A 284034-nucleotide genomic window follows, 5' to 3' on the forward strand; every position below is an offset into this window, starting at 1 on the left:
GGAAGAGGACTTCTGGTCCCCGCAAGTGACAACCCTGGGCCCAGGGCATTGTGTGGGAGGGCTGGGAGCCCTGATGGTGGCTGGTGGTCCAGGGAAGGGCGTGGCTGACGGTCCTGGGAAGGGCGTGGCTGATGGTCCAGGGAAGGGCGTGGCTGGCGGTCCTGGGAGGGGCGTGGCTGGTGGTCCAGGGAAGGGCGTGGCTGACGGTCCTGGGAGGGGCGTGGCTGGTGGTCCAGGGAAGGACGTGGCTGGCGGTCCTGGGAGGGGCGTGGCTGGTGGTCCAGGGAAGGGCGTGGCTGATGGTCCTGCCAAGGCCTTAAGAGGCGCTGGGAGGAGGTCCACCTGGGACTTTCTCTTCCTAAAAGGGAGCTTGTCTTGGGTCAGAAGTTTCCAGGACAGGAGCTTGGTCCTGGTGGACTGGAGTCAAGGCCCCAGCCTGGCTTTGTCTTCTGTGTGTTGGATTATAGAACTGCTGCTGTTGAGCCCAGGTGGGGTCCCGCCCTCCAGGAGCTGGTGGTCTGCGCCACAGGGTGACAGGTGCAGGGATGGGGACTCCGGGGAGCTCTGCGCACAGAGAGGGCCTCCGATCCAGCACACAAGAGGCCTGGAAGGATTCGGGGCGAGCAAAAGCACCGCAGAGCCCGGTAGCAGTCAAGCCGGGGAGGAGGGTGGCGTGGGGTAGAGCACGGCTGGGAGACAAGGACGGATCGCCGCAGTCCTGGGCGGCTGAGAGGCAGGTAGGAGACCTCGCGAAACTGGGAGCCCACCCTCCCTTTCCTTGGCCAGTCTTCCAGGGAAGCCTCTGCTGAGTGCTGAGTGCACTAGGCCAGCTCTCCAGAGGGGAACACAGTCTCTGGGCTCAGATCAATTCTTTTTTATTTATTTACTTATTTTTAAAGATTTATTTATTTATTTATTTGACAGACAGAGATCACAAGTAGGCAGAGAGGCAGGCAGAGAAAGGGGGGAAGCAGGCTCCCTGCTGAGCAGAGAGCCCAATGTGGGGCTCAATCCCAGGACACTGGGATCATGACCTGAGCGGAAGGCAGAGGCTTTAACCCATTGAGCCACCCACCCAGGCGCCTAAGATCAATTCATTTCTAAAGTTCCATGTGTGACTGATTAGCAGTTTGAGGGAAATACTTAGAGTCAGAACCGCAGGCTGGGGCACAGCCTTGTGCAAAAGGGTCAGAGTGAGCTTCTGCTGGGAGTGAGGGGTGAGTCCCGCAGGGCTGGAAGGAAATGGGCCCAGGGAAAGGCCGGCCCCATAGCCCAAGGGGACCAAGAGCTCTTTGCATCCTGTGCATCTGAAAGGACCTCCTGAGCCTCAAGGGCAGGCCAGACAGTGTTGGCCACTCCAAGGACTTGCTATGGTTGGTACACTTTGTCCCTTTCCCCCCTCTTCGATTGAGTTTTTATTAACTGAATGTTCCCACTGCTGGCTTACGGGCTACACATCTTTGTTTCATTTTTGACCATGGTTCTACAGTTTGCAATATACCTCCTTAGCTTACCACTGCCTATCTCAAAGTGATATTATACAGCTTTGTGTAGAGTGTAAGATGCTTTTGTCCTCTTGCCTGTGTGCTATTGTTTTCATACATTTTTATCTGTATTTGTTAGATGCTCCATAATACGCTGTTATATTTGTCTTCTAAACCCCCATTCTCTTTTAAGGACATTAGCAGATGAGAAAAATATTTACCCAGATATTTACCATTTCCAATCACCTTTATTCTTAAAAAAAAAAATTATTGTAAAGTACACATATTTATCATCTTAACTAGTTTTGGGGGGGGTTTTGCTTTTGTTTGGAGAGAGGGGGGGGTGGAGGAGGGGCAGAAGGAGAGGGAGAGACAAAGTCTTAAGCAGGCTCTATGCCCTGTGTGGAGCCTGACGTAGGGCTCGATCTCACAGCCCTGAGATCATGACCTGAGCTAAAATCAAAGCTCAGACCCTTAACCCACTGAGCCACCCAGGCACACCCCGCCTCCATCTTAACTGGTTTTAAGTGCACAGTTCATTGGTATAAAGTACATCCACACTGTTGGGCGGTCATCCCCACCTTCCATGTCTAGGACTCTCTTCATCTTGGAGAACTGAAACCCTATGCTCATGATAACACAATAAACACGAAGTCCCTGTTCTTTCCTCCCCCCCCTCCCCTGCCATATAATGACGACATTCTACTTTCTGCCTTTATGGTTTTGACTGCTCTCAGTACCTCATTTAAGTGGAATCACACAGGATTTGTCTTTTGGGGCCCGGCTTACATCACTTAGCATCATGTCTTCAAGAGTCTTCCATGTAGCTCGTGTCAAAACATCCTTCCTTTTTAAAGCTGAATGCATTCCACCGTGTCTAGAGAGCAACTTTGGCTTAGCCACTCCTCTGTTGGTAGATGTTGGCGGCCTCCACATTTTAGCTACTGTGGATAATGCTGCCATGAACGTGGGTGTATCGCTATCTCTTTGAGACCCTGCTTTCAATTCTTTTTTGGTATTTACCCAAAAGTTGAATTGCTGGATCATAAAGTAATTCTATTTTTGACTTTTTGAGGAACGGCCATACTGTTTTCCACGGAGGTTACACCACCTTAAAGCCTCACCAACAGCACACGAGGGTTCTGATTTCACCACACCCCCAACAACAGTTGTTTTCTTGGGTTTTTTTTAGCCATACTAATGGGTATGAATTGGTATCTCGTTGTAGAGAAATTTGCGCTTCCCTAATGATTAGTGACGGGCATCATTTTGTGTGTTTATTGGCCACTCATATGTCTTCTTTGGAGAAATGTCCATTCAAATCTTCCCATTTCCGAATCCAGTGCGTTTCTTTCTTTCTTTCTTTCTTTTTTTTTTTTTTTAATTGTGACTTCTAGGAGTTCTCCTCTTTATTCTTTCATGTGGGTGAAGTTTCCATATGGTTATTATTTTCTTGCCTCTTGAAAAAAGCCCTTAAACATTTCCTGCAGTTTATTCCTCTGATGATAAATTCTCTCAATTTTAGTTGTTTTTTTGAAAAAAACTTTTTTCCCTCCCTCATTTTTAAAGTAATGAATTTTTTTAGAGCAGTTTTAGTTTCACAGCAAAACTGAAAGGAGGGTATAGAGGGTTCCCATATCCCTCCTTCCCCGACTCCAGCACGGCCTCCCCCATTATCCACATCTCCCACTGGATGGAGCGTTTGTTACAGGTGAGGAACCCACACCTACGCATCCCGATCACCCAGAGTCCATAGTTTACATAAAGGATCGTTCTTGGTGTTGTGCCCTCTGCGGGTTGGGACGAACATATGGTGACATGCATTCGTCGCGACAGTATATATGCTGAATAATTTCACTGCCTAAGAAATCCCCTGTGCTCCACCGGCTCATCCTTCCGTCTCCCTAACCCCTGGCAACCACTAATCCTTTGACTGTCTCCATAGTTCTGCCTTTTCCAGAATGTCATATAACGAGAATCATATAGTATGTAGTCTTTTCAGATTGGCTTCTTTCATTTTGTAAGGCGCATTTAAGGTTCCTCCACTGGGAGGTTTTAAACAGAGGAGGGACATGATCTGATTAATATTTTTTAAAAGACCATCTGGCTACTGTGGGTAAAGTGGATGAGAAGGGGCAGGGCCGGCAGGGGGCAATGCGGGGGGAGGTAAGGAGGCAACTGCCGAAGTCTATGCCAGAGGTGGTAGGAGCTTGAACCCAGGAAAGGAGAAAAGGGGACAGACATACGGACCAGAGTGACTGATAGACCTGGTGAAGGAGGGGAGAAGAGGGCAAATGAGGACCAGAGCCGGGTGATGCTGGGCGTGGGGAAGAGCTGGGAGAGGGGACAGGGAATTTAACTTGGAGCTCATCAAATGTGAGACGTGTGACAGGAGATGCCAAGGCAGCAGGTAGTGAGCAGCAGGGTCTCAGAAGAGAGATGAAGGGAGAGGTGGGGGTCTTCATTTACAAATGTAACCCAGAGCCCTGGAAATGGTGCCACCAGGGAATGGGGAGTGTGGGGAAGAAGAAAGAAGGGAAGAGCCCAGGAAGGAAGATGTGCCCGTTCTGTGGCCACGGCCCTCCCGAGCACAGCGGTCAGCAGCTGTTCAGTGTGCACTGGTGGAATGAAGGACAGCGAGGACCCATATAGGAGCACCAGCAGGGGGCGCTGCGGTCAGCTCTGCAGCGGTCCTGGAAAAGGGACTGGGAGGACTCAGGGGCAGGGAGACCGGTTGGCGGGCAGAGTCCAGGGTGACTCCGAGGTGCCCAGAGTGAGCAGTGGAGAGTGGAAAGGAGGAAGCTGAGTCAGGAGCTGAAGTCCCACTCCAGAGTGGCTGGTGGGGCAGCTCTTAGAGATGGGGGCACAGGGAGGGGCTGGGAAGAGGGTGTAGGGTATTCTATCTGGGGGGAGGGGAAGAATGCCGGTCCTGATCCCAGACCTGGGGAGGAGGGCACTGTCACTGTGTAAGCCCGTATTTCCCTGTCAAGTCCTGATTCCTTAGTGCCCCCACCCCAACCTGGCAGTCCTGCAGGTCATTGCTCAAGTCCCTCCGCAGGTAGGATGCTCTGTTTTCATTCCTTCTGTGAGGCTGCCACCGTGTGGCAATCGGGGAAATGACAGTGTGGGGGACCTGGGGCTAGCTAGGATCATCCTACCTCTCTCTGCATGGGAGAAATACTGGTTGTGCCCCTACTGTGTGAGCAGCACTGAGACAGGCGTGGGACAGAGAGGAAGCCGAGATATAGCGGTGAGGAGAGAGGACTTGAAATAGGCAAAGCGGGGGTTTTCATTCTGATTCCAAGACGGGCCACCGGGTGACGCTGGGCAACGTCTGAAAGCTTCCTGGTTTGTAGAACGAGGAGAAATGGCCCAGGCCACAGCTCTGCGGGCTTCAGGGATACCGCGGAGGAGTGTGCCGAGGGGACCGCACCGGGCAGGTGGGGATGCTGAGGGCTCCCGGATATGTCTCCTGCCTCCGTACTCTCCCTGCTGCTCTGCCACGGTCTCTTTCGACTCCGCGTATCTGAATGTGCTTTCTTCCCTTTTCCCGTTCCCTTTGTCTGCCTCTCTGTTGATCCCCCTTCTCTTCTTTGGGGCTCGCTCTCTGTTTCTCTGTCTGTCTCTATCTCTCTCCTTCCACTCTCTGCATCCGCCTCTCTCCCCATCTCCGCTTTGTCTCTTTCTTCCTCTCTGTCTCTCCACTCCATCCTTTTTCCTGCCCATCTCTGAGATTTCTTGGTCCCCCACTTTCCCCCACCCTGTTCTTTTCCCTCTATCTTCATCTCTGCCCATCTTGCCCCATTTCTACCCCTTTCCTCTGTTTCTGTCACCTGTCCCCACCCACCTCTCTCTCTGGCCATGTCTGTCCTCACCAGCCTGTCCAAAGCCGCTGACCTGGACCATCACTGGGTGGCCAAGGCCTGGCTGAATGACATCGGGCTGTCCCAGTACTCTCAGGCCTTCCAAAACCACCTGGTGGACGGGCGAATGCTGCACTCCCTGATGAAACGGGACCTGGAGAAACACCTGAATGTGTCCAAGAAGTTCCACCAGGTCAGCATCCTGCTGGGGATCGAGCTGCTGTACCAAGTGAACTTCAACAGGGAGGTAAGGACCAGAGCAGGCGGTGAAGGCATCTTCCACAGCCCTTCTTTCTCCCATTGTCTGTCCACCCAACTATCTGCCCATCCAGGCATCCATCGCACCGAGGTCCACTGACCTCCTCATCCACGCACCATCCCTCCTCCCTCCCTCCCTTCTTCCAACAGCTGCTTACTGGGCATGGGTCAGGCCCTGTGTCCAATTCAGGGAAAGTGGGGAACCCTCATTCTCCAAGAGTTCTTTGCCCATCAGGGAGAACCACAACGAAGCTGATGTCACCATACCATGGAAAGTTGGCCCAATGGGGGAAGTCCAGGATTTTGTGAAAACCCAAAGGTGCAGCTTCCAGAGGGATCAGGGAGGGCTTCCCTGAGGTCGTGACAGCTGGACTGAGACCTAAGAGAGGAATTCCAGGCATCAGTCAGCAGGAGATGTGAGGGAAAAGCAACCTAGCAGAGGGAACAGCATGAGCAAAGGCCCAGAGGACAGACTATGGGGTCCCAGTATTTGGTCTAAGGCAGGGGGAGTGAACAGGGAGGCCAGCTAGGTGACCAGGGACCAGGGGGAGAGTCAGGGTTTGGGCTCTGACTGCCCCTTTGATTCTGAGCCCTGCCAAGTCAGACAGCATGGGGCACCTCCTTCAGCTCCCCCGGGACCCAAATATTACCGAGGCCGCTGGGCCCTGTGGGGCAGAGGCTGTCCAGGTGGCTTTGTTTTGTTAAAGTGAGGTCAGAGCACAAGCCCCTCAGGGTCAGGAGGAGCGGCACAGAGGAGGGATCTGTCCAGCTCTTCAGTCCTTCTCACACACACCCCGCAGGGCCCTGGGCACCGGAAGTAGTAAGGTGCGGGCTCTGCCCCCGCCCCCAGCCCCAGAACTGCAGTGAAGGAGGGAGACCTGCCAGAAGATCGTGGCAGTGAAGCGTGGAAATGGGCACGGCACGTGGGGGCTGGAGGCCCAGAGCCCTTTATCTGGAGGCCAGTCCCCCCAGGGAGGCTGGCGAAAGGGGACCAGGCTGATCCCTCCACATGTTACTGGGGTGATATTTTGTTGGTGACGCTCATTGTCCCCGGAGGCTGGGTGCACCCACAGAAGACAGCCCTTCATGGAAGACCTACATTGTTGGGCCCCTACTCCATGTCAGGAAAGTGGGGTGTCTGGGTCATACAAACTAGGCAGCAGCTGGGTCTCACCCAGCCCTTCCCCCCCAGAAGCAGGCTTCTCCCCATTTCCCAGAATGAAAGGTCAAGCCCCAGATTGACAGGGCCAGAGAAGCCAGTGCTCGCCGGCCAGAACTCCTCCTTGTACCAGCATGCCAGGGCCCCCCAGCACCATGGATGCTTGCTCTTTGGGACCCCCTGCGTGCTCCCCCACCCTCAACTGACCCACTGTCTCCCCACCCCCACAAGGCCCTCCAGGAGCGCCGCGCCCGCTGCGAGACACAGAACATAGACCCCGTGGTCTGGACCAACCAGCGGGTGCTCAAGTGGGTGCGGGACATTGACCTGAAGGTGAGGGTCTGGCGGGCGGGGGGGTGGGCTGGGAGCGGCTCGCAGGCATCTGTAAATCCCATGCATGTTTGTGTGTCCGTTTTCTGTGAGCCAGTGTTGTCGCCCAAGCGGGCGAGAATGCCTGCCTCCTGTCGCTCAAGAAGAGGGAGCGCTCACCCCACCCCTGCACCAGGACCCCATTCATGAAGGCTTTCCCATAGCAGGGGTGGAGAGGCTGGGCTCTCCTCTGAAGCAGGGCTGGGGCAAATCCAGGCCCATCTCATCGGACAAATATTTATGGGCTGCCTGGCAAGATCTGGGGTTATGTCAGTGACAAAGTAGTCTTGGTCACTGTCCTCATGGCCCTAAAAGAGTGGGGGCATTGCCCCTCCGGCTTATACTGCCTTATACTACCCGGTCCCTAGGGGGACAAGACCTTGCTATGGGGGGCATGTCCCCGCCTGGAGCAGGGCCTCTCCTCAGGACACCTCGGGATGACAGGGTGGCCCTCTCAGCCTCAGAGGGCAGGACACCAGGGCAGACCTGTCAAGCTAACAGGGAAGCCCCCCACTGCAGCCTGACCATCCTCGTGCCTTGCCCTCAGGAGTATGCGGACAACCTGACCAACAGTGGCATCCACGGTGCTGTGTTGGTGCTGGAGCCCACGTTCAACGCCGAGGCCATGGCTACTGCCCTGGGCATCCCCAGTGGGAAGCACATCCTCCGAAGGCACCTGGCAGAGGAGATGAGCGCCGTCTTCCACCCAGCCACGTGAGTGTGGGCTGCTGGCTCTCACTCTGGGGCTCCAGAAACTGATGATCCTGACCTCCCCCAGATCCCTCCCTTCCTGGATCCCACTACTTCCCTACAACACTGTGGCCTCCTTCTACAAATCAGGAAACAGAGGCTCCAAGAAGCAAAGTGCTTGAGCCTGAAGGTCACAGTTGAAAAAGAGGTGGCCACTCCAGGCAGGGAGAGCTGCGGAAACAGAGGTTTGGAGGCAGGAGTGAGGATACTAACGGTGCTGATGGTCCCGGTGAGCTGGTCACGTCAGCCTACTGATCCCAGTCTCCTCATCGGAAAACTGGCCAGAGAAAAAGCACCTGGACAGACAGATTAGACGCCCTCCTAGTGGACTCTCTCCTTAAAATAATTGCAGTTAAGCTAAAGCCACCATTTAGTGGACGCTTGCTATGGGCACTAATTTCATCCTCATGACAAGACCAAGAAATTGGTGTCACTATCCCTCCTTTATAGATGGAAACATCTCATTTGAAGGGAGCCAAAGTACTTGCCCAAGGTCACACAGTTAGTAAGGACCTGAACCCAGATTTGTCCTTTGCTCTATTAATATGACATATTACATTGGCTTTCATACATTGAGCCAACCTTGCATTCCTAGGATAAATCCCACTTGGTCCTTTTTACATGTTGCTGGACTAGGTGTGCTAGCATTTTGATGAGGATTTTTTACACCTGTATTTGTAAAGGATGTTGGTTTGCAGGTAATTTTTCTTGTGATATTTTTGCGTGGTTTTGGTATCAGAGTAATACCGGCCTCGAAGGATGAGTTAGGAAGTATTTCCTCCTCTTTTCTTTTCTTTTCTTTTCTTTTCTTATCTTTTCTTTTCTTTCTTTCTTTCTCTTTTTTTCTTGAAAGTGTGTGAAGGATTGGTGTCATTATTCCTTAAACATTTGGTAAAATTCACTGGTGAAACCACATGGTCCTGAACTTTTCTTTGTGGAAAGTTGGGGTTTTTTCCCCCCTACTTCAATTTTGTTATAAATCTGTTCAGATTTTCTATTTCTTCTTGAATCAGTTTGTATCTTTCTAGAAATTTGTCTTTCATCTAGGTTAGCTAATTGGTTGGCATAAAATTATTTATTTATTTATTTATTATTTTTTAAATTTTAAAAATACTTTATTTATTTATTTGACAGAAAGAGAGAGATATCACAAGTAGGCAGAGAGGCAGGCAGAAATGGGGGTGGGAAGCAGGCTCCCTGTTCAGCAGAGAACCCGATGTAGGGCTCAATCCCAGAACCCTGAGATCATGACCTGAGCCGAAGGCAGAGGCTTAACCCACTGAGCCACCCAGGTGCCCCCATACAGTTGATTTTATAATCATTTCCCTATAATCTCTTATTTCTGTAGAACTGGTAGGGCTGTCTCCTCTCTCATTCCTGGTTTCAATCATTTGAGTCCCTCTGTAATCTCCATCAGTCTAGCTAAAGCGTTGTCCATTTTGTTGAGCTGACATTTGAGTCTGAGGCTCTCTGAGTCAGAACCCTGAGTGCCAAACCCCCAAACCACATGAAGCCTCAGGAAGCAGCTGGGCCACACCCCATGTTATACAGAAACTGAGGCTTGGTGGAGGCGACAGGGATTGTGCATCTGTGGCAATGATCCAAAAGTCTTGAACTGCCCTTCCCTGTCGGCAACCTGATATCCAAGAGATTCTCAGAGTGAGATCCACAGATCCCAATAGCAAAATCATTGGTGGGGATCTGGCCCAAACTCAGATCTATAGGACCAGTATTTCCTGGGAGAGCCCAGGAATCTACATTTCGGGCATTTTTAAGTAGTTCTATGGAGACCAGAGTTTGACAAGAACCCTAGTCCATGAGCCATGATGCAACAGGTGCAGGAAAGTGGCTTTTCTCCTAAGAATTGTCCACCTTCCTTGACCCCCATCTGGCGCCGTGTGACCTGTAATGGCCTTAATATATTCTGAGCCCTGGACAGGCAGCACTAGCTAAAGATTAGCAGGCATTCGTGTGTCTGATTAAACCCTTGACCACCCCTAAGGTCACACGTGCATTAAGGACCATCTAGAATTCATGCGTGAGCCCTGGGGAAGTTTCTCGTGTGGCACAAATAGGGTGGGTTCTTATGCTGTTGGGAGGCCAGGGATTCCCTTAGGAATGACATGAAAGCAATCCTTCCAATAAGAGGATAAGGAAGTGGAAAGTGGACTTGGTCCTCCTCCTCATTTTATAGACGAGAGGTCTGAGATGGTCAGCCAGGGCACCGAGAGGCAGTGTCTGTCCATGGCTCAGGTGTCAGTTCTCCTCAGAGCCCTTTGCTGAGAACTTGCCACAGGCCGTGGGAAGAGATCTCAGTCAACTCAGGGGAAACAGAACTTCATGAGTCCCTAAGAAATTTTGGAGACCATCCCTGTTGGCACCAAGAGTCCCCCGCTAAGCAAAACACCAGCAGAGACAGTGATCTCCAGGCCTGGTTAATATCGCCTCAGTACTTAATCACATGCCTGTGGATTGTATTAACCAGGTTCTTCAGGCTTTGCCCCCAGGACGTCTCTGCACCAGTCCAAGCAGTAAAGATGCCCTGTCCCCTGCCCTCTTGTTCCCCCTCCTTCTGTTGCTGACTTCAGCTTTCCGGAGAGAGAGGGAGCAGGGCAGGTGGTGCTGGCCCTTTAAGGCAAGTCCTTCCAGAATGCTCTGATGGGGTGGAAAGATTCAGATGGAGAAACATCCCTGACCATTGAATAGCTATCAAGAGCTAACCCAAGACTCCATCCCAGGATGAATCCAAGGCTTGGAGCCTGATGGAAGGCTAGGGCAACATAGCGCATAAAGCAATTGGGAAAGGAACGCGGGTATGGCGAGGCGCCCAACAACACAGCTATTATCAATGATTTTTCCAAACCCACTACCAGCGCCTCCCTTTCTTCCACCACAGGGGAAATGGCTGGAAAATGGGTTCAAATCCGGGCTGTGCTGCTTTCTCCTGTATTAGACACAAACCAGTGACTTCAAGCCTCTGAACCTCAGTCTCTCATCTGTAATATGGGAACATGTCCTCCCTTCCCAGCGGCTTTGTTAGCAGGATTCCGGGAGGCAAACTGTAGGCAGTGCTCCTGACACAGAACCCCCCCGCCCGAACAACTGATAATTCACGCCTCCCGGCTTCACACACGCATCGGAGTGTCTTCATGACGTGCTTTCCTCTGGAACTGGTTACGTGGGGCCCTCCTTTCTGTTGATGCGCTTGTTCCAGCTTTCTCCTTAGCATTTCAGTGAGCAAGAACCATTCCTCCGTGAGCTCTGACAGACTTTGCTGCCATCAAGCACACAGAATAAGACACCTTGTCATGTCTCCCACCTCCGTGGCTGGCAGGCTTCCCAAGCTACAGGTTGTGGGGGGGACAGGGGTGCTCCCAAGGGGGGAAAGGGACACACTGAGATATTCAGACACCCATGAGAAGGTGATGTGTTATGACGTTCTGCCCACCCAACCCCTGGCAGTGATTGAAATGTGAGCCTAGGGACAAGGTGCTGGGCTGGTTCAGGGGTCGTCCCGTGTAATACGGGGGACAGAGCAGGGCCTTCAAGGGCTCAGTTCTGGCTCCTCCATCATCATCTGTGTGATTTCAGGCAAGAAACTTGCCCCCTCTGAGCCTCAGTTCCCCCAACTTGAAATGAGGATAATCACCCCTTCTCAGGGTTTCTGGAAGAGTTCAAGGACCTCAACTCTCCTTACAGTGAGAAAGTAGGCTACGACAACATGTAAACTAATGGGCATGGCTGGGTTCCAATAAAACTTTATTGGCAAAGTCAGTGGGCTGGCTGCAGGTTGCAGTTCTCCAAATCCTAGTCTAACAGAAGCCTTCGATGCTTTGACACAAGGAGCAGTGGGGTCGCTTCAGGCACTAAGTCAGTGGTGGGGGCAGGGGATGCAGATTTCAAATGCAGAGTGGGGGAGATTTTCCTGAAGCTTCTCAAGTGAGCTCAAATGGGGGGATTCGCCCATCCAGTCCTCCCTTTCCTGGGAAGGTTTGTAGCACGCTGGAGGGGGAAGAGCGTGACCTTGGAGTCTCAGAGACTTGGGTTCAGGTCTCGGCTCTGCTGCTCCCAGCTGGGTAATCCTGGACAAATTGCTTAACCTCTCTGGGCCTCCCCCCTCCCCCCCGTGCCCCAACTGTCATGCAGGGACTCTGTGAGGATTGCATTCAGAAAACGTTGAGCATGCGGGGGCACGCAGGAGGTCCACAGTAAATCACAGCAGTTATGGTCATTGTCACCCATGGGAGAGTGTGTGTCTCTTGGGAGGGCTGGAGCTGACTCAATATGGGTCTCTCTCTAGCTCCTCAGGCATCCGGGAGGCTGAGCGTTTCGGGACACCCCCAGGGAGGGCCTCCAGCATCACACGGGCGGGGAAGGAGGAGAACAGCAGTGGCGGTATCAAGTACAAGGCTGGCAGGGTAAGTCACTGGATGCCTTCACCTGTGAGTCCTACAGCCCGGGGGAGGTCTTGTTGTCATCTGGGTCCATACTGTCCCCTCCTAGCTCCTCTTTGGCCTGTGGAGGAGGACCAGAGGGCCAGGTCACAGGTGCAACCAGGAGGGAGGAAGTCCCCATCAGCTGACCTGCATGATGCTTAAGCCCCATCCCCAACCCCTCCCCAACCTCCACTCCCCACCCAACCCTGCACTCTGCCCAGGCTTAGAGTAGCATCTGGAAGCATGGGTCTCACCTGCCTGCATCAGGATCTCCTGGGCAGCTGCTTTACAGGACGTTCTGGGACCCACCTGGGTCTCAAAGCCAAGGCTCTGGGGTGAGGGGGAGCCCTCGCTGCAGCCAAGGTTTTGAACTTCAGCGACCCGACCGACAGCCACAGAGTAGCCTCTGGTCTATGAGAGGGCGCGCAGTTTGCCTCTGTTTACCCAGACTCAGACTGACCCCGATTCCCAAGTGGAAGTGTGAAGGCACAGACGGGAGAAGTGGATAATCCAAAATCCTCCCGTTCATTAGGCAAACATTTTTTGGGTACTGATGGGGTTTGAGGCACCATCCTGAGCGCGAATGGGGAATGCATGAGTAAACTCTCACCGTACTCTTGGGTGAGCTCAGTCTAGACCATGCAGTCTTGAATGGGGTAGAAATTGGTTCCTAGGGGGAGAGGCAAACCCCTCACCCTTTCTCTCTATGAGGAACAGGTATATATACAGGACATGAACAGAAACACAGTGTCTTTGGTGTGAAAATTTCATGGTGGAGGGGTGTGAGTAGGGGGAAAATATCTTAGAAGTGTCCTTTTTTAAGGTGGCAACACTGACCAAAAGGTTGAGGAACAGTGGTCTGGAAACAAAAGCAGTCGGGGACATGAAGAGTTACAAAGCACTGTCTGGATTATTAGCATAGAGAGATGTTCACAATAAGAGAAAAATCTGTCTGGGAGCCTGGTGTGTCTCACAATAGTAGCTACCCTTTGCTAGTACCTCGCTGTGTGCTTTATAGGTCTGATTTCTACTCTTCACGACTACTCTGAGAGAAAGGAATTGCTATTCCCCCTTGGAAACTGAGAAAACAGAGGCTCAGAGAGGGCAGGCCATGGGTCCAGGGTCACACAGCTGGAAAGTGACAGGGCAGGGATCCACACCCCGGTTTGTGAGCCTCCAAAATACATGCTCTTTCTGCCACACCAGGAGGTGCTAGAATATTTCTTCCTGACCCAGGAACACGGTCAGACTTCACGCCCATGCTCAGATATTCTCATTTCTCCATCATATCCATTCTCAATTCTCCTGCTGAGGAGGGAGATGGGAGGCTTTTGAGGATAATCAAAAAGACTGTATCTGTCCTCACCCTTAGCAACCTACCAGTTCCTTCAGTTGGGAACATGAAGCTCCCTCGTAAGGTTAGCTCACAAAACCCTCTTGGTGTCTCTGAGCAGCAGAGTAGGATTACTAATAGGAGCACAGAGAGGTTAGACAAGTTGCTTAAGGTCACACAGCAATTAGAACGGGGGACCCCTACATTCCCCAGATCCAAAACACTCAATTCCTCTTCTCTTCTCCCCACTGCTTCCTCTCATTTCTCTCCTCTTAGCTGCCCCTGGGGAAGATAGGAAGGGGCTTCAGCAGCAAAGACCCCGACTTTCATGATGACTATGGCTCTCTTCAAAATGAAGACTGTGGAGATGATGACCCCCAGGGCAGGTCAGAGCAGTGTCATCTGGAAGGCTACAACGGCCTCGAGGTCACCAACGTGTAAGGAATGGATTCTCCACCAGACCCAGCACGAACACACCCACCGAGGACGAGTATCCAGATGCTGTCTCCACTGTACATAGGGACCGCGGGCCAAGGATACTCCTCTACTCCTGGGCAAAACCCCAGCAGACGGGAGCTCCAGGGAACAAGGTGGCTCCAGTCTGCCTGTCTCGAGCAGGCTGTGGACCTTCCAGCTCGGTGGAAGGACCCGTCGACCCAGCCCCTCTGTAACCCAGGCTCCGCCTCAGAGCAACTGTCAGCCAGTGAGCAGTCCAGGCGGTCCCTGGAGCCTTGAACGGAGCTGCCAAGAGGGAAGGAGGCCAGCGGTTCCCCAAAACACCCTTCCAGAAGGAGCAGGCAGGACTCCAATCAGACATGCAGAGCCCAGCACTGGCAGTGCTAGGAGCCAGCAAAGCCTGAGGCTGACCAGTGGGCCCTTCTGGCCAGCCTGGGGGAGCTCTTGGCTCCAGTCCCCGTATCCCCAATGACCGAGAACTCCGGTTCTGACTTGGGTCACTGAATCTCTCTTGGGAGAATGCAAAATGGGATGGTCATTCCCTTCCATCCTAAAAGCCGTGTGTCACACGGGGTGGACACGTAGAACGGCTATTTGCCTTCTCCTCCCATGAATGGCTGCTCTGGGCAGGTAGAGGCAGGTGGGTGATCAGGGAGGGGTGGGGCTTAGCAGCAAAGTTTCCAGGAAATGCAGATTTCCTGTCATTGGGATAAAGGATATCCTGAGGATAGGACCGGGGATGATGGACTTAGATCAGTGACAACCAGCTATGACAGTGGGTTTGGGATTGGAAGCAGGGAAATGCTTGTCACTGTTGACCCAACAATGGTGACACTTGGTTGTGATGTCTCAGTCAACTGAAACAGGTGTGCTTCCCAGCGCCCTCACCGAGATGAACCTTGCAGAGCAAAGTCATGAAGGTGGTGGATGGAACCCCCAGCCCTTTGCCTGACTCTGCCACTGTTCTGCTGTGTGACTTCTTCCCGGTGGCCTCACCTCTCTGTGCCTCAACGTCTTCATCTACAATACTCCTGGCTCCCTCCCAGGGACGTCATGAGAGTTAACACTTGCTAATGTCTGTAACACACTTTGTAACCTCTCAGGAGACAGGTGGGAAGGTATGGGGACAGAAGGAAACGCCCAATTTCCCATTCACGACACAGAACAGACATTGAACGGGTCCTCTGCAGCTGTGTTCTGGTTGGGGCCATGTGCAAAAGGAGGACAAGGAATGCCTACCATTCAGACTCTCTAGACCCCCCAGCAGGGCTTGACCAAAAAGAGAGGGGAAAAGGGAAAACCAGTCTGATTCATGTGTTCGGGCTTGAGCCTGCTGACCTTGGCACTGAGTGATGATTTGGGAGGGCCAAGATGCATTGGGTTTCTACTGATGCTTGGGTTGTCAGAATCATTTGGGGGGGATCACAACACTGAAGCCATTCACCCAAGAGTCACGAGAGGTCTGAATTTCCAAGACTCGGACAGGTAAGTATCCGCCTCTGAGAACTGTCAAAGCCCACATTCTTCAACCCAATGAACTGTTTGCCCTCCTAGGAAAAGCCTCGACCAAGGCGCGATGAACTTGAGAATGACTCCTCCCCAGGGCTGACGACCATGGTTTTCTCTCTGACCTTAAGATAAGCACAGCTTTTCTTGCCCCTGGAAACCAAACACCTGGCTGGTGGACAGGTGGATGGCCCCTGCCGTTCGTCTGAATGGGTCTGAGGGTCACATCTCCGACTCCAGGGCCTGAGGGAGAAGTTCCGGTATCTAACTTAGCTTTGCTGGGGTTCCGAACCCCAGGATCCGCATGACATGCAAACGCACAAGGCGCCTGAAGATGCAGAGCCCACAGCCAGGATGGGGAGGGCTCCCCTCTAACCTGATGCCTCAGGTCCCTCCCAAGCCAGCATCCAGGCTGGGCGACCCGGGACCCTAGGATCTGCCTCTTTCAAGCCAGGCGGGAAATGATTCCCACGGGGTGAGGAAAGGGGGCACAAGGGGGCCCACGTGCAGCTCTGAAGCTTTAAAGCCAACGTTGGCCCGAGTTGTCAGACATGAAGCTGACGCTCCCCTCCCCCATTCATTCCCATAGGGGATAAGATGGGCAAGTGGACAATTTGGGGGGTCACTGGCGGGGATGGCATTGCCCCCCCCCAATTTGCAGCATCAGGCCAGCAGGCCTGGGGCAACGCAAACAACATTGAAAGCACCTTCCAGGCCCAGTGGTACATTCTCTCCCAGCCCACGGTCCCATCCTTCGCAGCCAGAGGAGCGTTTGGAACCGGCTTTTCACACAAGGACAGGTCGGCTGATAAATTAACAACTTCCACACACAGTCAAATCCGGTGGCCTTTGTCTGCTGAAGAGAAAATCCCAAACGTCCGCTCTGCTTCAGGGGTGGGCAGGACTGAGCGGAGAGATTCTGGGAGCAATCGGACTACGGCTGGCAGAGCGGCCACGGACAGAACGGTGACCCGCCACGGCCTGTCCACAGGGCCTGAGGTGTGGTCTTAGGGCTTCCAGACCTGGGAATGCTTCTTGGAGAGGTGTCCTCGGTGCCCACGGGGACTAGCCCCTTTAAAAGAGGTAGTTGGTGCCAGAGGTTGGGGAGAACCAGAGTAAGCAGAGGTACCCCGTATTTCTGCGAGAAGCTGGGGACCCGAGCCCTCGGAAGGCACCTGCCCGGCAGACTCTCGGCTTTAGGACCCCAGACCCCTCTGAAAGTCTCCTTTGTCATTAGCTACCCAGAGCCTTTCTCCTAAAAATCTGTCATTAGGGCCCAGGCTATAAGAGGCAGGAAGAAGCTGCAAGAAAACCTGGACCAGATGCAGGAGAAGGGAAGGGGCCTCTGCCCGGCCCAGCCGGCATGAAGGGGGTCTAGGGGAGGGAGAGCTCAGAACAGTGACCCCCCCATCTTGAGGTCCCTCAACAGGGCTCCATGTGGTAGAATGGGAAGATTTGGCAGGACAAGATTTCGGTGTCTGCTGTGGAACCCTCTATGGCTCCAAGCCTAGCCCTCCCACCCCCCAGCAAAAACCGTATGTCCGGGCACCGTCTCTTCCACACTGCTCTTCCAGGCTCCAGCAGGCTCCCAGCGGCGGAGCAGCGAGGAGCGAAAAGCCAGGGGACACAGCAGCTTCCGAAGCCAGCATTATTGCCAACGGCTGGCTGGCGAGAACTTCCCAACACAGAGGCAGCTTGTGGCTGCACAGAGAACAAGTTATCCGTGAGCAGAGATGATGCCCCTGGCCTTTCCGTGCCTGGTCACGGCCCCGTGTCTTCCCAGGAGTGAATTTTAACCCTGTAACAATAAATACTACTGCACAGCGCTTTACTGATCAGGTAGCCTTTTTCTCTCCTTTAATCTTGCCAACAGCCGCTTTGAGAGAGCAGATTATCGACCCATTTCCTAGATGGGGAAACTGAGGTTGGGGAGGTGGAGGAGTTTCCCAGCTCCAAAAAAGCTAAGAATTCCCAAGGCAGGGACTCAGACTCAGCCCTCTGCTTCTCCACCCCAGGGTCGTCTGACCTCCCTATGTGATTCCCATGCATAGGGAATGTCCACCCCTTCCCCTACCTCCCAGGGCAGGACCTACTTCACCTGGTGACGTCACTCCAAGTGGAGTTCAGATGCGCTCTGTCCTGCTGGGAAAGCCTGGGGCCTGCCCTCCCGGTGCCAGGAGGGAAGCATCTGACACGTGACCCTGCCCTTAGCATCAGCCACTTGCCCGTGTCACTCATCCCAGGGTCCTCATTTTCAGCTCAGGCTGCCGTGACAAACGTCACAGACCGAGGGCTGACACAACAGACATTTGTTTTTCCCAGTGCGGAGGCTGGGCGTCCGAGATCCAGGGGCCAACTGATCCTGCTCTTGGGCCCTCTTCCTGGCTCGCAGAAGCTCACCCGTGGCCCGGGGGACTGAGCACAGACAGCGGTAATGTGATGGAAGGGTGGGGGCTCCCAGAGGACCTATGAACTGAATCCTAAGTTCTGAGGAGCCAGCCCTGCTAAGACCCCGGGGAAGAACATTCCAGGCAGTCAGAACTGAGCTGGGTGCTGAGGATATAGTGGTGAATGTGTAACCAAGTGCCCCTGGCAGGGGGGCTTGTAAACAACAGAAATTCACTTCCCACAGCTCTAGAGGCCAGAAGGGCAAGATCAGGGAGCCGGTAGGATGGGGTCTGGTGAGGACCTTCTTCTGGGCTGCAGTCTGCCCCCTTCTCGCTGTGTGCGTATCATCCTGGTTGGCAGGAGGGGCAAGGGAGCTCTCTGGGGTCTCTCTTCTAAGGGCACTCATCCCATCCATGACCGCTCACCCTCATGACCTTGTCTTCCCCCACAAAGGCCCCCTCCAAACAGCATTGCATTGGGAGTTAGGATCCAACCCATGAACGTGGGAGGGGAATAAGCATCCTGTCCATAACACTAACATCTTTTAAATTTGGTTCGGGCCTGATGTTGCTACCCACTTTGGTGAAACCACAGTCCCAAGATGCTGGCCTCATTTTTTCTCATGCATAACATACATACACACATGTGTGCACAGGCATACCAAGTATATGTCCGCACACGTGCCAAGGGTAGGCATAGGCATATAAAAAGCTATCATTGCAGATGCTTGTCTGCCCCCCATGATCAGGCCACACTCCAGGAGGGGTGTAGGTATCACGTTGGAATCACTTGCTCTGCAGCACGGAGTTCTCATTTGACATCTGTCCAAAGGCTTCCATGACAGTAAGCTCACTCCCCCATAAGCTAGTCTGTACCCCTCCTAGCTCTGGTGCTTTGAAGGTGTTTGCTCACACATCACACTTCCTGATCCTCATTCCCTCTGGCACACTACAGCCTGACCTGGTATTTTAAAGCAGCACACATGCCTTGCTCCCCAAACACCTCTTCCCTCCCACTTACAGACCCTCAAGCCTTCTCCAGGTCCTTGGCTCTTCCATTCCCTTCCTCCTCTGGACATTCCCCTTATAAATGTGTTACTGAAGTCAGATCTATTGCTCCCAATAGATCTGAGCCATGGGACTGTTTGTGCAGGACCCTCTTCCTAAGGCCCAGGCCCTGTGCTAAGTCTTTCAAGCATGATCTCATTGAGTCCTTGAAACAACCCTGGAAGATAGGTACTCTTATATTCACTTTATAGATATAGGAAGAAGTTTAGACATTGGCCCACAGTTACACAATTGGGAGTAGCAAAAGTAAGACTTGAACCCAGACACTAACCACTATGTTATATCCTCCCCTGACCTAGGTATTATGCTTCTAATACTATGACCGAATATAGCATCACCTTTCTTAAAAATCCATATCCCACAGTTGTCTCATTTAATTTATGGCCATATGAGTCAGTGGTGTTGAAGTCAAGCTGCCTATGGGAGTTACTAGAGGAGTAGTTTAGAGGTAAATCCCAGGAATCTATATTCTAAACTCCAGATTTTCGGGCCTCAGAGTTTCTGATGCAGAAGGTGTGGGGCAGGGCTTGAACATTCATATTTTTTAAAACCTCCTTGGGCGACTCTACTGCACATCCAGGAGTTGGAATCATGGCCCCAGGATAACCACGTCCAGTAAGTCTAGACCCATCTTGAGCCATTATAGCGCCCAGTCCCATCAACCACCACTAGATGGCGCGAACCTACATTCCTTTCCAGCCCAACCCAGCTCCACCCAGGAAGACGCAAACCAACCCAGACCACCCAGCCATCCCTACCCAATGGGGACAGCCTCCTGTGGGCAGGTGCCCCTTAGTGTCTCTGCCCCTTCCTGCAGCCCAAAGAGGGTGGCTCTTGATGGGGAAATGGCTTTTGCTTTTGTTTCCCCCACATGAGGCAAAAACACAGCTTCCGGGGGACAGGCAAAATTCGGAAGTTGGGCTCAGGACAAATGAGAATACCCCTGGGCCCACTCAGATTCCCTTCCAGGCAGGACACCCAGATCCCGAGCGGGCACAGGGCTGGAGATGAGCTGAGGACTGGGGCCGACGCTGACCCGCGCTCCAGCAGTTTCCCTCCAGCTGAGGGACCCCAGGCCAGCGGCCCAGGGAGCAGGCCGCTTGCTGGGAGGTAGCTGGGAGCAGCAGGGCACTTTCTCCCAGCCATAGTTCCCAGGCAGGGAAGGCTATAAACCTGCCCCCACGGGACCATATGACTCTCCAATAGAGTCAGATACACAGCGGGGGAAGCATGGACATGAACTTCATTTGGTAGGTCACCACAAGGGTGATCAGGCAGCCAGGTGCGGGGAGAGGGTGACCCTCAGCACAAACGAAGACAAAGGCCTGGAAGGGGTCTGTGGTGGGCAGAGCAGTGGCTCCTGGAAACACCCACATCCCTCACCCCCAGAACCTGCGACCCTGACCCCGGTTAGTTGACAAGATCAAAGGGGGATTAAGGTCCCTGATGGGATTAAGGCAGCCACTCAGGTGACTTTAAAATAGGGAGATGATCCTAGTCTTGGATTGCCTGGGTGGGAACACAAGGGGTCTCAGAAGTGGACGAGGGGGACAGGAGCAGAGAGTGCAGGGAGACATAATCACAAAGATGCTACCGGACTTGCTTTGCGGACTCTGGAGGCAGGGGTCGCGAGCCACCGAACACCGGAGCCTCTAGGAACCAGAGAAGGCGAGGAAACAAGGTTCTCTCCTGCAGCCTCGGGGAAGGAATGCAGCTCTGCCCACACTGGGATTTTTAGCCCAGGGAGGCCCATGGAGGACTTCTGGTCTGCAGAACTGAAAAATAATACATCACGTTGTGTGAGGCATCATGTTTTGGGGGGTTTGTTAAGCAGCCCTGTGAAAGAGGGGCAATGGAGGCACAGCAGGCTCCTTCCACTTAGCCCTCTGCTTAACCCCCAGGGGAGCGGTGGAGGGAAGCAGCCTCTGTTTTACAGAAGAGGCTCAGTGAGGTTGATTAATGGGTGGTTTCACGTTGCAGGGAAATAGGAAAACCTGGCATCAAACTCCACTCTGCCAGACCCCAAAGCCGAGATCTTTCTGACGCCCTGATGGCAAAGCTGTGCACCCCAGGCGTGGCTCCCATCAGGCCCGCCTCCTGGTGTGTGCACGCTGGTGAAACCGGTCCCCTCCAGTGTGAACTGGTACCAAGGACAGAACCCAGAGAAAAGAATGGGATGTCACCCCTAACATCAGGTTACAAGATCCTCAATTCAGCCCTGATGGGAGGTACTTCTAGACACAACCCTCCCTCATTATCAGGCTTCCCTCCTGCCAGCCCAGACTCTGGGGAGATTCAGCCCTCAGAGACCTGCCTTCAAGGCTAGTCCCACCACTTCCTACCGGTGTAACCTTGCCTAGGCGAAACCCCAATCTCAGTCACCTCGTCTAGAAAAAGGGCATGAGGTTAGGCATACCTTTCTCTCCCTGGGTTGTTGGGGGGATTGGATGAGACCCAGGTGAAGGAGTATCCTCAGGGCAGAGTCCTTCCAACACCACGTTGTCATGTAATACCCACGGCTGATCTTGTCCTGCCCCATGCACCTCCCCTCAGAAGCTGGGAGGGGGCAGGTGAAGGGGGAGAAACAGGAGCGGGATATCTCCGGAATAGAAGGAAATCATGCTTTGAAGTTCACGTTTTCTTTTTTCTTTTTTAAAGATTTTATTTATTTATCAGAGAGAGAGAGGGGGAGAGAGAGCGAGCACAGGCAGGCAGAGTGGCAGGCAGAGGCAGAGGGAGAAGCAGGCTCCCTGCCGAGCAAGGAGCCCGATGTGGGACTCGATCCCAGGACGCTGGGATCATGACCTGAGCCGAAGGCAGCTGCTTAACCAACTGAGCCACCCAGGCGTCCCTGAAGTTCACGTTTTCATTCATCACCTGCTTATCCAGTGTCAGCAATAAGGAAACAAATGGGACATGGTCCCTCCCCTCGAGGGGCTTACATTCTACCTGAAGAGTAGCAGGAGCTCTCGTGGGGCACCCAAGGCAGAGAAAAAGGCCACAAAGGGGGTGCCCTGGCCTCCTGGGACTCTCCAGTGGGCCTCATCTGTGTGGGGGGATGACAGACAGCTGCCCTCCTGAACCTGAGTTTGAGAAAACTGTAGGGAGGGGGAGGGTCAGAGCAGAGAGCTGCACCACAGGCCAGAGAGGGCAAGAGTTCGCGTCCCTACTGCCTCTGATTGGCCGTGTGATCCCGGGCATGGAAGCCACAGCCTTCACGGGTCTCAGCCTCTCATCCAGAAATGAAAGCATCTGGGTAATGCAGCCCTTCCCACCCTGACTGTAGGGATTCTAGAAAAGATGGTGACGTTCCCATTAGAACACTCTGCCAGACTGACCCTGAACTTGGTGGCTCAGCTGGACCGCATTCCTCAGGAAGGGAGAGGGGGAGGGGTGTCTGCCCCAGCTGCCCCTCCTCCCTGTCAGACTCCCCAGCCCCAGCTCTGTGCCTTTGCCCAGAGGTGTCTACTCTTCGGAGGCCCACCCCAGTGTCCTCGTGGCTCCTCTTAAGAAGTGGGGTCCCGGTCATTAATGTTGGTACCGCACAGGACGGGGCTGCTGAGCTATTTAGCACAGCTCTGAGTGGGCAGCAATGACCTGTGCTTGATTGGCCCCTAGGGCTCAGCTACAGGGGGCAGGGGGGCAGCTGGGCCATGGGCTTCAGGCCCAGCTAGGGGGGACTGTCCTTATCAGCATGGCCCCTCCCCCCTGCCCGCAGACAAATGTGTTCTATCGCACACCATCCATGTGCTGTACTAATATTATTCTGGTTCAGGAAATAATCTAGACCTCGAAGACAGAAAATGAAAAAAAGATAAACATCCTATATGCCCCAAACATACAGATTAAGAGGGAGATGTAAATATTTTTCTAATGATACAGAGTCTATGTACTTCGGGAGTTTTTAGTTTTGTTTTTTCCCATCCATAACCTTAGATAACTAATACAGATGAAAAGTTATTAACCTAGTTATTCATACAGCTTTGCAATTATTCATAGAAGTCGAACAGATACTTGTGGGTCAACCTGGAAAACCTCCTTGGCTTTAATAACATTGTTGCCATAAGAAAACAGATTTGATTCCCAGTTCACCCACCTGTCAAGGCAGCTTTGGAATATAAGCCGATGGTTGGCTTCAGACTGGCCCCTCCCACAAAGCTTTCCTGACTGCTTTGATTTATTTCAATTGACTAATCAATCAGGAGCGTTGAGGGTACAGTCGTCGCTGGCAAAGCCATTGGGTAAATAAGGACAGAGCACCTTTCTCTCCCCTAGGCAGCCATCCCATTAAAGAAGCTACAGATCTGAGGAAGGGGAGGAAAAAACCCTTAAGTCAATGCAAGGGGCAAGATCTAATCTAAAACCTTCCAGGGAAGAAAGATACCATGAATTTCTCAGGAGAATGAGACTATCAAAAATTTAAACCAGGGCCCTTCTAAAGGGGCTAGGGCGATTTTAAAGATTCACAGATTCGTAAAAGAGATTTTGGATCAAGTCTCTGCTGCCAAGTGGTGAAAGGGTCCTGAGAGATTCATCCCCTCAGTCTTCAGCAGACCAGCAGGGCACCCAGACCAGTCGCCTCTAGCCCGGGACAGCCTTATCTGTTGACTTCAGGGTACCAAGCTGTGATGGGAAGCAGGGCCCTGGTCCAGGGGTCCTTGAGTATAGGAAACACCTGAATGGATGTTTAAAATACAGATCCTCCCTAGATACACTGAGCTAACTAAGGGGTTCTTTATTTATTTATTTGACACAGAGAGAAAGAGATCACAAGTAGGCAGAGAGGCAGACAGAGAGAGGGGGAAGGAGGCTTCCTGCTGAGCAGAGAGCCCGATTCGGGGCTCGATCCCAGGACCCTGAGATCATGACCTGAGCTGAAGGCAGAGGCTTAACCCACTGAGCCACCCAGGCACTCCAAACTAAGGGGTTTTTAACCCTGAAGGTGAGGCATGGTAGAAACACCTGGAGTGTCCTTTCTGCCCTAAAGTTAGGTCCCAGCCCTGGAGATTACCATTCAATTGCTCAGAGGTAGGGCTCATAGTTACCCTTTAAAAGTTATTCCCAACATGCAGCTGAGATGGAACACCACTGGCTTTTTTCATCCAACTTCCCACCCAATGTAAGAGTTTCCCAAGACAACTGGACAGGCGTATCTAGCTTCAGTTCCCAGGCATCTCCACTCCCTTGCTTCTTGCTGCTGAGACCGGAGCAAGCACGATGTCGATACCGGTTGCCGTTTGTATTTGGTCGTAGCTGCACGTTCAGCCCCTGTGTCCCCAAATCCCAGGGGCCAGGGATTTGGGGAGAGCCTGGGAGTGAGACTAAGCCGATCAGAGTCGTGTTTCGTTCCCCTACCTGCCTCCCCACCAGGTAACCTGCTTCTCAGCTGGAAAATTTAAAGTGTGAGAACTAACAAGGTCATGTGTATAAAGATTTTAGCACAGTACCTGGTAAGCTCCAGATAAAGATGGTAGCCGATTCCCCTGCTCAGAACAAGGGTTGACTGTTTTCCCAGTAGCTTCCTCTATGTTTGGTCTTAGTGTACTTCAGTGACACTTACCCATTTAATCTTTATAATAACCTCAGGAGATTGGCAACATTATCCCACTCTCTAGGACAGAAACCCCCAAAACCTGCCGCCGTGTGAGACTGAATTATTAGCCATTATTCTTGAATCAGCTTCCCCTTCAGGCCTGACTTTTGTCTATTCCTTCAACAAACATTTAATTGAGCACCTGCTAGATACCAGGCACTGTTTTAGGCATGGGGGATATTGCACCGAGCTGGACAGTCCCCGGTGTCCTGGAGTTTACATCTTAGTGCAAAGGACACCAAAAATGAAGACAATCAGTAGCAGACACCAGCTCCTCCTGGTTTTTGCAAAACGGACTTTACTGGAAGTGGCCGTCAGGGCATCACTCAATGGATGGACCTACTTCCATTCAAATCCAGAGGAGAAGCATCTGATTGGCCAGGCCTGGGTCACATGCCCACACTGGCAGCAGGAGGACGGAGCTCTTAGTTATCTTCCTCTCTACCAGACCTGGTCCAGAAGAGTTGAGTAATTCCCCCAAAGGAACGTCAGTGGGTGGGGAGAAAGGGCAGACGGATGCCAGGCAGGCAGAACACAAGCATCTGTGACCCCAGCCCTCAACTATTTAAAGACACAATCTTCCACCTGGACCCGGTCTCTCTTCTGAGCTGAAACCCTGTTCCCCACTTGGGACTTGGGTTCCAACAACCTAACCCTGGGCCTGTATGACTCTAGAGCTGAAAGCTAGAGTCACCCAGCTGTCGGGGGGTCCAAGCCTCTGTCATGTGTAGGACAAGCGGGTTGTACTGTAAGGGCCTGCTTAGCCAGAGCGAGCCATTTTGTTGTTTATGCAGTCAACTTAGATTGAACCTGCCCCTTCCCCGCAAAAGAAAAGTGCTTAGAAACAGAAATGGTGAAATAGGACTGGCCAGCCCCGGATAACGGCGCCCACATACAAGGACGCGTCCGGCTAGGTGGAAACGACCAATCAGTGAAAGTGCATGTATTGCCTCCCTACCCGCCAAGGATGAGCCAGGCCAGATGGAAATGTCCAATCAAGGGAAAGGGCACGTATTACCCGCCAAGGAGTCTGAGCCCCACCTATCAGGTGCCAGACAAAGGCACCGATTCCACCCAAGGTCATAGGCTGAATTAAATAACTATCTTGGGGTGAATTGTAATTCAGTTGGCCACCTGTGTGTGGCCAGGCTCTCCATGGCCTCTACTCTATAAAAGTTAGTCTGTGAGACTGGGAGGGGTCGCCTCTTTGCAAGAGACAGCCCTGGCCCGTTCAGTTTGATTCTCGATGCTTGGCGCGAAATAAAGCTTTGCTTGACCTTCGCTTTGTATTAGTCTCGTTCTTTTGTCTACGGACCCTTTCAGTACACCTCAGGGTCGAACCAGAGAAATAAAACCAACAGACGGCATATGTGGAAATTCTCTGCACAGAGTTAGGCCCACTGGCGAGTCAAGCCTCGTAGGGCGGGCAGTGGGGAGGGGTGGGCCAACACCCTTGTGGCAGGGGGCGAGGCAGCGGTACCTAAGATCCACAGGTAGGATTTATCCTTCATCAGGGAAACCTCAGCTCTGCTCTTTGGGCCTTTCAACTGATTAGATTAGCCCTGCCCAGATTATCTAGGATAAACTACTTTACCTAAAGTCAGTCATTCTGGACTTTGAGCACGTCTCTACAATACTTTGGCAGCAACACCTAGATTAACATTTGATGGTGTCACTGAGATCAGAGCCCGGCTGGGTTGACACATAAAAGTGTCCATCACCCAGAGGTGACCTCACTAAGCCTTCGAGAACGTGGAGGGTTAGGGTCTCAAGACAGAATAAAGGAAAAGTGAATGCCCAGTTCAGTTTGAATTTCAGACAATGAATTTCAGACAATAAATAATGTAAAAGAGAGCACAAGGAAGGAAGGAAGGGACGGAGGGAGGGAGGCAAAAAAATATCCCTTAAAAACCTTCCTGCATATAAAGACCTGAACTCAGAAGCAACCCCAGGAAGAAACAGGGCACACAAGGACCCTTGGCCAGGCATGCATCTGGAGAATAATTGTTGAGCACCTACTATGTGCTAAGTAAAAAAGCTATAGTTAGCATTCCTATGTGAGTGTGTGCCAGGTTCTAGCCGTGTTCATGCCTATTAATTCATTTACTGTGCACAAATCAATGGGGTAGGTATAATTCCTATTTTACAAATGAGGCAACCAAGGCAAAAAGATTAAGAAATGGTACACAGTCTCAGAACAGGTAAATGGTAGAGCGGGGATTTGAACCCAGGTAGTTTGGCTTCAGAGCCCATAATCCTTGATTGCCTGTGTATTAATTAGGGTTCAAAGCAGCAGAGCCAGTAGGATATTTTCTAAAGGGAGGGAGGGAGAGAAGGAAGGATAAAGGGTAGGAAGGAAGGAAGGAAGGAAGGGAAAAGAGAAGGAAGGGAGGGAGGGAGGAATTGCCCTGTAAAAGCCTTTATGTATGAGAAGTATGTATATATGCATATATGGCACAGAAGGTACATTTTGTCACCTCCTCATCGCGCTCTATCAGTCACATGAGGTCAGCCCTATTTGGTGTGGGAAGGGACGCCCAAGGTGTGAATACCAGGAAGTGGGGCTCACCCAGGCCATCCCAGAGGCTCTGCCCCACTAGGCACTGAGCTTTATACTTGGGGAATTGACAGTCAACAAGACCAACACGTTCCCTGCCCTTCCAATGCCTTCCTGTATGAGAGACAAAACAATCCATAAGTAAACAAATAAATAAATCATTACAAACTGCAGTGTTGTGAAGAAAACAGAGAGCAGCTGGGGTGACTCATTTCCAGCAGGGAGGGCAGGGAAGGCCTCTCTGAGGAGGTGACATTTGAGCTATGACCTGAAAGATGAGGGAGGGATGCTGGTCAGAGTGGGTCCGAATGGCAAGTGCAAAGGCCCTGAGGTGGAAAAGGCCCGGGACCCCAAGGAGAAAGGTCAGCGGGGCTGGAGCATAGTCAAGGGGCATAGCCTTATACAAGGTTTGATCGTGCAGATGCTTGTAGGTCTGCAGAGTGGTTAGAACTTTGCCGAAATGCCTCCCAGAGAAAAGGGAAATTGGGGGAGCAGGCAAAGGACAGGCAAAGAAGCATCAAAGTGATCTCCCCTCCCCCAAACACACCATGTACACGCATATGTCCACACTCACACATTTTCTTGGTTGAAGGGCTCGGCCCCATGTTTGGGGAGGACACGGTGAGACCTTTCCCTGGCTAACTTCGGGGAAAGGAACCTAAAGGAGGGATCTAGAAGAAGACGTGGTACCTGAAATCCAGTGGCCCTCTTTGCAAAGCACATCTGCTCCGTATTCAGGGTGGTCCTGTGTTAGCGCTAATATCAGCCTGCCAGGGAGTCCGACTGATGCTCCCTTCGAAACATTACTGGCACCTGTCTCCCTCCACTGTCTCTGCCTGCCTGGCCAAGCCCCATCGCCTGTCACTGGATTACTGTCACAGCCTCTTAGCTGGTCTCCTTGCTTCTGCTTTATCCTCGTCTATTTTCCACCTGGCAGCCAGCTCCCCTGACATTAAGTCAGACCTTGTCACTCCTCTGGGGGAACTCTGAAGGTTCTGCATCTCACTGAGTAAAAGCCAAAGTCCTAGCTGCCTATATGGCCCCTCGGCCCCTCACCTTTCTGACCTCATCTCCCATACCCCTCCCACTTGCTCACCGCATTTCCACCAAACAGTTCCAGGATGCCCCAGGATCCTACCTCAGGGCCTTTGCACTTGCTGGACTCCCTGCCCAGAACACTCTCCCCATCCCACAGACCCCACCTCACCCCCCAGCATCCCTCACCTCCTCTAGGGCTTCTGAATGTCACCTTCCCTGACCACTTTGTTCAAAACTCCAACCGTCTCTGTCCCCCAAGCCACAAGCACTTCCCATCATCCTTCCTTTGTCTTACTTACAGCACTGACCTTTATCCGACTTACTTCACTTTATGTACTTAATTAAGAGTTTATTGTCTTCTCCCCTGTGGGAATGCCAAGTTATATGAGGGAAGGAATGCTGGTCTGTTTCCTACCCTGCTGTATCCCCCAAAACTAATAAACCAACACCTGGCACATAGTAGGTGATCAAGAGAGTAAATCTAGAATCTGACATCCACTAATCATGGAAGGATGATTACTAGGAAACTCTAAGCTTTGGGGACAACAGTTCCGGTTTAGCCGGATAGCACTGGGAAAGACCAACGAAGATGATCCCTTCGTCCTAACCTACAGAGGAGGCTACTAGAGGCCGGGATTCTTTGCACCCCTCCTCCCGTCATTTATCCGCTGTGAAGCTTTGGGCAAGTCGCTTCTCTGGGTATCAGTTTTCCGATCTGTAAAATGGGGGAAATGCACCTGGTCATCTCTGAGTCCCTACACGACACTCAAGACTTCAGCAGGCACCATCAGCAAGAGGAAGAGCAGAGTTCTTCTGAGTTCAGAGTTCTTCCAAGTTTCAGAAAATCTCTGCATACGTTGCCGTCATAAGGTCAGCTAACATTTTTGAAAGGGGGAAATGCTGTTGGCAAGTGGCCAACATAGTTTTACATCTTCTTCTGAATGTGGCTGGTGTAGTGTGGTGCCTTTGGTCTCCTTTCTGCTTCTCAGGCTCTCACGGCTGCAACCCTGAGGTGGCTGTGCAGGGGGAGGGGAGAGGAGGGGCGGGAAACATACTAGTTCCCTATTCCCTGATTTTGGAGATTTTCAAATAGAATGTTGAAAAGGCCTGAAAGCACACCAGGCTGTATGCCTCACAGAAACGGGAACTTCTGTGTCCCAAAAGCCAGGTGCAAAAGTGTTCCTCACTGCTTTATTCATAATAGTCCCAAGCTGGAAAAGAATGGAATAAGAACATAAATTAGGGGGCGCCTGGGTGGCTCAGTGGGTTAAAGCTGCTGCCATCAACTTGGGTCATGATCTCAGGGTCCTGGGATCGAGTCCCACATCGGGCTCTCTGCTAGGCAGGGAGCCTGCTTCCCTCTCTCTCTCTCTCTCTCTGTGCCTGCCTCTCCATCTACTTGTGATCTCTCTCTGTGAAATAAATAAATAAAATCTTAAAAAAAAAAAAAGCATAAATTAGGGGATATTCCCACGATGGAATATTATACAGCCATGAAGAAAAAAAGAAGCACAGATGTAAGAAAACCCAGACACAATATCGAATGAAAGAAACCAGTCACAAAAGAAGACATACTGTGTGATTCTGTTTATTTGAATTAAAAAATAAGTAACAATTGTTGAAGGTGATAACAGAATTGAGGACTCTGGGGAGTCTTGAGCTGGGAAAATGTATGAGGCAGCCTTCCTGGGTCCTGGGAATGTTCTAGATTTTGATCTGGGTGGTAACTGCATGGGTATGTACATCGGTAGAAACCCATTGAGCTGCTCGCTGAGTTTTGCACTTCACTGAATGTAAATTACGACTCGATAAGAATAAATAAATAAAAATCAGTAAAAGGCTGGGGCCAGAGGAGAGTCCTAGCACAGGGAGACTCCCCGACACCCACCCACAGGGGATTTCTACGGGACTGGGTGGTGGTTCCCACCTCCCCCAGCAGCCTGCAAAGTCCTTAACTCAGAACTCAGCACGTCTGGGCATGACTTCCTCCTTCTGAGCAGCCCAGCCCCCAGAAGCATAGAGGACACAGGGCACAGCTGCCTCTGGCCCCGAGCTGCTTACCCTCCTCCGCTGCCCTCCCACCTCCTTCCTAAGAGCCCTCCGGATGGGTCCATTTCTCCATCCCTCACCCTCCTCCCCCCCAACAGTGTTCCATAACCCAGGATAAGCTAGAGAGGAAATCACAGCCTGGGTCCTCCCTCCAGGCCTCGATAGCTTGCTGGGTCAGTCTTGTGGCTAGTCCTCCGGAGCCAGCCAAAACCCTGGAGAGTCTGCTCGACCAGCCGCACTGTCTTTGACACTCCAGCCACAGGTCTGTGGAGTAACCTCTGCCTCTGTGCAGCAACCCTGTCTCCCCACCCCTCCCCGACCTACAACAGTTTCCTTTGTGCTGGGAGTTTTTCCTCAATAGTAAGCTCTTCCTTTTACAGAGCAACTTATCACGAGCCAGGCATTGCTTGCTGCCCTTCACAGACATTGATTCGGTCAGGACTCTCACTAACCCCACTTAATAGATGAGGAAGCGGAGACTCCACTAGGCTAAGTGCCTCCCTTAAGGAGCGGTGGCCAGCAACTGCAGGGCCAGGGTTTGAACCCAGGCGCCCAGCTGCAGGGCCGTGTGCCCCGGAGTCCCGAGCTCGACTCCCTCCTATAGGAACGACGCTAAATGCAAGAGCCAGCATTTCTCATGGTGCCCAGTGTTAGCTAAAGAGCAATGAAGGTGGGGGAAAGCGTTAAGTTTCTAGCAGGAATTTATCTCAATCTCACTTAATACACATTTTTAAATGATGAATTACATTGGACTAAAAACAAAACAAAGCCCTTCCCTCTTTCTGGCCACACAGAGGGCCAGTTAGCTCAATGGTGCTGTCCAAACCTGGTCCAGATGCTGGGCAGGTGGACACTGCCTCAGAGAAAACCCAGGGACCTGGGGGTGGGTCTGTCTTTTCTAGAGGTGGCACTGACTGATTGTTCCCAGGCGGCTGGCTGCAGAAAGCCTCAGACCAGAGCCCCTGGCTGTGCAGAGGGCTGGCAGGACAGATGGCTTATCAGCTGTTCCTCCCCATCAGGGGTGAGGAAGGAATGCCTCCGTGCCCAAGTACTTAGAATAACTCTTCCAGAGGCCCTGTGACAAGCAAGCTCAGGGATTGCTAGCAAGGCCCTTGGACCGGAAACAGTCAAGGGACAGTGAGCCGTGGGGGGTGGGGGGTAAGGGGAGTTCTGCAGGGAGCCAAGCCAAAAACCCAGGACGGCTCTCTAGGCTCTGTCTTGTAATTAGATTTTGAAGAAAAAAAGCTTTACCCAGCTTGCAAGGCGGGCTGCTGATTTACAAATTGATAGCAGCCCGCTTCTATCCTTTCCCGTAACTAGATTTGCCAACTTTCTGACTCAACCTCTTGTCCTTCCATTTTTATCCCTGTTCTTCTCCAGGGAGTCGATCTGCCCTGGCCGTCTGGACTCTCACGCTGCGGTTACAGTGGCCTGCGGTGGGGGTCAATATATTGCACCGTGCCAAGGGTAGGCCACCTGTCAGTCACGGCCACCCTGCCAATCAGCTGGGAGAATGGGCGGGGCTTAATAAACGTTCAACCAATGGCCTTTCCCTTTCACCCAGGTAAGGATTCTTTTTTTTTTTTTTTTCCAATTTATTTATTTTCAGAAAAACAGTATTCATTATTTTTTCACCACACCCAGTGCTCCATGCAAGCTGTGCCCTCTATAATACCCATCACCTGGTACCCCAACCTCCCACCCCCCCCCCCCCCCCGCCACTTCAAACCCCTCAGATTGTTTTTCAGAGTCCATAGTCTCTCATGGTTCATCTCCAGGTAAGGATTCTGACCGGCCTCTGCCTAGGTGGTCAGTAGCGTGAGCGCTGGAAGCCCAGAGGGTAGAGCTGAATTAAAACCACACCTTTGGGGACCCCAGGTGGCTAGGATGATCTGCTCTGGGTTCAAGTCTCAGCTCTGCCCCTCGCTAGTTGTTGACTTTGGACAAACACTTCATCTCAGCCCCATTTCCAATTTGTGGTTGGAATGAGAGAACGCGCGTGAAGAGCTTGGCACAGCACCTGGCGTGCAGAAAGAGGATGCAGGGGGACGTCTTGAATTAACTGATGCGTTTTTCATTTCCAGTTTTTGTTACTGCTTCAAGATCCTCCCCACCTCCAAAATTCAGGCAGCTGTTATCATCTGCCTCCAGGAAGGGATGGCACAACGATAAAAAGAACCCAATAGTCCTGGCTTTGGATTTGGAAAACCTAAGAAATCAGGGGAAATAGAAAGGACTGGTGTGTTTAGACAATAGATTGGGCGGGAGGCGGGGGGCGGGAGGGGGAGGGGTGGGCAGGGCGGGGAGAGGCACTGTTGCTGGACCAGCAAGGCTTCCTGCCTCTTAGCCCAGACAAAGGTTCCCAGATCTGGAGGAGGAGGGTGTAGTTTGAAAGGAAGGGAAACTGAGAATGAGGGCCCCGGGCTGTGTCCCATTGTGTTCCTTTCCCGTGTGGAGCCAGGGACGACAGCAAGACCCCGGGGCTGGATGGCCATTTGATAGATGAAGGCAGATGAGTCTGAGACAGAGCACCATAGTCATAGCATTTTTCTGTCCCCCAGCAAGGAGCAGGAGGGAAATGCGCCCGGAGGACCCACAAGTGACACAGAAATAGGAAAGAGTGAGGTTGCCAACTCAAGAAACTATGTGGGCTAGGCAGATTTTGCAAATGAGTGAAGCAGGCCCCGTGTAATAGGGAATGGTGGGGACCGTGGCAAGCCAACAGTGAGCATGATAAAACATGAACATCTTTATTATTTTTTTATAAAACGTGAAAATATTTTTTTACAAGACACGAAAATCTTGTTTTTCTTTCAAATATCTAGATTCTTCTGTGAAAATTCCCATTTCAAATATTGGCGACTGATCTTTTAAAATGCTATATGGGTCAAATGAACATATCTGTGGATGACACGTGAGTCAGAGGTTACCAGGTAGTGACTTGTCCTGCTAGATTACCCTCAGGCTCAGCATGGACTTGCCAGGACCAACAGCCCAGCAGCCAATGTGGGAACAGGAATGGATGGCATCTGCTCCAGATGTGCCCCTAGGAGGCTTTGGCATGACACAGGCTTCAGAATTTAGATGCAACCCCAGGAGGGGCAGCAGGGCAGGGGTGGGGAGGGAAACATTTCTGCCACCTGGCAGAATAGGGGCTCCTAAGATAAATCAAGCTGAGTCATGGAAAAATAGTTCCATTTCCTGCCAGCTCGAGTTCGTAGTCTGTCTCTCACCTCTTCTAGTGATCTGGGGAATTTAACTATTTTTATGCTGCACATGTTTTGGGGGAATTCTTTCTTCTCTTTTGTCCCTACGTATTTATTTTCTTCAGGTCAAATCTTTGTTTTGAAATAATAACAGATTCACAGGAAATTGCACACACACACACACACACATCGCAGGGAGGACTTGTGCATCCTTCCCTCAGTCTTTCCTGCAATATTGTAGCTGGGAAATTGACATTGAAATTGACATTGGTACAACCCACAGAGTTTATTTGGATTTCCCGTCTATGTATATTCATGTCTGTGTGTGTCTATCTGTGTGTAGGGCTATGTAGTTCTATCATGTGTATAGATTCATGTGACCGAACCCTCCCCCTCAGTATTCAGAACAGTTCCGTTCCCACAAGCTCCCTCGTGCTGCTCCGTGGAAGCCACGCCCAGGCTGGCACAGCCACAACCCCTGGCAATGTTCTTCATCTCCATAATTTGGTGGTTTCCAGAATATTCTATGAATGCAATCATACAGTATGGGACCTTACGAGATTGGATTTTTAAACTCAGCCTGATTCCCTTGAAAGCCACCCAGACTGCCTCATACCTGGAGGATCTGTTCCTCTTTATTGCTGTGTGGTATTTTACTACCGTGTGGCTATACCACGGTTTAGCCACTCACCCATCGAAGGACATGTAGATTACTTCCAGTATTGGGCTTTCATGAATCCTTATGTTTTTATAAAATTAGTTCAGAAAATGCCAGCCAGTGGCATCCATGTTCTGAGTTTGGACATGGTGCGATATTTTCCGTGATCCCCAGTCATGGAGGTTGGCACAGCCTTTTTCATTTGAACCCTGCCAAAGCCCTGGGAGGGAGGCAGGCCAGAGATTCAGTCAGCCTGTCAACACATTTTTATTGAGCACTTTCTATGTACTAGTCTAGATACTGGGGATACGGGAGTGAACAAAACAGACTCAAATCCCTTTCTCGTTGGTTATCCCCAATACTCATCGGGAAAAACTGAAGCTCAGAGAGGCTATATAATTTGCTTAAGGGCAGACAGGTGGGAAGTGAGACTTGACCCCAGGTGTTCTGACTTCCAGGCCACTACTTCTCTGGTTAGATTTCGCCATTTATCTTCACTGACGTCAACTTCAGAGCAAAAACCACATGTTGGGGATCTATATGCAGTATTTTAAGCAGTGGTTCTTTTTTTTTTTAAAGATTTTATTTATTTATTTGCCAGAGAGAGAAAGGGAGAAAGAGCAAGCACAGGCAGACAGAGTGGCAGGCAGAGGCAGAGGGAGAAGCAGGCTCCCCGCTGAGCAAGGAGCCCAATGTGGGACTCGATTCTAGGACGCCAGGATCATGACCTGAGCCGAAGGCAGAGGCTTAACCAACTGAGCCACGCAGGAGTCCCTTAAGCAGTGGTTCTTAATGGGGGTGGGGGGAGGTAAATCCTCCCTCCCCCCAGGAACGCTGGATAGTGTCTGGAGTCATTTTTGGTTGTCAGCGCTTGAGGGGGTGTTGCTACTGGCATCTAGTAAGTAGAGGTTGAGGGAAGCTGCGAACCATCCTATGGTGCTCAGGGCAGCCCCCACGACAAAGACTTATCCCATCCAGATGTCACTAGTGCCAAGGTTGTAAAACTCTGATGTAAAGTGGCCTAAGGGTCAAGGACAAAGACAGAAACTCCCCAGACAGCACAGTGTAATATAGAACTTCCACCCCAGGAGACACAATTATTTGCATGACCAGTACGGGGAAGGTAGCACCTTGTTGGTCGGGGGCTGGCTGATAGAGGGTCAGTATGAAGCAAGTACAAAGCACTGTCACCTCCACTATATCAATACTGGACGGCTTTTCTGCAGGGGATGAGGGCACAGGGGGAGCTGGGATGGTAGAAGACAGAGCCTGGCAGGCTGCCTGGAAGAAGACGCAGAGCATGCGGGAGCATTGCTCCTCTGCTCCATGTTCTCTTCCTCTGCTTCTCTTGAAGAACCTTATTAACCTCCTTCATGCAGAAACATACAGGAGAGCAGAGCTGAACGTGCAAAGCCTTTTTAGAAACAGCCAGGAAGCAGGCAGGATGCTCCATCCACATTGTAGAGTATGCAAGAAACGTAACCTCAGTTCTTAGAACTAGGCTTCATTTCTATTTCAAGTCCCCATTTTGCTGGGTGGAAGAAAAAAATCTCGATTAATCAGGGTCTCCCTACCGCTTTTTCTGGGTTGTGTCTGTCTTTCTTTCTTTCCTCTTTCTTCCTTTTTTTAGGCGGGGGGGGGGGGGGGGCGGGCAGGGTGAAGGGAGTTCACAAAGTGCCAAGACCTGGGCAGGGGCCAGCAGCAATCTGGTCTTCTCTGGCACCTGCCGACATGGCCTCATTTCTGTCTTCCGGATGGCAGACATGCCCTCCTCGCCTCCTGGACGCCCTCTCTTTGCCCAGCTTCTCCCTCTTTCTTCTCTCAGCTTCTTCTGCCCTCCTCTGAGGCATACAGGGGACATTGGCATGTCGGGCAAATTGCTGCAGGGCTGTCACCCCTCCATGCGACCATCCCCTCCCGTACCATCCTGGGTGGGGGGCAGACACTCTCTGGGGCTCCCCCCTTCCCACACCCACTCTCAGACTGGCACAGGGCCATTGCTTTGGCCACCACTCACCTCTCTGGAGATCCACATCATTGTACCTCTTTCCCCTCTCCTCTTCCCCTCTGCAGGGACCCCCTGCTCAGAGATACCTGATGGTAACTAGGTCTGGCCAAGTGGTTGTTGGATCTTGCTTAGCCCCCAACCTTTTGTTAATGACATAAATTTCATGCCCGGGGCTCCCACTTTTGAAACTCAGAGCTCAGGTTCTTACAACCCCAAAGTCTTGATTCTTCAAAGTCAAAAACGTTATCTCTGCTTTTCTGCTGAATCTGGTTAACCCCCGAAATAAGAAGATCCACCGGCTGAAAGAGCAGAAGGGAAAGGGGGGAAAAAAAAACAACAAAAAAAACACCTTTCATCACTATCATGAAGTATTAGTTCACCCCAACAGTGTGTGCGGAATGAACGGAAGACACCATCATTCATGCTCCTTCTTTGGGCCCTTCCCATCCAGGAGAAGCTGAACGTCAGTCCCCAGGTTCATCTCCCATCCTCCAAACCTGGATCAGAAGTCCCTAAGAGCATCGCAAGCCGCACTAGCAGGAGAGCTAGGGTAGAGGAGCGTGTGTGTGCCCAGACCGCGTCAGCCTGGGTTCCCAGCCACATTCACCACCCACCGGCCAAGTGAGCTTGATCAAGTCACTTAACCTCTCTGGGGCTCAGTTTCCTCGCCTGTAAAAGGGGAGTGTAACTCCTCCTCCCAGTGGTTATGAGGGTGATTAATAAAACAGAAATTGTAAACCGTGTAGAAGACTGTCCAGCACGTAGTCAGCGAGGTCGGAGGGCTGACTGCTGTTATTGTCACCCACCTAGCCTGGAAGTGAATGGGTTTCCTGGAATCCAAGTCACATGGGGCCCCGGTGTTTGCTGCTGGGGGTTTCAATGCAGTCGCTTCACCAGGAGAGAATCAGGATGCCTATGCCCGGCCTCTGGCACTTCTCCCAGCCGCTGGCAAGAGCCTCAGAGGGTTTCTCTCAAGAGCCTTTCACTGCAAGAAATGGAAACCTACCAAACTAGTTTAAGTAAGAAAGGAAACTCATTGGAAAAACAGGAATGCTGCTCAGGACTAAGAAGGAAGGAAGGAGGACAGCAAACCAGGGAGCTTCCCTCTTGCGTTCTCTCTGCAGCCTGCTTCCTGCCTCAGTGGAACCCGGCGGGCTCCTTGCACCGGGGGTCGCGGCGGAGCCTCTAGGTGCCTGCTGGGTGCACCAGCCTCTTCCTCCTATTGGCAGAGCCTCCATCTGATTCGGATATCTGTGCCAACCCCAGGGACTCCTGAGGGTCTATACCAGTCACGGGTTTTGGTCATGGGTTTTGGAATGAGCATGTGACCCAGTTCCAACAAGGGAGCTATCAAGGAAGTTTACGGGGAGCTTCTGGGAAACGTTTGATCCCTGATGGAAAAGGGACCACGGAAGAGTGACAGGGCCTGGAGCCTGAAGGAGCCATGAGTAACAAGGCTGGGCACATCAGAGGGTCCCACCCGGTCACGAAGTCCTGTGTCAGACTCAATGCTGCGGTCCCCAGGGAACCGTGGCTCAGGTCTCTGTGTCACAACGCTGACTGTGTGGCATGGAGAATGTGTTCCAGGGGTCAGCCTGGAAGCAGGACACCAGTTAGGAAGCACCTGAATGAATACAGATGGGACATAGAGGAAGGTTCTAGGGGATGAGACACCGAAGAACAGGGGCGATGAGCAGAGACACTTGCTGGTACTCTGAGCTCAGAGGCCTCAAAAACCGTACCCTAAAGTCAGGAGGTCCTCACTAGCTCCATTCTGGGCTGCCTGACTCATCTACACGGGCCCAGTTACAATGGTAACTGGGGTAGAGATACCGTTTCTGAAGCATTTTTTGGGAAATTGGATCAAAATGGTTTCATTTAAACCAACAGTCCAAAACTACCTGGTTTCACTTTGCAGTGTATGAACACAACTTCTCTGCCACCCAGACCTGATGTAACCTTCCAAGAGGTTGGGCCGGTCTGTCACGCGTGAAACCTGCATGTGGGCATAGCCCTTCCCGGTGACTAATGGGAACTCCTCCAGATGAGGGACATGGTACAAGCACGTACGGATGTGATTCCTGCTGACTTGGGCAAGAGTCACCCCGTGGAGACATTGCTCAGCTTCTCAAGGGTTGAGAAAGGAGCCCTCGTCCAAGAGCGAGTGGGAAGAAGGGGTCACCTACTCAGGACAGAGCCAAAGAGTGGCAGATGGGGGAAGACACAGGTGGCAAGGGAGGGTGTGCTCCTGGGGGGACAATACCCATGGCTTCTGGTCTCCTTTTTTTTTTTTTCTTTGCACATACGCACACTGCTTTCTGATTTCTTTCTTTTTTTTTTAATATTTTTTCAAAGATTTTATTTATTTATTTGATAGACAGAGATCACAAGTGGGCAGAAAGGCAGGCAGAGTTGGGGGGGGGGGGAAAGCAGGCTCCCTGCTGAGCAGAGAGCCCGATGAGGGGCTCGATCCCAGAACCCTGAGATCATGACCTGAGCCGAAGGCAGAGGCTTTAACCCACTGAGCCACCCAGGCACCCCTCACTTTCACTGTCTATGCACAAGCAAATACACGTGTATCTATGTCTGAAAAAAAACAAACACTTGTGTGGCATCATAATACCCACTCTTTGCCTTTCTCAATTCATGATACATCTTGGTTCTTCTTCCCTGTCTGCTCTATCTCTTTTTTTGTGACCACATAGCCTCCCTGCACAAGCCTGCACCATGACTTACCTAACTTCTGCCGGCGGCGTTCAGCATTTTCCCCGTTCTAAATAATTAACAGTGAAAATCCTTGAACACATGCTCCTGGGCACCTGTGTGAGTTCCACATGGTGACCTGTTCCTCCCAGTCAGTTTCCAGCTTCACTTCCTGAGAGACCGAGGTCGGTCACCAAGCAGAGACTGTCTAATACTTCCAGTTAGTTACTTAGTTACTTAGTTACTCAGCCAGTGCGAATAGAAATGTTTGCCAGAAGGCTCAGAGCAACATCCTCACCTCTTAGAACCCAGACCCCCAGAAACGATCAGGCTAATGTGCCAAGTGACCCATGCTCAGACGACACTGGGCCATTGACAAGGCCCGCAGCCACATCCTGTCTCACCTGACTCTGGCTCAGAGAGGATGAGACATCTATCCGGGGTCACACAGCTCATAAGCAGCGGAGGACTCAGAAAGGAGAGACTGAAGAAATCCTGCCTTCTTTCTAAACCCATGGCGCAGGCTGTATCACGGTGACTCTCAGAGAAGAGACGTAGGGTGGACGCTTAGCTGAGGAGGTAGGTGACGCAAACATCTGTCTACAGGCTGAATTTGCCAGCCCTGCGGGTTTCCTAGAGCTCCTGGGACCAATGACCATAAACTTCAGGGCTTAGAACAATGCAGATTCATCAGCTTACAGTTCTAGAGGTCAGAAGTCCAACCAGTCTCTGTCTCAGGAGGCTTAAACTGAGGAGTCAGCAAAGCTATGCTCCTTCTGGAAGGCTTAGGGGAGAATCCATCAGTGACCTTTTCCAGGTTCTAGGGGCTCCCCCCCGATGCTCGGCTCGTGGCCCCTTCCAGGAACCACATCACTCTGCCCTCTGCTTCCACCATCATAACTTTGACCCTCCTGCCTCCCTCTTAGAAGTATGCTGGATCGTCCACGATGATTCAGGATGACTGCCCCATCCCAAGGGCCTTCCCTGAAATGCATCTTCAAAGTCCCTTTTACCATGTCACGTAACACCTTCACCAGGTCTGGGGATTAGAAGATGAACATCTTTCGGCAGCCATTGTTCTGCCTATCTCGTGCAGTTCCTGGCATAGTGGTTAAGAGCAAGCACATACGTCAGGTCAAATCCTGGCCCTACCGTCTTCTGGCAGATGGAAGTGTGTAATTTCTCTGAGTCTCAGCTAGCCCGACCTGAAACACTGAAATCATAGAATTGTCCTTCCAAGGCTGTTGGGAAGATTAAACAAGATAATCCAAAGTTTACAGAGCTCTTGAAACACCATGCTCAGTAAATGGGAACTGTCATCTCCCCTGCTGCCTCTTATAGTAACAGGTAACAGAAATTCCACCATTTGAGATTTACTTCTTTGGCTCTTTCCCCAAGGACACAGACACATCTCGGGCCCTTGTGAGCTGACAGAGAAGTTGGCCATTAAATGAAGTCAGGCTCTTCAATAGGACTTAGAGAACCAGGGAAGAATCAGAGAAACATATCATGGTAGAGGGAGAGAGAGAAACGCACGGCCCCGTCCGTTTCTAGTTTTGCCTGTGGCTCCACTTCGGATGGGAATTTCTCCAGCCTCTTCCCAGATTAGCCAGGGTGAGCCTGCCTAAAGGGAACACTCTGAAGATGATTTGCTGAGATAGATGAGACCTGCCCAGTTAGGCTTGTGGCAGAGCAGGGTGGATCTGGAGTTGGATCTTGGCATGGAAAAGTACTGAAGCTCTTTGCCTCCAGGTGGGAGCTAGAGCCGCTGTCTGAAATGATTATCCCCAGTCCGGGCCTCTCTGAAGTTGGTCTTGCAGAGTGAAAGGAAAGCCAGATTCTGGGTCTTATCTGAGAGCTCCATGACTGTTTCTCATCAACCATTTAGAGACTGGAAGGTTCCCAAATTCGGTGTCTAAACTTTGTGATGGAATACACACAGCTCTCCAACGTGAACTTGTGTAGCCACCTGCCTGCCAAACAGTTCTCCCCCTTCAATAAGATAATGTTACTCTTTGGGGCTTTCATTTAACCAACAAGTATTTATGAAGCACCTGCAGGGAGCCAGGAGAAGGGGTCCCTAACCTCAAGGAGAGCAGGAGGCAGACTTGTAAAGAATTATGTCACTGTGTAGAGTGAGATAAAAGTGACTTCCCTTCCTGAAAGAGAGGGAGAAGCAGGGAACGTTGTCTCAGGGGAGAGAGTAGATGCAAAGTGACAAGGAATTCTTCCAAAGATGGGACAGCACAGGCCCTGGAGCCAACCAACTGGCGTCTAATTGCTGATACTTCCCAGCTGTATGACCTTGGGCAAATGATGACCTCACTTCCCGAAGCCTCAGCTTTCTCTTCTATTAAGTGGGTGTAGCCAAAGAACATCCCTGGGGTTTTTGTTTTATAAGGATTCAATGGGCTGGGAAGTGAGTAGCAACCTGATGATGGGTCCATTGCCAGGATGTGAGGAAGAAGCTGTTATTGTTATATTCATGAAGACTCATCCCTGTTTCCCTCAATGCTTTCCTCATCCCCAAATCACAGGTCAGCCCCAAATTTGCCTATTTGTGGACACCAAGTTAAAAAGCAACAGTGGGAGGAAACACCCACGTGGGATGACATGGGTATACATACCTTCGGATGATGTGTACCCATGAACTTGGCAGTTCAGCAGTGAACTTGACTGCGGTCTCACCAAGGTGTCTAATTTCTGTCCTGGACACAGCAGATTCCCAGTAGGAGGCGCCTTCTGTCCTCAGCTGGATTCTCTGACACCCGGCCAGCCGCCTATTGGCGTTTCTCAGGATTTGAACTTCAAAGAACAGCAGGGGGGCGTGGCGGGGGGGCGGGGGGGGGCGCGGTGGAGAAGGGGATCCCTGACCCGGCCTCTCTTGGAACTCAAAACAATCTAAGATTGGGGGAGGCTGCGGGCTATTTTTCCCTCTAGGTTTAGAATTCAGGTTTTCTGTGGTCTGGCAGAGATCAGATTCGTTTGGGCGCCAGAGAGGCATGGTTCCAGGGCAAAACTCCGGGGTGGGGGGCACTGGTAGAGCCGCTGTCGATGAGAGGCACCCTCACCAGTTCGGCTTTACCCTCCCCAGAGCCAGGCCTCAGGCAGTAGTTCTGGGGCTCTAAGCAGAGGTGGGCCACCCCTCCGCAACCTGGCGGTCAGGACGACGACAGCCGGAGTTTCTTTGGGAAAGTTCTCCGGAAAGCTGGGAATGAAAGCACCCAGTAGGCAGGATTCTCTGGACCGGGCATCCGCATCCCGATGCATGCAGGCGCGGGCCCCCAGAGATGGGCTCCACCCGGGCGGTACGACCGGGAATCCGCAGGGGGCGCTCAGGGGACCCGGGAGGGACCGAGGGGTGGGGGTGGGGCACCCGGCCGAGGGCAGGAGCAGACTCGCTTTAAAAAAAAAAAAACCTGCTTCCTCCTTTCCTACCTCCACCCATCAGTCACCTCGCAAACCACCAGCCCTGGGCGGTGCAGGCGGGTCCCAGCGCCGCGAACGCGCCCAAGGGTGAGGGGGGAGGCGGTGGCCTCCCCAGGAAGTGGGGTGAGAGGCCGGCGCACCGCTCCGCCAGGTGAGCGCCCGGCCAGGTAAAGGCGCGGCAGCTGTGTCCGCAGTGTTGTACCTGCACGCTCGCGCCTGAGTAGAGAGTGCGGTATGGGGAGGGAGGGACGGTCTCCCAGCTCAACTTAACATTTAAATAACCTGGACTCCTGGGCCGAGTCGCCGTCCCCCATTCCACCGCCACATCCAACTCCGCGGCCCGGGGGTGGGGATGTCTCGGCTCTGTTCCATCCCCCCATCCCTGCTTAGCCAACTCGGAGTGGCGGGGGTCGGGCGAGGGCCCAGCATCCCCCCACCCGCTAATCCGACAAGAGAGAGCGGGTGCCTTCCGTCCGCAGCTCGGGTCCGCGCCCCAGTCCTGGGGGTGGCGCTGAGTTCGCCGAGGGAGGGTCGACTGGTGGGCGGCGCCTCTCCGGGCTGGAGGCCGCTCCTGGCCGGCGCCGCCCTCTGTCTCTCGCGGTTCCTCCCTCCTGCACGCCGGCGCTCGGAGCCAGAGCTTCCTGCGTCCCCATCCCCGTCCCGGAGCGGGCGGTGAGCCTTCTCCGCCGCCGCCTCCCTCGACCGAGACCCCCACCCCGAACCTCCGGCCCTGCGATCACAGCGCCCCGAAGGAGGAAGCCCAGGGTGGGGGTGGGGGTACCGGGTCGTGGAGTCCCCGGTCCCCGGCCGCCCGACCGTGACGGAGCTGGACCCGCAGCCGCCCGGGTGAGTCTGCGCCGCCGCGCCCTCCGTCCCGCGGACTGTTGGCAGGGCCGGGGAGGGAGTCGAGGGCTGTCGGGGTCTGTTTGTCCGCCCGTCTGGGAGCTTCCTGTCCCGGGTCCGCCGCCGGGAGGACTCTGAACCCGCACCCACTGGAGCCGCGCCCCGCCAGTGCGGGACACCCCGCGTCCCCGGCAGCGCGCTGACCTCGGCGCGGGGAAGGCAGCCAGCCTCCGGGGCCCTCTGTTGGCGAGGTCAGGTGCCATTCGCCAGGCGGGTTTCGAACCCTTGGCCTCTACCGAGAGGCACCTTCCACCGGTGCCTGGAGCAGAACTTCCAGTAAGTCCCCGGAAACCACCTTGGCGCTGCCCAGTCGATCCCTCGTCCCCCAACCCTAACTCTTTTCTGGAAACCGAGGCTTTGGGGAATTTAGATTCGAGTGTATGTTTAACGTGCCAGAGGCAAAAAGAAAACAAACAAAAAACGGTAGGAAATCGGGCGTGAGCAAAGTAGGGAGACACAGTTTCTTCCCTGTGAAACAGGCGTGATAACCTCCTGGGATGAGGCGGGGCGCTCGAGCCGAGCCCATAGCCAGAGTTTGAAATCCGTTTCAGATCTCCTGTCTGCGTCCCCATGGGAGGCGTGTGGCCTGGGAGTGCCAAATTGCAAGGGATGGTCACTTACAGAAAGTAAGTTTTCCTAACCAGGGCGTGGGGGAAACAGGAAACCTGGATGTCCGTACGGTTCCCCAGCCCTGTCTGGGCCCTCCCTGGCCGGTAGCAGCTTGTGTGGCCCGGGCCAGATCCCGGCTAGCAGTGCGGGTGGTCGGGAAGCCGGGAACCCCCGCACCGCTGGAGCGTAGCTGGCGGAGCCTGGGTGGGCGGGGCCGGAGCAGCGGGGGCGGAGTCGGAGCCCGAGCGGCTGGTGAGGGGTTTCCCTCTGGTGCTGGCTTTTGGCTTTTGATCGACGTGGTGGTGGTCTTCGAGTATGGCTTCTCTAGTGGAAGATCGCCTCTGGGACCTGTGAGCGGCTTTCACACTTTGGAGATTTGTCACACAAGGATCTTGTCCTAAGTTAATAGGAATGAATGGAATTGGGAAGGAGCCCCTTTTCCTCCACATGCTTCCCTCCGCAGCTTGCCAGAGGTACTGCCCAGACTGGGACAAAAGGCAGAAGAGAGGGAGGGGAGGAGGCTGGTGGCGCATCTGTTCTGGGGGGTGGTTGGCTGATAGGGCCTCCTGGGCATCAAGCAGGGCCAGGCCTGCCCCAGGGATACAGGGCCTTGGGGACCTCAAGAGCTCTCAGCCTCTTGCATGGTATATGACAAGCGTTGCTCGGAGGTGGTGATACAGTCACGCCCCAGCACTGGCTGGCTTCGTGACCCGCCTCACTGAGCCTCCAATTTCTTCCTCTGTAGGATGGGAGTGATAATCTTCTTGGTGGGACCTTCACGCCTAGCAGGAAGCTCTGTTACAGGGCTTAGGGGAGAACAGGAGAGAGAAGATAACTCGGGCTGAGGTGCGCCAAGAGGTCCCGCAAGGAAAAGGATGTTGGAATATGCAGCAGTGTATTGGAGCCCCTCGTGGAGGGGGAGGAAGGGTGTCTTGGCTGATAGAACAGCCCAAGCAAAGGCACGGAGGTACAAAGGTACACACCCAGAGTATGGTGGGCCTGGCAGGGAGTGCGCTCAGGCAGTGGCAGATGGGTTTGTGGGAAGGTGGGGAAAGTAAAGGGAATGGAGGGTCTGAAATGGGGGCTGGTCACGTGGGGCTTTATCATGTGGATGTCTGGGAGCCATTCAACAGATGTTGACTGAGTGCCTTCCAAGGGCCCGGCTGTGTTCTAGGTGCTCAGGATGGATCATTGGACAAGAAAGACAAAGACACAGATTCCATTCAAGTTCTTTAAGGAGGGGAGTCATTTGATCCTGTTGGTATGTGAGGAAGATAATTCTGTCTATGTGGATGTCAGATGAGACTTTGGGAAAGGCTGCTGGGAGAGAGGAGGCTGGTCGGCGGGCCGGAGGCAGTGGGAATGAAATGGCGGGGGCAGGCTGGAGTGGGGCCCCGCGCAGGAGGCAGAGATTACCATGTGGTCTTCACACGTGACCACTGCTCAAGGGTGAGGTTTGTGGATTTGGTGTGAGGCCCAAACTGCCAGCCTGTCTTCCGACAGAGAGTGCGGGCAAATGTCTGGGAACTTGGCAGGGCCCAAGCCCCTCCAGCTCTGGCTTTCCTGCTCCCTGACTCCAGAAGGCACACAACCTAGGAGTTTCTGTGTGAGGAATGGCAAAACTGGACACAGAGCCAGCAGCCCATCTCCTGGGCAACCTGCCTCATTTAGGGCTCCTGTTTTCCTAGGTCACCGTTCTGGTAAATGTTCTCTTCCTCCATGGAGCTGGCAGTAAACCCCTCTAGGACCCTAGGGCTGGAAGAAGGGCCTTGGCTCTGGGCTTCTCTTTTCCCCATTCCAAATTAAGGTGGAATTCGAGGGACTGAGCAGAGTCTGAAGTGCTGGGAAGGTTCCAGAAGCTCAGATGTCTTCTGTTGGGGATGTGGCAAGGGGTCTGCTTCTGGCTCCTGGCTTTTGCTTTCACTTTGTTCGGAAGCTTGGATGGGCCTTTCTTGCGACTAATAGCTCTCTAAGACTATTCTCCGTGTCGGAAGTCTCCCTTTGCTTGGAAGGAGGACCAGCCACAGGAGGACCCCAGAATGTCTTGGGTGGAAGGGACCACTCTCATTTGACAAATAAAACTCAGATAGGGGAAGAGCACACAGCAAGTCAGCAGCAGAACTGGGACTGCCCTCCCCCCACCCCCCGGGCCCCGACTACTCTGCATTCTCCCAGGAGATCTGGCCACATTCAGGTCAGGAACTCGTTTTAGAACCCAGTTTAGTACAGGTTTGGTGGTTTCTCAGGATCTCTGCCCTGCTGGCTGCTTCATAGAGTCTTGTTCCTCCCCAGCCTGGACAGGTGGCCCAGCTTAAGCCTGGCAACATTTTTGTTCTTCTCCCCTTGGATTGAGCCCTTGGTACACCGGCTGCCTCTCCGGGGAGCTGTGGCTCCCCAAAGAAACAGGTTTTCCCTGCTTCACACCAGACTGCCCAGGGCACTAGCCAGAGGCAGCCCCCTGAGAGTCTCTGTGGAGCTCTCCCCCACTAGCTGCGGCCTCCGACTGATTCTTGACTCCTCCCTCCCCTCCGCCCCAACCCTTATCTCCTGAGGCTGGTTGGCCCTGCCTTCTATCCAGTGTTGTTTACTTGGGCTAAGCTGCCAACAGTCTCTTATTCTCTCTTGCCCTAGATTTATCTGACCTAGCAGCCCTTAAAACCTGAATGCTGGTCTTTTCAGCTCTTCGAGTTTCAGAACCAAAGGGAAACTTAGCCATCAAAATATCTAATCTGCTTATTTTACAAATGGGGAAACCGAGGCTCAGGGAAGGGAAAGCACTCGTCTGAGTTCAGAGCTAGGACTAGACCCCATTTTCTGATTTCAGGGGTGGTTCTTGAAAATTAACCAAAACAATAAAACCAGAGGAGAGCCCCTCAGAACCTCTTTCTCTCCACGCACCTCCTGGCAGGTGCTGAAGGACCCGGAAGACGAGGGGTGCACGTCAAGGCATATATATCCTGACATTTTCAGATCCTGTCTGTTCAGACTGGTATGAATGCCAGGGAGTAAGCTAGTGATTAACCAACCTTGTCTGCTGTTCTTCTAAGCATACTTGACAATGCACCTGGGCATGGGCGGGTGTTTAATGTTTTCACCCCCGATTACAAAGGCAGTACCTGCTCGATGTAGAAAACCTGGGAAGAACCCATCACGATATGCAGGCCACCACTGCTGATAGTTCCGTGTTTAATGCAGATGTGTTGTTTGCTTGCTTGCTCTGCTGCTGTTTAATATCTGGTTCATCGTCATAACGTGTATTTTCCCTTGTGTGACAGTGCACTGGCTCTGACCTGTCAATCTCATGAATTTGTGCCTTCTGATGGCTGGAAGCTTCTTAAGAAGCCAGCTTTCTGTGGCTATGTCAGAACACTCCAGCAACCAAAAATCCTAGCATGCTATGCAGATTATGGACTGAGTGGGGCTTCAGGGGGCCATGTCCCTGCACCGCCATGGTGTTTGGGAAAGGGCTGTGTTTACTGTCTGAAGCAAAGATCGATTCTCAGTGAGCCTCTTAGAAATGGAGGAGGTTAGCCATCTCGGTGCAATGGGTGTGATCCAAAGAGTATAGGAGGGAAAGAGAAGTCTTCGTTTCCTCTGATTGTTTGCTGGTTGGTTTTTAACCCAGCCAAGTGCTCCCACTCCCCCTTACCACCTCTTCTCCTGAATCCCCCCAGGATTGGGCACTGGGGTGGCAAGTGTGGGTCCCTAGGAAAATCAGTAACGTACTCAGCTTGCTCGTCTCCGAGTCTTGCCTCTTGGACTGCGAGTATTTCAATGACAAGCCTGAGCAGAGAATTTGCTGGCTACTCAGGAGACCCAGGTTGGTAACTTCACCTTTGGGACAGGGTCACCTGGTGTCATCTCTCTTGGTCAACAGTATCACAGCTTCATTAATGCCATATAAATTGTCAGTGCTCCAGGCGATCTCAGAGGATTCCTTAGGCCAATGTCTACAGACTGTGGGCGGCAACTTAGTGGGTTTTAAAATCAGTGAAGTAGTTTTCCACCAGCTTTTAAAAAGTGATGTAGAAGAAAGCAGACTAGAGACAAAATGTATCTCCTGTCGTGAGAAGCATCCTTTAGTAAAACTTTCATCTCAATTATCTCTATATCTCTCTATGCACTGAGTCATCAGATAAATATATTTCCATCTGCATGGTAAGAACCTTGGTCAGTCCTTGCCCCAGTCCATTGGGTTTCTTTTTAAAACGAGGTACAAGGTGCCTCGTTAGTGCAGTAGGTAGCGCGTCAGTTTCATAAAATGAGGTAAGGTTCACGTACAATAATAAGTGAGTTTCAGGTAGACAGCATTGTGATTTGACATTTGTATCTGTTGCAAAATGATCAACACAGTAAGTCTAGTTACCACCTGTTGCCTGACAAAGTTAATACAGTGTTACAGACTATATTCCCCATGCTGTAAGTTACATCCGCATGACTTCTTTGTTTTATAACAGCAGGTTTGTAATTCCTCATCCCCTTCACCCATGTGGCCCCCAACAAGCCCTTTCCCCTCTAGCAACCACCAGTCTGGTGTCTGTATCCATGAGTCTAGGGTTTGTTTCATTTTGTTTTCTAAATTCCACATGTTTTGAAATCCTGCATGATTTGTCTCTTTCTGTCTGATTTATTTCACGTTGCATGAGTCCTCTAGGTCTATGCATGTTGCTGCAAATGGTAAGATTTTCATTCTTTCTTATGGCTCGGTAGTATTTATTTATATATATAAATATTTATATCATGTCTTCTCTACCCACTCATCCATTGATGTATACTTGGGTTGTTTCCATGTCTTGGCTGTTGTAGATAACACTGCAATGAACAGAAGGGTGCATGTATGTTTTCAAATTAGTGTTTTTGTTTTCTTCGTGTCAATACCCAGGAGTGAAATTGCTAGATCATAAAGTAGTTCTATTTTCAAGTTTTTGAGGAAACTCCACAGTTTTTTCTACAGTGGCTGCACCAATTTACATTCCCACCAAAAGTGTGCAAGGGTTCCCTTTCTCCCACATCCTTGCCAACAATGTTTTTTCTTATCTTTTTGCTGATAGCCATTCTGACAGGGTGAGGTGGTATCTCATTGTGGTTCTGATTTGCATTTCCTTGATGATGAGTGATGTTGAGCATCTTTTCATGTGTCTGCTGGCCATCTGGATGTCTTCTTTGGAAAAATCTCTGTTCATCTGCCTTTTTTTTTTTTAAAAGATTTTATTTACTTATTTGACAGAGAGAGATCACAAGTAGGCAGAGAGGCAGGCAGAGAGAGAGGAGGAAGCAGGCTCCCCACTGAGCAGAGAGCCTGATGCGGGACTCGATCCCAGGACCCTGAGATCATGACCTGAGCTGAAGGCAGCGGCTTAACCCACTGAGCCACCCAGGCGCCCCCATCTGCTTATTTTTTAATCAGATTCTTTGTGGGTTTCTTTTGTTACTGAACTGTGTGAGTTCTTTATATATTTTGCATATCAACTCCTTATCAGATATATCATTTGCAAATGTATTCTCATTCTGTAGGTTTTCTTTTCATTTTGTTGATGGTTTTCTTTGCTGTGCAGAAGCTTTTTAGTTTAATATAGTCCCAATTGGTTGTGTTTCTTTTGTTTGTTTGGTTTGGTTTTTTTGCTTTTGTTTTCCTTGCCTTTGGGGTCAGATCCAAAAAAACATCACCAAGACCAATGTCCAGGAGCTTACCGCTTCTGTTTCCTTCTGGGAGTTTTGTGGATTCAAGTCCTACATTCAGGTCTTCAGTCCATTGTGAGTTGATTTTTACGTATGGTGTTAACAGCCCACTGCTTTTTATACTGTGATTCTGGGAAACTTGGAATTCTTTGGACGGGTCCCAGAAGCAGTCAGGGGTTGGCAGGGACAGAGCTGAGTGGTGGGAGGCAAGGCCGGCTGGAAGGAAGCTCTTTTTACAAATGTTTCAGATGTCAGGGGTGAGAAAGATTCCTTTCAGAAAATTCTGTGGCTTTAAAAACCATACCAAACAGCAGGTTAGAAGCTAGTGCTTGTCCAACCACCTCAATTCTTAGAGGCCAGAAATCAGAGAGTCTGTATAGGACAGATGGGCTCTCCGGCCACACACTCAAGCATCTCTAAGTGTAGACCTCTGACACCTCTCCAAATGACGTGCCAAAGTCAGTATCAGACACAGCTGTTGGGCTGAAACACACATTCACCATGCAGCTCAAGTCCCCCACAGGCAGTATTGTTTATGTACACTAGGAATTTAGTGTTTATCATAAAGCCCATAACTGTCACACTAATGGCCCAGTTTATATTGCCATGGTGCACAAAACATTCATTTGTCCTGTGCCAGCATCTAAAACCCATCGCAGGATTGGTAAGTCTATTTTGGCCTTTCTTCTTTTCTTAATGTGCCCCAGAACTTTGCTAGTGGAAGTGTCCTAAAGGTGATGGGCCCAAGGTCACCCAGCAGATTGTGACAGATCCAGGATGAGAACTTGCCATGGTAGGTGAGCTTTTTTTTTTTTTTTTTTTTAAATTTTATTTGTTTATTTGACAGACAGAGATCACAAGTAGACAGAGAGGCAGGCAGAGAGAGAGAGAGAGGGAAGCAGGCTCCCTACTGAGCAGAGAGCCCTATGCGAGACTCGATCCCAGGACCCTGAGATCAAGACCTGAGCCGAAGGCAGCGGTTTAACCCACTGAGCCACCCAGGGCCCCCCCCCTTTTTTTTTTTACATGATTGTGGCCTCATATGATGTACATTCTGGATGTGTCCAGAAGGTTCTGGTATTTCTTTGATGCAGGATATAGAACCCGGTGGCTCTAATTCTTGGTGAATTTTATGTCTTTGCCACTTTTTCCTCTCCACGTCTGGTCTGGGGGGGAGAGAGAGAGAGAGAGAATTTACTTACCTTACCCTTATCTACATTTTTTCCGCACCTACTGGCTGGGTGTGTACAGGGATACCTAATTTCTTTTTCTTTTTTTTAAGATTTTATTTATTTATTTGACAGTCAGAGATCACAGGTAGGCAGAGAGGCAGGCAGAGAGAGAGGAGGAAGCAGGCTCCCTGCCGAGCAGAGAGCCTGATGTGGGGCTTGATCCCAGGACCCCGTGATCATGACCTGAGCAGAAGGTAGAGGCTTTAACCCACTGAGCCACTCAGGCGTCCCAGGGATACCTATTTTCATTGCACTCTATAGAGACCGCATATATTACAGATTGAAGATTTGTGGCAACCCTGCATCCAGCAAGTGCCTTGGTGCCATGTTTCCAACAGTATCTGCTCACTTCCTGTCTCTGTGTCACATTTTGGTAATTCTCCCAATAATTCATTTTCATTTTCATTATTATTATATTTTGTAGAGTGGTCTGTGATCAGTGATCATGACTTGCTGAAAGCTCAGAAGATGGTTAGCATCTTTAGTAACAATGTATTTCTCAATTACGGTATGGACCTTGTTCTTTTTAGCCATAATGCTCTTCCACACTTAACAGACTACAGCCTAGCGTGAGCTAGGAAACTAGCTAGGAAACTAGCGTGAGCCCTGGGAAACTGAAAAAGTCATTTGAGTCGTTCTGTTGCCATATTCACTTTATTCCAGTGCCCTGGAACCGAGCCTGCCATATCTCTGTAGAATGCCCATGCTGGTTAGGGCTATAAGCATGCTTTGTTGATACTTGGCAGAAGAGAGGGTATGATTAAAAAACAAACGCTCACACATTGGAATCACAAATATTATGTCTTCATTAACTGGAGTTTGGACAGTAGTGATTACTTATGGGAGTTGTCCTTGGGTCAATGTGTTCAAGCAGTGATGGGTGCAAATTCTGCTATGGTGGCAGGGGACGTTACCTTTGGCTTGCCGCAAGCTGTGGCTTTTTTACAAATGTACTGGGATGTTCTGTGTGCCAGTGGTGAACTAGAGGGCCGGCTTCTATGTCTTGGGGAAGGAGGGAGCCGGATATAAAGGCGCCATTGCCATTCAGCTGACAGTGACCCAGGAGAGGGAAGAGGAAATTTCTCCCAGACCTGGATAGAGTGTCAAAGGCAGGCTTTCAGAAAGCTGAATCTATACTGAAATCAGAAGGTAGGCACCAGAAAAGGGTGCACCTGGCTGAAGCAACAGTCTGGGTCAAGGCCCCGAGCTGTAGAAGAGGTTAATTGACATGGGCTGATACTACATGTGAATGGTGCAATGAGAAAAACCTTTATACAGTTTCTTCTTAAAGGTCGTTTGGGAAGTGAGACTCCTTCATCCAACTGATATTTATTGAGTTCTTTCTGCAGGCCAGGTGTTCTGGGCTTTAGGGGGACATCGTCCGTAAGAGAGACATGGTCCCTGCTCTCATGGAGCTGACACCTTATTGGGGCACAGCGAGGAATCAATAAATTAGGACACAAGTGAAGTAACCAATAATCATATATTCACAGAACGAAAATCTTTACCATCCCCTTAACTGCATGTAGGATCAAGACTAAGCTGAAACCCTTACCCTTCCAAGTTCTAAAGACTAGAGTCTCCTAAGCACTGGACTCCTTAGAGTTCAGACTCCGTTTACCTTTCCAGACCCATTGCTGCTGCCCCAACGGCTCCCCGCAACCAATGGATGTGTTGTAAGGAACCAGAGCCCCTGGCCACCTCCATCTCCCTCCTACACCCCCACCCATAGCCATGAATCATGATGGTTCTTCTCTTTCTATTCCTTCTGCTTTTCTGCCTAAACCATTCTTAGTCCTAGACAAAACCCTTTAAAAAACAAAACAAAACAAAACAAATTCTATTTATTTTGGAATAATTTTAGATTTACAGATTTATGCAGAAATAGTAGCTTTCCTATATCCTTGACGCAGCTTCCCCTGGTGTTAGCATCTTACCTAACGTGGTGTAGGTAACAAAGCTGCGAAATTCAGGTTATTACTCACAAGATGGCGGACTTTATTTGGATGTCACCAGGTCGTTTTGTTGTTGTTTCTGCTCTGGGATCCATTTCAGGACACCCCACGGCTTTCAGTTGTCCTGTCTTCTTCATCTCTCTAGGTCTATCTTAGTGTTTTCCTTGAATTGTGTGACCTTGAAAGCTTTGACAGTAATGGTCAGTATTCTCTAGAACGCCGCTTACTTTGCTGTTGTCTCATGGTTAGACTGGGATTTGGGGTTCGGGGAAAGAACGTGGCGATGGTGAAGTATCCTTATCATTGCATCCCATCAGGATTTACTTGACATACGGCCACATGACTCACTGGTGATGCTGACCTTGATCATTTGGTTGAAAGTGGCATCTGCATGACTTCTCCACTGTAGAATTTCTACAGCCCCTTGTGGGAGGGGGGTTTTAAAGGATGACAGTAAAAGGTAAAATTATCAAAGAAATGACTGAAAATGATTGATAGGTTAGTCTCCTAAAATTAAAAAAAAAAAAAAAACCCAGGACACCACATAAATTAGATCAACCTTTACAACACACTTTTCAGACAAGGGGCTGTTTTCTGAACACATACCAAGCTTTTCCGGTTAGTAAGGAAAAGTCAGCTGCCTTCAAGCAATGGAATAAACAAAAACCAAAATGAAACCAAAAACAAACAGACGAATAAAATGGAATAAAGAAGAGATGCTGCTGGCCAGCAAGCCTGGGGGGAGAAAAGAAAAAGAAAAGACAAACAAGACATGTAAGCATGATACACGGATATCGTCTAATTTATTGTTCCCCTTCAAGAGACCCCACAATATCAGGGTGCCCATTGGGATCACCCATTGATGTTCTTTTTCTTAAGTTTTTATTGAAATTTCTGGTAGTTAACCTAGAGTGTAATTGTAGTTTCAGGGGGACAGTAGAGTGATTCAGCGTTTCCATTCAACACCGGCACTCATTACAACAAGTGCACGCCTGACTCCCCTGGGCCGCCCATCGATTCTGGTTTTCTTTAATCCAAGATAGTCTCCCAACCTTGTTGGATCTTCTGTGGCATTGACATTTTTGAAGAGATGGACCCAGTGTCTTAATTGCTCCTCCCCTCATAACTGGATGAGTTTTTAACTTTCATGGCAAGACACTGTCATATGTGCTGTGGTACAGTTGTCATCATATCCCACCACGAAGCACAGCAGGTCAGAGCTCAAGAAAGGAGGAGGAGGAGGAAGAGGGGGAGGAGAGGAGAAGGAATAGAAGAAGAAATACCTTTGGCCAATAAGCACATGGGAAAAAACCCCCAACCTTCACCCCCATCAAATTAAAGAAAATGACACTTAAAACTGTAGCATCTTTCACACAGGAAATTTTAAATGTCTTGAATGTTTCAAAACTTTAAGTGAAAGAAACAATGCCAGTCTTCACCAGCTCAGGGTGGGGAGAAGGACAGTCTGAAATGCGTGACCAAGCGTTCAAAAACACAGCAGTTTCAATACCAAGAATTTATCCAGAGGACACACGATTGTGTAAGGAGTTAGTTTCAATACTGTTATTTTTTTTAAAAGAGCCATAAACATAGAAACCAACTCTGCGTCTGGCAGTAGAGGATTGGTTAGTTGGGTAAATTATGAGGCCTCCATGGAATGTTCTTCAGCCACTGAAAGTTATGGTTTAGATGAATACTGACGATGTGCAGAATCGTTTATTATATATCAACATTTTAAAAGTTAGGTCACCAAGCCATGTTGCAGTGAGATCTCATTTTTGTTTAAAAAAAAAAAAAAAAAAAGGTGGGGGGAGGGCGCCTGGGTGGCTCAGGGGGTTAAAGCCTCTGCTTTCAGCTCAGGTCATGATCTCAGGGTCCTGGGATCGAGCCCTGCATAGGGCTTTCTGCTTGGCAGGGAGCCTGCTTCCCTTCCCTCTCTCTGCCTGCTTCTCTGCCTACTTGTGATCTCTGTCGGTCAAATAAATAAATAAAATCTTTAAAAAAAAGAAAAGGAAGAAAGAAAAGAAAAGAAAAAAAAAAGAAAAGGTATGTTTGTTTATAGAACACACAAGAAAGTCTGAATACGATCATAGATATTATCAGTAGTTAGGGATGGTGGGGTAATCAGTGATTTTCATTTCCTTTCTGCTAATCTAGATTTATTAATGTTTGCTTAATAAAGCATTGTTTTTATAATAAGAGAAAAATGTTAAAAAAAATTTTTTTAAGTCTCCCAGGGTTGTAGTGGGTCCCCCAATGGTGTTTGCTAAGTGACGTGCTTGTGAGCTATAGGGGGCTTGCATTGGATTTTAGCCCCTAGTCCAGGTGGTTCTTTTATAATTTTAGCTTTGAGCATCTGGTTCTGCCTTTCCAGACTTAAAAAGCTGAGAGGGGAGCATGGTGAGAACACAGCAGCAAACTCGTCTGCACCTGGGAAAACCATCTGTTACAGGCAGTGATTCTGTACCCCGCCCAAATTCACATGTTGAAGCCCAACGCCCAGTGTTATGGTATTAGAAGGTGGGGCCTTGGGCAATAATTAAGTTTTGTTTTTTTTTTTTTTAAGGACTATTTATTTATTTATTTATTTGACAGAGAGAGAGAGAGAGACACACACAGCAAGAGAGGGAACACAAGCAGGGGGAGTGGGAGAGGGAGAAGCAGGCTTGCCGTGGAGCTCCATCCCAGGACCCCAGGATCATGTCCTGAGCCAAAGGCAGACGCTTAACGACTGAGCCACCCAGGCGCCCCAGTAATTAGGTTTAAATGAGGTTGTGAGAGTGAGTTTATCACGATGGGATTAGCGCCCTTTAGGGGAACAGAGGAGAGAGAGATCCCCCAGGAGAGGCTCCTGGAGGACACAGCCAGAAGGCCACCATCTACAAGCCAGGAGGTGGACCCTTACCAGACATGAGATCTACCAGCACCTTGACCTTGGACTTCCAGCATCGGGGAACAGGGAGGAGTCACTGTCTGTTGATTAAGGTCTGTAGTGGGGGTTATAGCAGCCTGAGCAAAGACATCACTCTCCCAACACTCGGTAGGTCTCGTGTCTGGTGAGGGTCCACCTCCTGGCTTCTAGGTGGGCGGGAGGATTCACTGCTTGCTGAGCACCTACTGGGTGCCACCCAGAGGGCCAGGAGCTTCACCCCAATGGCCTCACGTGGTCCTCAGTGCAACCGGGGATGTAACAGGCTCGGGCTGCCCCTTGACCCACAGAATGGGCAATGACATTCGCTTCAGCCTGATAAACACAGAGCCATTCTCTTTGAACTTGGAGAGGGTTTGCCTCACAGGCTGTTGAGCCTGCTCTGAATGTCTTCCCTCTACATTCAGGCTTTGTTCTAGCATTTACTGTCTCCATCACGCCCCACCGGGCTCAAAGTCAACTGGGTTGAGTGCAGTCTCCCTGCACTTCCCTAAGAAGGTTCTTCCCAGTTCCGACTGCCAGCACCACGCTGTGTATCGACCTAATGAAATGGGAATCCCCCGCTGCCTTAGCTTGGGACTTAGTGACTGGAGCTGATCACCCAGGAGAGACAGAGTCACCCCACCCCCACCCTCTTGAGTGCCATTTTGCCTTTCCCCACCCCATGGGGGTCCTACTCTGCCAGGAAGTAAGTTGACTTTTTCCGCATTGGTTGATCTGCCCCTTCCCCATGTCATAGGAAAGGCAGTCAGAGTAGCTTGTGTCTAGTTCGTAACTTAAATAACTTTTTCTCAACGCTTTTTGTTTCATCAGAAAAAATGTTACCCATGGTAAAAATCTTTTAAAATCACACACTGCTTTAAAAAAAAGAAAAAGAAAAAAGAAAAATCACACACTGTATAAAGGGACAGGCAGGGAAGAAACAGGAGTCTCATCTCAGACCCCCAGTCTCGTTTCTCAGAGATAGCCGCGGCTCCCCGTTTCTTGGACAGGCTTCCAGAAATGTTCTGCGTGGAGGAGGAGCCCTGAAATACCGCTTTGTGATGTTCAAGTGTTATCATTGTCTAGATTGTTCTAAGATTGTCAGGTATTTTTTTAAACTTGTCATCACTTTTTTTTTTTTAAGATTTTATTTATTTATTTATTTGACAGAGAAAGATCACAAGTAGGCAGAGAGGCAGGCAGAGAGAGAGGGGGAAGCAGGCTTCCCGCTGAGCAGAGAGCCCAATGCGGGGCTCGATCCCACGACCCTGGGATCATGACCTGAGTGGAAGGCAGCTTAACCCACTGAGCCACCTGGGTTCCACTCGTCATCACTCTTATCAGGGTCCATGAACCACCTGAATTTTATGGCAAATTTCCATCTCTGCATTTTTCGGCAGAGGTATCAGTAGCTTTCACTAGGGGTCTGTGTGCACACACACACACACACACACGCGCAGAGGAAGAAATGTGGCTCACACAAAATGGCAAGCCGGTATGAGAGAAGCGAACTTTCACTGATGAAAAGCAGTTACATGTGTAATTAGCGGGGCGGGGGGGCGTTTCCGAATTTCTGGATCACTGGTCCCCAGTATAGCAGTCGAAAGCCAATGGAGCCGTTGAACAGTGTCGTCCCGGGCTAAGGGGAGCTGTGCCCGGCTGAGCCAACAGCCGTGACGTTCACTGAGCTCGTCAGCCCTGCGCTGTTTCTCCTGACTCATTGCCTGTGGGGAAGTGTGTTGGCTCTTGCCCGGGATGGAGTTACCCATTCACTGGTAAGAGAGGAGGAGACAAACTTGCTTCCGACAAGAGGATTTCTGGCTGAAAAGCATTTGGAAAGATTTTAGGGAAATTTCTGGGAGCCAGAGCCATATCTGGTTGGTGCTGAAGGTCATGAATGTGTGGGGAGATGTCCTTCGTGGGGTCAGGCGTGGTGGGTACGGAACAGCCAGCGCCTCCCCCCCACATCCTTGTTTTCGGGGTGGTTCTGGAGGAGGAGACAGAGGCTGGCTGGATGGATGGAGAGAGGGTCTGACCTTCCAAGGTATTTCCCGTGTTAGTTTAAATGCATGCCGTGTTTTGCTTATATTAACTCATCGGTCCTCATAACTCATCAATCCTCTTAACAGTTCAATGACAGGGGAAGCTGAGGCAGGAGTGCGCTAGCTACTGTGCAAATAGCCCCACATCTCAAGGGCTTGAGACAGTTAGGTCACAGTGTCCCCGGCTGGGTGGGGAAGGTGGGGTCTTTGCCCCACAGGGTCCTTCAGGGACCCAGGCTGCTTTTGTCTTCAGCCCTTGGTTTCCAAGGGCTTGGTGAGCTAATAACACCACCTACTAGCTCTACAGACAAGTTTTATTTATTTATTTTTTTAAGATTTTATTTATTTGACAGGGAGGGCAAGAGAGCACAAGCAGGAGAATAGTAGAGAGAGAGGGAGAAGCAGGCTCTCCACCAAGCAGGGAGCCCGTTGTGGGACTCGATCCCAGGACTCTGGGATCATGGCCAGAGCCGAAGGCAGATGCTTAACCATCTGGGCCACCGAGGCGCCCCTAGAGATGAGTTTTCAGCCCTGGTAGTCTGGTTCCAGAATCTGTATTTTTTTTTTTTTAAGAGTTTTTATTTGTTTATTTGACAGAGATCACAAGTAGGCAGAGAGGCAGGCAGAGAGAAAGGAGGAAGCAGGCTCCCCGCTGAGCAGAGAGCCCGATGATGTGGGGCTCGATCCCTGGACCCTGGGATCATGACCTAAGCTGAAGGCAGAGGCTTAACCCCCTGAGCCACCCAGGTGCCCCTGGAATCTCTATTCTTAACCACTGCATCATAGGGAGAAATGGGAGCACTGGGAGCACTGGCTTAGAGCTGGATTTACCCGGTGTGTCACCCAAAGCAGGAGGTAGGGAGAACACACGGCGTTCTGGAGAACACTGGCACCTCATTGTCACGGGATCAAACTCTTCTTCCTAAGGACTGAGCTGGGTAAACCTCACGGGCATTTTTACCTCATCTTCTGCACATAAAAATGAAAGCCTTTCCGCCCCCCCCCCCAACAGTTTGCACATGAAATAAATGTGCGTCAGCCGGGGCGCCTGGGTGGCTCAGTGGGTTAAAGCCTCTGCCTTCGGCTCGGGTCATGATCCCAGGGTTCTGGGATCGAGCCCCACATTGGGCTCTCTGCTCGGCGGGGAGCCTGCTTCCCCCTCTCTCTCTCTGCCTGCCTACTTGTGATTTCTGTCTTTCAAATAAATAAATAAAATCTTAAAAAAAAAAAAAAAGTGCGTCAGCCATGTTGCTGCCTGGCCCGTGGGTCTTCCCGCCACAGACATCAAGCGTGCAGAGCTGACTGCCCCATGTTGCTGCTTGTTATAGGGAGAAGAGGTCTTGCTAAGTTTTAGCATCCTGGTTAAAACGTTTTTTCCCCAACTGAAGTGTCTTCTTAGGGAAATGACCCAGATGTCTGACATTGGGCCAGGACAGTAGACTGTGGTACGTCCACACGGGGAATGCCGCATGGCCGTTAAACGTGGCAGCGATGGAGCCCTTGAGAGACCCAGAAAGACAATCCTAATCTCTTAATGTAAAAAAGCAGATTATAAAGGTGGTCCGCTCTTTTCATTTTAAAAAGGATACAAAGAAGTTAGAAATTTGAATATTTACCATTTCTAAACTTCCCGTAGAGAACCATGCATGACTTGGTATTAAAGTTTCAGATTTAGGGGCACCTGGGTGGCTCAGTCGTTAAGTGCCTACCTGCAGCTCAGGTCATGATCCCAGGGTCCTGGGATCGAGTCCCGCATCGGGCTCCCTGCTCAGTGGAGAGCCAGCTTCTCCCTCTGACTGCTGCTCTCCAGTTGTGCGTTCTCTCCTTCTGATAAATAAATAAATAAAATGTTTAAAGTGTCAGCCAAGGGGCACTCTGGCTGATGTCTGGTTTCTGTCTGCTGCACAGGGAAATACCTCAAATGTTCTGAGTCAGACTACTTGGATTCCACATCGATTATACAGAGAGACCTTAATGCCATCTCTGTAGGGTGCGGGTGAGGAGGAAACGGTACTAAGCTTGTGCAGCCTTAGCACAGGGTCTCAGTAAATGCCAGAATGCACAGGTTAGGCCTTAGAAATTCATATGACATAAATTACATTAATAATACAACATATTTTACACAGGTAGCGTTCCAGAATCTTTTCGTCATCCCAGACAGAAACGGAGGAAGGCTTTTGAAAGGCTTACAGGAGGGGTTCTTAAGTTTCGGCACATCTTAGACGCTCCCCCCAGATTTCTCCTCCAGTAGGTCTGGAGGGTTGGGACGCAAGAACTTGACTCTCTCACAGGCTCCCAAGGGTGCTGATGCTGTTGGTCCAGGACCACACTTGGAGAACCACTGCCGAAGATTGCAAGGGCTTCTGGAGAGGGCAGGTGATGACCTCATTCAGGCCAAAACTGGGAAGCTGCGCCACTGGGACAGTGGAATTTGGGATTTATGAGAAGAATTAGATCTTACCCTGGATTGAGGGTGGGGGAGCAGAAGTGAAGATGAACGGGAACCGAGGGACCAGGATGTCCAGCCACCAAGGCAAGACCACAGGGAGGTTAGTGGAGAAGTCTGTGGGCAGCTCTGGCCTGGTGGGTGCCCAGCCTGGAGTCCGGTGACAGACCTGGAAACACTGTGGGTCAGCAGGACCAGCAGTCAAAGAGCTGGACACAGATCAGACAGCAGGACGGGCTCAAACCTGCTGGGCCCCATGGGACTTGTCCATCACCGCATCTACCTCACATGCATAGTGGCTGGCCACTTCTTTACCTCCAACTTCCAAACTTCCCGCAGACCCCTCTTTGGGCCAGCTCTAACCTCGAGCCGATGGGAAGGAGGGTTCCGGGGAAAGCAATTCCAGCTTCACCAGGTTGACACAGCGTAAGCTACTATAGCAGGTCAGTCCCTGCCATGGAGCTGCCTCCCAGAGCCCACAGGTGCTTTGGGGAGCCTGGCGGGGGGCTCCCCAGCTCTCCCAGCAGGACCTTCTGGCTGACACAGAGGTGCCCCCGCCCCGCGATCTTCTGCTCATAGCATCAATCGGCTAGATTACAAAAACAGGTGCCCAGGCCCCACCCCAGGCCTCTGACAATGGAACCCAGGAATCTAGATTTTTCACTTGCTCTGCCGTTGATTCTGACATCCAGCCAAGTTTGGAACTCCTGACATGTGGAGCAGAAAGGACCCTCTGGGGCCAGAGAAACCTGAGTTGAATTCTGGTTCTATAGTTTTTAGCTTTGTGATCTTAGGCAAGTGGCTTACCCTTTCTTTTTCTTTTTCTTTTTTTTTTTTTTAAAGATTTTATTTATTTATTTGACAGACAGAGATCACAAGTAGGCAGAGAGGCAGGCAGAGAGAGAGGTGGAAGCAGGCTCCCTGCGGAGCAGAGAGCCCGATGCGGGGCTCGATCCCAGGACCCTGAGATCATGACCTGAGCAGAAGGCAGACTTAACCCACGGAACTACCCAGGCGCCCCTGCTTCCCTTTCTATGTGGTACTGTTGAGTCATCTATAAAATGGACATAATGCCTGCCTTCCCCATGGGGGCTCATGGGGACCGAATGACAGAATGTATCACAAACTTCTGGTATTGGACTATTACAGTGCTTCATATAGTTAATAACCGTGCATAGACCCATCCAGGGGGATGTGTCAGACGGGCCCGGAGTCTTCTCTCTCTTCTCAGGAATCTGGGCCTTCACCTGGCCGTATTCTTTCATGGATGGTTTTCCTGACATCATGAAACCCAGACATGCTTTTCGTGTGTCTCCATTCATCCCTCCCGGCATTGTTTCATGGAAAGATCAGTTGCTTCGGTCTTGAAAAAGAACAAATCTGGAGGCTTCACACTCCCAGATACCAAGATAGGCTACCGAGCCGCCGTCATCAGAACAGTCTGGCACCGGCACAGCAGTGGGCACAGAGACCACTAGGGAGCCCAGAAAAACACCCACACTTTGAGGTTCAGTCTGTGACAAAGGCGGCAAGAATGCGCAATGGGAAAAAAAAAAAAAGACGGTCCCTTCAACAAAGGATGTTGGGAAAACTGGACAGCTACATGTAAAACAAGGAAACGGGACCACTTTCTCACACCATATGTACAAAAATAAACTCAAAATGATGAAGGACCGAAATGGGAGACCTGAAGCCATACACATCCTAGAAGAGAACGCAGACACAAATGTCTCTGAGATCGACGGCAGCAATATTTTTCTAGATATGTCCCCCGAGGCAAGGGAAATAAAGGCCGAAATAAACTGTTGGGACGGCACCAAAATGAAAAGCTTCTGCCCAGCAGAGAAAACCATCAACAAAGCCAAAAGACAACCGACCCGGGTGAGAGAAGATATTTGCAAGTGACATATCTGATGAAGGGTTACTATCTAAAATAGATAAAGAACTGATACAACGCAACACCAAAAAAGTGAATAATCCAATTAAAAAATGGGCAGAAGACACGAACAGACATGCCTCCAAACATCCAGATGGCCAACAGATACATGAGAAAATGTTCAGCATCACTCATCGTCAGGGAAATGCAGATCAAAACCACAATGAGATAACCACCTCGTACTTCTCAGAATGGCTACAACCCAAAACACGAGAAACCGCAGACGTTGGCGAGGATGGGGAGAAGGAGGAAGCCTCTTGCACAGTTCTTGGGAATGCAGACTGGTGCAGCCGCTGTGGAGAACAGTACAGAGTTCCTCAAAAAAATTAGAGATAGGATGACCCTATGATCCGGTCATTCCACCCCTGGGTGTGTTTACCCCAAGAAAATGAGAACACGGATTCAGAAGGATAACGTGCGTCTGTATGTTCATAGCAGTATTATCAACAAAAGCCAAATAATGGAAAGATAGGTGGATGGATACAGAAGATGTGATGTGTGTGTGTGTGTGTGTGTGTGTGTACATATTGATAAGAGAGTATTATTCAGCCATAGAAGAGAATGAAATCTTACAACATTTGCAACAACATGGATGAGCTAGAGAAGATAATAAGTGTAATTGCCAGAGAAAGCCAAGTACTGTATGATTTCATCCATATGTGGAATTCAAGAAACAAAGAACAAACAAAAAAATAAAAAACCAGACTCTTAACTACAGAGAATGAACTGATGGTTCCCAGAGGGAAGGGGGGGTGGGGGGAGAGAAGCAGGTGATGGGGATGAAGGCGTGGCTTGTGATAAGCAGGAGGAGCGTGTAGGATTGTCGAATCACTAAATTGTACCCCTGAAACTAACATAACACTGTATGTTAATTATACTTGAATTTTTAAAGAAGAATCATTTCCTCCCCCAAAAAAGTCAGTTGCTTAGGTCGTCTTGAGGCAAATTTCATAAATTCCACCTTTAAACAAGAAAGATTCCATCAAGACCCTCCCAACCTCCAGCTCTGTTTCATTTCAGAACGTTTTTCTGGACTCTGGAATCTTTGTTGTTTTCTTGGAACGTTGCCATAAATATCCTTCCTTTCTTGTCTGTCATTTTGACACCCCGTCCATTGCTGTGGTCTGCGAGATAGAACGAACCGAGTTTCCAAGAAGGCAAAGCTGGAAGATTTCGCAAGGTTTGCTCGTCGGCGGATGAAAGCGGCGTGTCCCGGGCCAGGCTGCTTGATAAAAGGAGCTTTGGCTTTGAAGTGAGCTTTTAAAGAAGCTGTTATTCCCAAAGCAAGCAAAGGCAGCAATAAAGAAAAACAGAGGGTTTTGCATTTCAGCTGCTAGAAGGGTGAGAAAGGAACGGATGATTTTAATGGTCAGACGTCAGGGAGGGGGGCCCCTTTGGAGAAGAGCTCCAAGTGCTTCTGAGGCATCCGGGAGCCAATGCAGCATTCCACGGCTTAGACACACCTCGGTAGGCTTCGGTGACGTAGTCTCACCATTTACTGTATCAGTCTCAACGCTGGGATTTTTCGTCTTAGAGACATCTGTAATCATTCATTGTTTGGGGCGCTTTCCTCATCTCTGGAAAGGACCTGTATTAGTCGGTCCAGGCTGCTAGAACAGATGCCATAGCCTGGGTGGCTTAGTAACAGAAACTTATTTTCTTATGGTGCTGTAGGTTGGGAGGTCCAAAATCAAGGTCTAGCATGGTCAAGTTCTCATGAGGGCTCTCTTCCTGGTCTGCAGATGGATGTCTTCTTGCTGTCTCTTCACATGGCCTCTCCTTGGGACATACTGGGATGGGGGTGGGGGAGGGAAAGCAAATTCTCTAGAGTCTCTTCTTATGGGGGCACCAGTCCCATCAGACCAGGGCCCCATCCTTATGACCTCCTCAAACTCTGAATATCTCCCAAAAGCCCCATCTCCAAATACCATGACATTGGGGGTTAGGGCTTCAGCATGTGGGTTTAAATTCAGTTCTTTACAGTGCCCTAGCATCCCCTTGATTGCTGAGGTTAAAATCATCTGCTCCCTCACCCTACTCTCCTTCCCCAATCAAATCCATGATAAAATTCATCTCCATTAATGATCTTTGCCCTGAGCTAGGAGTGTACCCTCCCAACTGGCTCCCCGCTGCCCTTCTGCCTTGCCCATCTTCCAAAGCTGTTTCTGCCTCAGGGCCTTTGCACTCACTGCTGTCTTCAACCTGGGACTCCTCCCACCTTCCCATTCGGCTGTGCTGCTACTTTATCGGTCCCAGCAGAAATATTTCCATCACCTCATCTAAAGAATCACCTTCACTTTTATGCTTATGTTCTGTTTTCTGAACAACTCTTAGTCCATGCCTTCTAATGCTTAGAAGAAAGGCTTCATAAGAACAGGCCTTTGTCTTTCTCATTTTTGTGTTCATTCTTGTGTCTGGCACCCAGGATTGCTCAGCAAACGTTTGTTGAATGAATAAATGAAGTCAGCGGAGATTCACTGAGACTTGGGGATGCGTACAGCTCTGTGCCTAGCGTTAGAGGAGTCCCAGAGAAATGTCAGAATGCCCAGAGGCAGCCATAAGAGGAACACGGGTATTAAGTCCTGCCTGCTTAACAGCAAATGTAGTTAGAGAAAGTAGCATGAAAATGACACCCTCCAGGCGTCTCTAAATGACCAGGATGGGGTGGCTCGGTTTGGACCAGCATTGACAAAGCACGAGAAGAGGAGAGCTCCTTCTCGCCGGCCGTGGGAGGAGGCTGCACAGAGACGGGGCATGTGAGCTGGATGTGGAAGGAGGTTAGGCCTTCATGGTCAGCTGGGGGAGGGGAGAAGCCAACGCAGGGAGACCGGACAGTGTGCAGAGGACGGAAGGCAGGCCCATGTGACTGGAGTTGTGACATCAGGACTGTTTCCCTCCCTTGGACACGGTCCTGACAGTGCACTGATCCTTCTGGGATAAAGCACGTTTTCCTCCACCCTGGATCACTGGTGCCTGGTGCAGGTGCCAAAGCAGGTGCTCTAGGAGCACTGGCGTGGGAAGTAAGCTTGAATGGGGGCATAGGGCGTTCCCACTGTCTAGGCTGTGATGGAATCCTTTGAAGCTTTGATAGACACAGCAGCTGGAGGGTTGGCCTGGCCCGACTGAGCCATGGGGGCTGAGACAGCCTTAGAGAAGTGGGTTCCAGTAGTTCTCATGGTCTGCCAGGCCTGAGAATTGGAGGGAGGTAGACGGGGGCCAAAGAAAGGCTTTGGGAAGGGAGAAGAAATGAATTTGAAACCAACGGAGTGTGGAAGCAGACAGGGGCTGCAAATGCACATGTCTGAAAGGAGGCCGCTGGGGCTGTGTTAAGGAGAGTCAGGCCAGGTGTGAGGCATTAGGGAGTGGTGGGGATTGTGGCAAAGGGAAGGCAGGCCCTTTCCGGAGGACACAGCTCTGAATCAGCACCAGCTGCTTATTACATGGGAAAATTGGGGCCAGGCTTACCAGATTTTCAAGTTTTATGTATGAGATCACACCCATGCTCTTACGGTTGGCTACCACTCCATACTACATAAAATAAATAACCCTCCACAGTCCAAAGAAGATACTTCTCTGGGTCAGGTACAGCCCTCAGCCTGCCAGTTTGAGACCTAAAGTTGTGTGTGTTTTGGGGGGTTAGGTAAGGAGGGGAGGGAATGCCCAAGGGCACTGAGATTTCAAGACCAGGGCTCGAGGACAAGTGAGCCATTGCTCTGTAATTAGGAAGTTGGAAGGAGAAGGGTGGGCGGAGTGGAAGATGCTGAAGTGAGGTGAATGGTCTTATGACCAAGGAGGACACGGCCTGGCAAGAACAGCTCTTCGTGAGGGAGTTGCTGAATTTCAGAGGTGGTGGGTTTGAGAGGAGAGGGAGGGCCTGTTTGTGCCTAATTGGGTTCTAGTGTGGAGGTGGTTTCTCTGGGCCCCCTGGGCTTCTTTAAGGGTTTTTTTTCTGGTTTGGGGTTTTGTTTTGGGGTTTTATCTTTTTTCCCCCTTTAAGATGACTTGATCTGGCTCCTGGCAAGAGGCACACGTAAGGACCCTGGTATTAGAGATGTAGGGTCCGAGTCCTGGCCCAGCCCCTGGCTGTCAGGGACATGGAGCAGAGCCCCTCCGGGCCCCGCTGTCCTGGGTCTTTGTCAGTCATGGTTGAGAATGCCAGCCCTAACAGGTTGGGAGGAGGCATCCATAGCCCCCTCCCCAGTGCTCATGTCCCACCCGCCATGGTGGAAACTGTTGTCTTCTGGCTCTCATCCCTCCTGTATGCCTCCCACCTTCTCTTCTGAAATGAGGGACACAAACACGATGAAGCCAGGGTCCCTCCTGGTTCCACTCATCCCGCCTAGGCCCCGGGAATCCCACCTCGAGATTCCCCTTGAAGCCTGATGCGCTCTGGCTGGAGGCGGAAGGCAGAGCGGGAATCTGCCCACCGAGGCAGCCTATTCTCCCTCCCCCTGTTCTCTCTCCGCCGCAGCACACCCAAACCAGCCCCGAACGACCTCCTTTCCCCATCGGGGGACTCCCAGCCGGGTGGGGAGGGTCCTGAAGAACGGTCCTCGGCCCCCTCCCTGGTCAGAGCTGCCACGGAGCATCCTGACGCCCCGAATGCCTGTCGGGTGTAGACTGTCTTGACAGGGCCTGGTGGTGGTGGGACTCACGATCGCTGGCCCTAGGGAGGGTGACACAGGCTACAGGTTAAGTACCTACTCTGAGCCTGGCACCAGGTTAATTGGCGTATCTTGTTCACTTGCTTTCCTGAAGCCCCCACAGCGATGCACTACGGGGGGGGGGTTCGGTATCATGTCCACTTTACAGATGAGAAAACTGAGACCCAGTGCAGCCAACTGGCTTGCTCCCCACCCCCACTCAGGCTGCAGAGCTGGGTCTCCCTGGCTAGCAGGAGACCCCGTTATTTGTCTGTACAGAGTGAAGCAAATGGGTATGTTCGGAACACTGGGAGGAGAGGGGAATTGTCCTGTGTCCCCAGGCCATGTGGGTTGAGGACAGTTTCTCAGTTGTCAGGAGTCGCCTAGTGCCTCCCCAGACCTAAAGCGGAAGCAAGATAAGGCCCTGGCGTTCTCAGTACTAATCATGGGACGGGGACCGTGGGACGGTGTTCAGTGCCGTACCCCCTCGCGCCCATGACCGCCCTCCAGCTGAACTGAAGCAATGTTCTCAGGCTCGTCCAGCCAGGAAGTGGGGTAGCTGAGATTTGAACCTAGGGCCCCCTAACTCTAGAGCCAGAACGTTTAACCCTGGCCCGAGAACGCCACGGTCGCTAAGGTGTTAGTGCTTCGTGGAGCTGACCCACAGGCCCCACGTGGCACACGCAGCCAGAGTCCCTGGGCAGAGCCAGGAGGCCATCTTGGGGGAGGAATTAATCCGTCTCTTGTCCTCCCTGGCCTCCTTCCATTCTGTGGCTCTTCCAACCCTCACGTGGCCTTCCTTCCACCCCACCTGTCTCTGCATCCTCGTGTCTGGCTGATTTCCCGGGCTCTGCCAGGGTCCACACTCGGGACGAGAGTTCCAAGGCTTTTGTGAGCACTGGTGATGAAGTTCTAGAACCTAGGTGAGGTTCAGTGGGCTGAGGTCCAGAGCCGATGACCAAGAAAGAATTCTTGAGACATCTTTGGTGCAAAATGGTGGTTTATCAGAGCACGGGGACAGGACCCGTGGGCAGGAAGAGCTGCTGCCCCGGGTTGTGAGGGTAGGTCGTGTTATATACCTTGCGGTTGGGGGGAGGTGGTGAAGGGATGGGAGATTTCAACAGAGCTCTCACATGCTAAGGAGGGCCTACAAGGTGCCGGGGGGGAGTCCTTGCCCTTATGGCTTGATCAGTGTCGTTTTTAGGTCAGGCATTAACATCAAGATAGTTGGGAGATTCTTAGTGGGGTATTATGATCCTGCTGTCATTTACATTCCCTTCTACCTGAGTCTCCTCCAGTTTATGGTGGGGAGGGGGACATTAGGGCTTCAGGAAATGAGAGTTATTTGCCTCTGGAAATTTGTGCTGTTGATAAGGTAACCTCCCTGTTTAGGTCTCTAGGACTTCTGTAGAGCAAGGGAGATTCCTGTTCTGCAGGATTGCAATCCCTGCAAGTTAACTATTTATCGTTTTATGGCAGTCAGGGGTGCCTGAGGAATGCTACACATATGGAGGGGAGCAGGTGGAGAGGGGGTGCAAGGCGCCAGCTTTTGCTCTGTCCTCAGCCAGCCTCCTGCTCCCTCATCACTGTGACCACTTGGGGAGCGTTTGGGCCTCAGAATCGGCTTCTTTAGCAAACCCCGCTCTTCCCATGCCATGCTGAGGATGCAGAAGTCCTCAGGTAGCCGTGGGTCTCAAGGGACCGTTCCCTCTGCGTCGGGCCCCCCTTCTGCTGCTCAGCCAGCCGCTACACCTGCTGCTTACACGGCAGCGGGTCCGATCCTTCTTCCAGTGTTACGGGGGGGAACTGCTGGCTTCCCCGGTTTATACGGGAGGGGACCGAGGCTCAGGAAGACCTGGCTTTAATCCTCACTGACTCCAATGATCCATCTTGCTTTACTGCCTCTGCTAAATTGGTATTGGGGGGTCATGGAGGGCCCTGCTGAGGTTTAGAGGAAGGAAGGGCCATGAACGGTGCATTTTCATGAGTACATTCGATATGTAGACTATAAGGGAAGGAGCCATGAAACTCAGTCCAAGCCTTGATCCCCAGGGACACCTGGGGGGCTCAGTCAGTTAAGGGGCCGACTCTTGATTTTGGCTCAGGTCATGTTCTCGGGGTTGTGGGATCGAACCCCCCCAGGGAACTCCTGCTCAGCAAGGAGTCTGCTTCTCTCCTTCTCCCTTTGCCCTTCTCCCTGCTCCTGCACACACTCTCTCTGTCAAATAAATAAATCTTGGGGAGGGAAGCCTTGGTACCCAGAATATTCCTTGCCCTATCTCCGTGGGCTTTTAAGTCCTAGTGTGAACAGCTGACACCATTAAGTCAGAACAAGCCATCCACATTCAGTTCAGCTTTAAATCTAAATGTGAGTCAAAACGTAGAACGATCTTTGGTTAGGAAAACCAATTCCGGGTCCTGCAACCTCCAGGAGCCTCCCACCTGGACAGAGGGCTGAAGAGAGGACGGTAGGAAATCCTACCCCCACGGTACTGCGGTAGCACCTGGAGGGAGGGTTAAAATAAATTCTTCTACCTGTGCCCGAGCAGTTCCATTCCTGGGTATTTACAGAGAGAAGGGCAGACATCTGCCCATCAAAGACTCCTACACAAACGTTCCTGGCGGCTTTCTGCATTAACAGCCCGGAGCAGGAAACAGCGCAGGTGTCGGTCAGCAGGTGAACCGGTAAACCATGAGGCAACTCTGGGACAAGACAAGGAGGCAGACAGCACGTGCTGTAGGAGTCCCTTGATGGAAACCTCTAGTTCAGGCACAATTAACCCATCGTGGCAGAAAGCAGATCCATGGTTGCCTGGATGGGGAGGGTGGGGTTCAGTTGGGTAAAGGCACGCACAAGGAGCTTTCGCAGGTGCTGGATCCAGGCAGTGGTTACGTGGGCGTATACAGTCGTCAAAACTCACCAGAGTGTGCACTAAGATCTGTGCATTTTACTATATACAAATTATACTTTTAAGTAAACAAATAAGTAAATGAACCGATGTCTCCGCCCTGGGCCCCGTCACTCTGAGCCGGGAGGTCTTGGGCGGGACCCCAGGTGTCTGCATTTCAGCCAGGGGAACAGCCGGTGGTGACCCCCACCCCCAAACCTGGGACAGGCACCCACAGGCTGGAATCATGAAAGTCTCTTCTGGCCAAGACAGTGGAGCCTTTGAAGATGTTGTGCTCTTAACCGCTAGTCTGTTTTTAAGCATAAACCAGGGTCAAAGTCTTGGCCCTGGGGCTGCCTCCCTGTAATCAGCAAGACCAGCTCTAAGCCCTGGACAAAGCAGCCTCAGTCTCCACGCTGGTCCTGGCCATGTGCCAGGCATCACAGGGTCCGCTCTGCTAGAACAGAGGGCAGGACTCCCCGCGGGGCTGCAGACATCCGCCAGGTGCTGGGCATCAGGCAGAATTAGACAGGCCCTCTCTGGGTTCTGTCTCCCTGGCCACCCTCCAGATGATAACGATTTTGGCTGCGTGTTGAGGAACTACTGTGTTATAGACACTGTGCTGGCTGTTTTGTGTTGAGTTAGAGGCAACCGGGGCTCACATCCCCACATCTCCACAGTTAGCTGTGTGTCTTTGTGCAAGTGACTTAACCTCTCTGAGCTCATCTGTAAAATGAAGAGGATGGCCATACTTTTTTCTTCCTGCCTCAAGGGTGGAAAACATGTAGGAAATGTTGGCTATTATTATTATTATTATCTAATTTAATCCTTCTAACAACCCTATGGGTTAGGGGCTATTCTTATCCCTATTTTGGAGAGCAGCATCTGAGACTCAGAGAGGCCATACCCCTGGCCCAGAGTCATACAGGGAGGAACTGGAATTAAACTCCTGATGCCGTCCACTGCACCGTACCCGCCATCAGCTTTGTGTGAAGGGAGGGGGCTCTCACCATAAAAGACCCCCTGGTACTGGAATGAGTACACACCACTGCTTGAGTGAGAGACGTGCCATTCCTCAGGAAGGCTGTAAGCACTAGCTCCGAAGATGGGTTCCGATCCCTGCTCTGCCCTGCTTGTCCAAACTTTGGACAAGTTTGCTTAACCACCTCAATTTTCTCATCTGTAAAATGGGGTTGCTAATACCGACCTTAAGAGGCTATTGCGAAGCTGAAATGAATCACTAGGCATAAGGCACGCAGAGCAGCCCCCAGTACACGGTAAGCCCGTCACACCTGCCAGCACCCCGCTTGGCTCCTGACTGAGCTAGATGGGGCTCCAGGGGCGGATGCATGGGAAGCTGTCCCCCATGCCTTTGAGGAAGTGACGGGACAATCTCCAGGGTGGCTTGTGGCAACACGTGTAGCAAAAAGCCTTCTTGAACCATTTCCAAGGGATCTGAAGGTCTGCGATTAAACGCTGTCTTGGATTCTCTCACTTTAAAAAATGCAAAGCCTTCCTCCCCGGCTCAGTTTCCTGCCTATCCTGTTGAGGCCATTGCCCCTGGGAGAGATTCCTACCCCACCAAGCCAGTCTGAGAGCTCAGACCTGATGAGACCACAAGACCAAGCTCAAGGGGACAAACAACCCTTTTGTTTGTTGATTTTGTGTGATGGATTGACTGATTGCTTGCATCTTGGGAATCCCAGTGTGGGCTTCTGAGGCTTCTCTCTTTCCCTCCGGTTGCCAACAGAAATCAAACTGTGACATCCAGCTGCCTTGGTGAGACATCACGTGGGCTGGTTTTTAAATGACAAGTGTGTGACCACAGCAGGCTGTAAGCAGAGTGGTGACGCAGCATGGCATGTCGCTTCTGGATTCAAACCCCTACTCTGTTCGTGGCTGTGTGACCTTGAGGACCTGTCCGTCTGTCTCTCCGAGCCTCAGTTTCATCCTCTGTAAAATGGGCACAGTTGTGCATCTTCCCCCGCCCCACACCCACCCCCCAGGGGGCTGTTGGGAGATTGGAAGCCTGGAAGAAGGCAAAGGGAGCCTGGGTCCAGAAGGCAGGTGGGAAGTTTTGGATTTTATTCTCAGGGCAGTTGGGAGCCAGGCAGGAGATTGCCAGAAATGAAGGGCACTGTCGGAACCAAGGGCAAGGGCAGCAGCAAGGGGACCAGGGGGTGGACGGGGTCGTCCAGGTTGTGGTAACAGCAGTGGAAATAGGTGCAGGTGTATTTGGAAGTAGGTACATTCAACACCTTTGGGCAAGGAGGATAAATAAGACTTGCCAAAGTATTGAATAGAGATATACTTAATAATCTCCATAAAAATGATTATTCGTGCTTCTTTTTAAAAAACCTTACATCAGTCATCTAGAGCTGCGGTTCCTGACTGAGGGCATCTCCCCCCCACCCTGCCCCCACCACCAGGGAACATTTGGGCATGTCTAGAGACATTTTTGTGGTCCTAAGCTGGGACTGAGATGCTGCTGGCGTCTAGTGGGTAGAGATAAGAGACGCAGGTAAATATCCTGCAATGCACAGCACAGGTCCCACGACAAAGAATGATAGGCCCGACATGTCAGTGGTCCAAGGTGGAGAAAGCTTGGTGTAGGAATGTAGAAGGTCAGAAGGATGCCACCCCATTTTCTCACCCCACGCCCACCCCAGAGATGACCACCATGACAATTCTGCTGCATAACCGTCCAGGGGCTGCCCTGTGCTGATACACAGACTCCTTAAACCACCTCACCCAGCAAGGAATGCAAGGCAAGCGCTCAGAACTTGGGAGGAGGGCCGATTTTGCTGAATCTGTTCTGCTGTCACCCCACGATAAAGGTCATGGCCCAGCCACGGGAGCTGGGAGGCGGGTGAGTGGCCTAAAAGCTATTTCCTCTAGAAGTTGTGAAATTCCTCCTTTTCTCCAAAGAGTTCTCTATGAACTGCATATCCTGATGATGCCCACAGCTTCTGCAGTAGGGCTGACTTACGAAATCGGAGAATTTCAGTGCTGCAAGAAACTTCGGGAATCTACAGTCTCGCCTGACCTCCTATTTCTCAGATGGGGAAACTGAAGCCAGACACTTCTTCTGTAAATGGAAGGATCCTTTTATAATAATAAATGGTCTCTTCTTAATTTATTGGGATTTTAATCTCCGATTTTTAATGTGATGCATGGTGACGGTTTAGGGTGCTGATTTTATTTTTCTTGGTCGCTTCCCTACCTGAGGTCGGTTAGATGGCTGACAGAGGAGACGTGTTTTGCCTTGTTTCTCAGTGCTTGGTGGATGCTCTGGCCTGGCAGGGAGAGACACTTCACCAGTTCACAGCAGAGCTGCAAAACAAAGGGCAACGTATTAAATTTCCCCCCAAATAAATTTCCCCCCAATGGCATCCAAGGGTGTGCCCTTTACCCAGAATTCCCTCCAACTGGTTTTACTGTGATACAAGACTTTCTACCACGCAAACATGGCAGTGGAAGGGAGGATGCTTTTTGTTTGGGTTTCGTTGTGCTTTAAGGCCCTTCCAGGGTAGAAGAGAAAGGTTGGTATCCACAGTCAGGCTTCTCCAAAGTTTGGGAGGGACTGTACTCGTCTGTGCATTCCAGGGTCTGGAAGTCCTGGTTTCATTTGCTCTGATTGGCTAGACTGAGGGTGAGGCTCGGCGTCACTCTCAAATGCCCGTGGAGTGCCACAGCTGTGTGGCGGTCACCTTCCAGACTCAGGGTGCTGCAGCCCGTGGCCCCCACCCTGTCCTCACGCTCCCATACTTTAGGAGGCCCCACAGAGCTCCCAAAGTGCACAGAGTGATGCCCGGCCCCTGCATGACCCCAAGCAAGGACCCCAAGGGCCAGGGAGGTGGGCTCTGGCAGCCGTGAAGGTTCCAGCATCTGGAGTACAGCTAATAAGCTCTGCTCTGGTCTGGGGTAGCCAGCCCCGCCCCTGACCCCAGCAGGCCAGTGGGGAGAGATGTGGAACCTCTAGTGGGGGGAGGGGTGCATTAGGGTGCCTCCCTGCGAAGGCTCCTTACCTATGTCCCAGACCCCTCAGGCTGGGCAGAAGGGCCTAAACACCGAGCTAAGGGCTTCGGTCTTTGATTCTCCAGCACTAGGGAGCCACGGACAGTTTCTGAGCAGGAGAGCAACAAGGATCAAAATGGCAGCAGCATGCTGCATGAGTCGGATAGAAAGGAAAGACGGTGTGGCAGGAAGCCAGTAGGGACAGTGGGGTGGTAGGCAGTACCCCGGAGTGGTAACCGCGGAAGCAGAAAAGGAAGAAATGGACCTTTGAGATGACGGGGCAGATGGGAAGAACTAGGGAGAGCCACCAGCAGTCACAGATGACTGGCTTTCGAGCCCAGATGAGAGGATGGAGCCTCTCCCAGCCTCAGTTGTCTGTAGAACGGGGTGGGGAGACGGGAGGATGAACTGAGATTGTGCTTGGCGAGTGCATGGAAATCAGCCTGGGCCTGAGGGGAGCAGCAGGCACTAGGGGCCAGGAAGGTGATGGGGAGCCACGGAGGGATCTTGACTGAGGGTGGTATGATCCCATTTGCCTTTTGGAAAGACCCCCCACCCCCCCGCCCCAACCAAGGAAAGCAGCATAGAGAGGGCAGGCCAGGAGGCAGGGAGGCCCCAGCGGAGGCCTTCGTGGTCCACATCCAGATGAGATTGGCCTTTACCGAGCAGGAGTGGGGGGGCCATCCTGGGGTGTGACTCTCTCCAGGGCCCCACTTGCTTGCTGGGTCTCCTTTGTGCTCGGGCAACAGCTGCGTTGAGTGTGGGGAGGCAGATGTTTGCCCAGCAACCCAGCTCTGGGGTTCTCTGTGCCTGTTGGCCTATCTGTGTACACAGAACAGATGCTGGGCCCACCCCCCGCAACAGTTGCGGGACAACAAAGGCCTGGCTGTTTGATCAGAGAGGCAGTACCCCTCACCGTGGGAGCCCAGCAGCACCGGATTCACCCTCCCTTCCAAAAACTCCAGCCCACATCCTAGCCCTGTATCTGAGCCCTACCCCGCAGTGGTCTCCCCAGCCAGCTGGGGACCAGGTTCTCATTGCTCCTGCTCTCTGCTGGCTATCTCTTCCTCATGCTACCATGTCTTCTCTTTCTTCCAAGGGGGCCCCTCCATCTTTGATTACTTTTCTCTCCTTTGGGTTGGTGGTACCTCTCTTTTCCCTGGTGCCCACCCCCAGGCCACTCCCTGTGTCATCTCTCATCGTATTTCTTCCCTCTCCCCGTCTTGGATGTGCAGGAGGCTGTTGATGGCTCTCTCGGTGCCTAGCACAGTGCCTGGCCCACAGGGTAGAGCTATGGTGTCCCCTCGGGCGTGTCTGCCAGTCGCCTCACCCCCTTCCAATGCCTTCCGCTCTTCCTACCCTTCTTCCTGCCTGTGTCTGTCAGCTGGATGGACCTTATAACCTTGGCAGTAACCTTTTCAAGGGCAGGCCTGGTTCTTTTTGCCCTGCGATTCCTGCTAGCCTCGAGGCATTCCTGGCCTCATGATTTACGGCAGTATCTACCGGGTGGCTTGTTCGAGGGCAGTGGCCCAGGGAGAGATTCGCCCACTGTCAGCCCACAGACCGTGTCCTTCCTCAGTCACTGCCACGGCCACAGGCCTCTCAGTGTCCCTAAGAGTCATCCTCAAAACATCCTCACCAAGGAAAGAGATCCAGTAACCCGGCCGTGGGGCCTTGATTCTTGGCCCTGCATTCCAGAACGCCTCCTTGTGCAGGTGCTGGGGCCTGACCGCGCCATCTGAGAGGACGTGTGAGGAGGTGTCCTAGGGGAAGGGGGTGGTCACTGCTCACTTGGTCAGCACCAAGCTTGCCTCAGAAAGGGGAGGGTGGGCGGCAACTGGCCAGTGTGGTTTCACTTTCTGGTGTTTGAGGGGTTTTTTGTTCATTTGTTTGTTTTTGTCATTATTTATTTTAATTTTCTTTTTAATTAGGCGAGAGGGTTTATATTGGTTCATGCAACTGACACTTCGGGAAGTCCAGCGGGATTGCTTGGGTTCGAAGGGTGTGTTCTGGCGTCGGGCTCGCTGTCCATCTCCGCTCTCATTTCCTCCATGCTGGTTCCGTTCTCCCGCGGCCTCTCCCACCAGATGGCCACCGATTGCCACCCGCTACCTCCTGTCCCTCCCGCAAACCCTGCAGGGGTTCCCCTCCCCGGGCTTTCCCTAACCGGGAAGACTCGCGTCTCATTGGTCCTGGCCGGGCCAGGCACCACCCTCAGAGAAATAGGAAGATCTGATTGGTCAGGCTTGGTCACGCCCAGACTTAGGGCCCTGAGAAGGGGGCTGGGATGCTGAGCACCTGCCTGGCTCCTCCAGCCCAGCGTAGCCTCGCGCAGCACGCAGGCCTCCAGGGACCCTCCCGGGGAGTGACTTGTGGCCCAGGCTCAGGACAACTTGGCCGTGTGGAGAGCACAGCAGTGCCTCATTCCAGGGGTCCCTGCAGAGACTTTTGTGATAAGAATAGGTAACCCTCAGATTCCCGGTTTTGGATTTTCCAGTTTGATACTGGATCTTTGTAAGGAGAAGCCCAACGTGTGGGGCTGGCCGCCCAGTCCCCCAGCACCTGGGCTTCCGCCCGGCTTGCCATGGGCGCCCAGTTAATGCTGGGGGTGGGCAGACAGACTGCCAGGAGACAACCTGCAAGACAGAGGTCGGCAGCCTCGCTCCTGCCGGCAGGACCCACCCTCACTGGGCAGCCTCCTCCATCGGCGCCCAGCGTGTCCGGGGTACTCAGGAAACAGTGGCTACGTTATCGCCACCGCCACCATCATCATTATTATTGATCATCCCTGTTGTGGTTCCTCTTGTGACTGCGTGGCCATTGTTATTGTTCAACCTGGAAGCTTCTCCTGGCTCAGGGAGCAACCTTGACTCTTGCTGACCCGCACCCACTCTCGCTACCTTTTGCTTCCGTAATTGCATCCTAGGCCCAGAAGTGTGGTTCCCATCCCTTGGCTGATCAGTGTGCATCAGAGTCAGAGCTCACAGATAGTTAAGAAGGTCCGGGCACTGCCTGGGCCCCGTCTGTAGGGTAGAGACCATCTGGTATCGCTCCTGGCCTGAGAGGACGGGGACACAAGTGGGACACCCACAGATGCACTGGAGACCAGGGCATGGTCCGTGGTCCAGACCATGTTCCTGCGGTGTCCCCAGTGCACACCAGTCTCAGCCCCCTTCCTTCCCCTGCCGTGGGGATGACGGAGCAGCCGGCGAGTGCTTTCATGATGACAGAACTGACGTGCAGAAGTGTCCAGCTCAGGGCCGGGAAGGAACTGCAACCCCCAGCGCTGTGCTGTGGCGTCTGAGGGGCAGAGTCCTGGGACATGTGACAAGCCGCCTGAAGCCCGGAGTCACAGGGGCCGAGCCTGGGTGGCGGAGAGGCCCAAGGTCAGCCCTCAGCCCTGACCCTGGACTTCCAAGCAGGTTACTGAAGACACTGGTGTTTGTCTTGGTCCCTGGGCGGCCTGGAACAAACCCGAGCCCTCTCCGTCTCTGTGCCATCAGCAAACCTTGGCTGCCGACAGTGGACAAAGGAGGGCCTTGTTCGGGGAAGCAACCCGTAGCCATTTAAAAAAGCTCATGCTTTGAAAGCCTGGCTTGGGAGCAGATGAGAGGCGGGATTTTAGAGGGACTCTGGCCTCAGACCATCTGATTCACAGCCTCATTCTGCTACTTATTAACATCAGACTTGGAGCCGGTTACGTAACCTCTGCAGGCCTCCGAGTCTACATCTGCGACATGGGGGCGGCAGGTAGCAGCTTATGTGAAGATGAGGTGAGATAATCCAGGCTCAGAGTAGGCGTCCATCGTGTGTTAGCTGTTCCTATCGTGATGTAAAGACACATGCTTTTGAAAACAAAGGGGCCCTTTGTAAAACGTATAATCCTCCAATTCCTTCTGATGTGTGTTGTCCGTATCCAGATGGACCTGAAGCATCAAGAAACTTGCGGGTAGGTTCCAGACTGGGGTTTCTTATCCTGGAGGACAGTCCCTGGAAGGCCCATGAACCTGCGATGGTGCAAGATGGTGCCTACAGCCCTTACCATAGGCTGGATGGCAAGTTGTTTACTGAACGATGGCACCCTCCTCCCCACAACGATGTCCACCTAATCCCAGAGCCTGTGATTATATTACCTGCCTTGATCAAAGGCCTTTGCGGATTCCCATTATCCAGATGGCGTGTCCTAGTCACCAGAGTCCTTGTAAGAGGGGGTAGGGGTGTCAAAAGGAGGTGTGCTAATGGGAACAGAGGTGGGAGTGAAGTCCTGGGAGACAGAGGAGAGGGCCGGGAGCTAGGAAGCACAGGTAGCCTCTAGAAGCTAAAGAAGGCAAGGAAGGAGAGTCTCTGCTAAGTCCTCTAGGGGCCACCTTGATTTTAGAACTCCCGCCCTCCAGGACTACGAGAGGGTGAAGAGGGAGTGGCTTTAAGCTGAGAAGTGTGTGGATTTGCCACCGCAGCAATGGGAAACCAATACAGCCCTTCTTGGGAGAGGGTCTGTGGTCCGTTTCAGACTTCCACCTGCGTTGACAGGCCGGTGATGTACAGTCCCAGGTGCAGAGCGTCCCCGCTGGCCTCCAGGGCCCCCTGCTGGGTGTCAGTACAGACACCTTCCCCTCCTCCTCCCCGTCTCTGGGTAGCGCATCCCACAAGCAGACGGATTTCCACCAGTCATTTCTTCTCTGGAACAGACTCCGAGAAGCCCCGAAGAACAGCGTGTCCCATGCTTCTGGGGGTTTCTAAATCCTGGCCAGTACGGGCACCGTGGCCTCCGTCTCCAAGCAGTTGGTGCCTCCAGCAGGGGGAACAGTAGAGACACTTCTGTTTGGGGATAAACCTCTTAGCAGGTGCTGGAGGCCACGGCCTGGCGCCGGACTCGGGTTTATCCTTCGCACACCCAAAACGGCACTGGCTTTGCGGCAGAACCATTCAGGTTCCCACACATTACAACAGCCGCCAGCAGTCTGCCCGGCCCGGCGTAGGTGATGACACCAGACCCTCAGAAACAGAATCATCCTTGTACAGAGAAGGAAACCGAGGCTCGCAGAGGTGGACTGTGTTGCCGGGGCCACACAGACTCTAAAGCCGGTATATTTTCCACGGTACCGCTGTGTCATGCTGTTCCTTCCTTCAGCATCACTGCGGCTCCTTCTGCATACACCAGACCTGTTCTAGGACAGAGGGAAAGCAGCGAACAAAACAGACCAAAGTCCCCACTCTGGGGAGCCCCCATTCTGGAGCAGCACTGTCCCATAGAGCAAGGATGCAAGCCCCAGGTGTCATTTATAATTTCCTGTACCCACATTTTTTTTTTTAAGGACAAAGAAATAGGCAAAAATCGTGATTTTTATTTAACTTGATAAATCTGAAATTGGTTTAAAAATGTGAATGAGATGTTCTTGGTGCCCCTCCTCTGCCTTTGGAAACTGGTGTGTGTGTTGCACTTTTCTAGAACATCTCCGGGCGGACTGGCCCCATCTGAAGAGCTCTCTACCATGTGTGGCCAGCCGCTGTCGGGCGGGGCAGCTGTGGCAGACAGCAGAGACCAGACTGGGGTGGACCGGTGTCCTTGAGGCTGACCATTGCCTCCCCCGCCTGCCCTGCCTCCGGAACCTCTGGACCCTGAGTTCCCAGCTCCCGGCCTCTCTGCCCAAAGAGCCCTTCCTAGCTTCTCTGTCCAGGCTGTCACCTTTCCCCAGGTCAGGTTTAGGCTCTCGGAGAGCGGACACTGAGTCTCTCATGCTCCTCTTTCCTGCAAAGATGGCTGGCTTCTTGGCCAGCGCTCCACTGACAAGCACTTTCTGTGCCATTCTCTCTTCGGGAAGGTGTTGCTGTTGCCATTTTACAGACGAGGACACTGACGCTCCCGCGGGGTATAAGGAACAGTTAATTGAGCAGAGGAGCCACAGCCAGTACAGAGTCCTGCCTTGCATGGCCGTAGTCCCCCTCCCCTCCCACCTTCCTGAGCCCCAAGAAGCTCAATTTCCAAGACCTGGCTCTGCAACCTGTCGCCTTTGCCTCACAGAGCTGCATCTGCCCACTGCCGGCCTCCAGGCTTCACCCCCACGTGGTAAGCCTCTGGGCCCCACCTTCAGACTGCCCCACCCTTCCAGTCCTCACCCCTAGTTCTCCTGTGGGGAGAGGATGGGGTCCTTCACTGACCTCCCCTAATCTCTCTGGAGTCCACTGGCAACACACTGTTACCTTCTTCCTAAAGTTCCCCTCTTGGTCTACTTTCTACCCAATTACCACAAATTTAGTGGCATAAAATAACTCACATTTATTATTTCAGTTTTTGTGGGTCAGGAATACAGGCACAGCTCAGCCCCGTTCTCTGCAAGTCCACAATCAGGGTGTAGGCCAGGGATGGGTTCTCATCTGGAGAGTCGACTGGGGAAGGATCCACTGCCACGCTGTCATGGCTGCCGGCAGAACTGGTGCCTACACTTGTCACTGGGAGCCTACTTCAGGTCCTTGCCATGTGGGTCTCTCCCCAAAAGGTTCACTTGCTTAAATAAAGTCAGCAAGCAAGAGGACATCTTCTTGGAAGGTGGACATTACAGTTGTACCTAATAGAGTCTCACATAACAACCTTCATCCCATCACTCTTGCCGTATTTTGTTGGCCAAAGCAAACCACAGGTTCCTCCCACAGTCAAGTGGAAGGGTCGTCGTGGAAGGGCGTAAACCCCAGGAGGCAGGCACGGTGGGACCACTTTAAGAGTCTGCCTTCCATACTTCCCCTCTGGTTATCTTTTCTTAATGGTAGGATGGGAGACTAGAGTCTGAGAGACCTGCTGTTTGGCTTTAGGCAAGACCTCAGTTTCCTCATCTGGGAAATGGTCTGATTCTAGGCGTTCATGGGATGATTAAATAAACTCTGTAAGTGGAACTTTTGGCACTATCCTTGCCATAGCTTATTAATAGTAACAGATTTGCTGTTACTATTCACCAAGCCTGGGCTGGTTTAGGTGACAAAAATCCCTACCTAACAATAGATTCGAAAAAGTAAATGTTTGTTTCCTTTCATGTAAACGGAGTCCAGAGTTCAGCAGTCTAGGGCTGGGTGGATGGCTCAGCAATCACCAGGGTTCCGGGCTCCTTCTCTGTGATTGCTCTGCCATCCTCGACTTCATGCTCCAGCATGGCTGCTGAGCTCCAGTCATCACATCTACATCTACAGCACGGTCAATAGGAAGGAAGAAGCGGGGGGGGGGGGACACACATGTACCTTCCAAATGTCGCTTCTAAAAGCCCTTCCTGAATGTCCCCCTTCCCTGATACTTCTGCTTATGTCCCATTGCGAGGAAACATAGTCCTGGGGCACAGCTAACTGCTCAGGAGGCTGGGTAATGCTCTTAGTTCCGAGAAGCCCTGGAAAAACTAAGCATCAGGAGTTTGCTTACGGAGGAGGAAGGACAGAGTGGATATTGGGAACCAGGAGCTGGCAGAACAAAACCTCCCTGCTGAAAATACCGGGCTCGTGAGTCAGCATTACCCACTCTTCTTTCCCTCCCTCCAGCCCAGGTAAGAGAAGCCAAGATCAGATGCCAAGTCCCAGCTGGGCTGGGACGTGAGCTGTGCCCTCCAGGTGACACCTCACTTTGTCCGGCTGGCTCTGGGGCATCCCAAGGAGGTCGTCACCTTTCCTAGCCCTTAGCTGGGGGGCCTGACTGACAGTTCCAGACCAGAATGGCCGAGAGGAACAGCGGCCAAGGCGTGGAAATCGTTTCGCACCTCGGGAGTTTCATTGGGGCTCATCTGTTGACCATGAGGCCACTTCAGAGTCACGTGCTGGCTGCAGAGAAAGGACAGTGAGACTTTTCCAGTCCCTAAACCTGGGGCAGTGGGAGGTGGCCAGTACAGGATCCAAAGGTCATCTGTCCCTTAACCCTTCCCTCCTTAACCTTATGAGGTCAGCACTGCTGATCTACTAGACAGAGGGGACTGGACCCCAGCCCTTGCACGGACTGTGCCCCGACTTCTGGGTATTGTTGTGGGGGAGGGGTGGTTCTAGGAGTTCTAGTAGCACTTTCCTCCTTGGCTGCTGGGAGCCACCGCGGGGACGATATTGGGGAGCATGAGTGATGCTGTGGACGTTGTGAGCAGTCACGGAGGCTCAGCTCGTTCTCCTTCTATTTCCCGACAGAGGTGCCAGCCCCGCCAAGCAAGCCTCCCCCGTGGGCTGTTACTCTCCTCCCCACCTCCCACAGGCTGCCCCATTTTAACCCTGGTTCCAGTTTTATGATTAAACATCCCAGCGTCAATTATTTACGATATGTCCAGATGGCTATCAGTGGTTGCAGGGGGCTGAGTGACTCACACAGGAGAAGTTGGTTTTTATGGAGGGGAAATAACAAGAAGGGAAACATAGAGACCGAGGTCAGCCTGGGGAGGGCTGGAAGCATCCAGGGCGCCGGGAGAGGGCTCTCGGTGGGGTGCAGAGCGCCGGGAGGCTGGGTGGGGATGAGGGGGGCAGGCCAGCTCTACCCTCAGACATTACAAGTTCAAAGCTTTGCTGTGCTGTTGGTTGGATGACTTCGAGCAGGCGTCTTAACTTCTCCAAACATCTGTTTCCTCATCTGTGAAGTGGGGATTTTTCTAGAAACTTTCCCATCAGGGTTCTTGGGAATGTGAAATGTGTTAATATGTAGTACATTTTTAAAATAAGTGTATTAAATGAATCATAGAAATAATAAATCATTATTATTTATATAAAATAAATAAGATACACTAAATTGTCTAAATACTGTTAATAAGAGTAGTAATAAATGCACGGAAAGCACCCAGCACAGTGCCTGGCACTCGGTAAACACTTTGGGGACTGCCCACGGTGGCATCCCAGAATGTTGCAGTTGGGAAAAGAATTGGGTGTGACTTTCAGGGAAGGAACTTCCTGAAAACCGGAAGCAGGAGGAGACTGGGGGCTTAAAGTGGGAGTCACAGGTAGCATGGGGAGGCAGGGAAGGGAGAGGGCTGGACAAGCTTGAGCGGATTCCAAAAGGGCGCTTGGCAGAAGGTTTGGGAACCACTTCTGTGGAAGCAGCATCACTGTGGCTAAAAAAGAAAATGTCCAGATATGGGCAGGACTGTGTCCTGGCCACCATCAAGGGCTGCCCTGATAAAGGCCTGGGAACGGGGAGGGCTTTGCTCCTGCAGGATCCGTCCGCCTGCGGAGGTCTGCCTGTCTTCTCTCCACACCTCCAGTTTTGGTTCAAAACCCCCCATATAAGGACCACACAAAATAAACGTCTGCCGAGCTTTGTCCCCAGGGCTTAGGAACCAGAGGTTTGAGCCACCCGGAAAGCAGGTGCCTGCTGATACGGCGTGAGAATGCCTGCCTTTGTCACAGTTTCTACCCCAGCCAAGTTGGAACAAGTGCAGGCTTCCCTCCAGAGAGATCTCGGGTTAAAATGTAAACCGGGGCCGGAGGGCCAGACTGCCCAGCCTCCCTCTAGCCTGGCCATGCCAGGAAGAGATGCAAAATTCACCAAGGGATCAAGGAACTGGGCCCAGTTGAAGGAACTGTTGGATAAGTAAATAAATGGTCTGGGCCTGGCAGAGGCCAGGCTGAAAACAACACACACTTTTTCTCTTGTGGTTTCTAAGACCAAAAGCCCCCAGTCAGCTTCATGGGCGTGTCAGAAGGTTTGCAGGGCTGGTTCCTTCCGGAAGCTGAGGGAACATGTTGCTTCCTCACCTTCTCCAGCCCCAGAGGTGGCTGCCCCCACGCCCCGCCCCACGCGTCCCCGGGCCCCACCCCTCATCACCACAGCCCCTGGCTTCTGACCTCACATCTCCTGCTTCCTCCTCTGAGTCAAGAAAGCTTGACTCCCTCTTCTTCTTCTTCTTCTTTTTTTTTTTTAAGATTTTATTTATTTATTTGACAGACGAGATCACAAGCAGGCAGAGAGGCAGGCAGGCTCCCCGCAGAGCAGAGAGCCCAATGCAGGGCTTGATCCCAGGACCCTGAGACCATGACCTGAGCCGAAGGCAGAGGCTTTAACCCACTGAGCCACCCAGGCGCCCCTTGCCTCCCTCTTCTAAGGACACTTATAATTAAATCGAACCCCCCTGGTTAAGCCCAGCTAATTTCCCCATCTCAGGATCCTTAACGTAATCACATCTGAAAAGTCCCTTTTGCCATGTAAAGTGAACGGTCACAAATTGCAGGGTTTAGGATCTGGATATTTGGGAGAAGGGGGAATCATTATTCCGCCATCCACATACCTTCTCCCAAATTCTGAGAAACAGAGGAAGGGGCATATAGCTTTGAGCTGAACCCCAGATTCTTCTCTGCCCCCAACTTCAATGGCCTTAAATTAGCTTCTCACCCCACCCCGCACCCACCACCACTCCACCCCGGGTGTCTGTAAAGATGTTGGATTCTCATGCCCCTCCACAGGTCTGGCAATGACAGCTAACACATTTGGAGCCGTTACTCTCTGCTCATAATACAGGCCCTCATGGATTTTCCAGCATTACTGTCCCTGGAAATGACCAGGGCTCCTGCCTCAGGACGTCTGTTCTGTGGTTCCCTGTGCCTGGAAGGTCCTTCGCTCAGATACCCACATGCTTCCCTCCCCAGCCTCCTTCAAACCCTTGCTCAATGATTCCTTTCTCAGTGACTGTGTTCCCTGAGCACCGCATTTCAAGTCCCCACCTCCGTACTCCCTGTCCCCATCCGGGGCGTCAGTGTCATTGTTCCCAGCTTGTCTCCCCCTCCAGCAGGTGGTCGTCTGTCTGTTTCAGCCATTTGTCTATCCCCAGCTCCTACAGAGGCCCCGGCCCATGGTAGATGCTCTGTTAATGTTTTGTTGAGCGAATCACTAAATACCCAAACCCCCAAACTTTGAGCCCATCACTCATAACAACCCACAAGGTCGATCCGAGTCCAGCTCCCCGGACCAGGGAGATCGCTGAAGTGGACAAAGGTCAGGGATAGCCTCTAGGCAAGCGTGAAGACGCCGGGCTAAGATGGGAGCCCAGAGCCCACCCTGAGAACCTACCGCGTACTGGAAGGGGTTTCTATTCGCCAACAAACCTGAGCTCCCTGATGCGAGTTCTCTCCTCTGCCCTCCTTTTTTTTTTTTTTTTTTTTTTTTTTGCAAAATGCCTCTTGGGGAAGAAGAACAAATGAGTCAGGGCAGTGTCCAAAATGACCTTCTGCACAAGGACACAGGTTTTGTCCAGAAGGTACCCAGGTTTACCCAAGCCTGGCCAGCAACCAGCACACTGACCCGAACTGCAAAGTCGCATGAGCTCCCTGTCCCGGGGTTTCGGCTACAACATCTCACTGGCCCCGGAGGGGTGAGGGTCGGGACACGTAGCAGGTGTCACATGCCCCACCTTTGGTGAATTTGGCTGAAAGGCTGTTTTCCTACTGCCTCAGGGATGAGGGAGTCCTGAACAAGGAGCCTCTGCGCAGGGCCACCGCTTACATGCTGTGTGACTTGGGGCGAGTTTCTCAACCTCTCTGTGCCTCCGTGTATTCAGTGATAACATGGACAGAAGGGAGGATAAGAGCACCTCCCTAATAGGATGCTCGGGCCTAACGAATGTGCTGACGCATGCCACGCACTTGGTGTGAGCTCGGCACACTCTAGTGTCCAGGAAGTAGTAGCAGATGTAACCCTTGCTGGCGGCGTGCTGGGGCCGGGGGGATGGTCAGCGCCTGTTGCTCAGCCGTGCTTGCTGGAGTGGGAGGCCACTGGTGGCCCATCCCCAGAGCCTGGCGAGGGATCAGACTGTCAGGCTCGCTTTGGATGGTGACAGGAGCTCTGGTTGCTACCCTGCATCTCAAGGGCACCAGACTCTGTCCCTGCAGGGGGACACACAGCAATGTCACCTTCACCCAAGAAAGACTGAACATGGCTGGAGCCCTCGAGATTGGTTCCCAGCGCCAGCCGTGCAAATAGGGCTTAGAGAAAAGACACCACGTCGAGCTCCAGAAGACTAGATACCCGGCTGGTTTGCTTGGGTTTTGTTTTAAAGCTCTTACTTATTTGAGAGAGAGACAGTGGGTGAGTGAGCAGGAGAGGACGAGCAGGGTGAGGGGCAGAGGGAGGAACAGGCTGAGCTGAGCCGGGAGCCCCGCGTGGGGCTCGATCCCAGGACCCTGGGATCATGACCTGCGCGGAAGGCAGAGGCTTTCCCCACTGAGCCACGTGGCGTCCCAGTACCCAGTTCGTGAACTTGCTCCTTCTGTTGATGACGCCTGGAGTCTTCAGAATGTGTTCGACTTCTTAGTCTCTCCAACATTTAAATGGATCAGCAAGGAGACTGGAGATGTCGGGTCTTAAAAAATTTGTGGGTATCTTCCAGTGTGGAGGGGGAGGCTGCCTCTTTTCTCTGCAGAAAGTGGCAGGTGTCTGGGAAGCATCCTCTCTCCCGTTCTCTGTGCAGTTTCTCAGGCTGAACCCTTCCCACCGGTCTCCTTAATCTCCTCCCCCTTCAAACTGCACCTGAGGTCAATGCCTTGCAAAGCTGCTTTTTTTTTTTTTTTTAAGATTTTATTTACTGGGGCGCCTGGGTGGCTCAGTGGGTTAAGCCTCTGCCTTCGGCTCAGGTCATGATCCTCGGGTCCTGGGATCGAGCCCCACATCGGCCTCCCTGCTCAGCAGGGAGCCTGCTTCCTCCTCTCTCTCTGCCTGCTTGTGATCTCTGTCAAATAAAAATTTTTAAAAAAATCTTTAAAAGATTGTATTTGTTTGTTTGTTTGAGAGAGAGAGAGAGCACAAGCAGGGGGCAAGGGCAGAGGGAGAGGGAGAAGGCACCCCGACATGGGGCTCCCTCCTAGGACCCCAGGATCCTGACCTGAGCCGAAAGCAGATGCTTAACCCACTGAACCACCCCAAGCTGCTGCTTTATCTTCTTTCCTCCACCTCCTTCAGAGCTAATTTGTTACTCTCTCTCCTGCTAAGCCCCAATTTAGTAGTACCGCCTGGTGACTAAAAACATGGGTTTTAGAATCAGACATGCTTTATCCCTGCCTTGTACTAGCTGTGTAACTTAGGACTGCTTACTTTACCTCTCTGAATCTCAGTGTCCTGATCTGTAAAACAGAACTAATACCTCTGGAAGGATTGTGCGTGGAAGGAGTTAGCACAGGGCCTGGCACAGAGCCCACATGGAACACACGTGTACTCTTAACGTGCCGTTGACATCCCTTCTGGGAGGAAGAATCCCTTTGTCTTCCTGCGGGACTGGGAATGTATGTCACACATCTGTGTGTCCCCTAAAGCCCCTGGCACACAATAGGGACCCAGGAATGGTTGAACCCAAACTCTCTAGAAAGCCAGTTTCAAAGAAAGGCACAGCTGGTACGCCTGCTGCTTCTGGGACAAAATATCTCCGAGAATGAATTATGGTGCTCACCGCTGGCCGGCCCATCCTGCCCGGGGAGGGGCCATGCCCAGGGAGGGGTGTGGTGCGAGGGAAGGAGGTGCACTGCAAACTCAGCGGGATTTGATTGTGAATCTTGCCTGCTGCCTTGAGCTGTGTGACCCGGGACAAATTACATAACCTCTCTGAGACTCAGAGATAATGGGGCTAATCCTTCCTTGACGGGCTGGTGCTTCTGCTACTATTCCTATAGTTCCCGCTGGGCCTGGCAGATTCCTTCACATCCCTTCTTTCCTTTTACCCCTGTCAGCTCTATCTGGCCCGGGCAGCCCTCTTTCCTCCCCTCTCCCTTTATGACTCATTTGCAAGGTAATCTTCATTTTTCCTGAATGCTCAAGCTACAAGAACTCATTCTCAAAGAACTGGAACCTGACACCTTTGCCCTTGGTTGGTGGGGAGGTGGCCTGAAATTCCCAGGCAGGACTGGGGCAGCAGCGGTGGGGGTAGCCCAGCGCCTTTTTCCTCCGGTCCTCCCCTGCCTGGGACCAGAACTTGGTGACCAAAGTGACTACTGGCTGCAACTTGGCCCAGAGGGCTCCCACTGAGTTCTTCCTTTGTGATGGGAACGTGGCCTGGTTCCCTGGGAATGCAGCTCGGGATCCCTTTCCCAATTATGCATCTTGGCAGGCAGAGGTTGGGCACAGGGAGACCAGTCAAGGGGCCTCTTTGTCCTGGGGACTGGTCAAGCTGCCAGGCACCTCGGGCTGCTGAGATGCCCTCCCACGAAAGGCAGGAAAGGCAGCAGGGCTGGGCCAGGCACCTCTGACGCCGCACCTTCCAGGGCCACACAGGGATGGTAGATGATGATCCCTATAGAATTTCTGGGATTCAGCTGGATCGGGTCAAGGGAAGGCTTGGCGATCACTTGGAACCCTTTTCTCTGCCTCAGCTAGGACAGCACCATTTTTTCTTTCTTTCTTTCTTTCTTTCTTTCTTTCTTTCGTTCATTGTTATTCAAAGCATTGTCTTCACATTACGTTCACAGAGACTCCAGTCCAGGTCTCAGCCAAGCCGGGTGCTCAAATGTCCAGAGCTGTGACGGTCCACCCCCGCCTCGGAAATCCCTGCTGTCTTTGGTCAACCCTGGGTGCTGGTGGGAGAGAAGACAGCAGCTGCCCAAAAGTAGAGAGGCTCGGGGCTCTCAGCCCTGCCGACTTCTGCCTGGGAACACCAGGGAATGCTGAAACCTCAGACTCCATCAGGAAAATTTTTTTTCAAGATTTATTTATCAGACAGAGATCACAAGTAGGCAGAGAGGCAGGCAGAGAGAGAAGAGGAAGCAGGCTTCCTGCTGAGCAGAGATTCCTGATGCGGGGCTCCATCCCAAGTCCCTGGGATCATGACCTGAGCCAAAGGCAGAGGCTTTAACCCACTGAGCCACCGGGGTGCCCCAGGAAATGTTGATAGAGTCACCTTCTCAGGTCAGAATGGAGGTCACATTTAACCTGGCCCCCTCTCCATGTTGCTGGCAAGTCGTGTGCATACGGATCCTTCAGAAAGTTGCTCGAACTCATCCTCTCCCCCTTGGCGCCAACTGTGGACTAGGAATTCCCCCAAATTGATACAGGACATTAGTCCAACTTTTTAACTTGCCAAAAAGTCATTCTGCCAATAGTTATTAAGCACCTGTTCAGTTCCCTAACAAGAACTTTGGTTCAGGGAGTTTATACTCCACTGGGGGAGACAGAGCCAACAAGAAAGCAAAACAATACTATTAGAGATTGTGTCATCCATCCATGGGAAGAAATGTCCTCAAGGAACCAAGCATGGGGCTTAAGACTAGCTGGGTAACAGAAGGACATTTTATATAGATTAGTTAAGGAAATCCTCACTGAGGAGGTGGCATTTGAGTAAAGAAGTAGCCGCACCAAAGAGACAGAAGGAAGAGTGTTTCAGGCATGGAAAACAGCAAGTACAAAGGCCCTGTGGCAGAATGTGCTTGGTGGAGTGAAAAACAGTACAGAAGCTATGGAGGGTTGGTGAGCCAAGAGAGAAGATAGGAGAAAGGCAGGAGCCAATCCAGTCTGGTGGGGCTTGAGGCCACAGCAAAGGAGTTTGGGATTTATGCTAAGAGTTGTGGAAAGGTGTTGATGGGTGTCAGAAATTCCTATTACAAAGTAATTTGGCCAGTGACAGGCTCTCTATAAGGCACCTGTGCAGTGTAAGGAATAATGTAATAAATAAACACCCATATATTGTTTGGTTTTACCTGGTTTGGAACTTCACATAAATGGAAACGTGCTGCATTTGCTTTTCTGTTCGATGTCACGTTTGTCAGAATGGGCCACATTGGTGCCCATGGCTATAGGTGACTCATACTCTCGGCTGTGTGCTAATCCACAGGAGAAAGCTGTCATGGCTTATCCTTTCCGGGTGCATGGCCTTATTTGATTTTCTAATGTTGAACCAAGCCTACATTCTTGGGATAAACCCAACTTTATTGTGATGCATTATGTACTTCTCTTTTTAAAAATTAATTTATTTATTTAAACTCAATTAACATATACATAACATGTATTATCATATGCTATATAGTATTTATTATATACTATACATAATCTACTAATAGTATATATAGCTAGTATTAGTTCCAGAGGTAGATTCATCAGTTACATGTAACACCCAGTGCTCATTCCATCACGTGCTCTCTTGAATGCCGGTCACCCAGTTACCCCATCCCCCACCCCCTCTCCCTTCCAGCAACCCTCAGTTTGTTTTGTAGGGTTAAGAGTATCTTACGGTTTGTCTCCCTCTCAGATTTTTGTCTTGTTTTATTTTTCCCTCCCTTTCCTTATGTTCCTCTATTTTGTTTCTTAAATTCGACATACGGATGAGATCATATGATACTGGTCTTTCTCTGATTGACTGACTTCGCTCAGCATAATACCTTCTAGTTCCATCCATGTCATTGCAAATGGTAAAATTTCATTTTGGGGATGGCTGAGTCGTATTCCATTATATTATATATACCGCATCTTCCTTATCCTTTCGTCCATCAGTGGACATCTGGGCTCTTTCCATAGTTTGACTGTTGTGGACCTTGCTGCTATAAACATTCGGGTGCACGTGCCCCTTCGGATCACTGCATTTTTATCTTTAGGGTAAATACCCAGTAGTGCGATTGCTGGGTGGGAGGGTAGCTCTATTTTTAACTTTGCGAGGAAGCTCCAGGCTGTTTTCCAGAGTGGCTGCACCAGCTTGCATTCCCACCAGTAGTGTAGGAGGGTTCCCTTTTCTCCACATCCTTACCAGCATCTGTCCTTTCCTGACGTGTTACTTTTTGGCCATTGGCCATTCTGACTGGGTGTGAGGTGGTATCTCATTGTGGTTTTGATTTGTATTTCCCTGATGCCAAGTGATGTGGAGCATTTTTTTCATGTGTCTGTTGGCCATTTGGAATGTCCTTGCAGAAATGTCTGTTCATGTCTTCTGCCCATTTCTGGACTGGATTATTTGTTCTTCGGATGTTGAGTTTGATAAGTACTTTATAGATTTTGGATACCAGCCCTTTATCTGATAACACCTCTGCAAATATCTTCTCCCATTCCATAGGCTGTCTTTTGGTTTTGCTGATTGTTTCCTTTGTTGTGCAAAGCTTTTTATCTTGTCCCAATAGTTCATTTTTGCTTCTGTTTCCCTTGCCTTTGGCAACCTGTCTAGCAAGAAGTTGCTTACTGCCGAGGTCATGGAGGTTGCCGCCTATGTTCTCCTCTAGGACGTGGGTGCATTCCTTTCTTACATTGTGGGATTCTATTTGCTGGCCTTTTGTTTAGGATTTTTGTCTGTGTGCAGACAGATCAGATTGGCCCGTCATTTTCCTTTCTTGCCTTGTCCTTGTTTGGTTTGGTATCAAGATGATACACTCCTCATCAAATGACTTGGGGGAATGTTTCCTCTTCTTTTAAGCCTCAGGGGCACGTATGGAAGATGGATGAAACCACAGAAAGGTCTGGTAAACACAGCTACCAGACTGTCATCCTTCTGTGGCCCCACTTTTTGGTACAGAATCCTGGTTTCTTCTGATACAGCTTTTCTCACTATATGTCCCAACCACACAGTCCAACCTATGCCCTCCCAACCCCTGTCCAAAAGAAAACACATTCCTCCCCCCATGAGCCCTTCACATTGAAATGCTCACAGCTTACTTAGAAAGCTGTGTTTCTGGTTTTTTACAGGTGGGTCCTTAACTCAAGAGTTGAGCATGAAGAGTTGTTTTCAAGCCAGGTAACAACAGTTACCTCTCTTAACTAGGGAACCTCTCTTAACTAGTTAAGGCTACTTAACTAGTTAACCACTGTTCTTGAATATCCAGGTATAGGATCACTCACTTATCCTTTAGGGCCGCCCCAAACCTGAGCTGTTGATGCGTCCAGCCAGAGGTGGGTCTAGCAGAGCGGGGACCCCGGTCTGCCCGCCAAGGCTCCTCTGTTTTAGGGATGTGTTGGAAACTATGTGATCCAAATCCTCTAGCACAAAATTAGCTTCTTTCCATATTTTTGAAAGGGAAAGAACACCTTACTAAATATAACATGGGTCAACAAGCCAAAAATGAGATAAACAGCCAGCAGCTGCAGCTCGGGGCTGGGTCCCACACCCTGGGGAGCCCACCGGGGTCCCGGACCCCAGAGGGAGAGGGCAGAATCGATGGGAATTGATGGACAAGTTTAAGTGACCCCTGGGCACATGACCCTGCCACGAGCCCCAAAACACCAAAACCTTCATTTCATTTTTTTGATTCTAAAAGCAACACATACACGTTTCTGTGTTTCCAGTTCTTACTCTCCCAGTAAGAAAAAGAAAATAAAAATCATTGTAATCCCGGTGCACAGAAAACAACTAAGACGACCATGGAATGCATAATTTGAGTGTTTTGAAATTTAATATGAAACATTAACTAGTGTTTCTCAGCCTTCCCCCTCCCAGTATTGTCCCCTAAAGAGTCTTTTTAGACATCGTTTTTGTAATCCCCCTACTTCACCCCTGCCCCGGTGAAATTTTAAAAGTGCAGGTATCCGGTGTGTCTGTTAATGTATTGTGGAGGGCCACAAACCACTGTAATGCGTAAGACTATTTTTACACCACCCCCAAGAATGAATTTTTGCCCCCACCCTGGCGGTGGTCTCACCCCATTAGGAATGCAAGCTTTTTTTTTTTTTTTAAGATTTTATTTATTTATTTGACAGACCGAGATCACAAGTAGGCAGAGAGGCAGGCAGAGAGAGAGGGAGGCAGGCTCCCGGCCAAGCAGAGAGCCCGATGTGGGGGGCTCGATCCCTGGGATCATGACCTGAGCTCAAGGCAGAGGCTTTAACCCACTGAACCCCCCAGATGCCCCGGAATGCAAGCTTTAAATAATATTAAAGAGCAAACCTTTCTAGAAGAACTTACTATGTGCTGGTCACATATAATTCTAAGTATTTAATGTATGTTTTCTTGTTCACTTATCATAACTCTTCTATAAGTGAATACCAGAAGGCTTTTGTCTCCAATTTTGTAGTGGTGGAAGCTGAGGCACAGAGAGGTTGAGTAACTTGCCTAAAGGCACACAGCTGGGAAAGTCCAGAGAGAGGATGTGAGCCAGGCAGCCTAGTTCTGAAGTTCACGTTGAACCACCAAGTTACGGTACCTTGCAACACCTTCTGATTGTAACAAGTCCAAAATACAGAAACAGAGTAACAGGTACACTTCCCAAGCCCTCTCTCTTCTCTGAAGCAATCATTGCTAAATTTGGAATGTGTCCCTTGTCCGAGATTTTTACATGCGTGTTTGTACATATGAAAATCTTTCATCTCTTATTTATTTTAACATAAGGAGGATTATCTGGTCTTCCTTCCTATGTATTCGTGTGTACAGATCTGTATATAGAATTTTTTAAAAATTAGAATCACACTGAACATACTGGTTTTTGGTTTGCTTGCTTGTTTGACTTTAAAATGTATCCTAAGCCAGCTTGAAACCATAGTTTAACAAGTACGTGTACTGTATTTCATTTAACCAGATTCAGATTATGGGCTTTTTAAAGAATTTCTATTTTCTCACTGCTACAAAGCTATGATGAATATCCTTGGTGTGTACCTAATTCTTAGAAGTTGGAATTACAAAGCCAAAGGGTATAAGCATTTTTGAAACTTCTGATCCTTCAATGGCAGCACTTCCCATCCGGAAAAATTGTTTGAAATCGCTTATCCCAGCACCATTGCCCACACCGGATATTATTGCCTGTTTTCCATCACTGACCATTTAACAGGCCCAAATGTATGAATCCTGACATTTTCATCTCTGTCAGTGACTCTCCTCTTGGGCCTGTTTAACTCACATGACAGGTAAGGCAAAGCTTGAGTGGAGAGAGCAGGAAGGGTAGAAGGTTCTAGTGGCCCCAGTCGCCAGTTGAGAGAACACACTGTCAGCCTCCCAGGGACAAGGCCTCCCTGTTGGGACCCCAGTAGGGGCTCAGGCATGGGCTTTTTCATCTCCTGCTTTCCTCCCCAGCCTCGGGCTGCACCTCCACACCCCCAAGCCATCTTCCTCCTCTGGCCTTGTCTTCGCTCCATTCCGCAGAACTGCTAAACCACTCATCCTTTCCTGCACTGGCTGTGAGTGGTATTTGGGAAACAGATACCCTCATTGGGTTTTGTAGGCTTTTCAGCTGGCCCCCAGCAACTGTCTGCAGTGGGATGGGATCCTTGTTCAGTGCCCTACATGCCTACACATACATGTTCACACATGAGTGTACATGTATAGTGGGGATGCACGTCTGCACATAGCATAGCACAATCCGGGTGCAGACCCTATTATGTGAAGTGGGGCTTCTCTCTCTCACAGAGACTTTCCACAGCCCCTCCAGCCCAAGTGAGGACACCCACCTACCAAGTGCCACAGTTTCTAGACTCTCTTCCCACTTTGTCATTATTCCTTGTAGACCTTTTCCTGCTGGCCAGGAAGCCCCACTAACCCTTCGCTTGCTCACCGGTGTCCTCCAGTGCCTAATGCTGCTTAGCAGATGCGCAGGAAATATCTGTGGCATGAAGACAAAAGAACAGACCTCAAGCTGACAAACGATATTATCCCAAATATATTTAGAGTATTTCTTAACAAAGTGGGCACTTTCAGATTGAGCCCGTTGTTTGATGAGAAAATATCTCTGCAGCATTGGATTTCAAGTGGCCTGGTTAGCCGTCCCTCTGGAAAGATTGGAAGGAATGCAGCATTGAAAATAGGACCTTGCCCATCCAAACATCCGTCAGGCTTTGCTGTTCTGCAAAGGTCACTGTCCTGGGAATAATGTATTGAGGACAGTTCACCCGGAAGGGCCCCGCTCGCTGGTCCTCCTGGTCCCTGGAAGCATTCTGAGCTAAACCTTCAGGTGACTTGTTTATCTGGCTCATTCTCCCAGCCCACACATGGTTGTAGAATCCCCAGATGGTGGGCTGCTCCCTTGAGCACAAGGTCTCTGAGCTGCTTTATGCGAAGAGGGTTTCTCGCCCAGCTAGGCACCACAGCTAAGATGGGAAATAAGGAGGCTTCTGCCCCTTTAAGAAAAAAAAAAAAAAGAATGCAAATTCTGTGATCCTGATGAAAACAAAACAAAAAAAAAAAAGAAAAAAAGAAAAGCAAACCTCCATGTGGCTGAAGGGAAACTAATCTCCCAGATGGCTTCAGGTGGCCTCTGTTCATTTCATTCAGTGATGTTTCAGCGGACATATCTGGAGCCCCGCCTTGTTCCAAGCACAGAGATGTGTCATGGGAAGAGAGACACTGGCCATGGTAGCCAGTGGTGGCCTGTGGCAGCCCACAAAAGGGGAAGCTGGGGGCGTGGGGTGGAGGGCGCAGAGAACTGCAGAAATGCTGGAGGGAGCTGTGCAGAGAAGAGCGAGGTGAGAGATGAAGGCGAGAGTTGGTCACACGCATGACTCCAGGAGCCCAGATTTTCTACTGCAGGAGATGGGGAGCCATGGAGGGTGGGGACCAGCCCCTAGGTTCTGTGCACCGGGATGTATCCCCGACCGATGCCTGTCGCCCAGGCCATCTGGGCTACTGACCACGGCTCATGCACGCCGTCGTTGGCGCGCCCCGCTGGACCTCGTGCCCGCTGAGACTGCCCTGCGCTTCCTTAAATTCCACAAAATGTTTTCAGGACCCGGAGCCCTGACCTCTCTGGTCTCCTGCATGGAGAGGTCTGGCTTTTCCTTTTCGGGTGGGGTGGGTGGATCAGCCCTCCTTCTGCAGGCTCGCAGAAGGAGCCGAGCGCGGCACGTAAGACATCTGGAATGCATCAGAGGCCCGGCCAGAGCCCGCAGCTCAGTCCTGCTCCATAACTCCTTCAGGAGGACGGGCACTGGGTTCACAAAAGCGTCCGGAATCCAAACTGATCCTCCTCTCTCTCTCTCTGCTTTCCTTCCAGACCTCTCGGCCGCAGCTGTCCACACAGGATGCCTCAAATTTGCTGGAAACCGTCCCTCAGGAGGTCAGCCGCTGTTTCTTTAGGGCGGCACTAGGGATTTCGTTCCTTGCATCGAAGGGGTTTTTGTTGTTCCTGCTGCTGCTGCTGCTGCTGCTCCCATTTATTTATTTTCTTTCTCTACACCGGGCCTCGCCCCACTCCCACTGGCATGATGGCCCAGTCTAAGGCCAACGGCTCCCACTACGCACTGACCGCCATTGGCCTGGGGATGCTGGTTCTCGGGGTCATCATGGCCATGTGGAACCTGGTGCCTGGGTTCAGCGCCCATGAAAAGCCGACCGCTCAGGGGAACAACAAGACGGAGATAGGCAGCGGCATTCTCAAGAGCAAGACCTTCTCCGTGGCCTACGTGCTGGTCGGGGCTGGGGTGATGCTTTTGCTGCTCTCCATCTGCCTGAGCATCCGGGACAAGAGGAAGCAGCGGCAAGGCGAGGAGATGGTCCACATCCAGCACCAGCCGGGGGTCGAGCCACACGCCCCAGAGGAAGACAGGTGAGAACGGGCTGACCACCTTCAGACCGGGGGATGGATGCACGCTCGTGAACACACACACACTCCTAGGGGTGACTGATGAGATTATTTTAGTCTAGGACACTCTGCCTTCCCACTTTCCCCCACTGGGGCTCTGAAAAGCAGTTTATCATTTTCCAAGTAACTTTATAGTTCTATAGTTTACCCAGTAATGCGGTATGAATGGACGACAAGTGTATCGAGATTCTGACACTGACCAGGAAGCTGCACGGGGCCCAGGACAGCCAGAGTCTCCACATGGGCTGTGTGTACATGCTTTGTATTGAAAAGGTTGGGAAGCAATGTTCTATTTGAACAAAAATGCCACAAACGTGTTTAAGAGATAAGCGCTACATCAGGGAACACATGAAGAAGTTGACATCCCCACTAGAAGAAGCCCTTGCAAAGGAATGTGACAGATGAGCACACCAGTAGGAAAACGGATAAAGGATACAAGGAAGCATCTCCTAGAATGTTCAGACAGTAGATGTTCCACCTCATTAGTCACAAAATGCAAACGAGGAAGGTGTCATCGTTCTTTGCCTGTCTTCATGGCCAGGACAGGCTGCCCCTGGTGTTGGAGAGCTGTAGGGAAATGGATCCCTGATGGGGGCAGTGACTGACACAGCCTTTCTGAAGAGGCAGTGAGAGGACGTATTGAAGATGTGTGTCCCTCTCCGTTCCGTTCCTAAGAGTTTACCCTTGGGAGGAAAAATCACGCAAGTACAAAGGAGTCTGTGCCCTTAGGTTTATCAGAACATTGCTTAGGACAGCAAAAACTGAGCAAGCGACCTAAATATCCATCATTCGGGCTAAATTTTATTTTTTAAAAGATTTTATTTATTTATTTGACAGAGAGAAATCACAAGTAGACGGAGAGGCAGGCAGAGAGAGAGAGAGGGAAGCAGGCTCCCTGCTGAGCAGAGAGCCCGATGCGGGACTCGATCCCAGGACCCTGAGATCATGACCTGAGCCGAAGGCAGCGGCTTAACCCACTGAGCCACCCAGGCGCCCTCATTCGGGCTAAATTATGGCATGCCCCCTTGGTGGCACTCTGCACAGCCATAGCTGACCTATATTTGCTATCGTGGGACCATATGCTCCACGGTGGGAAATGGAGGTAGCAGTACAGCGTCTTTGGGAAGGTCCTAGTCACATCAAATGTTGCAGCTGTGGGATTAGAGAGAGGTCTGGAAAGATGTACAACAGCGTGTTAACAGTGCCTATCTCCAGGTGGAAGGAGATGGGATAGTGTGCTTTTCTGCCTGAGGTTTTTTGGCATTGTTTAGATTTTCTGCAACTCTGTCATCTTTCTGGCGGGGAGGGAGTTGTTTTTAGTTTGAAAAAAACGAAACCCATTTTCTGATAATAAAAGATCACGCGTGCATATTCTAGAAGACTTAAGAAATACAGAAAAGAACAAAGAAGGAAAATCAGTCATCCCTGATCATCCACCCTAGCCATGAGCACACGTCTGCCCAACTGAAGTGAGAGGAAGGCAGGGACAGACAGGGAGGGGCTGATGTTGGCCATTATCACCCTACAGGTTCAAGGGCAGAGTCCTGGACTATGGCTAATGGCACTATTCCCTGCACATGTGTAAAAACAAAACCAAAAAATCACCCTGACTTACTGGTTTTCTCTTTCAACAGTCAAAGGAGACTATGCCTTTGATAAGACCTTCGAGCCTTACAGTGAATTTGGAGACAAAATTACAGAATAAGTTGAAATACTTACAAATTTTATAGCATAAATTCCTTCTCTCCCTGGGAACAACCACTTTGCTCCAGGCTGGCAGCTGGTTCATGTGTATTTATGTGGCCTTTGGCCAAAGGACCCAGCTTGGCACCAGAGCAGCCCATCCGGCACGTGGTTAAGGGTGAGGCTTAAAAGCAAAGGGGGTTTCACACTTCCTTGTGTTAACACTTCCAGACTGTCCAGTGTAGTCATTGAGGGTGGCATTTAGTTCCTGATGTCCCACTTCCCAAGTATATGACCAAGTCACATAACCTTGACATACCCATTTCCCCATCCATAAAATGGGTATAAAAATAGTAAATGAATAAAAATAATTCATTGTGTTGTTAGGAAGATGAGACTGGTTGATCCGTGTCAGAGTACTTAGCAGAGTACCCAACTCCTTGCACACAGTTGAAGTGTTAGCTTTGGTTACTTCTGGAACCCACTGGTTGTTTCCAAGTCTGGTATATGAGGACCCAGGGCTGACAGAGGATCCAGAGTTCATCCCCTCGTGATTTCAGATATCGCGGAGCTCCTGCTAACACTCTCTGTTGGTGCTTGTTGCCTTGCAGCCAGGAGGAGGAGGAAGAGGAGGAGGCCTCCTCCAGGTACTACGTCCCCAGTTACGAGGAAGTGATGAACACCAACTACTCAGAAGCGAGGGAACTGGACCAGAACCCCAGGATGAGCATCTCTCTCCCCTCCTATGAGTCCTTGACCGGGCCTGACGAGACGAGCCCCACGGCTGCCAGGGGCAACGCGGAGGCCAGCCCGGGGCATCCGCCCGACAGGCAGAACTCCAAGTTGGCCAAACGCCTAAAGCCACTGAAAGTTCGGAGGATTAAATCCGAAAAGCTTCACCTTAAAGACTTCAGGATCAACCTGCCAGACAAGAACGTCCCTCCTCCCTCCATCGAGCCTCTGACGCCGCCACCACAGTACGACGAAGTCCAGGAGAAGGCGTCTGATGCCAGGCCACCCGACTGACGGCGCCGTGCAGGTGTGTCCCTCCGGTCACTCACCCTCCACACCACGGACCCCCAGTGAAGCCACTTCAGCTGCAGTGGAGAAGCGGAGGGGCCAAACGTACACAGACTGATGTGGATGGGGGCAGGGGGTGCGGGGAGGGGCGGGGGGATCCGGTTACTAGGGACTGACAGACGTCCATGGGACCTCACGTGGCAGGTGCACTGGGAGGAGCTTCTGCCTCGGATCTGGGATGTGGACCCGGTCGGGGGCGCGGGGTACGCACCTTCCCTGTTGTTTCTCCCCAACTCTGAGTTGTTGGCGACAACACCTCTCTTTCCAATCCGGAAAGGACGCCAGCAGCTGGTTTAGGTTGTGATTTTGTTTTGCTTCCACTAGGACTGTTTTGTTTCAAAAAGAAAACAAGATAGGCCTTCGCTTTCTTCACCGGAGTCCTGCCTGAGCTGTGGGCAGGAGATGTGACTCAGCTTTCTAGAAAGGACACGGGGCTGTCCCGTGAATGAAGCGAAACAAGGGGCTGATCGATGGTGTGGGGGTGAGGCCCCCTGACGCTGTTCAGAACCCCTGAAGGATAGACTCTGATCTTAGGCATTACCAGGCCTCGGGCCCTCCAAGAACCACCTGCTTCAGGGGCGAAATAGGAGAGCTGTATGAGATATTTTATTCCTTCTAAAATGCCGTGCAAGTGAGCTTTTTATAATAAAATATTTTATATGTAGTACGTTTGGGCGCTGAGTTACTGTAGCAGCTCTTCCAATACTGACTTGCTTAGGACAGATATCCCTGATGGTCTTGATTGCTGCTGATCTGCACAAAAAACACTTTCCATTGCCAGGCACTGTGAGTATTTCACACGTGTTAGCCCATTTCATCTGTATCCTGGTATCACTGCCATTTGAAGGGTAGCTCCCAGAGGCTCAGGTTCAAGTGCCCCATGTCACATCGCTAGCAAGCAGCCGGCCTAGAGCCTGAGCCCCGTCTGGCTTCAGGGCCTGAGGTCTTTAAACGCTCTACTGTGCCTTTCAATGTCAAGAGCTTTTCTAGACTTCAAAGGAAGATCTGTGCTTCCCAAAAGCCAGGGCTACCCCATCGACCCACATGCCCGACAGAACGTGGTGGCTCTTTAGATGGCAGCTCCTACCCTCCTAAACGTGCTCCCAGCATCCCCCTCCTGAGACCCAGCCCAGAGAGAGTGACGGGCTGTATGCTCAGAAAGGCTAGATGAGCACGTCCTCGTTCAGCGGACCCAGTGCCTGCCTATGGAACCGGGGGAAAGCAGTAAAGCTAATGAGGATGCGCAGGGGATTGCTGATTGCTGAGGCCGTGACGTCTGGGACCAGGATCTTGACCATGGAGTGGGAGTCTGGGAAGTGCGTGAGTCCGGGGGTGCCTTCCTGGTACTGGTGAGCATGATGTAGAGTCTGCATGGCTGGAAGAAGAGTGAATTCTGAGGCCCTGGATGTTTCCTAAAAGCTCCTAAGAAGACAAGGGGGCGCAGGTAGGGAGGGAAATCACTCTTTATCTCGGGATTGGCAGCAGGGCCTAAATTCCCACCTTTCGCTTTCCTTATGCAAATCCATCTATTAGGAGGAAACTGCTTGTAGCTAAGACCCCAGGGGCGTGATCTGGTCACAGCCCACTCCGCAGCCCCGCTGTGGCTCTCCATGTATCAGGGGGCTGGTTTGTTCTTCTGTGAGTCTTTATGCTTCCTGGTGGGAAGACAAAGCAGGAGGAAAAAGAAAGGAGACTAGCAGGGCACCTGGGCAGCTCAGCTGGTTAAGCCTCCGACTCCTGACTTTGGCTCAGGTCATGATCTCAGGGTGGTGAGAGTGAGCTCCGAGCAGAGGCCGGAGTAGAGCAGGGAGTTAGCCCCCACCCCCTCGAGAATAAATAAATAAATCTTTAAAAAAGAAAAGGAGAATAGCAAGTTTACAAATGTCAGAAAGGGCCCTCAATCGGGGCTCTGATAAATCATCTTGCCAGAGAATCTGCCCAGCCTACACCCTCCCCAGGGGAAGAAAGGTTTGGGGCTGGTAGTGGGCTGAATGATAACCCCTAAGAGATAGCAAGACCTAATTCCTAGGACCTGTGGAAGATACCTTACAAGGTAAAGGTTTTTTTGCAGGTGTGATTGCATTAAGGGTTTTGAGACGAGTTTATCCTGGAATCTTCCGGTGAATTCCATATGCCACCCACAAGTGCATTTCCAAGTGAGAGCTGGGGGACAGCACACGCAGAGAAAAGGAGGAAGCAGTGTGACCACGCGCACAGAGGCTAGACTGATGCGTCTGCAAGCCAGGGACAGCCAGCAGCCCTGGAGCTGGAGGAGGAAAGGGGATTGCTCCCTTCGCATCCAAGGGAGCTGCAACCTTGGCTGTGGCCCAGCTGATGCCAGTTTTGGACTTCCTGCGTCCCGAACCATGAGAAGATACATTTCTATTATTTTAGGCTGACAAGTCTGTGGGAATTTGTTGCATGCAGCATATAGAGCATGGTTCATCTTTTGTCTAGAGGAAGGCAGAGAGAATGTTAGCTGGGAATGTTGGCTGTGGGCTGGAGACCTGAACGGTGATGAGGCAAAAAAAAAAAAAAAAAAAAAATTTCATCTGCAATATTAAGTTAAAACCATCTGTCAAAGCAGGGGACCACCTTCCCCTCAAAATTCCCCAAGGCACGCTCATCCTCTTTGCCCCTTGTCCAGATCAGGGCCCTCTCTTTTGACTCAAAAAAAAGAAAAAGGTGGGGGGGTAGCTAAAAGCCAGAATAAAGCCCCTAGTCCCTTCCTCTCCATCATGTTATTGTTTTTAAAGTAAACATAAAAGGACAGAAATACGGGAGAAAATTAAAGAAACCTCTTGTTCTTGAGCCTAAATAGCCCCAGGGCCAAGAAAGAGCAGAGACAAAATTCCAGCTGGCACTCCCAACCCGCCCAAGAGGAGGCACCGCAGCAGCCATATTGGTGTCACGTGAGCACTGTCCATCTGACCCAGAAGAACCAATCAGAAGCTGAGCTGGGCTAGGCCCTGCCCCCTCAGGAATTGGTCCTGCGGTGAATGGAGACGTCATTGGGTGATGGAGTCTCAGGGATTAGGGGGCGGTTTGGGCGCCATCCTGATGGGCCACAGGTGAGCAAAGCAGATAGATTTCTGGTCCTTGGTCTTTGTTTCTTGGGAAGTCCAGCACAGCCCAGCCCTTGGGTTCTTTAAGAGATGCTTTGTCCCCCCGGAAAACCCCCTTTTGAGATCTGATCCTAAATTTAGCCTAAGTCCTTGAAGACAGGCAAGGCCTTTGCATCATAAACAGTGCTGAGCACATAGTGGACGCCCCACCTAACCCCGGTTTTTGGTTTTGGTTTTGGTTTTGGTTTGTTTGTTAGGTTTCTCCCCCCTACTTTTCTCAGACCGGTTACAGTTCTGACAAAGGGGAGCCACAAACAGATCATTGAGGCAAAAGTTCGCTCTCTTCCTCAGTTCACCAGATGGCAACTTCCGTCATGGACAGTGGACAAGTCAGTCCATTTTGTTTGCTCTCCAGCCTAATACCAGATTTTTGGTAACTTTAGAACCCAGTGGCTTGTCCTAAGAAAGTGAATGTCAGGAGGCCACAGCTTTCAGGATTTAGAGAGGGTCTACCTTGTTGATTCCCAAGTTTGCTCTCTGGACTTTAATGAGTGGAAGTGAAAAAGTCCCTGATTAAATTCATTTGGAAATCCACAAGTGAAACAACACGTTTTTACTAAGCATCTACTATGTGCCACATGCTATACGGATCAGCTGCAAACAAATGGACCAAGTCCCTGTTAACACCAAGGCTAGATTCTGGGTGCAGAGAAACAGACAATGAACAAAGAAATAAATACTTAAGCCATAATGTCAGAAAGTGAGCATTTATGTAAAGAAAGATGAGACACCAGAGCATTGCCGGTGGGTGATTAGAAAAGTCTCTTGGGAAGTAACATTGGAGAAAAGTGGGGAATGAGGTACATGGAGATCTGGGTGCAGAGAATTCTAGAAAGCATCTCACAAGCTTATGCACGTCATGAATCTACAAGCAGATGTTGCAGGATCTAGCACTCCCCAAACCAAATTGGCCGCACTACCTTTCTTCCCCACAAAGGCTCTTCCATGGTCCTTTTTCATTGGAATACCCCATATGGAATGGTGATTGAGCCAAACCCAGGAATCCTACAGGGGGAGAATCAGGCCCAGAACAGACAAGAGACATGTCCAAAGTCCTACAGCTCATGGGCAATGCTGTCCATTAGCTTCCTTATTATGTGGCATTCAGGTCAAAGATCACCAGCGAGGGCCCCAGCAAAAGATCACAAAGATCACAAGATGGCCCAGAACCTGACACCTCGGAGGAGAACCAACTTCACATGGGAAGAAGGCAGGCAGACAGATGACATGCTGATACAAACCAACCAGCCCCCAGATACGACGTGTGACAACACATTCTTAGCTCCTGGTGACAATGGTAAACATTCACACAAATACCAGAACCAGACATCTTCACCTTAGATCAGTGGTTCTCCACCAGGATTGACTTTGCTGCCCAGGAGCCATTTGGAATACGACAGTGGCGGGGGTGGGGAGGTTCGCTGCTTCGGGCATCTAGTGGGGCTGGAGTGCTACTAAATAGCCTACAATACAGAGGGCATTATCTACAACCGAGTTACCCTGCCCCAAATGTCACTAGTCCAAAGTTGACAAATCCTTCCCTAGATAAAGGAAGATCCATTCTCTTGGGCAGTGTGGGCTCTGGGGATAGAGCCTCGCCACCCTATGTCAGTGCCATCAAAACCAAGAAAACTTCAAATCGTCAAACCTCATTCCTGGAGACCAACCCGAGTGTGGTATTTATGATTTTCCTTTAAAAAATAACAACAACAACAAAAAAAAAAACCCTGTCATTTTTACAAAGACCATTTTCCTATCCCACCCCAATCCAGAACTATAAATCTAATTCCCCACAGCATGATCTAAACAGATCTCTCCTCCTTTTCTCCATCCCCAGTGCCCCCTCTGTGCATTAAAACTCTCCATCGGAATTTATTAACTGTCATTTAAAGGATGTGGGAAAGATAATAGTATTTACAAACTCAAATAGATTTTTAAAAAGTTTAGGTTACTTAAAAGCATACTAATGAAGGCTTCATTTCAAAATAATACAACTACAATATAATTTGAGAAGCAAAACTTATGGCCTGAACTTCTGGGATGTAAATCTTCTCAGGGGAAAAAAAAAAACAGTGTCAGTGATATAACATGCTTCTCAGGGATGAACTGGGCTCAGTACTGTATAAACTTTGAAAGGTGCATGGAAACTTTTTTCTCAGAATTTACTTATTTATTTACTTATTTATTATTTCATAGAAAGCACAAGCAGGGGGAGCAGCAGGCAGAGGGAGAGGGAGAAACGGGATCCCCACTGACCTGGGAGCTTGAATGTTCTTAATATTTATCCTCAAGATGTCTTATTTTATATCTTTTTTTTTTAAGATTTTATTTATTTGTCAGAGAGAGAGGAGGAGAACACAAGTAGGCAGAGTGGCAGGCAGAGGCAGAGAGAGAAGCAGGCTCCCCGCTGAGCAAGGAACCCTATGCGAAGCTCGATCCCAGGTCCCTGGGATCATGACCTGAGCCAAAGGCAGGTGCTTAACCAACTGAGCCACCCAGGGACCCCAAGATGTCTTATTTTAAGAAATCATCTTGGCGGTTGTGTCCAGCCAAGAAAAATTATTAGCACCTACTTTAACAAAACACAAAAGAGGGAAAGATGATGTAACAGTGTGATAGCAGCTAGACAATCTGTAAAATACGTGTTTATAAGAGAAAGTGTGTGAATACTTAATATAAGCAAGCGAATAAATACATCTGCCTTACTTCAACTTGAAAAATTGAACCAATAAAATAAAAAGCTGCTTTTTTTTTGTTTCTGACATATTAGTTGCCTTTTAAAAAATCAGATTCGATGTACTAGTTCAAAAATCGACTTTTCAAATAGGCAAGGACACACCACTCTAGCAATTGCCAATGGTAAATTCACTCCAGCACCAGGTGGGTTGTTTTAAATCAATACAGATCCAGCAGAAGAAGGGATAGGGGAGAAGCCGTGAGCCATAACTTTAATGACTTTCCAAGGTAATGCTAAGTTTATGGAAAACATCCATTCAATCGATCAAAATGGCAAAGGAATGGGACCCAAAAAAGCTGACGGCTCTATGGGATAAAACTTGATTTTGATGTTTGTTTCCTAAGTTAAAAAAAAAAAATCAAGGCATAATGTTTTCTCATTGGCCTGAAAGCAATAAAAATTGCCCATTAATCTTCCCTTAGGCCAATAATAGAACAGTCTCAAGGGGAAAAATAGGAGCCAGAAATAAGACTGGAAGGGAAATGTAGGAGAACGCCAAATGGCTAAGTTCTGTGGATATGTTAGGAACAGACTGTATTTTGTGTGTACTTGAATTCTCAGATGTGTACATTTTTATACATCCTTTCACTGAAGAAACATTAGATTAAGAGGAATATGCAAGTCAGGGTTTCTCGCCTCTGGCACGGTTAACACTTGGGGCAAGATGACGTTGATGTGGGATGGGGAGCGTGCTGTCCTACACACCTTAAGATGTTTAGCAGCATCCCTGGCCTCTCCCAACTAGAGGACAGTTGCCTCTCCCATGTGTGACAATCAAAAAGATCTCCAGATATTGTCACAAGTCCCCTGAGATACAAAATATGTCTGAGAACCAGAGCTTGAAGTCTAATGGGAAAAAATGCAGGATGGGAAATTGGAAAAAAATATTATTGCTCAGGTGGTAGTTTCCTTGTTAGTAAAATGTGGATGTTGACAATCACCTTGGGTTCACAAGACTGGGAGAGTTGAATGAGTCAACTTACGTGAAAATGCCACAAAAAGTAGAGTCTTGGGCGCCTGGGTGGCTCAGTGGGTTGAGCCGCTGCCTTCGGCTCAGGTCATGATCCCAGAGTCCTGGGATCGAGTCCCGCATCGGGCTCTCTGCTCAGCAGGGAGCCTGCTTCCCCCCCCCCCCGCCGCCTGCCTCTCTGCTTGCTTGTGATCTCTCTCTCTGTCAAATAAATAAATAAAATCTTAAAAAAAAAAAAAAAAGTAGAGTCTTGAGCAGGAATGGTTCCAGAACTCATCGTGTCCAACTTCCTTGTACAGAGAAGGAAAACTAAGACAAAGATGTTTCCCTAAAGTATCACCCCAAGGTGATACAAAAATGGATGGTTATAATTAAATATTGTGTGGTTTCCACCTGGAAAGATGAAGGACACAAAGCCCATCTCAGCGGAGATTGTATAGTGTGAACATCAACCCAAATAATGGCTTTGATGGGCTGCAACGCATCTACGGTTTTTTTGTTTTGTTTTGTTTTGTTTTAAGATTTATCCATTTGTTTTATTTTTTTTAAAGATTTTTATTTATTTATTTGACAGAGATCACAAGTAGGCAGAGAGGCAGGCAGAGAGAGAGGAGGAAGTAGGCTCCCTGCTGAGCAGAGAGCCTGATGCGGGACTCGATGCCAGGACCCTGGGCTCATGACCTGAGCTGAAGGCAGAGGCTTTAACCCACTGAGCCACCCAGGTGCCCCTATCCATTCGTTTTAGAGAGGGGAAGAGAGAGAGAGCGTGGGGGGAGGAGCAAAGTGAGAGAATCTCGAGCAGACTCCCCACTGAGCTCAGAGCCCCGCACAGGGCTCAATCCCATGACCCTGACATCATAACCTGAGCTGAAATCAAGAACCGGGTGCCCAAGTGACTGAGCCACCCAGGTGCCCCTACAGATTTTTGAGTCAAAGATTCCTTTTTTTTTTTTTAAGATTTTATTTATTTATTTGACAGACAGAGATCACAGGTAGACAGAGAGGCAGGCAGAGAGAGAGGAGGAAGCAGGCTCCCTGCTGAGCAGAGAGCCCGATGCAGGGCTCGATGCCAGGACCCTGAGCTCATGACCTGAGCTGAAGGCAGAGGCCTTAACCCACTGAGCCACCCAGGTGCCCCTTGAGTCAAAGATTCCTAATGATATTTTTAAAAACCCATCAGTCACTTTGACAGTTGCTTCTTACTTTGAATATTGACCCATAGAAAGGAAAAAGAAAACCAATCCTTTATTCTGCCTCTCCTGAACAAACCCTATTTTGTGATAAACATAAACAAATAGTTGGTGAAGGAAGACCCTTCTTCCTCAAAGAATTCTAGCTAATACTTACCTAAGGGACAGCAATCAGAAAAATCACAACTTAGCAACTCCAAAGGAAAGAGTGGGTCTAGAGAATGATACTCAAAAAAGGCTACAACTTTTAATTAAAAAGCTGATGAGCCCAAGTGTCCATCAACAAATGAACAGGTAAACAAAATGTGGTGCCTACATAGAATAGAATATTATTAAGAAGGAAAAGAATTCTGACATCTGCTATAACCCCGATGAACTTCAGGACATGATGCTCCGGGGAATAAGCCGGCCATAAAAAGAAGACAGATCCTGCATGATTCCACTTCTAGGAGGCACCTACCTAGTCAGAGTCATAGAAACAGAAAAGAGATGGGTGGTTATCAGGGGTTGAGGGGGTAGAGGGAGCTGTGGTTTATTGGGTGTGAAGGTGCTGTTTTACAAGACAAAAATGTTTTGGAGATGAGTTACTCAGCAATGTAATATTCTTACCACTACTGAACTATACATTTAAAAACAGTTAGGATGGCACATTCTACATTATGTGCATTTTATCACAATTAAAAATGAAAATAAAAAATTACTGGGAGAGAAAAAGCTGATGGGGACTTGGTGGCGGGGGCTCAGTCTATCCGACCTGCTCCCATAGATCAATCTTTGGCTCATGAAAAATGGGGCGAGCAGAGGGCCTGGGAGGCTCAGGCGGTTAAACATCTGCCCTTGGCTCAGGTCATGATTTCGGGGTCCTGGGATCGAGCCCCACATGGGGCTCTCTGCTCAGTGGGGAGTCTGCTTCTCCCTCCCACTCTACCTCTGTGCTCTCTCTCAAATTTAAAAAAAAAATTCTTTAAAAAAATGGGATGAACAGACATTTATGTAACCACGACATAGATGAAAGAGCACAGTACCGTCTACGAAGTGGTCTGGGCAACAAAAAGACTTTGGATGTAATCAGACTTCGAGATCTAATTGTTAGTTCACTGGAAATATGGAGAAGAGGTTAGAATATGTTAGTTCACTGGAACAAGTAAACTGAAACCATGAGGAAGCAATCAGCAATCAGCCTACTTCTACTGTGGAAGTAGAATGTCCACATCCGGGATGGGACAAAGGACTTGGTTTCTCCAATAAATCAGTGGCTGAGAAAATGGGGGTGGGGGTCGGGTGGGAGGAGGGGTTGCCTTTACAGAATAAAAGGGATTTCAGAAACAACAACCAAATGGGATGTGAGGATCTTATCTACATCCTGTTCTAACAAACCTGCTGTGAAGAGATATCTTTGAGAGAATCAAGGAAATTTGAGCATGGACTGGTATTCGATGATATTCAGGAATTATTATAATTATTGTTCAGTGTGATAATGTGTGGGGGTGGAGGATGGCAGGTAATGCAAAGGGGGGGTGGAAATCCCCCTTCCAGTTAGGAAGTATTCTTGGCTAAAAAAACACGATCTGCTTTAAATTCATCCAGGAAAAAAAAAAAAATCAAGGAAGAAAAAAAAAAAAGAGAGAGAAGACTAGGAAAATAATGAAGCTAGATAATGGATACTGGAAGTTCATTGAATTGTAGCCTTTCTCTACTATTCTGTATGTTTCAAAAGTCCCATAATAAAAATAGTATTTTAACGTAAGCAGCCCCAAAGGAACATGAGAGCATTTGGCACTGGTAGAGGGAGCCACAAGCACAGCATAAATAAATAAATAAATAAATAAATAAATAAATAAATAAACAGCTCTGTCCCAAACAGGGATATTAACAGGTGCTAGAAATGGGAGGGTAAGACCTGGACCTTTGCCGAGGCTCGGATGCCCAGACTGAGCCAGCACCCTCAAAGGTGTTATACATCCTGGTAACGAGAGGGCTTTAAACATTTTTTTTGTTCCTGGACTACCAGAAAAGGGAGGCTAGGAGGCAGTCTGTCTGTTTTCAGTGTGGGTCTGGAGGGAAAAAGATTTAATCATGGCCCCAGTAATAATAAAGATGACCGTCACCCGGAGACCCTGAGGATGTGGAACCACGTGTGGCCCAGGGTTCACATTTCCGCTCCATGCCTTCGGTGGGAAAACTCCAGACTAAAAAAGTAAATGGAAGTGGTTACAGGTTGTTAGCATTCCTGGCTTCCAGCTGAAACCAACAAAAAGCTTTCCTAAAGGAAAGCAGCCCGGAGTCAGACCCCTCAGGGGTTCCTCAGGATTCCCGCAGGTTAAGTTCAATCATCCAAAATTAGATCAAAATCAAATCCCTCCACATCTGAGAAACAAGCCAGGGGGAGCCAGAGTGGGCCAGAGACACACACCCACCCACCCATCACCGTCGAGGACTTTAGACCCTGGAATGCTCCGATGCAGCTTCTAAAATCATTACGTACTAAATCTTTTTCCAAAGAGGTTATTTAAGCCTGAGCAAGGAATGAGACTATCAAAAACGGTCGGCATTTGTCCTTGGGAGTTTATGGGAGCATGGGGAGCGCTATCTGACCCCTGTTCTTTGGTCATTTCCATTCTGGTAGGAGAAACAGATTTATTTACGGAATCAAATTATGCTGGGGATAAAAACCCAAGTGCTCCCAGCTGCCAGAGAGGAAAGTGAGCGGTGCAGTGGGCAGGGAGAACGCAGACTGTATCTAGAGGGCAGCCCCCTCAGCCCTCACAGACTGCTGATCTAGATGCAAGAATACAGCCCAGGTTCCCATTTTCCAAGAAAAGGCATTAATCCAGATTTGAATGTAAATTAAAATGGTCTATACATATGGGCCACTGTGAGAGATATCTGCAGCTTTCATCACTTGGGTCCTCTCTTCTAAAACAGCATGGTGTTATGATCCCCCTTTGGGGACCACATGTCTCCCCATCTCAGCCTTCTCTCTCAGAGACGATGTGGATTGTCTCTGGAGGCAGGAAAACGCATGTGACTCAAACCTCAGCCAGTCAGAGCAGAGCAGTCGCTTGGCCTCAGTAACAGGCTCAGGAATGTGTCTGTTCCCCAATCAGAGGAAACGAAACAAGAAGCAGTGAAGCCTTTGGGGGAAGCTTCAGGAAAAGACTCTCCCTTATCCCCTGTCAGATTCATGAGAAGATGTAAGGGCCAGAGGTATGACAGCCCTTTTGTGCCCATGATATAGGGATTCTCTCTGAGCTTGGATTCTCACATGGCTAAAAGCATGGCAGAGAGCTGAAGAGAGGCCAGGGCTTGATGACATCACTTGGGCCAGCACCCAGCTGTTCTCTCTAGACTTTTCGTCTGTGGTAACTAGTGACTTTGCTTCATGCTCACTCCAGTTGGATTCAGTTTCTCTGTCATTCCACAGAAGGAGACCAAACCCTTCAGCAACTACTTACAAGTCTTTAAGACACTATGAAAGCCAAACAAACATCTGTAAAGGCTGGCATGGGTCTGCATTTCCAGTCTCAGCATCTGGCCTTCCCTCTGCAGGATCATACTTAGCCTCTCCCATTCCTGGTCTTCTAGCCTCTGTTCCCACTGCCCCTTCCTTCCATAGAATCTTCTCTCCCTGCTCTACTGCCTAGAATCCTACCCACCCTTCAAGACTTGGGTAATGCTTCCTTTTCCTTAAAAGAGCCTTTCCTGAGGGGCCCTCACCCCATGTCCCACCCCATAGCAGAAGACTGTATCTCCCTCTCTCTGCCCAGGTCCCTCTGATACCCCCTTCAGAGCTCAGCCCTTCTGCCGAGGAGTCTAACCACCCAGCAACATTCCTGTCCCCGGTGTCTCTTGACGGTGATCCAAATTCAGACCCAGATTAGAAGGGGTGATCCTTGAGACTTGAATTTCAAAAAACAATCCATTCACAGGAGAAGTCAGAAAACATGGTGAAAGACGAGGACCTAAGTGAGGGACCAGAAAGAAAGGACGGTTGTTCTGGGGAAAAGAGAGGGTCTATGTCATGTGCCGGCAGGAAGGAGGAAAAGCTGGCCGTATCTGGCCCGAACGAAATGATTCAGAGGAAACCCGAGAAGAAATGTCTTAGAGGGGCACGAGGTTGATCTGCTCAGGAAGGAAGATTAAAAAGCATGTGACGGGAATGACCGAAAGCAGAAAACAGGAGCCCTGTTGAAAGGATGAAAGAATGCAGACAGCAGTGAGATGCTGGGAAAGCTCCAGAAAACAAGACAGAGGGTGACAAATGATGAGGTCATCTCGAACTGGATACACCAAGAAGCTTTCTGAGAAGGTGGGGCTCGTCTCGGCTTCTGCAGAAGGAAATCGAGGCTTCTGGAAGTCGCTGTTCAACAAGCAGACACGGGGAGGGCCCCACGAGACCGGGGAGTTGCTAGGCCAGCCAGACCCAAAGTAATCCTGGGTCAGAAGTCCAAATGCAGCAAGGTGTCCCTTCGTGCCCCGTCCAAGCAAGCACTCTCCCTCTCCTCTCTTCTAAGCTCTGTCCTTCCCCAGGAGCAGCTGTTTCTTACAGTGATCAGATAACCGAGCCAGACTGGATCCAATCACAGTGGCTCTCAGCCTTTGCCAGAGAAGACTTTAGTTAAGGCTCTGGGCCCTCTTCCCTGAAAAACACACAGGGCTTCGATACATCAAGTTTCCTCCTGATTTCAGGAGTTTCACACCCTCTCTGAGGCCTATCAGTGTGAACCGCAGAGCCTGAACTTGCTCATTTAATTAAAAAAAAAATGTAGAGGTGCCTGGGCGGCGCAGTCGATTAAGCCTCTGACTCTTGGTTTCTCAGGGTCATGAGATCAAGCCCCATGTCTGGCTCGATGCTCAGTACGAAGCCTGCTTGAGATTCTCTCCCCTTTTTTGCCCCTCTGCCTGCATGGCACACACTCTCTCATTCTCTCTCTCTCTCTCTCTCTCTCTCTAAAATAAATAAATAAAATCTTTTAAAAAAAATGTTACTGAGTGCCAGCCACTTACAGGGCCTGCTGTAGGCACCAGGGATGAATCAGTGAGGACAAGGATCCCTGCCCCATGGAGCGTGCCGTTCAGTTCATATTCTAGCTCTCAAATGATGAAGTCTGGAGATGTGGCCCCCAAATTTGGTGATTCTGATCTGGGGCCAAGTTGAGGACCTCCTGTCCTGAGGAACCCCAGGACAAACCCCCTTTGTAAGGAGGGGAGGATAGTATTGAAAAGCAGATGATCTGGATGGAACATTCCCAACCACTCAAGGATTGTAGATGGTACCAGCCCTTTGGAGAAATGTTTGGCAGAATCTTCTACAGTTGGGCATCTGGGTTCTCCGTGGCCCGGCCGTTCTATCCTAGGTATATACCCAGGAGGTTATACCCAGCTAACAGCCAACGAGGAGGTGAGGCCCTCAGGACCTCAGCTAACTATCCTCGAGGACCTGAATCTTTCCAACAACCACCTGAACTTGAAAGTGGATTCTTCCCCGTCTGAGTCTCAGATGAGACCCCTGGCCTCGGTCAACCCTTTGGTGCAGGCCGTGAGAGCCCCTGAGCAGAAATCCGCCCACCCCCAGCAGTGGTCGGATTCCTGACCCACAGAAATTATGACATGATAAGGGTGTGTTGTTTTGTCGTAATTTGTTATGAAAGGCTGGATAACTACCACGGTGGAATGCAGTAGAGCAGGGAGAATGAATGAGCCAGTGACATCACACAACAAGGACGAATCCCACAAACACTACGGAAAGTGAGAAAAGCCCGACAGAAAATGGAATCTGTATATTTCCACTTAAATGAAGCTCAAAAATCAAGCAGAACTAATCTATGATATTGGAGGTCAGGGTGGTGGGCAAGAAATGACTAGAAGGGAGCACTGGGAGCCTTCTGGGGCCGGGCGGGGGGCTGGCAATCTGCTTGTGGATCTGGGCTCTGGTTAGGTGAATGCAAGCACTTTGAAAGGATTCTTCAAGTGTACGCTTATGACTGGTGCACTTTTCAGTATTTCAAAATGTATTATTTTTTTTGATAACAGTTTGCCAAAGATGCAGCATTCTGGAGTTGAATCCCGGTCCGACCTGTTACAAGGTTTGTAACCTTGTCACCTGACCCTTCCGTGCCCATTTCTGTAAAATGGGTTAGGCTAAGGACTGGATAAAACTGTGCATGCCATAGTGGCTGGTACCTCACAAGTGTAGGTATGTATTACCTGGTCTTGCGAACCACATTCATAAAGGTTCATTGTTACTTGCAAAAAAACAAATCAAAACAAAACAAAACAAAAAAACCCAGCAGAGGTTTGTTTGTCCAGATGCCTGAAAGTAGAATTTATGGAGTTGCCCAGCAGGTGGGTTCTCAGGAAGCCCTGAGGGGGACATAAGGGAAGGGAGCTCAGCCCGTCTCAGACACCCACACCCAGAAAGGTCCCAGGGTGGCAAAGGGCAAGATCACGTGCCACTGGTCAGAGGTCACCTTTGCTCTGGGTTGAGACGGAGTCTTGAGGCAAATCAAAGTCCTCCCCACGGTGTCTGTGACCTTGGGCTGCCCTCCCATACCATCCAGAAACCAAAACAGCAAAGGAAAGGGACACTCGTCATTGCAAACACTCACAGAGCGGGTCTGGTGTGTCGTTTACACTTACCAGCCCCTGAATCCTCAGCATCCCGGCCTCGCCATCGCCATCCGACAGGTGGCAGAAGTGAGGACAGTAGAAATCGGAAGAACACACCCACGGTGGGATCTGTGCACTCAGCCGTGTGCAAACAGCGCACACACCCACTCCCGTGGCAAAGCAGGAGGAACCAAGGGGCCTGACTCGCAGGAGAAATGAAGGCGTTGAACCAGCAACCAGAGTCGGTTTGAGAAGGCCAGGTTATCGTGGCCTTGGAGCCTCCAGTGGGGTGGGCCATCTGCTCTCCCCTTGTCATCCTACTCAGCAGCTTGGCTGCTCCCTGCCGGCTCTCCCTTGCTCCTGTCCCCGTTCTTTCTCTGCCTCTCCCTCACCCCAGAGAGGCTGGGAAAACCTGCTGACCTTCATTTCAATTTGGGATGCAAAGGCACTGGGAGGAACAGGCAGCTCTGGGAAGGGTGGGAAGGGGGAGCAGGGGGTGCATTCTCCCCAATCAAGAACAGCCCAGGGAAGGCAGCTGACACAGAATAAGGTTCTAGAGGGGCAGAGCCCCTCACCCAGGAAGGAAGCCCAGCGTGTGCACCTCTGAGTTTGCTGGCAGGCCCCAGCTGCCCTTTCTTGGCCTGGCCCCTTTTCCTACTTTCTTCAGGCAAGCCGTCTCTGGGAACAACAGAGTCGGGATTCGAACCAGGTCCTTCACACACCAGCACTTCTGATGGGAGTCACAGCAAAACAAGGCTTTCGTAGCCACCCACAGCTGAAACACTGATTACAAGTATCACCAAGGAGCCCATATAATCTAGAAACCTTTATTATTTCCTTCAGGGGCAATATTTTTCACACCCCATCATGGTTTATTTGCAAGTTACAGCCCTCTCTCTAGTCCAAGAAATCATACAGCCATATGTTATTGGGGTGTTTTATTTTCTGTTTTTGAAATTCAGATGGATTACATGTTATTGTGTTTCAGGGATTGTACACACCCTTGGAGATAACGGTGGCATTTGGGGGGAGGGAAGTTCAATCAAGATTTAGGAGTTTCTGTTCTGTGGGTCTGAATGCCAGCTTTGCTCTTAGTTTCATATTCTTCAGCAGGATGGGCTACTGGCCACATAGGACCTCTCAAAAACTGTCTGGGGCCAGGGGCCGCTCCAACTCATGGCCAGCCTGGCTTCTGTTAGGGTCTGCCTGGCAGTAAGCAAGTTTGCATCTTGCACTCATGCAGGGGACAAGAAGGGGGCTAAATTGGGCGTGGAGGGGGAGGTCCAGGTCTGGGCAGCTGGCTAGAGAAAACATGTCCTGGGATCAGGACAGATCAGCACAGCAGCCCAAGAAGGTAGGAAGCCAGGCTGTGGGTGAGTGTCAGGGGCTCCCCCCTTCCCCCAACTCATTCACTCAGGCACTGTTCTAGGTACTCGATCTAGCAGTGAACTAAACAGAAAAGAAACTCCCTGCCCTCCTGGAGCTTAGTTTCTCTGGAGGGTGGGGCAGGGAGACAGATGAATGAGATAAATCAAATTGGACGTTAGATAATAAGCGATCAAATGAGAAGAGCGAGAGAGCGCGGAGATTTTTGTTTTGTTTTGTTGTTCTTGTTGCTCTTCCTTGCATACTGGATTTTTAAAAAGAATTTGAAATAGGGCAGTATTCAAGTAAAAATCTAACGCAGGCGAAGGAGATCCCTGGTGGAACTGCTTTGTAGGGACTGGAAATGGTAGGTGCAAAGGCCCCGAGGCAGAAAGGCACTAGGAAGTTGAGCCTAACCCTCCCTGTCCCTTGAAGCTATTATTATTCACGCCCCAGTTTCTGTGGTCGATCCCTAACTTTATGCCTAGGTTCTTTCTGGTTGTGGGGCACTAACCCCAGGCAGAACCTTCTACACTGTGTGAGGTCCTGTCTGTGCCTGGGAATCTGCATTTCTAAAAAGCCTCTAGGCATGTTTGAGTATCTTCACTATATCTGTTTCCATGACTTCTCTCTTAGATCTTGTTCTAATTGACTAAGATAGACTCTGCCACATTTCATCTTTCTTAAATGCTTTTGAGTTTTTCTGGGGGCACCTTGCTGGCCATCATCTCCTGCCAGGGAAGGGAAGCATTCTCTAGGTAGGTACCCAGCTAGGCTGCTGTGCTGGCAGGTAGAAGGGGACATGGGGGTGGTGGGAGATGGTTGAGATTTGCATGTTTTCTCCACACAGCCTCTCCCCAAGTCCTATGCCCATGGTGGAGGTTCCAAGGACACACCGATGCGGGTCAACTCTGGGGACTCAGATGTTTGTAGAGATAGGGGAAACAAAAAAACAAAAACAAAAACAGAAATGGCCGGATAAACGTCAATTTTGACAAGGAAGAACAAGAATCGTGTGGGGGGGGGTTGGAAGGATCCTTTCCCCAGCACATGAAAAAAACCCTCATTCTTTCAAAACTCTTCCACCCCATCCTCTCCCGGCCCCACCCCCAGAAGTGCTGGTCCCCCCACCCCATCCCAGCTTACTCTATTTGCTGCAACAGAGAGGGGTAGCGAATCCGGTGGGGCAGGGGGTTCTAACCTCTAAGCTTCTCCTGGTTTGGCTCCATCCCCACCTCCCCCCCCACCTCCTCCACGCACGCAGCCTAGAGCAAAGGAGAGTCGGAAGGAAGGACTCTTGAGTCTGCTCCTTCCTTGCTGGACAACCGCCGGCTATTTCTGGGACCTCTAAGCCTCCGTTTCCGCATCTGTGAAATGGGCTTGGGCATCCCTAAGTGACAGGCGGCGGGGCGGTGGGGGATGCTGCAGGGCGCGGCAGAGGGCTGTGCTCCTCGGGGGCGTTGTCTGGAGCACCGCCCCCGCCCCCGTCCTCCTCCCCACCGCGTCCGCCCCCGCCCCCTTCCCTGCCTTGCCGCGCAGGCCACGCCCCTCACCGGGCGGCGGCGTTGCCATGACGACGCGCGTACACAGGCCTGGCGGGCGCGCGGGGTGCCGGCCCGCGGCTGGAGACTCCGCGGGAGCGCGGCCAGGCGGCCTCGCCCGGGAGCTGGCCGGGCTCCTCCCGATCCCGCCGGGGTTTCGGCGAGGGACTGAGCGTGGGCTTCTCCCTCCGGCCAGGTGAGTGCGGCACGGAAGGAGGTAGCGGGCGGACACCTGGGACCGGACCAGGTCGGCCCTGCGAGGTCAAGAGCTTGGAGGGGAGGCGCGGCACCTGGGAATTCTCCGATCCAGGCTCCGGTCTCCAGGAGCACCCCAGAAGAGATGCTCCAACACCACCTCGTCCTCCCTAAAATGCAGACTCCTGTCCCGCCTCCAGAAGTAACTTGTGTAGGAGCTTCAGGACCATCCTTGGCGCCAAACATGCGGCTTTTAGATATCCACTGGTGTACACAGCTGACATTAGGAGAGGTGCCCTCTGGTTCCCTTGGTTTAGGGACAACACCCACCCAATGGTCAGAGATCCCTTGACTTGACCTTCCCTTCCTTGAGGAAACTTTGCAGCTCCCCGGCCACTGAAGACCTGTAGCCCAGAAAAGACATACTACTACTCTAGTCCAATTCTGAGCTTTCAAAGTGCTCAGGGGGTAGGCAGGTGATTTGCTCTGACTAGGCCTGGTGCTTCAGGGCAGTAAGAGCGAATTTCCACAGCTTAACACATTCAAATTACTTTCTACAGTGTTTTCAGGCAAGGGCGTGGACTGCGCAGGGCAAGATTAAGATGGAGAGATACTGTCCAACCCAAAACCCCAGGTAGCATTTAGGGTTTCCAGAAAGGATATCTAGGGTAGACACTGAATGGGAAGATTCATAGCCAGCTGGCTGCACAGATTGGCTTTGACGGGTCATTTGCATTTTCAATCATGCAGCAAATGTTTACTGAGCATCTACTACATGTCAGACAAGGCTCCAGGTGCTGGAGATGGGGTGATGAACAAAGCTGTCAGGAACTGCAAAGGGTCTGAGCTTTTTTTTTTTTTTTTTTTTAAGATTATTTATTTATTTATTTGACAGAGAGAGAATCACAGGCAGGCAGAGAGTGAGGAGGAAGCAGTCTCTCCACCGAGCAGAGAGCCCAATGCGGGGCTCGACTACAGGACCCCAAGATCACAAGCTGAGCCAAAGGCAGAGGCTTTAACCCACTGAGACACTCAGGTGTCTTAAGCGTCTGAGCTTTTATCTTGCTTGCAAGCTAGGAAGTTAGCCTGGCCAGCTTACAGATCCTTGCAGAAGACACAGGACAAAATTCATCAATGCTTTCACTCTATAATGGGTATAAACACAAGGCAACCATGAGGAATTGTCTCTTAATAGAAACAATACAGTTCTGGCTCTCTTGGAATATATATCTCAGTGAAAAGAAAACCAACAGCAAACACAACTAAATAAAGGAACCAGAAAATGTCAGAGTTTGATAAGCACAAGGAAGGAAACACAGCAGGTGGCATATGCCAATAGTGACTAAAGGGTGCCTTTAGCTAGGGGGGTCGGGCGGTTGCCACACAGGGGGACATCTGAGCAGAGAGAAGTCATCAGCCTTGGGAACATCTTGGGGGGAGAGCTAAAAATCAACTATGCACACGATCCAAGTTCTGGGGTTTCGTTTAGTGGCATTTCCTGTGCTTTTCCTGCAGAAGAGACATTTCTCCCAAGTTTGCATTCCAGATTAATCAGGCTTGAATGTGTTGCTTGATAACATGGTCCTCTGTCATTGAAGTGAGGATTTGACAGCAATAGAGCATGGTTCTTTGGGAAGAGGAAACGTCTTTCCCTTTCTGTGAATGACACTGAACTTAATAAAATGTATTTCACATTACAGGAAAACATACTTGTGAGGTATCCATAGCTCTCCGAGTTTACAAGTCTAAAATACACTATCTGGCTTATTTTTATTTCTCTTACCCCCAGGTTGGGTCTTTTCTTCCTTTCAGAGGATGGAATCCAGGTGTCAAGGACTTTCTTACAAGTCCCAAGTGTCAAGAGACAGTGCAATGAACCCCCACCACCACCCCCCCACCCGCCACCAGCCCACTCTGCCCCATCCAGCAGCAGTGAACATGTGGGAGGTTGAGCTGCGGGCCAGTTGTGTAGTAGTTTCATGCAAAGGCTCAGAGCTGTCTCCCTGACACTTGCTACTATGTGTCCTTAACCTCTCTGAGTCTCAGTTTGCCATCTGTAAAGTGGGACAGTACCAATACTTACCTCACAGGGTTGTTCCAAGGAGGAAAAGAAACGATGTGTATAAAATACCGTAGTGCCTGGTACTGAGGAGGGATTCAGTCACTGATGATGGGGATGTGGATGAAAAGCAGAACCAGGATGCCTGGGTGGCTCAGTGGTTAAGCATCTGCCTTCAGCTCAGATCATGTTTCCAGGGTCCTGGGATCGAGCCCCACATTGGGCTCCCTGCTCAGTGGGAAGCCTGCGTCTGCCTCTCCCACTCCCCTTGCTTGTGTTCCCTCTCTTGCTGTGTCCTTCTCTCAAATAAATAAATAAAATCTTCAAAAAAAAGAAAAGAAAAAGAAAAGCAGAATCAGACCCGAGACCCTCTATGACCACAACTAGATGAGCTTTGTTTTTATCCACTCAAACAGCTTCACATTTCAGTGACCTTTCTGTTGAAAGGAAAAGAGAGAGGCTTCCGCTCTTGGACATGGTGTTGAGATGGAGGATGTTCTGCGGTGTAACTAGACAGATACCTCAAATCAGAAGTCAAGCATCATATAAATTATCAACGCTTTGGAACCTACTGAAGTCCCTGAGATTTTTATATTTTAAAAAACTAGTACAGAACTTACTTTGGAATGCATCAAACTACAAAATGGATGGATGCGTGGGTAGATGGAGGGCTGTGTGATATAGCAAACCGAACAAAATGTCAATTGTAGGATCTAGGTGGTGGGTATAAAGGAGTTCACCATCTACTTCTTTTGACTTTCCTGTGTATCTGACATTGTCATAAAAAAAGTGTTGGGGGAAACAATGGGCAGAGTCCTGAACGTATGTCCCAGCTTGAGTCTTGATAGTTTGCCTTTCAAGGTTGCCCTTTTTCCCTTAATTATATGAAGAAATGGAGTGATTTACAAAGAAAGTATCCTTTAAAGCCCATTCCCTCAATGACTGACTCAGCAGTTTCAGAAGCTCTGTAGAAGGCTTAGACTTCTTGGGTCCGAGTTTGATAAGCCCAAAATTCATAATAATTATTATAACAATAACAATAATAATAATAATAATGGGACAAATGTGTGGTCCGTGCATAGCGGTCACCACTCTAAATGCTTCACACATACGATTGTATTCCATTCTCACAGAACCCTTTGGGGTGCAGAGTATCATTAACCCCATTTTACAGATGAGAATACTGAGACATAGAGAAAGAAGAAGTAACACACCCAAAGTCCCAGAGCTAGTTTGCGGTGGGTAAGGAGTATGGGACAGAATAGTTTCTGTGTCAGATAACTAACCTTGTACTGAGCTTCAGGGAAGGCAGACAGCAATTATCCATGGAATTCAGGGTCATCGTTGGGGTGTTTCAGCTACTGGCAGTTTGGGCTCTGACTTCTGTAAAAAATGTCTTCTCTGTGGTGATCCGGACCAAGCTCATGTTCGCTAGATGTCACTGTTCAAAAAGATAGTCTTAAAAATCTGCAGAAATTGTGACCACACTGTAAAGTCCATCTGTCCATTCCAACCTCTGCTGATTTCTCCTTTAAACGTGACGGTGCATTTCATCCGTTCTAAATGTGACACTGAACAATCAGAAGATCGCATTTTCCTAACAACGTTTTTTTCCCGCAAACCTCTAGGGAAAGCAGAGAGTATGAAAGCCTACCTAAAGAGCGCAGAAGGCTTTTTTGTCCTGAATAAAAGTACTACTGTTGGAAGGCATGAAGACTCAGACCTTGTTTTAGAGGTAAGAACTGGTCCCGCCCAGTCTCACCATCTCACCCCCTCCACACCCCTGCTGTTCTGTGGACTTGAATCTCTTTAAAGCCCACCCTCTGGCTCACAGCCACATCTTCCCTCCACGTGAGACCTATAACCACCTGCGGAATGTACTGGGTCTCCCCAGATGTGTAGTGAAAATGAGTATGAGATTAAGGGTGATGTGCCCTCTGTCCCTTGCTGATCATGAGTACAGATGCCCTACCTGACATCCCCTCCCCCCAGACAAATGGGGCCATGGAGCTGATGCTTTGACCTTCACCTGCTCTGATGCTTTGACCTTCACCCCACCTGTTCTGATGCTTTGACCTTCACCAAGGGCCACCTGAAGTACTCAGCTTGAGCAATGGCCTCTCGCCCTTTCCAGAGGCGTTTGAAAACTGTTGTGACTTGTATCACATTTTGAGAATGTTATATAAATGGTATTATACCACATGTGACCTTTTGAGGTTAATTTTTTTTTTTTTCTCACTCAACATAATGTCCTTGAGATCCACTTAGGTTTTTGGCCTGTTTCTTTTTCATTGTGGAGTAGTATTTCCATGGTGTAGATGTAACATTGTTTGCTTAGCCATTCACATATTAAAGGACATTTTGATTGTTTCTAACCTGAGGTTCTAACAGATAAATCTACTTATGAACATTTGAGCCCAGGTTTTTGTATAAATGCAAGTTTTTATTCCTCTGGGATAAATGTTCAGGAGTGTGATTGCTGGATCAGAGGGGGAAGTGTATGGTTTCTAAAGAAACATGCCAGCCTGTTGTCCAGGGTAGCTGTACCATTTAACATCCCCACCAGCAAATGTATGGGACACGGTTTCTCTGCATCTTCACCAGCAACTGGTATTATCACTGGTTTTTTATTTTAGCTGTTCTGGTGTGTCATGATGCCTCCCCATGGTCTTCATTTGCATTTCCCCCATAGCTAGTGATGTTGGATATCTTTTCATGGGCTTATTGGCCATGTGCACATCCTCTTTGGTGAAATGTCCCTTCATGTCTTTTGCCCATTTTCTAATCACATTGCTTGGTTTTTCACTACTGAGTTTTGAGAGTTTTTTTAAAAAATATTTTAGATATGTGTCCCTTTTCACATACAGAGCTTGCAGATCATTCCTCCTGGTCAATTGCTTATCCTTTCATTCTCTGAACAGAATATTAGGGCAGAAGTTTTAGATTTTGATTAACTTCAGTTGATCATTTTTTTCTTTCATGAATCATGCTTTTCATGTCCTGTTCAAGAATACATCGCTGAGTCCTTGATCCAAAGGGTTTCTCATATGTTTTCTTCTAAAAGTTTTCTAGGTTTTGTGTTTAAATCTACGAACCATTTTGAGTTCATTTTTATATATGACATGAGATTTAGGTCAAGGTTCTTTTTTATTGCATGTGGATGTGTAGGTGTCCCAGCACCATTGATTGAAAAGATTGTCCTTTCTCCATTGATTGCTTTTGGAGCTTTGTCAAAAACATTTAGGCATACTTTGTGGGAGCTATTTCTGAGCTTCCTATATGTTTCATTAATCTATGTGTCTGTCCCTCTACCTATACAACACAGTCTTGATGACAGTAGTTATGTAAGTCTTCACACAAATAGAGTGATTCATTTTATCCTTCTTTTAAAATTTTTTTTCTTTTTACCTATTTTAGTTCTTTTGCCTTTCCACATGAATTTTAGTATAAGCCTGTCTATATACACAAAATATTTTGTTGGAATTTTGACAAGAATTATATTTAAGCCAATCTATCAGTATGAGAAGAACTGATATCTTTACTCTGTTGTTTTCCAATCCATGAACATGGTATGTCTCTCCTTTTGTTTAGGGGAGTCTTTGAATTCTTTCATAAGTGTTCTGTAGTTTTAGCATACCAGCTCTGTGCATGTTTTGTTAGATATACACTTAAGTATTCATCTTTTTTAATGATTGTAAATGGTACTATATTTTTAATTTGATGTCCACATGTTCATTGACAGTATCTGGAAATACAGTTGATTTTTGTGTGCTTATGTGCTATCTTGCAACCATAACTAAACTTTCTAGAATTTTGTTTTGTTTTTTGTTTTGTTTTTAAGATTTTATTCATTCATTTGACAGAGAGAGAGAGAGAGCTTAGAGTACACAAACAAGGGGATCAGTAGAGGGAGAAGGAGGGAGAAGCAGGCCCTCCCTCAGCAGGGAGCCTGATGTGGGGCTCAGTCCCAGGACCCTAGGATCATGATCTGAGCTAGAGGCAGGTGCTTAACTGACTGAGCCACCCAGATGCCCCTAGAAAGCTTTTATAGGTTTATTAGGATTTTACATGTAAACAATCATGCCATCTACAAATAAAACTTGTATTTCTCCTTTCAGAAAAGGAGATTTTTTTTCTTAAGATTTTATTTATTTATCTGACAGACAGAGATCACAAGTAGGCAGAAAGGCAGGCAGAGAGAGAAGGAAGCAGATTCCCTGCTGAGCAGAGAGCCCAACTCGGGGCTCGATCCCAGGACCCTGAGATCATGACCTGAGCCAAAGGCAGAGGCTTAACCCACAGAGCCACCCAGGTGCCCCAGAAAAGATCTTAATACCCTTAATTTCCTTTTTCTTGTTTTAATGCACTAGCCAGAACATCCAGTGTTCTGCAGTGATCAAAGCAACATAAACCTATATTAATTGCTTATTCCTAATTTTCTGAGTTTATCAGAAACTGTCAAATTCTAAAATAACCCAGTGGACTGGCCCTTGAGGTTCTTATCCGTGATGTGGCCTCCCTACAAGGAAGGACACAGAAATATCTGTTCAGTGCACAAAGTGGGGGAAAAGAAAAAGAATTGCATATTCTTCTTTATCACAGCTAGGGACGGGTTTTAGGTAGTCTTTCATGGCTGGCCAAAGTAGAAACAGAGATCTGTGTTTTGAACTGAAGTATGGCGTTAGAAAACTGTAGGCTTCAGAGATGGACAGACCTGGGTTTGAATCTCATTAGGTCATGGGCTGGCTGTGTGACTCCATGCAAATTCCTTGATTTCTCTGAGCTCATGTTCCCTGTCTCTAAGCCACTGACCTCAGAGGGTTGTTGTAAGGCTTAAGTGAGAAATGTACATAAAGTGTCTGGCACATGATTCTAAGTAAATGACACCATGATTGTTAACATGGGCTCATGAAATGGAGATTGAGAAGAATCCTTAAATGCACACAGGATTAAAATGGGGAGCCACTGACATTAACAAGCTGTATGGAAAAAAGGTACTGATGAGGACAATTTTTATATAGACAGAAATCGGGTTGCATTCACTGTATAAAAATAATTGACTGCCTACTGCTCCTCAGACTTGGTTTAAGAAGTAAGTCACCCCCGCCAGCCACAGTCACATTGATTTATGAAGCAATCGGCTGCGTTTCCAGAAGCACAAGCTCACATTGGCTCCCTAGAGAACGGATGACACATGAATTGCCAAATGTTTTGTGAACAGACTTTTGATGGGCGCTTCTGTCTTCTCTTAGACAAATCCTCTTCCCAAAGCTTAAATGGATTTGGGAGTAGAGATCTGTTTAAAAAGGGTTGCAGGGACGCAGGCCCATTTTGAAAAATTGAAACTTGTGGATGTGTCAACATTTTCTAGTTCTGTAAAATAAGACAAGGTGAAAATTGCTTCTCTGCTGACTTCCTTGGGCTTTTCTGATGAGAGGAATCACCCTTGATTAGCTACGAGGCACGCTGAGGACTAATTCAACAGCCAGTTTATAGTTTATGTTATTTGTACCCCGGGAGGTCATTTCACTAAATAAAGTTCAGAAATACATATTAATAAAAAGTCATCTTCAAAGTTACCCAGAAGTTATGTCTAGCAAAGAAAAATGATTGTTTCATTTACCTGAGTAAATCCAAAAGAAGAGACAGTCTTATTTCCGGAGATTCAGACTCACTGGCAAGGAGGATGTATCGTGCTGATTGTTGATGTCATCAGATTTTGAGACCGTTTACTTTTTCCGATAATGGAAGGTCATCACATGCTTCTTTTAAAAAATTGGGAGAAAGCACAATATAAGGAAGAAAATAAAAGTCCCTTGTAATCATTGGGCTCAGGGAAAAATCAATATTGATTTTGCAGGGTTTTGCCCTGCAGACTTCTTTCTCTATCCTGTAAGGAATTTGCTTCTCTCTCGGCAAATGGAAGCCTGTTTTCACCAGGCTAGCTTTCTGTTTGTATCACTCATTCCTTCCACAAATATTTACCTGGAACCTCAGCACGGAGGCAAGCCTGGGGATAAAGCGATGGTAGAATAAGTCATAGTCCCTGTAGTCAGAAAGCTGCCAGGAGAGACACATAAGTCAAAGAATCCCACAGAGACATGTATGGTTCTCTTCATGTTGGATCTCTAAAGGAAAGGAATATGGAGGATAAGGGAGATTTAATAAGACAAGGGGAAGGGGGGATGGTATGTGCAAAGGCCCTGGGGTGGAAGAGCATATTATGAGCCCAAGGGCCTGAGAGAAAAATGAATGTGTCCAGAAGAGTGGGAAGGGAGAGAAATTAAAAGATGAGTAGGCCTCCTTCGGCCACCATATCTGAAGGGCATGGGAAGAAATTGAGGAATTTTGAGCAAGGGAGGAGACATGCATTTTGATTTTGAAATGACCATTCTGGCTGTCTTTCGTAGACTCGCAATCAGGACCTCTGTTCTGGGGCGCCTGAGTGGCTCAGTCAGATAAGCGTCTGCCTTTAGCTCAGGTCACAATCTCAGCGTTCTGGGATTGAGCCCCGTGTGGGGCTCCCTGCTCAGTGGGGAGCCCGCTTCTTCCTTTCCTCCCCATTTGTGCTCTCTTTTGCTATCTCTGTCTCTCTCTCAAATAAATAAATTTAATTTTTTTTAAAGAAGAGCTCTGTTCAGAATCTCCCCCTCCCATTTTCCACAGCTTGAAAGCCCCAGCCTTGCTCATCTAAGACATAAATCTTGTGAATTTTAACTGGTATGATCAGTTGTGGCTTGTGAACTGTAATTTGTAGAGTTAGATATGGCTGTTATTTAAACCCCACTGAGAAAGGGGCTCAGTTCTTCCAGAATGAAGAAATACTACAAGCCAATGATTGTAGAACTTTCCATCTGTATCAGAGTGCTCCTTAAACATGAACCTCTAGACATTCTGACCTGGTGGGTTCTGGGTAGGGACCAGGAATCTTCACATTATATTCATTCCCCATGCGCAAGTAGGGACCAGGGTCCCATGGAGATGCTTCCAGGACAATGCCTTGAGGACCCTTCCTCCCTCTTCTTGACCACCCATGCTTCTTCCCTCCTGATGTTGTGGGAGCCCCTTTCGGGGGGGGGGGTGTGTGTGCATATATTTCAATATACTCTGTTTTAAGGGAAAGAGAAGCAAGAGTTCCACAGTGGAGAGCTGACACCCTCGCCCCTCCCCAAGAACTCAACAGGGCCACACTGGAGAGATTTGGAAACCTCTCAAATCCTTCGAGGGTTTCCACATCCCCTCGAAGACTGAGCTACAGAATAGCCCAAGTCAGCACAGTGCCATGGTGGGGGGTGGTAGTTGGAGGAAAAGAATGAAGGACAAAAATGACCTGCTTATCTGGGCTGGGCACACAACGCCCTTACCAGCTGGCTCCTTTCTGGCTAGAACAGTCTAGCACATGGCAGTCGCTTCTCTAATGGGATCTGAGGGTCCTGGAACAAGACTGGTCCAGCAGACACACCAACACCCATACAGCCAGATGACTCTTGTCCCTTTGCCTGGCACCTGCCGGTCCCAGGCTGTCACTTAGAAAAGACCCATCAGAGCCCATGTCGTCTTCTTGTTTATCACTTTATTTATTTGTCATAGAGAAGCGAGAGCAAGCACAGGCAGACAGAGTGGCAGGCAGAGGCAGAGGGAGAAGCAGGCTCCCTGCCAAGCAAGGAGCCCAATGTGGGACTCGATCCCATGACGCTGGGATCATGACCTGAGCCGAAAGCAGTCGCTTAACCAACTGAGCCACCCAGGCGTCCCTCTTGTTTATCATTATTAAACAAGGCTGCCGTGATTGTCCCGTTATTCTCATCATTTCACAGACGCGTGGGTACGTCGGCTGGGCCAGAGGACACATACATCTGTACCTCTGATGGGCGACTCTGGATTGCCCACCACAGGTTATCAGCACTGGACAGTCCTGCCCCGGTGCGCCTTGTCCACCCACTGGATCTTCCCTTAAACCCAGCGCCCATGTCGTTTTCATTTGTGTTTTTCTCTTTAAAAAAAAAAAAGATTTTATTTATTTATTTATTTGACAGAGACAGCAAGAGAGGGAACACAAGCAGGGGGAGTGGGAGAGGGAGAAGCAGGCTTCCTGCTGAGCAGGGAGCCTGATACGGGGCTCGATCCCAGGACTCTGGGATCATGACCTGAGCCAGAGGCAGACACCTAACCCAGGCGCCCCACATTGGTGTTTCTCTTATGAGTGAACCCCCGCATTTTGAGAGATAAGGTGACAGGAGGAACCTGAGCTAGATAAGGATTCTTACCCTACTCAGTCTCTGTGGGGAAGGGCACAGAAAGACCAGGGCCTGGAGGCAGTAACGGGCGGTAACTGCCCGTCCATCTGCTGTTCTCATTCCCTACTCACCTGGATTGTGCTCCCACTGGCTCCTCCCTTTGCTCTGCTGCTCCGGGATTCACCCACCTGGTCTCCTGAGTCCCAGGGGAACTTTCCTCTCCCCTGTTGGAGAACTGGTAGCTGGAACTCGGAGCTGATCTCATTGGTCACTTCCTACCACAGCAAGTTTTTTAAATTCTTTTTTAAGATTTTATTTATTTGTCTCAGAGTGAGAGAGCGCACAGGCAGGGGGAGTGGCAGGCAGAGGGAGAAGCAGGCTCCCCGCTGAGCAGGGAGCCCAATGCGGGGCTCAATCCCAGGACCCCAGGATCAGGACCTGAGCCAAACACAGATGCTTAACCCACTGAGCCACCCCAGTGGCCCCCTCCTGCAGCAACTGATGAGTCTACCTTCCCTCCAGCAGATGGAGAGCTTCCAATGGTGGGGAGGGAATTTATAGAAAGTGGCTGATCCCATGTTGCTTGCTTTTTTTTTAAGATGGTAAAATACCCAGAACACATTTTCCATCTTAACCATTCTTCGGTGTACAGGTCAGTGGCATCATTCAATACCGTCACCTTGGGCAGCCATCGCCACCTCCATCCCCAGAGCCCTTCATCCTACAAAGCCCTGTACCCACCAGAAAACCATCCCCGGTGCCCCTCCCCCAGCCCCTGTGCCCCACCCTTCTGTCTTCTGTCTCTATGAATTTGACTCCTCTAGGTACTTCCTTTAAGTAGAATCATGCAGTGTTTGTCCTCTTACAACACTGACTTCACTTCGCATCACAGCCTCGAGGTTCGTCCGTTGTTGCGATTTCCACTGTGTGTCTTCGGCACCTGTTATGTATCCACATGCCTGTCTGTGCACTCTGGGTGGTTTCCACCTTGTGGCTATTGTCAATAATGCCGTGAACCCAGGACTGCAAATATCTCTTCCAGCCCTTGCTTTCCGTTCCTTTAGATGTGTACCCAAAAGTGGGCTCACCGGGTCATATGATAATTTGATCCTTAATTTTTTGAGGAACCGCCATACCATTGCTTTCCCCTGCTGTGCCATTTTACATTCCCACCAACAGGGCGCAAGGACTTCACTGTCCTCACACCCCCACTGACATTGGTTTTAACCCGGTTTTTTGACAGAAGCCGTTCTAACAGAAGGTAGAAGACCGTAATCTCTCCAATAGTACAATAACGCAAACAGCCAGAGCGTGCATTTCTCCACTATTTACCGCACCTCACGTGGCTTCCTATATATTCTGTATGTGTGTTTACAAAATTACATCCTCAGAAAAAGAAAAAAGAAAGAAAGAAAAAAACCCTATGGGGTAGGAACTGTTATTATCATTATTATCCTCATTTACAGATGTCGAGATGGGGCTCAGAAAGGTGAAGGAACTTCCGCCAAACCACTCAGCCGGTCAGGGGAGGTGGGGCTGAGTTTCAGATTCAGGCTGTCTGGCTCAGTGCTTCTAGAGAAGGAACAGTCTCATTCCTTGGGTGCAAATTTAGCTGGGAGCATCTAAAATCTAAATATCAGTGGGGGGGGGGTCTGGGTGGCTCAGTTGTTAAGCATCTGCCTTTGGCTCAGGTCATGATCCCAGGATCCTGGAATCGAGCCCCACATCAGGCTGCCTGTTTGGCAGGAAGCCTGCTTCTCCCTCTCCCACTCCCCCTACTTCTGTGCCCTCTCTCGCTGTGTTAAATAAATAAATAAAATCTTAAAAAAAAAAAATCTAAGTATCTGAAATTCCTTGTGAGTTCACTGGAATATTAAAATAGTCCATGAGGGGCACATGGGTGGCTCAGTGGGTTAAAGCCTCTTCCTTCAGCTCAGGTCATGGTCTCAGGGTCCTGGGATGGAGCCCTCTGCATTGGGCTCTCTGCTCAGCGGGGAGCCTGCTTCCTCCTCTCTCTCTGCCTGCCTCTCTGCCTATTTGTGATCTCTAATTGTTGGGTCCCCCAAAATTGGGTACCCCAATAATGGTTAAGTGATTAAAGGAGCGAGACTGATACAAAGAGAAGGGCAAGCAAAGCTTTATTTCGCGCCAAGCATCAGGAATCAGACCAACCATCAAACAGACCGGTCAGGGCACCCCTTACAGAGAGGACACCCCCTCCCTGCTTTCCAGACTAACTTTTATAGAGCAAAGACCATGTGGTTGGGCCTGGCCACACACAGGTGGCCAATGAGACTGTAACACACACAGGAAACTCCACAGTGATGCTAGGTGACCAACTGAATTATAATTTACCCTAGTAGACATTTGAACCAGCCTATCACCTAGTTCAGAATGGGTGCCCAAAAGGTGCCCAAAGGGCGGGGGCCCATACTCCTTGGTAGCTAGGAGACAGTATGCACCCCCACTGATTGAATACCGCCACCTGGCCTGACCCACCCTTGTACACTTGGACTTTGTTACCTGGGACTCGTTTCCGGAATTTGTTTTTAAGTAAGTTCCCCTGGCAGGCGGGGCGGGGGGGGGGGCATTTAAGTTTTACAACAAAATGGCAGTTCAACCAGGGTGGGGCCGCTCTGGCTGAATAGGCCCTTACAAAATGAATAAATAAAATCTTTAAAAAAGAAAAAATAGTTCACTGAGCTAGGGAAATTCCGCAGCCTGAAATCCAAAGTGAGGACGGTAGGTGAAACGTGCAACGCATTTTCTTGTGATCATTCCCACAAACTGGCTGGGGGCGGCGCCATCTAGTGGGGGATTTGTGTGGGGAGGGAATGTTGACCCAGTGCTTTTTCCAGCCTAAAGGAGCATTGGGGCTCTAAGTTGAGGCCCCACCAGGATCCCGTCTGGGGGTGAGGGAGCACCTCCGAGAAGACCAAACTTGAGCTGCCCCTTTAAAAAAGAGAAGCCTGTGGATTTTCCAGGCAGAGCAAGCAGGAAAGGACACCCCAGGTGTGTTGAAACAGTGCATGCAAAGGTCCAGAGATGTTTGGTGAATAACTTGGCCCTGGAAGAAAAGGACAAAAACACATGTTGGTGGCAATATGGAAAACGGAAGTCAGGCTAAGCATTGGAAGAGGAACCTCTGCCCCTCCCCCACTGCCCCACCCACCGTCCAGGAAAAGGATTTTAAAGCTGGGGAGGAACTGACGGTCTTTGTTATTTGGGTGGGAGAGGGGCAGGCGGAGAGGCTCCAGAGCAGAGCAGAGCAGAGCAGTCAAGGGCATGACCTTGACCCCAGGTGGCTGGTTCAGAGCCCGGCTCTGCCCTGGTGGCCTGTGGGGTCTCAGGCAAGTTGTGCGGCTGTCCCCTACTGCAGTGTCTAAGTCAGTGCTGTGGGGACAGTTACAGTGACCACGTTATGAAACCGAATTACTGGGATGTGCTCAGACCAGTGCCTGGTGCTGTCCCTACCGCAGTGAACATTGGCTCTTGTATTTGTGTTCCACTTACAACAACACAAAGGGATGATGTCACTGTTCTCTACTTCAGAAGTCAGGGTGGACTAAGCTGGTTTTTCTGCCCCAGGTCACCCAAGGCCAAAATCATGGTGCTGGTGGGCCTGGGCTCTGACAGAGTCTCCAAGAACAGTCGACCTCCAGGTGGATTCTGGTGATTGGTGGAACTTAGCCTGTGTGGTTATGGACTGCGGTCCCCTTGGCAGGCTGGCTGTCCATGGACATGGCTCTCAGCCCAGAGAGGATGCCCACATTCTAGGCTGGTGGCCCCCTTATTCAAAGTCAGCAGCATTGGGTCAAGGGCTTTTCATGTTTCAGATCTCTCTGACCCCCTGTACTGGCTCCTCTGCCCAGCTCCAGCCAGAGAAAGTGCTCTGCTTTAACAGCTCATGGCATTAGACTAGCCCCACCTGAACGATCAAGGATATTCTCCCTCTTTTAAGATCACGGATTAGTAACCTCTAGATCTGCATAGTCCCTTGTGCCATGCAAGGGAGCAGAGTCCCAGGACCCAGGTTTAGGGCATGGATCTCTTTGGGGGACCCATGCTTCCTGCTATTTTTTTTTTTTTAAGATTTATTTATTTGACAGACAAAGATCACAAGTAGGCAGAGAGGCAGGGAGAGAGAGAGAGAGAGAGAGAGGAGGAAGCAGGCTCCCTGTAGAGCAGAGAGCCCGATGGAGATCATGACCTGAGCCGAAGGCAGAGGCTTTAACCCACTGAGCCACCCAGGTGCCCCCTTCCTGCTATTGTTAATCCTACCTCTTACCTGCACTGTTGCCGTGGGGTGAGTGTGGACTTACAGGGTTGATTTGAGAGCTTTTTGGAGGAATCAGTAAGGACAATGTCAGGAGCCCTGAAGAGAGGTGGCAGGTGAGCTGGGGGTTGATATGGGACAGGAAGAGGCAGGAGGGGAGGGCATCAGTCCCCGGGGGCCAGCAGGCACTGAGAGGCTCAGAGATGAGCCGGGGGTTGGAAATACACATCGGAGATTTTGGGGCCGGTGCAGCGGCCCCACCTGTGGACGGAGTGAGAAGGAAAGGGAGCCGGCACTCGAATCCTCGGGAATTGTGGAATCTGGGGGCAGGCATAGGGAGAGGAGCCCAGCACGGAGGTCCAGGAGAAATCAGAGAGGGAGCAGAGCCAGCAAGCTGCGGCCGGGCCAAGGAACAGATCAGTAACATATAGGTAACACATTGAGGGTTTACTTTGTGCCAGGCAGGGTTTCTGGACACTTCCACGTATATTAACTCATTTAATCCGTATGATCAACGACCCTCCGAGGCAGGCACTATCATTTTCCCCATTTTACGGATGAGGAAGTTGAGGTCACACACAGTGAGCTGGGGCCTGGGAACCCTGCTCAGGCAGTCTGATTTCAGGAACCAGTCTCTTCTTGAGGCTTTGCCCCTCCACAGGGCTCCCCCAGGGAGACCAAGGTAGGAGGGTGTCACTGACAGAGGGAGCCAGAGATGCCTCCCCTTCCCTTCTCCTCCCAGATTCATTGTCTCACCAGAGCCCAGCTGTTTCCTCATTTCCTTATTCTTTTGAAAACCCCAGTTTTCACTACTTCGGCACTACATCTTTCTTGAGGCAGTAAGGCGGATGGGGCTGGGGATGGGACAGCCAAGAACCAAAAGGTAAAAAAAAATAGATCTCACGTACACACACATACACACACACACCCCCATTTAATTTTAAAAAACGTCGTCCTACTACCTTGAAAATTCCTCCAAACAGTACGTCCTGTCAGTCCTGAGAAGCACAGCATATGAAACCCACTTTTGCCCCAGAAGAAAGCGCAGAGAAGCCAGAGACTTGCCCCAGGCTGCACCGCTGGTGGAGGGGGGGATGGGACTGCAGGCCCCCCAACCCCAGAGCCCGTCCTCCTGCTCGTAGCAATAGATAGTGAGCAGCTTGGTATTCTCTCTGCGTGCCAAAGTTCTAAGTGCACTTTTGTATGTGTTATCTCATTTATACCTCCCCGATAATTACCGCGCTCTTCTACTGTTGTCTGTATTCACAGAGGAGGAAACTGAGGCACGAAGAGACTAGGTCACGTGTCCAAGGTCACCCAACTAGGAAGCAGGAGAGCTGCACTTTGAACCAAGGCCCCCACCCCGAAAGCCAGTCCGATAAGCACCACGCCCTCCTGCCTCTGCATCCCCTTAACCAGGAGGCCGTGTGCCTCCCCCGGACCAAGTGCCGGCTGCGGCAGAGAGGCTGGGGAGGCCGTGGGTGACAGCGGCTGCGGGCTGGGGGCTCAGGTGGGCAGGAACACTCTCCAGGCAGTTTGACAACAAAGGGAAGGAATGGGGGAGGAGGGGGGGAGGCGTTCTGAGGACGGTGAGCATGGTCATGGGTTAGGGGGTCACGCTGAGACTGGAGATACAAAGAGGAGGCCCTCCGTGAGCTGGGACCAGACGAGGTGGGGGGAGAAGACAGCCCCGAGTCCCTTGGCCGCTGAGAGAAGGGGACTGAAAGCTGTATTCGAGAGCCTCTCCCTGCGGGAACTCCAGGTCCTGGCAGGGAGCCAGAGGCCATTTGGAGTGGGCGTAGAGTGACAGAGGTCCTAGAGAGGACAGCCGGACTTAAGGAAACCACCCAGAATGGGGCGGTGCCCACCCTAGACCTGAAGGCTGAAGGGGTTACATCTTCTGGATCCCCAACAGGAGCTGTGACTTTTGGTGGGAGGGTGTACCCAGCCCATGGTGACCCCACAGGACGGGAGCCAGAGGAGTAAGTACCCCAACCTCTCTTCTCCCTGCTCGGATCTCTGATCCCCCCTTGACCAACCCCAGCCAGATGCCAGAGGCAAGGAGCCCATCACCCCGTTGGCAAAGCCACATGGGCTGACCTGCTGGGGCAGAGGGCAAAGGGGAGCAGGTGGGTGGGGATCGGGGATGGCAAGTGGAGGACGTCTGGCAGGGGACAGGAGGTGAGGACCCGGAAGGCTGTTAATGAGGTAGAATGAAAGACCAGGGACTGGCAGCTGCGGGACCCGAAGGGAGCAGCATATGGCAGGACTGGGCCGATTTGTGGACAGAGTGTGAGGGTCGGGGGGAGATGGGGACAGAGCCCGACTTGGAGGAGCTGGTGAGCTTGAGCGGGGAGCCAGGCCTGGGCAGGTGAAGGGGAGTGCCCACAGGGAGTGGATAAGGAAGCAGAGGCCACAGGGAATCAAAGAGGGAGGGGAGGAGGAGGAGGAAGGGAGGAGGAAGAAGGTCATGCCCTGACACTGGGCTTCTGAGTTCCAGATGAGGCAGGGCTGAGAACTGGCTCTGAGGGAGGGTTCCAGATAATCAGGGCCGCAGGGAGACTTCCTCAAAGCCCCGGGGTCACCAAGCAGATGTTTGCTCTTAGTGGATTTGTTGAAGTCTCAGTGTTTTGTGGACCCACTAAATACTTTTAAAAGATACTCAAAATGCAGGAGACTATTTTAAATGCACGTTCCGGGGGCCCATGGGTGACTACTGGGTTAAGCGTCTGACTCTTCCTGTCAGCTCAGGTCATGATCTCAAGGTCCTGAGAAGGAGGAGCATGGGGCTTCCTAAGGTTCTCTCTCCCTCTACCTCTGCCCCCACCCCGACGGTGCACATACACATATGCATGCGATCTCTCCCTCTCTCTCAAATTAATTAATTAATAATAAAATACAATGCATGTCCCGTGTTCAGTTCCACCCCACTCCTCTCTCCCTATTAAACTCCTGTCTACTCTGAAAAGCATAGGGGACAAGTCAAGGATACAGATTTGGGTCCTGCAGTGCCACGGGCCAGCATCTTGATGTTGGCTGGTTTTTTAAAAATTTTTAGCCATTTTAAAAAAATATTTTATTAATTTATTTGAGAGAGAGGGAGACAGAGCACAAGTGGGGGGAGGGAGAGAGACAAGCAGACTCTGAGCTGAGCGCAGACCCCAACTCGGGGCTTGATCCCCTGATCCTGAGATCAAGACCTGAGCCCAAACCAAGAGTCCGGCCCCCAATGACCGAGTCCCCCAGACGCCCACCTCTTAGCCATTTTTAGTATTGTAGTAAAATACACATAACATTTACCATCTGAACCGTGTATAGCGTGTGGATTAGCAGTGTTAAGTGTGCTCACATAGTTATATATAACCAATCAGAACTTCTTCGTCTTGCAAAACTGAAACTCTGTAGCCATCAAACCATCAAGCAATTCCCAACTTCCGCTGCTCTGGTCCCTGGTGGCCACCATCCTCCTTCCTGCTTCTGTGAGCTCGACAACTCTGGGGACACTTCGTATCAGTAGACTCGGACGGTGGCTGCCTGTGTATGCCGGCTTATGTCACTCAGCGTCATGTCTGCAAGGTCTGCGCCATGTTGTCGCAAGCATCGGGATTCTCTTCCTTTTTCAGGCTGGAGAATACTCCATTGTATGTACTTGGTGCATTTTGCTTAGCCCCTGATGGGGCCGTGGACCCTGGGTTGTTCCCACCTTCCAGCTGCTGCGGGTAATGCTGTGAACACGAGCGTCCAGATAGCTCTTCAAGCCCTTGCTTTCTGTTCCTTTGGTTGTATCCCCAAAAGTGGGCTTGCAGGATCGTCTGATGATTTTATTCTTAATTTTTTGAGGAACTGCCATACCGTCTTTCTCGTCAAGCTGCACTTTTTATTTTTTATTATTTTTTTTTAAATATTTTATTTATTTATTTGACAGAGAGAGATTACAAGTAGGCAGAGAGGCAGGCAGAGAGAGAAGGAGGAGGAAGCAGTCTCCCTGCTGAGCAGAGAGCCCGATGCGGGGCTTGATCCCAGGACCCCGAGATCATGACCTGAGCCGAAGGCAGCGGCTTAACCCACTGAGCCACCCAGGTGCCCTGCACTTTTTATTTTTACTTTTTAGATTTTTAAAAAAAATTATTTGAGAGAGAATGAGAGAGCGCGAGCACAAGAAGGGGAAGGATCAGAGGGAGAAGCAGACGCCAAGCAGGGAGCCGGGTGCGGGACTCGATCCTGGGACTCCAGGATCATGACCTGAGCAGAAGGCAGCTGCTCAACCAACCAAGCCACCCCAGCTCCTGAGCTGCACCTTTAAATGAATGGACCTGTGAATGGTGAAAGGTGGGCAGCTCAGCAGGATGGAGCCTGTACAGTCTGCCCACCTTAGCCGCAGGGCTTCTGTCCCAATAAAATTGCTTTTAGCAATTTTCCGAGGAAGCCAAGGCTCTTCCCTCGGCTATTATAGGGCAGCCCCGGGAAGCCCTCTCTTGGCCTACCATGTGGCAGGGTCTCACCCCATTTGATGGAGTCATTCAAAACTTCCTGCTTGCTTTGATTTCTTAATAATGGCCTGACAGCTACTGAGGAACTGAAAGTTATGAGTCCTGGGAAAAGAAAAACAAAATGCAGCACATAGAATTCCTCTCTTTGATGGGTTATCAAGGGTTCTTAGAGCAAGAGATCAATGCGGATGGTGACAACCATGGCATGAGTGGCATTTCCCAAAGAACGGATGTGTTTTAATATTAGAAAAAAATGCTTTCTTTTTGAGGCCAGATTGAGGTTTATAGGATATTGAGCAGATAGTACACAGAGTTCCCACATACCCACCGCCCCCCAAGCACACACACAGCTTCCCTTATCATTAACATCTTGCTTTAAAATGGGGCATTTGTGGGTGCCTGGGTGGCTCAGTGGGTTAAAGCCTCTGTCTTCGGCGCAGGTCATGATCCCAGGGTCCTGGGATCGAGCCCCACCTCGGGCTCTCTGCTCAGCAGGGAGCCTGCTTCCTCCTCTCTCTGCCTGCCTCTCTGCCTACTTGTGATCTCTGTCAAATAAATAAATAAAATCTTCTTAAAAATAAATAAATAATAAAAATAAAATGGGACATTTGTTACCACTGAGGAGCCAATACTGCTATATTAAGTAAAGTCTGTAGTTTACATTTGGGCTCACTCCTCACATCGCATAATCTGTGGGTTTTGGCAAATATATAATAAGTATACACCACTGCCGTGTCCTACGGAATGGTTTGGCTGCCCCCAAATCCCTGTGCTCCCCCCTTCATGCCGCCCCACATCCACTTTGGATGGCATGAATCCAACCCTGTGGAATTCCATCCCCTTCCAGTTCCGTCCAGCTGGAAAGCACTGATCTTTTTACTGTCTCTATAGTGTGACTTTTTCCAGAATTCCATATAGTTGAAATTGTACACTCTATAGCCTTTTCAGACTGGCTTTTGTCACTAAGCATTGTGCATTTCCATGGTTTCTCCACGTCTTTTTGTGGCTTGATGGCTCATTTCTTTTCATCACTATTATTTTATTGTACAGATGTACCACAATTTACCTATCCATTTACCTCTTTTTTTTTTTTTTAAAGATTTCATTTATTTATTTGACAGAGAGAGATCACAAGTAGGCAGAGAGGCAGGCAGAGAGAGAGAGAGGAGGAAGCAGGCTCCCTGCCGAGCAGAGAGCCCGATGCGGGACTCGATCCCAGGACCCCAAGATCATGACCCGAGCCGAAGGCAGCGGCCCAAATGACTGAGCCACCCAGGCGCCCTCCATTTACCTCTTAAAGAACATCTTAGTTGCTTCCAGTTTGGGGCAATTATGAATAAGAATGCTATAAACATGTATCCAAAATAAATGAGTCTTAAAACTCAACAATAAGGAAACAGACAACCCAGTTTACAAATGGGTAAAAGATATGAACAGACGCCTCACCAAAGAAGATACACAGATGGCAAAGAAGAACCTATAATTTTCTTCATATAGATCTTTATAGTTTTTGTTAGATCTTTACCTAACTCTTTCTGTCTGGTCTTTCTTTCTTTTCCCTTTTTCCTTTCTTTCTTTCTTTCTTTCTTTCTTTCTTTTTTCTTTTCTTTTTCTTTTCTTTCTTTTTTTTGTGCTAACATAAATGGTGTTATGTTTTTAATTTCTTTTTTAAATTTTTTTACATATTTTATTTATTTATTTGACAGAGAGACACACAGTGAGAGAGGGAACACAAGCAGGGGGAGTGGGAGAGGGAGAAGCAGGCTTCCCACAGAGCAGGGAGCCCCAATGCAGGTCTCAATCCCAGGACCCTGAGATCATGACCTGAGCTGAAGGCAGACACTTAATGACTGAGCCACCCAGGTGCCCCATGTTTTTAATTTCTTATTCCAGCTGTTCATTGCTGGTATACAGGAAAGCAATCAACTTTTGTGTATTAATGTTATATCTGGCAGCCTTCCTATAATTGTTTGTTAGTTCTAGGAGTGTTTTTGTTGATTTTGGGGGATTTTTTACCTAGGCAATCATGTCATTTGCAACCAGAGATAGTTTTACTTCTTCCCTCCCAATCTATATACCTTTTATTTCCTTTTCTTGTCTTATTGCATGTCCTGGCTAGGACACCATACTGTCAGTCTCATAAAAAGGAGTATGAAAGGGGACATCCTTGTCTTGTTCCTGATCTTAACAGGAATGTTTCTAGTTTTTCACCATTAAGTGTGGTGTTAGCTTTAGGATTTTTGTAGATGTTCTTTATCAGGTTGAGGCAGTTCCTCTCTATTCCTAATTTGCCAAAAGTTTTGTGGTTTTGCTTTTCAATAATGAATAGGTGTTGAATTTTGTCAAATGCTCTTTCTTCATCTAGTGATATGATCATGTAACTTTTCTTCTCTAGCCTGTTGAGATGATAGATTATATTAATCGATTTTTAAGTGTTGACCAAGCATTGCATACCTGCATACTTGCTTATGGTGTACAATTCTTTGTATACATTGTTAAATTCAATTTGCTAATATTTTGTTGAGGATTTTTATTTTTTATTTATTTATTTATTTATTTTTAAATTTATTTGACAGACAGAGATCACAAGTAGGCAGAGAGGCAGGCAGAGAGAGAGAGGAGGAAGCAGGCTCCCTGCCCAGCAGAGAGCCCGATGTGGGGCTTGATCCCAGGACCCTGAGATCATGACCTGAGCCGAAGGCAGAGGCTTTAACCCACTGAGCCACCCAGGCGCCCCTTTGTTGAGGATTTTGCTTCTATGTTCATGAAAGATATTGGTCTGAAGTTTCTCTTGTAATATCTGTGTCTGGTTTTCAATTTCTCTTTTCTGGAAGAGGTTGTAGAGAACTGATATTATTTTTTTCCTTAAGTGTTTGATGGAATTCACCAATGAATCCATCTGGGCCTGGTGCTTTCTGTTTTGAAAAGCTTTTAATTATTTTTTTAAAGATTTTATTTATTTATTTGATAGAGATCACAAGTAGGCAGAGAAGCAGTCAGAGAGAGAGGGAAGCAGGCTCCCCGCTGAGCAGAGCTCTATGCGGGGCTCTATGCCAGGACCCTGGGCCACCCAGGTGCCCAAAAGCTTTTAATTATTGATTCAAATTCCTTAATAGATATGGGCTTCTTCAGATCATTTATTTCTCCTTGTATGAGTTTTGGTACACTGTAGCTTTCGAGGAGGTGGTCAGTTTCATCTAAGTTATCAAATTTGTGGGCATAGATTTATTTATAGTGTTCCTTTATTAGCCTTTTAATATTTATGGTATCAGTAGTGATGGTCTCTTTTTCATGTCTGATTTTAGTAATTTGTACCCTCTCTTTTTTTTCTTGGTTAACCTGCTAGAATCTTGACAATTTTATTGATGTTTTCAAAGAATCAACTTCTTGTTTCATTGATTTTTATCTATTATTTTCAAATTTTTAAATTTCATTCATTTCTGTCCTAATTTTTTCTTCTGCTTATTTTGGGCTTATATTGCTCTTCATTCTAATTTCTTAAGTGGAAGCTTAGATTATTGATTTTAAGTATTTCTTTTCTAATATATGCATTCTATGCTATAAATTTCCTTCTAAGCACTGCTTTCCTGCCTCCCACAAATTCTAAAAAGTTGTATTTTAATTTGCACGTGCTTTCATTTCATTTAGATCATTTTTTCTTTTTCCTAAAGCTTCTTCCTTGACCAACATGCTGCTTAGAAGCATGTTGTTTAATGTCCAAATACTCTGGAATTTTCAGCTATCTTTCTGCTATTGATTCCTAGTTTGAATCTCTCATAGGCTGAGAGTATGCTTTGTATGACTTCTGTTTTTTTAAATTTGAAGTTTGTTATGTTTTGTGGCTCAGAATGTGGTCTCTCTTGGTGAATGTTCTATGTGAGCTTGAGCACAGTGTGCATTTTGTTGTTATTTGGTGATGCAATCTATACATGTCGATTAGATGCGGTTGACTGACGGTGGTCTAGTTCAGCTTTATCCTCACTAATTTTCTGCATATCTGTCCATTACTGATATAAGGATGTTGAAGTCTCCAACTGTCATAATGGATTTGTCTGTTTCTCCTTAAACTTCTTTCACTCTCTGCCTCACTTACTCTGATGTTCTATCTTTAGGCACATACAGTTAAGGATTGTTGCGTCTTCTTCAAGAACTGACCCCATTATCATCATATGTAATGCCTCTCTTTACCCTGGTCATGCTTCTGGCTCTGAAGTCTGTTCCATCTGAAATTAACATAGTTCCTCCTGTTTTCTTTTTGTGTTTCAATATTCTAAGTACCCAAGTGTATGATAAAAATTTGCAACATAGTTAAGAACACAGACATTTGAATCAAGCAAATCTGAATACAAGACAGGCTAGCCAAGCTGGGTGACTGGGCAAATTAAATCATTCTATGCCTCGGTTTCCTTATCTGCAAAATAGAGAACAATCCCTTTGGATTATTGTGTAGATGAAATGGAATAATGCAGTAGCGCAAACTTCCTGGCACATGTAATGTTAAATTAATATACTCTATTAATATAAGTTATGATATTACTATATAATAATATAAGCTATATAATATAATCTATTGATACAAGCTATTGGTATCATTGTATCATGGGACTTTACACTTGTCTAAGAGCGAATACTCTTTCTATGAATGTCAGATGAGGCACTCCGAGAAGATAAATTTAGAAACTAATTGCCAAATCTCTGGCTGGGGTAGATACCTAACAGACACAGTGTCCTGAAAGGAGAAAGGCTTCACATGTGCCCTGCAGCCACAGTCCAGAGCCCCACGCCCCAGTAGTGTAGTATTTCCTCCTGGGTGCTAACCTTTGCTCACTCTTCTGACAAAAAGAAAATTACAGAGGAGCCTTCTGCCTGGCATTGCCAATTCACAGACACACCGTCTGGGCATCGTCTGGGCTGGAGTCCCTTTCTTTCTGGACAGGTAGTCACACTCGGCCCCCTACTGAAAAAGCAGATCCTTACTGATGAGATAAATTCTGAGCAGCTTTTAAGAAGCAATAGAAATAACTAATCGCATGGGAAAACCTTCACTGCACGCCAAGGTTTTGTAAAAGTAGTTATAAAGCTGTATGTTATGTGGTGTGATCTCAGTTTTGTTTGAGCTTTTTAAAAAGCTTGTAAGCACAGACAGAGGACTGCAAGGAGGTGAACCACAGTGTTAACAGTGCCCGCCTCTGGGGGATGGGAGCCTAAGTGGTTTTAATGTCTTCTTTGTGCTTTTCTCCAATTCTCATTTTCTGTAATATTTTTTAAAATGTTATTTTTATAAAATGAAAGTGGCCAACTCCCTGCCCAGAATGTGTGCTCATTCAGACTCCCCTCAGTTCCCTTTGCCTCAGTGCTGCCTGATCCCCCACGCCACAACGTGGGCACCTGCTCTGGGTCTGGAGTCAGAGACCGCATCCCCAGACCCATCGCACACTAACCATGTGGCCTTGCCCAGGCCACTTCACTTCTCTGACTCTGAACATCATCGTTTTTGAATGAGGGTTGTGGTGACCAGCCGGCCAGGGAAGGGACTTAGCACCTTCTGGTACCCATACTCCCTAGTAGATGTGGGGGCCCTGGCTACAGCTGTCTTCCTTCTGTATTTCAGTCTGCAGACATCGACAACCATCATGCACTTATTGAATATAATGAGGCCGAGGACAGCTTTGTTCTCCAGGACTTCAATTCCCGAAACGGCACCTTTGTCAACGAGTGCCACATTCAGAATGTGGCCGTGAAGCTGCTGCCCGGAGACATCCTGAGATTCGGGTCCGGAGGGCTGACCTACGAACTTGTCATCGAAAACGCTCCCTCGGTGAGTCCAGGCCCTTGCAGGGTAGGGGCCAGAGGTGCGGTGTCCTGTCGCCTTCTGTACCTCCAAAGGGTGGTGCTTGTCCACAGCGTACCAACTGGATTTCATGCTGGGCCCACAAGTGACCTTGACCTACTGGATCTTACAAGGTTCACACCAATCCAGGTGGATCCTGGTGCGGGGGGGTGTGGTGTGTGTGTGTGTGTGTGTGTGTGTGGTGTGTGTGTGTGTGTGGTGTGTGTGTGGTGTGTGTGTGTGGTGTGTGTGTGGTGTGTGTGTGTGGTGTGTGTGTGGTGTGTGTGTGGGGTGTGTGTGTGTGTGTGTGTGTGTGTGTGTGTTTGTGTGTTTGCGTGCGCGCGCGCATCTTAGCGCCATCTTCTGGGCATTTCCTGGAATGACATGTAACTGTTGCACAGGGGCCAACCCAGAGCCATAGCGTTCTCCTGAAAATGCAAACCTTGGTTAGGGCAAGAGGAAAGAAAACTCACAGATGGATGCTTCTTCTTACGCAGATCAGCGCCCTGCAGCTTCCTTACTTTGCGATCAGCAAGGGTTCTTTATATGCCTGGGTTTCAGGATCCCCGATGATGCACGGCACTGAGAGGAGATCTATCTGTAGAGCGTGAAAGTCAGTGTCCGCCTGGAGCTGACTCAGGGTACGGCAGCTGTTACCATACCCTAAACAGAAATGTCCTTGGGATCCTGACCTATAATATGGTCAGTTTAAGCAAAATGCAATACAAAACTTCCCTGTTAAATCTCAGTCCCACGGAAGACACCGTTCACGGGGAAGGCAGGCTGAGGTGGGGTGAGGGGTGAGGGAGGTTAGCAGCTCAGGCTTTGGTCAGAATCCCAGAGTACTCTGGAGTGCTCCCGGGCAAGCCTCTGGAGCTCCCAGAACCTCCCATTTCCTCCACAAAATGGGGCCAATGACAGCCATGACCTTGCAGGTTCACCTTGAGTGTGGAAAGAGATGATTGTAATTGTAAAACTAGCACAGTCCCCGTTCAGTGAGCACACAATTAATATCTGCCATGTGGGTCCCAGAGAGATGGCGTCTTTGTCTTACTCACCACCCCCAAGAACGCTACATGGACTGGAGCCTCCAAGGCTTAAAAGCCTTTCTGGGACAAGGCTGGGTATAAATAAATCAAGTTTAGAGGATCGAGACAGACTCCTGGGGTTTTGAGCCCTTAGGCAGCCCTAACTGCGCACCCCAGAAAGACGGACAGCATCCCCCAGGCTGCGTGGGCCCTGATGCCACATGCATCACATTTGGCTTTGAAGATGTGGGGCAGACTTTTCGGCTGTTGCTCAGCTGCCTTATCCTACATAGACCGTTAAAGTTTGTTTGCTCATGGTACACACCAAGGTCCTGGGGCAGCACTGAGGGGGGCTCCTGACCCAGAAGGTGTTGACGCGATTAAGAGTTCTCAACATGGATAATAAGGACCCCCCCAACACACAAACCCACATCAGAACCCTGTGGGGAGCAGACCAACAATGCACATTCCTGGGCCTCACCTGGGCCCGGGGACTCATTCATACTTAAGGTTGCCAGAAAAAAACACAGAACACCCAGTTAAAGCTGAATTTCAGATAAATCACAAATAATCTTATAGTATAAGTATGTCTGAAATATTGCAAGGGATTGCTTATGCTAAAGAAATTATTTGGTATTTGTTTGAAATTCAGAGTTAATTGGAAACCCTGTATTTCATTTATATATATTTTTTTAATCTATGTATTTATTTATGTTAAATCTGGCAACTCTACACAGCCTCCCTGGGAGTGGAAATATGCATTTTCCCAGGCTCCTTGGTGATTCTGCTGTACCCCCCACAGAAGAAAAACCTAAATATGGAGCACCTTGTCTAGAGCATTTACAGATTTTTTTTTTCTGGAACCAAAGAAAATGGAGTTTCAAACCCCAAGCCTGTAAATCCAAGTTTGTGAAGTTTGAGTCAATGTTTCTCAAACATGTCTGATTATAAGAATGTTTCTGGAATGTCCAACAAAATTACAGGTTCCCAAGCCCCCCTGCCTGGGAAGTTCTCATTTTGTGGCTTGCCAGAAGGGGAAAGGGTGATAATGTCTGCATTTTTTTTCATACGAAGATATTTATGGAAATGTTATTTATAGGGACACAAAAATTGAAACCTAAATATCCATCAGAAGGGGGCACTGTCTGAAAAAAAAATATGAGAGTTTGTATATGGAAAACTGTTGCTTTTTTTTTTTAAAAAAAATAGCTTTATGGAGGGCGCCTGGGGGGCTCAGCCAGTTAACCGTCTGACTCTTTTTTTTTAAAGATTTATTTATTTATTTATTTGACAGACAGAGGTCACAAGTAGGCAGAGAGGCAGAGAGAGAGAGAGGGAAGCAGGCTCCCTGCTGAGCAGAGAGCCCGATTCGGGGCTCAATCCCAGGATCCTGGGATCATGACCTGAGCCAAAGGCAGCAGCTTTAACCCACTGAGCCACCCAGGCGCCCAAGCATCTGACTCTTAATCTCCGCTCAGGTCTTGATCTCTGAGTCGTGAGTTCAGGCCTCACATTGGGCTCCAAGCTGGGCATAGAGCCAACTTACAAAAAGGGGGGGAGAGAGCAACTTTATGGAGATACGACTGACATACAATCAGCTGCACGTGTTTAAAGGTTATATAATCTGATGGGCTTTGACCCACGTGTGCACCTGAAGAATCATCGCCACGGTCAAGACAGTGACCATATTCGTGGCCCCCAAAAGGTTCCTCGGGAACAGGGCATTTGTTCACTTGCCTCCGGTTTACATAACATAAACTTCATTCATGGTAAGCCTATGATTCAGCCCATTTTTGTATGATTTTTTAAAATATTTTATGATTTACTTGAGAGATAGAAAGAGCACAAGTAAGGGGGAGTGGGAGAGCTGAGCAGGAAGCCGGATGCAGGACTCGATCCCATCATGACCTGAGCCGAAGGCAGAAGCTCAACTGACTGAACCACCCAGGCGTCCCCCCGTTTAGTATGTTTACGGAGCTGGCCGTCACCACGACTTCCTTTCAGAACGTTTCCATCCATTTCTGTTCCTCCCCCCAAAAAACCTGGGAGGTACTTAGGGTTTTTTGTTGTTGTTGTTTTTAACTTTTTTTTTTTTTTTTAAGATTTTACTTATTTATTCATGAGAGACAGAGGGAGAGAGGCGGAGGGAGAAGCGGGCTCCCCAATGAGCAGGGAGCCTGATTCGGGACTCGATCCCAGGGCTCCAGGATCATGATCTGAGCAGAAGGCAGATGCTTAACCATCTGAGCCACCCAGGGGCCCTTTAATTTTTAATTTTAAAAATTGTGGCCAAATACTGAAAACATTCACCCTCATAACAGATTTTAAATATATAGTTCCTCGCCGTTACATTCACGTAGTTCGACAGCTGTCCCCAGAACTCGGTTCATCTTCCCAAACTGAAACTCTGCGCCCATTCAATAAAAACTCCCTCCTCCTTCCGCTCCCAGCCCCCGTTCTTTCTGTCTCTCTGAATCTGACTGCCCCAGCCCCCCCACCCATGTAAGTGGAATCTGAACAGTGTTTATCCCTTTGGGACTGTCTCGTTTCACTTATGTAGTATTGTGTCCTCGAGGTGCATACATGTTGTAGCAAGTGTCAGAATCTCCTTCCTTTTTGAGTAAGGGGATCCTTTTGAGCCAAGGAATATTCCGTCGTGTGTCTACCTCACGTCCTGTTGAGCCATTTATCCATCCATCCATCGACGGCTGCCCCCACCTTTTGGCTGTCATGAGTAAGAATGTGATGCATACAGGTGTATAAGTATGGAAGGGGTACTGCATTTTACGAGATGCTTCTGATATTGGATAAGCGTAAGAAACAATGATCAAGACCTTGAACCTTGACTACAGCAGAAGAGGACGCTTTGTAAAAAGAGAAATCAGTAGAGTAGCAGGAGTCACGGATATGAACGAAACTGTGCTAAGCGATTTGCCTGCTCGCCCTTATTTAACACTCACGACAATCTGTGGGGTGGGTTCTCTCATGATCCCCATCTTACAGACAAAGAATCCAAAACTCAGAGAGGTTAAGTAATTTCCCCAGCATCACACAGCTGGTCAATGCAGAATTAAGCTCTATCCCCACTTGTGGGGAACAGAGAGAAGAGAACTTAATCTAATGCTAGCCAGAGCAGTATCCCCAACTGGTTTCCGAAGGGAGCAAAAAACACTTTTGTCGTCACTTGAATAAACACACATTTCTTTAAAATTCTTATTTCTACAAGCATTTGTGTCCCACTTCATTCCCCAAGTGACGGCAAGGAGCTGCACAAATGTTCCCCTGGCCTGTGCCCAGGGTGCTTTCCCAGGCTTTCCCGGGGAGCTGCCTTACCCCTCAGGACTCATCCATGGTCCGTCCGTCTGAGCCCTCTGCTCAGAGCATTCCTATACTGAGGGACTTTCATGCAAGTATGCTCTTATTAATGGAGATCTTATTAATGGAGGGGTCCTCTGTGGGGCCTGGGATGAGGATAGCCTTGTGGACTGGAAGGAGGGAAAGGAGGGAGGGAGGAAGAGAAGGGAAGGAAGGGCATCTATCGTTTAATACTTCGAGGTCCAGCCTTTCTAAGAAATTTGTGGCCATCTTGATTGCTATGCTAGCATTTCTGACTGGTTTTTTGGGTCCCAGGTGAGGACACTGTGTTTTTACCTGAGATGAAGTTTTCAAGGAGAATCATCATGAAATCAAAAGGGTTGGGCGTGGTCAGAACTAGCCCCTTCCTAACAAAGAGTTCCCAAAGGAAAACATTTATTTCAGGCTTTGTGGTGGTCACCATAACCAATCAGAAAGGGATATGACAGCCTTTTCATGGGGGTGGGAAGATGGGGGGAAGGTGGGGTGTGGGTTAGGGAGCCACATGTGTTAGCAGCTCTCACAGTTGGGGGGGTGGGGAATGTTGCGCATCCTGGTCTGGCTGCCTCGAGCACAGTCCCAGCCCTGCTCTGATGCTCTGGGCTTGTGCCCACGTCACCTGACTCTCACACCTTGGTTCCCACGGCTGTAAACGCAGGGAACTAACAGTCCCTACCACGTGAAGTTACTGTGGCATTAAGAGCATAATGTATGCAAATCCCTTGGCTCAGCCTCCCGCCCCTCTGACAAGCTCCCAGTAACTTTCAGCTCTAGAATCAGGCAAACAAGCAGCGTGGCAGCCAGGATACCTCCTCTGGGAGTGTTCCTTTAGCCAGAAAACCTCCCAAGACCTCCCCAGCCAGCAGATGGATACACATGCATATAAATTACCTGTGGGATGACATCCAAGATGAAAAACTGCCCCCCAAATCCCTCTTGGTTGATGAAATACATTGGCACCTGCCCCCAAGGATATATTCTGGAACATGCTTTGTAAATCCTAGCTCTTTCACCAAAATCTAACCTAGGGCCGCCATGTTGCACAACGCCAGGGTCGCCATTCACATCAGAATCCATGTGGGTGACACCACCCCCCCAAAGCTATGCAGGGCATGAGCTGCAGGGCCATTTGCAATGCCCCCCCCCACCAAAAAAAAATCCAGTGAAGTAGAGTCTCCATTTCAGCACCAGGAGTGGGCAGTAGAAGTCGCCCAGCTGGACATGTCCGCCATATTGTGGGTTTTGTCTGTGGTTGCCTTTTTGAGTGCTTTCTGGTCTCCGGGAAGGGAGGTGTGGAAACAAACTGTCCAGTAGGGGTGGTGGTGGCCTGATCAAGCAGCTGGGCAAGGAAACCCCCACCTCGCCCAAATCTATAAATTGTGTCTTTCTCTGTTATGAAATATGGCAAGTCTAATGGAAATTCCCAGAAGGCAGAAAGGAAGCCAGGCACCCCAAGTGATGTGTAGAGTTGTTTTGTGGATGGGTAGACAGCCCTTGGCAGCAGTTTTCCTCGCCCCACGCATGGTCCCATCAGCAATCACCCCAGAAAGGGCTCTGGGCTAACCGTGACCACAGTGGTAAACTTGATTACCCTTCCCTTTAGCTGCTCAGCCCTGTTCCCAGGCCAGCCACACTGTCCCATGTGACCTGCATACCTCCTTCGTCCTTCCTGCAGCCTACCCCACACAGAGAACGCTCTATCAGCCCCCACCCCTTGCTGCTCCCCGCTGTGATAGGGTATCTCGGCAGATACAGTGAAGGAAAGCAAGTTCTTTGGATTTCGACAGATTCAAGTTCAAACTCCAGCTACTGCTAATGTCACCTCTGTAAGCTTTGGTTTCCAGTTTCTGCCAAGCACATACTCCGTAATCCCAGGTCCCCCTTCTCCCTTCAGGATTTCTGTAGAAGCCCTTGGGATCACCCCGTCATTGTGTAAATGGTGCTCAAAGATTTCCTGCAACTTCCTTGAGTTTATGTATAGGCTACAGCCAGTGCTAGGACTGAAGGGCCACTCTCCCGTGTCCTTGGGGGTCTAGAGGCTTTTCCTAACCATGGGGTGCCTGCAGTACCACAGTCCTTCACTGCGGGCGGTGAAGGGCGAGCCCCAGGCCAATCTGTCATGCTTCCTGCTGATGGGAAAGATTATCACAGCAGTAAAATCAAAAGCCACCAAGAGTAGTAGAAAACGCAATTGCATTTATTGGCTTCCTTACTTGGCTCCACTAACATTTTACCGGCTGTGGCTGCAGCTCCAGGGCAAATTGTGTCACGCCCTTTCTTCTTCCTCTTTGCTGGTGATGGTGATGTCCGACCCACACTGTTCAGTATGCGTGGGCTACCTACCAGGAAGTACTCTAAGGGTGATACACACGCACTAGCTCGTTCACTTCTCACCAGCGAAGAAGCAGCTGTTGCCATCCTGATTTTTCAGACGAGCCACAAAAGGATCACACCGTCAGGGTCACACCGATGGTGAGGGACAAAGAGGGAGCAGCACCTGATTCCGTGTAGTGCTGGATCCCATGCTCCTAGCCCGACGCTGGCAAACTACAGCCCACACGCCAAAGCCAGGCCAGCACCTATTTCTGTAAATAAAGTCTTATGGGAAACCAGCCATCCTGTTCGCGACGGTGTGGCTACACCTGCTTTCCTGCTTCGGCAGCAGAGTGAGCTGGGCAGAGCGTACCGCACGCAGACCTGGAGACATCTGCTGTCTGGGTCCACGGAAAACATTGACCAGTGTCTGCTTATAATCCCATGCTCCACCGACTTCCCTCTTTTACTTAGTTTTCTGAAAGAGGAACTGAAAATGGAGGTGAGGACAGGGACAAGGACCGCTCGAGCCCTCCTGTGTTCCAGGAACTGTGCCATTTAATTGCTTTTTCTCGATAACGGAGGAATAAAAAACAAAAATTGGCGAGCTGAAGAAATAGATTTGAACAGTCTTTTCACCACAGCTTTTTTGAAAAAGCTGAAAATATGTGGTTCTAAATATATAGATACATATATATGCATTTGCACATGTGATATAATCACATTCAGATATATCTGATAAGTACGCTAGACGTTAATATAGAACATACACAACAGATGCATATTATACATTTTAGTGTTTCTTCAATTGGAAAGTTTTCTTTGAAAACTTTGGAAGGTTCTTCCTGGTATAACTTTTGAAAAGATATTTGGAACTTTAGTCTGAAGTCTGCTGTAGCTAGAGAACTGTTCGTTTGTTCCAAGTTTCTCTATGTCCTGTTTCACTACTGGTCTTATGGTTGGTTCCTTGGTCTTAAATCACTTCTTCTCTGGGCCATTGCTTTACTTTTACAAGTTTCAAGATAAATGTGGTACATGTTTACAGTCTGGTGGGTTGTATCCAAGTATATCACAACTCGCAGAACACCTCTTGTTCTGACTAAGTCCTGATGGTTGTGGTGAAGTCGCAATAAGCTTATTTTCCAGGAAATTTTATTGTTTGCAAGTGTCAGAAACCCAACTCAAAATAGCCTAAGGCGGGGGTAGGGGCAGAAGGAGTTCTTGTAACTGAAAAGGCCAAAAGAACCAGCTTCAGGGGTGCTGGGGTGGCTCAGGGGGCTAAGCCGCTGCCTTCGGCTCAGGTCATGATCTCAGGGTCCTGGAATCGAGTCCCGCATCCGGCTCTCTGCTCAGCAGGGAGCCTGCTTCCCTCTCTCTCTCTCTGCCTGCCTCTCTGTCTACGTGTGATCTCTGTCTGTCAAATAAACAAATAAAATCTTTAAAATTTAAAAAAAAAAAAAAAAAAGAACCAGCTTCAGTCCCAGCTGGATCCAGGTGCCCAAACAATGGCCAGGAATCTGTCTTTTTACCTTTGTTAGCTTCACAATCTCAGGCAGTCCTTTGCCTCACCTGTAGTGAGGCGGCAGCCAGCATCCCCAGCACCGTTCCAAGAAAAGAATACATTTCTTAATTAGCTTGACTTGGACCATGTGCCTATTCCTGAACCTATCACTGAGGCCAGGGACATGGAATGGTCTGATTGCCAGGCCTGGGTCATGGTCTCTCCCCTGAAGAAGAAGGGATCAGCCTTACCAGAATTGCATGGACTCAGAATTATGGGGGGGAGGGGACAGGCTGTCTGCTCCACAAAATTTAAGGTATCCATCTAGAAGATGGAGAAATGGAGGCAGGGTGGGCAAAACAAACAACAAAGAAATGCCAGACATCCATGACATTAGGAAGCATTCCCACTGCCTCAACCAAATGTTCCTAACAGGACTGAGAGTAGGAATTTGGGGGAAGAGGGAAGAAAATGAGGAATAATCCGCTTTTCCGTTTTCCACTAAAAAAGTCCGAAGCTGATCCCCAAGGAAGCCGACTAGCTCATTCCTCCCCTCTGGGGAATGGGTGTGATGAGAAGCTCACGGAGCCGGGAGTTCATTGGTCCATCCTGGGGAAGGGTGGCCTTTCCATCTTCACAGCACCTTTGCATAGATCCCATTCTTAAGACGATGTTGCTTTGCCTGTACCTAGGCTTGAGGGACCAGTGACCAAATGGAACTCTTCAGAATGAACGTCTTGCTAGACAAGCTTTGTCATCGCCAACCTGATCTCCTAGTTGTGCTTTAAGGACTCTGTGGGGACCCGCTGATGTGATGAGGTGCCCTGAGGCCGGGTGTTTCTCGTGGAGTGGAGGGGCTGGGCAGCACACGCCTCAGGCAGGGTGTCCTCAGCAAGAACTCACACAAAAGGACTCTCGAAGTCTCTGTGTTGTCACCAGACGTCTACAGGCCCCCCAGATGACATCGGCGGGCAGGGCGGGGACGCAGAGGGGAGAGGCAGGCAAAGCCTTGGCATCCTGATGAAACAACCCAGCCCAGGAACTGAGGAACCAGCCTCGGCTGCTTCCAGGGCCCTCTGGCCGCTCACACTCTTTGTGACCACACCAGAACCACGTGGCTGCTTCCTTTTTCGTAACTTAGCGGGAAGTCATTAATTCTTTCACCCCTTCAGTCTCTCAATCTGGAAAGGCTGACCGGAAGTAGACCTCATCTAGGGGTAGAAAAGACTACTTGCAAAAAGCTGGGTCTTTTCTCATTAGACTCTATTTCCCATTCTGCGGACTGACCTGGAAACTAGTTAGAACTTGAAAGGGGAAAGTGGGGGCGCCTGGGTGCTTCCGTGGGCTAAGCATCTGCCTTCAGCTCGGGTCATGATCCTCTAGGGTCCTGGATTGAGCCTCATGTCGGGCTCCCTGCTCAGTGGGGAGCCTGCTTCTCCCTCTCCCTCTGCCCTTCCCCTGCTCATGCTTTCCCTCTCTCTCTCAGATAAATAAATAAAATCTTTTTTAAAAAGGGGGGGTAACTGTAGGCTAGAAGACTTATAGACAATGGGGGAATTCAATGGAACCGATCTCTTTTTTAACCCAGCTGCTAAAAATCCAAATGAATGCTTCTTCTGAACCCCACAAAACGATCTGCTCTCTGAAGCTCCGAAAATCATATATAACGTGTCAGGTCCCTGTTCCAAATGTATAATCCTGATTTCTCACACTGGAAGTCTTGGACACCATTTCTCCTTTCCTGGAGGACTTAGAGTTAGCACAGCACCCCAGGAGCTGCTGAGGTAGGGAAGGCAGTTGGCCCTGGTGCCAAATGGCGCCCCCTGCTGGCCGTTGGCAGCAATGTCTGTGTTTTCCAGTCTATCCAGTCGAACCTCCTTGCTGCTGGCAGGGTCACTCTTTTCTCCACCTTCGTCCCTTCCGTCATTACTGTTGTGTAGCAGAAAGAGCAAAGTTCAGTAAACTTTATTTGGTAAACTTCTGGGGCTGAAAGCAGTCCCCGAGAGCTCTCCCATGAGTAAGCTACGCTAGGAGTTGCGTAAGGATTCTGTATGGTTTTCTCCTGCTGACTCAAAGTCTCCTCCCCAGCTTTAGTAATTAACATTTTCATTCTGGAATAACTTCTAGATTTATATAAAAGTTGCAATGATAGTACAGAGAGTTCTTGTATATGTCTCCCTCCATTTCCCCCATTTGAAGCATTTTCCGTTGCCACAATACAGTTTTCCAAACCAAGACACCAACACTGGCCCGTGATTTTTTTTAAAAAGATTTTTATTTATTTATTTGTCAGAGAAAGATCACAAGTAGGCAGAGAGAGAATGAGAGAGAGAGAGAGGGAAGCAGGCTCCCCGCTGAGCGGAGAGCCCGATGCGGGACTCGATCCCAGGATCCTGAGATCATGACCTGAGCCGAAGGCATCAGCTTAACCCACTAAGCCACCCAGGTGCCCCCTGGCCTGTGATTATTAACTCAACTTCAGGCTCAACCCAACCCAGGGCACCACACTGCCTTTCATCACTGTGTCTTCTTAACCTCCTCTGGTCTGTGACAGTTTCTTAGTCTGTCTGTCATGACCTTGATAGTCTTGAAGAGTATTGACCAGGTGTCATTCTCCAGGATGGCTGGACTGGATTGGATTGTGTTCATCTCTGATTTGCCTGGTTCTCTTCTCTTATTAGACTGGGATTATGGTCCTTGTCGCATATCAGGGGGGAACCCATTACCCACTTGACTTCGCTGGGGACGTTAACTTCTTCCCTTGGCTAAGCTGGTCTTTGCCAGATTTCTCCATCAGAAAGTTATTGTTTTTCCCCCTTCCATCCCCTGGTCTTTGGAAGCAGGTCCTGAGTATTGTCCACCCCCAAAGGAGAGGGGAGGAAGGCGCAGACAGTGGGACTCAAGCCCCGCCTCCTGGAAGGCAGCCTATCTACAGGTGCTCAGTTCTTCTGTAAGGAAGATTGTCTCTCCTTCCCTGTTTCTGTATTTCCTGAATCGTGTCCTTGTATCAGTAGGAACTCGTGTATATTCATTGTATACTTTGGGTTGTGATCCAATCCCACATCATGTCTTGCTGCTCAAATAACTCCCAGCCTTGCCATTGGGAGCTCTTTGAGGTTGGTTGCGTGTCCTTTGAGAAGTCCCCACTGATCACTGAATACAGAGATGCAGTGAGCCAAGCAGTAGCACATGCATATGCAGAGTTAAATAACCTCAAGAGCATGGCTAATAATAAAATAGAGTGAAGTAATTAGGAAGAGTGAGTTTTAACTATCTGTTACCTTTCTTTCCAATATCACTTAAATGTATGTTTGTGTAATTTGATTTTTTATTAATGGCTGTGCTTATCAACCAGCTCAAGAAATTCCTGGGCATTTAGTAACTGGTTCTCAGGAGCCGGTAGCGGCTGGCCCCAGAAGGACACCTCTGGTACAGCGGACATGCCCCCATCCCGCTTGGGTGGAGGCTGGTGTCCTCTGAGTTGTGTCCAGTGTGTACCATATGAATAACATTTCTATAAAAGAGTTATCGGTGTTCCTAGAAAATCCTGTATCAAGTACCTCTTGCAACGTTTTGTGGTTCATTCTAATTTTCTTTTTTGTAACTCAGAAAATCTCTGATTCCCCACTAATCATTTAAGACCCTTTTGTGAGTATGGAAAGCAGGTATAAAATCATGACTTCAAATAGCCTCAGTGCTCTGGGAGCACAGGTGTTAGAGTCACATAGCATCACTGCTTCCTGGCCGTGGGACCTCGGGCAAGTGGTTTAACCTCTCTGATCTGCAGCTTCTTAATCCACAACATGAGGGTAGAAAGTCCTCCCCACCTCTGAGATTATCCTGGTGATTATGAGAACACGTTTGTTCAGTGCACAGCCCAGTCTCTGGCACATGTGTGCCTTCTCGATATTGTGATATCATGGCTCATAGCCGTAGAGGTATTGGCAATTACAAACAGCAGAGCTCGTGACAGGTTTTCCAAGGACAAGGTCTACTTCACTTTGTACCCAGCCTCCAGTGCTTCCTGGCAGAATATGTGTATCCTGTAGGCACTCTGTATGCAAACTACCTTGATTATTTTAGGGTGTCCGTGCTACCTTTTACAGGTCTAGAGACACATATTGGAAAGATAACACAAAGGACAAGTAGATAATCTGGAAAAAAATGGGTGTTTTCTTGAGTAAATCATTGATGGGTGTTTGTTCAAGCTGATATAAATTCAGCAGTGGGTGTGTCATGGCTAATCCAGGTGGCTGACAACCTGCTCTTTCAGAGAGAGTGTGGAGGAAATCAGGACCATCGCATATGCTGCCTCAAAAACAAAACAAAAAAACATTCAAGTGCCATATGGTTGGAGAATTGGGGGTGGGAGGGGAACAAGAAAAGGCATTAGCGGGTATTTTTAAACCAAAGTTTCTAAAAACAGATTTGTTGATAACTGACCTTGACCTCAAGCTCTGTGTACATTCTAATGTGAGCACAGCCCAGAACCAGCTTTTAACGTGAGCCTTTTTCTTGTGTTTGCTTTACCCCTGCCTGTTTTCCTTATAGTTACCCGCAGCAATTTCTGAGAAAACCTTGACCTTGCTTATTATAGAGCAAGCAGGCAAACCAGGGGGGAAAAAAAAATCAACTTTAAACTTCCAACTAAAGCTATCGCAATCAACAAGCTTGAGGGGGGAAAAAAGCTTTATAATTTTATTTTTGAACCCAAAAAACTGGGATTGGAGTCTTTGCTGCATTTACGTGTCTCTGGTCCCTCCCCCTTTAGAGACCTTATGGTTAGGGTTCCGTGCTGCTCTAGCTGGCCTCATGGAGCTGAGCAGCTCAGGGCAGCACCCAGGGCTCAAAGCCACCTTCCCCGTGTGCACGTCCATGTTCATGGCAGCATGGACACAAAAGCCAGAGTGGAAACGACCCAAGAGCCCTTTGACACTGAATAGATAAACAAAATGTGATGTATGCAAAAAGGGAAGGGAATTCTGACTCCTGCTACAACGTGGATGAACCTGAAGGACGGGCTGCTCAGCGAAGTAAGCCAGGCACGAAAAGACAAATGCTCCGTGATTCCCCTGACATGAGGGACCTAGAGAGTCAAATTCATAGAGACAAAAAGTGGAATGGTGGACGCGCCAGGGGCTGTGGAGAGGGGAAAAGGGGGGGGGTGGTGTTTCGTGGGGACAGCGTTTCAGTTCTGCAAGATGGAAGCTTTCTGAAGATCGTCTCCCAGCAATGTGCGTGTCCTTCGCACTCCTGAACGTTGCGCTTAAAAATGGTTTGGATGGGGGCACCTGGGTGGCTCAGTGGGTTAAGCCTCTGCCTTCGGATCAGGTCATGGTCTCAGGGTCCTGGGATCCGGCCCCACATCGGGCTCTCTGCTCAGCGGGGAGCCTTCTTCCCCTCCCCCTCTGCCTGCTTCTCTGCCTACTTGTGATCTCTGTCAAATAAATACATAACATAAATTTTTTAAATGGTTAAGATGGCACATTTTATGTTATGTGTGCTTTACCAAATTAAAACAGCAACAGTTCCCATCTCTCTGTGCTGGGGCCCCACACCCTCATGGGGCGCTCCTTTCTCAAGCCTGGGAGGTCCTTCCAGGTCCTGGTGCCCAGCCTCAGACCCTTGGGTCTCCTTGGCCCTGAGTGGATCACATGCCCCACCACTCAACCAATCACGATGGGCAGGGGATGTGATTGGCTGAGTTCGTAACCCCACCCACAGCAAGGAGCTCAGTGATTGGGTGGGGGATTCTCCCCCCCCCCCTTCCCCCCAGTCTCCAAAAGACCTGAGCGGGTTCTGGCCTGAGCACTAGGCAAATGGAGCGCTGGAGCCTCCTCCCCCACCCCGTGTGTTCACACCTGCTACCATCCTTGCAGTTGGATGGCGGCGAGCAGGTTCCCTGAGGACCCCAGCATGAAAGGGAATTCCTCCACCATGACCAGTCACCTCTAGATTTGTTCTCCAGCAGGCTGGGGGTAAACCACAGCAGAATTTGCACTTTGTCACCCTCGGCCCATTCGTTCAATAAATATTTATCAAACTGATGGGAAAAGGTTGTAGGAATGATCGAGGCAATAGGTGGGGAAGGGAAGGGACAGGATGGGTGGAGAAGTCAGAGCAGGAGCAGGACACGTCGGCTGCTGACAGTGAAGACAGGAAGAAGGCACAGATGCAGAGACTAAGGCGTTGACAGTGGAGAGAAACTCGAAACTGCGCAGAAGGTGACAGAGTCTCGGAGTCCTGCCAAGTCTGCTCCTGAAGCAGATGTCAAGTGGGCCTGTATGGTTAGGAATGCTGGGCCAGATGTCTCCAGGCAGCTGGAGTGTGGAGCTTGATTTCCCCGAACACTGTTCTCGCCAACTCCAAGGAAGAATCTTCAGAGGGAACGCACAGGATCCTTGACTTATTGGGAAAGCCTGAAGCTAAAAGCTTGGTGCAGGCACCCGAGTGAGCAGAGAACCTTCCTCCTGAACAAAATCCAACTGAAGTTCTGCAAGCTGGTGCTCGTATTTTGGAAGTGTCTGTTTCTCTCTTTGTGCCTCTGAGTTCATATTCTCTCCAGTCTGCTGAAGGAGAAATGTGAGCCGGTGGGGGGTGGGGGAGAGGAGTGTGCCCTTACCTAGGTGACAAACATTTGAACTTAGTGTGTTTTTTCAAGAGAAGTAAGTGAGGGTTGAGGGACAGAGAGGGGGATCATCAGACCTCTATCCAAGTCCCCCCACCCCCACCCCACACTACCCCTACCTGAGCCTGGTAGGCTCAGGAATCAGGAGACCTGCAGGGCTGTTGTGAGGAATGCATAAGGAAAGAGCAAAAATGACAGCCCACCCCAGTGTTATTGTTTCACCGCTAGGCACGGGGGGAGAAGCTACCACCAAGGCATTAAACCCAGGCCCAAGCCAGGAGTCAGCCCCTCTCGGCATATGCTTGTCTGTGGGAGGTGGAGTTGGGTGTGCTTCCCAAGGACAGCAGCTGCAGACTCTTCCACGGGTCAGGTGCTGAAAGATTCCCTTGATAGATACTTACGGGGCCGCTCCCCAAAATCAGATGTGGTAGGTGTTGAGGAGCAAAGGTTAAGGGGACAGTTGTGGTCCATGCCATCCCAGAGCTCTCGGCTTCAGAGGCCCGATGGCATAGAAGTGCCCAAGAGGGGTGCCTGGGTGGCTCAGTGGGTTAAAGCCTCTGCCTTCAGCTCAGGTCATGATCCCAGGTTCCTGGGATGGAGCCCTGCATCAGGCTCTCTGCTCAGCAAGGAGCCTGCTTCCTCCTCTCTCTCTCTGCCTGCCTCTCTGCCTACTTGTGATCTCTGTCTGTCAAATAAATAAATAAAATATATATTTTTTAAAAGTGCCCAAGAGATGGACAGTGTGGATGGAAAAAAAAGCAGGCTGGGGACCCTAGAAAGCTGGGTGTGAATCTCAGTGGTCTGTTCATTCCTTCTTTCACCCAGTATTTGAGGGTCTGCTCTGTATGTGCCAGGTGCTTATTCTAGGTGCTGAAGATACAGCGGTGAGCAAGATAGACCAAAAGCCCTCTTCTCTTAGAAGTGACCTTCTACCAGCTCAGACGCTCGCCGGCAAATCTGCGATCTGGAAAATCACGAGGTCTTGCTCAGCCTCAGTCTCATGACCGAGCACTGGGTGTATTAAATAGGGCAATGCACGTGAACCTCTTGACAGGATGCCTGGCATGAAGCCGCCCCCCATTAATGGTGGTGCAAATGTGACCCACGGTGGGGACCGCCATCCCAAACTTTGGGAGAGTCTGGGAGGGCTTCCTGAAAGAAGAGACTTATAAGCTGAGCCCTAGAGCCACAATTATAGGGCTGAGACAAGGGCAGGCACAACCCCCAGCAGATCGGAACCTCCTCTGACCCTCTTGTCTGCCCCCACAGGTCTCCTTCCCATGGATGAGTGAGTCGGTACCTTGGCCAAGACCACAGCCAACTCGAGGCACACAGCAGTCGAAACAGCCTCCCTCGCCGCCACAGATACCCTTCCACCCGGGCATCCGGCCAGCCCCAGTGCAGAGGAGCTGGTCCCAGGGGTTTCCCAGACCCACCATGGTCCCGCCTGCCCCCCACCGGCGGCCCGTGAGCGCTGGTGGGAAGATGTTCTCCTTTGTGGTGGATAGTACCCACAGGCCTCCCGTCATCAAGCAAGGTATTCACACGCTCTTCCACCGGTGGCTTTGGGGATGGGCTTAGAGCCACAGAGATGGGTCTTGATTTTGGCTTATTTTCTCTAATTCTAAAAGTAGAACATACTTAACCATGAGAAAATCGGGGATAGGGGCACCTGGGTGTTTCCATCAGTTGAGTGTCTGACTCTTGTTCTCAGCTCAGGTCTTGATCTCAGGGTGGTGGTTTCAAGCCCCACATTGTTGGTTAAAGCCCAGGGTAGAGCCTACTTAAAAAAAAAAAAATCAGGGGGGCACCTGAGTGGCTCAGTGGGTTAAGTGTCTGCCTTCGGCTCAGGTCATGATCTCAGGGTCCTGGGATCGAGCTCCACATCGGGCTCTCTGCTGTGCAGGGAGCCTGCTTCCCCCTTTCTCTCTGGCTGCCTCTCTGCCTACTTGTGATCTCTCTCTCTCTGCCAAACAAACAAATAAATAATCTTTTATAAAAATCAGGGATAAACAGAAGGTAAGAAAATAGTTAAGGATCATTTGTCACCCTCATCACCCAATATCCCCTGTTGGCTTTTTGGGGCATATCCCTTCAGACTTTGTGCTTGGCACGTAGGCACACATCAGTGCCCCTGTGGTGAGTGCGTGTGTGTGAGTGTGTGTGTGTCAATGTGTGTGTGTGCTTGTACATGAATGTGTAGCAGGACTGAAAACTTACAGCTTTGACTCACTCATGCAGAAATATTGGCACCTGAAATCCCTCTTGGCCACAATAGCCTTAGGAAGTTTTTAAATATTTTATTATCATTTTGCAGGTAAGAGAAGGCTGAGGCTTATTGAGAAAAATTACCTCCCAGACATGACATACTCAATCTAGCCCAATCTAACATTTTTCAGCCAAATTTAAGGTGGTTATCTCAGTCACTGTCATTGTCACTCACAGCCTGGTCACCCTGGGGTACCAGCCTTCAGGATTTCCTTCCCTAGCCTCTTCCCCAGAAGGCCTCATGACATTTGGGGAAGGGACTTCCTGCCTGTCACTGTCCTCTTGACCTCACCAGCAGATTTGACTTAGTCCCTGGCATGATTCCGGTTTCTTCCATGCCTGCGATGTGAAGATCCCATTCTCTGTCCTCTGCATCCCAGCCCCAGGCCCCTTGGAGTCCCCAGGTGTGTCTGTGGCTCCACAGCCTCCCCTGGTGTCCCTTAAGACCATTCACCTAATCACCTCCCTCAGCCATTCAAATAATAGTTATTGTGAAATATACAAACGGAGGAGTAAATGAAATGCAGTCATATCATGTTCATTATCATCATCAGATGAACCCCTCTGTGCCATCAATATTGAATGAAATTACTCAGCCATTTACCCCCGTACGTTTTATAAATATGAAAGTTTTCAAACATACAGCAAAGTAAAAAGAATTTGACAGAGAACCTCCCACCCGGATCCATCATCAACATTTTGCTATACTCTATTGCCTATCATCTAACCATCCTTCTACTCATTCATTAATCCATTTTAATTTTTGATGTATTTCAAAATAAATTGCACACATCTGTCATCTTCCCCCTTAATACGTTACTATATATAACAGTAACCAGAGTTCAAGAGTTTTTGTCTTTTTGGTGTAAAACTAACATGCGATGTATGTGAGTTATCAATTGCTGTATAACAAATTCCCCCAAAACTTAGTGACCTAAAGCAAACACACACACACATACACACACACACACACACACACACACACACATTATTTGATACAGTTTCTATGGGTCAGGAATTTGGAAGAAGCTTAGCAGGGTGGCTGTGGCTCAGGGTCACTTAAAGGTTGCAAGTAAGCTGTCAGCCAGGACTGCAATCATCTGAAGGCTTGACTGGGGCTGGAGAATCCGTTCCAAGATGGCGCACTCACATGGCTGTTGGCAGGAGGCCCCAGGTCCTCACCCCATGGATCTATCCAGAGAGCTGCTGGAGAATCCTCATGGAATAACAGTTGGCTCTTCCTGAGCAAGTGATCCAAGACAGCAAGATGGAAACTGCAACATATTCTAGGACCAAGCCTTAGAAGCCATTTTGTCATTGCACAAGTCTGATCTATCCCATGAGAGAGAAGACCCAGGGGCCTGAATGCCAGGAGGCAAGAATTATTGGTAGCCCTGTCTTAGAGGCTGACTTTGGTCCTCAATGATTCACCCCTCCCCCACTTGTACAACTCCCTCACCCTCTCCCGAGTGCCCCCAAAGTCTCACCCTATTCCAGAATCAGCCTAAACTCCAGAATCTCATCATCTTTTTTATTTTTAAGATTTTATTTATTTATTTGACAGACAGAGATCACAAGTAGTCAGAGAGGAAGACCGGGGGTGGGGGGGGGAAGCAGACTCCCTGCTGAGCAGAGAGCCCAATGCAGGGCTCCATCCCAGGACCCTGAGATCATGACCAGAGCTGAAGGCAGAGGCTTTAACCCACTGAGCCACCCAAGTGCCCCCAGAATCTCATCATCTAAATCAAGTCCAGGTACAGATGGGGCTCATTCCGTGAAGTTCCTTGAATTCAGCTTCTCAAGTACCACTTCCAGCAATCTGAAGACCTGTGAACTAAAGAGACAGGTCATCTGTCCATCACACACGCAACATACCCTGGTAGGACAGACATAACAGACTGCCGTGGACACAGCTTTTCAACCTTCTGTTGAAAAGGCAAAAACAAACACACAGGAGTCCTTGGCCCAAAGAAATTCTGAAATCCAGCCAGGAAAGAGTTAGAAGTTCCCTGATTAGGACTTAGACCTATTCTTGCCCAGAAATGACCCTCCATGGCTCTTGCCTCTGCCCTCTGGTTCCTTGGATCGGCCCTCTGAGTCCTCCTACCTTTTCCAGGAAAGGCATCACATGTTTGCAACTGCATAGTTTTATAGTCAGCTGCCTTCCTATAGATATGTGGGGTGCATTGGCTTCTTTGGCTTCTTTTGCTTCCATGGGTCTCTGCCTCCCTCAGTCCACATCAGTAGTGTTCCTTATTGGAGTTCACCCTACTGGGCAAAAGCCATGCCCACATATTCCTTTGACACAAGCGCTCCTCTGCCCTGGGCTTCTGCCAAGAGTGGGAGGGACAGCACTTCTTAGAAGCCCTGTTCTTTGCCCAAATCAGTCTCTGAGACACTGGCTCAGACTGTTGTTCATGCTTGACAAAGGACAGTACAATCTTACACTCTGCTCCCTCTTCAGAGCGTGTTTTCCTGAGAGTGCCCTGGATTTGATCTTTGCCCAGAACTTATGTCTTACATCTCCTTTGTCATGTGGACAGGCAGGGAATCTTCAAGCTCAATCGAGTCCCAGCTCCTTGGGATTCAGCAGTCCCTCCGCTGGCCTCCCTCCCCTCCCTCAGATCACATCAAGTGCCAGGAAGGAGGCAGGTGGTACTCTGCCTGGGCTCCATCACCCAGTTCATCAGGAACATTTTCTACTTTCCACCGCAACACGGGCCATGTGTTATACAACTTCCTGCCACATCATGAGGATCCTTATCAGAAGAGAAAAAGAGACAGACAGACAGACAGATAGACAGACCAGGGATGCCTACACATGGAGGAAAGGCCATATGAAGACACAGAAAGTAGCCATCTACAAGCCATGAAGAGAGGCCTCAGGAGAAACCAACCGTGATGGCATCTTGGTCTCCCAGCCTCCAGGCTGTAAAGAATATCATTCCATTGCTTAGCAGCCCAGGCTACACTAAGCTGACCGCTGAGCTGACCATTGCATCATGGCCGCTGAGCTGACCATTGCAAAGTCCATCCACTGTTGGAAAGCACTGTCCAAGGGTATAAATACCAGGAGATAAGAAGCATTGGTGCCATCTTGGAGGCTGGGCACCACACAATGAAAGGCATCCAGTGTGCCAAATCCTAAAGACACAAGGCAGGTACACACATGTTGTCCCTGGTGAAGACTGGTAATTATCTGATAAGTTCCAGGAGAGCCAGACAGTTGTTGAAATATTGAACCATCTGGCAGACAGCTGTAGCTTAAAACTTCTTAAAGTACATCCATCCCCACTCCTGCCATCCCCCTGCCCCAGTCATCCATCCCTCCCTCAGGGTTCTCTCCACTGGGACCTCCGAATGATCCAGCAGCTGGAGGGTGTGTCTTGAACTGAGTTAAGCTGGTTTGGTCATACATGGTCCTTGGGTTCACTTTGAAGGTAACAGGAGCCAGTATAGGCGTCTAGAGGGGGTGGGGGAACTGCTCCAGCTCCTCCCTGCCTGGGTATAAGGAAAGCAAGTCTCAGATAAACTCTACCCCCAGGCAGACTTCCAGTAAACATGCCTTCAGTAGCAAAGGGGTCCCAAACGTCATTCAGCCTGTCCTGTAGGTTTGATCCAGTCCAGGCTCTCTGTCCTTCAAGCGCTCTGGCAATCACCTGGTAGAAAAGCCTCACTCAAGGCAGCCAGGACAAAGTCACGGGGGGCATCTGGAGTTACTCCCAGAAATGGTATCAGATGTCAGAGATCTAAACCAAGACTGGACACAGGTCCCTCCTGAGCGCAAGGGAGGGCTCTCCCATACTTGAACTGACTTTCAGCTGACCCGCAGGCAGTACCTTCCTCCATTTGGCCATTGGGAACCTGTTTCTGACATAGAGTGTACAAGGTCATGGGCCACCAATCTGACCAATAAAAACCATCTCTGGCCTTCAGTTTGCTAATTAGGAAAGACTCAGGTGTCATAATTGCCTCTGGACTGTGGCCTGTCCAATGCAATGCTGCCCAGGCACTCCAGGTATGGGGACTCCTGATTGGGGTGACTGGCCCGAGGCTGAAAAGTAAACAAAGTGCACATATATAGCATCAAACGGGCTCTGGTAAATATTGAAAAAATAAGCCACAGGCTTTGGGCAGTCACTAACGTGCCACAGGGGCATCCAGAACTTGGCTGGATGTTATAATCAAAGCCCATGCCATAGAATTATTGTTTGTTTGTTTTTTTAAATCTCACTTCTCCCGTATTCCTTTAAAAAATAAAAAAAATCCAGTTATAGATGTTGGCAAAAAAAGAGATATCCAGTAAGGAAGAGCAAAAGGGGAAATGTCCCAGGCCTGTGCTTTCTGACGGGGTAGCCACCAGCCATATGCAGACTGAGCTAAGACAGCTACTGCGACAGAGGAATGAAATGTTTAATTTGCACTAACTTCAATTTCAAAACCGATACCTGATTCAGTTACTGGAAGGTTTAAAGTATGCGTGGAATGTCTTGAGAATGCAAATCTGCTTCTTCAACGGCAAGTTTTGGAGAGGCCCAAATACAGATCAAGTCTTCCTTTGAAAATGCAGCTTACTTCGAGGGGTGCTCTAAGTGTAAAAGGAACCCAGGATCTCAAAGACTTCGTGCCCAAAGGAAAAGAATGTAAAATACCTCCATGGTTTTGGTCTTGATTATTGTTTGAAATCATGTTTTCATGTACTGGGTTAAATAAAATGTATCTCAAAGTCAGTTTCATCTTTTTACCTTTTTAATGTGGCTGGCACTAGAGAAGTTTAAATTCTCTTAAAGCAACTCTCATCAGATTTCTATCAGACAGCCCTGCTCAGTGACATTCCCCAGCCCTTCTGTTCTTCACTTGCCCCCACACCCCCTTAGCATCAGCTGCCTTCCAGAATTCCCGGGGAGGAAGCAGGAGGAGTATTCCTCAGAGAGAGGGAGCCGCCATCTTGGTGTTTTGGGCTTCCGGGCCCAGAGCCCGCTCCCCATATGCAGAATACTGACAGAACATGAAGGCCCATGCTCAGGAGTGGCATGAACACACCTGCTGTCCCAGCTGTGAGGCCAGTGCCCCTAGCAGGACCTCCTCCCTAAGCCCTTTCTGTCCACAGCTCTGTTGGCCTCCACCATGGAGACAGGAAACCAAGTGGGTGTGTGGGTGGGTAAGTAGGGAGCCTCCAGTTCCCGACTATTTCTAGGGAGACCAACTGGCCCCGGTCTGCCTGGGTCTTTGCCGGCTTTGTACGGAAAGCCCCCCATCCCAGGAAGCCCCTCGGCGCCTGGCAAACCAGGACAGTTGGTCACTTTACCAGTTTCCTAGGCAGCGGCTAAAACTCCATCAAGTGAATCCCAAATCCAGTCCTTGGCAATCAGCAGGAAGTGAGACCCTCCATAGGGCACGGTTCATGCAAAACTGCTCCTTGTTGACGGGTCTGCCATGGGAACCTGCCCCTAAATTCCTCACTCACTGCCTCACTCATGGGTTCACCACCAGGGAAGACCTCCTACCCGCTGGTGTGTGTACTGGTTCTGGAGCCAGACCGACTGGGTCAGACCTGACTGCCCCTTCCCAGATGCGTGGCCTCTGTCTCCACACCTGGGCTTCTCCACAGGGCTGTAATAACACCCGCCTCACAGCGGATTTTTCGAGCCCCCGGATTGACATATGGAACGCACTGGTGACCAACGAGCATTTCGTGAGTTATTGTTTATGAGTGGGCCAGGCCCTGAGCTTTTTGCTCTTAGACAACACTCCTGAGCACCTTTCCCGTCCATGAGCGCTTCACGGAATGGGGACAGGTTGGGGTTCGCGCAGGAGCTTGGCCTCTTTCCAGCTCTGTGTGCTTGGGCAGAGCTTTTTCTCTCTCTGTACCCTTTTACACATCTGTCAGATGGGATTAGTCAATTCATTTTATGAGGCACAAACTGAGACGTGATCCCCAACCTCACAGAACTTACCATTCTGTCGGGGAGACTGACATTGACAAAAGGATCACAGAACAGCATCTCTGAAGTGGTAACCAGGACAGCACCCGGCAGCAGAGATGCCCCGTACCCCATGGGCTCAGAACTGGAAGGCCCTGACTTAGCTTGGGGATCAGGAAGGTGTCCTGAGGGGGTGACACTCAAGCCAAGCACTGAAAGGCAAGTGACCTTCAGGAAGTGCAGAGGGGAGGGAACAGCATTCCAGGTGGAAGGGACAGTGAGTGGCAAGGGTGGACGGAGGGTGGGATGAGTGTGAGACGTGGGGCAGTGTGGCTGAAGCAGGCACTCCCAGAGGAACGTGGCCTGAGACCCTGTAAAAAGCAGGAAGTGATGGCAGGTGTTAGCCAGGGAGGGGATGTGACCTGTGCAGGTCCAGCTGCAGCAGGTCCATCCCAGACTGTTCTGGTGCAGATGCGGGGAGGGTGGTTGGGAGCCCAGGCCCGTTTCCCTCCATGCACGTAGGAAACACTGTGGCCGGGCTACTCATCCAACACCCAAGGCCACGCATTTGCCAGGCACCACAGGCCTTTGACTATGTCCGCTCCCGCTTCTGGAGTCCGCAAACACGGTCGAGACCTGGGGGAGGAGATCGTTGGCTCTGAAATGCATAAATAAAAAATGCAGAATCAAAGGGAATGAATGACGGAGTAAATGTCCACAAATGTGATGCTGTGTACTTCATTAATTGTTAATGTTAACATTCATTAATGTTTCATAGCCTTTGAAAACAATTGGTTCAATTTCTCACTTCACAAGAAGACAAGAATGTGCAGTGATTGCCCAGAAATCAGTCAGCTGGAAATTTAAAACATGCCTCTTAGAGCCAAATGATCTCAAAAACAGAAATAGAGAAATCTTTTCAAGTTCGTACTCCAACAAAAAATTATATATATATTTATAAAATTATATAAATATATACATATATATATATATATATATATATTCAGTGTTAATGTGAGTAAATCGTGGTGTGTTTTATGTGATACAGAGGGGGGCCTCCAAACAGAACAACACCGGGACTCCCGAAAGTCATGAACAACCCTTGTGATATTGAGGGGAAATAAGCAAAAAAAAAAAATCAGAAAATCCTAAATGTCTATCAAGTGGGTCCAAGTTAAATGTGTTTGGCACATTTGCATGATGGACTGCAACACTACCATTAAAAATAAATGCAACATAGGGGCACCTGGCTGGCTCAGTCAGTGGAGCATGCAACTCTTATCTCAGGGTCATGGGTTTGAGCCCCACACTGGGTGCAGAGATTACTTAAAAATAAAATCTTGGGGCACCAGGGTGGTTCAGTCGACTAAGCATCTGCCTTTGGCTCAGTTCATGATCCTGGGGTTCTGGGATGGAGCCCCGACTCTGCTGAGTGGGGTGTCTGCCTCCCCTCTGCCTACCCCCCTCTCCAAGTTCATGCTCACTCTTCCATGCTCTCTCTCTCAAATAAAAGCTTTAAAAATTTTTTTTAAAATCTTTTAAAAAAGAACACAGTATAAATAATGAAGGGGATTAAAAGTATAAACTTCTAGTTATTAAAAAAAAAACATAGCATAGCTACAAATACTGACATGGGAAGATTTTTTGATATATTGTCAAGTGAAAAAGCAGGGGAAAAATCTCTGCAATAGAAATCCTTTTTTTTTTGTTTTGTTTTTTTAAAGATATAATTGCAGTAAAAATCGCTAACATTTAGTGTTTAATGTTAATATAGTGCTCAGGAGCAGGAGGCTTCTGTAAAGAGAAGCTTTTTCGGTAAATATTTTAGGTTCTGTGAGCTATATGGTCTCCGTCACAGCTACTCAACCTTGCCTTTTTATCTGGAAAGCAGACATAGACAATATGTAAATGAATGACTGTGTTTCAATAAAACTTTATTTACAAAAACAGCTGGGGGGCCAGATTTGTCCCTAGTGCCATAGTTTGCCAACCCCTGCTCTACACCACTACTTCATTTAATCCTCCAAGTGCCCTTTGTAACAGAGACTGTAACATGTAAGTTATATAACTAAGGCTTAGAGAGTAAATGACTTGCCCAAGGTCACCAGCTCTTACATGGAATAGCAAAAAGCCTAGTAAGGGACTCACCAAAGAGAATCAGCACAGCTAGCCCTGGAGAAGCGGGAGGAGGCAGTTCTTTCCCTTTTTGATACTTCTATAATGTCTTTTCCATCACTTTACAATAATCATAGACTGCTTTGCCATTTTTAATGACAGCAGGAAAAGAATTATGAAGATAGTCTAGAAAGATCCTTCTAGACCTTAGGGACACTCACAATGTCCTGTGTGCTCTCTCTTGATCTTTTGCATTAGTGTGGACCAATGCTGTGGAACTGTCGGAACCGTCAGTGGTCGATGGAATTCCCAGGGCAGGACCTTCCAGGGATATTTATGTGGACCAGGACACAGCCCAGCAGGATAAGGTGAGGACAGAGCTACAGCAGCAAGAGAGACTGCAAAGGGATTACCTCTTGTTCTCTATGGTCTAGAAGTGCCTTTTTTTTTGGACTACTTCTAAGAAACCATCTTTTTCTCCCGGGGCATTCAACCAAAGGTTTGGTAACTGCTCATTTTATCCCAAATAACAACATCTACGAGTGCAAAGTATTGGCACCTACTGTGTGCTAGACCGTGTCCTGGGCCCTTGACATTCAATTAGCTCAGGAATCTTCACCATATTCAAAATAAATGTTATCACCCTCACTTTACAAAGGAGAGAGCCAAAGCTCAGAGAGGTTCAGCAAGTGGCCCAAGGTTGCACAGCGTGAGGGACAAAGCTGGGATTCAAAACTGAGCCTGTTTAACTTGCAGCTGGTGCTCCTGACTCCCACACAGGAACCAATTGGTCAGCCATGAGTGGTGGGACAGTGTCGGGGAAAACATGTTCCCTGGCAGGAAGAAGTGAGCAATGAGGCCGAGGACAGAGCGAAGACAGAGGCTTGTTGAAGGATGGGAGAGGTTTAGAATGAAACGGGAATGGGAGCCAGAGCAAGTGAATTCAAGCCCTGCCGGGAAGGGTCCAGGCTGATTTCTCCCTGCATCAACACAAACTAAAATTATCCTAAAAGAAGCAGTCCCGCGATATCTTACTTTCCTTAAAGGCCAGAGCCTGAGCCTGCAGCAGTTCTCCGAGTCTGTGAAGAGCAGAACCGCTTGCAGTCCAGGCTAGGCATGGGAATCTGCAACCTCACGTGGCAGGTGTCCCAGGACCAGACCTTGGAGAAGTGTTGCAGTGAGGCAAGAAGCCAGGTTCGTGGGACGCTGTTACCAGTTCTCTCCTGCTGTGTACAAGCTACCCCAAAACTTATTGGCTTAAAGTGGCAATTTATTGGGCACGTGGTGGGCTCAATCAGTAGAACATGACTTTTGTTCTCAGGGTCATGAGTTCAGGCCCCACATGGGGTGTGAAGCCTACTCCAAAAAAAAACCCAAAAACCAAAAAACAGGAATTTGTTAGTTCCCAGAATCTACAAGGTGACCTGGAATGTTCTTTTGCTAGTGTCCCCTGACCTCGTTCATGCAACTGTAGTCAGCCTGTGGCATGGCCCAGCCACTCCGATGGCCTCATTCCCACGTCCGGAACCTGAGCCAGCATGGCTGGAGTGATGGGCCTCTTTCTGCACATGGTCTATCATCTGGGACTGCTTCACAGCGTGGTGGCCCCAGGCTTCCCAGAGGCCCAGAACAGATGCCATATGGCCTTAAAGAACTTGCCTGGAGATTGCTGCCCATCACTTCTGCCACATTTTATTGGTCAAAAGCAAGACACAGGGCCGGCCCAGACCTAGGGAATGGGGAAGTCGATTCTACCTCTTAAGCGCAGAAGCTGCAAAGCATTTGTGGTCATTTTTTAGTCCTCCCCAGTTTTAAACTGGAAACAGAACGCAACCGCATTTATAATTTTTTTTCCTATTTATAAGCCATTTATGCCCTGACTTTCCAGGACTGTTTCAAATGCAGGTACCAATAAACAAATTGGCTTAAGAAAAAAAAAAAAGGCATTTATTGACTCATCTTCTTTAAAATGTAAAAGCCTACTAGCTTCAGGGATGGCTAAATACAGGACCTTAAGCGAGATCAAAACAGTCCCTACTACTGATCTCTTCTGCTATTTCCCTCTGTGTTTGGCTCTCACAGCACACAGGCTTCCTATGCTGGAAAAGAAAAACTCAGACACATAAGCCCATAAATTTAAAGTTTGTGTTCCAAAAGGAGGCACGATCCTCTCCCTCTGTAATGGATGCGTGAAATCTCTGAGAAAACCCTGCTTGACCAGCTTGGGTCACGCACAAGGGGCAGGAGGGTGGGGACAGGAAAGGGCAGGACACATGATTGACAGTCCTACCAAGACTACATGGAAGGGGGACCCCTCTCTCAAGGAAGAGCTTGGGGGCCTCACAGAAAGGCAGCAACTGTATCTGCACAGCCCACCTTACAGGCTTCTTTATACTGCAGAACCCAGCACAGGGCCTGGCACATAGTAGCTGCTCAATAAACATTTATTGCATGAATTAATTGGGTGAAACAGGCACGGCTGCCCAGTATGGGATCTGTCTGATGCTCTGCCCTGAAATTTTGCCACAAGCATTTGCAGGGATTCAAAGAAAGATCCTTGGCAGCAACTGGCAATGCCAAAGAAGCTTCCTCACAGCAGAAACCCAGTTCTTCCTTGGGCTGGGGAGCTAGAAGGTCGTGGAGCTGATTGGGTAAAGCTCCCAGGAAATGAGCTGGCCTACAAATTACTCATTTACCTCCTTCCAACCAGTGGGAAATTGTTGGAAGAGCAGGGACTACTTTAAAAGCAGAAATTCTGTAGCTATATTTGCAGATACACCTGGGGACTTGTGTTTCGGGTTTTTTTGACATTTTATTGATGATTTCTGTTAAGAAGTTAGAGGAATTTTTTTTTCTTTTTGGGGAGAAGCCTAACAAATTCTTTGGCAGCAGAGCTCTTTTTGGGGGGGAGTTGGAAAACTGGGTTAATTATACCTGTGGGTAGGGGTGCCTGGGTGGCTCAGTGGGTTAAGCCTCTGCCTTCAGCTCAGGTCATGATCTCAGGGTCATGGGATTGAGCCCCGCATCGGGCTCTCGCATCGGGCTCTCTGCTCAGCGGGGAGCCTGCTTCCCCCTCTCTCTCTGCCTGCCTCTCTGCTTACTTGTGATGTCTCTCTGTCAAATAAATAAATAAAATCTTAAAAAAAAATTATACCTGTGGGTAAAGTCGGTCAGCAATTTTGTTTTCCTCAACTAAAAGTTCACATAAGCCCACACGAATAAATCCCTACTCCTGCTTATTTACTCTACAAACTCAGTTACGTGGAGTAAATTTTTATGTCAATAACGCAAAGAGGCAGGAAGTACCGTAAGGGAGGAAAGGGGAAAGAAATATTTCAGAATTTATTAAATTTTTAAGTTAAAAAATAGTCTTCATTATACACAGGATGTGGTCAAATAGAATATCGCTTTCCTCGCAACCTTTCCTGGGTCCCCACTGCGCTAGGCTGAATATTATAAACAAAAATATTATAAATAAATTCCCTAGCAACAAAAGTTCCCAGGTGGGGCGGTTGTTCTCAACATGAAAGTGTAATTTTACAGGAAAGGAAATTTTCAGTCCCTGTGAGGTATAAACACCTATTACAGGAGTCTGTATACAAGTGTATCATTTTCCCCAAACTGTTGTCTCTGCGAGGTTTTCCAAGTGATGGAGATAACCTTGAAAGTCTGCTTTTTTTCCCCTCCCCACCTTCCCTCACCCTCCCAAAAGAATCGCACCGCGTTTTCCCTGCATTTTTTAAAATGGGCTCACCCTTGCGGCAGACCCACACCTAGTAAACACCCCATCTGGCCGCCACCCAGGATGAAATCATTCTGCTGCTGGGGAAAGAAATCAGCCGCCTCTCAGATTTTGAACTTGAATCCAAATACAAAGACGCGGTGATAGTGAAGCTGCAGAATGAAGTGGCCAGCCTGAGCCAGAGGCTGTCGGAGTCCACCTCGTCCAAGCAGAGTCGGTTGCAGGATCTGGATGAGGACATCAATGCCAAACACAGAGAGATCCAGAGCTTGAAAAACCAGGTAGGTAGACTCGGAGACCTTGGAGTCGGGACCCAGGGCGACAGCTGTGGGGGAGAGCCAGGGAAGCACCAAGGGGAGTCACCCAGATAGAAAAGGGGAGGTCAGAGCAGTGCCCCATGGTCTGAGCACACATCCCAGGAATCAGGGACGTGGTAGGCTCCCAGCCCAGGGGAACCACGTTCACTTTTGTTAAGCACCTACAAGGAGCAAGCTTTGGTGCAAGTTTGGTAGATGCATTGGCTCACTTAAACCCCACGGCCCTCTGACACGTACTGTTCTCCAGACGAGGAGACCGAGGCAGGCTCAGAGCCTCCCAGGAACTTGCACAGTTTGCGCAGCAAGTTAGAGGGGGCGGGGCAGGTTGAACGCAGGTGTGCGTCCTCGTCCTCGCAGACCCTATGCTTTCACTCTGCCTGCTGTGTCTACCCAGCTCCATTGCCTCAGTGACTCTCACCCCCCACACCAGCCCCAGCCAGAAAGAGCTCTGGGCAGTCAGCTGGAGAGGGGGAGAAGGAATCCCCGTCTTCCAAACCCAACCCCCAAGGCAGTTGCTGGCTCACTTGTAGGGAACTTCATCAAATAAAAATCCTCCACACAAGCCCTTCTAGAAGCTCTTCTCTTTGCGCTGTGCCTCTGGTATCGTTGCAATTAAAAGCACGAAGCTGAGAAGAGCTAGAAACACTCTTAAAAATTATCCCAAGTACCTCTTATGGGAAAGCTGCATGTCCCCCACAGAGAACAGTAAGAGGTGAAAGAAACATTTTCACTCCAAGTTTCAAAAGCACAAACATGCAAAAGTATAGCCTTGGGGAGGGTGGGGATCAGAGTCACACGTGCCCCACCACCTTCCAGCAGGTGTCCTCTTCCCAATATCTCAGATACCCCAGGGGAAAAGCACGTGTACCTACCCCACCCAGCTGTCATAGAATCTGAACAATGATGGTGCTTGAAACGAGCCAGGAACTTGTGAACCCTTGTTCAGTCTGTTCATTCTCCCAGAGTGAGAATGACAAGGTTTTCAGGGACTGAAGCCGAAAACAAGGACCGTGAGCGCCATCTGCTGGCAAATGTCTCTGTGCCCTCACAGGCTACCCCCCTCCCCCCAGCAGGATAAGAGGGTTGACAGGGAGCTGCAGGTTTGACTCGAGGAGCTGCAGCTCACACCTGGGTAGTGAGGTCAGAGGACAGTCACAGCTACCACCTGTCTGCCGTGTGCCAGGCACGATCCGAGCTCTTGTACATAAGCTAACTTATTAAAATACTTTTCACAATCCTCTCTGATTGGGACTGCCATCACCCCACCTAATGAAAGACCGAGACACAATCTGGTGTCCTCCCTGTGTTCATCATCCATTGTAAGAGCAGCAACAGACACCCAGAGTCAGGCTCCCAAGTCCATGCTGTGCTTTACAGCCTGCAGCCCGCACTCCGGTGCCTAGAGCCACCCGGCAAGGTTGGAACCCGGCGCCTGCAGACCAGCTGAATCCTAACTCCACCTGCGCCAGCCGTGGGATCCTCACCGTTGTGAGACTCAGTTTGCTCTCCTGCAGAATGGGAGCATTGGTGGGGGCCCCTCAGCCTCCTGTGATGCTGTGAGGAGCAATGGGAGTAGTAGCATCTGGAAAAGGGCTTAGTGAGCTCTGGAGTGTTCTGTGGGGTACAAGCTACCATGGTTCTCATTCAAGGAAGTTAATTTTACAACCTGCTTCCTTCTCGTGAGCTTTGCTCTGCATCTGGTCGGTGCTGGATGGGACCAGCAGCTTGTCTCTTTCTGGCCGAGAGTCCAAAGGTGGTAGGAAGGCACATTAGGGATCGTTTTCATCCCATATGACATGGTGGTCGCTGAAGAACAGCCCCTCTCCCGTACCTTCTACCAGTTAAAACTAAAAAGCTCGGTGTCCCCAGCTCCCCACCAAAGATCAATCCAAATCTGTTGTCCAACCGGGGAGAAGTACCTGCGTATCCCGTACACCTGGGCTGGCCCCCTCTGATTGTGTGTTGCCTCCTCCCACAGATCAGTGCCCTGCAGAAAGGCTACAGCCAGGTGCTGTGCCAGACGCTGTCTGAGAGGAACTCAGAAATCACATCCCTGAAGAACGAGGGTGAGAACTTGAGGAGGGACAAAGCCATCACCTCAGGTGAGCGCTCTCTGATGTGGGCCTGAGAGCTGCCCCATCCTTCTCCTTCCCTGTCCACAGCAGACATCACCAATCAACCACCGCACTGCTGCTCACTGATCTGGGGTGCAGTCTGAGAGGTCTTCTGAGTGGCCTGTGTCTATGAGTTGGAGGCGGCCCTCAAGAGAGGATTTTTGCCATCCAGTTCCTAGGGCAGGGCCTTTTTAACTATTTGAGGGAAGGTTATGACTTAGTTATGTCTAGCAAGCGTCGGGCTCACCAGGGAGAGCACAGGGCACCCTGTGGCTCAGGCAGTTCCAGAAGCCAGCTTGCCTTCAGTACAAGCTGGAATGTGAACAGAGCGGGGTCACCGCATTAGGGCACCTGGTGCCCTTGGGCCCCGGGTGAGAACATTTCCTAACTGGCCAGCAGAGGGGGCTGCACACTATAGACCTTGGGGTGGGACACAACACACTGTCCAGAGGCCAGCCGTTTCTTACCCTGGATGCTTTCATTCATTCCACGTGTTAATTGAGCACCTACTCAGTATAAGGCCCTGTTCTAGGTGCCAGGGAGAGACAACCCTGAGCACAATGTTCCTGTGCTCCTAGGGCTCATATTTGCAAGTTGGGGAGAGACACCAAAAAAGTAAACAGGTAAATATGCCTGTTTCAGAGAAAACTGGCCAGTGTGGGAGCGAAGTGCTTCAGGGGTGAAATTGAAGGCAGAAGAGCTTAGTCGGCGGACAAGGACAGGTCTTTGAAAAGGTGAAAGGGAAGAACAGTCAGGAAGCCAGAAGGAAAAGTGTTCCAGGCACAGGGATCACGAGTGCAAAGGGCCTGAGGCTGGGGCCAGCTGGTGGCATGGGAGGAGCTATGGTGAGTGTGGCTGGAGTGGGGAAAACATGGGACTGGGGGGGAGGGTAGGGTCAGAGAGGGAGGCAAGTCACAGGGAGGAGTCTGGGTTTTATTCTAAGGGGGATGGGGAGCCCCTGGGGTTTTTAGAGAGAAATCACATGCCTGAGAAGGATAGGGCCATTAACAGAGAAAGAAGGGAGGGAGGGAGGCAGGCGAGGGGGAGCAGGCCATGAGTCTGGATGGGGCACAGTGCTCTCAGAGCACCTGCTACACAGCAGGAAACGCATCCAGAGCTGCAAAGGCCGAGTGACCGTAATGCTGAGGCACAGGTGAGTGGCCATCCATCACTTCATGAATTCGACGTCCTGTACCGGGACTGCCCGACCCCTGGCAGGTTCACCTCCAGGCTTTTCCTCCGCCTCACTCTGCAACTTCCCGCCCCTACCGCCATCACCTGCCAGGCCTGCTCATGCTCTTCCCTGTCCTCAAGATATTTCCTGAGCCCTTCCTGCGCTGGGTCCTGGGGAGAACCACAGAGTTTCAGGCCCCAGCCCGGACCTCCTGAAGGGGCATCTGCACATTGGTGAGATCCCCGGGGTGTTACACGCACATTCAAGTTCCAGAAGCACAGGGCTGGGTTTCACTGCAATAATGGGCCCTGAGGCTCAGTGGCTTGTAACAGGCGGGCTCGTGTCTTGCCTCCACCTTGGTGTCCATCTTGGCTTAGCCGGGGCTTTGCTCATTGTAGCCACCCAGGGACCAGGCTCACAGAGGCCATCACAACATCTGCTTCTGCAATGAGAGAGGCAGGAAAGACATACAGGGCAGATGGAATGACAGAGACTTGGTTTCAGGCTCTTCTGCCTGAAGCAACCAAAAAAAAGAAAAAATTAATCTGCAGTAATTATTTTCATGTGACCATGATCCAGGAGAAAGGAAACAAACCAGGAACCCTATGATTGTCCCAGCTTAGTGCCCACAGAGGGGTTCCAGACCACAGTCCAGGAAGGAGACCCCAGGCAGAGCCCAGAGGGCCCCCCATGTTGAGGGGATAGCATTGGAGAAGCTAACACAGCTACAGGGCGCTGGGCAGCGTGCCAGAGAGGAGAAGCCACACAGAGAGAGCCCCAGTGATCTTTAGAGGGTCCCCCACCAGTGTTAGCTGAGTATCGAGCAGCACACATATGTGGGCAGGGAAAGAAAACCCAGCAGGAGCAGAGGGAACCATCTCGAAGCTCACACAGGCTAGGAATGGTTCATTTTCCCAGCCTCCAGAAGGGAGAGGCCTCATAATACACAGGGTATCTGGTAGAGAGTCAAAAAGATGTTGGCTTAGTCATGAGGCCCCATCACCTCTAGACTAAAGGTTGTTCCGGTCCCACCTCACAAAGCCAGAAGGCAAGCCCCAACGGGATCAACCTGTTTCAAAGTAACCTCACCATGTCCTATGACAGAGCTCACTGTTCAAATGAAATTCTGGATCACTTGTCCTTTATTTCACCTTTTCTGATTGGCAGCTACCAATAAAATTGGGCATAACGTTCTTCCAAGAAGAGAAACACGTGAGCTCATCCAGTCCCACAGCATTTCTGCACTCTTCTTCCCACATGTCCTTACTCATAAAAGTCCAGTAATGTATTACTTATCTCCTGCTGCATAACCGGTTATCCCCAAAGTTAGCGGGTAAAACAACAACCACTATTTATCATCTCATTCAGCTTCCGGAACTCAGGAATGTGGGGTGACTTGGTTTGCAAGGTCTCCCATGTGGGGCAGTCAACACATTGGCGGGGGTGACTGTCACCTCATCTAAAGCCCCAACAGGAGCTGGAGGATCTGCTTCCAGAATGGCTGGTCCACGTGGCTGTTGGCTGGACATCTCCATTCCCCAGAATGTGGGCCTCTCCCCTGACGGCTTGAGCATCCTCACAATATGGTAGTTGGCTTCCCCCGAGTGAGTGATCCAACAGAGAGCAAAGAGAAAGCCACAGTGTCTTTTATGACCCATCTAGGAAGTCACAGTCCATCTTTTCCACAATCTCACACTGGTTCCACACGTCAGCCCTACTCATGGTGGGAGGGGGCTGTGCCAGAGCAGGAATTCCAGGAGGCTGAGATCACTGGGTCCATTTTAGAAGCCAGCTACCATAAAAAATAATAGATACCTATAGCAAACGCTATGGGTCAGCCACTCTCCTATGTTCTTTATAGGTCTTCAACCCTTGTAACAACTCCATGGGGGAGATACAGTGAAAGATACTTACAGGGGAAATAACTTGTCCAAGAATACCGTGCTACTAAGTGGTTGAAATGTGTTCTAAACTCAGGTCTGAGTGTGAATCCAGCCACCCTTCTCACACCCTCCTTCTGCCACAAGACTTTTTATGGCCTCTGGTGAAAAATTCCGCGTGGTCTTGCTGTCCCTTCGCTCCGCGTCCTTCCCTGCACTGAGCCTTTGTTCTCCAGGTCCATGGTGTGGACACTCCTGCCAAGCCCAAACCCACAGGCCTTTCTTTTCCTGGCAACACTCGCTGACTACTTGTTCTCACTGAGGTCTTAACCGCTGTTCCACAAATTTCAGTGTCATCCCTGGCCCAGCTCTGGGAGCCTGGACACAAGCTCCTCAGTTGCAAGCAAGGACCAGGGACAGCCTGGGTTCAGAAGGGACTCGGCCTCAAGTTGGCTGAGAGCTGTGGCAACAGTCATCCTTCCTGCGCCTTTGACCTCTGCGAGTCTTTATTTTTTATTTTATTTTTTTACAGGGATGGTATCATCATTGCAGAAAGAATTGTTAACAAAGGATGAGGAAATCGAACGACTCAAACAGGAGGTGAACCAACTAAAAAGCGAGAACAAAGAAAAGGATCACCAGCTTGAAGCCCTCAGCTCCAGGGTGAGTGTTGGGGTGCCCTCACCATCCTTGTAGCTGTCCCAGAAAAGCAGATCAGAGTCCCATGACTTATCTCACGTACCCCGGACCCCCGCTTTCAATGTCACTCCCATTTCTCCCATCGCTGCAAGACCATGCCGGTGCCCAAGGGCATAGGGAAGGCACAGGGAGGACAGCTGCTGGGCGGCCCCAAACACCAAAGGCCCTCCTGGAGAGACTAAAGGCAAGGGGCCAGGTTCTCTGCAAGATAAAGAACTTTTAAAGTGTAATTTTGACTCTGCAAATGCTGTTTCAGTCCTGACTTTGGAACCCTGAGCCTGTAGATGAAGACTTCTCAGGATGCGTGTGCTCTGTGTGTTTCCGTGAGTCGAGGTAAAACCCAGCAGCTGTCATCTCGGGGAGGCAGCTCAGAGATTCCGGCGGCTGCCTGGTCCGGTAGCTCTGTCTGCAGGGATGTGGGGGGACTAGAACTCGCAGTTCCAAAGAAAAGGCACAGGAAGTAACATCAGGTGCTTAGTCCGACACTCAGTGTGGGACCGAGAAGATGCAGAGAGCGAGCTTTGGGGTCGGAGGGACCAGGAGCCAATCCCAGAGCTTTCCTTTCTCGTAGCATATTGGGCCTCTGCTTCCACATCTGTGAAATGGGGATAACAAAACCATTTTCGGGGAAGTGAGAGGCTGACTTCAGTTGGGCTCTTCGGCCTCTGCACCTGCTCAGCCGCCTGGCGGAGCCCGGACCGTACCCAGCGGACTGACCCCCTAGCTCCCCAGGACCACGGCTCTCTGTGAGGCGCATGCGTGCGTGTGTCTGTGCGCGCGTGCGTCTCACCGTGCGTGCGCGCGCGTGCGTGCGCATGCGTGTTGGAGAGAGGGCGGGTTGCAGAGCTGGTGCTGAGGGGAAGAGATGCAGCAGAGGGTCCATGTTTGGACTGTTCTGCTTCCTGAAGTACATTCGGATTCTTTTTTTCCCGCGTTTCCCCTTCCTCACTGACCTCAGGATGAGGTATTTGCCCTCTGCCAGCCTGTGCCTGCCCTTAGCACAGAGGCTCCTGCCCCCAAGCTGGCGGCCCTGGGCAGCCCTCATGCGTGTGAATTTTAGGGAAAAAGAAGTAGGTGATACTGAGAAGCAAAACTGGAGGGAAAAGAAAGAAAATGCTACCCTAGAAATCCACATTAATATATATTTGTAAAGTTTTTATTCATTTATTTTGGGGGGGGGGGAGAGTTAGAGAGAGAGAGCAGGAACTGGGAGGCGAGGGCTCCGAAGCAGGCTCCCCGCCGAACAGGGAGCGCCACGTGGGGCTCGATCCCGGACCCTGAGATCATGACCTGAGCCCGAGGCAGGGGCTTGACCCACTGAGCCACCCAGGCCCCCCTTGAGGAAGAATTTACACACGTTACCCCCAGAACTCGTGAGAAGGGTGACTAGGAGCTGCTGCAGGGTCCCGAGCGTCCCTTGGACGGAAGCAGCTTCGCTTCTGAGAATTTGGGGGAGTGACTGGCTGAAGCAACAGGAAACGCTCTCGGGGCAAATACGGGGACTAGGGACCCACGGACAACCCCGCGTGGTCTTGCTGTCCGTTCGCTCCACAGTGCTCCGCGCTGAGAGAAGAGTTACGGAAGGAAGATGCGCACAAGGAGTGCCAAGAAGCCCAAGGGAAAGAATTAAAACTCTGCAAAATCGTGAGTTGAGCCTCCTCACTGCCAGGTATCCCCAGAACGGCTAGACTTCGACCTTCGGGGGTTCTTGGGGGTGGGTCGGAGAAGGGATTCCTTGGCCCATTAGGTAGCACAAGCTGTGAGGCTTAATGATTTAGTGTTAACCTAGCTGCCTAGTTCTCTGAAATGCTGCCTCTAGCCTCAAGGAAGAGATGGCTGAAAATACCATAAAAAAAAAACACACGCTCTCCCAGCATTCTCTGGGCAGTGGGTGCCTTCCCGCTGGGGCTGGGCGGGTTGGGGGGGGGGACGCACCCTGGAAACCGGGGTGCCCAAAGCATCATCTCCCACTGTCAGAGTTTATCAAAGGCATGGGCACAGTTAACAACACACAGAGTCCTTCCAGAAATATTTTTGTGGAAATATACCAATGTTACAGCAATTCCTAAAAACAAAACAAAAAGAAAAGGTGTCTGGCGATTTACAGACCTGTACCCCTGGGGATAAAAATACATGATATGTTTATTTAAAAAAATAATTAAAATGTGCAAAAAAAAAAAAAAAGAAAAGAAGAAAAGGTGTCGTTTGCCTTAGAGGGTGACTTTGGAAATAAGTAACAAACTACGAGCACTAAAATGAAAATGTTCATTCCCTGGGCCCACCGAATCCTCTTGCACAGCAGCTGTGGTGTGAGTTCCCATTCGCTGGGAAGTAGGGAACCTTAGATACGAGGAGGAGACGCCCATTCTCTGTGCCAGGGGCATTGCCGTTCTCTGCCTCGAAATGGGAGAAAAGAAAAATTTCGTGGTTCTGTCCTTCCAAACCGCATCCGTTGTTTCGTCCAAGGAGCCCTTATTTAGATTGATCTCAAAAATATACCCCCGGAGAAGAGCTTCTAATGAGTTGATAGATATCTTGTACTGTTTAATCCAGGATCCATGCTGATTTTCAAAAGAAGCTAATCATTTCCCTTTACCCAGTTTCCCATACATCCATTGCAAAAAATACCTACTTTGCCCCACTGATGCAGAATTTTCCCCCAAGGGAAGCAATTAAGCTAATACCAGACTAGGTTTCTGCCATAATGAACCCAATGAAATGAGCTACGGAGATTCAGAATTTTCAGCCCAGAAGGCAACTCCTACTTCCCATCAGGGAAGTTGATTTCCTATTGTTGAAACTCTTTCAGCAAATCCAAGACATGGAGAAAGAAATGAAGAAGCTCAGGGAGGAGCTGAAGAAGAGTTCTACCGAACAGAATGTGATCTCCAAGACGCTGCGAGAAAAGAGCAAGGTAAGACAAGGACAGTGTGGCCCAGTGCCCGCTCTGGGCCAGGCTCTCTACACCCATCATCTCCATGAATCTCACAACGATTCCGTGTGGCCAATACTGGTGTTAAACCCGCTTGACAGCTGAGAAACTGAGGCTCGCAGAGGTCAAGGATGTTAGCCAAGTGCTCGCAGATAAAGTATCTGTTCATGTTCGGAACATGACTCAGGTATGTCTGGCTCCAGTGCTCCTGTATGTCTCCACTAGTCTCAACTGACTTCAACTCTTAACTGGTAAAATTTATCCAGAAGAGAATTGATCCATTAAAATCAGATTTGCCAGTGATGTTGTTCAAACTTAAATGCTCTTATTGATGTTTTTGGCTATGTGTTCTATCAGTCGTTGAAGAGGTGTATATTTTTTTTAAAATATACTGTGCATTTATGTATCGCTACTTTTAGTATTGTCAACTTTTGCTTTGTATATTTTGAGGTGGTGTTACTAGGTGCCTATAAATTTTGAATTTAACACTTCTTTTGGGGGGAAAAACCCCCTTTGATCATCATAAAATATCCCTCTTCATCTCTAGTAGTGTTTTCCCCTTAAAATCTACTTTGCCATTAATATAATTCTGGCAGTGGGGCATCTGGTTGGCTCAGTTGGCATCCAGCTCTTGGTTTTGGCTCAGGTCATGATCTCAGGGTCCTAGAATTAAGCCCAATATCAAGCTCTGCGCTCAGTGGAGAGTCTGCTTGTCCCTCTCCATCCCCTTCTGCTTCTCTCCCTCTCAAATAAATAAAATCTTTAAATATATATATATATATATATATATATATATATATATATATATATAAAATTGGTAGCCATGCTGGTTTTTCTTTTGGTTAGAATTTTCATAGCATGTCTTTTTCCTGTTTTTCTGTAAATCTTTGTTTTAAGTTTTAGATGCATCTCTTCTAAATACCATATCATCTTTGTAAAATCCACTTCGACAATCTTTGTTTTTTAGTCCATTTATATATAACGTGGTCATTGGTTTCCTGGGGTTTAAATCTACCTTCCTACTCAGTGCCAGCTGTACAATCTGTGTGATGCTCCTTTTTCTTTTCTTTCTTGCCCTCTTTTGAGTTAGTGTTTTTCTGTCATTCCATTTTTCTCTCCATTAGCTTGGAAATTCTTTCCTCTTTTACTACTCTTTTAGTAATAGCAAGACAATAGCATTCAGCCTTGACTTACCAAAATCCAGTAGTGATTGAGTTTCTCATTCTTTAACTGTTTTTGACAGTCAATCTAATGGCTATAATCTGCATTCTTGACTTATCAAGATCTGACATTACTTGATAATTATCCCCTTCTCCTTGGTAAGGCAATGCTATGGAACGCTAACTTTGCTCACCCCCTCCAGATTTGTATGCCATTGTTGTCATTTTCTAAACTATTCCCTTTATTTTGTTTTGTTTTGTTCTTAAGTAGGTTCTGTGCACAGCATGGAACCCAGTGCAGGGCCTGAACTCACGACTCTTGAGACTAAGACCCAAGCCAAGATCAAGAGTCTGATGCTTACCTGAACGAACCTCCAGGTGTCCCATAGACTAAGTCTGGAAGACCTTATCACAATTTCTCTATAGTCAATATTCATGTCCACACATGACCTTCCTTCTACTCTTTTCTGCATCTCTGACCATCCATATGGGATCATTGTTCCTCTGTCTGAAGGACACCCTTAAGTGTTTTCCTCCAGCATGGCTGTGCTGATAACAAATTCTCTCAGATTTTTGCATATGCATCTTTGGAAATGAATATTTAACCTTCATTCTTAAAACACATTTTGACTGAGGATCGACTTCTGCATTGGCGATGACGCTCTCCCTGCGTATTACAGGTAGCGTTAGGTCCATCATTCTCTTGTCTCTCGGATCCTGTTGTTTCTACTTCGAAGTCATTTAGAAGCCTAACTCTCGTGCCTTTGTGTAATCTGTTTTCCCCGGTCACTCTTAAGATTTTCTTTTCTCTTGATTTTTAGCGGCTTTATTATGATTATTTAGGTGTGGATTCATTTTTGTTTACATTGTTTGACATTCACATGGGCTTCTTGAGTCCTTGACTGGGTGTTTTGCATTGGTGTGGCACTTGGGGGACCTACCACACAGGCAAGCTGGAAGTTGCTGAAAGCTTTTGAACAGGGCACTGGTGTGATTACATTGTGATCCGTAATAAGGATAAAAGGCACCTGGGTGGCTCGGTTGGTTAAACGTCCGCATTCAGCTCAGGTCATGATCCCACAGTCGGATTAAGTCCCGCATGAGTATCCTTGTCCAGTGGGGAGTTTGCTTTTCCCTTTCCCTCTGCCCCCCACCCACCAGTGTTCTTTCTCGCTCTCTCGATCAAATAAATAAATAAAAACCTATAAAAATAATGTTGATGATGATGAAAACAATAGCTATAATTTCCTGTGCACTAGGCGTTGTGCCAAATATTTCATCTCTCTCCAACATTTATCCTCTCCATTTCGCACATGAGGGAATCAAGTCCCTAGTCACTAGTTAGGAAACCAAGCCATGGCCAGCCACCCTGTCAGTAGGAGGCGAAGCCTAGACCGGAGGCCGTGTTGGTCTGGCTTCAGTCACTGGGGCATAGCCACTAGCCACATGTGACTCTTCACACTGAAGTTAATCAAGATTAGGTAAAATTCAAAACTGAGTTCCTCAGTCACACCAGCCGCATTTCAAGGGCCTGAGAACCAGATCCGGCTACCACTCAGCACAGACGTGGAGCACTGCTATCACAGCAGAAAGTTCTGGCAGACCGAGCTACTCCACAGCCTGGTAACTGGCATAGCACCATGAAGAACATGGTGGAAGGAAGCAAACGAGAAGGTGGAGGCCACTTAGCACCCGCCAGAGGTCCCCAGTGCCTGGCAGTGGGGGTGGTGGGCTCACCAGGAGAAGGACAGAGATGAGGACTGGAGATGAGAGGGGTCAGAGCCACGGGCTTGGGAATTGCTGGGCATGAGAAACAGAGTGCAGTGGCAGTGCAGAAGATCCCAAAGGCTGGGGCAGGGGTGGGGGGGAGCTGTTAATTAGATGGGGAGCGTAGCTAAAGGCAGAATCCAGGCTGGACTTGGCTTTTGCAGCGTATGAGAAAGTCTGCTGAAATAGACGTCAGAGCATGTTTAGATGGGTGGGGTGTGGGGGGAGGACGTACATGGAAGAAGCTAAGGTTAGATAGCTTTGCCAAGGTACCCTAGCTACAGCCCCTGTGCCACACTGCTCAGAAGAAAGCTCTACGGGGTTCTTCTGGGTCTTGTATTACTTCTGTGATTCCCCCTCCCCTCAGCCCCCTAAGAAACAGCTTGTGAATTTGTTTCAGCACAAAATCCTCACGTTCATTTGGGGGAGTTTGCTTCATTTCCCGGTAGTGCCAGAGCCCTGAGGTCAACAGGTGCTTCCAAAGGTGGTGGTTCGGAAAAGGCCACAGCTGCAGGTTTGCATAATCGCCAGCAGAGGGCAGCTCCGAGCACCTGCAGGTTCACTTGGCCTTGAACATTACCAGAGAATAAAGGGGCAGGTTCTCCACTACCCAACCCCCGACCAATAAATGCCTTCTTTGCAATCTGCAATTCTTAAAAGATGCTGCTTAGCAAGCCCCTGGACCTGTTTCCACTGGTGAGTGTGCTAAAAGTGGCAGTGACAAATAGGATAATAAGCGTAACAGTGACATCTATCAAGTACCCAGCGCGGGGCAGTTCCTAGCAGCATTAGAATGACGCCACCTGGTGGACCTTCTGTCCACTTCTACAGATTACAGCGCCTGATGCACCAGTAGCGCCCTTAGGAAGTCCTAGCACTACTCTGTGAAACATTTTGAGTCCCCGCAATAACCCTGTGAGGCACACCTGGGATCATCGTCCCTATTTGACAGATGAGGACACTGTTCGGCGGTCACACAGCTTGCCAGGGACCCAGAGGGGATCAGACCCTGAGCTTGGGCATGCAGAGTGTGGCCCTCTACCCTGGGGGGTGGCTTCTGTGAGCCTGCCTCCACCCTACACTCGCCTGTGACCCCTGCCACCTGGGCTGCAGCACCCCCTGCCTCCTGGGGACTCCCCCATGGCCATTAGCCCTCTTGGAGGAAGTTCCCCGGAGTGCATTATGATCACATTAGCGGCAAGCATATGCTTTCATCGTCATTTCAGGTTGAAGAGAAGCTTCAGGAGGATTCCAGAAGGAAATTGCTCCAGCTACAAGAAATGGGGAACAGAGAGAACCTCATTAAAGTCAATTTGGAAAGGGCAGTAGGTCAGGTAGGCCAGCTCCAGAGCCCCTTTCAGAGGCCCACATTCTCGGGGGCGGTTTCTGCACCCAAGCCACTGGTGGGGACACATGAGGACAGTGGCCGTGGTTGAATTCTCCCTTTTATCCCAGGGGAGAAGCTGTGTGTGGCTTCTGCATCCCAGTGGACACCTCGAACAGGCTTCTGGGAAGCTGTCCACCAAAGCAGTTCTCCACTGTCTGAGACCCAGGCAGCCCCTCCCAGCTCCATGCCCGCCCCAGTTAACCTGCTTCATGGTTCCCTGTTGGGAGAAGTTTGAACCTCTTGATCCCATGGTGTTTCTAGTACTTTCTTCCTCACATTTTTTGTCCTGATATTTACCATGATCTCACTTCCTCTGTTGACCAGCAGATGTCACAGTCAGTGTCCAGTCAGTGTCCTTGAGATAAAGTAAGATCCCAGAATGTCAGCACGCTCTCTGGATGGGGAAGTCCTTGGGAAGGGTGGTGAGTAAGCTTGGACAGGCCCATCTGGGGTTGCCATTTCTCTAATATCCTGGCCCCAGGTGGCCCAGTGGCCCTTCCTCTTATGTGTGACACAGATGCAAGGTCCAGAACATGCAAACAAGACTTCAGCAAAGGCTAAGGGAGAGCAAGTGGGAAGCCAAGATGGGGGGCACTGACCCTCCAGAATGGGGCCCTCCGAGGGAAGCCCACCTTGGACTTCTCCCCAAGGGGCTGTCTTCTGGCAACCTCGGACAGCTGCGGGGACCCAAGAACATTGTGTGTGTGTGTGTGTGTGTACGCATACTTTTGTTTTTCTGGGAAAGAGGGTCTACCATGTCACCCATTGGATTCTTAGAATGTTTTGTGAACCTCCAAGAAAACCTTAAAGGAGGCCTCTATCCCACAAGACCCAGTTCCCAAAGCCCTTCCAAGCCTTCACAGGGCAGCATGACCTGACTTCGTGAGAGGCACACACAAGTTAAATATTGATGCTGACTGTTGGACAGATCTTAAAGCCCCTTCAACAGATGTCACCCCCAGTGTCATCTCTGCAGGGTGCCAACACAGTGCAAAGGCAGAGAGCCTGCCAATCTGGGCCTCCCTTTGTGTACCTGCACTAGATCCTCACCTTTCCTGTGCTCTGAAGCCCCCAATACAAACCTGACCTGAAGGCATGATCTGTATCACTTGCCCAAGCACCAAGGTCCAGGTTATGGCTCTAGGGAGAAGTCGTTTGGGAGGACCCTACGAGACACTGAGATTCCTCCAGGTCTAGACCCAGGAGATAGAGGATGAGTCCTGCCTCTGCTACCTTCCCATCCCGCCCCTGTATATCCATGGCCCTGCTGCCTGTCTGAGATTCTGCACCTCCCCAGACAAGTGGCTCCAGGACTGAGCCCATGAATCAAGAGGACCTGTCCCCAGGCAGTGCTGTTGGATGCCTCTGGTGGTCATGGGGTCCATATCCACAGGGCCCTCTCTCTACATAACCTCTTCCTGGGCTAGTTCGATCCTTTGTGTGTGGATCCAGAGTGTGGCCTGGAATGCCTCAAGACACCACCCACCCCGGTCAGCACTGCATGGGGGTCCTTCGGAGATTCATCAGTCCACTCTTGTGTTCCCAGAGGCCCACGGAATATAGTAAACCCTGTCTATTAGGACCTTCTGACTTTTAAATTGGTTCAGTGGCATTTATGTTCCCTTCAGGGCTCATTTTTACTTGTTGTTGTTGTTGTTATTTTTGTTTTGTGTGTTTATTTTTTTTGTAATTTTCAGGGCAATTTCAGGGTAATTTTTTTTTTGTAATTTTCTGTTTTAGAGTCAATGACCATATTTTGCCAGTGAGCCAAAAACCCAGGCTGTGTTAGTAAATTCTCAGAGAAAGGGGGCTTCTTTGTCTCTCACTTCTCTGGGAACCAGACACCTTAAACTTGAACTTCTCTGTGCCCCGATTTAATTTAACTGTGCTGTTTCATCAGCCGTAATCTGAAAACACCAGCGCCCAGGAGGCACTGGATAGAAGCCGGTGGAACCGAAGTAGAGGACCCGGTTTTCGGACAGATGTCTCTGCATACGAGCATCTGATGAATATGTATTGAGCGCCCACTCTGCCAGGCACCGTACCAGGCTCTGGGGAGATGAAGACAATAGACACGGTGTTCAGGACATGGACGGTTGGAGGCCCAGAATGGCAGAAGGGAGCATGTTGTCCTCTCGCCAGGCACCCGAGCTGATGACACCATTTATTTCGGCTGACGGCTTCAATATTTATTTCACAGTCTGGAGCCAACTTAACAATTAGGGAAGAACGCTCCCGGCCCCAGACTTCCCACTGGATAATTGGCACCAAGTGGTTCTTCCAAGGGCACGAGGCATGTGTACGCTGCCCACGTGGGTCCTCTGGGCTCGGCAGGCAGACCTAAGAAGTAATTAAAATCTGCTGCTCTGTTCTCTTCTGTCGGCACTGCCCCTTCCAGTGAGAAGTGAAGATTTTTGTGACCCATAATGACCGTTAGCGGTGCAAGGACCATCCTCCCTCCTGGACCCCCGGCGCTGGAAACACTGCACCCGGGCTTGCAGACTCCCACCAGCCCCACTCACTGTGTCGCCTTCCCTTTGTGCTGTAGCTGGAGCATTTCAGAAGTCAAGTCATCAAGGCCACCTACGGACGAGTGAAGCCGTTCCTGGACAAGCCCATCACCGATCAACAGGTTTGTCTCGCGTTACTTCCCCCTTTGGGGACCTGGGACTCCAGACACTGGAAGCATATGCTACTGTGTTTTGTTGGTGGTATATATTTTTCACACTGTTGCTACACCATAAAGATTTGTTTTGATTTTATGGGATTTCCTGGCTTTTAAAGTAAAAGCCAGTTAAACTCCCTTGAAATGTTTCTGTGAAAATCAAATTAAACCACTCAGGCCTATTTCTGGTCTCCAGACACACACATTTACCCTTCGTTAGCACCTTCAAAGGGGGATGTTGTCTCTCTGTAGACGAGGCATTCTCACTTCTTCCTTCTGAAGGAAAGTGATGGTCATGGGGGTGGACTTCTGGCCATAATGATTGCCTTGTCATTCTTTGATTTTCTTTCCAACACTCTGTGTCCATGCATATGTGAGAAGACCCAGCATGGGCGGCTCTCACTGGCTGCAGACACTGACCTGCTATTCACAAGCCCAAAGCATCAGGTTCCGTGTTATAAATCACTGCTACCATGCAGAAGAATCTAGAACAAACTCATGAACAAACTCATGACAACATTATAGATCTTTGGCTCTTAAAAGCGGGAGACATGTCCTGGAGACAGAGCCAATGTCTTCCTCCAGAGCCATCACCAAGACACGTCAGGGCCTCCCTGCTTACCTGTGGCCCCGGGAGCTTGAAGTAATGCTCCCAGCTCCCTTCCAGAGCCACCCTATCCTGTAAATCTCTCTTTTCTTTTTCTCACCAGCTAATAGAGAAGATTACCCAGGTCACTGAGGACAACATCAACTTTCAGCAAAAAAAATGGACACTGCAGAAGGAGACTCAGCTCAGCAATTCCAAACAGGAGGCAATCATAGAGAACATGGAGAAGCTGAAGGCATCTTTAGACAGATGTCAGGTGGCCTCTCTCGGCTTTTTACAAATGTCCCCTTCATCTCATTCTTGTGCTGCTGGTTTGGGAAATTGCCCAGGGTTCGTGGAGCAGGTCAGGCAGAAAAGCTCTGCTCTCTTTTGTCCTTTTCTCTTGTTGGAGAAATCTGTTTGGGAGCAGAAAACAAAGAGCCTCAAAAAAATGCCTCCCAGATGAATTTAGTATGGCCAAGGAAAGAGGCCTGACACGCTTCTGGGACTGACTTGGGGAGGCCCCAGACCCACACATAAATGAATAAGTAAGTCTCCTGTTATTTCCAGAGAAATCAAAGAACATTCCTGCCCTTTATTTGAACTATTTTATTTATGTATATATATATATACATTTTTTTTTTTGGCCCAGCAGTGGAAAGGCTATTGTTTTGGGGTCTTTGTGTGTGTGTGTGTGTGTGTGCCCCTTTTGCTTTTGATTCTGGAAGAGATGGACCCAGGAGTCTGCCTAAACCCCCACGGCTCCCACACCGAAATGGAGCCTTCCAGAACAGGCAGCTGCTTCTGCTTTCTCTGGAAATAAGCAGCTACTATTTGGGGAGCCTGCGCAAACACTGGCTTGTCAGCACCCTTTTGAGACAGGAAACCCCGCTTTCTGACCAGCTGAGACATTGATCTCAACAGGAATTTTGACGAACGGAAGTCGCCAGACTTGGCTCCCATTGCTGCCAGAGGTCCTTGGAGATTTGCCACAGATACCTAAAAGTGGGGTCTCTGGCCATCCAAAGTCCAAATTAGAGTGGAAAAAAAAAAAAAGAGCGAAAGCTGCCCCAAAAGCGGAGCTGTCCCAGTGCGCCTAGCATGGGGCACGGTCTGCTTCATGGCAAAGGTGACAGCGTCGTTCTTCAGGTGCCGTCTGCAGTGACAGGATCTGGGCTCCTCATGATCTCGTGTCTCTCCAGGCTTGCATGAAAATGTCCTGCTGTAGCAGGGACCTGAAGAAAGAGGTGGACATGCTTCAGAACCTTCAGGTGAGCCCACCTGTTTTAGGGCTCCAGAAGGTGGTGCTGGACATCCTGCGTCTGTCGCTGTCCTGGCTGGAGGAAACGGAGCGTCTCCTCCGGGACGTCGGCATCCAGTTATCCAGTTCCGACACAGGTTAATGTCACCTTTTTTTTTTTCCTCACGTAGTTGCATGACTCTAAAATGTCGTGTTAAATCTTATCGTGATGGGACATCTGTTGAGGAAAGCTTCTTAGGTATGTGGCCAAGTAGTCCCTTCTGCAGACTTTCTTTGAGAAGTGATTTTCCTTGGGGGTAAGAAAAAAAAAAAGTGAGACATGATTATTGAAGAAAAATGAGATGTGACATAAGCAAAAGGAAAATTAAAGCAAAATTATGCTAAATCCTATCTCTCAGAAGCAACTAGCATTATATATATATTTGCATATATATTTAATTTTTAATAGACTTTTTAGAGCAGTTCTAGGTTCACAGCAAAATGGAAAGTATTGTACAGAGACTTCCTTTGTACCCCTTGCTCCCCCACATGCCCAGTCCTCCATTATCACCATCCCCCACCACCAGAGTGGTGACCCTACACTGATACACCATTACACCCAGAGACGACATTTCACATCGGGGCTCACTCTTGGCATTGCATGTTCTCTAGGTTTGAACAAAGGTGTCATGTATCTACCATTATCGAATCATGCAGGATGGTTTCATTGTCCTAAAAATCCTCTGCTCCCTGCCTATTCATCCTTCCCCCAACCTCCAGCTCCTGGCGACCACCGATCTTTTCACTGCCTCCATGATTCTGCCTTTTCCTGAACGTCATGCAGTTGGAATCATACAACCTTTTAGATTGGTTGCTTTCACTTAATAACATGCACTTCAGTTCCCTCCGTATCTTTTCACGACTTGATAACTCACTTCTCTTTAGCACCAAATAATTGTCTGGATGGACCATGGTTTATCTGTCCGTCCATCTAAGTGAAGGACATCCTAGTTGCTTCCAAGTTTTGACAGTTATGAATAAAGCTAATATCACCATCCATGTGCAGGGTTTTGTGTGGATGTAAGCTTTCAGCGCCTTTGAGTAAATACCAGGGAGTATGATTGCTAGAGCCCGTAGTAAGAGTAGGCTTAGTTTTTAAAGAAACCACCAAACTGTCCTCCATTGGGCCTGTACCATTCTGCATTCCCGTCAGCAATGCACGAGAGTTCCTGTTGCTCCACGTCTTTTGCCAGCATTTGATGTTGTCACAACTGTTAAGAGTTCAGTTGTAACGTTCACAGCATTTTCCCATAGAAATAGCTGTAGGATTCTTATTCTCTCTATGCCTCAGTTTCCTTACCTGTAAAACGAGGATAATACAGAGTACCTACCCCTTAAGATTGTTGTGAGGATTAAAATGTATTGGTGTATGTAAAGTATTCAGAGTAGTATCCGGCACAGAGTAGGCGTTACCCTTACATTTTTTTTAAAGATTTTATTTATTTATTTGACAGAGAGAGAGATCACAAGTAGGCAGAGAGGCAGGCAGAGAGAGGGGGAAGCAGGCTCCTCACTGAGCAGAGAGCCCGATGTGGGGCTTGATCCCAGGACCCTGGGATCATGACCCGAGCTGAAGGCAGAGGCTTTAACCCACTGAGCCACCAAGGCGCACCCCCCAATACATTTTTTTTAAAAATTTTTTTATCATGGGCATTTAGGTTGTTTTCAGTTCTCCATACTTCTAGAGAATACTGAAGTGAACGCTATCAAACATATACCTATTCATTTTATATTTATCATTTTAGAGGTGGAAGGACATTGAACCAGTGTCATTCAACAAAGATTTATTGTGTGCCTACTAGAGACCAGCCCTGTGTGGGGCAGAGATGTAATGGGTTGGAACATGTGGAATCGTGGTCATGAGTGTATGGGTGTTAACTGGGAAATTCCTCTAGCTTTATCTGTACATTTGAAATTTGCCACATTACAATATTGAAGGGAAAATAGGCACCATTCCTGCCCTCAAAGACCTTGTGGTCTGAGGAGGGGAGGGTGGGTGCAAATTGGAAAATCACTCAGACATAAAATTTGAAGGTGACAAGTGCTTCAAAGGAGACCTGCAGGACTCTGACCTGGTCAGGGAGGGCAGGGCATCTGCAGGATGCATAGAATTTATTTTCCAAAGAGGGGAGGGGAGAAGAAGGATGGGGAGAAAATTCTGGGCAAAAAGAGTTGCATGGTAGTGGGAAGGGAGCATGAAGAACACAAGGGACTAAAAGAAATGGGGGTCAGAGGTGGGGCAGGACTGGCAGGGAGGGGCAGCGGGGCTGTGCCTTGTGGGCTTGCGGGGCCCTGCTAAGGTGGTCTGCTTTAACTTAAGAGCAGTGAGAAGCCAACGAAAGATTTTAAGTAGGGAACTGATGGAACAGGTTTGCTTCTGATGATAATCCTCTTGGCTGTGAGTGGAAAATGTTTCTGGAAAATGGCCATCACAGAGCACCAGAGAACCAGTTAGGAGGCTGTCACAAGAGATGATGGTAGCTCCAAGGCAAGGGCGGGATAGAGAAAGAGAGAAGTTTCCCAGGCATTTAAGAGGTAAATCAACAGGCCTCGGTCGTGGAATTGGATATAGTTAGAAGGGAAGTGACAGAGAAAGGGGTCTGCAGACCTCCAGGTTTATGGCTTGTGTAAAAGGACAGACAATGCTTCCTTTACTAAAATCCAGCATAAGGAACACTGAGTGAAGACCAGGTTTGAAGGAAGTGCCTCAAGATAAGGTGCCAAGGATGTGGCTGTCACCCTGTATGTCTAGTCTGGAAGTAGAAGTTAGTGTGGTGTGTCTCCAGAAGCCAGAAAAGCATGGGCCACTTAGTGGGTGCTTAATAAATAACTGTGAGAGGGATGGGTGAGGGGGTGGTGGGGGGAGGGAGAGAGGGATGGTGGGGTGGATAGAAGGGTGGGGGGATGGACAGATGGATGGTGGGTGGATGGGAAAGATAGGGGTTGGGTGGATGGACGGACAGATGGACAGATGGATGGATGGGGATGAATGGATGGTGGATAGAAGGGTAGGTGGATGAATGGGCAAATGGATGGTGGGTGGATGGGAGGGATGGAGGGGTGGGTGGATGGACAGACAGATGGACAGATGGATGAATGAATAGATGGATGAGTGGATGGATGGGTGACTAGGTGGATGATTAAAGCCATAGGTGTGAATGCTCTCACTTAGGAAGAAAGTATATAAGGGAGATTGCCTAGGGCTACACCTTGAGGAACTCTGACATTTTGAAGATTGTTGTTACACCTTGCCAAGTCACCCTTGATAGTGGCTACATGAATTTGACATTCTTATAGCAATAAATGAGAATAGAGGAGGGATTTTCAACTCTTACTATTCAACATCTCCAGCCATGATTCCCCCAAAGTAGTCCTGAAGGTGATATAAAGTTCTTTCAAAAAGAAGGCAAAAGCAAAAAGAAGATTAACTTCTGTAACTACCTGCCCCTCATGTATAGCACAGAGAACAGGAGAACTGGCCTTCTCCTGACCACCCAGTGGCTCCCCAATCCCAGTGTTACTATTGTAATCTTAGCAGTCTTGAGCAAATGTGAAATTGGGTAAAATATGTGTCACAGTGCTAGCTGAGCATTTTTTTTAAAGGATTATTTATTTATTTATTTGAGAGAGAGAGACAGTGAGAGAGCATGAGCGAGGAGAAGGTCAGAGAGAGAAGCAGACTTCCCATGGAGCTGGGAGCCCGATGCGGTACTTGATCCCGGGACTCCAGGATCATGACCCGAGCCGAAGGCAGTCGTCCAACTGACTGAGCCACCCAGGCGTCCCTCCAAGAGCATTTTAGTCCTTATAGCTTATGTCCATAAATGTAGTCATTTATGTTATCATAAAGAAATGTGGGTTATAGAGTTAAGTTTCAGGCCAGCAATTCTAGAAAGACTGAGAAAGAATCACTTCAGGCAACATTTCTCAGACCTGCCATTTCAAGTGCAGAGTCCCTTCTATACTAATATGCACTATGGATCTAGAAAAATGGGGTAAAGAATGAAGTGTTCCCAAAACATTTCTCCTTTTTGGCTGTCCTCACCCGCATCTAATATCTTTTGGAATAATGCTCTGTGGAACACCTGCGGGGGAGACACAGACTATATTCTGTGATTACGACTATTCAGTTCTGAGACGTCAAAGAGGAAGCATGAAGGGTAATAACAGAAAGGTCAGTGAGTAGGGACCATCCTTCATTCATTTGGCAGGAGGAGTTGATGTTACTTTTCTCTTCCAGTAGAAGCAGTATTATGGCAAGGCCCCAAAAGGCTAAAAGAAAGGGATGAGCTAGAGAATTCCCTGTATTCTCTGTGTTAGCTACTGCTGCACCTCAGTCCTAGCACAGAACCATCTCCACCAGATGGCAGCAGCCATGGTCGTGGTGTTGAGAATGGTGAAGATGGTGAGGGTGACGGTGGGCATGAGGATAAGTGAGGATGATGATGGTGGTATGACTGTGATGGCGGTGAGGATGGTGATAGTGGCGAGGATGGTGATGGCGAGGATGCCGAGGATGGTGATGAGGATGATGATGGTGAGGAGGAGGATGGTGGGGTGGATGGTGATGGGGATGATGGTGAGGAGGAGGATGGTGGGGAGGATGCCGATGATGATGGGGAGGATGGTGATGATGATTATGGTGGGGAGGATTGTGGTGATGAGGATGATGATGGTGAGGAGGAGGATGGTGGGGAGGATGGTGATGATGGTGGGGAGGATGGTGATGAGGATGATGATGGTGGGGAGGATTGTGGTGATGAGGATGATGATGGTGGTGATAAGGAGCACAGTGGTGTTGAGTATGACAATCATAGCAGTGATCCAGTGGTGGTGGTGGTAATGGTGAGGAGGAGGAGGATGGTGAAGGTGATAATGGCGGGGATGACTGATGATGGTGCTCATCCTTTACTACTGAGCACTCCCAGTCTAGATGCTATTCCAGGCATTTCCATACATTATCCCAGTTCATCCTCCCAACAACTCTGTGAGGCAGGTACTGTTACCCTCATTTTAGAAATGAAGAAACTGGGGCACCTGGGTGGCTCAGTGGGTTGAAGCCTCTGCCTTCGGCTCAGGTCATAATCTCAGGGTCCTAAGATAGAGCCCCGCATCGGGCTCTCTGCTCAGCAGGGAGCCTGCTTCCCCCTCTCTCTCTGCCTGCCTCTCTGCCTACTTGTGATCTCTGTCTGTCAAATAAATAAATAAAATCTTAAAAAAAAAAAAAGAAAAAGAAATGAAGAAACTGGTTCAAAACTGCTTTTGTGAGTATTCCAGCATGAAAAGGAGATTCAAGGTACTTCACATTACTGAGTTCAGCAGGGGGTCCGCAGTCATTCACTGCCCTCCACAAACACTCCTGAGGACCTTCTGTGTCCCCGTTCCTGAGAGAAGGGTGGGGACCATGGTTAATCTAGCTCCTCCTGGGTGCTTATCACTGTGTTAGATGTTTTATATGTGCCGTGTAATTTTATCCTCCCATATCCCAATAAGCGAGGTACTATTACTGTCTTTATTTTTCAGGTAAGGAAACTGAGTCACGGGGCATTAAGAAACTTGCTCAAGGTCACACTGCTGGTACCTGGGAAGGTCAGGAGTCAGGTCACTGTGATCCCAATACCTGTGTTTTTCTGTGACCCCGCCCTCTCTCTGAAGATCCAGAGAAGTACCAGGTACACACCCAATTCCTAGAAAACAGGTTCTGTCATCAACTTGGGCAGGGAAAGAGCTAAGAGCGCTCACCCCCCCGAGGTGAGCTCCCTCTCCATTGCCTACCATGAGCCACGCCCACGGAAGGCCCAGGACCAGTGGAATGGTTCTGAGCGTGGGCTTTGGAAAACAGCTGCCAAAGTCTGAATCTCAACTGTGCGCTGACTAGTTGTGTGAGCAGGTTACTTGACTTCTGTGTGCCCTGTTTTCCTGTTCATAAAATGGGGCTAAGAGCCCATCGGGATGTCGTGAGGATTAAACCCTGAGACGTGTGCACACCAGTCATGGAGCCTGGGCCACACGAAGTCTCAATAAGTGGTAGGTGCCGTGATCACCAACGTGAAGTACTTACTGACCTAATCTGACCTAAACAGGGGTCAGATAGGCACATACATGGGCGGTACAGCTTGATTTATTCACACCGAGGTAACTCGGCCCGCAACCCTATCTCCACTTGGCAGCAAATGGGATTTTTGTAGCCATGGGCACTCAGTTGGGTTGCACCCAAAAGAGCCCTTCCCAGGTCTCCTTCCTAGAGTCATGACAAGGGGGTAGTGTCCCAACAGCCAAATGGTAGAGCTGGGATTCAGTTCAGATCCTTCTGACCTCCAGGCCCCTACTCTTAACTACCATACGACCTGCCTTTTCCAAGACGTAAAGCCTGTCCTAAGAGGTAAAGAGCACCTAACAGCTAGGTCTGTATATCGCTCAGGGCATTGCAGGTCAAGTCATGTAAAGGGGAACTATTTGAAGTATTGTTGGCTAGTGACCCAAGGGACCGGAAGGTTGGTGTTGGCCCTGAAGACCTGACTGGTGAGAGATTTGCTGTGTGGTCCAGCTGGGCAGATGTGGAATGCCTAAAGAGGGACCTTGAAAGTTAGTCCCCCACTCCTCCTGCCTGGTTTCTCAACTTCTCTTGATAAAGGGAAGAAAGGACTGCATTTTTTCTGGCAAGGTCAGTTGTTTGTGTCTGTTTCTGCAAGACTTTGTTACAAATAAAAGGCTTCCCAGCATGCACAGAAGAATCACTCATTCTCAGATATCCAAAATACGCATTTTTAAAAAATGAAAAAAAAGGAGGTTGTAATACAATATGCATAGTGTGCTCCCACTTCTAAGTATCAGTGTCCAACCAAAAGAAAAACCCGAGGAAAACGACATGCACGCGTTAGGCGTGTTACCCAGCGCGGTAGGATCACATGGGACCTTGCTTTCACATGGTGGTTCATCAGCTCTTTCTGGCAGACCTGCCAGGGAAGCTAGAGCAGTGAACACTTTCCACGTCATGGATGTCTGTAACGTTTGGATTTGTTCAAGAGACACACAACTTTTGTAACCAGAAATATAATGAAGAATTGCTTCGTCTTCTTGGGAAGAGAAAAATCTCATTATGATACAGCTCATCATCGCCAGATACATGATCACACACTCCCTCTTCCCCTTCGACATCCTCGAGTCCTTCCTTTCCTTAATTCTCTCTGGATCCTATTCATGCTTTGCTCCTTCCCCTAGGGTTCCTGGGTCACGGGTTGAACCCCATTTTAGCCACCCCATATCTGTGTGCTCCTAGAGTTAATGCCAACATCACCCAGGCCACCGCCCCGCCATGCCTGCCATCTTGATCTCCCCACAGAGCCCCTTTCCTGAGGCACCCTTCATATTTGCCACCCCGACCCTTACTCACACACCTCTGGTCGCTTGAAAGAGAATGACAGACCGAGGTCTGGATTCTGATCCTACCACTTAACTTGCCCCATAGCCCCATCTCGCTAAGTTTTTGTTGCCTCACCTATAAATGCAAACACATTTCCTTGCTGGGTTATTTATAAGGATTAGAAAGTATCACACGTCAAACTCCTGGCATGGTGCCTGGTACACAGCAGGTGCTTAATACTCAGTAGCTATTATTATATTATTGTCCTACTCTTGCCTGCTGGGAATTCTCAGAAAGTTGCTCTGCCAGGGATCAAGGCCTCAGGCATGAACATATTCAGCTCTCTTGTCTTCTCTCTCGACCATCTTTTCTCCCTTCTCTCCAAATTCCCACTATATTCTCGGTGCCTTCTCCAGATACAGCTCATCCCTCCATGTCACCCCTTCTCTCCCTGTCAGGGGAGCCTGTGCACAAGGTCTGGAATTATGACTTCCTTCTCTGGCACCTACAGCCTTTCTCTTCCTTTTATTCCTCCGCTGGCCATCAAACACGCCTCTCAAGATGACAGTCCTTCCCTGGAACCTGCTGCTTCTCTAGCTCTTTTTCTACTACTGACCCTCCTGTCCCACCTATGATCTTGAGGAAGTGTGTTACGCCGTCTGTCTTCATTGCAAATGTCTTACTGTGTCTTTGCCTCCTTGCTTCGTCCCTGTGTGTAACTGACACGGAGCCCTCCTGCCCTGGCGGGCCCGCCATCTTTCCCTAGCCTATGTTCTCGCTGGCACACCCAACGCTCTTGGATCTCTTCCTGGAAACACTCTTACCCCCTTGGCTCTCCTGGAACTGACACATCCTGCCCATCTGACCTTCTCCATTTGTTTTCAGCAGCCCCTTTCACCTATTCCTGCCCCTGCCTCCAGGGCAGTCCTTGGTCCTCCCCTCACTCTTACCTCCTTTCTTATGAAGAGAGTCTCTATCCAGGTACTTCAACAGCCCCTCCTGTGGCAGCAGTGGCCAGGTGGACATCTCCATGGGTGCTGCCACGAATGGTAGTGCTGATTTGGTGCCATGTAAGGCAGCAGGTGGAATGCCTGGCTGGGCCACGTCCACCAGGAGAAGATAGTTGCTTCCTCCTAATCTCAGGAAGGCCCTGGGTGAGCCGGGCTATTCTGAATCTCTGCGGACCACTCCTGAGAGTCCTTACGGTACCTCAAATTTCAAATGTCTGAAAATGAGCTTGGCAGCTCCTCCCTTCTCTCCGGCCCCCACACCACCCAACCTGTCTCTTCTGTCTGACACTGGGACTAGCATCCGGTCCCTAGAAAGAGCTTCCTCTCTCTCCTTTCTATCCCCATGTCTCCCAGCCTTCTTTAGAGCTTCACCCCTGAAGACCTGGACATCCATGGGCTCTCAGCCTTAACTCACGGGAAGGGATTTAGCCCTAGGAGATACCTAGCAATGTCTGGAGACATTCTGGTTGCCACACCTGGGTGGAAGGGGCTCCTGGTGTCCTACAGTGCCCAGGATGCCCCCCCCCCAAAGAATTGCCTAACCCAACCTAGCAATAGAGCTGCGGTTAGGAAACCCAGCTAGTTCCTCCACCTCTAATCCATCCCAGCTATTTTTCTGAAAATATTCTTTTAAAAAGCTAAACGAAGAAAACACTCTTCATCAGGGCAGTTCTCTGCTCCAACAGCAACTAAAGTCCCAGTGACTCCAATGCTGGCGTCACGCTGACTTGAGCCCAAGGCCGGGCACGGCTGTTTGCCAGCCTGTGGCACTTGGCCGCCACAGTTCTCAGAGCCCAGCTGTCCCGCCTGTCGACCAGGGTGATCAGGTGGTACAGTGGGGTGATGCGTTGAGCGCTTGGCTGAGAGCCTGGCACGCAATACAGGCTCAGTACACGTCAGAGATGTTTATATCAAGTTAACACTTCTTAGGCTGCTGTTCTAGCCCTACCACACACGGGCCCAGCCTTCCACTCCCGCTCCACCTTCCGAGCCCTACCTCGCACCGTGTGCGCGGCCCAGTTAAGCGCAGCACCCCCATGGGGTACGCACAGCCTTTCCCCAGCTGCCCACCTGCCTCCCCTCATGTTAGTGTCCTGCGGCTGCTCTCACACGTGGCACAGACACGGCGCCTCATTCACATACAGTCCTGGAGGCTGAGGACAGCCTGAGGTCAGCGAGGCTGGGTTCTTCTGAAGGCTCTAGGGAAGGATCCATTTCTTTGCCTTTCCAGTCTCTAGAACCTTATTCTTTGCGTTCCTTGGCTTGTGGCCCTTGCCTCCATTTTTAGAGCCAGCAGTGCAGCGTCTTCCAGGCTCTGTTTCTCTTACATCACCTGTCCTCTATCTGTCTGGAGTAAGATCCTCCTGGGGGATGATACTGGGTCTGCCCAAAAAGCCAGGCTAATTCCCTGCATCTCAAGTTCCTTAACTTGGTCACATCAGCACTGTTCCTCTGCCCCGTCAGGTAACATTCATAGGCTCCAGAGATTAGGACGTGGGTATCCTCGGGGACCACCATGTAGCCTGGCATTCCACCTCTTGCATTCCAAATGCCCTCCCCCCCAACTCTGATTTTTGCCTACCCAGCAGTGCCCACTGGCTCCTCGGCCAAGTAGCCCCCTATGATTGCTCCAGTCTCCTCAGAGACTCTCACCCTCCTGCCCTGCGTCACCCGTCACTTCCGTGCCACGCGGAGCCACTACCTATTCTCCTCACACAGTTAGACCCCATGTCTCAGACTGAACCTCGAGGAATAGCTTCACCACCTCCCCCCGCCCCCCCACTATACTTAGCTCATGACTTGGCTCACAGTGGACCTTTAGTTGATAGGTGCTCTGCTGGTGGGTTTTATTTTCCACCTTCAAAAAGAAACTGGATTTGAGCCCATCCAAGGCTGACCAACCACTTTAAAAACGCACATTGGATGGCAGCTCAGGTCTTCTTGATGGGAGGGCCATGGTGCCCTCGTCCACCTGCGAGCAAGCTTTGTTATGACATTATTGGGAAAGCAAAGGAAGTGAGTTGAATGGATATTTAACCTTCTTGCTTCTCTTTTCAAGGATTGTCTTTGTATCTGGAATATCTTCTGGTATATTATAAAAAAATTACAAGCCAAACCCAGGAACTTCAGGTAATACTTTGACTTTGAAAGTTCATTTCAACTCCTCCTTAGTGTTTTTTTTTTTTCCCAATTTATTTATTTTCAGAAAAACAGTATTCATTATTTTTTCACCACACCCAGTGCTCCATGCAAGCTGTGCCCTCTATAATACCCACCACCTGGTACCCCAACCTCCCCCCCCCCGCCACTTCAAACCCCTCAGACTGTTTTTCAGAGTCCATAGTCTCTCATGGTTCACCTCCCCTTCCAATTTACCCAAATTCCCTACTACTCTCTAACGCCCCTTGTCCTCCATGCTATTGGTTATGCTCCACAAATGAGTGAAACCATATGATAATTGACTCTCTCTGCTTGACTGATTTCACTCAGCATAATCTCTTCCAGTCCCGTCCATGTTGCTCCTTAGTGTTTATATACCACTGTGCATTTTTGTTTTTTCTCTGTTAACAAGTCCATCCACATTCTCCAAGACATGACATGATATCCTCACTTGACACAAAAAGATTCAGACAGGGTGGCGAAGGTCAAGGGCAGAGACAGGATGCTTGTTGTCTTGTATCAAAATCATCAGAAAACTTTAAATGCCATCAGATCTTGAGGCTTATGCTTACTAAATACACAGCTACCTGCAATGTAGGGAGTAGAATTACCAAAAGTTACATAAAGTCCACATTTTAGGGGCAAAGAATTCTTAGGGATTGTACCTCTCTGGTATGGTAAGGTGGTGGTCAGGTGGTCCCTGTAACAATGCTTTGTAATAAGCACCTACGAAACTTCAGTGGCATTCCACAGTTACTGTTCACTGCTCACATACCAGGGGTCAGCCACTAGGTGGGTGCACCAGTCCTGGACAGGCTTGCCCAAGTGTCTGGGTGTTGGCTGGCCCTCGATCAGTCTAGGCTGGACTCAGCTGGAGCAGCTCCTTTCTGCCCCACCTGTCTCTCGTCCTCCAGCAGGCTAGCCTGCGCATGTCCCCATGGTGATGCGGAAGTACAAGAGAAAAAGCAGCCCAGTCATGAAATGCTTTTCAGTTCTCTGGTGTGTTAGCATCCCACTGGCCCAAGTAGGGCTCGTGGCTGAGTTCAATGTCAGATCAGCGTATGGGTGGGCACTGCAAGGTACATGGCCAAAGACGTGGTGGAGAGAGAGTAAAGTATTGGGACCACAATCATGATCAACCCCACAGGTCATCTAACCCAGGGGTCCACAGACTTTTTCTAAAGCAAAGGGCCAGATGGTCAATATGTTAGGCTTATAGGCCATACAGTCTCTGTCACACCTACTCAACTCAGCTGCTATAGAGTAAAAGGAGCCATATACAATATGTAAATGAGCATGATGGGCATGGCTCTGTTCCAATAAAACTTTATTTATAAAGATTGGCAGTGAGCCAGATTTGGCCTGTAGACAGCACTTTGTCAACCCCTGATCGGCCCATTTTTCTTATTGTACAGAAAAAAACATGGGACCTCAGAGGCTAGGTGACTATTTCAGTGTCACAAGGCTAGTTGATGGAAGAATCAAGAAAAAGCTCAGGCCTTCTGATCCTAGCTCACTGTTTTTTCTCTTCCACTCAGCAAATAATAACTAACAGTTCTAGCTTCCATTAACCAAGCACCTGCTATGTGCTCAGCACTGTGCTGAAGCCTTCCATCATAATCTCACTTAATCCTTACTCTCAGAGGCAGATACTGTTATTATCCCATTTTCTAAATGAAAAAGCATCTAGAAAGAAGTAGAGCTGAGATTCTGAGTTCTTGACCACTGAGAGTCTGGGTTCTTGACAACTCAACTCTACAGGTTCCCTAGCAGAAGCTAGACTAAGCATAGTCTCTCTGTGTTTTTAAGATTGCGTAAACCTTTGTACCCCCAAAGGTAAAAGAACTTGGAAAAGAACAGTGTTGAAATGACTCCTTTAATTCATCCTGTCCCCCTCATCAGCTTCAGTTTCCTTTCCTCTCATTTCAGATCAAGATCCACAGTTCTCAGGAAACTCAGCAGTCTTTCATGCAAGAGAAACTGCGGGAGCATCTGGCAGAGAAGGAGAAGCTGACTGAGGACAGGCTGCAGCAAGAGGAGAGGCTGAAAGCCAGAATCAAGCAGCTGATGGACGAGAAGGCGGTAAGGTGGTCCCTGTCATTTTCTTTACTCCTGGAAGCTGATGGAATGGCCTCTTCTGCAGGCATGTACTTGGGAGGAGAAATCTCAGCAACTCCTTGTTTGATGCTCTGGAAGTAAATTAATTAAATAGGTGGGTAACGGAGGAAGTAACACGAAGCTTGAATTCTAAAACTCAACTTGAAACAGCAAAGTTACTGAAATTCCTGGAAATGGTACCTTATTAGCGCAAATACCACAGTCAATTTGCCAAGTTCAAGTCATTACTGAGGTCCTGGTTTGTAACTGACAGACTCTCAGTGCTTGCAAGACCAGCCTCACATTATTTTCGCCTTCTCTCTCTCGATACATCTCATAGGAAACAAATGGCCAAGATTGCCACTTGCTTTTCTAAAAACGAAACCAGTTACAAGACACTTTACAGCAGCCCCTCTCAAACTTACCAGTGCCCAGGAAGCCCTTGGGGAGTCTGTGGCGGGGGGGTGGGAGGTTGGGGTACCAGGTGGTGGGTATTATAGAGGGCACGGCTTGCATGGAGCACTGGGTGTGGTGGAAAAACAATGAATACTGTTTTTCTGAAAATAAATAAATTGAAAAAAAAATGCAGATTCTGACTCGGGAAGGTTGGGACAGAAACTGGCCTCCTGCATTCCAACCAGCTCCCAGCTGGTGCTGGCAGCACAGGTCTGCAGACCACATTTTCAGCAGCAAATCTTAGAGGGTGGTTTTCCCAGAGTTGCCTGATAAGCACGACCTCGACTCCTGTTAAAAATACAGATTTTCAGGGCGCCTGGGTGGCTCAGTTGGTTAAGTGGCTGCTTTCGGCTCAGGTCATGATCCCAGGGTCCTGGGATCAAGCCCCGCATCGGTCTCCCTGCTCAGCAGGGAGTCTGCTTCTCCCTCTGTCCCTACCTCCCTCTCTCTCTCTCTCTCTCTCTCTCTCTGTCAAAAAACAAAACAAAACAAAACAAAACAAAAAAAACAGATTCTCTGGCCCCAGCCCAGACCCACTACACCTGAATCTCTGGAGAAGGCCAGGAAACTGCATATAATGAACTCATTCTCATCTTTGTCCAAGAGTCGGCCCTTTTTTGTATTCAGGGATTGCCATGAATTTTTAAGTACTTCATTGCCATCACCCTACATCAGAGGCTCATGACTTTGGATGTGCTTTTGTCATTTAGGAGATTAAATAAAGTCCTAATGCTTAACTGACTGAGTCACCTAGGAGCCCCGTGGGGGCCCCAATTTTAAATGAACCTTCCTTAGACCATAATACACCATCACCCTCACCCTTTCTAAAAAATACATGTGTCAAAACTCATTAATTAAACTCCTCCTCATGAATCCCAACTCATTTGAGGACTGTTTGAATAGTAAGAAATTCTAGGTTGCTTTATCAAGCTAACCCTTATTTAATATGAGCTGTAAACATGTACTTGACTTGTGCACACTCATGGTTTAGATCAGGGTCAGCAACCTTTTTTCATAAAGAGCCGAATGGTATATATTTTCAGTTTTGCAGGCCACGCTGCTCTGTCATGACTGCTCAGCTCTGCTATTGTAAGTGCCAAGGGTAGGCAATCTACAGTGAGCAAGGAAGTGTTCCAATAAAACTTTATTTACAAAATGCAGACAACGGGCCAGATTTGGCTGGTAGGCCATGGTTTGCCAACTGCTGGCTTAGAAAAGAGGCTCTTGAGTCAATGGACCAGGATTTGAATCCCTGCTCATGTGATTTGCTAGGAAATTTGATGGGTCCTTAATCCTTCTAAGTCTGTTTCCTCCTCTGCAAAGTGGAGATCACAGAAGAAATGACCGACCCTTATTAATGAACAATGATCACCTGCCAAGTGGTCTGTGTTCAGCCTGTCATCTGCCCCTCACATTCACCCAGTGAAGGAAGCACTATTACCCTCTCCCTGTTGTACAGATAGGGAGACTGGGGCGTCTATTGCTTCTCACCTTCCTAAGGTCAAGCACCCAGAAAGGCCCAACCCGGGGCTCTGATCTGGGGCCTTCTTACTCTGGATCCTTTGCTCCTAGCTCCGCACAGTCTCCCCAGTGGGCTTGTGGTAGGAGCAAAGAGCTAGCCCGTGCAATGCCTGGCACGGAGTCCAGATTCCTGCCATGGAAACTCTGTCTATTAAACAATAGTCATTGACTTTCAGGCTTTGGAGGAAAGCATTACTCAAGAGAAAAACAGAGCAAAAGAAACATTAGAAGAAGAACAAAACAGAATCCAAGAGCTGGAGAATCGCTTAGCCCGCCAGAAGAAGGTAGGCAGCTGGGGGAGACAGAGTCGGCCTGAACCCAAATCGGGGTCACTCACCCTGGGAGGACCAACCTGGGGCTCTAATCCGAGGCTGCCCGCTCTGGATCCCTTGCTCCTGCTGCCTGCGGTCTCCCCCGTGGGTAGTGGAGAGCAGCGAAGGGCTACCGGCACAGTTCCTGGCACAGAGTCTGGGTTCCTACCATGGCGACAATGTCTATTAAACAATGGCCTTTGGATTGCAGGTCTGGGAGGAAAACATTATGCAAGAGAAAAGCAGAGTGAAGGAAGCATTAGAAGAAGAACAGAAGAGGGTCCAAGAGCTGGAGAATCGCTTAGCCCGCCAGAAGGAGGTATGCAGCTGGGGGAGACTGTCGGCTAGAGCCAAAATCCGGCTTGCGGGCCATGTGGCAGGGAGCTCTGAACCACGGATGAGTGGGAAGAGTGTGGCAGAGCTTTCCTACAGCGATCTGTCCTCAGAAGGGTTCGGCTACTCTGGGAAGTAGTGGGGCTCGAGGTGAGAGCCCTGGAGTCCTAACTTGGACAACCCAGTTGGAAAAATTGTAAACAGCAAAAGTATAGACATAGAGAGGACTTGAGAGACACGTTGGGGCTGGTGACCCGAGCATCTTCTGCATGGAGATTGTGTGCCAAAGCACGGACGTGGAGGAGGTACAGAGTTCTGGGACTTCAGGGCTGTGTCAGTCCTCCAGCAATATCCTTTATCCGGCCTTCAGCTCTGCCATCTGGGAATTTTCTGCAGGCCAGGCCAGTCCAACCCACTGGTGATGCCTCAGGCTGGCAGAAAATTCTTCCTTTAGGTTGAGCACAAGCAAACTCTTTGTCCCAGAAGGACGTCAATCCCCCCACTGGCCTCCTGGGCTCCTGCAAGTCCTGTCCACCTCCTCGTCCACATAATAACTTTTAGAGGCTTGAAAATAGAGATACCTGCTCCTCTCCAGATCCAGATGTCCTTATTTCTCCTGGAGTCTGGCCTTGGTCCCCTCCTCTGGCCTGCTCTGCTCTCTAGAAGGCACAGATAGGCAGCTCCCTGGCTTACAAGGGCCCAGGGGCATGTTATGTTTGGTCCCCAAGTATTTTATTTTGAATTCATAACATTTACTTAAAAATCCAGATTTCCATCCTCTCCTGAGAAGTCGGAAAATCTGGCCCCGTTTCCACTTGGCAGAAGCGACGGGAGCGCACACAAGCAGCAGCGATTTCCCACCATCCCCACCATTCCCTGTCGCGTTCATCGCAGCCCACTTCCTTGCCGGCCCCTGTCGAGCCCTTGTAGACATCTGGGTTGGCAATCCCACCTCTGTTTTCTTCCCGAAGTGCGGTAGCCAAAACCAGACCCAGGGCAGTACCCTTCTCCCCTGTTGAAGATTTTGTGCTTGTACTGATGCTCCCAAACCAGCTTTGGGGAGAGCTTTATGACGTCATTGGCACAAGCTTAATTTGTGGTCACCCTTGGACCTCAAAGTCTTTTTCACATACTGTTCTCATGAGCTCTTGCACCCCGAGGCAGCCCCCGAGGCTGAAGAGTTCAGGCCTTGTAGCCACGTGCAACGCAGTTTCAAATCCTGGCTTGACGACATACGGGCCTCAGCAGATCGCTCAGGATCTCCTGACTTTAAGCATGGCTGGGAGGGCCAGCAGCCATGCACAGTGCAGTGCTTGACCCTGAATTGTTGCTCAGCCCATATAGCTGTTGGAATAGGCACAGAATTGTGTGTGAATAGCTTTGATAACAGGTACATCCTCCTGTGTAGACCTCCCCATCCTCACTGCTCAGTGACGTCCTCGCCCACCCACTGCTGCGGGAGAGACAAGGAGTTGGGCCAGGCAGAGCCCCTGCGATGCCATCTGATCCAAGGAGGGAAGATGTTTATGTGCCGGGTGTCACCTGGGGTCACCTGCATGGCTGTGTTCGGTGACCCATGTAAACAGTGTCACTGAGGACTTTCCCTGAGTTGTCTTTCCAGCGGTGCTGACAAGGAACAGAGTCTCCCAAGGGTTCACAGGGGCCAAATGCCACCGAGAGGTCAACAGCTCAGCTCAGGGGCCTGGAGAAGGCCCTTGGATTTAGAGATGTCGAGGTCATAGGGGACGTCAGGAGAGAGATTTAAGGAAGAAGGCATGATGGGGTCAGCCTCATTGCAGGGAGGAGCTGTGGCCAGGTCATCCCAAGCCTAGGAAAACGGCAGCCTACCTACAGCAGAATCTCTCTGTGTTTTCTTGACGGGCAAATCTGAGATAAAAGTCCCAGACACAGACTTTAATCAACCTCAAACGGCTATTGGGTTTTTGTCCTTATTAGACCTTCTGTCACATTATCAGATGAATCTTTAAGGAAAAGGATCATAATGCAGGTTTCGAGGTGACGTGGAAGGTGAACTCCCGTTAGGTAATGGAATGCCTGGGAACTTGGGAGCAGAGCAGCAGAGAGGGCCAGGGCCTGTGTGTGTTGAGTCACAGGGACAGTCTTCCCCTTCCGCTGCAAAGGAGCTGCCGAGAGCAAAGTCCCGAGTGTAGATGCTAGCTCAATGCGGTGGAGCCCACCCTAAATCCCCTCGAAGGGCTGGGAAGTCTCTTTCACAAATTCCGGGAACCCCGACCCCCCAGTGTTCAGGAGCAGTGTGCCCCCGCCCATGATGCCGCCCTTCTGCTTTCTCTGGGGCTGCTACTAGAGCAGCTGAGCGTTGGGATTTTTTTAAATGACTTTTCACTGCAAAATAGTTAGCACTTCAGCCAGGCTCATCTGGGCAGTCTAATCTGGAGCCCTCACCACGGGTTACAATGGAAACCATGCTCCAAGTTCCAGACATCTTACCGTCAAGCCAGTGCTTAGAACTCAACCCATTTGAAAGCTACGGTGCCCTTTCTTGCAGTGACTAGAAACAGGGGCCTCATGGGCAACTCCGATTCTTTGGGATTGGCGTCAGCCATTTAATTCCTAAATAAAATGCCTTGAGCACAAGCACTGAACCACACTTTCCCCCATATGCCTTCTCTGAGCTCCACGTGTGAGGTTCACCCCCACCCCTTCTAGAAATTGCCACGTTGGGGCTCATGAGTTCAACACACTGTCCACATCTTGAAACCTGACTCTCTTTAGGAGATTTATTTCAATACTAGGGTGTCCATTATTAATGAGATTCTCTCTTCTTATCAGAGCGGCTGCAGGTGCAGTGATAAGAGCTCAGACTCCAAAATAGACGGAGCCGGTCCCTCTGCTCACATGGTCCTGGGCGAGGGCCTCTGGGCACAGGCAGTGGGCTGACCTCCGCAGGGGGCCCAAATCCTGACCTCACCTCCAACAGGCCTTGTGCAACTTTCTGTTCCTTGGTTTTCTCATCTACAAATGGGGGACACTAACTCGTCCGCTAGAGTTACCGTGATAGGGTTCACTGTGCGTGACAAGCTGGCCATAGGCCCCCAGCATGGGATTCTCACCCCACCCCTACCAACCCCCAGCATGGGAGCTGCTACCACTATCAGTAATATGGCCAGAATGAGCAGTCTCCCCCCGAAATGCACAAGCAACCAAAAAGACTGGTCATTGATTTTCAGATTTTGGAGAACAGCATGGCCTATGAGAAAAGGAGAGCAAAGGAAGCTTTAGAGACAGAAAGGAGAAGAGTTCAAGATCTGGAGAACCACTTGACCCAACAGAAGGAGGTATGGGGAGCAGAGAGAGAAATGGGCCATAGCAGCCAAAAACCCCTGTGGAATGAACTAACGAACTCCAAGGTCAGACGTGAGGCCCTGGTTCTGTGTCCCTGTGGAGAGTATGGCTGGCCAGTGGGCAGGTGTTGAGCAGCACTTCCATGAGAAGTGATCAATGTCAAGTACAACTCACTAGCTGAATGACCTAGGTCAGGTCACTTGACCTCCTGGGCCTCAGTTGCTTCCTCTGTAAAATGGGTGTGGTCACAGACCCTGCCTGGCAGGAGTAAATGAATTAATAAAGACAGAGGATTTGGAACTACACCTTGCATGTGGAGGGCCCTCTACATAACCATTCCCCGCTCAGCCACTGAAGGCAGAGGGATGCTCTCCAGGTGAGAACCCTTGGGTCCAGGTCTGGGTTGGTCCCCCAGCCAGCCTCTCCCTCCTCCTCACTGAAAGGTATTTATGACAACCCAGCACGGGCACAGTAGAAAGACCCTCGCTCCCAGCTCTGGTCTCCTGGTTTCATAGACTTTTTGTAGAGACACAAAGAGCTGTGGAGTGAGATGGCAGAGACCGGTACATAACAAGCTTGCATGGCAGTTCCATAGGTAAGTGCCCGAGGTCCAGAGTAGATGAGAAGTACACCCTTGGGGAGAGGGTGACAGTGGTTTGGGCAAGCCTGGGCACCATGCCTGGGGAATGCTGGAGACATCCACTTCTAGCCACCCCCACCAGCCTAGGGACTGGGCCCACCAGCCACACTGGCCTGGAGCCGCCATGAAAGGCAGACCCAAGGCTGAGAGGAGAGGTGTCGCTCAGGCTAACCCAAACGCGCCAACCGCCCTTTCCCAAGAAGTCAAAAAAGGGCTCTCAGGAGCTGGAGGCCAGGGAGAGAACTCAGTGACTTACAGCGGCAGCTCCATAAGCTGGGCTCCAAGGACGCAGGCGGCACAGACTTAGCCTGGCCCTCAGGGAACTCCCAGAAACACAGTACTGACTCCATGAATTTTTCACTTCTGTTTCATTCGTCCACCCACAAATGCTGCCCGAGCACCTAGCATGGGCCAGGCCCTGTTGGGCGTTGGGGACACCACAGTGCACAAGAAGGATCAGAGCTGTGTCCTCTCAGTGCTCCCACTCTAGGCTGAGGGACAGACCCCACAGAACCAGGTGCCCACAATAACTCCAGGGCCACAAACCTGGGAGAAAATCAAAGGGGTGGGCTAGAGAGTGGCCACAGGCAGGAGGGCCTCTCCGAGGAGGTGACATTGGAGTGAGACCTGGGGGGGAGGGGGAGAGGAAGATTGAAGAGAACATCTAGGGCAAGAAAATGCCACTGAGTAAAGTGGCCCAGCTGCGGAATCCAAGGACCTCCCTTAGCCGCAGGGACAGGGCAGCAGTGTGAGGAAGGAAGGAAAGCGCAAACAAGATGAAGCCAGATGAGGGGTCTGGGGAAGAAAGCCAGAGGGAGATGTAAAGGGGGTAAAGCATGAAAGCCTAGTAGGTGAAAAGTGTTGTTTCTGGTTCAAACCCCAGCTCTGTCCCACCGTGCTGTTTGACCCTGCGCAAGTGCCTTGCTGTCTCTGTGCCCTCATCTGTAACATGGGTGTAGTGACTGAACTACCTAGACGTTTGTTGGGAGAAGTCAACATATTCGTTATCAAGTTCCTGAGCCCTTGCTCCAAACCCTGACTCACCGATCTCCGATCTCCGTGGTTACTAATCCTGGGTCTCCATGATTGCTAATCCTGGCTTCCCCCATGGTGCCCCTTCCCTTCCTTTCTCGCTACACTCCCTCAGACCAGTTGTCACTTTCAGATTTCAGAGAGCAGCCTCGCCTACGAGAAACACAAAGCAAAAGAGGCCATAGAGCAGGAAAAGAAGAAGGTGCAAGATCTGGAGAACTACATCACCAAGCAGAAGGAGGTGAGAGTCTCAGGGGCAGCCACAGAGGCGCCTGGCACAGTTAAGAGCAGGGCTCTGGAGACAGGTGGTCTGGGTTCGAATCCCACCTCTGCCACTTTCTGCCCATGCGACCTGAGGCAGTGAGGCTTGATTGCTAACAAGCTCATAAAACACATGGGAAAGTGTCCAGCAGTCAGTGAATGCTCTGTGTGTTGCCTGCCATTATTATTATTATTTTTTATTATTATTACTGTAAGCTCACAGCTGGGAAGTGGAGGGCATAACCGAACCCCACACTGTCCCCCTTCTCTCCCTACTATCCCTGGACATTGCGTGGCCTCAGCTGCCTGGGGTCGCAGAGGGGATGTCAGGAGGTGGGCGCCTGAATTTCTCATCACCTGGACAGCAGCGTCTCAGCCAGAACTTGTCCCCATGGGTGTTGTGACCTGCCCAGTCAAACCGCATTTACAGTTGTTCCTGGGAGGAGCAGACACCAGCGGAGCACAGGCTGTTGTACGGGACCCTGTCTTAGGAACCTCTTTGCTGTATAGGACAGAATTCACTCCTCCTTGGTCCTGACAGTACAAGGGACACACACACACAATGGCTCATATCACAAAAGTCAAGGCACGGGATCAGATGCGCAACCTGACAACAGGGGGTGAAACTTTAATGCAGGTAAATATAATTTCAGAGGACTCTGAAGACCAGATGGGATGGAAAAACTCTTTGCATCTATTCCCATCAGTCTTAGATCATTTTCTTTAAAACAAGATTCTCAAACATTAGTGTGCATAGAATCCCTTAGAGGAGGGGCGGTGTTCATTATCAAGTACCTGCCCAGGTGAGGGCAGTGGCCAGGTGAGGTGGGGAGAATGGCGTGTGTCCAATGCAGGGGTGGCGGCAGGGGCACGGCAGACAGTCCAGCAAAGACCTTGGCAGTGGGACTGTGTCAGCCTGAGCAGGGAGTGAGGTCAAGCTGTTGTCAGCAGCTGTGCCCAGAGGGTCCCTTATATAGATGGCCAGGGGGTAGGGTCTTGAGGCACGGGCTCCTGCATGGTGCAGGGGACTCTGTGCCCAACTAAGTATGAGCATAGGAGCAGGGCTCTGCCTCTGTGGAGCGTAGAGGTTTTAGTGAGGAGGTCCGGAAGCCCAGTGGCTGCATGGTTAGGGCTGGGCAATGGTGTGGTGGTGTAACCTCCGTACATTATTTGTCCTCATACTGCCTTGGTGACAGCTGCTGTGTCCTCCCCAGCAGAATGCAGCTTGCTGGGCTCACGCTCTGGGGCTCTGCTGAGATGCCCTGACGCACTCAGTGCCCGGTGCCCGGTGCACGTGTCGCAAGCATTTAAAGAAGCGTCAGGATCATCATTATTTTCAGCTGTGACACGCCAAGCAGCACAGAATCCCACAGGACAGGCAGAAGGGGGCAGCCTCTTCCGACTGGCAGGGTTGGGGCTGGACCATCTTAGCAGACTTGGCAGCAGGTAAATGCCAGACTCGTGCGGGGAGGTGAGTCAGAGCCCAGGTGGGGTGGGCAGCCTGTGCGGAACAGGGCAAGGGGGGTGGCAGCCGCGGACACTGGGCTCCAACAGCCGGGCTGCTGGAAAGACCATCTTTTTCTCCAGGGCCACGCAGCCCCAAAAAATCACCCTACCCCCCAGCACCGCATTCCCTAGCATAATTTTCATTTTTCTTTTTGCCAAATAATGGATGTTCACTCAAGAAAATGTAAAAGACACAGACCAGCAAGAAGAGGAAGATGTAAATTGCCATAGTTCCAATCCCCCGAAATAACCGATATTTACATTTCAGATCGTATCTCTTCAGGCCTTTGTCTGTGCACACACGCATATACTTAAAATATGTGTCTGTGAACTCTGTGTTTGTATGGGAGCGTCACCACAAGGATTCCAAATTGCAAATTGAGTTTTCCAATCACCCTGCTCTGTGTACCTTCTGGGGCTTGTGTGGGTGAGGCTGGTCCTCAGTCCCCATCTCCACGTCACCAGACCTGAGGGCTTCATGTGCTCAGTTCCAAACTGTCCCAGACATCAGTTTTTGGACCCAAGCCTTTGAAGGCTGGAGAGAGCCTGAAGCCACAGGCATGGCAGGTCCACCGGTACAGGAGGCCTCTCCCCTCTACTTTGACTCTCCTGCCCCACCTCCCAAGAAGCCAGGTACTTTCCAACGGAAGGCCCGTATTCCAGCTTGGCTCGGTGCCAAACGCCTTGACCTGAGCATTCACCAGCACGTCACTTCCCGAACACAGCCCCGAAATCCTGAACGATGAATAATCCTCTCTTTTATGTGGTGACTAACCAGACATGACCTTCAGGTTCTCAGCGTCATGGCTGGCAGGCCAGGATGCCCGCCCTCTCTCCCGTGAGCGTCCTGTTCCCTGAGCCCTTGCTCCAAACCCTGACTCACCGATCTCCGTGGTTACTAATCCTGGGTCTCCATGATTGCTAATCCTGGCTTCCCCCATGGTGCCCCTTCCCTTCCTTTCTCGCTACACTCCCTCAGACCAGTTGTCACTTTCAGATTTCAGAGAGCAGCCTCGCCTACGAGAAACACAAAGCAAAAGAGGCCATAGAGCAGGAAAAGAAGAAGGTGCAAGATCTGGAGAACTACATCACCAAGCAGAAGGAGGTGAGAGTCTCAGGGGCAGCCACAGAGGCGCCTGGCACAGTTAAGAGCAGGGCTCTGGAGACAGGTGGTCTGGGTTCGAATCCCACCTCTGCCACTTTCTGCTCATGCGACCTGAGGCAGCTGTCTTACCATCTCTGTGCCTGTGTTTTCCTGCTTATGAAATCCAGATGACACAGTAGACCAACCCAATTGAGTGGTGAGGCTTGATTGCTAAAAAGCTCATAAAACACACAGGAAAGTGTCCAATAGTCAGTGAATGCTCTGTGTGTTGCCTACTGTTATTATTATGATTATTATTACTATGAGTACACAGCTGGGAAGTGGAGGGCACAATCGAACCCCATACTGTCCCCCTTCTCTCCCTACTATCCTTGGACAGTGCATGGCTTCAGCTGCCTGGGGTCGCAGAGGGGATGTCAGGAGGTGGGCGCCTGAATTTCTCATCACCTGGACAGCAGCGTCTCAGCCAGAACTTGTCCCCATGGGTGTTGTGACCTGCCCAGTCAAACCGCATTTACAGTTGTTCCTGGGAGGAGCAGACACCAGCGGAGCACAGGCTGTTGTACGGGACCCTGTCTTAGGAACCTCTTTGCTGTATAGGACAGAATTCACTCCTCCTTGGTCCTGACAGTACAAGGGACACACACACAATGGCTCATATCACAAAAGTCAAGGCACGGGATCAGATGCGCAACCTGACAACAGGGGGTGAAACTTCAATGCAGGTAAATACAATTTCAGAGGACTCTGAAGACCAGATGGGACAAGAAAGCTCTTTGCATCTATTCCCATCAATCTTAGATCATTTTCTTTAAAACAAGATTCTCAAACATTAGCGTGCATAGAGTCCCTTGGAGCAGGGGTGGTGGGGCGGCATGTAAATGCCCATTTCCCAGGCCTCACCCCCAAAGATTCAGATTCAGGGTCTATGGGACGGACTCAGCAATCTACATCTTTAACCAGCAGCCCAGGTGGTGCTTGGAACACTGATGCCCCGGAGAGATGAGCGTCAGCAAACCAGGTCTGCATTATGAATCAATCCCAGGCACCACTTTCTGAGGGACCTTGACCAGCTGGAGCATGCCGGGAGAAGGCAGGCCGGAGTCGGAGCTGGGGGACATGATGCCGGACTTGCCAGCCGAGGCCGGCTCACTGAGGGAGGGCAAGCCAATGCTGTGGGTCCTCGTAGCCCCAAGGGCACAATCTGTTCACACACAGCCTTGTTCCCCCAAATGATTCACTGTGGATCTTCCATAAAATACTTCAGTCAGGGGCAGGAGGAACGGAGACATTAACATTTTTAAAGTGGAGTAGTCAGGACATCAAATGGATCAGGGATGAGAATAATGACCCCCCCCCCAAAAAAAAGTTTGTCACTGAAATCAGCAGTCAGTTTTCACTCTAACGGTTACAGTGAAAGAGGGGGCTCAGATGGCTTCGCAGCTCTGCAGAGGAAATGAACCGATGGGTGGCTCGTGGCTCCGATGGGTGGCTCGTGGCTAGCCCTGTTCCCGTCCTCCACCCAGAGAGAATCCCTCCTGCGGATCATCAGAGAGAGGACTCTGTCGTGCACTCAACAGCCTCAGGGAAAACAGGAGGCCCTCAGAGCGCAAGGTCTCGTGACAGCCCTCCAGGCAGCCCAGGGGCATCACAGCAGACAAGGAGAAACGGGGACCCCTTCCCAGAAAGTCCCCATGTACCAGGAAAGACCGAGGAAGGACAAAGTCAAGGACCACCCCCCCCCAAAAAAAAACAGAGTTGCTTATTCGCGTGCTGTTTTACTCCTCTGTGTGGAAGAGCAATGGGCGTAAGAGAAGAGGAGGAGAGCGGCAAGAAGAAAAACGCATCCAGGCCTGGGGGCACAGTCCACTTTGTTGTCCTGTCCTTGAGTCAGTCCGGCTGAGCTGCTGGCAAGGAACCAAGACTCCAGGCAGTGCGTTCTGCCCTTGGGCAGCTTCATGGCCATCAAAGAAACCGTTTGTTTGCTGTGGATTCTCTGGGACAGCTGGAGGGCTCCGCTGGGTGCTGCAGGTGACAGGCGGTTCCATGGGATGCCTGCCAGCGTCCCCGGGGGTGAGGGGGGGGAGCACCTCCTCTGGCCAGGGCTGCCCACGGTCTGCACCAGGATTTCTCCGCAGCCACGGTGACGTGAAGACCCCGAAATACAACCAGGTGGACTTCAGTGGTGATACACCGGGAACGCAGCCGCTCCCAGGTGAGGCTTACAGGAAGCCAGTGACAGAATGGCTTTTTCTCGTGTTTAAATCCGTTTCCCTTCCCAATTATAAAAGGAGCAACCGTTTTCAGGAAATCGCTCGGAAGAAGATAAAAAAACTGCCCCTAATTTCCACTGAGCAGAGTTACCCCGGTTGACATTTTCATCTGCTTCCTCCCAGACCATCTACACGTTGATCCTTATTACAGACGTCAGCACACCTGCTTTATGACAGTGATTGACCCTGTTGCACTTGCACACGGACCTGGATGCTGTATTTTAACCGAATGCATTATCGAAACGTCTCCACGGCATGCAGCGTTCTTCCACGACCTGCCCTGGACGGCTAGCTACCAGGGTTTGCACTGCGTTGGGTGGACCCCAATTTGTTGACCTGTACCCTATGCTTGGGCCCCGGGGCTGTTTCTCACTCAAGTTAAAAATGCTTGGCTGGACAGCCCCGCGTATCAGTCCTTATGAAAGTGTGCAGTTTACGTCCTTAGGACAGATTCCCAAAAGTGTTATCGCTGGGTCACAGGGTGTAGACTTTTTCGGCCTCTTGACACACATTCCCAAATGATCCTCCAAAAAAGGTCATACCAGTTTACCCTGCCAGCAGCCAAGGCTGAGCGGACCCAGCACTACATCTCATGGACAACTGTTTTACATCAGATGAAATAATGTTTGTGAAAAACCCTCATACGGTATGATTCCGAGTCTGTGACATTCTGGAAAAGGCAGAACTAGGGAGACAGAAGGCCAGGGGTTGGTGGAGGGAAGGGAGGACAACATGGAGCATAGGGGATTTTCAGGGCAGTGAAATTCCTCTGCAGGATACTAGAAGGGTGGAAATGTGTCATTGTACATTTGCTTAGACCTGTCGAGTGTACAGCACTGAGTGAACCCTAGCGTAAACTGCGGACTTCTAGTGACTGTGATATGTCAGTGCATGTTTATCAGTTGGAGCAAAGGTATCTGGTGCGGGATGTTGATGATGGGGACTCTTCCGTTGTGGGGGGAGAGAGCAAATAAGAGAGCTCTGTATTCTTCTCTCAATTCTGCTGTGAGCCCAAAACTGCTCTTTCAAAATAAATCAAGTGAGGCACCTGGCTGGCTCAGACGGTTATGCGTCTGCCTTCAGCTCATGATCCCAGGGTCCTGGGATCAAGTCCCACATCGGGGTCCCTACTCAGCGGGAGACTGCTTCTCCCTCTGTCCCTCGACACTCCACCCCGCTCATGAATGCGTGCTCTCTCTCACTCGCTCAAATAAATAATCTTTTTTTAAAATAAAGTCAAGTAAGTAAAGAAAGTTCATGAAGTGCCCCCACCCCCGACCCAGGACCAGTCACAAAGCTTCTATTCTTTGTGGTCTGAGGAGGGGCTCCTGGAGGAGAGTAGAATCTGGGGAGTCCAGGGCTGGCAGAGTGGATCCAGGAGGAGGGACGAAGTATGCAAGGTCGACCTTGCTGCAGCCCAGAGGGAAGCGGGTAGGCCTTCCCGCCGAAGCCAGGGAAGGGTGCTGTAGGCAGATCCTGGGGCAAAAGGGAGAAGAACCTCAGCACATTTATCCTGGAAAATAGATTTAGAGAGAGACATGACAGCCCTCCTCAAATATTTAAAGGGCTGACTCATAAAAGAGAAGTAAAACTTACTCAGTGCACTCCAGGTGACAGAACTGAGCTCAGAGACCAGAAATCACAAGGAGACAGCCTCAGCTGGAGAGAAAAGAGAGCTCTATGACAATTGGAACCTTCCAGAGAAAGCATGGACTTTGCGCTGAAAAAGGGACATTAACAGAATAGAATTCACCTCCTCTCTGAAAACGGGGGCCAGGACGGGAACAGCTAGGGTAAATACTCATTCCCAAATTTCTGCTAATTTGATGTTTGCTGTTTGTCCAGGAAATAGATTTAAAAGTGCAAAAAGAAGGCGTTTTGAATAATAAATTAAATGATGCACTGGCCATGGTAGAAGAAACTCAGAAAAGCAAGACAGCCGAGAGCCTAAGAGCAGAGAACCTCAGCATGAAATTAAATGAAACGTTAGCTGAACTGGAAACCACCAAGGCAAAAATGGTGAGTTGGTGCCTTCTGGGGACAGGAGAGTCTTTCCCTCAATGAAGGATCACAATGCCAGGAGGACCCGGGACTTAGCCCAGGGGCTCTCAGCCCGGCTGCTGCTGGTGCCCCAGGCTGAATCACCCTTTCTCGTGCACAGCCGTGTGGCGCGGGGTGCATAACATCGCCCCAGGTCTCTACCTGCTCGATGCTAGTAGCATCCTCCCTCCACACGTGTCAGCCCACAGTGTCTTCAGCTTTCGCCAAATGTCCTCTTGGGGGCAAAATCACTCGTTATTGAGAGGCACTGGTCTCAAAGGAAAGGCAAACAGAGGCTATAGTGCTCTCTCTCCAGGCATTCTAAGATGTTGTAATACAGGGTCCTCACAGGATCAGACTGAGGGGCTGAGCAGCCCCAGACCTTGGTAATCAGCGACTATTCCACAGACTTGAAGATAATGTTTTAAAATTTTAGCTCGGCATTCACGGCCCTCCACCATCAGGGCTCAATAGTGTACACATTTATCATCCATACATTGAACCAACAGGTCTGTGGGCAAGGACGTCACGAGGACTCATCTGGCCGAAATGCACAAAGTGAACGTGAGAGGGACTGGAGTTGGGGAGGCCAGCTTGGGCTGTGGCACATGGTGGCTGTGTCTGTAGCCCGAGTCATGCTGCAGCCTCGCGGTGGCACAGGAGCGGGCAGGAAGGAATGTCCGTAAGGACAGACGCGAGACATGGCAGGACTCGAAAGCTGATGGAGGGGACTTGAGCACCAAGGAGAGGGAGGGGCTGGGCTTCGAGCCAGGGCACCCAGCGTATGGATGGCCTGTGGGTGACATGGTGGCAGGACTATGGAGGTCAGAGTGGCTTTTATCAGGGAGGGTCTGTCTTCTGGGGAAAGAATTCAGACTGAGGCGAGGGTGGGGCAGCAAAGTCCAAATGTGCCCCAAACTTTTGGTGGTCCAGTAGATTTGGGGGAGAAAGCAAGATAAGACATCTCAGTGTAGAGGAGGCATGATCACTAAAACGGTGTGTGGGCCTGAGTTTCAGGATCGGGGGCTGCGGCCCAATATGTCATCCAGGAATGAGGAGCAGGAGACTGATGTCAGGAGAGCTGGGAAGGAGTAGTCGGAGAAGCAGGAGGGGAGCAAGGAGGAGGCATTGAGAAGCCCCAAGAAGAGCCTCAGGAAGGACAGGGCGGCTGCGGGAAGGGGTCCAGCTCCCCTCTTGGTGATGATTGGGAATTTTGACTTTTAAGAAATAGAAATTTGGGGTGACTGGGTAGCTTGGTCACCATACGACTAAGCATACGGTAAGCATACGACTCTCGATCTCAGCTCTGTCTTGATCTCAGGGTCATGAGTTCAAGCCCCTTGTTGGCCTTCAAGCTGGGCATGGCACTGACTTTAAAAAATAAAAAGAAATTAAAGAAAGAAATACAAATTCATTCTCTTTTTCTTTTAAAAGTGTTCATTCTTTAAGTCAACAAATACTTATTGAGCATTTAGGTCTAGATACTGTGGCAGGGATGTAGGCACTGGTGCTGTGGGTACATTGGTAAATAAGGAAAAGTAAGTTTCTGCTCTCCTGGAGCTCCCATTCTGTGGGAATGGTAAATAAATAAGATCGTTCAGATGGCGATAAGCATGTCATGGAAAAAGAAAGCAGAAGATGGAATAGAAAGTGTCTCAGTCTTCTCCTCTAGACAGGCAGTCCAGGAAGGGCTTCTCTCAGGAGGTGACATTGGACTTGAGACATGAAACACGAGAAGGAGTCAGCCATGCAAGGAGCTGGGGGAAGGAGAGTACCGGGCAGAGAGAACAGTGCGTGCAAAGGCCCTGAGATGGGTCCGGTTCCATGCCTGTGGGTGCAAAGGGGGCATACTGATATTGTCACCTTTGGCATCATGCCCGGCTCCCGAGACCGTGCTAATGACTTCCCTGCTTCCCCAGCTCGTCATGGAGGAGCGGATACAGCTGCAACAGCAGACAGTGAAGGCCCTCCAGGAAGAACAGGACTCCCAGAAGCATGGATTTGAAACAGAAATCAGGGAATATAAGGAGCAAATCAAACAGCACTCCCAGACTATCGTGAGCCTCGAAGAAAGACTCCAAAAAGTGACCGAGCACCATAAAAAAATAGAAGGAGAGATTGCAACATTGAAGGACAGCGACCCAGGTCAGTCCAAAGAGAAGCTGCAGAAATCGTAGCGTTCAGGGCAGGTTCTGATTATCCCGTGGGTCCCCACACGCTGATGATGGGCCAGAAAAGGCCACACCTCGCCTGAATGTTCCATTTTCCCCTGGGACACCATTTTCTTCCCATTACACAACAAGGTTTGGGACCCTCGAGGCCCAGGTTAGACAGAGGTCACAGCAACTAGACGGGATGTCCTTTGTGCCAAGCCAGTGAGCCAGCAGAGACGCACAGGCTGCCAGGCTGCCGAGGGGCGACAAAGCGGCATGCCACCGAGTGTCTTTTCCGCATGAAAACATCCCGTGCAGGGCCTTTCTTTTTGCCCTCTGGAGTTTGCGACTTTGTCTAACAGCTTTTCATAACCAGCTTTAAAAAGAAATCCAAAAGGGGCTAAGAAAAGAATTCAGGGTTGTGAGCACATACTTGCCCTAAATGACCAAGGCGACGCTATGTACTGCGGAGATGCTGAGCTCTTGGGAGAGAGTTCTGGAAGTTGAGGTCTCTGGAGTTGAGGCCAGTGTTGCTCAGCCACGTTATCGAATGCCAGCAGCACTCCCCACCCCAGTGTGACTACCAGAAACATCTGCGGACATTGCCAGGTGTCCCCTTGGGGGTAGGGAGGCAAACTCAGCCCTGATTGAGAAACATGGTCCTGGTCTGCAGCCAGCTGACAAGATGGCGGGGCTCACTTCATGCTTTCATTCACTTGTCACTCTTTGTTGAGCATCTGTTAGGTCCCAAGCTTATTCTAGGCACTGGGGATTCCGTATGGACAGGCCAGGCAGGGTCCCTGCTGTTCATCAAATGATGGCCCTGACAGGTGACCCAGGAGGAAGAGGGCACCATGGCCCAGGCATGGAGCGAGACTCAGTTTCCCAGAACTGCCAGGTTCTGTCCCTCCTATCCCCCTTTCCTCCCCTATAAGTGGAGTTCATGATCCCTTATTCATTGAGTAGCTGCAAAGACTTCATGAGCTCCTGCATAGGGGGTCCCATCCTGTCCCACAGAACCCATGGTGGGGCTCATTAGGCAGAGAAAGTGGCAGGCTGTAGGGGGGTGGCTAAGTTGGAAAAGATGCAGATGTGTTTATAAGCCCCCGGGAAGGAGAGCAGTGGCTGCTTGCAGACTATAATGACCCTCACGGGCTCCTCTGATTCAGCCCAGGAGGAGGTAATGCGGCGAGACCCCCCACCGACGCCTCCAGTGGACAGCAGTGTCAAAGACGAAGTGTGTGACACCTTGATGTGAGTACCTGAGGGGTGTGTGCACACTGGGCCAGAGACCAGCCCCCAACCCCCACTTCCGGCCACATAATTGGAACCTGGAAAGAAGGAGTCGAGTCTGGGGTCTTCTCACTGTCATCTGAATTTCTCTATCCTCTAGAAGGTCAGGATGATGTCATGGAAAGATCTGGGTGGCTCTTTGTTCAGATGCCAACTCAGCCCCTTGCAGGTGTGTGGCTCTGGGCAAGTCCCACCCCCTTGGTGCACCTTAACTTAATCGCTTGTGAAGTAAGCCACTATTTGTCATCGCTCAGCCTCAGACTGAACCCAGCTGGGATCCTCTGTCTTATCTCCCTGTAATTTTTTTTTTTTTGACATGGAAATGAATTTTTGCTTTGAGAATTTTTAAAGAGCATGCTTCTCCCCCTTGCTGGGACTGGTATCCCGAGGCCCCACACTGAAGGAGGAGCACTTGGTGATTCTAGCTGGGCCCTTCCAGGTACTGGGGACATCCCAGGGCCTGAGGTAAGCTGACTTGGGCCCTCTTTGTGAGTTTCAGAGGGGATCTTCTGGCCGCTCAGAAGGAAATCCTATCTCAGCAGGAGGTCATCATGAGGTTAAGGAAAAACCTCACAGAAGCTCACAACCGAATGTCAGATCTGAGAGGTTTGTATGATTGCCTGCATCTCTTGACTTCCTGACCCGCTTCGAGAAAGGAAAGAACAGGCTTAAGAAAGCTTAGCATTAAAAATCCTGCTGACCTGCTTTCCTGGGTGGTCACAGCATTGGAGCATTTGTACCTCGGTCAGCAGGACAGATGCCCAGTCAGGGGGCCGCGGGGACCATTCTCAGAGGGCTCAGACCTCTGTGTTGAAATGCAGCTTTCTTTTTTGGGAAAAATCCCCTTTTGCTTCAGAGGATTTGTCTCTGGAGGCAAAGTCTGGGAGGGAGGGCACAAAGCCCAGCATCCCACATCTCTGGGACCTAGAACAAGGTACTCTCTCCTCGCCTCCCCTTCCTCTGGTATAAAACCACCTACAATATGCCTGCTTTCTAGAGCTGGCTGGACACAGCAGCCACCTACACTGGGGACCAAAGACCACGAACCAGTCTAGCTGAAGGGTCCCACTTTGCTCTTTCTCTCTGCTCCCCACCCAACCCTGTCCTTTTGTTTCTGCCTCCCCTCTTTTGCTTCTTACAGCCATCTTCCCCTTCCCAACCCCAGCCTCCATCAAGCCAAAAGGCACAGGCAGGCGGAAGTCAGGAGACAGAACTCAGTTTGGGGAAGTGGAGGGAGGGTGAGGAGACTCTTCTTGTGCCCATCTCAATCCCTGTGCACCCCCAAACCTTCAGTGGTATTTGCTCCCCCTGTGGCTATACTCTCAATGCCCCCAGGACATTTATGGCTGAATTTTTCAAAGATTGATTGTTTTGTGTTTTTTTAAAGATTTAAAGCCCAGGATCATGACCCAAGCCGAAGGCAGACAATTAACTACTGAGCCACCCAGGTGCCCCAAAGAGTGATTTTCACACTAAAGTATGAAACAGTGGAGTAGAGAGGATAGCAGGTCCAGTTCTAGAACTGGGAAACATTGGATCCGATTTCTGATCTGCTATTTTTTTTTAGTCCCATGAGTTTCGGCAAGTGCCTTTACATCTCTGAGCCTGTTTCTGCCTCTGGGAAGTGGAGGCATGGCCAGTAGCTCACCTGAGGGTTGCTGTGAAAATTTGGGGTGATGCAGGTGTCTCCGTTTGGGTTTTGCCAGAGGCTGACCCTGAGGTCATGCTGCCGCTGCCGGCAGTGTATTTGAGAGGTGATCCCGGGAACTAGCAGCAGTGGAAGTGGACCAGAGGCAGGAAAGGGACGAAGCCAAAGAGAGCTGTGTTGTCCGGCAGGGGCGAGCGGGCAGCTGGAGCTGAATTCTGCAGGGGTGAGGGAACCGGGCTGTGAATTCCAGTCTCACCTGTCTCAGGTGGAGGCTGATGCACCTGGCAGACCCAGGAGCCGAGCAGACCCCAGAGGCCATAGAAAGAACACCCTTAGGCAAATAGACCTAGAGGCAGACAGCCGAAGGTCAACCAGGGAGCCCCGAAATGCCACAGATGCAGAGGCAAGGCCCCGACAGCTTCTGGAACGCCGGGGTCAGGCAGAGATTTGCTGTCATTTGCTAAGACACAGGAAGATCCCCATGGCTGTCACTAACGCCACCCACCACCATGAGAATTCCTGGACGGGGGACCCACCGCATGGTTCTTGTAGGCCTGGCCAATCGGCTGTGGCCCTGGCAAAGCCCCGAGGCAGGAGACCGTCCCCCACCCCCCACCAGCTTTCCTTCTCTCCCAGGGGAGCTTAATGAAAAGCAGAAGATGGAACTGGAGCGGAACGTGTCGCTGGTCCAGCAGCAAAGCAGCGAGCTGAGAGCGCTCAGGGAAAAGATGGCGCAGCTGACCGGCCTGGTGGAAAGGAAGGACAGGGAGCTGGGGGTCCTCAAGGAGACGCTCAGGTGTGCGGGAAGGCCCTCCTGGTGTAGGGAGCCCAGCCACCCCCAAGTGCCCAGGGAGCCTCGCACATGGAGGTCACTGGGTAAATGTTGAAGGGATGAATGGATGGATGGACAGACGGACAGATGGACAGATGGACGGACAGCATGTGTTTCATTTATCATTTAAAACAGAGTTTGCTTAATTCTGTGCCTCTCAAGCATTCCTGCCGAGTATTCCAGAGGACAGGTCTCAGCTTAATGCCCCTTCTTGAGGGAGCCCCTCATCACTTACACTCACCAAACACAGCCAAGGGCTCCGACACTGCCTGGGGTCTCTCAGCCCCTGCGCTCCATCCCTCTCACACAGCCAGGCTGCTGTGGCCTGTTTCGCTGTCTGCCTTCCCTGTAAGGACCCCCATAGAGACCTTGCCTGCTGTTGACTCCCTAGCATTCACACAGTGCCTGGCAGGCCCGGAGGGAACTTTGTAAATATTGACTGAACAAATGTATAAACTGGGGTAAAAGAAGTCAGCTTAAAATAAATGTGAAATTTCATTGTCATTCCATGGATTAGGCTAAAAACTGTATATGACTTTGCAGTTTCATCCACAACTTATCCTTATTTTGACATAAGAGGAATGTTTTCTCCAAGAAAGGTTGAGTAAAATCCACATCTTGTGACTACCCTGAAGCTTCATATGCCTCATGGCTCCTGGCCAAGACATATTCACATGGTGGTTAAAGACACAGGCTTCCCCGATTCAAAGCCAGCCACCTTCGCTGGCAAGCTTCATGACCATGGGCAAATTGCTTTTGTCGCTTCCTTGCCTGTGAAATGAGGCAACGAGAGCCCCCAGCTCATGGGACTGTCATACAACACATGTGTTGTATGTGTTGTATGTGTCAACACATACAAAGTGTTAGAACAGACACACAGTAGATACCCCAGTAAATGCCCCAGCAGGTGTCCCGCAGACTTACTGTGGGAACAAGGGTGGACAGGTGTCTGCTGCCCTGGCCATGATTTCAGAAGTCCCCTGAAACTAAGTACTCTAGAAATCTGTGGGCAGGGCACTCGCAGACCTGAAGGCTTCAGTGACCTATACAAATGGAGTTCCTTTTTCTGTTCTGCCAGTGGTTCCAAAGGTCGCTTGTGGTTCCTGGGACCTCAGGTTGCTGGCCATTCTGCTGGCTGGTGACTCATCTTCTCTCCCCTAGGGCCTCTCAAGAGAAACACAGAGTCCAGCTGTACAAGGAGAAGGAACAGAAGCCCAGGAATGCGGCCAAGATGTGTGACATCTCAGTGCAGATAGAACCGGTCCACACGGAAATTCTCCTGAGCAGTCAAGAGGTGAGCGCCGCTGGGGCCTGGCCACGCAGGGGCATGGCGTTCAAAAAGAGCCTGACTGTGCCTGTCTTTGCTTCTGAAAATATTTTCATTCTAAGTTCCAAAAATGTGGCTTGCTTATGGGAAATACGCACGGTGACAGCGGGAGTCCCCCCCAACACACACACAGCCACTGGAGGTCACGGTGATCGGCAGTTCGGCCTGTGCACCGGCAGTCCTTCTCCTCACAGAGACCGCCCACCCTCCTCACACAGGCGTGACCCTGCAGTGTGCGAAGGTCCGCCTCTGCTCCAGGCCGCCTGGGTTCCATCCCCGGGTGGGACTCCTGCACCCAGAAACTCTGACCCCAGGGAGGTCATGGTACGCCGGCTGGCTCGTTGGGAAAAGTAGGAGTCATGTCAGCTACCACCACGTGGGGCCTTAGAGAGAGAAATTTTATTTATGCACAAAACACACATAATCCATATATGCATGTTTATTCAATAGAACTTTCTGCAAAATAATGGTATTAAGCCACGTATATTCTACAACGTGATTTTTTCCCACTGAACACTGTATAAAAGCTATCTTCTTTAATAAAAGAGCCATTCTTTTAATTGGGTGCATAGAATTTCACTGCATTCCCTCTTGTCCACGCCGGGTTCCCCGTTGATGGACATTGACTATCCATGCTGTCATAGTTAATGTCCTTGCGGGTGTGTATGTAGAACAGATTCCCGGATGTGAAAATGCTGGGTCCAGAGGGCATCCCAAATTGTGCATGACAGGGCCAGACGATCTGCCCAAAGAACCGTACCAGTTCTGCTCCATGCCTGTCTTGCGGTGGCTCTTCTCGGGGCGCCTGCCCAGAAGCCTTTGCACGCCTGGATGTCTCGGCTACACAGAACCCAGGGAGCGTGTCTCCGAGTGAGAATAGCCTTCTCCACGCTGCACCCGAAGGTGGCCCTCCCGCTCTGCCCTGCAGCGGGGGCTGTGATGCTTCCCGTGGTCCCAGGAAGGCTGACTGCGGGGGACAGTGGTTCCTCGAGGCCTCCGCTTTCCTGGAGTCCAGGGACATCCTTTTCCTCTTTGCTTTATGAAACTGGAGAACAGGGCATTTCAGTAATGGGCTTTGGATTTTCACTTGGAAACAGGGCCAAATGTGTCAGCTTGCCTTCCTGCTTTCTCAAAGATGCCGTTCCCCTGCCAAACAGCAGTGAGCCGGGGCCGCACGCAGCGTGAACGAGAGGGCGCGGCGGCCCCGCCAGCTGTCCTTGGCACCATCACTGTCCAGAGCACCTTCACAGAAGCTGAAGGTGCTCGGGGCAGCCCCAGCGGTCCCGAGCCCTGCACTCTGTGGGGCCAGGAGTGAGGTTCGCCCCTGCCTCAGACCTGTCGGATTCCCAAGCTCTCTGCGCAGGACCCAGCCCATACTTGTTCACTCCAACAACCACTGAGTGTCTGCTGTATGTCAGGCCCAGGCTGGGCACAGCGGAGGCCGCAGAGGGCTCCTGCTCACACCAGACTCCCTCCAACTCCACATGAGTTTGCTAGAACGGACTGTCCACGAGACGCCGAGATGATAGTTTCCCTTTGAGGCAGCATTGACCAGAGAGGATGGGGGAGGGAGGCTGCAAGATAAAAGGAAAAAAGTATTTGTTCTTTCTCAGATCGGCTTTCCAAACTCAGGCCACTTCCTGCTTCCTAAGCCAGAGTGGGTCAGAGGGCTTCAGAGTTGTATGAGAAAGAATCTCCATTTTCTTCTCTAAATAAACAAATTCCCAGAAGAGCCCTGAGTAAGGGTCACATCGAGCTCAGGCATAATCTGCAGATAGAATAACAGCCGTCACCGAGCCTTGCTGCTGTGGCTGCCCTACCCACAGGTCAGTGGACCCTTCCCTCCCCTCCACACTCTTACACACACACACACACATATACACCCATTCTGGGGCAAACATACATCCTCAAAGACAGCGGGGTCTGTGTAGAATCAACCCGAGAAGAGTGGACCAGCCACAGAGACTCTCAGCAGGCTGAAGACAGTGTCAGGGTCAAGTGAGGTCCTACTGAATGCAGCCACGGGTGGAGAACCCCCTTCCTTTTGCTGCTGAGCCCTGGTCCCAGCCAGAAAGCTGGAACAAGCTCCTTCCCACTCCTGTTTCTGACCTCATTTCATTCAGGCTCCATAATTGTTAACCAACTACTAAGCTCGGGCACAGTGTGGGCCCTGGGAACACCACAGTCTCCAGTGGAGACAAAAGACTTGGCTCTCACAGAGCCCATGTGACACATAGAATCTATTACTGGGCTTCGGGAGGCCCTGAACCTCCAGAATCTGTATGCAAATTTTTAAAATATGTATTTGAGAGAGAGAGAGCAGCGGGGAGGGGCAGAGGGAGAGGGAGAGAGAGAATCCTCCAGCAGACTCCCATCTGAGTGAGGACCCCGATGCAGGGCACAGTCCTAGGACCCTGAAATCATGACCTGAGCCAAAATCAAGAGTCAGACACTCAACCAACTGAGTCACCCAGACACCCCTGTATGCAAATTTTTGTGACTCTGGGAATTTTTCCAAAAGTTGCAACCTTCCATTCTTCTAAATCTGAAAGGTGCACATGACCCTTAAAAGAGAGAGAAGACCTCTCCTTGTCTATGCCCTTCATAAGCTCTATGCTAGCTCTGTGCCTGGTGGCCGGCATATTGGAGAGTGCAAGAAGTGGAACCCGCCCCTCATCCCGGAAGGGTCTGTTGGACAGTAGGACCTCCAGAAGTTTCAAAGGAAGGTCTCCCTTTCTCCAGACCAACCGGGAGCCAATCTGTCAAATTCCCCCTAGCAAATATTAAAGAGCCATCCTTATTGGCAGTCAAGAAGAAAGTACCATGTGTTCTTATCTAAAAATGCCCCTCCTGGAGCAGAATTTGATGTGATTATTCTGAGGCAAGACCCAAATGACAACAAATGGAAACCCAAGCTTAGAAGAATATTAGAAGAAAATATAAAACACGGGGAGGGAACACAGAGAGGGGCTTTATTCATAGATATGCTAAGTAGGTAAAAGAGTTGGAAATCTTCCTAGATGTGACTTTATATTTGAAATGAAAAATTTAAATTCCTTCTGCGCTGACTCCCCTTACAGTAGCTTCCAAGGTACTAAGTGACAGGGTCTCTGCTAGTCATGAGTTGTACGTGTTTCTCGGAATATAAGGGATAGAGAAATTCTGACCCCTAACAAAGCTGTCCTCTGCACCATTCTGGCTACAGGAACAATCCTTCAGTGATCTCGGGGCCAAGTGCAAAGGGTCCCGACATGAGGAAATCATTCAGCGTCAGAAAAAGGCCTTGTCTGAACTGCGTGCACGAATTAAGGAGCTCGAGAAGGCCCGCTTATCAAGTAAGTGCTCTCCCTGCTGGTCTCCCTCTCCCTGCTCAGATCCCTGAGCCCCAGGCTCTAGAGGTCACTCTGGGCACTGACACTCGGCCAGGACCACCGTCTTCTGTCCCATCACTTCATAACCGAAAGGACGTTGTAATACAAGGAAAGATGGCAGGCATGATCTCAGAGTCAAGGGCAAGCCTTGATCTTAAATAAATGGGATTTCATGAAAAACTCACTACATTGTCCTTTTTCTTATTTCGCTGTGGCCTGGTGGGAACTTTGTCATGGACTAACAGTGTGAGGATCAGCCTTGGGGAACCTCCTAGAATACTCTGTTTAGAAGGGATGGCATTCTCAAGACACTGCACCTGCTGCTGGGGGTAGTGCTGGGCTAGGACCCAGAAGCTGGGGTTCAAGTTCCGTCCTTGCTCCTGTGGCTGAGAGTTCACCCTCCGTGTCTCAGCACTGGCTCCTAAGAGGCCCCAACCGCCTGCTAGCTATGTGTGACCTTGGACAAGCCATTTACCCGTCTGGGCCTATTTCTCACCTGCCAAGGGAGGGTGGTGGAGATCAGCGCTGGCCTGCAGGAAGGTCCAGGAAACAGCATCTGTGATTTTATTTATTTAAGAGGGGTGGGGGGCATGAACTGGTGAGGGGAGAGGCAGAGGGAAAGGGAGCAGCAGACTCCCGGCTGTGAGCGGGGACCCCCATCACGGGGCTCAATCCCAGGACCCTAATCATGACGTGAGCTGAAGTCAGAGGCTTAACCCACTGAGCCACCCAGGCACCCTGGCAACTGTGATTATTACATGCAATAACTTCTTCCTGACCCTTTCTTTTGACTCTCAATTATTTATTTTATAGATCATAAAGACCCGCTGACTGAATCCTATCTAGACTTAAAGACGGTCAGAATGGAAAAAAATGTCCAGAAATTATTGGACGCAAAACCTGATATGCCAGCTCTCTCAAGAATAGAGATCGCAGCGGTAACCAAAGAACGTTTCTCTCTGCAGTGACACGTGGAGAGGGTGGGCGCGAGGGCAGACGCTAGCCGGGAGCCCTGGCACGGCCGCGCACGTCAGTGGTTCGGGGCCAGGCCTCCCTGGGAGCCCAGCGTCTGCACCGCCTCCTCAGGGCTTTGCCGAACCAGCAGCCCCAGGTCTGAACAGAGAGGTTGCTTTCCATTCATGCCCAGCGTGTTAAAACAGTGGTCCCAAGTGGTGTCTGGCGGGCCCTCCTTTCCACGTGATGTGTTATATATATATCCTGCAGGAAATATTCAACAGGCTGATTTTTAACATTATGCCATGAGTTTGCCTGAAGTTTGCTTTTCACAGCGAACTGCGAAGCATGAACACATAGAATAGCAGTGGAGACAGAGGGACCCGTGTCAGAATGCTAGCCTGGCCACCTGCGTGACCTCAGGCAGGCTCCTAGCCTTCCTGGGCCTCCCCTTCCCAGCTGTGAACTGTTGAGAACCTAGAGGTGGCTGGGCTAAGTGCTTATCCCCACGTCTGGCTCACAGCAAACAATAAGTGATAGCTGTTAGGATTGTTTAATGGTATTTAGATAGTGTCCCTTGAGAAAAACTTCCTCTCTTAATGGAAATAGTTTTATTTGCTAGGATTTTCAGAAGGGATTTGACTGTTATGTTGAAGATGCCCTGTACCCTAAATGGATATTTGATGGGCGCCTGATTGATTGACACTTGACAGTGGACACCTCAGGTCAGCGTCAGTCACAGAACCCGCTGGGCATGGCTTGCTGCCACAGCGGGACCTAAACTGGGCAGGGGCTTTCAGAAGCCATAACAAAGTCATCATGCTGTACCAGCATTCTCCTGCACAATCTCTCCAGACACTTGTAGGGATGTGGGTCTTTAGGAATGTGTTGGCTTTCTGGATAAGCTCTCGTTCTCTGAAGCTGGAAGTAGAGGAGCAGTCTCCAGGTGGGAGCTCAGCGGGCTCTCATATCCTGACCTGCTTCCAAGATTTACCTTCCCGCCTAGCACTGACCCTATGCCACGATCAATACCACAGAGCAGGAGAGCCCCCAACCTGCTCAGAAGACCTCAATCCTCCAAGGTTGCCAATAATGGAAATTAAAAGAAGAGAAGGAGTAGGAGGAAGGCTCACTGACATCTGGGCTAAGCCATCATTTATCATTCGGCCCTCCCAACAGCCTTGTGCTGGGGTTACGATCATAATGCCCATTCTACAGATAAGGAAAGTTAAGACTTCAGGCAGCCAAGTATGTCACCCAAGGTCACAGCATAATCTCTGATGGACCCAGGCCTGTGTCTAGCTCCCTGCTAGTCTGCAGAGAAGGGCATGGGGACTGTGTGATTGAACCTTGTAGATCAGACTCTGCCTTAGGTCACCATCAGGAAAAGAAGGGGATCCCGGAGCGGGGTACAGAGGACACTACCCAGGGCTGGGGATGCTGAGTGGTAGTTCATGCTCTGTCATTGTCAAATCCCCTCCTTCATGCTAGCGCTACAGACATAGAGACAAATAGCCCACGCTTGTCTATCATAATCACTTTCTGAGCCTTTACATTTTTGTAGTTGGGTTTTTTTTATCTCAGAGGTTTACAGTAGAGTGCCAGCAAATGCTGTGGGCCAAGAGATGCTCGTGGCAAGCACTTAAAACCCAGTTTGCTTTTTAGGGAGATTTATTACAGCTATTTGTGGTCCTTCAGACTCCCTGATCGGTCTGGTGGCTTTTCCGTCCAGTCAGTAGGGACTTTGAGCAGCCAGACGGCTGAGAGGCTGGTTGTGAGTGCACAGCTGGGAACACCATTGGGCATTGTTTCTGGAGTGGGTCTGAAGGGATGCTTGGCCGGCAGCTTCCAGCACTGGGAGAAGGTTTGGCCACATTTGGTGACAGTATAGTTTCTGTTGCCTAAAAAATGAGATTCCTTTAATAAAAGGAGGAAAGCTATTTTCTCGGCCACTCTGTGTCAGGTGCCATGCTGGGCACAAGAAATGGAATAGTGAGCAAGGAGCAACATGACCTCCGTTTTTATGAAGCTTGTCATCTAGACTAGGGCTTCTCAACCTGAGCACTATGGGTGTTTGGGGGCAGGTAATTCTTTGTTTGGGAGGCCATCCTGTGTACTGTAGGATGGTTAGCAGCATCCTTGCCCTCCACCCTCTGGATGCCAGTAGCACTCCCTACCTCAAGTTGCAACAACCAAAATGTATCCTGGCATTGACAGAAGTCCTGGGGCGTGCAGGAGAGGGTGGACGAAATCACCCTTGACTGAGAGCCGCTGGTCCAGAGGGAAGACAGACAGTAAGGAACCAGAGAACAAGGCAAGTGAGACTCCCGCTCTGAAGGGTGGGAGCACAGTTACCAGGAAGCAGTTAACAGAGGAATCAGACGGGCTGGTCAGGAAGTGAAACGAAAATCAGCTCTCTCGAGTCATTCTTTGGTAACCACGGTGTTTCGGCTCCAGGATAGAGACATTCACAATGGCTTGCCAAGGGAGTTTTCACCTCTTTTTCATTTCAGCCTCAGAGTGGCCTTGCCAACTCAGCCATCCCGCCCATGGAAAAGTCAGGGAAAATGGATGTGGCTGAGGCTTTAGATCTCAGTGAAAAGCTGGTAGGTACCTACAGCACCGTCCCCTCCTGTCCCAAGCTGGGTCCCCCGCAGTCACCGTTAACCTCCAGACAGTATAACTAAACAGCAACCTCACACGTGTATTTAGTTGTAATAATAGCTCCGCAAGACCCATCTACTCTCCCAGCATGGGTCAGACATGGCATAGTCCAATTCCTTGAAAAACTAGGCAGTTAGAATGAATGTTTACGCCTGCTGTCACTTTTCCTCCTGGTTCTCAAAAAGGCATAGAGTAAAGGGATGTGGAGTAAATGAAAGTCTTACTGCAAAGCCCAGCAGCTCTGGCTTCCAAGCACAGCTGTGTTCTCGGCAATTGTAGAGAATGAACAACACAGAATTAGATGTTGGCTTCCTCAAAGCAGCCACCAGCAGCCTTGGGCCAGGCCCTTTACCAGCCGACGCTTTCCTTACAGTACATGGACATGAGCAAGACCCTCGGGAGTCTGATGAACATCAAGGACATGTCCGGTCACATATCCATGAAATACCTCTCCGCCAAAGAGAGAGAGAGAGTCAACCAGCTCCGACAAAGGGACCTCGATCTGGTGTTCGATAAGATCACCCAACTCAAGAACCGGCTGGAAAGAAAAGAAGAGCTTTTGAGAGGATACGAGAAAGACATTGAACAGCTCAGGTACTGCCAGTGACCACGCAAAAAGGGCCAGCTGTCCGTTCTCACGGCTGAACCTCAGGGCAGGGACACACAGGTCCGGGGCAGGCAGAGGACTTGGGGGAAGGGAGCAGAGGCTGGGGGTGCGGGGGGCGATGACTAGGGCCCGACAGAGGCAGTCTGTCCGTGAGAAAGCGGCGGCCAAGGTGCTCAGTGTTCGTTCTGTCTCTCCACAAATGAGCTGCACCTCTTACGAATCTCGACTTAGGGCTCCCCTTACATACTTTCCACAGCTTGCCCTATTCCAGTGGCCGCAGTTCCCCTGTGCCCTCCCTGGGAAATGGGGGGGTCTGGCAGCATACTCTCCTGCTGCACTAGGTACCCAGTGGGCTATTCGTTCTACTCTCTACGCCCCACATCTGCTCGCCATGAAGCCACCAAGTTAGCCGCAGACAGAAGCGTTCTGAGACCCTCCCAGTTTGGGGACACGGTTGAGAAAGAGGAGGGGAAAACCAACTGTGTCTGTCCCGTGCGTTCAGGCAGAGCAAAGTGTCCGTGCAGATGTACCAGTCGCAGATGGCGAAGCTGGAGGACAGCATCTACAAGGAGGCGGAGGAGAAGGCTCTGCTGAAGGAGGCTCTGCAGCGCACGGAGCACCAGCTGCACCAGGAGAAGCGGATCAACAGGGCCATCCGGCAGCAGAAGGTGAGGGCTCCTGGCCTGGGGCAAACCTCGGAGGCTGCGGGCCCCTTGGCTCCCTTTAGAAACAGCGAAGGGAGGGCCCAGGGGGTGTGGGCAGCACAGAACGCAGCTACTAAGGCAAAGGGAGACGACAGAATGGCTTTAGTATCTCAGATGCACCTAGCGTCAGATCCGAGCTCTACCACTTACTGGGTCACCCCAGGTGGGTTCCTCAACCTCTCTGAAACTCACAATCTAGCTCATCTGTATCTTTTCAAATCGTAGCTATTGTTTGAATTTTTAGGTTCTTCCAGGTGATAGGGATACATAGATGAACAAGAGATCTGTGAATTAAGATTTGGGTTCACTGTTCTGAGTGCTGGGAACATAGGTGGCATCCAGTAAATATCGGATGTTTGGATGGAGGAGTGGGGGATGATGGATGGATGTCCTTGAAGACCAGATCCTTTAGTGCAGAACAGACAGGTAAAGAGCTGACTTCAGGATGATTTAAGGATTGAAAGTCCCTGCCTAACAGGTGCTCAGGCTATGGCACCCAGAGGCGGGCACCCATCCAGCCCAGAGCACTCCGCGCGTGCTTTCCAAGTGGTGACTCCCACACCAAGTTGCAAAGGAGAGTCAGAGTGTGTGTACCAGAGGCATGGGCGGGTGTGTGTTCCGGGCTCTAGGAACCCCAGAGGAAGGACAGGAGGAGGAGAAATCTGTCTCGCAGCATGAACTGGGTAGAAACATCACCTTGAGAAACCAAGATTCGAGACTCAGGCTGATGATCCAGCCCAAGCCACCTCCACCCCTTGCCTTGTTATCTCCTCTGTCAGTCCTGGGTTCAGATCCCCCCACTCGCTAACCCTGTGGCTTCATGCAAATCCAGTCCCCTCTCTGAGCCTTGCTTCCTCACCAGGAACTGGAGTTGAGGGCACCTGCCTTGCAGGGTTGTTGGGAAGGCTGCTCACGAGGCAGGCACCCTCCCTGTCCAAGCTCTTGCAGTGTGAACTCACGGGCCATGTGGTTTCAGAAGCTGAGGGACACTTGTGCTGCCTCTAAAGCATCAGCCCAGGGCCTGGCCCCGGCAGGTGGACACTGCTGTCCTCCACGTGGCTAGAGGCCTGCCCTTGTGGTGGCCGGGGCAGGCTTTGCCTCAGACCCAGGCGAGTCGAGGCTGACAACCAGGCACCATGACCCGCACCCAAACAAATGCTTTGGAAGTGCCCCAGCAGACCTGGGCCGGCCCGGTGGTCGGCAGAGTGGCTCTCCTGTCTTCTCTGCAGCTTATACCCAGGAGCCCTCACCCTGCACCCATTTCCCAACCAGACTCTCCCTCATTCTTAACTCTTGCCAGAGGTAGAGCAGGTCTCAAGGCTAAGATCAGGCAAACAAGGAAAATTACCACAATTGCCATCTCGTGACCATCCAAAGGCACGGGCGGCCCCTGGGCCTTGCAGCCCCAATCGGGGTTACTAATGCCTTGGTAGCTTGGCCGGGTTGCTCTGAGGACCCCCCTTTTACAGATGAGGAAACCGAGCCTCGGAAAGTTAAGAGACTTGCCCAAGTTCACACTGTAGCTGGTAAGCGGAGCTAGACCCAGCCCCGGGACCTCTGACCCTAGTTCCTGTGTTCTCTGCTGGCCTCTCTCCATTCTTCTTGTAAATGTTGGTTTTCCTGACTCAGGGCTGTGTATTTGTGCATGTGTGCTGGCGTGTGTGCAAGAGTATAAAAGTGTGCACGCATCTGCGCTGTGTGTTTCTGTGTGTATGTTTGTATGTGCGTTTGCACGTGTGCATGTTTATGTGTGTGTTGCCTGTATGAGCTCTAAGGAGGCCAAGCCGCAGAAGGCTCTCGAAGGATGCCCTCCCCCCCAACCAGGAGGCTCTGGTTAGATCAGTTCCTTGCAGGAAGTTGCCCTCCTTTATCCTGCAAACCCTCCAGACAACAGGCTCCCTGGCCTATAGCCCTGGAAATGAAAGCAGCCACCCTGCTCTCAGGGAGCCCCAGATGCGGGGTTCCTAGCATCCATGGCTCTGAATTAAACATCACAGGCTTCAGGCTTCAGGACAATTTCCTTTCACACCACGCAAAGTCAGGGAGAGCTGGGCCAGTGACAGAGCTCTGACTTTTCCTTTGATGCACACTCTGGAGAGGTCACCCCTCCCTCAGGCTCCCCCCCCCATCCTGGTCCTCCCCAGGACTTGGCAGGCTAGTCCCCAAAGCCGAAACACCAGACCACAGAATGGGACAGCAAAGGGCCCAAAAAGGCCATTGTCATGTGCTGGCTAAAAATGTAAGGAAACCTGAGGATTTACATAATCAGGCTCTGCATGCATTATTCATGAGCTGCCTCATTCATACACAATGCAAGGGCCTTGCCAGCCTGTCGGACACTAGACATCCTTCTGTGCGGGAGGGTCTAAGATGGCCAAGTTGAACCTGCCTCTGTGTCCCCAGAAGAGCTGGAGCTGGGAACATTCAAATTCAGGGACTTCACAGTTTAGGGAAACATTACGAAAACTGTAGCCACAATCACGGCCGCGCTGATGATTCAGTAGCACTTCCCGAGTGGCGGGCACCTGCCCCACACTGCACGCTTCATCTCTCCCATGGACCCTTCGAGGGATGCTGGCGCCCAGCCGCCCATTCAGAGAGGCTGGCAGAGAGCAGCGTCACCTCGCTGCCCCGCAACAGAAAGGGGACTACCTCCGCGCCACGTGCCCTCCCCAGCTCCGTCCGCTTCTCCACACCTGGTGCTCTCTGCGCGTACCTTTCTAGGAGCCTCCTTCCCTTCACCCTCCACTCGACATCGTTCCTGCCGTTTTCATTCCAGCGCTTGGGTTCGCATTTAAGGTTTGCTATTAGTACGTTGTCAGAAATTCCTGTGTGTCGGGAAATAAAAACCCATAAATTTTAAAGTTTTGCTGGATTCTAAAGGGAACTTGTATACGTCTGTCTTGGCCACAGTTCCTGCCAAGGAGTATAGCCATCCTTGAAATGGAAGTTCAAGGAAAATAGGATTCCTTTTTAAGTTTTACGCCCAACATTTTCACAAGGACCCTTAATGTTTCCAGTCTCATGTATAAAAGTTCACCCATTCATAGAGAAGCGGGGGTTGAACCACTAGGTAATGAAATTACTCCCTTTGAGCTCCAAACCAGTACCCTCAAAAAAATTTTTTTTCAAAGTAAGATGTAGTTTTTAGTTTGCATGTTTGGTCATCTCTTCACCAAGCTGAACTTGCTGGAATCACACTTCCATGCTCATACCTTTGGCTGTGACGGTGAGACTTGATATGAAAGCTTCAGGGCTGGGCATTCCCAGAGAACCTCGCGTTCACCCACTCTGAACTCGAGCTCCCTCCATCCTCCATGCGACAGTGGCCCAGGCGGTGCTCAGTCGCCTCCACTTCCCACATCGCTAGATAAGGCAGCTGTGACTCTCAGTTCAGAGGCAGCCTCAGGAGACCGGGAGTCTGACAAAGAGGGTTTAAGCCCCACCTCTGGCTCGGAGTGACCCTTGGATCTCAGAGTCCGGGACAACCACTGCCAAAAACAGTAACAACTGGATGGAGAGGGTTAAGTGACATAATGTCGACAGATCCCGGTGCTAGCAAGCATGGTTACTATGGGGGAACAACTTCGGACGGGTAGGGAGAGGCCTGCATTTCTGTCCAAGAGCTTCCTGCCCCGGACACCGGCCACAGACCCCAGGGCGCTCTCCCGGGCCGCCTGGAGCCAGCAGCTTTTCTGCGAAGCTCCTTTACGACTGGTGAATACAGCCAGGGCCATGGCCAAGAAGAGCTCAGATCCTTTTTATGAATGGGTTAAAGCTGGAATTTTCAAGAGGAAATTTTTATTTTTATTTTTTTTAAAGATTTTATTTATTTATTTGACACAGAGAGAGAGAGATCACAGTAGGCAGAGAGGCAGGCAGAGAAAGGGGGAAGTAGGCTCCCTGCTGAGCAGAGAGCCCGATGAGGGGCCCGATCCCAGGACCCTGAGATCATGACCCGAGCCGAAAGCAGAGGCTTTAACCCACTGAGCCACCCAGGCGCCCCAAGAGGAAATTTTTAAATGCACAGAAGTTGCCATTTGGAAGCACGCATGCCCCTTCCCCGCCCTTTATTAGGGCTTCAAGTGTGAGAAAGGCTGGAGTCTGGCTGGGCAAGCTCCTCAGTTCTCCTGCCAATCAAGCCTACAGCCAATCAGGTCCTGGCCAAGGGGCGTGGCCACAACGTTGGTGGGGCTGGACCTTCCTTGTGCTTAACCAGCTCGGATCCTTCATCTGGAAGGTGGTAGTAAAGGCGGCATCCCGCTTCGTGCGTTCGCTTGAAGGGGAGAGTGGATACAAGGTCCTTGGCACACAGAACAACTCAACATGCGTCATCGATGTCATCACTATCTTATTTAAATCAGGATCCTCCAAAACTGTCTTGGGCCCAGGCATTCTCAAGACCCAGATTAGCTCAGTGTTACTTGCTTGATTTTGACCAAGAACTAGAAATTGGTAGATCCCATGTAGTGTGGGGACCGGGGTAGGCAGGGGTAGGGGTGGTACCCTTTGGCCCATGCGAGGACAAGAAAGTAAAACGTGGTTAGGACGGTACTGCGGGTGGGTAGGGGGTGGGGGCCCTCCCCACCCTTCATCCACTGCCCACCAACTCCAGTGAGCCCCAGGGTCTCCCAGAAACCTCGGAAGTGCGTCCCAAAATGGAACAGGACCAGACACATTGAACGCTCTCTTGCTCACCTGCTATTTTCACTCAGGAACGTTTAGAGGATCACGAACAGAGAAATGCAAAAGAATCAACACCTTGCAACTGTTCCTTCAAAGAGAAAGAGAGGCAGGTATGGAGAGGTCTTCTGCTCTCACAGCGACACAAGGTAGATACAGCATGTTCACAGGGTAGAACCTGGTGGGGGTACGAGCCCCTTGTGCTGTGCCAGGATCACCCACACACCTCCACCCCCTCCCCTTCCCCCGCACCTGCCCCTCCCTTGCCTGCAGTCTGAGCAAATGAACCTGAGACACAGGCGGGCCTCCAGCCCACTATCTGGAGGTAAGGTCGGGGGAAGGTCAAGTGCGGTTTTGGCAGAGCAAGCTCCCTGAGCACTAAGTGACCCGGGGACTTGGAGCCAGGTCATAAGAAAAGAAGAGAGGAGTGGGGAGTCCCAGGAACCCCTCTGCCCTTAGAATGAAATAAGTTGGTGCAAGAAGGGGAGGAAAGTGGGCACAAAATAGAGCCAGGAGTGAGGAGGAAAGTGCCAACTCGAAGGACCTTCTTACCGGCCGAGAGCAAGGCCGCACTTGACTGGGCTTTCCGGCAGCCAGTGGGAGCTGGAGTGCACAGACCCCGAGCTCGCAGTGTCTGTGAGCTCCATGGAGGCAATGCTCAGAAGTGTTCTTAGAATAAGGGTGGTGCTGGGTTTTCCCCTAGAGAGGACAGTGTATGATATAAGGAACAACATCCCTAAGAAGAACGTTGTAATGTTGGCTGGCCGCGTCTGAGGACAGTTCTTGAGACAGACTCATTATAGCCCAGTGAGTTCAGGGAAAGTTCAGGAAAAGCAGGTGTCCAGAGAGGCCAGGATCTGCCCTTCATTGTCCAGCCATCCACTGGCTGGACTTAATCCAAGGAAAACATTTTGGAGCGGTGCTCAAACTGGGGTTCTCTAGAGCCCCTGGGTGCCATAGAAGAGAGTGATTCTCAGCATCCCCCTCCACCTTACCCCCCACACATACACATTGTTCTTGTTTCCCCCAGAAAAGTTCTCCTTTACCTGCTTCATATGCCAAGTTCCTCATGGGATTTTGCTTAAAACATTCTGCTGGGGGTGGGGATGGAAAAAAGGAAGGGAGGCTGCTGGTTTAAAAATCACTGCTTTACAGCTACCTGGGAATTTGGTTGGTGACTGTCTTCTAAGCTTAGCTCCTCTTGGCGGAGCTTGTGATGAATGCTGAGTGGCTGCAGGCCAGAGGGCGACTCAGTTAAATACAGCCCCTGAGCCTTCTTAGACGGTTGCTTTAAGGGCAACTTGGCACCTTTTTCTGGGAATGGAAGAGACTTCCAAGTACCCATGCCCTCTCCAAAAGATGGCGAGCTGGGGCCTCCCTGCACACTTCCTCCATGACTTTTGTGAATACCCCGTAGACTTGCCAGATCTAGGGGCAAGAAAACAAAACAGGACGCCCAGTTAAACTGGAATTTCAGATAAACAACAAATAGTTATTTAGTATAAGTATGCCCCAAATATTGCATGAGACGTACTTAGACTAAAAAGATGATCCCTTTGCACTCTGAAAGTCAAGTTTGACGGGGCACCCCGTGTTTCATCTGGCAAGTCCGCCCGCCGCTCTGACGGAGCCTGGAAGCCAAGGAGGCAGGCTCCGAAGCAGATGTCACAGAATGGCAGCCCACAGAGGCGTTTCATTTGGCTCATGGGTTTTCTTTTTTTTGGGGGGGGGGTGTCTTTTTTTTTTAAGTAACATTTCCAATTAGGGCACTTTCACAAAATACTCTAGATTTCTGGCTTCTATGTGCAACTTTGAAGATCTGGGGCTTCTAGGCCCGCAGTCCCACAGCTGCTCTCTCCAGGCCCCTTAGAAAGGCCCTGGGCTTGTGGGTTTGCCGCCCTCCCCGCCCAGCTCACTCCACCCACGGCTGTTAGTTCCCCAGCCCCTGTAGGTGTCTGGCTGGAGCCTCCCGAGGGGCTCAGGACTCTCTGAGAGACACCCCCTTCCCCACACCCCTGCCCCAGCACCTACTGGAGTGTAGGTCTGCGAGGGAGGCCCCAGCTCGCGCTTCTCTGTCGGGTGCCCAGCGCCTAGGACATGCTCCTTTTTCAGCGAACTGTCCTGAGGTGCAGGGTCTTGAGGAGACCAGGGTCAGCAGCAGTCATGAAACCCCAGGGGAAGGGCGAGCTCCAGATTCGCCAGGAGACTGACTCCCCAGCAAGCGCCCACAGCCCCTGACAGGGAGGTCAGCCACTGCGGCTTCCTCCCCGGGCCGCTGGGATCCTAGGTAGAAAGCCACGTCTTCAGCCCCTCCCCTGATCTAGGAGGCTCTGCTTCTACCCAAAGCTGACTTGCCCCCCAGGAGGATGGCAGTCATCCTCCAGGGAACCTTGCTTGACAAGGCTCCCCCTCTCAGAATCCTCTGGAATCCAGAACAGACATCCCTAGGACAGACAACCCAGCAGGACGGTGTGGCCGCGGGAAAGCCAGGCCTGCTTCCTCAGAGCACATGCTCACCCCACGCCCCACCCCTAGGAAGGCCCAACAGTCCTTCCAAATGGGCAACATCTGAAAGTGGAGGGGGCGGGGGAACCACTTTCCTCTGATGCAAAAGGGAAAGAAGAAAACAAGCTAAACGTCAATATTCTTTCTGTGTTCAAGAGACGAATGTTTGTAGAGACGGTGAAGAACAAGATGCAGAATTCAAGTCCCCAGGTGAGCTGGGAGGACAGAGGAAGCAGTAGGACTTCCGCAGGAACCCCGGGTTGACAATAAGACCCCCCCCACACACCCGCAGTTACGCACTGAGCATTTAGCACGGCCAGGCACCAGCGCTTCTCAGTCTTCACAACAGCACTAGGGGTACGCATTGTGTTAGTCCCCCGTGAGCAGAGGAGGTGTCTGAAACTCAGAGACTTCTCGTTCCTCGTCCAGAGCCGCGCAGCTAGGTAAGAGAGCTGGAACTCGTTGCCGATCTGAACACCCAGGTGAGCCCTGCCTCCCCTCCTTCAGGTGATCGCCCTCTGGTTAATAAACCTGACACATTGCAGGCGCCTTGTCTCTTGAATTGCAAGGAAGGATCCCTACAACATTCTCTTTTTAAGAGCTGGGAATCAAGACTCTGAAATGTTAAACGTATTGAAACTCTGCCATTCACAGTCCAGCCCTGGAGCTGGAATTGGCCCAACCGCATTCCCACGTCGCAGAAAGTGGAGGTGAGCGCTCAGGAGGCTCGAGAGCCAACCACGCGGCAGGGAAATAAGAAGCAGGAGCCACGTTCGCGTTAGATAAAAAGGTCACGATGATTCTGAGACTATAAAATTATCGGTAAAAAAATCTTGAAGATATTCTAGGTAAGGGACATGTTGGGAAAATAGAAACCTCTTCTCAACCCACACCCTTTTTCTAATTCGGGGAGATGGTGACCCCCCCCCAGAGCAGGATGTGAAGAGAAGAGAGGGTCCTGAGGGCGCCCCTAGCTCAGAGACCTTCGCCAGCCTGCCGGGTGGGAATGAGTGACAGGTTTGTCACTTACTCACCCACCAGTAGGGCTGAGCCGGGAGCAGGAAGGAACCGCTGAGAGGTTTGGTGACTAGGATCTCCTCGGTTCGGAAGGGTCTTCGTGGGCCTGGCCCAGTGCGGCTTGGGCCTCCCCTTCCTCTACAGTGTCCCTGAAGTCTTTAGAGGATAGCAGTCGCCATGAGCCCCTTGGAAAAGACAGGACATGTAAACTCTGCTTTTCACTCTTGCCCTCTCAGAAAAAGAGTCTCCATGCCTGGCAGCCTCCTCCCTCCGGGAAAGCTCTGGGTTTCTGTCTTCTGTCCTTCCTAATGCCGTTCAGTGATTGTATATTCATTTCTATGGCAGCTAAAAGGAGTATAATGGTTTGGGGTGTTGCATTATGAAGAGGACATCTTGTCGTTAACCTGTATTTATTGGCTGCCTAGTCCATGCCACCGGCCACGGGCGGGGAAAGGAGGAGCGGACAAAACAGGTCCTGTCCCAGCCCGCATTCGTTCCAGGAATATTGACTGAGCGCCTACAACATGGTGGGGACTGTCCAGGCATTGGGTTCAATCAGGAATTCTCAGTGGGGGCAGGACCCCCCCTGAGAGGACGAAAAATAATTTTTGTAATGTGCAAAGCATACGTATCTGCCAAAATTTCATAGGGACGGGAGCAACTAGGAAATGGGAGTCTGAGGAGGCTCCTTAGTTTGGGACAATAATGAGAACAAGGGGGAGCAATGCAGGCTTAATCAGAGGAGAGACACGGAAAATCCCCTGCCTTTCTAGCTTCCATTCTTGGGCATTTTTTTTTTCCAGTAAATACAGTAATGAATTAATCATCGCACACGATGCTTTGGGACCAAAGGTCAGCTGCCTGCGCTCAGCAGCCGATCTCACAAGGACACACTCGGTCCAGAGGCCAGGAGAGGCCTGCCCAGAAGGAGCGGCTGAAACCAAGCCCTGAGGCTGGGTGGGGCCTTTCTGGACCTCGCAGTCCCCGGAAGCGGCCTCTCCGGCGCGTCCTGAGTCCATTTCCACCTGGGTGTCACCCTGTAATGACCCAGTTTCTATCCCTGACATTTTTTTTTTTTAGAGATCTAATTTGTTTATTTGAGAGAGAAAAAGTGAGCCAGAGAGAGCACGAGTGGTGAGGAGGGGCAGAGGGAGAGGGAGAAGCAGACTCCCTCCCGAGCGGGGATCCCAGTGCGGAACTCCATCCCAGGACCCCGGGATCACAACCTGAGACTGGGCCCCCCAGGCGCCCCATCCCTGCCCTTCCATTCCAAGGGTGAGGCGTGTGGTTCCCAGACGCAGAAACCTAAGGCATGGCACTCACCTTTGGTCCCTGTTCAGGGAGGGAGCTGCGGGATTTCCCAGCCCTTCCCCTGACACACCCCCCCCCCCCCGTGTCCTCCTCTTCCCAGGTCATCATCCCTCTGCCCTCTGTGACCTCCTCCCCCCACCCCATGCTCCTGGCAGACCTGGGGGCTGAGGGTGTTGGGCCTGGGTACTCTTTATTTTTAACCAACCCCCTGGCTCCAGCTCTGAAAGCCGGCTTCTCCCCCGGTCAGGGCACTGGAATTGGGGGATCATCAGTAGCCAGCCCTTTTGTGGAAAATCGAATAAAAAGGGATATGAAGGAAGGGTGATTTGGGGAGGTTTTTTGGCCTTCGCTGTCTGTTTTCATTTTCACTGGGCACTCCAACCAAGATTTATTTCGCAGGCTCGTGTAGAGAAGCTGGCCCTTCTCACCCTCAAATGATTTTGGATGCAGTCTCAAAGCACATTCAAGGCCCCCTGTCAGCTGCTGGCACAGGCCTCAGAAGGTGATTTTTATACCTCCTGAGTGAAAAGGGCTCAGGAGACAGTCCTGGCAGTCCCTTCCTTTAAAATCCACCCAGAGGGAGGCCTGGGAGGCTCAGTCTGTTAAGTGTCTGCCTTAGGTTCAGGTCATGATCCCGGGGTTGGGATCGAGCCCCGCATTGGGCTCCTTGCTCAGTGGGGAGCCTGCTTCCCCCTCTGCCTGCCGCTCCCCTTGCTTGTGTGCTCGCTCGCTCGCTCGCTCTCACACACAAATAAATAATTAAAAAAATAAATAAAATAAAATCCACCCAGAATCTTCTCTGGGCCCCTGAGGAAGTCAGGATGGATATTCTGGTCCCTGTTTGACAGATGAGGAAACTAAGAGTCATGCAGTAAATGGCTGAGCTCAAACTTGACAACCCACTAGCCCTCTCCACCGCCCCCAGGGGCACGCCCAGGGGTACGAGACTCTGTGACTGGAGTCTGACACTTGCAGGAAGTCGGGCTGGATCTGGAGCCTGCTGGAAAGAAACACGTGAGTTCTGATCCCATGAACAGTATGGGCACGTGTGAGAGGGAGACTCTTTTGAGTTGCAACTAAGGGAAACCTGCTCAGAAACAGGGAGGGCCGCTTTTATAGGGGGTACAGGAACCCCTGGGTCATGAAAACAAAGGATTGAAAGAGGTCCCACCTCTAAAGAGAACTGGTAAGCCCAAGGTCCCAGGCATCCCTTCCCTCACACGCACGCACGCGCACACACAAGCTCACACACCGTATACCTTCTCTGGGTCTCCCTGCACCTGCTCATCTCTTCTCTCTCCAGTGATCTCACTGGAAGAGAGGACCTCACCATCCCGCCATTTAAAGGACCCGCCCAGGGACCCAGTAGCATCTCAAAGCCTGTAACCCCAAGTCCTGGGCGAGATCATCTGCAAAGCACAGCCTGTGCCAAGCATCCAATCACTTGAGACCAGGGGCAGCATCACATGGCGGGGGGCGGCAGCCGGGAGGAGGGGCGGTGCTCAGAAAAGGCCTAGACGGAAGACACGTGGCGCTCAGTAAGAGCTTTCCAGGAGAAAGATACTCTGTCACAATGAATACAACCATCATAAGAAGCGCCTGCTTTTCAAAAGCACAAAAATGTAAAAAGGGAAACTTATTTGTGTATCTGGCAGCGTGCTTACCTTTGGGTGGTAGTGGTCATTGTGGATCATTTTAGCTTCTTTTTACGCATCTTTCTCTCTCTTCCCCTTCCCTCCTCCTCTCTCTCTATAATTATACATATATATAATTTCTTTTTTACAGCAAACATTTTATTTTGAGTAAAAAAAAAAAAATTATCCGAGTGGACCATTTTGGGATCTTGCCACAATTATAGAGTTTGTGCGTTTGTTTCTTCTTGCTCATTGAAGGTTGGAACCAGAAAAGCCGCCCCAAAGATGGACCAAGTGAGGGAGATGCCCAAGAGAGACTCATCTAGCAAATCCAGCCAGAGCCTTCTGTTTTCTAAGCCTGGCGACAGGAACTAGAAACGTCATCCTGTCCGGCCCTGCGTGATCCTCCGTGAGTCACGTGTGTGACTCTCGCGTGTCAAAATTCTAAGGCGCTTTCCTAGGACTTTAAAGGTTGTTATCCTAGCATGTCGCTAGACCTAGACTGGAGTTCGCACAATGCTGTATCACGGAGCGCGCAGGGATAGGGGTTCTTTTAGACTGACTTACGGATGTTTACATCCTCAGGCATATGAAGAATGTACGGTTGAAGCCCAGGCTCCCAGGCTTGATAGACACGATGATGTGGCGTCACACCTGAGCTGTGGCATACCCACACATCCACCCCCGCGGAGCTGCAAGAAACCCACCACTGGCAAAACCCGAGACGTGTCCTGGGGCCGCCGGATGGAACGGCAACCTCGGGGTGAGGCCGAGGCCGTGGTAGAGCACATTTATATCTAAGTTTATTATAATAAATTTAGCGCACACAGCCCTCTTATCGCTTCCGTAATAATGACTGACATTTATGTCGCACTCTGCAGTTTTCAAAATGCTTCTCCCCTAATCCTCCCCCAGACCCTGGGAGGTTAATAGTATTCTGATCCCCATTTTACAGAGGAAGAAGATAAGGCCCAGAAAGGTTAAACTGCCTGTCTAAAATCATGCAGCTACTAAATTCAAAACTGGGTCCTGAACCCAGTTTCTGACTCCCATCCCCTCCTGCCCATTTGACTGCACGAGGGGAGCAATGACAGCCTCCCGAGGAGGCCAGACCCTACCCAGTCCCGGAAGGAAACACACTGTCCAGGTGGACACGCCCTTTCCTCACCATGTTTGTAGAGACCCTCCTCCTTGCTCCCATGTTCTGCTGTCTCCCCGTCCACCTGTCCACTTCCTGCCTTTCTGGTGTGGCCAGGACTGCCGAATGAAATGGGAGGAAGACCCAAAGTCATGAATATCATTGCTTTTTTATTTTTAAAAAGCCACAATAAACCTATTTTGCTATTTTAAAACCAAATGGATTCTTTATACTGATTAAAACTAGCAGGAAATAGGAAAAGTTCTTGATGTGATATCTCATTGAAGGTACATTTTACACAGGGCTAAGATCTAAAGTCAGTGGGGAAAGTGAGCATTACCTGACCTTAAAAATACTCTTGAGGGGCGCCTGGGTGGCTCAGTGGGTTAAAGCCTCTGCCTTCGGCTCAGGTCATGATCCCAGGGTCCTGGGATCGAGCCCCGCATTGGAGTCTCTGCTCAGCGGGGAGCCTGCTTCCCTTCCTCTCTATCTGCCTGCCTCTCTGCCTACTTGTGATCTCTGTCTGTCAAATAAATAAATAAAATCTTTAAAAAAAAATACTTTTGAAAATCCTGGAAAATGTCTATAAAGAACATCATGGTATTACCTATACCGTACCATATCCCCAAAGTCCAAAACTGCAAGTTTTTCTCCAGCACCAGAAAAGATCACTTAGGTAGGCAGCCATTCAGGTAAGTGGCTCATGTTTGAAAGCCAAATCATGTGGGAAAGGTGGTTTTTTGTTGTATTTTTGCATTTGGATAAGTCAAATACAATGCCCATGTTACTCCACTATATTCTACATCTTCCAAGGACATGTCAATTTTTTTTTTAAAGATTTTATTTATTTATTTGACAGAGATCACAAGTAGGCAGAGAGGCAGGCAGAGAGAGAGGAGGAAGCAGGCTCCCTGCTGAGCAGAGAGCCCGATGTGGGACTCGATCCCAGAATCCTGAGATCATGACCTGAGCCGAAGGCAGCGGCTTAACCCACTGAGCCACCCAGGCGCCCCAGGACATGTCAATTTTTAAAAAATATTTTATATATTTGACAGACGGAGCTCACAAGTAGGCAGAGAGGAAGGCTGGGGGAGGGAGTGGGGTGGGAAGCAGCCTCCCTGCTGAGCAGAAAGCCCAGTGCCCGGCTCGATCCCAGGATCCTGAGATCACGACCTGAGCCAAAGGCAGAGGCTTAACCCACTGAGCCACCCAGGTGCTCCGGACGTGTCAATTTTTATCCTATCAATGTTACAACCCATGATGGCAATTTCTTCTCACCGCTCCTCCAACTGGGTGTATCATTTTAACGATGTCTCCTCAGCCACGCCCCCTTTTCCCTGAGAATACACCACCACCTACTCCACCAATCAGGTTTGCCCTACCTCATGCTGCTCTCTTGACCACACCTGATTGGCTGAGCAGTACATACCCTACCCAAACCAGACCAATCAGCTTCCTCTTCTAACTCAAGCTGGGCTAATTAGCGTCTTCGCCCTTGGCATTTGAAAGGTTGCCACTAGGATGCCACCCAGGTATTTGGTGGTCCTGGAGCTGAGAGTCCTGATGCGGTTCCAGGGCTGGAGTGGCCGGTTCCCCCACGTGTGTGCTGGAGAAACAAAAGCCAGTCTTCAGAAAGAGAAGTGGGGGGGGGAGGGTAGATACTGCACAAGAAAGACAAGAGACCGGGATTCCCAGAGAACGGTGCAGCACGTACTACAAGCCCCTTAGTCAGCACCTTCCTCTACTGTATGGACTGACGCCTAAACGCCTTGATTGCCCAGCCTTCCTTGCCGCTAGAGCTGGCCACGTTACTCGGTTCCCGCCGGTGACGTGGAGGCGAAGATGCGGGGAGGGATTACCTTCTGTTACTAGAAGGCAAGTCTTGGAGCACCTGGGTGGTTCGGTGCGTTAAGTGCCCATCTCTTGGCTTCAGCTCAGGTCATGGTCTCAGAATTCTGACATCAAGCTCCGTGCCCAGCACAGAGTCTGCTTATGATCCTTTCCCCCTCCCTCTCCTGGTCCCTCCCCCTCCCCACACTCACACTCTCAATCTCTCTCTCTCTAAAAGAAATGAATAGGGGCGCCTGGGTGGCTCAGTGGGTTGAAGCCTCTGCCTTCGGCTCGGGTCATGATCCCAGGGTCCCGGGATCAAGTCCCACATCGGGCTCTCTGCTCAGCGGGGAGCCTTCTTCCTCCTCTCTCTCTGCCTGCCTCTCTGCCTACTTGTGATCTCTGTAAAAAAAAAAAAAAAAGATTAAAATAAATGAATAAATAACATCTTTAAGACAAAGAAGAAGAAGAAGAAGAAGAAGAAGAAAGCAGTCTTCAGCAGTAGGAGAAAGTACTTTGCCCTTTGTCCTTTGACCAGCCTCCTATTTCATGCCAGGAGCTCGGGCTTGGAGCTGGGGCAGCCATCTTCAGGATTCCCCAGGCACCGATGGAACTAAAGACACGAAAGACCTGGCGGGTGTCTGGCAGCATCCCTGAAATGCCTCCCTCTGTACCTCTTACTGTGTAAAAACCCCTGTTTAACCCACTGTAGCCCGGTGTACCTGTTTATGCTATGGAACAAAGGCTCCAAATGACCTGGTAACATGCAAATGATGGAAGATGACAAATATTTAGTATTTCTCATGATCCTACGGCACTTGCACTGGTCTGGGCTGGCTTGGCTGGGGCCGGATGGTTTAAGGTGGCCTCCTTTGCGTGCCTAGTCACTGGTAAGCAAGTTGGGTTAAGGCAGCGGTTCTCAACCGGGGACAGTTTTGCCTCCCAGGAGACACTCGACAATGTCTGGTCACAATTTTGGTTGTCACAACTTGGGGAGTGCGGTACTATGATCATCTCGTGGATAGAGGCCAAGGATGCTAGCGTGCACAGAATACGCTCCCCACAGCAAAAACTCATGTGATCCGGAATGTAAGTAGTATCAAGAATGAGGAATCCTGGCCTAGAGAGGCGTCAGCTGGGACGGTCTGTCTCTGGGAGGCATGGCCTCTCATCACGGAGCAGGCTAGACCAGGCTCCTTCCCAGGGCGGTCGGCCCAGGTGCCCAAGAGCAGCAAGAGAGAACAAGCCCCAACCCACAGACACTCACCAAGTCTCTCAATCTCATGCTTGTTTGTTTTAAGATTTTATTTATTTATTTGACAGAGAGAAACACAGCGAGAGAGGGAACACAAGCAGGGGGAGTGGGAGAGGGAGAAGCAGGCTCCCCGATGAGCAAGGAGCCCGATGCGGGGCTCGATCCCAGAACTCTGGGATCATGACCTGAGCCAAAGGCAGACACTGCCTTGTGTTTGTTGATATCCCATCAACAAAGCAAATCACACAGCCAGAGTCATTTTGGGAAGGATTCCAAATTTTTACAGTCTACCCACGGTCCGTTTTCTGTTATTTGAAGCAGAAGCCTTTCCAAGCGACACAGATGAGTTAGCTGGATTCCCGAGGACTTTCTCCTTCCTAGTTTCTTTCTTTGGGAAGGCCAGGTTCAGTGCCCGCCCCTGGGTTCCACTAGGACACTTTGTATCACTCAAGATTCTTCAGTTGCAAGTAACAGAAACCTCCTGTGGCTCACTTCGGCAGAAAGGCAGTTTATTCAAAGGAAACGAGAAAGCTTAAAGAATCAAAGAACAGGCACAGTTGAAGAGCTAGGACAGTCAGAAACTGGCTTTCCCTCCCCATACATGTCCCCTTTTCACTTCCACTGGTTTGACTTTCTGTTATCTGCCACCAAAATGGCCTTTACTAAGACACTGCCTCCCCCAGTAGCTCTGCAAAGCTGCCGGCAACCTTTTCCCTGGGTTGGTATCAAGGTACAACAAGGTACCTGTGGTCCCCAAGGCCTCCCAATCTTCGGATCCCCCAAGAAGCTAAGACAAACAACTTCCTTCCACCTTTGCCAATGGTGGCCTATTTGGATTCTTGGATTCGTGACTTTGCAGATAAGATGCCCTTCTCTAGCAGCTTGGTACAGACGCCAATGCCTGCTGTTGTGAAAACCAGAGTCATGAGTGTCTGCAGAAAAAAATAGCTTCCAGATCTGCATTCCAAAGTGTGCTCCTGGTAAGCCGGAGTGATTTCCAATTTTTCTGGGTCTTAGGAATGAAAGCAATACACTAATGATGAGAGGAAACCCAAAACCTGCTAATGCTAATGAATTCCTCTTCAAGCTGAGGCTGTCCTGAAGCAGGAGGTGGGGCACAGGGTGAAGGCAGCCTTGGCCTCATTCCCATCAAGATGTGCTGCCTGCACCCGTGTGCTCAGTGTCCCAGGTTTTGGGGGGCTAATTCGTGGCCTTACATACCTGGTTTTGTTTTTAAGCCTTTTGCTCCCCAGGAACCCACCACAACGCCTCTGCCTGCACCCTGTGGCGGGAAGCCTTCGAAAGCCCCTATTTTTGAATGTCCTCTCCTCTGTAGCACAGGACTTCATTCCTAAGACCCTAAGATATCAGAGGCAGAAATTTTAATCTTCTGGCTGACTCTGGTCTTATCATCATAGAACTCAGAGGTGACACTTGGCTGATGAATCACATTTTTTTAGTATAGCTGGCACATCATGTTAGATCAGTTTCAGGTGTACAACATACTGATGTGACAGGTCTATCCGTTATGCTGTGTTCGCTGCAAATGCCAGTCGCCATATGTCACTATTACCTTATCAGTGACTGTACTCCCTATGCTGTGCCTTTTATTCCCACGACTTATCCAATCCATAGTGGATGCCTGGATCTCTCACTCCCCTTCCGCCATCTTGTTCAACCTCCCACCCACTTCCCTCTGCCAACCGTCAGCTTGTTCTCTGTATTTATAAGGCTGATTCTGCTTTTTTTGTTTTCTTGGGGGGGGCGTTCTGTGTTTATTTGGGGTTTTTGGTTTTTTTATTCATTTGTTTGTTTTTAGGCTCCACTATTGAGTGAAATCACATGGTTTTTTTTTTTTTTCTTTCTCAGTCTGACTTATTTCACTTAGCATAATACCCTCTAGGTCCATCCATGTTGTCTCAAACGGCATGGTCTCGTCCTTTTCACGGCTGCATAATATTCCATTGTTTATACGCTTCCACATCTTCCTTATCCATTTGTCTACTGATGGACACTTAGGTTGCTTCTATATCTTGGCTATTGTAAATAATGCTGCAATAAACATAGGAGTACTAATATTTTTTGAATTACTGTTTTCATTTCCTTGGGGTAGGTACTCAGTAGTGGAATTTTTGGATTTTACTGTTTTCCACAGCAGCTGCACCAGTTTGCATTCTCACCAACAGCATACCAAGGTTCCTTTTGCTCCTCACCAATATTTACCATTTCTTGTCTTGTTTTATTTTAGCCATTCAAACGGTGTCAAGTGATATCTCATTTTGGTTTTGATTTGCATTTCCCTGAGGATGAGTGATGTTTGAGCACATTTTTAAGGGTCTGTTAGTCAACTCTATGTCTTCCTTGGAAAAATGTCTGCTCGGGTCCTCTGCGTTTTTTAATTGGATAGGATTTTGTTTGTTTGTTTGTTGGTGTTGAGTTGTATGAATTCTTTACATATTTTGGATACTAACCCTTTAAATGATGGGTCGTTTGCAAATATCTTTTCCTAACCAGTAGGTTGCCTTTTTGTTCTGTTGATTGGTTCCTCCACTGTGTAGAAGCTTTTTATTTTGATGTAGTCCCAATAATTCACTTTTGCTTCTGTTTCCTTGCCTCTGGAGATGTATCTAGAAAGATGTTACTATGGCAGATGTCAGAGAAATTATTGCCTGTGCCCTCTTCTAAGATCTTTATGGTTTCTAGTCTCATATTTAGGTCTTTATTTCATTTTGAGTTACTTTTGTGTCAGGTGTTAAATGGTGGTCCAGTTTCATTCTTCGGCGTGTAGCTGTCTGGTTTTCCCAGCACCATTTATTGAAGAGATTATCTTTTCCCTTTGGATATTCTTGCTTTTTTTGACATAGATCAATTGACCATTTAATTGTGGATTTATTTCTGGGCTCTCTAGTCTAGTCTATTCTGTTGATTATGGGTCTGTTTTTTGTGCCAGCAACACACTGTTTTGATTACTACAGCTTTGTAATATGGCCTGAAATCTGGGATTGGGTTACCTCTAGCTTTACTTTTCTTAAGATTGCTTTGGCTTTTGGGGGTCTTCTGTGGTTCCATGAAAATTTTAGTATTATTTGTCCTACTTTTGTGAAAAATGCTGTTGGTATTTTGATAGGGATTGCGTCGAATCTGTAGAGTGTTTTGGGTAACACGGACATTTTAACAATATGTGTTCTTCCCGTCTGTGAGCATGGAATATCTTTGCGTCATCTTCAATTTCTTTCTTCGGTGTTTTATAGTTTTCAGAATATAGGTCTCTCACTTCTTTGGTTACGTGTATTCCTAGGTATTTTATTGTTTTTGGTGCAGTTATAAATGGTTTGTTTTCTTAATTTCTCTTTCTGACTGAAAAATCACTTTTATGGTTTGAACCATAATGAACCATGAATGAACCAGCCTTCATTCATTCAGGCAACAAATACCATATACCTACTATGTGCCAAAGACTAATGATACTGTGCTGGACCTCATGGCCTTGACCTTTGCTCCACTTTCATGTTCCGATCTGCTGCTCTCCTGGAAAGGAGCTGGATTCATTAATTCACTGGGTATGTTGCGTGGGAGAGTTCACCTTTGATGCTCACATCCGCCTTTTGGGCTTTCTAAGGGATTACTGCTGGGCATTCTGTAGAGAGCACTGCGTGCAGCAGTGACCCTCTTCTGGAATTTTCTTTGTCCCTCTCAACGGTTGAAGTTTGATAGTTAATAATAGCAAACTTTTTATAGTGTCCTTGCCAAACATCAAATACCCACTATGCCAAGCACAGTCCAGACATGATCCCACTTCGCCCTCACTCTGTGTATCACTCCTGCTTCACCTGTGAAAGCGATGAGTAGGTAAGGAACTTGCCCACGAGCAAGAGCGTCAGAACTCAGACTTCTTACTCTTAACTTCTCTACTGGATCACTTTCCTCTGGGAAATCCAGAAGCCAGCTGGTTATTTACGACTCGATGAGGATAGGATTGGCACACTTTTTCTACAAAGGGCCAGAGAGTAAAAATCATTTTCTTATAAAGAGCCATTCATTCACCTCAGGGACCATGGGATCTCTGTCACCGCTACTCAAGTCTGGCACTGCAGCACAATATCTAAAGAAACGAGCGTGGCTGTGTCTTAATAAAACTTTATTTATAATGACAGTGGTGGGGTGCTTGGGTAGCTCAGTCAGTCAAACGTCCGACTCTTGATTGTGGCTCAGGTCCGAATCTCAGGGTCATGAGATCCAGCGCCTTTTGCTAAATAAAATCTTTAAAGAAAAAGTGTCAATGGGCCAGATTTGCTAGTCCCTGTGTTAAACGCTCACCGACACCAGATTATTAAGATCTGCATGGCTATTGCCTGCCACCTGGCTCCCAGGAAGTCACACCATCATCATCACCATCACGGAAAGCATTTTGAGCTTTGCTATGCACCACGCACAAGACTAAACACTTTACACAAATTTTCTCCTTTTATCATTTCAAGGACCGTGGGAGGAGATACTTCCTGTGATTTTACAGACAGAGCAAGGGAGGCTAGAAGGGTAAAGTAACTTACCCAAGGTCACCTCACTGGGATTTTCAAACCCAGTTCCTAAAGGCAAAACCACATCACCTTTCGCCACCAGAACCCTGCATCTGGACAGAAAGGAGTTTTGCCGGTGAGGCCAGAAAGCCCGCCTTCTGCAGGACCGAACTTGAAAGAACCACATGTTCAGGACACAGCCCTTGCTCCAGGCATCTGGGTTTCCCGGCCCCTTCCTGAGAGACTCGCCTGCTTCCCTCAGTTAATACCTTAGGTCCGGTGTCCCTGCTCTAACTACTGTGCTCTCTCTCTCTCTCTCTCAGTTGCCGTTGCCAGCCTACCTCTGCACGGTGCTAACTTCACAATTCCCCTCCCCAGTTCCCCAAATCCTCGGTGTCCCTGCAGTGGTCCCACGCCGTGCTGATCGGTCCCTTCCAATTTGTTTCTTCCCCCTTGTCTGCTGAGCAGAGACCTGTTAAATGACCTCTGAGCCACACTGATGCCCAAGGACCAGCAGGTCGCCTGGCCCCAATTCCTATCTGATACCGCTGATGCTGTCCTCAGCAGAGTAGGGGACAGACACTCGAGAGCCTTGTTTTTAAGAGCTCCTGTTAACTTCTGTGTTGAGTCATGTCGGTGCAAAGAGGTGTCATTTTAGCAGCTTCTCTTTCTTGGCAGTGACCTTGAGACCTAAAAATGGGCCACCGGATGCTCGAGAGGGGCCACTGAGAAAATACCTAGTCCATCCCGAGCCCTTGGGCAGCGCAGACCATCATGCATTCATTCCACAAGGATTTCTCCAGCAGTACCTTGGACCCCGGACCACCCTGGGTACTGAGGAGCCAAAATGGACCGAAACAGACAGGTCCTTTCCTCCAGGAAGTTGTCTCAGGAGTAGGAAGGGGAAAAGGGGGTTTTGATATTTTATGAAGAGCTTCACTGGGTTGTAGTAAGTGCTGAGTCCCAGCGTTGGTAGTAAGCGCTACAGACCAGCTATGACAGCTGCCCTTTCTCTGTCCCCCAGCATGGGGTCCAGCAAATCTCACGTTTCAAACTGGCTAGTCCTGCTCCTCCCGCCCCTCCGCCTTAGCCCTTGACCAGAAGTAGTGCAGGACCAGAGCCCCATGCCCCAAATACGTGATAAATACATCTTGGCTGCCTGGATGCAGATTCACAAAGTTTTTTTTTTTTTTTTTAAAGATTTTATTTATTTATTTGACAGACAGAGATCACAAGTAGGCAGAGAGGCAGGCAGAGAGAGAGAGGAGGAAGCAGGCTCCCTGCTGAGCAGAGAGCCCGACGTGGGACTCGATCCCGGGACCCCGAGATCATGACCTGAGCTGAAGGCAGCGGCTTAACCCACTGAGCCACCCAGGCGCCCCCAGATTCACAAAGTTTTCACCAAAGTAGGACAAAAGTCAAAATCAGCAGCCCATACAATTACCATCTTTGGGAAGGGTCCAGGAGGACACTAGGCTTGCCAGAGTATAAGCCACAAAACACACACGCGTATTTTGAGAGTTTGAAATAGGGTTAACACGAAGGCCTGTCCGGTGTTCAACGTGGACACTGAACTGCCTGGGCTTTCACAGAAGCAGGAAACCTGTTCCGTTTGTTTGTGTGTTTTTTCCCAGCCTGCGCAGCTGGGCATCCGTAACTATCCTGAAAGACGATCTTGGTTTTCAAATAGATCGATCACATCTGAGATAACCACAAAAAGAGAGCTCTACAGATAGACTGCTTGGGTCCTAATGACCTACAAATGGGTCTACCCACAGCTGTGTCCTCCGCAGCCCCGGGAGCACCTGTTTCAAATGGCCTCCCAGTCCCGACCCCACAGTGTGTCCTGTATACAGCTTCCAGACTTTGTAGGAGGCAAGAAAGCCCCTGAGACGAACCAGGCTGTGACCCCATTCCCTGCCCTCACTCCTCCAAATCACTCAAATGAGTATTTGGGCTGTTCCTGAACCTTGACCTCTGTGTATCTTTTTCAATCCATCAAGGGTTTCCTGATGCTTTTGGAGCGTTTGTGATGATTAATTAGTACGCAGGTATTTATGAAGTGCTAAGTGAGTGGTGAGGTTTATGAGTCAGCGTTATCTCTGACAGCCTCCCTCATTCCTTCCCAGCATCTCGGGCTTCAGGGACCACCCAGTTCTGCGAGGCTCTGGAATGCCTCTCCTTGTCCACTCCATACTGGCCCCCAAAACCCAAAAGATCCTCCCAACCCTTCCCCATTTCTCCCCCATTCATCTTCAAAGTGCTATTGTTTTTCTTAATATTACTGGGCCCCTCCCTGAGAGATAGTTACACAACTCTCTGTGGGAGGAAGAAGAGAAACATAAGTCAATGGTGACTAAGTCTGCCTCACTCCCTTGCCGCTGGAATATTGTCAGAGTTGGCTCTGGCTCACCATGCCTCTGTAAAAATCCTTTGCGGAGGGTGTGATTTTTCCTGAAGATCATTCTTTCCACATGACCAAATGCTGTAATGTGTAACCAGTCCAGATCGTTTCCTTCTGCCCAAATCCATGCTTGGGGCACAGTATTCAGGGTCATTCAGAAATGATTCCCCCTGGGGCGCCTGGGTGGCTCAGCGGGTTAAAGCCTCTGTCTTAGGCTCAGGTCATGATCTCAGGGTCCTGGAATCGAGCCCTGCATGGGGCTCTCTGCTCAGCAGGGAGCCTGCTTCCTCCTCTCTCTCTGCCTGCTGCTCTGCCTACTTGTGATCTCTGTCTGTCAAATAAATAAATAAAATCTTAAAGAAAAGAAATGTTAAGTGTTCCTCTTGGAAAAAAAAAAAAAAGAAAGAAAGAAAGAATTCCCCCTAACAAACAGGCAACTGTTCCTGGCAACTGTTCCTGGAAGGTTCACCATCAGGGCTCATGGGCTATCCCCGCCTCTCCTCCTCCTCTGCTCCATTTCTGAATAGGTTCCTTTCCTCAAGTCCAGCAGCCAGGAACAAGTTCAAGTAAAAGACAGCCCCTGGCATGCATCTCAGGGGTTAGCAGATCGACAGCTGTGTCTACAGGCAGGGCCCAGAAATAGAGGCAGAGAACGGAGCGTCATGGGCTCTCATCCTGTCTTAAACCCCAAGAACCTGTGAGAAAATCAGCCCAAGAAGTGTTAAAAGGGCTCACCCATGAGGGCAGCATTTCCTGAGCTCTGCCTGAGTATAACCCAGCAACAAGACTTGGGCAATCTATTCCCCTTCTAGAAGACGCAATAGGTGGGTTGCCTGGGTGGCTCAGTTGGTTAAGTGTCTGCCTTAAGCATCAGCCTTCAGCTCAGGTCATGATCCCTGGGGTCCTGGGATCCAGTCTCATGTTGGGCTCCCTGCTCAGCAGGGACCCTGCTTCTCCCCATGCTTATGCTCTCTCTCTCAAATAAAATAAATAAAATCTTAAAAAAAAAAAAAATAAGACGCAATAGGTGAACAAGAATTCCCCAACTGTGTCATGGAACCTCCCCAGCCTCCCGAGTGCTGTGCCCGTACAAGCCAAAGGGGTAAGTAACTGGGGAGTTTGATAGACACAGCCCACCTGAATAATACAAACCAAAACCATATCTGGTTTTCATATATATGTAAAGTTGTTTTTTAAGAAGATAACCCCCCACATAATCTCATTACTATTAAAAGTTTGCTCCCACATCAAGGAGATCCAAAGCATAATGAAGGCAGCCCTATTTCACGCAGGCACATTCTAAATCGTAGGTTGGGGCAGGCTGAGGTTCACCAGATCTTTAAAAGTAGGACAAGCCAACTCCATGCTCAGCGTGGGGCCCGATGCAGGGTTCAATCCCATGACCCCAAGATCATGACCTCAGCTGAAATCAAATGTGGGGAGCTTCACCAACTGAGCCACCCAGACATCCCTGGCAGACAGAATTTTTAAAGTTTCCATCTACACCCCATCCCTAGTCTTTTGCATTCAATTAAAAAACGGACTATTTCACTTCTCTTGGGTCCTTCAAGACCACATATGCGTGATACAGACACCACCAGCCTTTTGCAACTAGCTGAACCAAACTGCCCAAGACAAACAGAAACTTAATTTTGAGTTTAAAAAAAAAAAAATCATGCCATTTAAGCCAAACATCTTTATTACACTCAAAAACACTCTCAAAAATAAGCTAACGAAAACATCACATTTTCCGAAACCTAAAGTGGTTTTTTTTCCTCCATTTCATTCCTTTTAAAATACCTTTTAAATTAATTTAACAATTTTCTTGAATTATAGCAAACGGACAAATGAGGATTCCGTTCTATGCAAATCAGTCTGTAACAGCTTGTTGGCTTTACATTCTCAAGCGCTCTCTGCCTCAGACCAAGGGATTTTAAGCCCCGCATCAGCCTTTTCTCTGCAAGAACGGGTGAGAGCAGTTTCTGCATAAGAGCCTCAGCATTGTCCTAACATTTTAGAGAATAAGCACAAAGCACAGTCCTCCGTCTGGATTAGAGACTCAAACTTGAGGGAGCAGTTAAAATGCAGGGTGCTTGTTAAAATGCAGGTTTATGAGGCCCTTGCAGAGATCTGTTAGGATGCGGGCCTGGGAATCTGTATTATCAGCCAGCCCTCCTCCTCCCCAACAGTGGTTGTGATATTGGAGGTCCACAGCTTTGCAGTGTAAAGGTGACACACCAGATTACAGGGAGAAACCCTCTCGGGCCTCTTCCCGAAGCCGGATTCCATGGGGCCTTGGAAAGGATCTCTCTCCCCTGGGGCCCTCGCCGAAATGGCAGCATCAAAGCTCCCTGCCAGTTCCCCTAAGGCAGAGTCTCAGGGGACAGCCGTGGCCCAGCAGCTATTCTGCCAAGTCATTCATAGGATGCGCTGGCCCAGGGGTGAGGACAAGCCCCTTCCCCACTTCAGCTCGCCCCGTATCCGAACCGAGATCGTTCAGAGCTGAGGCCCCGCCCCATCTCCCTCGCAACCGCAGGTCCAGCCCTTTCCAAAAGCTGCTGCGGCTTCAGCCGCAGTAAGATCTAAACGGGGGGAGGGGGGCGGGTGCCGCTCACCGGATCCACCTTCATACCCCTGCAACCCTCATTGAGAAGGCCGGTGGTGAACATCGAGTCGTCTCCATGGCAACCGACAGGTTGTCACAGACTCAGGATTACGACTCCTCGGCGTGGGGATTCCAGAGAAGAGGTTGGAGGCGGCGTCCCTCGGATGCCCTGACCCACACCCAAACTGAAGGGATGGATCCCCTTGCTTCCCGCCCGGGTCCCCGGCCCCTAGCCCGACCTCTGCCGCTCAGCGGCCACGGCGAGCACGGAGGAGGGGTTGGATTTTTAACGGGCCCCCCAGCCCTACGCCGGGGGATGGCGGCGTGGTGGGCGCCTCCCACCCGCGCCCTAGAGCCCCAGCGGCGGAACCCCAGGGCTCCCCGGCCGCGCGGGGCGGGCACCCGCACGGGCGCGGGGGCGGGGACGGGCAGTGGGCGGGCTCCGCGCCGGGCCTAAGCCTCACCCCCGGGGGCGGTGCCTGGCGCCGGGGAGTGTCAGGAAGAGGAAGAGCGCGGCCAGAGGCGGGCGGTGCGGGCGCGCGGCGAGCAGGGGCCGAGCCCAGGCGAGCGCCGCGCGGGCCACCATGGCCACGGACGAGCTGGCCAGCAAGCTGAACCGGCGACTGCAGATGGAGGACGAGGGCGGCGCCGAGGCCCCGGAGCAGCCCGGGCTGAACGGGGCGGCGGCGGCGGCGGCCGGGGCGCCCGACGAGGCGGCCGAGGCGCTGGGCAGCGCGGACTGCGAGCTGAGCGCCAAGCTGCTGCGGCGCGCCGACCTCAACCAGGGCATCGGCGAGCCCCAGTCGCCCAGCCGCCGCGTCTTCAACCCCTACACCGAGTTCAAGGAGTTCTCCAGGAAGCAGATCAAGGACATGGAGAAGATGTTCAAGCAGTGAGTGCCCGCCCGACCCGGCCCCCCACCCACCCGCGCGCCGGCCTCGGGCCCCGAACCCCCGAACCTCCCAACCCCGCGCCGCCCGGGACCCCTGCCGCCAGCCGTGCGCCCCTGAACCCCCACACACCAAGGGGGGGCGACCCCGCGGCCCCTTTCATTTAATCACGAGGCTTGAGGACCTCCTCCCCACCACGCGTGTGAGTCTGGCAACCCCGAGCCCCTGACACGCGACCCCACCTCACGGTGACGGCCCCCCCGCCCCGTACACCGTACGCGCGCACTCTCGGTGTGGAGGACCGCGCGGCCCCTCCAGGTAACCCAGAGGCCCCTCGAGCCCCCACTACCACCATACACATGAGTCTGAAGATTCCGGGGCTCTGGCCTCGGATCCCTGTGTTAGTGAAGCTTCCCCCACCACCCACCAGACACCCACGCACCCTGAGATTTGAGGACCCCGGGGCCTCCCTTTCCCTCTCCCTAGCTACTCGAATTCCCCACCCCCACCCAAACACCCTGGTCATAAACATCCACACACACACCCCCAGCGCCTCAACAAAGGTTACCATTCCCTGTACCCTATGCTGTACCCATTCTTTTTATTAGGGTCCTTTCATTTCCTCTGCTTATCTCGCATTCCCCTCAACATAGGTTCTGGGCAAAGACCCCCCCTCTTCCCCTTCAGTTATTCAGCATCTACTAGCAAACTGTGGTCAAAGACCCTCCAGACCCTGCCACCCCTACCCCTACCCACTCTGCTAGCCGGGTCCCCAATCCTTGACCCTCAGGTGGTCTCCTTAGGGAGAGATCCCTCTATCCCTGCCCCCCCCCTTGCAGGTATATACCACCCATCGCCCCTTCAGGGCTGAGTCCCCTCCTCCCTCCACACACTGTTCCTCCCTCCTCTTGCCCTAACCTCCCCCCCACCCCCGCCAGTAGATTTGCAGTCACTGCCGACCCCCACCATGTGCCCCCTTTCCTTCCACACGGGATTCCGACACCCCACACCTCCCTATCTGATTTGCCTGGTTGCTCTCACCCCTACCTTTTCCTCTGTGCAATTCCATATACTGTGTCTTAGCAGGTTGGACAGACACCCCCAGGCCTGTGGCTCAGCCCTCCCCACCCACCCTTGCAAAAAACCTTTAAAATCTCTGTGATGGGGACTAAATGGTCCCCTTCGGGTCCATCCCTGAGTCCACCAAGTTGTGACTGCGATGGACAACCAAACTCTTCACAACCACGGTTGTGTAGGGGGCAGGCTGGGGGGTGGGGTGTTAAAGCTCACAGCCCCTTCCCTGTGGTACCCCTCCCCACCTCTTGTTGCCCATGCCCTTGCCCCTGGCCCCTGAAGGGGGAACAGCAGGGGTGTGGTCTGAGTGGAGAGGTGCTGACCTACCTTGGCTGAGGCACGAGGACAGGGCGGGATGGGGCTGTGTACCCAAGCAACAATCAGGAAGCCCCGGAAGGGGGTGTTTTGCAACCCCACAGCTTGAGAAAGGCTTTTCCCCACTTCTTATCACTGCTGCTTCTGCCTGCGGCCCCCACACAGGGGAAGAAGGTTTTGTTTCCCAGACCTGGACAGCTGGGAGCCCCATACTTTTCCAGGGGTCAGCCTGGGGGGAAACTGAGTCCTTAACCCTCCTCTGCGCCACTGTGTGGAAGTCCCTGGGCCCTGAGGAGCCTCCCTCTTTGGCTCCAAGGTCTTTGTTGGGAGTTGTAAAGTTTCTTTCCCCACCGAAGACTGTCACCCTCGGGAGAGCAGGATTTCTAGGATTCCAGCCCAGAAAATGGAAAGCTTCTAGAGCCCAGGGCTAGGTAGAGACAGTTTCACCATCTGGAACTTCCTTGTAGAGTTTGCCCTTCCCCCCCACCCCACCCTGGAGTGGGGGAGGCAATGCTGGGGAGATTGTTCAGATGCATCAGTGATTGACAGAGTCCAGGCACTGATGATACCTAGGTGCTAAGGAGCTCCTGGATTCGACCCAGCATCCCTGTGACGTAGAACTCTCATCATCACCATTGTACAGTTAGGCGGTCTGGGCACAGAGAGGTTAAATTTAACCCTCCAAGACCACATAGCTAGGAAACGATGGAGCCGGGATCTGAACTCAGGTCTGTGACTCCAAAAGCCGTCACAGACATTTGCTTCCACGTGGGAAGACGCACTTGTTCAACACCCCCTTCTGTGTTCACGGCTGATTTCCCACCTCACAGACCCACCAGTGGCCTGTGTCTTTCTGCCAGAATCCTCCTTCTCCTGGGCTTCCGTGGCATTGCTACACCCAGCCAAAAAACAAACAACAACAACAACAAAAAAAAAAAACGATAGAGCTGTTTGAGAGAACACCGGCACCCGGAATGAGTAGGGACTTGGGGGGCCGCAGCTTGATCAGAAGGGGCGTGTGACCAGAGGAATGGCCTGGAAGCTGCATTTGCGGGAACATTCACCTTCTAGGGAGGCTGTTTGGGGTGTTGGTTTGACAGGGTTTACTCCGGTGAAGTTTGGGGGGAGCCGAACCCCTTCGGACACCCCTGCGGGCCACCTCTTGGCACCACAGCTGCTGCTGCCTTGGAAGGGGTGGGGTAGGGGGCAGGAAGGAGCCAGGGAGCAGGACTTCTAGGGAAGGAAGTGCCGCCCGCTGGGGCCCTGGCGAGGACAGAAAGGGGCAGGTTTTGTATTCAAGGAAACAAGGCTTCACTGTGCCAGCCAAGCCGAACCCAGCCGAGCCCTGGCTGCGAACAGCCAACACACAGCCTCTTGGGAGGACAAAACCCTGTTCTGCTTCTGCTGTCCTAATGGGGCCGCCACCTCCTGGGTCCAAGCGGGGCTCTGCTGACGGACTTCCACCCAGGGCTCCGGGCTCCGTCTCCGGCAGGGAGGAGGGAGCCCAGCCCTCTGGGAAGCCATTCCCCCCAGCAGAGCACAAGAGATAGGGAGGGCCTAGGGAGCTGGGAGCTGGCCTGCCTTGGAAGGCAGGAGCTACAAAGCCTGCCCCTCAGTCCTGCCTCTGCCCCTGAATTATTTAGTAATTAATTCCCATCTATAAAATGAACAGGTTGTACTTAGGAATGGCCTCCTTGTTTCCGAGGGGTCCTGAACCCTTGGGGATGACAGGCTGCCTTCCAGGGTCTTCTGGTTCATCCATTCAGTGTCTGTCAGCAGGTCCTTCCTGAGGAGGGAGGTAGAAGGAAAATCAAGGGGATTGAGGGAAGCAAGATAGTCTGCCCGCCGTCCCTGACCTCGGCATCCAGACGCGCCCCTTCCAGCCCGTCTCCCCATCTTACAGAGAAGGCAGCTGAGACCCAGAAAGGTGTGGTGACTTGCTTGGGGTCACAGGGAAGTTTTCAGTGGCCGAACCAGAGTGCCCTTGTCTGTACGACTGATCAGGCAGGGCTTGGCGGGGGCGGAGGGGGCGCTCATAGAGCTCAGGCTTCGTGCCCAGCATTTGGAGGCCTGGCCCCCCCGGAACCTCAGCCCTCCCTCCCCAGGCGGCCTCAGGCGGCCCCAGCACTTCTGACTCCTCTCCCCACCTCTCTCGGCCCATCCATTCAGGGCTCTCTAGAACCTTCCAGCCAAAGGGGGAATGGTGTGACCCCACAGAGCCTCAAGGGGGCCCAGCTCTGGGCTGGCAGCTCTGGGCTGGCAGTGTGAGGCTTTGTGGGGTTTTGTAAGTCGAGACCTGCCCAAGAGGTCAGCAGCCACGTAATTCTGAACCTGCCGGGGAATCTGAGGAAGATGCCCTAGTTCCCTGCTTGGCCGGCTGAGGCCTCAGACACGGCATCTCATGACCCCGTGCGTCAGAGAGGCAGGCTTCCTTCTCCTTCTGGACGCCTCTGCCCTCCCTTCTTCTCCATTCGCACCTCCTCCCCCGTGTCTCCCCAGACCCTGTCCCTCAGCAGCTCCCCCAGCATCCTTCTTGGAAGACAGGAGGACACAGTCGTTACGAGCAGGGCCTTTGGAGTCTGTGGGTTTGAATCCCAAGGCCCTTAAACCTTCTGGGCCTCAGTTCCTCACCCCAAAACAGGGAGAGTTACAGCACCCAACTCACAGGGCTGTTGTGAGGTACTTAACTGAGTACTCAGCACGAAGCGAGCACTGGGAAGCTCCTGTCCCCTCATCCCCCGGCCTACTCCGCCAAAGCCCCTGGCTGCCTCCACTTACCCCCTAGGGAGCTGCCCGGCTGGCGAAAACCTCATGCTTTGGGCTCAACTGTTGGGGGACCCAGCATAAGAAACCCCCTTTTTTCCTGCTGAATGGGCACTCCGGTTGGCAGCTATATATGGCTCTGATCAATAACAAAAATGGGGAAACGAATTCATTATCACTTAATTATGTGGAAGGCAGGTGGCAAGGAAAAAGGAAAGAGCAAGCAACAGCTTCCCGGGGTGATTCCAGACTGGGACCCCAGCACCCAGCCGCCGCCGGGCAGTCGGGAGACCCCAGGGAAGGGGGCTCAGCTTTGCGGCCTCACCCTGGGCTGAAGACCCTCCCTGGTAAAGGTCAGAGGGTTCCGTGTCAAGAGTCTCAGCCCTTGGCAAAGAGTCCACCACCAAGTCCAGCCCGTGGGCTGTTAAAAACATAGAAGCTTTTGAAAAACATAAAATCCATCCATATAATCATTCACCCGACACATACTAAGTTTCTGCTGTGGGCAAGTTCTAGAGAATCAAGGGAAGAAGAAAGTTCCCGCCCTCAGGAAGCTTAAAGTCTCATGAAAAGCAGTGGCATAGAGGGGTCTCTGGGGGTAGAGGGGATGGGCCCATGCGGCTAGAAATGGAAACTTCCATTCCTTTATCCCCGCCGTGAGGACCCAGGGCGCTCATGAGGGTCCCGTGCTCAGACACCCTCCTCCACCGGCCCCTGCCCCCACGCCCTCGCCTCATTTCCTGGAACCCCCAGGTCTAGTTGCCCACAACAGCGCAGTGAGGTGGGTAAATCCTCACCCCCATTGGCCAGATGAAGAAACTGAGGCTCGAGGAGATTGAGTCATGTCCGAAGGTTATAATAAGCGGCAGGATTAGAGGCAGGTTGGCCTGCAGGGAGCTCCAGGGGCCGAGAGAGGGCAGAGTTTATGGATGGGGGACTTGGGGAAGGGGGGCTCTCAGAGCCTTAGGAGGGGAAGCCTTCTCGGAGGGCACAGAGGTTGGGTTCCTCCACCTGCAGCAGCCAGGAGCCTGGCTTTCTGGGGAGATACCACACCCCTGGGGAGGCAGGATTTCCCCAAACTCAGTGCTCCCCTTCTGCTCTTTCTACTTCCCTTCTGATTGTGAGTCACCTCTCCCCTCCCCTCCGCCCCCCTGCCTGGGGACTTTTGGTTCCCCTTTGGCTTTGCACCTTCCTGCCTTCTCCTCCGGTCTGGACCCTCTGGGTCTGAGGCCTGGCTTCAAGGGGGCCCAGCTGAGAGAGACCAGGCGCCGCCACCTCTGGGGAGGCCGTCTTGCAAGGCTGGCCTAGGCAGGGGAGGAAGGAAAGGAGGAGACAGAAGACCTCAGCAGGGACAGTCCCCACTGCCATCAGCAGCTGAGCTCCCTCTGCCTGCTGCGCAGCCTTCTCCTTGGCTGCCTTCCGCTTTTCAAGGACGGCAGAGAAGAGAGAGTCCCACGCCAGCGGGACACGGCTCGAGGGGAGCCAGGCTTGGGGTTCCTGAGCTGCATGAGGACCCTCCTGTGGCCCAGACCCCGTCTGCCTACCCCATCCTGGGCACTGTCTCTCTTACTTACTCCTTTTACGGCATGCTGTGAGCTCACCGTCCCTCTTGTTGCAAAGGAGAACCCCGGGTCTCACAGACCTTACATGACAGGGACAGCGTGTGAACTTGGGTCTGTCTGACTCCAAGTCCCTGGCTCCCAAGGGCCCCAAAGAGGGCAGCAGCAGCGCCGGGTGCTTGTTAGAAAGGCAGCTCCACCCCGGGTCTACTGGGTCCGAATCCGCATTTTTTTTTTTAAAGATTTTATTTATTTATTTGACAGAGAGAAATCACAAGTAGACAGAAATCACAAGTAGATGGAGAGGCAGGCAGAGAGAGAGAGGGAAGCAGGCTCCCCGCTGAGCAGAGAGCCCGATGCGGGACTCGATCCCAGGACCCTGAGATCATGACCTGAGCTGAAGGCAGCGGCTCAACCCACTGAGCCACCCAGGCGCCCCCGAATCCGCATTTTTAACACTTGTGTCCGCAGCAGCAGCCGGCCGCCCACAGCTGTCCCCCCACACTTCCTTCCGGTAAGGCAGGTTCCTTCGTCTGGGCAGTAGGGGGGGAAGATGAGGTTTAATAATAACGACTAGGTTGGACTAGACACTCCGTGAACGTTCTTGGCCATCACCGCTGTAACGATCGGTCTTATTAAGAGCAGGCGGGACCCCCCGTTGCCAACATCACAGGCCTGGGGACGTGCCCCCTGGCCTGGTGCTCAGTGTGCGGTCGAATCCAAGCTGGGGAGGTCCTGAGCCCAGACAAGCCCCCAGCAGAGTGCCATCAGCTTGGGGGAACGGGGGGCCCCCACTTGATTCTTAGACTCACTGCAAAGTTGTGGGGGAGCCGTGAGCCGCATGCACACACACCCTCTCCATGGCTGACGGCAACAGATCCAGCGTCCGATCTGCAGATAGAACTGGAGGAAGTGGCGAGCGACTGGGCTTTCGCCACATGAGTCAGGCAGTCTGGGGGTTGGGGGGGTGGGACCCGGCCCACCACGCCCAGCCAATGGTTACAGCGTGGGGAGGGGGGTGGCCACCTGCGGAGGGAGGCGGGTAGGGCCAACGCTGGCTGCACCAGCGAACAAGGCCAGAATTTTTCTCTTGTCCAGAACGTTCCTACCCCAAGGGACCTGCCTTCTCAGTTCATAGGACAAAGAGTAGAGAGGCCTAGGAGCCACTGGGGGAGACAGGGGAGGGAAGGACCAGGTCTGTGAATGTCCAGTCCAAAGCCAGGTAAGCCTGGCAGGATCCTTGATCCATAAACACTACCCTCTCTAGCTGCTTCTCCCCCTGGGGACCCCCATGGGCTGAGGGGTCAGCTACAAAGGCCTGGGATAGGAAACCGAGGACAGAATCGGGGTCTCCATGTCCCCACCTTGCCCCTGTGCAGCAGCCGTAGTAACTCGTTCTGCCATCAGACTGCACAGAACGGCAGGTGGGTGGGGAGGCTCGTGCCCAAGGAACAACCTTCTAATAGTTCCAGAGCCAACACGGGCTGCCTTAAGTGAAGCAGTGAGCCTCCTGTGCTTAGAGGTATTCCAGAAACATACAGCAAAGCTGCCTTGGGAATCTGACCTTCAGCATGGCTGAATGAGTGGCCTCCAGTATCCCTCCCAACCTGAGACTCGTACACGGTCTGCGGGCCTCAGGACACAGCGTAGCAGTTGAGAGCGTGTGTGTTTCATCAGCTCTGGGTTCGGATCCCGGCTTTGTCCTTGTCGGCTCTGGCCTCGGCCAAGTCACTTCCTCCCTGAGCCTCCCATCTCCTCAGCTGTCCTATGGGGCCGTTTAGGCCTGCTCCCGAGGGTTCTTGGGAAGGCCTGATTGGGTCTACTTGGCAGAGTGTTCAGCAAAAAGTAGCCACAGAGGGTAATATTGTTACGAGATAAGGTGTTGATACCGCACGCTGTAGGGGCCTGGCTACTGCCCGGCCCCCATGACTCCCATGACTCCTGGTTATCAGAACCAAGGGGAGGAGGAGCGCCAACTGGGTGGGACCTGCCGGGCCCAAGGGGGCAAAGGCTGCCTGGGTGGTGGCGGACTGCTCCCCTCTCTAGGGTAGATGGGAGGGCCTCTGTCACCGGCATCCGGGGCGGCAGCTGCCGAGCCCTGCCTGTCGGGAACTATTCAGGGGGGAGGAGGGTAGGAATGTGGGCACAGTGCCAGGTGCAGCAGCCTCCCTCCAGTGCCCGAGAAAAGTGCTGAGCTCCCAGCCGGCGAGCTTTGTTGCCATTCCTGCCCAGTGCCATCGGCCCTCCCAGGCAGGCCCCAGCCCTCCAGGCTGGAGAATTCGGGACCCTCCATGGGACCGGGAGGAAGAAGGAAGCAGACAGGCAGGAAGAAGGAACGTCTCCAGCTTTGGGGATCCTGCAGCCCGCCGGCTGTGTGACCCCAGGCTGGTTTGCTGCCTACTCTGGGCCACAGTTTCCATCACATAACATGAAGCAGGTAGACCAGGCCATGAGGACAGATCTTGTGCACGGATGCTCTTTTCCGGGTCCCTCTGAGCCCCTGAACCCTCAGCTCCAACTCAGGGAGAGAGCTGATGGAGGAGAGGGTCTCCCCAGCCAGGGGCATCTCCTCTTTTGCCAGTCATCCACCTGCTGGTGGCACGGTGACCCCCCCCCCATCAGTTCCTTCCCATGAGAGGAGGGACAGAGCAATCCGGCCTGAGGCTCCTCACTGCCTCTGCCCAGCAAGAGAGTAGAAGGCTGCGTCCCGCTGTCTTTCCACCTCCCCAAGTCGTGGGGTCTTTGAATTACGCCTAGCGGGGGAGGTAGTGGGAGCCTCAGAGGAAGGGGAGAGGCTGGGGGCAGCGATAGATCACCTCGCCCACCCCCGCCCTGGTGTTTTTTACCATTATCATTCTTCTCAGCACCATTTTTATGTTCTATGTGCGAAGTACTTAACGTAATGTCTGGCACACAGAAAGTGCTCAGTGGCCTCTATTACAATGAAATTAGCAGGCTTTAAGCACCCGTTATGTACTAGGCATTTTATGTTCATCATCTCATTTAATCTTCAATCCTAAAGGTAGCTAGTGATGATGGTGCTTCTGTTTATCATTATGGCCGTCGGCGTTATTGTCCGTGGGTGCCCCTTAAGTGGGCCGGGCTCTGTGCTAGGAACTGACGTGGCTGGTCTCTTTTAACCTTTGCCTCTGTCCTGAGATGGGTCCTTTGATCTCCACGCTGTAAATGGGGACACTGGGGTGTGTGGGGTCAGGTGACTTGACCGGAATCAGCCAGCCAGCCAGTCAAGTGGCCGATTAGGGGTTTGAGCCTCAGTCCGTCTCAACAGACCTGATGTGGGCACAGAACCTTCAAGGTCCTCTTCAGTCATGTTCCCCCTGGGGACCTGGCTGATCCAGTGCCCCGAGCCCAGGGGACATAGTAGCTGCTTGCTCCCCCAGAGCCTGGTGGAACAGCCCTTCTCCCCCGCGGTGTCCCTCCTTTGGGGGACCCAGCTCCCACCCAAGCACCTGGCCTCTTCCTGACCTCTGTCGCCTTCCCTTGGCAATTGATCTGCTGGCGCTGTGACCAGCCCCTGCATTGTCCCCCTGGGGGCCAGAGCCCGCCCGGGAGAGAGCCCAGGCCCGGTAATTGATTGACCTTTGATTGACGCAGGCAGCGGTTCAAGCCGCGGATAAAGCTGCCACCCGGCCAGGTCCGGGAGCTGCCAGAGACCCACAGACACAGAGCCAAAGTCTCTGTCCAAGTTCGGACACTTGATCCGTGCACTTCCTCTGAAACTAAGCCACCCCCGGCTGCGGGAGAAACCCGTGCACGTGAGCAGTAAATAAAGCTGGGGCTCAGGAGAGGCCGCTGGGACGGGACAGTAGAGTGTGGGAACCCGCGGGATGGGGGTGGGTCCCTGGCCAGCGGGCCTGTGCCCTCACCCCTACCGTCCTTGTTCCCTGGGGGAACATACAGTCACACGGGGAAATCATCCGCCCAGGATTGCTGCGCACAGATGCTGTAAAGAACAAACAGCCTGGCACACAGTAGGAGCTTCCTGGAGGCAGCCGGACCTCACTCTGCCACTGCTGGAGTCCGCTCCGTGTGCCGGGCCCTGGGCTAAGCGCGGCCTGTGCAGGAGCTCGCTCAGCCCTCGCAGTGACCCTGCGAGAGAGTCCCCGTCACACCTTGTCCGGAGGCTCGAGGGGCAGGGTCTCCCAGAACCCACGTGCTCTGCTCCAGCCCTGTTCATTGATGACTTTCAGTCCGTCCAGAAAGCAGTGGGGTTTCCCTGAAGGGCAGCGCCCACGTGGCTTGCCCCAGCAAGAACCGGGCCTGTCACCCCACAGCCACCCAGCCCCCTTCCCAGACTCCAAAGGTGGAAGGAGGGGCCTCTGCCGTGCCCCCCACGGGGCCTCTCCAGCTTGAAGGGGAGCCTGGAGCATGGGATCGTGAGCCTGCCTGGCCCTCCCGAGGCCCAGAGCCCGCTACCACACCCTCTCACGGCGGCTCACAGCCCAGCCACAGCACTGCCCACAGGGATTTCCGGCCCATCTGCTCCTGCTCCCACCCCCCAGCCCAGCCCCATGGGGAGAAAGGCTTCAGGACCATGTTCCCTGCAGGGTTCCCAGAACCCCAGCCTCCCCGTGCTGCGTCACTCCCAACCACGGACGCGTCTGTGAACTATTTATACCCCTCATGCCAACTGCTCCCGGCTCAGGGCAGACAGCTCTGTGCTGGGGCCTCACCAGGACCCCTGGAAGCAGGCTGGCTCAGAGCAGATGCGCAGGCCGGGGAGCTGGGCGTCTGCCCTCTTCCTTTACTGCTCTGTGACCTTGGGCGGGTCGCCTAACCTCTCTGAGCCTCCATTATATAAGGTTATTACAGGGATTAAATACAATAAACGATGTGAGGTTCCCAGCATAAAGACAGATTTCAAAAAAATGGTTTCTGTTTGTTGTTCAAGGTCGTGCGAGGCTTATATAGAGCTTGGGATGGGGGAAGGGAGCTGGGGAGCCCGGAGGAAGGCACAGAGACGAGGTGTGTGTTTACACAGGAGCGCCAAGACTGCAGTAGGGGTTTCTGCAGCTCAGCCCCTCTGTGTCACTCTGTTGTCACCAACACTCATCCAGGCGGCTTGAGGCCTGGGGCTACGCAGGCCTCTCCAGGCTCAGAAAGCCCATTTTAGCCCTGAGAGGGCGATTCCCACCCCCTGCCTCCCCTGCTGGAGACAGTCTGCGCAGGTGGTTAGCCTGATAAGAGGGCTCACATCCGGCCTGATGGGACGTGGTCTACACCAGCAGCACCTCCCTAGCGGGGACCAGGCCCCGAGGCCATCTCTGACCCAAGCTCTGACCACAAAGAGGCCAGCGAGAGGGACATTTAGACGACAGCACACACACACACACACACACATACACACACACACCCCCCCTACCCCACACCCCCATGTCTGCTGGGCAGTTGGTGGTAGAAAAGAGACCCGCAATGTGCAGTCACATTTTTATCACCTAAATCACCGTTCCAGCCCTTTCCAGCCACAGAGCCATATCGCCCTCCCCGCGCCCCCCCACCCCGCCCCACAGCAGGCACGCCCTGTAACACTGTTCCGTGAATTCACCCCAGGCCACCTCCCAGCAAACCAGAAGTGGGCCTCCCTCCTGAGGCCCTGCCCTGTGACACTCCCTCCTGGGTGGCAGAAGGAGTCGGGGAGACGCAGGGCAGGTAGGGATGCGAGGCTGGCCGTGGAGATAACATCAGAGTCATCGGCTGCCCCACCCCCCCAACAACCTGTACCCGCATGGTGTCATGAATTCTTTGTCCCCGCTGGTTCCCATCCCATCCAGCCCAGGCAGGCTGTGGCTTCAGCTTCCTTACGCATCACACTGCTCCAAAAGTTAGCACTGTTCAACGTGTCAGAGGCCACAGACCATGTGGGGAGCTCCTCGTTACCAGAGGTAACCAAGCAGCAGTCACACCTCAGGACCTCACCTGGACCAGGGTCCCTTCCAGCTTCAATAGGGCGACCCACGTCTCGCAGTCCCCCCCGTGGTGCTCTGACCGGTGAGCTGTGAGGAGACAGGAGGTCCTCAGCCTCTGCCTTGGCTCCTCCAGGTACGACGCTGGCCGGGACGGCTTCATTGACCTGATGGAGCTGAAGCTGATGATGGAGAAGCTCGGAGCCCCGCAGACCCACCTGGGCCTGAAAAACATGATCAAGGAGGTGGATGAGGACTTGGACAGCAAGCTCAGCTTCCGGGAGGTGAGTCTGCTTCCCGCGGGGGACTCTGAGGCTCCTCGAAGGAGGAGGGACATCTGTTCCTTTACACGGTCAGCACTTACTGAGTGACTGCTGTATACTTGGCCCTGGGGGGCTTTTGGAAATCCAGAGGAAAGCCCTGTGCTGCTAGGATCCTGGTGTGTAGAGTGGGAGATGCCTGGAGAGTGAAGGGACAGGGTGCTGTGATGTTCAGATGAGGGGACAGGGAGGGAGTGACAGGCACTGCATCTGGGAGGGGCTGGGCTCTGCGCTGGGGGCCTCCGGGTCTCCGTCCTCACTCTGGGACAGGAGCCGAGAGCAAGCCTGTTCCTTGGAGGAGGAAATGGAGGCTCACAGCCAGCAAACAATGGTACTGGACCCCAGGCAGCCTTGGGTGAAAGACAGTGGTGGCCTCCCTGGGCAAGCTCGCCAGAAGCCTGGAGGAGGCAGGGCAGGAGAACGGGAGTGGGGAGGACACATCCAGGGAGGGAGATGCGGGCCGTGTGCCGTGATGGTGTGGAGTCAGGACGTGGGTTCCGACCCCCCTTCTGTCACTTGCTGCTGCTAAGATTCGGGGCAGGGCTTTTTCCTGGTCTCCGAGTCTTCCACAGTCTGTAAAATGGGCACAATCCTATACCTTGGGGACTCAGTAAATTGGCTGGAGGAACAGTGGGAACAAAGACACGAGGTCAGTTGGGGCCCTGCCTGGGAGCCAAGGGTGGGCACACGGGCCAGCGGTAGCCCCGGATCCTGGGAGAGCGGAAGATGTGTCCCCTGGCCTCCCACTGGACAGATGGGCACACCAAGGCCCCTCGTCCCTCCCTGACAACGTGCTTTTCTCCGTCCCGCAGTTCCTCCTGATCTTCCGCAAGGCGGCGGCTGGGGAGCTGCAGGAAGACAGCGGGCTGCACGTGCTCGCCCGCCTCTCCGAGATCGATGTCTCCACCGAGGGCGTCAAGGGCGCCAAGAGCTTCTTCGAGGCCAAGGTGAGGAACCCGAGGCTGTATGGAGCCCAGGGTGGGGAGCACCCTGACCCCCCGGCTCAAGGGCAAGGGTGCCCGTGGGGGAGGACAGGACCCGGAGTTAGCCCCAGGGTCCATGCTCACCCTTGGTGACCCTGCCGGGGCCACGGATCGGAGATGCGGCACTGATGCGAGGTCCGGACTGTGCAAGGTCCGCAGAGCTCCTGGCTTCTGTCCACTTCCATCCAGGCTGGGGTCCCTTCCAGCTTCCCCCTTTCTCTCCCCGGCCCACAGAACCACTACCCCCAAAGGACTAGTCCTTGAATGGGGCACCAAAGAGATGGAAGGGCAGGCCCAGAAACTGGGGCATGGGCTCAGGGGCCTCTCGGAGACCCCCACCACGCCAGCCCTTGCCCAGAGGGAGGATGGGTCCCAGAGGCACCCACGTGCCCAGCACCCTTCCAGTGCCGCACACACTTGATGGACAGGACACACAGAGCTCCTGGATTCTGAGCACCTGCTTTTCCTGGTTTCTCCTTCTCCGCATGTTAACTAAGAACATTGTTTCTGAAGGCCGCGTCCCTCCTCCCTCTGGGCTTCTGGGCTTGATGGGATGTCCCAGGGTTCCTCAGTGGGACTTGTTTGCATCTGGGCTTCCCAGGACAGGAAGCAGATAGGAATAGCAACTTCCAGGGGCGCCTGGGCAGCCCAGTCTGTTAAGCATCTGCCTTGGGCTCAGGTCATGATCTCGGGGTCCTGGGATCGAGCCCTGTGTCCTGCTCCCTGCTCAGCGGGGAGTCTGCTTCTCCCTCTCCCTCTGCTCTTCCTTCCAACTCATGCTCTCCACCCCCCAATAAATACATAAAAGTTAAAAATTAAAATAAAGAAGAAGAGCAACATTGAAGCCCCCGCTTCCAGGACTCCCACTAGGCAGCCGCTACCAAGTGTCCGTTCTAGTTTCCAATCCCTTCATCGAATCCATGAGTCAGTTACAGAGCGGCAGGCTCTGAATGGGAAACTGAGGCTCAGAGAGGTAGCAAGAGTCTTGGGCTGCAGGGGGAGGGGGTCCGAGAGCCCACGGTGGAGGCACAGATGCCCCTCCCGCCCTGACCCCCATCGCCCCCGCCTCCCCTGCAGGTCCAGGCCATCAACGTGTCCAGCCGCTTCGAGGAGGAGATCAAGGCGGAGCAGGAGGAGAGGAAGAAGCAGGCGGAGGAGATGAAGCAGCGGAAGGCAGCCTTCAAGGAGCTGCAGTCCACTTTCAAGTAGCCAGGGGCTGTGGCCTGACCACTTGGCCCCGGCCCCGGCGCCCGGTGCAGCCAGCAGGGGCGGGCGGACTGGAGGCCAAGTCTGAATCCTGGGCTCTGTCCGAAGGGACCCTACTGAAAACCTACCAAGTCTGTGAAAAGGGCCAGCTGAGGGGTGCCCCAGGTGGCCCGGTCCCCCTGCTCCCTCCCACTCTTCCTGAGGCCGGGCCACCCGTGCCGGCTCCTCGCCCGGCCCAGCCCTCCTCCCTGGAGGTTCCCGCGTGTCTCTCACCCCCGGCCGCCCCCCTTGCCTGCACCAGCGCTGCAGCTGCTCTGAGCCCAGCTCCTGGCCCTGAGGGCCTCCCTGCTCCGGGTGCCTGCCCTCCATGCCTCCCTCCGTGCGCTCTCGTCCTCCCCGCCCAGTGGCCTGCCCTTAACCTGCAGGCCACGCAGCCCCTGGGGCCCTCAAGCAGCTTCCAAGACTGGGGGAGGACGGACAGCAAGAAGGTGGCAGGCGCCAGCTCTGTAGGAGAGCGGGACGGAAGGGGCTAAGCAAAGGCACTGGGGCTCCCCATCCCCGATGACTTTCCCTCCAGCCCTGCCTCCTCTCTTTGCTGGGGGCGGGGTTGGAGAGGGGGGGCTTCTGTATTGGCAGAGGGACCCAGGTCCCGGTCCCCCATGCTCACATGGAGAACCTGGCACTCTGGGACCCGGCCAGGCAAGGGTGAGGGGCAGCTGTGCCCATCTACCTCACGGGCCCACACTCTGCCGGCCGTGCCATGGATCATGGGCAGGGAAGGCTCCGGGGGCAGAAAGGTCACTCCCCAGTCTCCCTGGAAGCACCCGGGGGTCCCAGGGGCTCTGGAGAGAGCAGAGTGAGGAGGAGGGATTGGCCCCTTCATGGGAAGGAAACCAGCGCCTGGTTCCAGTCTCCAGGACGCATCCAAGAAGTGCTTTAAGTGGTTTGCACGGACCAGGCGGTGGGGAGCGGGGGCCTTGCTGGGCCCCTTCAAGCCATCCTTCCCCCAAGTGATGGGCACCGCCTTGTCACCAGCGACGGGACCCGTCCCGTCACACACACCCCCCCCAGCCGAGGAAGCATGGGGACCCCAGCCCTCCCTGTGCCCATGTGAAGACGGGCGGTGGCCATGCCTGCGCCACCGGCCCAGTCCCACGCAGCTCCCAGTGTGCTCACTTCCGTGCGTGCGTGTCCGTGTGCGCGCGTCTGTGTCCGCTGCCGTGTCGTGAAACTGTGCCCGTCACTCAGCCAAACAAGTGAATGGCCGTCGAGGCCAGTTATGCAACTTTCCGTGTGTGTCGTGACGTCACTGCTTTTTAGACTTGATAACTCTTTATTTTAGTAAAATGCCCCAAGAGTCCACAAAACTCCTGTTGGATTTGCAGAGGTTTTATTTTTTTGGCCTTAGAATCTGCAGAAATTAGGAGGTACTGACCCCAGTGCGGCAGCCTTGGCCCCAGATTGCGTTTGCCTTAGCGGATATGTTTATACAGATGAATATAAAAAGTTCTTTTTCTTTGGCTTCTTGCTTTTTCCCCCCCTCCCTTCTCACCTTCCCCCAAAGAAAGCTACTTCTTCATTTGGTGGTACAATTATTTTTTTTAACTAAAATAAGATAAAAGTCTATATTCTTATGTATGTGTGGTTCTTGTTGGTTGGTGGAGGAGGGGAGGGGCGGGGAGAGGGAGGCAGGGGACGCGGTCACCCGGTGCTGGGGCAGTACTTGCTCAGGTGGCTCCCCCCTCCTGCCAGACACCCCGGGGGTTCCTAACAGGGGAGGTTGAGCGGGATGCCCATGCCCTATCACCAGGGGCTGCCCTTAGTGCTTTACATATACTTACCCAGTAACCCTCAGGACCAGCGCATAAGGGGGTGCTGTTTTGTTTCCCAGAGGGGCACATGGCACATGCACTGTGGGGAGACGGGGCCAGGTGGGGAACTGGATACAGACCCAGGCCCTTACCCCACAGCCCATCCCCTTCCCCATCCAGTCACCCCCCAGGCAAGTTCAGAGGAGGGTCTCTAGGGTCTTCCCAGCCCTGCAGTTTGCAGGTTCAGGGTGCAACCTGGGTTTTGGTGCGGGGGACTGTGGGATTAGGCTGGGCATCGCTGCCCCCAGGTGGACATGCGTGGTACTGCAGCCACCACTGGCTCCCTCATCTGCCAGGCGACGGGAGCACAGCTCCCTGTCCTGGGAGGGTGTTTCCTGGGAAATGCCACCCCGTGTGCTGCCCAATCCCTAAGACGTCACCATCATTAACACAGCATGCTCGGTTAAGCACCTTCCTTACTTCGTTCGGTACACCTTCCCCAAGGGAAGAACATCAGAAACCCTGACATCGGAGCTCAGAGGGTCTTAGAACAAAGGGATAGAGGACGCGGGGAAGGACTAAAATCCAAGCTCTCCAGCCCCGCCTTCCAGCTGTCCCCATTCTGGATGTGGGCCTCAATCCCTCCGGACGTGAGAGACACCATCCTATGTGAGAGCTGTGAGAGACAGCTGTCCCACGCCAGGACCCTCCACCACACCCACAGGTCTCAGCTGGGAGGGGGCCCTCAGCCTCGGCCTGCACGAGATCCCCACTCCAGCAGAGGCATCAGGCTGCGGAATGGAAAGGCGCGAGTGACTCAGGCCCCAGGGGTGGGAAAGTATATAGTTCCTTGATCCCCTCCCAGGACCCATCCTCTGGGACCCCACTGCAAAACACTGAAACCCCCAGTGAGCCCCCAGACCTCCTGTGAACCCCCAACACTTCCATCTGGTCCTAAGGAGAAGCAGTGCCAGCCCCTCCCCGTCACCCCTGCTGGCCCCTTAGTGGCTCTCACCCAAGAAACAGCTGCCACCTAAGAGTCCTGTCCCAGCCGCTAGAAACCATGGCACCCATCAGCGGCACCTGCCCTGTTTCTCAGGCTCTCACCACCCTTGGCACTGCTTCTCCTAAGGACCCCACCCCCACCCCCAGCAGCTCAGCCTCTGCCAAGTCACCTTTGATTATTTTTCCAGGACATTCTGGCTCTGAGTGTCTGGGAGACTGTGCAGCCCAGGCCCTGGGAGGCCCCGGTCCGGGTCCTGGAAAAGCACCGAGTTCCAGGGGATGAGAATGGGGATTCCAGCCTTCTCACACCCTCAAATCCTCTAGTTCATTGTGGACGTGGAATCTGTCGAGAAGTGAAAAGTAATCCTTTCTCAATCTGCACCCCACTGAGTCCCAGGCCTTGGCCCAGAACCCTCGCTGCCGGGCCCAGCAGGGGGCTCCAGGGGTGCTGAGCAGGGTCTCACCTCTGCGGCTCCAGCCTGGGCACATGGTCCCTGCCAATGCGAGATGAGGAAGGGATGGATGGATGGATGGATGGATGGACGGACGGACGGATGGACAGGTGGATGGTTTCTGGGTACATGGTAGTTCAGCACCTCATAGACTGGGTAAACAAAATAGTCAAGTCTTTAAACAAGTTAATCCAGGACATCCACCCAACGGGGCTCCCCACAGCCCCCCGCCCCCCACCCATGGCGGCCTCTCTCGCTTTGGTGACCTACCACAGCCAGGGAATCAGGTCAGCCACCCACTCGTCGGCACCGTAACTTAGGCAGCTTGGACCACTGGAGTCATGGCATCCCCAGACCAGGGCGCCCTGCATCAGGGCCAGGTCAGCAGGGACTGGCGCCAACCACCACCACTGCCCACTGCTCTCGGTGAGAACACGGGTTTCTCCCTGGCTATCCCAAGGCGCAGCTTGAAGCACCTCCAATGCCCAGAGAAGTTTCCGGTGAGCTACAGAACATCCCTCAAAGCCTCACTCCGGTACTTAGTCGCACATAACCTGGCATAAGGAGGGGGTACAGCCAGGACTGGCTGACCCATCCACACTGTGGCCGCAGAGCTGGGGCCACAACACCCTTAGGCCCCAAGAAAATCTTGTGGGTTCTTACGAAATCATCAGGAAAAGAACGAATACAATCAGGGCTTCTATTATATTATATCAGCTTGGATTACATAAGCCTTTATACCTATGCAGTCAGAAAACGTGCTTTATAAATATTTTTGACAGAGGAAGGGGCCCAGGAAGGGCACAGGGCCCAGTGATGCCCAGACTCAGGCCTTCTCGTAAGAACCAGACAACAGCAGGAACAGCAGCCAACACTCATGTAGAGTTTGCTGCATGCCAGGCACTCCCCTCCTTTTATCGATGAGAGCACAGAGAGGTTGGGTCACTAACACAAGGTCACACAGCCAGAACAGACAGGTTTTCCTCTCCCAACAGTTGGCAAAGCACGCAACCTCCCATCTTCAGCCTGTGAGGCAGATTAAGGAGACCCAGGTTTTCTCCAAGGGCCACTGCTGTTACGGCCTTTACTGCCTCATGTCAAGGCCCATCGGGTGAAGCCCTCAAAACAAGGAAGCACCCCTAGAGCTGGTGTTGCCTATGCCTTCAGAGCTGCCAGCAGCTTCCCTCTCTCCCAAAACAGGGTCAGTTTCTCTGGGAAAATTCCCCAAAAGAAAAAAATCAACGACTCTTTGTCTGGTACCTCCCTCCTCGTGCGCCTGGGCGTTTGCGGCTGTTTCTACGTCTGGGCACGTGTTTGAACGTGGGGCACGTGGCTCTGAACACGTCTGTGGGTGTGAGTGCTCCCTATGTACGACCCCGGAGTGTGCACGTCTGCAAGGACGGTGGGGCAGGTGTGTGTGCGTGTCTGTCTGTCTGTCTGCCTGTCCCTGGGTGTTTGTGAAACTACAGGCGCACACACGTGACTGAGATGACAAGAGACTGCTGTGTCTCCGAGCGGAAACCAGCCAAGTCCCACACGTGGAAGACCGGTTCATCATTTCCCCAGGTTGTTCAAGAGAAACTGAGGCCCAGGGGCGCCTGGGTGGCTCAGTTGGTTAAGCGTCTGCCTTTGGCTCAGGTTATGACCCCAGGGTCCTGGGTTGGGGCCCCGCGTCGGGCTCCCTGTTCAGGGGGGAGCCTGCTTCTCTCACTCTCTCTGCCGCTCCCCCTGCTTGGGCGCTCTCTCTCTCTCTCTCTCACAAATAAGTTAAATAGTTTTAAAGAGAGAGCGAGAGAGAGAAACTGAGGCCCAAAGATCCTGCCCAAGATCCAGGTCCCTAAGTGAGCCAGAAACCAGGAGGCTTCTCTCCAGCTGCCCGAGCCCTTTCACCCCCAAATCTGCCACAAGGCTCGGTCCCCATCTCTGTGTCTGACATCCGTCTGCAGGCCAGGCGGACCCTTTCCAGAGCCTGCCCACCATGTGCTCTGGGTCTGAGATGGGCGGGCAGGAGCCACAGACCCCGCTGTCAGGACCGGGCTCCCGAATGCAACAGAAAGCTCCTCACAGTGTGAGATACCAACAACCCAGGCCTGGGGCCTGAGATCGTCACAGCAGATCAGACCCCGTTATCCAGACCCTTACACTCCCTGTCTTCATGTCTCTTTTGATTAAAATGGTCTTGATTTTTATATTACCAAAGTAATGCATGCTTGGTTTTGGGTTTTTTGTTTTTTTTTTTTAAAGAATCCGAGCTGTGCAAGGTACCTAAGTTAGAATCCTCCCCTACCCCTGGACACCCACTGCTAACAGCAGAGCGTAGTTTTCTGAATTGCTTTATTAGAAAATAATTCCTAAGGTGAGCTGCGGGCTCCGTTCACAAAATGACTTCCAAGGAGCATCAGTGAATAGAAAGCGAAGGGAGGGGAGACTCTAACAGGGCTGACTCTGGGGAGGAATTTGGCCAACTGGGCGCCTTTCAGGGGCTGCCTGGACCTCAGGCTCCATCCAGGGCAGGAAGGCAGGCGACACCCCAGGACCGGATACTATTAGTCGAATGAGGGAGAAAAAAGAGAGGAAGAGAGAGAAGGAAACAGCGTCTCACCACAGGATAAACCCCAGCCCGGTGTCAGAAGTCCTTACTTCAGCCCTCGGCTCTGGTGCCGCCCCGCGGTGCGACCCTGGGCAGTGCTGACCCTCTGAGTCTCTGCTTCGTCCTCTCTCTTGAGCGGACAAAAAACGTGACTTTCGTGTTGTTGGGACAATTGAGTGACTTCAAGGAGTACCAAGCCCAATGCCTAATAGATGATAACTAAAGAGAATGAGTTAGGGAGAGAGGAGAAGTACAAGCTCCAGGCAGAGAGATGGGGGGGGTCCCCCAAACCTGAAAGCCTCAGAATTTGCGGTCTCAGGGGATTGGAGAATCCACACCACTGAGCCAACCCCAGCTCCTGCCCAAATTAAACAGTAACCACCCAAGGTCAGGGAAAAGGCCTTGTCCGAACAGGTTGCTTTCCAAGGGGCGGCTCAGCCTTGAGCAGGTGCGCCCACCCCCATCCCCGCCTATAAGTGTGTTCCAACCCGTCTCAACAGCCACTTGCTCCTCAGCCAGTCCCGCTAGCAGCATGCTGGGTGTCACTGTCCTCGCCGCGCTCCTGGCCTACGGTAAGCTCTGGGTTGGGCACTGGCTGCAGCCTGCTGTCTCCCAGGGACAAGGAGGGGAGCAGGGGGCCTAGGAAAGGAGTTTTGGGGTGACCAGACAAGCATGTCAGATAAGACGCTTGCTGGGCAATTCTGCTTCCGTATCTGTAGAACAGGGCTGAGGATGTGGCCTGGGGACACAGTAAGTGGCCGGCCTCGGTCCCCGGCGGCAGGGACTGTAACGGCTCGGCTTTCCTGGTGTCAGGATCTCTGCCTCGGGGACTGATGCTTGTGCTCATGCATTTTGGGGGCCTTCTCCCAGATAGGAATCGGGGTACTTGGCTTGACCATCACTTACTCTCAGCGGGCCCTCGACTAGCCCCGTGACCTCTCTAAACCCCACTGGCTCTTATGACAAATGAGAGCACTTGACAAAGAGTCCTTCCGGCCAACAACAACAATCATGAATAGTAATAGCAGCACCTGTTTGTTTCATGGTTACTATGTGCCAGGCACAGTGTTAAGCCCTTTACATGCTGGAGCTGGTATGATCCTTGAGAGGCAGGGCCTATCAATATCTCCATTTCACAGATAGGCGGGAGGCTCCGTATCTTGCCTAAGATCACGTGACTGGTTAGTGGCAGAGCCGGAGTTTGACTCTGGGTCTGTCTTCATGCAGAGCACTTGTTCTTGACCGCTGCACACAGTGGCACAGCTAGGACAGTCTGGACCCCAGGATTCAGTGCTCTCACACCCCCATTACGCTGAGGTCTAAAAAGGGACCACAGGTCCCTAAAAAGGGACCACCAAAGGGTGAAGGATGCAGCCAGACCTGTGGGCACACACCCACCCCTGCTTTTGTACTTCCTTCGATGTGTTAAACACGAGACTCTTCCTATGCATCATCTAATTTTAGTCCTCAGGATAAACTCACCAGGTTGACGCCATTCTTCCCATTTCACAGAAAGGGAAGCTGAGGCCCAGAGAGCTAGACAGGTTCCCCAAAGCCATGCAGTAAAGCCTGAACCTGTGTCTGCCCCACCCCCGAAGTCTGTGCTCTTTCCTCCTGCCCCTTTCCTGCTGGGGATGCCGGGCCCCTCTCACCTGTGTGCTTCCTCTCCTGGGTCCCCCAGCCTCCAGCTGCGGGGCCCCCACCTTCCAACCCAACCTATCGGCCCGAGTGGTGGGAGGAGACAATGCCAGGCCCCACAGCTGGCCCTGGCAGGTAAGCACGCCGCTGCAGGGGTGGGAGGCTGGCTGGAGAGGGTGGCGGGGTGCGGTCCCGGGCCTGATGCGTGGCTCTCCCGCACCTTGCTCCAGATCTCTCTCCAGTACCTCAAGAACGGCGAGTGGAGACATACCTGCGGCGGCACCTTGATTGCCGACAACTACGTGCTCACCGCTGCCCACTGCATCAGGTGAACGGGGCTGGCGCCCTGGGGCCCCACTGTTGCCCTGGGGTGGGGCAGCTCTAGAAGCTGCTTTTACTGAGCATCGACTACACTCCAGACCCTGGGCTAAATAAGCTACTCACGTCCAGTAACTTAGTTCATTCAACGCGTATGTATCGCGCGACCCCAGTGTGCCAGGGAACACGGCAGTGAGGACCAAGGCTGTGCTCTCAGGGAGCTCACATTCCGGCAAAAGAACAACAGGCCATTGAAGAAGTAAATATATAACATATCAAGTGGCAGGGAAGAAAAATAAGGCGGGATAAAAAGCCTAAGGGGTCCTATTTTAAATGAAGTGCCCAGGGAAAAATGTCTCTGAAAAGGGGGTATTTGAGCAAAGACCCGAGGGAAGTAAGGGACGGGTGTCCCCGGCAGAGGGAACAACCAGTGCAAAGACCAAAAGGCCCAAGACCACCCACCTAGGAATCAAGATAGACTTGACTCCAAGAGCAGGGTCTTTACCCTGAGCCCTGGAAAGGGTTAAAGCAGAGAGACGCTCCCTTCTCCCCCACCCGCTACAAATGATTCCCACGGTGGCCACAGGGCTGGGTCACCAAAGCCCTGAGTTCCCTCCCTCCCCCACTGGCTGGCGAGGGCAGGAAGCCACGCTGACCCAGCCCCCTGCCTCTGCTCAGCAACACCCTGACCTACCGCGTGGCCCTGGGGAAGAACAACCTGGTGGTGGAGGATGAGGAAGGCTCCGTGTTTGCGAATGTGGAATCCATCGTTGTCCACGAGAAGTGGAACTCCTTCCTGGTGCGGTGAGTGCCGACCGTGCCCCTGCCCCTGGGGGAAGCACACAGGAAGGAGGGGTCCCTGACATGGAGCTGCCGAGCCTGCCCCCACCCTGGGCCTGGACCCCATCCCCACCCTGAACAGCCAGCAGATGACCCCTTTACACAAAATGGGAAAAGGCCAGGTAGAGACGGACTCCTTTTCCATCTCCATCAATGGCCAACGGTTCCCAGAAGGGACACAGGGAATAAAACCCTGAAGCCCCCACAGTGTCTGGCCTGAAGTCTCTAAGCCAGGACTCACCTTTATGGAGTGCCTACTGTATACCCACAGGGCAATAAGCACTTCATATGCCGTGACTTATTTAATCCTCATGACACCCCTAGACAAGGACCTAAGACCCAGAGAGGCCAAGTAAGATACATGCCCCAGGCCACACAGCCCGGTGCGTGGCAGAACGGGGAATCAAACTGGTCTGTCTAGGGTCGCCAGCTTTCATTCTGTTTACATGAAAATATTAAAAATTGCATCTGCCAGGGCCCCTCTTTAATCATTTCCAATTGGCTTTAGTTTCTAGTTGATACCTAGCCTTCAGTGTCTCCAAAAGCCCCGACCTCCCCGCTGTAAAGCCTCAAAGGACCCAAAGTCACAGGAGGCAGAGGGGAGGGCCACGGCATTAGAAGGCCGATCGTTTGTCCGTAAGGAGCTGCTGGTCTAGGATATGCACGGAGGACTCCTGGTCACCCTAGGCTTGACTCCCAGAACAGTCCGGGCGGCTTAGCATTGACTTGTGCAGCCTAGACCTTCCGACACATTCACCACCTCCACTTTGGCTTCCAGCAACGACATTGCTCTCATCAAGCTGGCGGAGCCCGTGCAGCTGAGCGACACCATCCAGGTGGCCTGCCTGCCAGAGGCGGGCTCCTTGCTGCCTCAAGACTACCCCTGCTACGTCACTGGCTGGGGCCGCCTCTGGAGTGAGTACAGTCCCTCCTCCCTCCCCGGCGTATCATGAGAGCCTTCCTGGAGGAAGCGGCTCCCGCAATAAGCATGCCACCCACATTCGCCCACCACTTTTCCTGTCTAAACAACTTCTCACCATTTTTAACTTTGTAATAATAACAGCTAATATTTATTAAGCATGCAGCGCGGGGAAGATGCCCTAACAAGCACATAGAAGGACTGTTGTGAGGATAAACACATTAGAACTGGTCAGGTGCTTAGAATAGTGCTTGATGCGTACTTAGTGCCATCTAAGAGACTGCAAAATAACCTAAATGAGCCATTGCGGGTAGGGGAGTAGAGCTTATGGTAAACCGTATGTCTAAGTTAAAAGGTTGCATGCAAGTAAGTGGAAGTATGGGAGACTTCGATGAAAATGCGGGTCAATACTTGGAAAATCTTGGAATGGGAAGGACCTACCGATGTGACGTGAAGGCAGAGACCTGTAAGGAAATGACGGACGAGAGAAACCGCAGAATCAAAATTAAAGATACTCCTCGAGGGCTTTCTACAGATCGGTTCTGCCTCCGGTGGGCTCCCCCGTCCCACCCTAAGAGGGGTCCTGACCCACACTTTAGGACCATAGGCTCAGAGTCATGCCTCTCAACCAGGGGCCCACATGTGGGTCCCACACAGCCTAGCCAGAGCTCACCGGGTCCTGCCCCAGCCCCGGGCAGCCCTCTGTTTCCTGAAGGCTTAGCCCTGCCTGGCTGACCCGGGAACCCCTCTCTGTCCTCTCCCCCAGCCAACGGCCCCATTGCCGACGAGCTGCAGCAGGGCCTGCAGCCCGTGGTAGATCACGCCACGTGCACCCAGAGGGACTGGTGGGGCAGCATGGTGAAGGACACGATGGTGTGTGCGGGGGGCGACGGCGTCATCTCGGCTTGTAACGTGAGTGTCTGGGCCCTGCGTCCCGTCCCTCCCTCCTCCAGGTGGCCGAGCCGAAGGGGGCAGCGAGGAGGGCAAAGGAGGGTGGGAGTGGGTGACCCACACGCGCGAGCCATTCCCCTGCTTGGGCCCAGGAGGCTTAGGGGCAACTTGTCACCCCCACGCCTCAGCACTGTGGCAAGGGCGGAAGTAAGCAAGGAGCACGAGTGTCGGAGCTGGAATCCCAGCCCCACCGCGCACGGCCGCGCCATCTTGCACGGGCCGCTGACCCTCTCTGCACCTCGCTTTTCCCATCTATAAAACAGACGCGCAGTGAGCACAGGGCTGGTGTGGGGACCGAGTCTGACAAGCCATGCTCCTTCACGCCATCAGCTCCATCCACCCAGGGAGGCCAAGGACTTAGGGAGTCTGACACAGAAACATCCAGAACCATCAGAAACGGTCCTTTTTCCAAACACAGCCCCTTTGCCCACTCCCACCTTCCTCATCTCTCAGGTCTCTAACACCTCTCTGGGCTCCCGGCAGCCTGACCTCTCTGGGCAGAGCCTTAGACACGGTGACCTGAACAGCTAGGGAAACCGAGGCCCAGACAGGGCTATCGTTGTCCCAAGATCCCACAGCAACCTAAGAGCTAGTCTGGCACCCCCAAACCACATCTCCTCTGCCCCCCTCACCATGGACAGGCTGAGGCCAAAACAGGGGGCGCCAGCCCGTGTCCGCCACCGTGACCCGCCCGCCCCTGCCTCCCGAGCCTGCCTGGGGGGGAGGGAGGCCCCGCGGCTGATGACCGCCCGGTCTGGCACAGGGGGACTCGGGCGGCCCGCTGAACTGCCAGGCTGAGAACGGTGTCTGGGAGGTGCGGGGCATCGTCAGCTTCGGCTCCGGCCTGGGCTGCAACACGCTCAAGAAGCCCACGGTCTTCACCCGCGTGTCCGCCTACATCGACTGGATTAACGAGGTGGGCGCCTGTCCCCAAGCCCTTCTTCCGGCCCCCGCCCCGCCCCACCGGCCCGCGCATGCGCTTACGCATGCACGCGCCCCTCCCGGAAGCCCCTGCTGCTGAGCTGGGGGGCCTCGAGGGGCACCGACACGGATGTCCTCGGTTCATCCGCTGGCCTAGGAGATCCTTATGGCTCCATCCCAGGCACCACACCCGTGGCCCCAGGGGTAACGTGGCCCCCATGAGAGCAGGGCCGAGCAGGGGAGAGGGGGTCAGCATGGACAGTGGGGGGAACGGAGGGTCACCCTAGGCTCCGGGCCTTCGTGCTTGGGGGCAGGGTGTGTTCTGAGCCCCGTTTGCCCAGTGGTCTGAAGTGTCGAGGGGGCTCAGACCCGTTGGGCAGAGGTGAGACATGGCTGCCTGCCGTGACCCCTGTTCCTATAGTCCGGGGCGGTGCTCTCTCCGGAAGGGGACACACGCACACACACACACACACACACACCCCTCCACCATGTCCTCACTCTGTTCTCTTCTCTCCCAGAAAATGCAGCAGTGATTCATCCTTGGGAGCCTGCAACCCCAATAAACCTCCTTCCCCACTCAAGCTGCCTGCATTCTTGATGTGTGCCTCCCCTGGGGGGTCCCGGGTCTGTAGGGGCTGCCCCTTGCCACACCAGGGATGCAAAGAGAGCCCCCCTCTGCCAGCCTGGTGAGACTGGGAGGGAAGCCGGGGAGGGGGGGATGCTATGGGAAGGGGAATTTCAGAAAGCCCCATGGTGGCCTGAGAGGCTAGGAGTTACGACACACGGGACACTTATCCCCCAGCATCTCACAGGCTGTGACCCACAGTCGCCTGATCAGATCACCACCTTCCTGATCCTTCCTCCACAGAGGACTCTGGTGGGGCCTCAGGCCGCCCCCCATCTGCTGCAGGTGGGGGATGGGGTTTCCCCAAGAGCAGTTCCCCAGCCTGGAAACAATGGCCACGGGAGGGTGCCCATTACACTGGGTCCTGGAGAAAGAGGCTCCCCAGTAGGCCCCTACTGGAGCAGCAGACCCCATAGCCGCTGTCAGTCTGGGCTCTCTGAGCCAAGAAGTGTTTCGTGAGCCCTGTCCTTATGCCAGCCCTGTGCAGGGCACCGTGAGGTAGATGAGGCCCCAGAGCCTCCCTCAGGGGGCATAGGTTTGAGGCAAAGAGTGATTTCCACCCATAATCCCAGCAGGTCAGAGCTGGAAAACTTGCACTGTACCAGACGGGTGGGTGGGGAAACTGAGGCCCAGAGAGAAGACAGAGCTGGGCCAGCTCAGGATGACCAGTAATGCAGGAGCCACAGAGGCTTAGGGAAGGAAGGGAGCCCTCCTGAGGCCAACAAGAGGGCAAACGGGGCCAAAAAAGAGGGTGATCCAGTGTCCAAGTGGGGCCCCAGACCCTTGACCATGTTACCGAGAATGCACTCATCGAGGTCTTGACCCCTGCTGGGAGAGTCCCCAGC

General features: G+C 50.8%; 4 protein-coding genes and 1 long non-coding RNA gene across 7 annotated transcripts; 4 read left to right on the forward strand and 1 right to left on the reverse strand.

The window, feature by feature from the left end:
• Positions 1–35820: 35820 nt before the first annotated feature.
• LOC122898576 lies at positions 35821–39077 on the reverse strand. Its single transcript, XR_006383009.1, has 3 exons — positions 38915–39077; positions 36985–37163; positions 35821–36477 (listed from the first exon to the last, which is right to left on the reverse strand). It is a non-coding gene; the product is annotated as an uncharacterized LOC122898576 (long non-coding RNA).
• Positions 39078–42920: 3843 nt separating this feature from the next.
• On the forward strand, positions 42921–99390 carry TMEM51 (transmembrane protein 51). 3 transcript variants are annotated; one of them, XM_044237215.1, is made up of 3 exons: positions 42921–43156; positions 95373–95924; positions 98255–99390. In XM_044237215.1, exons 2-3 carry the CDS (start codon positions 95581–95583, stop codon positions 98667–98669), a joined length of 759 nt encoding a protein of 252 aa, XP_044093150.1. In that variant the 5' UTR covers positions 42921–43156; positions 95373–95580; the 3' UTR covers positions 98670–99390. The 3 variants fall into 3 exon arrangements, with proteins under 3 accessions (XP_044093150.1, XP_044093152.1, XP_044093151.1); XM_044237217.1 differs by having other exon boundaries at positions 98259–98319; XM_044237216.1 differs by lacking the exon at positions 42921–43156 and adding an exon at positions 44757–45083.
• A 17034-nt stretch (positions 99391–116424) lies between these two features.
• FHAD1 (forkhead associated phosphopeptide binding domain 1) lies at positions 116425–243546 on the forward strand. Its single transcript, XM_044236741.1, has 34 exons — positions 116425–116456; positions 120143–120249; positions 141129–141335; positions 157441–157708; positions 166737–166846; positions 170283–170501; positions 172516–172639; positions 176238–176368; positions 177959–178048; positions 179214–179318; positions 186199–186282; positions 187026–187178; positions 188104–188299; positions 198634–198704; positions 200664–200816; positions 202985–203092; positions 203331–203438; positions 206662–206769; positions 208582–208689; positions 215439–215612; positions 217553–217778; positions 218956–219040; positions 219579–219685; positions 221364–221523; positions 222721–222853; positions 226092–226221; positions 227071–227195; positions 229725–229817; positions 230249–230469; positions 230985–231150; positions 235902–235982; positions 238531–238584; positions 242595–242745; positions 242922–243546. The coding sequence occupies exons 2-33, from the start codon at positions 120157–120159 to the stop codon at positions 242709–242711; spliced, it is 4308 nt and encodes a 1435-aa protein (XP_044092676.1). The 5' UTR covers positions 116425–116456; positions 120143–120156; the 3' UTR covers positions 242712–242745; positions 242922–243546.
• A 13082-nt stretch (positions 243547–256628) lies between these two features.
• EFHD2 (EF-hand domain family member D2) lies at positions 256629–272745 on the forward strand. The gene is made up of 4 exons (XM_044237218.1): positions 256629–256977; positions 268747–268894; positions 269743–269877; positions 270991–272745. Exons 1-4 carry the CDS (start codon positions 256670–256672, stop codon positions 271120–271122), a joined length of 723 nt encoding a protein of 240 aa, XP_044093153.1. The 5' UTR covers positions 256629–256669; the 3' UTR covers positions 271123–272745.
• A 4764-nt stretch (positions 272746–277509) lies between these two features.
• LOC122898577 (chymotrypsin-C) lies at positions 277510–283145 on the forward strand. The gene is made up of 8 exons (XM_044236284.1): positions 277510–277549; positions 278659–278750; positions 278846–278943; positions 279612–279737; positions 280552–280688; positions 281459–281604; positions 282407–282559; positions 283083–283145. Exons 1-8 carry the CDS (start codon positions 277510–277512, stop codon positions 283095–283097), a joined length of 807 nt encoding a protein of 268 aa, XP_044092219.1. The 3' UTR covers positions 283098–283145.
• Positions 283146–284034: the final 889 nt, after the last annotated feature.

The sequence above is a fragment of the Neovison vison genome, chromosome 2, assembly GCF_020171115.1.
Source record: "Neovison vison isolate M4711 chromosome 2, ASM_NN_V1, whole genome shotgun sequence".
Taxonomy (NCBI): domain Eukaryota; kingdom Metazoa; phylum Chordata; class Mammalia; order Carnivora; family Mustelidae; genus Neogale; species Neogale vison.

Bases quoted from the DNA above. Each gene is read 5' to 3' on its own strand.
- TMEM51 (XM_044237215.1), top strand. From the start codon at position 95,581: ATGATGGCCCAGTCTAAGGCCAACGGCTCCCACTACGCACTGACCGCC. The intron at 95,925-98,254 runs GTGAGAACGGGC...GTTGCCTTGCAG, and splicing joins CACGCCCCAGAGGAAGACAG to CCAGGAGGAGGAGGAAGAGG.
- FHAD1 (XM_044236741.1), top strand. From the start codon at position 120,157: ATGAAAGCCTACCTAAAGAGCGCAGAAGGCTTTTTTGTCCTGAATAAA. The intron at 170,502-172,515 runs GTAGGTAGACTC...CTCCTCCCACAG, and splicing joins TCCAGAGCTTGAAAAACCAG to ATCAGTGCCCTGCAGAAAGG. The intron at 221,524-222,720 runs GTGTGCGGGAAG...TCTCTCCCCTAG, and splicing joins GTCCTCAAGGAGACGCTCAG to GGCCTCTCAAGAGAAACACA.
- EFHD2 (XM_044237218.1), top strand. From the start codon at position 256,670: ATGGCCACGGACGAGCTGGCCAGCAAGCTGAACCGGCGACTGCAGATG. The intron at 256,978-268,746 runs GTGAGTGCCCGC...TGGCTCCTCCAG, and splicing joins ATGGAGAAGATGTTCAAGCA to GTACGACGCTGGCCGGGACG. The intron at 268,895-269,742 runs GTGAGTCTGCTT...TCCGTCCCGCAG, and splicing joins GCAAGCTCAGCTTCCGGGAG to TTCCTCCTGATCTTCCGCAA.
- LOC122898577 (XM_044236284.1), top strand. From the start codon at position 277,510: ATGCTGGGTGTCACTGTCCTCGCCGCGCTCCTGGCCTACG. The intron at 277,550-278,658 runs GTAAGCTCTGGG...TGGGTCCCCCAG, and splicing joins CGCCGCGCTCCTGGCCTACG to CCTCCAGCTGCGGGGCCCCC. The intron at 278,751-278,845 runs GTAAGCACGCCG...ACCTTGCTCCAG, and splicing joins CCCACAGCTGGCCCTGGCAG to ATCTCTCTCCAGTACCTCAA.